Below are 280,580 nucleotides of genomic sequence, written 5' to 3' on the forward strand. Positions count from 1 at the left end.
GTATGCGGCTTTCATATGTCTTACACTGAGGAGATACTCTGCCATAAAGCCCCGACTGCTGGAGGCTGCAGTGATAGTTGACTTTTCATCCATCTCCCTTCTGCCACTCTGGGGCTCAGCCAGTGATATTCGGGTTATTTACCTGTATCACCACAGCTTTTCTCCAATGACAGCCAGGTCGAGGAAAAGTTGCAGTCATCCCAAACATCTTCAATTTAAAGATTATGGAGGCCGCTGTGCTCTTAGGAACCTTGACTGCTGCAGAAATTCTTTTTTAACCTTGGCCAGATCTGTGCCTTACCACAATTCTGTCTCTGAGCTCATAGGGCAATTCCTTAGACCTCATGATCCTCATGTGCCCTGACATGCACTGTGAGGTTTCATATACACAGGCGTGTGATTTTCCCAATCAAGTCCAATCAGTTCAAACACAACTGGACTCCAAAGAAGGAGCAAAACCATCTCAATGAGATAATGGACAGCACATGAGTTAAATAGGAGTGTCACAGCAAAGGGTCTGAATACTTATGATCATGTGGTATTTCAGCTTTTTGTTATTAGCAAAAATAGCTTAATTTCTTTTTTTCTGTCAAGATGGGTTGCAGTGTACATTAATGAGCAAAAAAAACCTTTTTTTATATTGGCTGCAATGAAACAAAGATTCAAAAATTAGGGTCTGAATACTTTTCGTACCTACTGTAACTGTAAAAAAAGGCAGCACACCAATATTCGAAGTGATAAAAGTGGCTTACTTTATTTCCCAAGTGCTAGTTTTCACCCACACTTCAGAAGCCTCTTTTAAGACTTGACAAAAGCTTCTAAAGACAGGCTGAAACATAGCACTTGGGGAACAGAGTAACCTACCCTTTTCAATTCAAATAGTGGCGTCTTGAAATTTTTTGATACCCCTTATACTGAAGATTAATCAATTCCTGGAGGTATCCATCTATATGGATACATTTAAAGAGGACCTGTCACCCCATTTATCGGCACTAGGAGCTGCTTACTAAAGTAAGCAGCTCCTAGGGCTTGATCAAACGCCGCAGTATTAGAGTGATAGCGTTACCGGAAACCTCAAACACTGCGGCGGGGTATAGTGTAATCAATGGACAGCTTGCAAAGCTGTCCGATGTATTCATGAGGGGGCGGTCCGAGGCGCTGCCTCTTCCCCGGACCGCCCCGCTCGCTCCATAGGCCGGCATTGACTGCCGCGCGCTAGGCAGCAGTCACCGCCCCTAGTCACGCCCCAACTTCGCCCCCTCATGAATACGTCGGACAGCTTTGCGAGCTGTCTGACAATTACACTATACCCTGCCGGAGTGTTAGATAGAGTGATAACCTCCGGTTACGCTAACACTGCGGCGTTTGTTCAAGCACTAGGAGCTGCTTACTTTAGTAAGCAGCTCCTAGTGCCGATAAATGGGATGACAGGTCCTTTTTAACATGTAAATGTGGAGTTTCCCTGACATACATGCTGAAAATACTAAATGCAAACCTTTTTACCATTCATTAATACAAAACTCACTTTGTATTCACTTCAGAAGTCATTAGTGGGGAAGGAGTCGTCTTCAGCATTTTCAAAGGAAAGAGTAGCAATGCTGCTACTTTTAAAATTACCAATAAAATAGGTTTATGGGGCACTGGTCTCCAATGTATGAAAGAGTGTTGTATCTGTTATATTACATTATAAAGAGAATGAAACGACAGCCATGAATATTGCCACGCTAAACTTCTTTCCTCTTTTCATCTGACATGCGCGATTGGTTCTGTGCTCCGGGCATCATCTGAAATCATGTTCCCATTATGGTCCTTCTACACTCAAACGTGCATGTAAGCATCAGCAACGCTGGACCATAGAATAAAAGGAGGTAGAGATTCTACACTCAGGACATACTTATCCCGATAAATCATGCTTCATGTTCCATTTTTATGGCTTACAACGCAATGAGGAGTCAAGAAAGGAAGCCCTTCCCAAATTTACTATAACCCGCACTAAAAAAAAAAACTAGAAGCAATTATAAGTGAAAGGTTGGACCTGGCATAGATTTAGATTCCAGAGAAACAAACTGAATTACTAAGAAATTGGAACCTCTTTGTGTACGCTGATGAATAAAGTGGTTTTCCCACAAAGCAAGTTAGGCTCTACTCGGTAATCTCCGCCAGCCCGCCCATGCGCAACCAGTTACCTCTGACCCCCCCCCCCCCCCCTCTCCTTGTGATTCACGTGGGTTCGTCACTAAGGATACCTGTGTATAGGGTCTAACTTGCTTTGTGGGAAAACCCCTTTGAGACTGGTGAACAACACACCAGTCTTCAGAAATAACCCCAATGTGTGTGTGCAATCAGGTTTCAGATCTTTAAGTTAAACAAAACTTATGATTTCAGATGGTTTAAAGGGAAGCTGTAGCCACCCAATTAATTACCTTAAATACAGCTATGGCTTGCAACCACGGTGCCATTCAAGTGTGTCATGGGCCATGGGGTCCTTTTACAAGCAGTCTTTAACATATCTTGTGTTATATGATAATCAGTAGATTCATTACAGATGAGACAGGTTGCAATGTCCCTTTTGTTGTTGACCGACTGGCCTTTACTGTGTGCAGACAGCCAAAAGCTTGTGCATGCTCACTAATTAGTCCTCCTCATCAATACGTTGACATCAATCTTTATTATGTGCATGCACAGTCTGAGCGTCTAACCTGGGAGTAAGATAACATCATCACTTATCTTCACACGCAGACGTACCTGTTAGCAGGGAGTGTGTCGACATAGTGAAAAGTACTGGAAGCCACAGCTTTTTCTACAAAGTGAAGCCTCGGAAAAGCAAGTCCATCCATGAACACTTTGCATGTGCAGGATTTACAATACAGTGACCAGTGTTTTTCCAGGATGAAGAACAGAATGGAGGAGCAAGGTTAGGGGCACAAAGAAGTAAAATTATGCCAATAGCTCTGCTCCTACAACTCATTTACATAAGTAACAAGGTAATCCATTCACTTTCCCTTTAATGTTTAAAGGAAACCTACCACTTGAAGTGGCAGGTATAAGAGGGAACTACCGAGCACCAGCACCATACGAAAAGCATGTGCGCCATTCAAGATGTTGCAGAGAGTTGTGCTTTATCATTTTATCACCATAAGTCAAGAATGTCTATGATAACAATTACTAGATCATTTTATGGAGTCAAGCCTTTGATGTAATCAATGCCCCATGGTTTGTCTAGCACCATTCGTAATTTAGGAGCAGCAGCTTCCACTTTTAGCCTGGCTTTTTATAGAGGCTTTCCCCCTGACCACTATTCCCTTATTCACAGGATAGGAAAGAAGACTCCGACCTCTAGGTGTCTGGTGGCTGGGGCCAAACACTCTCCACCGTTTCTTAAGTACCAGCTCCTCTGGCAGGACAAACCCGTTTAAGTATTAAAGGGGTCTCTTCTATTACACACATCTCTGTATATGTATCCGTGTCTGCACACAGTGCAGAAGTAAGTAGCAGGACTGGTGTACCACTTAATGAACATTCAGAAATTAGCTACATTTAGTAGAGGCACATGGGACACTTTGTGTACAGGAGTGGTCAACCCTATTAAAAATCTGAAAGTTAGGACCTGGCCGTCAGATAAGAAATGTAAGAATTTCCTTACAGGGGACATGTAGAGTTTAGAATACTAAAAAGATATTTAAATATTCCAAGGAAACACTGAAGTGAACAAACTAGAGGAGGCTGGAGGTCAGTATCACCTTTCAGAAGTCTCAAATGTTGTGTATCCATATTAGTTATCACAGCTCTTCTTTTGGGATACTTGGATATTCTCCATCCGTGTGTACGTATACATTACCATACACTCCCCGTTCTTGTGTCCGTTATAGGAGCCAAATACCGACTAGAAAGGACATTGTTTGCTAATCCTCGTAACCCAAGCATGAATCACATTTGTGGAGATGCTTATGGTTTATGTAATACCTATTGTGCAGAATGTGCAGGAAAAGAAAGTAGCTCTATGGTAATCAAAGTGGAGAAAAACAACAAATAAGAAATGGGCAAGCAGAAGGACCTAAGTGACTTCAAGATGCATATCCCAAACATCGGGTCTTGTGATGTGTTTTCATAGTTAGTGCCTATCCAAAAAAAATTGCTCCAATGATTGCTGCTCTTTATGGTTTTCAAAGTCATGGGTGTCCACAACTCTTCAGTTCACTTGGAGAACAAAGATCCACAGAATAGCTACTGTAGCTCTAATGTCTGTAAATTTAATGCCCCCAGCTGACCCCTGTTCACCGGCAAAAGTGCCTAAAATGGACACGTATACAATGAAAGACGGTAGTTGGACGTAGGCAAAACCTACCTAAATATTGTTGCAGACATCGTAGACCACTTTGTAAGGGCATTGTAAGTCCTGAAAATTCTCTTTCAGCAGGACAAGTGTCATAGTGCAAAAACAGGCCAGGAAAGCTTTGGCTAACAAAATAGATTGAGGCGTAGATTTTACCGTAAGGTTATCCAGATTTAGTCGAGGATCTGCGGGATGTGCTCAAGAGAAAACAAGTCAGATCCATGGAGGCCCCACTTGGTAAAAAAAACGGAGCCCATGCCTCTATGGGTCAGAGATGTTTTGGCCACACACACTGGGGACCTACACGGGACCTGACTGACTGATGCAAGTTTGTGATCTTGATTTGGCTTTAGCATCACAGCAAATAACCTGCTCCAATCATTCCGTAAGGGGAGTGATCTGGCAAGACCAGGTAGTGATGCATTCAGATGGGGGGAGTCTGGTATTCAAAAACAAACAGACCGGCTTCCAAAATGAGTACATTCTGGTAGATGCTCTTATCCATGTGATGTCTATCGTAACCGCTTAATTCAGATTTTATTTTTGTATTGATCACATCCTTATGTACCATCCGATTATAGACCACTTTTCACCCTCCTACTTTCGGGTATACCAGAGTCTGTTTACCTTACATCCAGATTAAAGATGATTTTCTCCGTCTGCCGGAGAAAATTGCGTTCCAATTATTTTTCCAACAAACTACCGTTGCTGGTTAAAATAAAAACAACAACAAAAAAAAAACACAACCTTACTCTTGCTTTAAGATTATAATTCAGCAGCCATCCATACTGATGCCACTTGATGTAGCAACTGAACGGTATGCAGCGTTTTTCGAGGCATTATAATGGAGAGAACCAGGTTTCCATTGACAAGTTCACACAAGGTAAATTTACCCAATTAACTAGCCACTAAACATCTAAATGTGGACCAATCGCATAATCGTTGACCATCCAGGAAATGACCTGAATAAAGTTGATGATTACCTAGCGCACAGTGGCCAAACCAAATCAGAAAGTTGTATCTCCTTCATAAGCTAATGCAAAAGTGTGCTGCAACGTACACCTTCCGCTAGTTTTTAAGATTATTTCTCGGTTGCCGAAAACCAAGTTTTCACCAAGGAACGAGGTTTTACTTCCGAAAGCATGGTTGGATTTCTTTAATTGTACCAAGTATTGTCTTTTTTTTTCCAAAACGCAATTATGATGAATCAGGTCTGGATCTGAATAACTGGACTCTACTGTACATGGATTGTTCACTACAGTAACTGCCCTCAAAGAAGTGGAATGATATCCTGTATAGAATAATTACACAATGACCACCATTTTCCATCTTAAAAGTTGCCAAAATGATTATATTTTCACTTCATTACAATGCAAATAAGATGCCACCTAAGGATCTTGATCACAATACTGGTTTCACAACAGGAATGGTAATGCCAACACCATATTAGTCAAAGAAAATACAATTTGAAAGAATTCCCCAGAAAATTAAAACACTGTCTTTTCTTCAGAAGCTGCTGTCGAACTTATAACTTATTTTCCATCTGAAAAACAGTGCCCAAGATTTGTACATATTCACCGAGCTTTGGATGAAATAACTTCTGACAACATCAAGGCTCGCAGAAATTCTGAAATTCCTTGATTTCACAGGATACACCAAGTTTCCATATTAATTCCCAACAGTATCACAGCATAGAGCAACAGAGGACGTGATAGTGCTCTCATTTAGGCTTGAGCTAAAAACCTAATTTTTTGACTCTCCAAAAGCTTAAAGGAAAAAAATGCATTAATCTATTAAAGTAACTTACCTAAAACACAAGTGAAGGCCCCAAAATATAGGTAACCATCACAACAAAAAGTCAAAGAACCCTTCTTCCTGCAGCTACGCACACGTCAATATCACAGAACACCAATGTACCATCATCTGTAGGCCGCAGCAATTTTACACTCAATATCCAATGTCCTAAACCTTTATGAAAGCTAGCTAATGGTTACTGGTAAACTGGCTCTAAGCAATACCAAAGGAAAAAAAAAAAACAGATCTCCGTCTCAGCTTTAAAAGCAAAGAATTTCAACCGAAGAAATGTATACACCTATATATAGAATGGTGCATTCAGAAAATGCTAAATAAATTCCCAGACATACTTGCGCGATTATAGGTTAACACTTTAATCCACATAACAATGAATAAGCAGAACTGAAGACAACATGTGGAATGTGGTCAAAAAACTAAAATCTAACTTTCGTTTTTCCTTTTGACCAAAAATGAAAAAGGTCAAAGACTTTCAGAGCAAAAAAAAAAAAAAAATTTAAACCGTTGTTGAAAAAAAAAAGAGTCTGTCATTCAATCAATCAGGCCATACAGTGGTAAAAAGTTGTGTAAAACCAAGTCTGTCTACTCCCTTCAGATCTTAGTCAAGGTCAGAATAATTTTTCGTGTTCCCATGGGTCTTTCATTGAGCTCATTCACAGCAGCCATCGCTTCTTCGTAGTTACCGCTGCAGATTGTAGCATGTCCTGTGGCCATTCCTTTTCGATTAAATTTGATATCTACAGAATCAGGAATTACGTTATAGCCATAGAAAAAGTCTAGAATTTCTTCACTGGTAATAGTATATGGTAGGTTCTTCATGCGTATAATTGCTCCTGCCGCCCTGTTCCCAAAGCTTAGGTTAGGATCCTGGAATGAATGATCATATTCAACGTGATTATTTTCCATCTCGTAGCCGCCAAAATGTTCATCCCTGCCGCCATACTCCATCTGATAAGGGTCATATAGCCTCTCTGGGGAGTCTCTGTACTCCCGATGATCGTATTCAGGCACTGCATAAGGCCTATCATGGGCTTCGGGTAGTGGCACTTTTATGTAGTCGTTTCTATACCTTGGTGAACATACCATAGGTGGCTCAACAGGAGTATCAATGAAAGCACCAAACTCTTTCATCTGTTCATCAGTAATACGCCTCAAAAGGACTTCAGTCCCCAAAAACATTTGCCGATTTAAACCTTCGGCGATCAAAGCTTGATCTTCAGATGGGAATCTTACCAAGGCTTCTCCTAATCCAACACCTTTGTTATCAAACAGCAGGAAAATATCATCTTCGTGCACAGAAAACCCACTGAAGAACTTCTGAACCTCACCTTTATTCACATCGAAGGGAAAATTCCTTACGTATATACATCTCTTTTGATTAGATGGCTCTCTTCTTGAATAATCTTCATATCCATGCTCTTGTTTTGGTGGGGTTTGAGTTTCGTAGGATTCAATTAATTCCAACATTGCCTTCCGGGCAATAGGGAGAATGACCACTGGCCGACCCTTTAAGTTGCTTTTGCTTAAAGCAAGACATTTTTCATATTGCCATTCACTTTTTAACATGATAAAGCCGTCCCTTGTTCTGTTGTTATGCTTATCAAGCAGAAACTTGATTTGGGAGTCTGCCATATCCGGCGCTGCGAAAAAGTGCCTAATATCATTCTTTTCCACTCCATATGATAAGTTCTTCAGATGGACATAAAACTGTTGGTTCATTGGTGATCTGGACCTTGTTCGTTTCCGGGGTTGTTTGGTATAAGTATCCCCAATCTTGCCTCCAGCCTTCACCCAATTTTCTTCAGTGGTTTTCGAAAGAGATATAAACCTAGACCCTATATATTCATTGTGAAAAGCCATAGCAGCCTCAGCATCCTTCACACTTCCAAATCTTACCATACCATTTCCATTCTTAACACCATTTGGTCGCACAGTAAAAAGGATATCAGCAACATCTAGGTCTTTGAAAAACCGCCTGATCTCTTCCTCCGTCACATTGTATGGTAGCCCGTATAAAAATAAATATAGGTCATCATTGGGAGCATTTACTTCCCTTTTCTCGTATGCCTCCCGATGTTTTGCCGTACTGTTATCAAAATTAGTATCATAATTCTTTTTCTCAAATTTGCTTGGATTTGCTCCTTTCTTCATGGTTCCTGGATGATTTGTTTCACCGGACGGAGGTACAGCTGGATGCTTTGGATTCTTGTTTGGTTTTCGGCTTGCTTCTAGAGTAATCTGCATTTCTGTCCTACTGCTGAGAAAAAGCAGAATCTCTGAGCCCTTAATGATCCCTCCGGATCGACTCATTGCACGCCTGGCATCTTCATCCGTGGCAAAAATGATGAATGCTTTACCAAGTTTTCCACCAATAATATGCACTCCTCCATCAGGAATTTGCAAACCAGTAAAGAAATGCCGAATTTCAACCGAACCAGCATCAACAGGAAGCCCCTGTAAGCGGATCACTACAGCCATTGTTAGGGTCTGAAAGAATCAGTCACCTGAAAACAAAAGCGCACAATAGTAATTGTAAATACTTTGTCTAACATGCGATGTACACATTTATAATACGGCAAGTGACCTGCGCAGAATATACAAAATTGGCATAAAGATCTTACAGAACACAAATGTATTAAGAGGGTCAAAAGGAAGGGGGACATAAGAGATTTAAAGCTTCATGCCGTGAGCAGCAACCATTGACATTTCAGCCTTCACATGGATGAGTCTACCCCTCCTTACCTGTATAAATTATGAAGCTCTTTTGGGAATTTAACTGTAAAATAAAAAGATATACATATAAGTACAAGTTTTCTTGGATGTCAATTAAAAAAAAAATGGCCTATCCTATGTATTCATTTAGCGTTTATGTAAGACAGAGCCTTCTTTTAACAAACCTACTTATCGCTACCTGTTAAATCAGCCCCTGTTTGTTTGGTCAGGTAACAGGTTTTATGAACGGACTTGAACTGGTTAAAGGGTATAACAGGTATAACTTGTTAAAGAGGACCTGTCACCCAATTTATCGGCACTAGGAGCTGCTTACTAAAGTAAGCAGCTCCTAGTGCTCGATCAAACCCCCCAGTGTTAGAGTGATAGCGTTACCGGAAACCTCCGGTAACGCTATCCAACAGTGCGGCGGGGTACAGTGTAATTGTCGGACAGCTCGCAAAGCTGTCCGACGTATTCATGAGGGGGCGGGGTTGGGGCGTGGCTAGGGGCGGTGACTGCCGCCTAGCACGCGGCAGTCACTGTCGGCCTATGGAGCGAGCGGGGCGCTCCGGGGAAGAGGCAGCGCCTCGGACCGCCCCCTCATGAATACATTGGACCGCTTTGCGAGCTGTCCGATGTTAACATTGTACTCCGCCGCAGTGTTAGATAGCATTACCAGAGGTTTCCGGTAACGCTATCACTCTAACACTGCAGCGTTTGATCGAGCACTAGGAGCTGCTTATTTAGTAAGCAGTTCCTAGTGACGATAAATTGGGTGACAGGTCCTCTTTAAAACGAGTATAAAGAACATTGTGTAAGCGTTTCTGTAGATCTGTCATTCTACAGAACAAGTCATTTTATTTTTATACAAACAAGCATCAAAGGGCTAGGACATACATCTACTTTATTCTTTTTTAAAGGAAATCTACCTTTAAAATCCATCATGCTAAACTAGGGACAACTTACTCATAGATCCAGACATTGTGCTTGTTATCTATTTGTTATTCATGGCCTTCTTCCTTCTAAAAATCATCTTTTTAAAATTATACTAAAGATTTAGAAAGGCTATGGGGAGGGGGGCATTACCAAAGTGCCTTCTGCTACAGCTTCACAGTCTGTTACACTGTTAAGCGCACATCCATCCCACTCCCACTGTTTGAGGTCACATCAGGCAGAAGGAGAGGATAAGTTCTGAGGGAGCAGAACACCAATAGCCTGTGCAGCTACAGTTCTGAGCACATTAGCATAATTTAAAGAGTTGACGTCAAGCATGCCAGACAAAGACTATGTGGTGGTTGGAACATTGCATATTGGTGGATTAAAGCCCGATTCTGCGTTGTGCTGTAGTCCTTTTACTACTAAACCAACAGATAAAGCCATCACCAGTGCAATGAGAAGCTCATTTGCAAAATTATGAAAATGGAACTTACTCTATAATGGCAGATCACTGGGAAGTAGGAGGTGCCCTGCACAATGCTGGTTTTATGTGAGGTAATCTGGGTGCTTGGACAATGTGGTTAGATTATCAGGGTAAAAGGTTTATATACACTTTCATCTGGTTTCTGACATTCCACTAGTATCTGACACATAGAAAGAGAGATGAGACAGATCAAAGATGAGATCCGTGAGCTACATCTCTGCTCTGCCACACACACATCAGATCAGCTGTGTCTCCCTCCCCGGATAAAGAGCTTATCTGCCTGCAACTTGTAGCTTTCCTCACACGGTGATATTTGCCGACAGGAAGTGTGTGTGAGCTCGTCCTGGAATGCAATTGTTAGGGCTAGAGACAGAGAACAGCTCAGCTCCGTAGAGTCAGACGAGATGTCTGTCGACCCTGAAGGCAGAAGATTTAGGGTCGGATCCAGGGGCAACTGAAATTGTATACATCAGGACTGATAGAGACAGGTTCGAATTATACCAGTGAAATGCTGGATTTTTGTTAATTACAGTGAATTAGAGAATTTGTAATTTTATTATCCTGAGTATAAGAACACCCCTGCGAATACCCCTTTTAAAAAAAAAAGTGGCCAATACAATAGAGTATGGGGCACGTATCAGTGAATGGGGTAATAAGGTCTAAGGGTGATGCCATACGTGGCGTTTTTGGTCCGTTTTTAAACATGTGTTTTCAGTCCGTTAAAAAACGCATCCCTTTTTGACCGTTTACCATGCAATTGGCTGCTTAGAACCTGTTGATCTATTAAGAACATCAGGTTCTAAGCAGCCAAACGCATGGTAAACGTGTAAAATCGGATGAGTTTTAAAAACGTACACTTTTTTTTTAAAACGGAATGAAAACGCACGGTTAAAACAGACCAAAAACGCACGCCCAAGGGTGCCAAGGGTAGAGGCAAATTTCCCAATTTTTTTTCAATGCATTATGGGAAACAAACCCCAGAAATTAGAAATACAATACCAAAAGTAATCGCTCTTGGAAACCATGTCCGGAAAGGGGTTAAAACGAGAATGTACAGAACTTTCGGCATTACATTTTTATAAATATGATCTGTGTACTGCGCTCAGAGATACGTAGCCGCCATACTATGAATATAGCGCGTCCCTGTCCTGATCATAGGGCAATAATTCAGTCACCTCATATACTCAGAGAACTACTAGTCCCAGCAACTCCACGCCTGTCATGGACTCTAACTGTCCAATAGGAGACGACATCCCCTCATACACCAGTCACACACAGTGACGCCCGAGTAACTATCACCACAGTCCCCTCACAATAACAGGAAGATGGCGCCAAAAACCCGTGCATCTAATACCTCTGCCTCGGAGAACCGAGTCCAAAGCTCAGTCCGTATTTACCGAATCTCAAACTCCCGTATTCCCTCGTCTCTCAAAACACGATTTCTAGTACGTTCCAAAATGGCGTTTGCGCCCTCAGAACGCCTAGGACCCTCCGCCTTGAGGCGCCGCTGACGTCATCAACGTGCACCGAATAACCGTCGCTGGCCCGGAGGCAGACATTTTTTCGGTTACTACACTACGTTACCGTTCATTTTTTTCCATGTAGAACTATACAATCCTTACATTTACAAAGCGTCGCTTCTTACTTCTGTCGCGGTTTCACTAAATTCATTGGCGTCGTGTCTTTTTTTTTTCTTCTAAGCGGAACTCAAGCTACAGCGCATGCGCAGTTGTGCACTCGTCTGCCTCCGCCATCTTTCTAGCAGTTATCCGTGGGGTACGGTGGACCTTCGGCGTTCGCTCGGTTTTCGGCCCCGGGTTGTGACATCTATGGTAGGTATTGCTGTGTAGTTGTTGCTAGTTCCATCTTCAGTGGTATTGGCGGTTGTGTGACAGGACGAAGCTGTGGTATCCGGCTCGGGGCCTGGTGACCGCAATGCTGCGCTCAGCCATTGTCTTGTACGATGGAAAATGTGGGGTATAGAGAAATATAACCTAGCTTTGCTCTGTGACTGGAAGAATGTCACATAGGACCCTGTTCAGACGTGTTTTCAGTGCAATATGATTCACCCTGGAGAAATGCATTCATAGCGCACATTGCAGCTATAGACACTATTTTTTTGTCTTTTGCAGCCTTGTACGGGTCAGATAACAGAAATATGTAGGCTAAAGGGGCTTATTATATACAGTTTTTCTTCATAGATTTTTTGCAGACATTTCTGCAGGGGGTTACAATGCTAGTAAAGTGAATATGACTTGGATAAAGCCGTGTAGATGCATTTTTTTCCGCGTGGAAATAGTTTAACATTTAAAGATTGCGTCACTTTTCTGCTTTGGATTTTTTTTGTGCACGTGGTCTATTGGCAAGTGGAAATCTGCAAACTGTGTATCGATTTTATGTAGAAATCATAAAATCAGATCATAGATAAAGCTTAAAAACAGCATAATAATTGCATTACATATGACTCAGATGACGCACAGATAAAAAACGGCAAGTAAATCACACACAACAAAGACCCCAAAGAAATAGAAGGATTAAAATGCACATATTTTGCACTTGATTTGCGTTCAGGTTTTTTTTCTTTACGCTGGTCAATACGTGTGCAGATAGCTCTATGAGGGCTAAAGAAATTGCATGTGAGAATTGGTCCATTGGCTATAAAGAGACCATGGGGCACATTTACTTACCTGGCCGCTGGTGTTCACCGAAAGTGCATTGTCCAACGATAATGCACTGTGCCGCGATTCACTAAGATCGTGCGCCCGATATCCTGCATGTGTCGCTTCCCCGCTCAGAACCGACAGAGTTCACCTTCTTTTTACTGGTGCATGTAAGTGCATTGTATTGCGACACAATTTGAAAGTAAAATCCTGCACTCAGTGCGAATCAGTCGGATCGTCTGAAGCCATGGCCCCTAAGTTGTCACATGGAGCTGCACCAAAAAAAAAAAAGGATTGCGTGCGTCAAAATCCCAGTGCAGACACTTGTTAAATACCTGTCCAAGCCGTGTAATCCCCGAAAAAGGCGCACAGTCTGAAAGTGAGCAGTGCGACCCTTAGTAAATGAGCCCCCATGTGTTGGAGCTTCATTTCACACATTCTTTGTGGTGCAAAAATCAGACACATGATATGAGGGTGCATCTTTTTGAAGCCAACAGCAGGTATGGATCTTAATGAGTGAGGATCATCATTAAAAAGCGTTACTCTTACTCTATTTTCGCTCAACTCCTGGTTTTGGCATAAAAAATTGCATCTGAAAAACTGAAACGTGTGGGCGCACCCTAACAGCGCCTAAGCCAGTCATAGATGACCCTTCAGCACCAGCACTTGGCTATTCGTGAATATGTTCTAGTGAGGAGGGAGAGGAATTGGCAGCTACACTCCTGACAAGGCCTTGACTTCCCTCAGGAGAGAGGTTCAATAAGTTTAAAGGGAACCTACCACCACAAATCTACCTATAAAGGCAGATTGGGTGGTAGGTGGATCAATGGGACGTGAGGATAGCCCTTTTAAGGGCTAATCCTCACGTCCCCACACTTTTGTTACACGAGGCGGCTACTCCACGCCCCGGTAGCCTCTTTTCCCCTCCTACTCACCATCCGTCACTGCTCCGAAACAGGCGCGGGCCTGCTCTTCTGCGCAGACAGCAGGATCGCCGGGCGAGGGCGCGCAGGGCTATCCTCATGTCCCATTGATCCACCTACCACCCGATCTACCTTTATAGGTAGATTTGTGGTGGTAGGTTCCCTTTAAATCCTATGTTATTTTAACTCCCCCCTCCCCCATACCTGATGTCTAGACCTAGAGTTCCCATAAACTATAGATGGTCTAGCAAAATATATATGAGCCATGTTCACACCTTCCTGCTTTTCCTCCAGAATGACTGAAGGTTTGGTGGAACTTTGAAGGGTTTGGCCACTAATATAAAACTTTACCAGGGTAAATAGAAGGCCATAATAGGGTCACCTATTTGTAGTTACCCGGATTAACTTTCTCTGCAGGCCACGGATCATGTGACGCCCAAGGGCCTGTGGGCTATTTGATCAGAGGACCTTGCACCCATTGCTGTCTATATACCCCCTATTGGGTGGGACATTTGGATGTTCTATTGTGAATATAGCAATGACTGCACGGCCTCCTTGATCCACTGGAAACCAGCAGGACTCGCAAGAAGTCCCAAGTCCTCCTGCTGGTGTGTAACCTGCCTCAGGACTGCAGGGAAAGTTCTCCAGGCCTAGAGACTTGCCCCTGTAAACTCTTGTAATAGTGGCCAACCCCTCTAACGGACTCCATTATGGGTCACAATAACACTTGAAACGGCGAGTTTACACCTATCGAATAAAGTGTTGTGTGTATTAATACGCATGAGCCTTCCCTCTGCTGAAGGAGCACTGAGCAGTGTGGAGCCCAGGCATTGAATTAAGAAACGCTTCTTTCTCGCCTCCAGTATCGGCCAGAAACTGATGCATTTGGCAGGCTGCTGCAGTCAGAGCAGGGATATCGATCCTCTCCTCGTGAAGACCTGCATGTAACTCAGAGTTTATGTAGCTGTACGCAGAAATCGGCATAAAGTGGAGCATTTTAGAGAGAGTGGAGCATTTTAGAGAGAGTGGAGCATTTTAGAGAGAAGCAAGTGAGGAGGAGGGAATAGAGATGAGCGGACCCGACATCCAGGTTCAGCCACCCGATGTGGGTGTCACAGAACCTGCTTGAGTCGGAGGATATTTATTCAGATAACAGATATATAGCTACCAGTTTTGTACATAGGAGCGTTGACAGGGGTTGTGTGTTTATTATCTCTACCACAAATTACTGTAAATACTCGAGTATAAGCCAAGTTTTTCACAAATGTACAAGAGTCAACAAAAAAACCAGTGTACACAGGTCCTCTTCTATACAGTGATGTAAAATAATCCATCGGGAATGGAATTTGAATTGAAGGTGTTCATATCTGTAGTAGTGGTTGTTTTTTTTTTTTTCAGCTATTTAGTAATGTTTTAGTGATTCACCCTTCTAATTTTTCTTTGCTTGCAGGTATTAACGCAGACGTTATAACTAGCAACTGGCTGTCAGAGATATTGTACAGGTAAGAGATTTGTTGGCTTGTATCTTCTTATCTAGAAAAGGATAAAAACTGCAGCAGCTGAGTAATTGTTTGTATGTGACATGGGAGCTTTATTGTTTTTTTTTTTATCTTGGTAATGTAACCTAGAAGATAAGGTTAAATATAGGCTCAAGTTTTACCCATAATGCTGACAAAAACCTCAGAGTTGGATTTTATGCAACCCTATTAGGGGGAAAATATTTCCCAACCTTTAAGTCTGATTGTTGGTATAAAATCTTTGGAATTACACGGCTTGTTATATCCTTGGTCCTGTGATGTCACACAGGTGCATGGCTCGTTATATCAGACAGCTCTTTGATATAACTAGCCAGGCACCTGTGTGACCTCTGCCACCGGGCATAACCGTCTTCATCTATTGATAGATCAGGACTTTTGGGACGTGGCGATCCCTAACATATTTATGGTTTTTCATTGTTTGTTTATTTTTATATAAGTTTTAGGGAAATGGGGGTGATTTGAACAATTAGGGTTTTTTTTTTTTTTTGTCTTAGACCACTTAGGTTACTTTAACCTAGGGGGTTTGGGAATTCCTAGTATATTCAGCACTATTCACACTGCCGTATAGGGGACGTATATACAGCCGATTTACGTCCCCCATAGGCGGCAATGGGCACACGGCGCCCAACGGGAAAGTTACAGTACAGAACCTTACCGCTCCACACCCCATTGAAAGATGGGACATGTCCGCCATATATTCCTAAGGAGAGGGGCGGGGTTGAGTGACACACTCGCGCTCCTCCTCTCCCCGGCACTGCCGTGTGCCCGCCATGCTACAGTATGGCAGGCAACGGCAGTGTGAATGTAGCCTGTCAGGAAAAATTATGTTGCTAGGAATGACAGTCACAACCAAGAGGGAGTGCCCCCCTTGCTGCATGCCAATCATCTGTTATTTCGGTTTGCTGCAAGGGGTTCGATGGGTTTTCCCATTATCATAGGAGATGCGTAATGCTGAGTGTCTGACTGGTGGAACCTCTACTTATCACAAGAACAGGTGAATGATGCTATAGCCTTCCTGTTTAACTGTGAGGAAGTGAGTGGCGTGGTGGTCTCGCATATGCAAATTTTATTAATTGCATATTTTTTTATTAATAGAATTTGCGGGAAAATTGGCTACAAATGTGATAAGCTGTTTAATCGTTTTTCCAATTTAAAGTATTTTTAATAAAATGAATAAACTTTTACTAAAATATGTTATAAATTTGTACAGCCTCACCATTTCCCAGGTGCAGCTACAGATGCAGAGGGTGCGTGTGCTTCGGAAAAGTGAATGTCTTTCCTGCTTTCAGCTGACAGGTCACTTCAAACGCCCTTATTTCCTGAACCCTGGCACCTAGAAACAAAATTCTGGTGCCTTATGTAACTTTCTGTGAATATCCATACACAACCAGATATCATGTTTAATATGACACCTTGATTGTGTTTCTGGGTGCCAGGGTTCAGGAGATGTGGCCATTATAAGTTGGCCACTGCCATTACATTTGCAAATATACATACCTATGGCAATCGTGAAGGGGTTTAGGGAGGATAGAGAGGGCTCATGGGCTGAGCCCTCTCTATACAATCGGGTTGGTTGCTGCATATTGGTACTCATTGTGTATGATGACCCTGTGAACTTATATTGGCCTGGACCGGCAACATCATTGAAGAGCGATAATACATTCCCATGACAGCTTGGAGTCCCTAGGAGGCCCAAAAAATAGTTTTCTTACTAAATGGTCAAATCGCCTCACTTTCCCTAGAACTGATATAAAAAAAAAAAAATAGTAAATGTGTTGGGTATCAGTGCATCCCCAAAGTCCCAATCTATCAAAATATTACCCCTTACCGCATAACTGTAAAGTTACTGACAATAAATAGTATTATCGCAGCTGGACAGAGTTTTTGATAACCATTCCAATGATACCTGTATCATACTGCTGGCTTCTTCCCAGTCTGAGATATATCTAGTATATTTAACATTAGATTCAGATTCAGCTCATTCCGATGTGGGTGGCACTTCCTGGTTGTGACATCAGTTCACCCTACTGAAGCCAGAAGAGGAGAACTTTCGTTTGTTTGTAATTGGCCGATCTGAAGCATGTGATGTTTCGCATACTTGTGACATCACTACAGGTCCTTTGCTTCAAACTAAGTATTTTCAAATGATGCACGACAGTTTGCTTGTAATTGGCCGGCCTGAAGCATGTGATGAGTCACATGCGAGTGACATCACTACAAGTCCTACAGACCATCTCAAGAAGCCCCCTGTCATCTAGCTGTACTATACGGTTTCACATGGCAACCAAAAAGTCTGGCAAATGGAGATTAGTCGGGCTGGGGGGGTGGGGTGGATGGGGGGCAAAGTAAAACCTCTGCTAGATGCTTCACACCTGCCGATGGCGAATTATAGTAAATTAGAGAATTGCTTATTTTTTCTTAGTGCAGAGTTGGGCAAAAGTTTTTAAATCTATAGCTTTTTCATATTTTTTTTCCCCATACAGAGCTGTATGAGGTCTTATTTTCTGCATAACAAATTTTACTTCTCAATGACATTATTATTACATGCCAAATGTGGCTGAAAAAAAGCATTTTCTTGTAGCCCCAATTTTTGCAACTTTCGCCATATTTCTGCGAATATTTCTACTATACTCTTTGGTTCAGTAAGATCACGGTAATGCCAAATTTTTATAGGTTTTATTGTGTTTTAATATATTTTCACAAATTAAAACGAATGTGTACGAAAAAAAAATTGTTTCCCCGTTTTCTGACTTTAAAAACTGACTTTTGACTTTTTTTTTGCAAGATGATTTCACTGCTACTATTTTGAGGATTATGCAAGGACCAGGCTCTATTTTTTATTATGTGGTTCACTGGCAATAACCGTTTTTTATTCTTTGATAGATCGGGCATTTTGGAACGCGGCAATGCCGAACATGTTTGATTTTTACTGTTTATTTAGTTTTATATCAGTTCTAGGGAAAGGGGATGGATTTGAATTTTTAATATACATATTTTTTTTTAATTCAAATTCCTTAACCCTAGATCGTCTGATCTTTCCTACCATATACTGCAATACTACTGTATTGCAGTATATGGTGTTTTTACAAAGGACTCAAAAACGCCACATGTGACCGCGCCCTAACAAAGACCCCGGGGCTGTCATAGCAACTGATCACCGCCTCAGGGGATTCCACAAAAAGCTGCATGTTTACCCCAGTTTCACCACATTAAACCTGTCACCCAAGGTTGACAGAAATAATGCACTACTAAAGTAAGCGGATCCTAGTGTTACATTGCTAGCTGTATCGGCAACCTTCGATAAAGCTAGCAGGCACTGTAGCGCCATAGCCTAAGAACGCCAGACTCGGTTCACAGAGGTCCAGCGTATTCATGAGGGGGCGGTCCAAGGCAGTGCTTCCTTCCCGGACCATCCCTGCTTGCCATAGGCCGGTGAATACGCCGGACCACGCGATTCCCAGTACATGGAGTAATAAATACCGTCACGATGAAGTACAATTTGTTACGCAGCATACAATCCCTCGCACAGCTCTGTACATAAGAAAGATTTCAATGTGGAAAATTGCTCTATAGTTTCAGAAATTGCTGCAGATTTACCAGCTGCCTTATGTGTATTGCATGTAGAAGTTTTGTGGATTATGGATGGGGGCATGTGATGGCCTCAGCAATTTTGCAAAGCAGTCAGTCTGCAGTCGTTTGTCGTAGTAATGTAATGGGGCTTTGCCGATGACGCTTATATACCAAAGTATCTCCTGATACAGTTTTTATTCTACCTATTCCAAGAAAATTCCATGCATTATACACTTTTTTTTCTTTTTCTCTGCTGTTTGCAGGTATCTTTGCATTTGACCCAAAAATGTCGCTAATTGTCCGGCTGCAGGGTCTCCCTCCTACAGCGGATTCTTTTGATATCCGCCAATTCTTCCTCGGATTGAATATTCCCAGAGGAGGTGTGTACATCACTGGCGGACCATACGGTGAGGCTTTTATTGTATTTGGAACATTTGAAGATTCCCGCTATGCTTTGAGCCTATCTGGCCGTGTTCTTAAGGACACATTTGTCCGTCTAACGTACAGCAGTGAAGAGGAAATGAGACGTGCATTGGAGGTATACCAGCTAAGTCTAAATCCAGCTACATCTGCTTCGTATAACCCAGAGGCTAGAAGAGCCCTTGAAAAAAGATATGCCGGAAGTTTTTCATATATCTACATGCATGGGATGCCAATCAAAGTCACCAAAGTGGAAATCCGAGAGTTTTTTAAGGGACTTCTTGTAGAAGATGTCATGTTTTTGAAATTTATAAACGGTCTTCGAAACGGAAATGCCATTGTCAAGTTTGGAAGAGCTTCAGATGCTAATGAAGGGCTGAAACTTAATAATATTGCCATCTGTGGTTCACCAGTGACACTTAAGCTTTCTAATGAAGCAGAATGGATCAAAAACGGTGGAGGACATGGCTTAAGGATGCGGTCTCCATCTCGGTCACCTCCACGTTATATTCGGTCACCTCCACGTTACATTCGGTCTCCTCCACGCTATTCTCGGTATCACAGGCGCCGGAGCAGGTCCAGATCACGGTCGAGATCACGGTCCAGGTCCCCATCATACAGACGAAGACGTAGGTCACCTTATATACGGGAATACTTTGTACATCTTATTAATATGAGTAACAGCGTTGAGAAGAAGGATATCAAGAAGTTCTTTTTTGACCTTGACATGGAAGACTCTCATATTACATTCCTAGTTGACAAAAACGGTAAAAGAACTAGAGAAGCTTTTGCCAAGTTCACTACAGATAAGGATTATAAAAGAGCGCTGGACTTGGACAGGGAGGTCCTAAAGGGGCATACTGTCACCATTTTGCCCATCAGCAAAGGGAAAATGAATGACTTAATTAAACGTATGAAAGACAGAGTTTGTAAAGAGGGCTCAGCTGAGAAAGACTCTCCAAGACGCTCCTCAAAAGACCGCTCCTCCAAAGATCGCTCTTCGAAAGACCATTCCTCAAAGGATCACTCTTCGAGAGACCGTTCCTCAAAAGACCCCTCCTCAAAAGAACGAAAGTACCTTTATCTGCGTAACTTTGCATTCGATGTCACTAAAGCGGACATCCAGAAATTCTTCCCTGAGCAAACGGTAAAGGAGGAGAACATTATTCTATTACAGGACAATAAAGGAGTTGGACTTGGGGAAGCTTTGGTGAAATTTGCAGATGAAAAAGAGGCGTCTAAAGCTGAAGAAAAAAATAATCAAACCTATCTGGGAATTAAAATCCTCTTGAGCCGCATTACCGAGGTACAAAAGAAGGCGTTACAGGAGGAAAATAAGGTAGAAGACCCCGTTGTTACTGAGGCGGATGACATTCCCGATTTTACTGCCGATATAATACCTGATATGGATTGTAATACAGAGGACCCAACAGTGCAAATCAATGTAGATGCTCCAAAACAGGACCCCAAAGAGGTAGAGATGCAAACTGATTCAGAAAGTGTCCCCAATGATGAAGCAAAACCCACACCAGAATCGGATGTTGTAGAGGCAGAGCCTTTGATTCAGAGTGAACCCAAAGAGGAATGTGTTGACGAGGCTAATAATGTTGGCGTGGACAAGCCCAATGATGTTGGCGCCGATGGGGCCATTAATGTCGTTGCCGACAAGACCGATGATGTTGGTGTGGGAGATGCCAATGAAGTTGCCGGTGGTGTTGATGTGGGAGATGCCAATGAAGTTGCCGGTGGTGTTGGTGTGGGAGATGCCAATGATGTTGGCACCAGTGGAGTTGGCGTGGAAGATGCCAATGATGTTGGCACCAGTGGTGTTGGCGTGGAAGATGCCAATGATGTTGGCATGGAAAATTCCGATGATGTTGGCGTGGAAGATGGCAACGATGTTGGCGCCAGTGTTGTCGGCGTGGACGAGGTCACTGACGTTGGCCGGGATGAGGCCAATGATGGTGTTGATGAGGAAAATGTCATTGAAGAACCGATTGGAGAAGGTCAAGGGACAAAGAAAAGTGAAGTTACTTTACTCTTCATCAGGAACTTGCCAGCTTCTGTCACGGCTGCCGAAATCTTAGACTTTTTCCGTGACTACAAAGTGAGCGCTGTAAATCTCAAAAATATTGAAAAAGGCGTAGCCACTGTGCGCATGCTCAATTATTCAGCAGCCGTGTCTGCCATTAATGCCCTTAACAAGAAAGAAGTGGGCCTTAAGCAGGTGTTCCTCAGTTTATTTTGAGTTCTGGTACAGTTTTTTTTTGGTAAGTCTTTGCCTTCAGTTATTCTCCAATGTTAATTATGTTGCTTATAATTTAGCTTTGTTGTTTGGTAAATCCACTTATTTGTTAAAATATGTTTGCTGTTGGAACGCAAAGATTTTTTTTTTTCCGACTATTTGTTGTTGATTATATTAAAGGGGTTGTATTACATTTTCATGTTATTTTCTATGTAGAGAATAGGGGATAACTAGCTTATTGGTGGGTAATTGACTGCTCGGACCTCCAGTGATCCAGAGAGCGGGGGTCCTGATCTTACTAATTGGTAGAGTGGCAAGTCGAGCAAGTGTCCTGCCACTCCTTTCAATGTCGGAAATTAGCGCTCAACTATTGCCTGTAATTGATTTTTTTTTTTTTTTTTTTTTTTTTTTTAACTGTATTTATCGGAAAATTTTCAGTTTTTGTGAGAAAGTAAGACCCCAACATAGGGTCAACCATACAAACATTGGGTGTGGGACCCATAGGAGACAGTGGGAAAGAGAAGGATGGGCATGGAAAAGTTAGATGGGGGAGACCCAAGCAAGTTACTAGGTTCTATTTAGTCCGGAATCTGCGTTCTTATTCTTGTCACCCATTAGTGATATAAAGACTGGGGTCACGTTCTCATGACCGGTGGCGTCGCAGCAGTCTGACTCGCTGATCAGGTTGTTATCCCCTATCCACAGATTAGATACTCACATAGAGACTTGGTACAACCCCTTTAAGCTACGCATAAAATCAGAGAAATCCATTATCCAGTGTAGTTTTGGTCGGACTTTACCCGCAGTTGGAGTTAAAATGGCTTTTCTGATGACTTTGTAAAAGACAAGACGTCCATAATTGTTCAGATCTAATATCCAGGGACCGGTAACTGATAGTTTGATAGATATTAACAGATTCTTGATGCTTATTTTCTGCATATAATTTAGTGTTGTCAGAGCTTTAAAATGTATTTTCTAGTGACTGAGGCTGATTTACAAAACGGGGCAAAAAAAAATAAAAAGAATCTCGCCAGATCCGCAGTTATGGCAGTTTTTGGACACTGATCTATAGCATTTGCATGCAGACTACCCATAGGTGACCACCGGATCACATCAATAGGAACCACCCAAGTGGTGGGAATAGCTGCCCCGCTTTTTTGTCTGTTGTCAAGAGTTAATTTTGTGTATACTTTACCCGCTTTACAGAAAATACATTCCTAAAAGGCTTGTAAATTGTTGTGTATCTGTCATCGCCATCTGCAAGTATAAATACACGTGACTGAAAGTGTTCTGTGTTATGTATCTTAGGAAACATCTCTTCAGAGGGTGTCCTACTGTAGTATGTTATCTCCTGATTACAGGGGAATTAGATTGGCGGGGTCCTACCTATCACAAGAACGTGGAGCCTATTATCACCTAGTACTCAACTAGTCGGTCATGTGTCCTGCCGCTCCAGTCGGTGTGTATCGTAGTGCCGGATATAAGAGAGCTCCATGCTCAGAAATTTTATGACACTCCCATAGATACTTTATGGAGCGACAAGATGCATGGCCAACGGGGGGGGGCAGCCCATTCTTGTGATTGGTGGAGGTCCCAACATTTCTTATGACCTGTAAGAGTTTAGTAAAATCAGTAGACCTCTTATCACATGTATTTGCAAGGTGAATACAGGCTAAAATTCCAGCAGGGAAGTAAGAAGGGTCCAGACACTTGTCTGCTAGGACAAATCAGGGCCTATAGGGAAGCAGCAGCAGCCTTATGTTATACCTGTGTATATGGGAAGGGGGTCCCCAGCTACTATAGAAAGGAGAGATTGGTGAGTGAAGATTTCCAAGGACCCTCGGGTATAAAGAGTCTGTAGCCTGTTGGTGTATGTTACTCCGGCTGGGTGCTACGGAGGACAAATATCAGGGGGGATGGCAGCCTTGTGGAGCATTATATCTGCAGTATTAGTATCTGTGTAGGGGACATGAAATTATCCACGGATGTCCTCGCATGGCTTCGAAGCTCACGTATGTAACCATGAAACACGGGAAATGCGCTCCGTATGTTGGCCATGTCTGACCCAAACTTGCATTGATGAGTTTCATCCATACAGCAGGACTTATGTCACCGAGGTGTCTTCAGTTTGGGGACCATGGCCAATGTGCAGAACATGGTTTCAGGTCTATGAAATAGTAACTTTGTCTCTGTGATAACAAACTACAGACCAAATACATGTTTCCCATCATCTGCCCCTACATGTATAATATGAATAAGCCGGGGTAAGATGGAAGGATCTGCTGCATCAGAAAACACCGGATTTGGTTGTAGGCTGTTATGGGGGAGACAAAGCTGTAACCCCAAAGTGATAGAATATTTAGAAAATGATATTAAATAATTTTAGGTGAATTTATAAAAATAAAGGTGATTTCCTTTAAATATTTAATTGTCCTTTAAATTCATTGGTTTGAGAAGAAGAAGTAGTAGTAGAAGTAGTAGTATGTACATCCCAGAGAACTTGTAACGCCTGAATCCAAACTCGTATATATGTACATTAGGGTTTGCTACTATAGCTGGGATGTTCATCTAAACTGAAATATAAAAAACAATTAATAATTCGACCCATCATGCAAAAAAAAACAAGATCTAACTCTACTAATGAAAATATATATATAAAAGTAATAACTCCCAAAATGTGACAGCAAAAGTAGTGAAAACCATGAAGAACAACCTGCATATATTTGGTATCTCCATAATTTTACTGACTTTCAGAACTAAATTAACCCCGTCAAAGGTGAAACTGAAGGTAGATGCCCTTTTAATCAATTAATGGCCCACTAAATGGTTCAATTGAAAAAAGCTGTTTTGAATTTGATGAGAACATAACAAAGTTAGGTCATTAGATTGGTAGGGGGTAGGTCATGACATCTTAAATTGAGGTGAAGGGATCCTTTAAGGCCTAAATAGGATCGGTTGTTAAAGGATCCGATCCTAGCCACATTCCGTGATTTCACTGCAATACCCTTTAACTAGAGCAGCAGGTTAGCAATATTTAAAGGGGTGTTCCCACTTTGGCAAATTAATGTTGTTTGTTTAATAAAAAATGTAATTTTCCAATCCACTTTTCTGTATCAATTCCTCCCAGTTTTTTGGATCTCTGCTTGCTGTCCTTCTATAGAAAGCTACTATGTTAACTTCCAATAGACAGAAATCTGACCATGGTCACACAGGTGCGCGGCTCATTATATCAGAGTAATTAGAGCTGTGTGATATAACGAGCCGTGCACCTCTCCACTGGAAGTAGACATAGAAGCTTTCTATAGAATGACAGCAAGCAGAGATCTAGAAAACCGTGAGGAATTGATACAGAAAGTATATTGGAAACTTGTATAACTTTTCTACATTCAAACAATATCCATTACTGGTTGAAATGGGAATGTTAAACTAGAATATTTAATATAGGATTGGTACTGGAACACCCCTTGTAGGGAAGCCATCAAATAGCCTTTCTAGCAAAAAGATAAAAAGGTGTTGAGTACAGGCAGTCCCCGGGTTACGTACAAGATAGGGTCTGTAGGTTTGTTCTTAAGTTGAGTTTGTATGTAAGTCGGAACTGTATATTTTATCATTGTAATCCCAGCCAGAACTTTTTTGGTCTCGGTGACAATTGGATTTTAAAAATGTTGGATTGTCATAAGAATCAGGAGTAACACTAAAGCTTCATTACAGACACCTGTGATAACTGTTACAGCTGATCATTGTAGCCTAGGACTAAAGTACAGTAAATTACCAATATCCAGAGGTCCGTTTGTAACTAGGGGTCGTATGTAAGTCGAGTGTTCTTAAGTAGGGGACCGCCTGTAGTTGTAGGATAAATTACCAGCACAATGTCGCCACTTATCAGGTAGTGAAACACTTGACCCCCACTGACCTTTACAGGAACTATGAACAGAGCTATAAATGCAGGATAATTGCCATAGACCCCAGTGACAGCTTTTATTAAAAGTAGGAGACAAAAAGAAAGACGTTGAGCTTTTATGTTGTGTAGAAAGATATTCCGTGGGCAATTTGCATGATCTCCATATAACTGCATATTCTACTCCAAAATCCTCCTCACATCTGCCATCATTCCTCCTCCGGAGGCTGCAAGTAGAATGAGCCTGTTCCTTCTACCCGCATATTCTGCGCTGAAAAGTTGCATTTTATGATGCTAATAGTCGCACTGATTTGCAGAACAGCTGAACATCCACAGCAGAAAACCGAGTCGGCCTTGGATTTCCGCAGTGGATCTTTTTGGAATTGCTCAAGGGGAAGTGATAAGGAAGCTTTAAGACCCTACAACTAGCCTCCTCAGGGGTATGACATGTCCTTTCTAGAATGTCCTCCTTTATGTGAAATCTCACCTCTTTGCCTAAAACTAATCCCCTCCAAAGTCGTGTAAAAATGGGCAGAGAAGCTACTCGTGAGCTACAAAGCCAGAGATCCAATTCCCATACAGAACCATATCTCTGGTTCTGTTGCACCACACCCTTACAATGACACTGAGACCATGGTTCTAGATACCATAGGGAAATCTGAAGTGACACTTATCCTTTAGCCTCTAAAAGTGACTCCTCTCTGACAAAAGGGGACTCTTCCCAGCTCATTTTTTTTATAGGTGAAGCGCTGAGTTTTAACATGGAGAAGCAATGCTAGAAAGAATATTTTATACCTTTCCTGATGGGGCTGGTAGGTTAGCGGAGTAAAAGCTTGTGACAGGTTCCCTTTAAGAATTGGAGGGCGTCTTGAAAGTGATTTGCTTCACTCCATGGACTATTTGTGTAGCATGTGTAAAGTGAGGCACTACTCATTTTCACTGCCCAAACGTTTCATGGATGAGATTTGGACCTCACACCAGGACATGTTGCTGATCCCGGATTGCAAGACTTGAGACCAGATGGAGCTACGGTGAACGTGGGATCATACGATGGATGCCGCTGTCCTACTGCTTTATATTTATCTCACTTACTGACATTATTCTCTTCAATAAAATCTGTGCATTCAATTCACTTGACTTGTTACAAAGACTCTCCTTGACTAGGTGTGCGATGTTTCCAATAATGCCAAATGTAGTGATACCTTGGTGGAGCTTCAGGGTCTGGCCGTACGGAAAGCATTCGGACCCCTTTTACATTTTTCACAGTTTGTTTCATTGCAGCCAATTTGTGAGATCAAAAAAATAAATAAATTTATTTGCTCAGTAATGTGCACTCTGCCCCATCTTCACAGAGAAAAAAACAGAAATGTAGAAAAACTGAAATATCACATGGTCATAATTATTCAGTCCCTTTGCTCAGTGTTGAGTAGAAGCAGCTTTGGGGCTGGTACAGCCAGGAGTTGTTTTGGGAATGATGCAGTTTTTCACCCCTGGATTTGGGGATCCTCTGCCTCTTCCTTGTGGATCCTTTCCAGTTCCCTCAGGTTGGATGGTGAACGTTTGTAGAAGACATTTTCCAGTCTCTCCAGAGATGCTTAAAGGGGTATTATCATCTGGGCATTCACATTCAGTTTGATAAATCTGCCATATATAAACATTTCTTCAATTGGATGTTATTAAAAAAAATGTTCCTGTGTGAAGATAATTTCTCATAAATGTAGTGATTTGGTCCCTTAGAAACGAGATGGCTTCCTTGGATACGGCCACCTCTGCCCGAGAGATTGCACAAATAAACAAAAAGTTTTTGCTTATGAAATGTCTGGGAGTTACTGCAGGTCCCACAGCCGTCCTGTGGTAATGATCGCTGAATCCAGGAGGTCCGGCAGGACTCTATAGCGCATGTCTGGCCACTGCTGCCAGAGTGTGACGTGGTCGTATCCGAGGAAACCATCTTGTTTCTCAGGGACCATATGGCTACATTTATGAGAAATTATCTTCACACAGGAACATTTTTTTTTTTTTAATAACATCCAATTGAAGAAATGTTTATATATGGCAGATTAGTGAAACTGAATGTGAGTGCCCAGATGAGAGAATACCCCTTTAATTGTGTTTAGGTCCGGGCTCTGGCTGAGCCGGGCGGGAATAGTCAGATGTTCTGTAGCCTCTGCTTTGTTATTTTAGCTGTGTGCTTAGGGTCATTGTCTTGTTGGAAGGTTCAGCCCAGTCTGAGGCCCAGAGCATCTGGAAGAGGTTCTCATCCAGGATATCTCTGTACTTGGCCGCATTCATCTTTCCTTCCATTACACCCAGTGGTCCGGTCCCTGCCCCCATAGCCTGATGCTACCCCCACCATGTGTCACTGCTGGGATTGTATTTGGCAGGTGATGAGCAGCGCCTGGTTTTCTCCACACATACCGCTTAGAATTAACACCAAAAAGTTCAATCCTTATCTCTTCAGACCAGAGAATCTTATCATAGTCTGGGAGTCCTTCATGTGTTTTGTAAACTGTATGCGGCTTTCATATGTCTTGCACTGAGGAGAGGCTTCCATCAGCAGACTCTGCCATAAAACTTTCTCCCATCTCCCTTCTGCATCTCTGGAGCTTAGCCATGGTGATCTTGGGGTTGTTTACCTCTCTCCAAGGCTCTTCTCCCATGTTTCCTTAGTTGGGCTGGACAGCCAGATCGAGGAAGAGTTCTGGTCATCCCAAACTTATTCCATTTAAGGATTATGGAGGCCACTGTGCTCTTAAGAACCTTGAGTGCTGCATAGGTTCTTTTGTAACCTTGGCCATATCTGTGCCTTGCCACAATTCTGTCTTGGGCAGTTCCTTAGATCTCGTGATGGTCATGTGCTCTGACATAAACTGAGTTCTTATATAGACAGGTGTGTGCCTTTCCTAATCGAGTCCAGTCAGTTTAATTAAACACAGCTGGACTCCAATGAAGGAGTAAAACCATCTCAAGGATGATCAGAAGGAAATGGACAGCATGTTGATGTCACAGCAAAGGGTCTGAATACTTCTAACCATGTGATATTTTGTTTTTTCTTTTTTTAATAAATTGGCAAAAATATCTACATTTTCTGGGGGCGGTTTCTGTCAAGATGGGGAACAGAGTGTACATTTAATGTGCAAAAACTTTTTAGATTTCAGAGTCAAATATTTAATTAAATTTAAAGTGTTTTGAATACTTTCCGTACCCACTGTATGTGGTAAAAATCTAGGGAGACTCGTTTGATGTTTGTGGATTAAATGGAAAGCAACACATGTGTAATCCAGTCTTTATATACCAGGAAGAATATAGGGACACCCCCCCCCCCCCCTTCTGAAAGTAGATGTCATACACCATCCCTATTCCATGTACAGACTCTGCCATGTCCCTGAGCCCTGGCCATCTGATAATTCTACTACAGGCCTCGGGTTACGTACAAGATAGGGTCCGGAGGTTTCTTCACAAGTTGAATTTGTATGTAAGTCGAAACAACTGTATATTTTATAATTGTAGATCCAGACAAAATAATTTTGGCCCCAGTGACAATTGGAGTTTAAACATTTTTTGCTGTAATGGGACCAAGGATTATCAATAAAGCTTCATTACAGACACCTTACAGCTGATCATTGCAATCAGGGCCTTTAGTAAAGCATTCAGAGAGCTTCACCAGATGTCAGAGGGGTCTGTCTGTAACGATGGGTTGTCTGTAAGTCGGGTGTCCTTAAGTAGGGGACCGCCTGTACTTGTAGAATCATGTACATGGTGAAAGTTAAAATCCCTACATTTAATTGATGGGCAGTAAAGTCTGTTTTTTTTGCGAAGGAACTCAAAAATATAAATCTAGCAATACCACCCAAGACGAGAATTCTTCCCATTGTTTAGTGTGTGTGTCATATGTACATACCTGGACCTCAAGGTGAAAGAACTGAGGATGATATACAGCGGAGATTACACCTGCGCGGGATGGACTCTGCCGACAACATTCCTGCTCACTGGATATCAGAATATTAACCATCTGTGAAGTCTGGAGGGACGGAGAAGCTGTCAGGTAAGTGGTCGACCAAGCCTAACCCTGAGGAGGCCTTTCCTGGTCACTGCTGGAGAGATATGGATGCCCCTGCTGTTGTGGACCGAAGGTAAGTGTAAACCACATGGTGACAATATTATTGATGAAAAATGAAGCACTCCGGCAGATTTTTACTTCCTTACTGTGGGCGTGGAGACAAGGGGGCTCTGTCTTTTGCTGGTGATTTGTTTTACAGCAGAGGAGCAGAGCCTGGACGGAGGAGACGCCTGAGACATCGGGAGGAACTGGAGCGGACGTGTTCCAACATAGACGACCGATCTGCGGAGCAGCTCATCGTCCGGGAAGTTGTTCAGGATAAATGGCGACTGACTTCTTGAATCGAAATCTGCAGGGGAAAAAACAAAGCGGAAAGAATACACATAACAATGGTAGTGAAGGTAAGTACTATACGTAACTATCTCTAAAGAAGAATCGCCGGAGTGCTTCTTTACCAGGGAATATGTGGTGTTTTGTTATAATCCTTCACCTCATCATTGCTGCTGTCACAGGAAATCTCTACAAAACCAGTACCAGGTGCTGTTTTCACCCAGAATCCTAAATAGTTTTAAAGAAATGTAGCTACATGTTGTTAGTAGTATCCGAACTGAAAATGTCAGGATTGTAGCTGGTGCAATCTTTGCTGGATACCTTATAACCCCTCCCCCTGAGAATTGCTGTAGGATTCAAACAGAAGCTGGGACATAAATTATCTTGGCATCATATTTAATAGGGTTAGAAGAGAAAACGGTCCAGAAAATCCAACCTAATCATGACCTCTATAGATTATCCTAAAAAAAAAAGTTCATAACAAATAATGCTCCTCTGCAAATAAGTGTAGTGAAAGGAAGGTTTTGACACTTCTACTTTACTAGAAACCTTAGGCAATAATTTTGGTATGAATAGAAATATTCTAATACATGTAAGGAGAGTGCACAGGTCTGTAGTAGCCAAGGAAACCTTTACCAAGACTTTAAAAAAAAATCATTTCTGCATGTTTGTAACATGCCATAAGTACTGCTGTACTTGTAGAGCCACGGTGGTCTTGGAGTTAGGATGGAAAAAGTTTTTGCAGTTGATGGGAGTGGTGGTAGGTCCTCAAAGGGAGTCCACCAGCAGCTGTAAACTGTGTTGGGTAATCTTCCTGGAGATCTGTGTACGCATACCTTTTGTATGTGGTGGTAATACAAGCAGACATATGTGTTTACATTCAAGAATTGTAGCAGGACTTGGTGCACTCGTTTGCGAGATCTAACGGCACAGCCCCTCCCTTCTGAGTAAGCAGTAGCGGGCTTCTTGTTGGATATTACAGCAGAGGGCAGGTCTGCGGGAGCAGTTTGAATGATCAAAGAACAATGCAATGTGTCAATGGACAAAGTCCAGCTACATTCCTTGAATATAAATGCATTTTTGCACAGTATATTGAGCATTGAGTATATTGGTGCTTGGGGAAGACCCCCAGGTCTTCTATATCAGTCATTCTTCTATTCATAGCCAAAATGTAATAAATAGAAGTGTATTGTAGAAAAAATTGCATATCCATGTCCCCAGTGAGATGTTTGATTATTTTATTTATTTTACTACTACAGTGTTTGATTTTTGTAATAAAACTGGATTCATTTTTCCATTTACAGTATGGTTCTTTAAAATGTGTCTCAAATCTCTCCACTGTCTCTGCCTAACATGGACAGTCATTGCCAAATGCTAAAATCTCTGCCCCGCTCTTCCTTTCTGGTGTGTTCCTCTATGCAAAAACGAGAGAGTGGGCCAATATTATCTCATGATGCACTAATAGCCACAACTCCATTAACTGTGATGTTACATGTTGTGCTATAAGCACTATGTAATATTTACTCCGGTTTGCTATTTCTGTTACAGGCTCCATATATAATGAAGAATTAACGGGTGATGCTATGTATCTGTAAGTATTGTACATGGATTGACCAAGTCCTGGAGGAGAGTTCTTCCGCTGTTAGGTTACAGCCACATGGCACCTGCTCGAGAGCTGAAAAGTCACAATTACCTTCAGGTATGTGCTCTTTAACTAACAGCAAGGCCCCTGGTGACTGCAGGGTTCTATAATAGAGCCCCCTGCACACACATCTATAAGGGGACCAGTGATGGCTGATGTTTTGGTGCCTAGCACACGTCCCCTTGTCCTTTTATATGGGCTCATGCATTTGGCTTTGATTTCACGCATGATTGCTTGTTTCCTGCGTAACAAACTTGCTGGTGTCAGTATTTAAAGGGGTTGTCCACTTTTAGCAAATAATTGTGTCAAAGTTATATAGTTTTCCAGTATACCTCCTGTATCAATTCCTTGTAGATCTCTGCTTGCTGCCATTCTATAGGAAGAGTCCTTATTTACTTCCTGTGCATAGGAATCTGTCTCTGGTCGTGTGATGTCACACAGGTGCACAACTCATTATATCACAGGGAGTAATAGAGCACCTCTGATATCACATGACCAGGAATCTGTACTTATCTACAGGAAGTAAAGCTTCCTATAGTATGACAGCAAGCGGAGATCTAGAAAACCGTGAGGAATATTGGAAAATTGTATAATTTTATTTCGGCAAATAATATTGTTTGTGTAAGTGGAAACCCCTTTAATTTCCCATGCAATATACTGGGAAACTAGAAAAAAATTCCAAATGCTGTGCAATGGACCAAAAATGCATTTTCTTGAGGGCTCTGTTTCTATAGCTTCAAAAGGGTTGTCTGAAAGACAAAAAAAAAAATTGGTGGCCGTGACAGGGCGGCTTAAAAAAAATAAACCTATACACCCCGCGCTGCCATCCTTCAGTCGGTGCCCCGTGCAAACAAACAGGGGGCACGGAAGACATGCTGCGTTCAGCTTCTGGCCAGTTGAACACAGTGCGGCTTCCATGTCCCTGTTTGTTTAGATGGCGCATGGACTGGAGGGATGTGGGGAGGGACCGCGGGATGAGTACATGTTTATTTTTTTAAGCAGCCCCCTCCCGGCCAATGTGTTTTGTTTTCCGGTCTCTGACGACCCCTTTATTTGTGTAGTCCAAATGACACCTCACCCTATTCTTTGGGTCGATATGATCAGAGATGCCAAATTTAGATTGGTTTTACTACATTTCAAGCAACCAAAATGAAGTTGGAGCGTCACCATACTAAAGTGCTGTGCAAATTAATTGGGACAAAGCAACAAAAAAAAAACATGTTTTTGAATATTTTAATAAAATGTTAAAATGCACTGTTACATACTAATTTTAGTAAGAAATGTGTGAGATTTTCAATACGTTTTGGCATTGACTCTACCAAGTTTTTGCATAAATTCTTCATCATGGAGCCGCACTTGTATGGCCCCATTGATCACGCATTGGTAGTACTGTCCATTTTGCCAAATGTCTCTTCACAATGATCCACACATTTTCTATAGGATTTAAGTCTAATGAATCTCCAGGCCAGTCCAGCACTTACTTTTATTGTCTTCCAGGAATTTCGTCACACACTTGGACTTGTGGCATGGAGCCAAATCCTGTTGGAATGTCCCTTCAAATTTACACATGAATGGCAGAACAAGAAAAAAAAAAGTCTATTTATTTGGATGAATTCATAATAACATCAACAGGAAACAAGCTCCCTGTACCATCCGCTGTAGAGAAGCCCCAAAACATCTGTTTCTGAGGGTGCTTTACAGTTTGTAGATTCTGATCGGCTCACAATGGTTCATTTTTTTTTGCTTCCCTTAACAACACTCTCTGTGTCCTTGAACAAAAAGATGGATTTAATCACTGAAAATGACCTTTTTCCACTGACTAGCAGTACAAGATTTATATTTTTTGCCCATGTGAGTCGTTTTTCCTTCAGTGAAGTTGTTTCCTTACTGGCTTTGTTGCCTTCCAGAAGCCCTCGCTGTACTTTCGCTAATATCATTACCTGCAGTAAACAAGTCTCCTTGCCGGTCTTATTTTTTTCTTGCATTCGTTTTACCATTTCTGATAAGTGTTTTATCCGTTCTTGGTGTCGTTTTCCTTCTTCTGCCACATTTACTTTTTTCTTTTTTTCCTTTGGAGAGAACGATCCGGTTTAGTTGTGTGTGCGAATTATCCTTGAAACGGTAGAAGTAAGACTTGTATGTTCATTTAGAGTAATAATTATAGACCTCTTCCTGGTTCTGAGGCACAAATCACACGGCGAGGGAGTACACTAAACCACTCCTCACAGAAACCAGCTTTAAACTTAAGGCAGCCAGCTGTTATTTTCTGACTAAGACCAGTCAAACCACATTTTGTTACTCAAGGTTGTACCCTCACACTTGTTCACAGCGCTTACAATTGGTTTTGAACACTGACTGGTAACCAACTTACGATTTTACTTAAGGCTTTGTCCCAATTAATTTGCACAGCACTGTAGGGTGCCAATAACCTTTTCATACAAAGCAGTGCAAGGTGTTAATTTTTGTGGAACGAGCTGATGGTTTTGAGGTGCAGAATGGTGAAAAATAGTTGATACATACATTTGGGAGTATTTTCCATTATAGGGGGTTCACCGAGGGGAATAATCATTCTTATTTGTTAGATCAGGTATTTTGGGAAGTGACGATACTTGCGTGTGATTTTATTTCTTAGTATACAAGTTCTAGGGAAAGGAGATTATTTAAAAATCTTTGCATTGTAGGGTTTTGTCCTCCTGATCTGTAACCATCTGGCTCCAGTGTTAGTGGTGGGTGTCTGCTGTATTATACAGTAAACACTCGGCCTGTATGGAGAGGCCTCTGCCTGTGAGTCCTCCTTATACAGTTCTTCCCCTTGGATGCAGTAATAGTACATCCATTTTACAAGGAGTTCAAATATAACCCATAGATGACATATAAAAGTCTGTTAATGAAAGAAATCATAAACGCATAAAACATCCACAAATCTGGTGAAGGTAATAGAATGTTACAAGAACTATGCAAACTTGGTATCTCTATAATCTTGCAGGTTTTTTGTATTTTTAGTTTTCAGCTTTCCAGTACAAACTCTTATTTGACTTTATAATAATAATCTTTATATAGCACCATCAAATTCTGCAGCGTTTTACAGATTTTGGGGAACATACAAATAAAATCAAACATTACAGATTAACAACAGTCATGTGAAACAATAGGAGTGAAATGGGGAAAAAAAAGTTGTGGCTTTTCAGTGGCAGGATGCCATCTTAAAAAGCAAAAAAAAAACACATTGGTTTGGTTTTTACATTTGTATTATGTGATGAAAATCACAAAGTTTTCTTTAAAGTTTATTCAAAAGTCTCCTTATTTACATCACTGTGAAAACAGATTGGATACAAGATTATGTTATAGATGACATCACAGCTTATCTCCTCCCCCTCCCTGTACAATGACCTCTATATAGATAACACTGACCCATCATTACATCACTACTCACAATAGATGATGTCACAGCTTATCTCCTCCCCCTCCCTGTACAATGACCTCTATATAGATAACACTGACCCATCATTACATCACTACTCACAATAGATGTCACAGCTTATCTCCTCCTCCTCTCTGTACAATGACCTCTATATAGATAACACTGACCCATCATTACATCACTACTGACAATAGATGATGTCACAGCTTATCTCCTCCCCTCCCTGTACTATGACCTCTATATAGATAACACTGACCCATCATTACATCACTACTGACAATAGATGATGTCACAGCTTATCTCCTCCCCCTCCCTGTACAATGACCTCTATATAGATAACACTGACCCATCATTACATCACTACTGACAATAGATGATGTCACAGCTTATCTCCTCCCCCTCCCTGTACAATGACCTCTATATAGATAACACTGACCCATCATTACATCACTACTCACAATAGATGATGTCACAGCTTATCTCCTCCCCCTCCCTGTACAGTGACCTCTATATAGATAACACTGACCCATCATTACATCACTACTCACAATAGATGATGTCACAGCTTATCTCCTCCCCTCCCTGTACTATGACCTCTATATAGATAACACTGACCCATCATTACATCACTACTGACAATAGATGATGTCACAGCTTATCTCCTCCTCCTCCCTGTACAATGATCTCTATATAGATAACACTGATCCATCATTACATCACTACTGACAATAGATGTCACAGCTTATCTCCTCCCCCTCCCTGTACAATGACCTCTATATAGATAACACTGACCCATCATTACATCACTACTCACAATAGATGATGTCACAGCTTATCTCCTCCCCTCCCTGTACTATGACCTCTATATAGATAACACTGACCCATCATTACATCACTACTGACAATAGATGATGTCACAGCTTATCTCCTCCTCCTCCCTGTACAATGATCTCTATATAGATAACACTGATCCATCATTACATCACTACTGACAATAGATGATGTCACAGCTTATCTCCTCCCCCTCCTCCCTGTACAATGTCCTCTATATACATAACACTGACCCATCATTACATCACTACTGACAATAGATGATGTCACAGCTTATCTCCTCATCCTCCCTGTACAATGACCTCTATATAGATAACACTGACCCATCATTACATCACTACAGACAATAGATGATGTCACAGCTTATCTCCTCCCCCTCCCTGTACTATGACCTCTATATAGATAACACTGACCCATCATTACATCACTACTGACAATAGATGAGGTCACAGCTTATCTCCTCCCCTCCCTGTACTATGACCTCTATATAGATAACACTGACCCATCATTACATCACTACTGACAATAGATGATGTCACAGCTTATCTCCTCCCCCTCCCTGTACAATGACCTCTATATAGATAACACTGACCCATCATTACATCACTACTCACAATAGATGATGTCACAGCTTATCTCCTCCCCTCCCTGTACTATGACCTCTATATAGATAACACTGACCCATCATTACATCACTACTGACAATAGATGTCACAGCTTATCTCCTCCCCCTCCCTGTACAATGACCTCTATATAGATAACACTGACCCATCATTACATCACTACTCACAATAGATGATGTCACAGCTTATCTCCTCCCCTCCCTCTACAATGACCTCTATATAGATAACACTGACAATAGATGATGCCACATTTAAAGTTTCTTAGCGGAGTACTGAGCTTTGCTTTATTCATTGTTAATCCTGATGATTTATCAACCGTTTAATAACTAAAATTTTAATTTTTAATTTTTTTTTTTTACTGTGTTTTAAGGCATGATTCTTTTAATGGTATTTCTTTAAAGCCATGTTCACACTGAATTCCTGGCTCCTGATCATACATTCTATCCAGCTGGAAGTCATCGGGAAAATGCAGTATATTATATATACATCAGCAGTAGGGAGATGACCCCTTACCGATTCTGATTTCGATTTTCCTGCAGAGTTTTAGTTTTTTAACTGCAAATAAAGTTTTTTTTATATCAAACGTGTGTGTGTGTCTTTCATACTAGATAGATGATTGGTAATTTGGGATTTTTGCATTGATTAACACATGATCTGATTAACTCGTCCTGTTCCTAATCACAGACTGTAGAGGAAATGCACCATCAACAATCCATAACGATAAACCAGGGACACTCACTCATAGACCCGGGCACCGCGACCATGGTACTCTTCTTATATTTGTTATACATGGCCTCCATCCATCTAAAATTTGACAATGACAATACATTGGCGAGGACTAAAGCATATAGGTAAGCTATAATACCATACCAAACAGAAGACCACACGTAGGACGCCCCGACACGTGTTTCGCTATGGAGTCCCCCTTGAAAAAACACCATAGCGAAACACGTGTCGGGACATCCTATGTGTGGTCTTCCGTTTGGTATGGTATTATAGCTTACCTATATGCTTTAGTCACCAATGTATTGTCAATTTTTCAGTATTCTGTTAAGTCTTTTTTATTATAAAGTATTGACCATTCAATACTTCCTATATTACTACTTTACCTACTTTTAGGCTTGTTTTAGGCGCTATCCCTGACACGCGTAGTTTTAACGCATTGTAGTTTGTCCAACTTATTATGTGTATATTTTATTGTAAACTCTCGATAAAGGATTATTTGTTGGATATCTTTTGGGAGGATCTTCCTTTTGTGTTCTTCAAATTGTTGGTATAACTTGTAATCTAGATAAAGTGCAGTAAGGCTGGGTTCACATTGCATCTTTACAGTAAGGATATGTCTGGAGGATTCCCAATAGGAGGGCTATGACATATCACACATTATGCAAATACAGTCCTGTTCCGGCACTTCTTCCAGGAAAACGGAAAATTGACGTCAGCCGGTGATTGGCTGATGCTCCGTGTGTCTTACGCCAGTGATGTGGCCATATAAGTAGGTATATGCTCTTTGCATCTGTCACCTATAACCTGTAATGGCCTCCGCCAAGCTAAAACATTATTCGGCAGGATGGATGGACGTAGCTTGCTGCATCTTTCCCTCTCTTGTTTTTCAGTTTATAATGTGAAGGCAAAAAAGGATGCCCCCACCCACTAGTATGTCTATGTATGCGCTGAGCATATTCATCGGGAGCTTTCCTGGTACAGGCAGTCCCCGGATAGGGTCTGGAGGTTTGTTCTTAAGTTGAATTTGTATGCAAGTCGAAACTGTATACTTTATAATTGTAGATACAGACAAAAAAAAATTTGGCCCCAGTGACAATTGGAGTTTAAACATTTTTTGCTGTAATGGAACAAGGATTATCAATAAAGCTTCATTACAGACACCTTACAGCTGATTATTGCACTCTAGGATTATAGTAAAGCATCCAGAAAGCTTCACCAGAGGTCAGAGGGGTCTGTCTGTAACTATGGGTTGTCTGTAAGTCGGGTGTCCTTAAGTAGGGGACTGCCTGTATATGCATAAAACGATGGTGGCACGCATGAGCTGCCGGGAATTAAGGACCAGGCTCTTCTTTATTTTCGACTCTTTATTTTTCACTCCACACCTTTTAATAACACTTCTATAACTTTTTTATTTTTCCATGTAAAGAGCTGTGTGTGGGCTTGGTATTTAATATTCTATGCCCTATACTGGGAAGTGGAAAAAAAAATCTGAATGCAGTGAAAATGATGAATAATGACACATTTGTGCCATTTCTTGTGGGCTTGAATTTTGCAGCTTTCACTGTGCACCACTACTTCATTCTTTGGGTCAGTACGATCTCCGAGATACCAAATTTGTATAGGTTTTATAATATTTTCATACATTTACAAAAATAAAAACCTCCTGTACAAAAATTGCCGTCTTCTGGCGCTAATGACTTTTTTTATACTTTGGTGTAGGAGCTGTGGTGGGACTTGATGAAGTTTTCAAAGCTTCTATTTTTAGGACTGTATGACCCTTTGATCTCTTTATTGTATTTTTTATATTTTTCAAAATGGCAAAAAAGATCAGGCATTTTTGAACGCAGCGATACCTAATGTGTTTATTGATTTTTACTGTTTATATGACTTCTAGGGAAAGGGAGGTGATTAGAATTTTTTTGAAATATTTTTCAGACGACCTAGGGTACTTTAACCTAAGGTTGTCTGATTGATCCTACCATATCCTGCCATACTACAGTATATGGGGATTTTGCACACCATCTATTACAATGTGCAAATCGCACATTGTAATAGCCTAAAACATGATAGCCTCGGATCTATGTGTGACCTGAAGGCTGTCAAGGCAACGGGGAGCGACGATCGGAGCCAAGATGGCGGAGCCCACGCTTGGCCAGCGGCGATCAAAGGGTTAGCACCCGCAATCAGTGCTACCACTGTTAGCGGGTGTTAACGACCGGTGTTTGCTTCATTGTGAGTATGAAGAGGACTCAGCCCATGAGCCCGCTTCATACTCCCCCTACACAACAAGACGTACAGGTATGTCTTTCTGCGCTAAGGGGTTAAACAATAGGTGGCAGCAAACACCGGGTATGTAGAGGGCTCAACCCATAAGATGCAACAGCGCTATGATCTAACGGGTACGTCCTGGTGAGCTAAGAGGTTAATGGGGTAATATCTGATGACAGGTTCCCTTACAGTAAGGACCACATGGTGATTTGGGTACAACTAATGGACAAAGCTTCAGTCGTCAGATCTTTGCACAAATCTAAGAAATATAGGAGCTGGTTTTATTTGGTTTGGTACAAAGGATTTACTAGAATCAAAAAGAGGAATTATGGCAAATGTTTTGGTCTGGTTACTACGAAAAATGATCCCTTACCCTGCTCCAAACGCTGAAGTGCAAGAAAGCTATGGGGCTTAGAATAGGGTGACACAGACATTTTTGAAGTATGGCTGATGGTAGATTCCTGTTTGCATTTTAAGCCCTGTACTGTCTCGCCACCAGAGAGCTGTTATTGCGCAGGGGTGGGCATAGGTCGAAGAGCGCTGCAGAGACACTTGGCCAGTCTCCTCCATGCCCCAGGGAACCTGCCATCAGGAATACCTCAGTGTATTCTCCATGGTAGATGTCCTTTAACAAAAGATTTGATTTAGAAAATATAGAAAACCATATCCATTTGGTGTCTTCAGGATATCCCACACAATACTAAGGGATGTGTTGTATGGACCACAACCAGAAAAGCCCTAGGTACAAAGTACATTAAAAAAAAAAGTTGCACATGTGGGGGGGAGGTTGTCACTTCCACTGATATGCCCAGTACATGGCACATAATATCAATTACAGGCAGTCCCCTACTTAAGAACACCCGACTTACAGACGACCCCTAGTTACAAATGGACCACTGGATGTTGGTAATTTACTGCACTTTAGTCCTAGGCTACAATAATCATCTGTAACAGTTATCACAGGTGTCTGTAATGAAGCTTTATTGGTAATCCTGGTTCTTATGACAATCCAACATTTTTAAAATCCAATTGTCACAAAGACCAAAAAAAATTTTGGCTGGGGCTACAATTATAAAATATACTGTTCCGACTTACATACAAATTCAACTTAAGAACAAACCTACAGAACTCATCTTGTAGTAACTCGGGGACTGCCTGTACTGACACTAGGAAGTAAATGTGTTGTGCACAGTAACAAGACCTCATACAGCTCCGCTAATAGAAAAATATACTTCTGGATTTCAGAAGAATAGCGAGTTCTTTCTTATATCACTTATGGCCAATAAATAAATACATTTTCACTTCTAGGAATCAATTACTGCATGTAAACCGCAGAGTATGAATACATATTTATGGAAACCAGAGCCACAATAACAGGAGCTTATGCGGTTTGGCAGCTGAGCCAGTGTCTTCCCTATGGCCTATTATCATCAGTGACCCGCGCTGCACCAGTGAGACAAGCCCCGGCCTGCTCCCTCCTCCTCCTCCATGTCCCCGCTTATCCCCTCTCCTCCTCCTCCTCCTCCTCCTCCTGTTGTGTGATGGACGCGGGGACGCGGCTCTCCTCCGGCTGCCGGGGCCTGCTCTACATAGCCGCGCTGTGCCTGCCCTGCTCCGGCCTCGCCTACTCCATCCCGCTACAGCGTCCTGAGGACTGCGGGCCGCAGCAGTACTACCACCCGGGGAACCTCTCCTGCGTGCACTGCCCGGACACACAGAGGCCCAGCCTGGACGGTACCGACACCGTACACACACACACAGCACCGCTACATCCAGGACCGCCAGACTTGTGTATACACACACAGACATCAACCAATCACGTCACTGCATTCATTGTTTACCATTCGCGGGGAAAATGAAAGCGAGATTCTGATTGGTTACTATGGAAAACTGTTCTACCTTATGTAATATATATATATATATATATATATATATATCTCAGTCTGTACTTTAGTGTATTAAATGTTTTCTATACTAAAGGAAATTAGCATGTAGTGAGTTGCTGAAAAATTGCTGAAAAGCCCCACTCCTTACACCACCCATTGTGTTCCAAAAATGACCCCCCCTTACTGCCCCCTACTCTATATAATCTCCCATTACTGTGACCTGTACACGAAATATAGTATAACGTCCTCCTCCCATGACCCGCTCCATACTGTATAAATTCCCTATTTCTGTTGGCCAACATTAAAAGTTCCCTCATCTCTCTAGTTTCCTCCTCATAATGCCCTTGTCTTCCAAGCTCACCCCCTATCAATGCCCTCTTTTGGGTGATGGCACATGTGGCGTTTTGAACGCGTTTTTGGCCCATTTTTAAGCAGTCCGTCAAAAATGCATGCATTTTTTTAATGGACTGCTTAAAAACAGGCCAAAAAGGCGTTCAAAACGCCACGTGTGCCATCACCCTTTCTGTAGTGTCCCCCTCCCCCAATTTATTCTCCCTTTCTTGTATCATACCCATTTCTATTGCCCCTATTTTGTTAATCCCCTGCCCTTTCTGTTAGGCCTAGTTCACAACTGCATTTGGATTTCTGTTATTGTCTTGCGTCACTAAAACAATAGCGAAAAAATGTCCATTGATTTTTGATGGACTTTTAATGTATTCTGTTAATGTCTGTTATTTGAGACAGGAAACAAACAGCATCGCTGCTTCTGTCCGATTTTAGGATTTAAAAAAAAAAAAGTAAACCATTAAGAGTGTGTGGTACCACTAACGCTGAGTGTACAAATGCAGCTCTAGCATACGGGAGTGGGCCTTGGCCCGAGCGCATATTCATTTCTATGGAAATGCAAGCTATTGGTAAGCATACACCTGCGTTTTTCATGCGCGTGCTTTTGGCGTGCAGAACTTGCGTTGCACTCTGACCCATTGTAATTAATGTTTTTTTTCAGACTTGCTTTATGTTTCACTCTCGCGCCTTTTTTTAACGCATGTTTAAATCTCAACATGCTCTACTCTTGCAAGTCACACGCGTGAAAAACGCACAATACCAGTCTATGGAGATGCATAAAAAAAGTATTGCACGTATTACACATGCAAGTAAAATACAAGTGCAATGCATTTTTCACGCATCAATTGCCATAGAAAAGATAGAGCTCAGTCCTGATTCCTTTCACTGACACCGAACAAACTCTGACTGAAAACTGATTGAACTCTGATGAAAAATGTCAGTTTTTCACTGACCAAACCCTGATCGCACCGTGATCAGACTCTGACGTGATCTGCAATGCAAGACATGGGGTTCTGCTAACTGATCACTTGCGTTTCCATAGAAATGCGCTCGGGCCAAGGCCCGTCCCCATACGCTGGCCGTGCGTTTGTAAAGGCAAATGGACATCTTAGTCAGGGCTGTGGAATCGATGTGGACATGGAGTCATGATAAAATGGATTAACTCCAACTCCACAACCATATGATAAATTATTAAAATGATGACATTTCCTTTAAATATCTGTTCGGAGGAATATTTAGGCCAGACGTGAACAACATTTTTTTGCTTCAAGGGCCATATTGTAATACTGCTCAAATTTAAGGGGAAACATCAGTAACCAGCACCCTAGATCGACCAATAATCACAGTACAATAACAATTCCCCCACCCCAGAAATTATAGATGTTGCAGTACAGCAATAAATCCCCTACCACCAATCCCCCCACCTCCATTATGCAAATAATTATAGTGGAGACCCCAGAACACACAAAAAATAAATAAATCCTCTCTTTTCCTGGCTTCTCTTCTCCTCCCTGCACCAGATTTTTCTCTCGCCCATTTGCCGTTCTGCTTTGTATCCCATGCTGCTTGTATTCAACAGCATAAGGACCCGAAGCAGAGCTGCGCCAGGAGGGGACCTGGGAGCAGTACAGTACAGCTGACAGGTATTTACCTCTCCTGAGTCCTATATAACCAGTGTCAGGAGTCAGGACACAGAGTGGCGCAGCAGCACATGACCCGGGAGCAATGGGAATTTCTCAACTGCACTCACTGCTACCCGACCCCCTACAACAATGATCTGCCATCAGTCATGGAAGCGCTCCAGATCCCCTTTTCAGTTGAGGCTGCACTTTGTGTACATGCTCAGGAGTGAAGCTTCTCTGCTATAGATCAGAGAAATAAGGCACTGGGAAGGCATTTATCACAGCACTGATAGAGGGACCAGGAATACAGGACTGTGGAGGAGGAGTCCTTGATCATTTTAGTAGAGTTTTCATTTGGGAAGTTGAGGAATCGGAGTTGGAGTTGAATGTTTGGCTTACCGACTCCACAGCCCTGATTTTAGTTATGATCGTTTTAGTGATGCAAGCTAACAATAGAGGCCCAAATGCTGGTGTGAACTGGGTCTAAGGTTCCCCAACCCCTTAATTTTCTTTCTGAGCACCTATGAGGTGACTAGCAATCAAATATTAAGATGTGATTGATGGGGTGCTGCAATGAGCAACCCTCCCTCAATCAGCTGAGGGCTACGTAACGTAATCCATTATGAAGGGGAGAATCGGGTAGGTATGTGAAAGAGAGTTGGGAGGGAAAGCTTTCTCCCAACTCTTCTGTACAGGAACCCTAAGTTTTATAGAGTCATTAATTTTTAACATTTCAACTCAAAAACATTATAACACTTTTTCAAAGAGGGAAAATTCTTTAGTTTTGGACCAGACCTGCTGTAATGTGTCCCAGATCTTCATCCCCCCAATTCTTCATCATATCACACATGGGTCTGACTAAGCTATTGTACAAAGGGAGCTATCCAGCCCCCGCAATGATGTGATAGGAAGAGGTGGGTGCCTACTTGTCAGACACTTGACCTGGACCATGGTTCTGGTGACAGCAGGTCCGCTCTGAAACCACATAATTTTCCCTTTAATACTGCCACAAAGTAACATTCTGCTGTATTTTCTTCAGGCTTTTCATGTGAGTGTCTCCCGGGATATAAACTTCTTTCTAGAAATGACAACCATGTCAGCTGCCAGAAATGTCCTGACAACCTGGTGAGTGTATCGCTTAGTTATAATGTAAATGTGACGGATTGTCAGCTTTATCTTATCATGTCTTGTATTCTATGGACTTCGTTTCAGGGCGTCTCTGCCGATGGGTGGAATTGCATTAGATGTCCTGCTGGACTGACGTCATTCGGCACCTGCCAGTGCTCTTCTGGGAAGATTTTGGGTACCATTTTTATTTATAATATTGCGTCAGTAAAAGCCTGTTAACACTTTGGAGTTTCCAACAGAAAATCTATATTTCAATTTGTTTTAAAAATTTTGACCTATGTGACCCATATTTCTAGTGGAATTCTACTCTTCCGCTTATTGCCCACGAGCGAGTTTGATGTGTGCAACTCATGCTGAGTGCAGTTACAGGTTTATGAGTGTCCGGGCCGGGCGTTCCAGCAAGTGCACAATGTGAATGTGATGCGAGTTGTATGCATCAAACTCACTCATGGGCAATAGGCCTTAGAAAACAGACCTGATGGTCTCCCTTTGATTTTGCCACAAATTTGTCCCAAAAACCACCTTGTAGATATAACCTAGCATACATGGTGTTCATTGTTTGTTCAGCACAGATAATGCACATAGTGACATCACAGTACAACTATAATGCACAGTGATGTCACAGTACAGGGATAGTACACATAGTGATGTCACTGCACAAAGAGAATAAAAACAATGATTTTAATTAGAAAAAAAAATATTCAAAAATCTTACAATAATGGGAAACATTTACTAAGAACAATGTAGTCTGTACTATGTGCAGTTTGCCTGTGTAGTGTGCAGAGGCCCAGCTTTAGGATTTCTGGCATCCGTTCTTCATGAATCTGGCGCTCTCTGCACTGCTCCGACAGAGTGCGGCCCTTTTTTTTGGTGCACCTTTAGCATTGGGAGTGCGGCACGTTTCTGTTGGACTCTGCATGTTAAATCTGGCACACGGTCCGGCATTGGAACGCCCCCTGCAGTGCAGAAATTTGTGTTTGCATGAAGAATAGTGCAGCTGCACCACAAAATGGTCACGTGCGACACATATGTGGTGCAGATACTTCTCAAATACCTGTGCAAGTCCGACAGAAAACTGTCACAGAGGCTTTAGTAAATGTGCCCCAATTTTTCAATTTTAAAAGTGTTTTATCAGTAATACAGCCGTTTTAATGCCCCTATCACACAAACATTTGTGTGACCAATTTGCGGCTGGATATCGGTCTCCATAGTGGAAACGCTTGGAAACCATTTAATTTTTGTGAATTGTTTGTTTAGACTTTCAGTTTCATTTGCTCATTAATTTCTTATAGTGGAAAGAGACATCAATGGGACATTGCTGCATGAAGCTGAATGTGTGGAGTGTGATGATTCGGAGCCCTCCTTTACATGGCCTGATGCCTCTGGATTCCGGTATGTTCTTCTTTTTATTACTATATTGCTCAATTTATTTGTTACTGAATGATTTACTGGCTTTGCTTCCATACATGGCGCACATAAGCCGGGAACATACACCGCGTGGTCATTACACAACGACCAACCCCAACAACAACCCACCCCCGCGCTTCCCTTTTTTATGACCAGTGCTCCAATTACTTCAATGGACCGTTCTCTCCCACAGTCCACAGAGGTATTTGCTTCAGCACTTCAGTTCTTATGGAAAAGTGGCCTCCTGTCTGTGATCACATTGGGTCCCAGCAGTCAGAATCACAGTAGACAATGTTTTATCCCCAGTTTGTGAACAGAGTATTAGCATTGAAGGGGTTTTCATGAATATGAAATCCCCCATGGAGCCAGTGTTGGGGTAAGAAAAGACAAACACACACTTCCCCAGTCCAGCTCCCGCGTTGCTCCGATTCTCCAAGTTTTGGGGCCTGCTCCTAAACAGAACATCTGTGGGGTCACGGGGCCCATTTCATTCAAAGACTGGACTTCTTGGTCCATCTGGCAACGTAAGAAGTGAAAAAAAACAGAAGTGAGATCCTGTGTGCGAGGAGGCCAGTGATTGGATGAAACGGGTCCCATGACCCTCTGGAACTTCTGCCATATAAGATGTTAACGCTCTGGTTAACCCGAAATTACCAGAGCAACCCAGGAGTTGTGTGTAATTGTGTGTGTTTTGTTTTTTTTTCTTGCTTACTCTGGCCTCTGGGGTTTTTCACCAGAAAACCTTTTATAGGATTTTTTTCAATCCATATGAATCCACACATGTACAGCTTAACCATTTTACTCTTCTAGAACCATGGGAAGAACTATAACTTCATCTGTGAATTACAACAAGAAAATAAAATTGTACAACAAGATTAACTTTATATACAACCAATGTACAAAAATAAACTAACGTAATTGCAAAATGTTATTAATTGTTGACGGGAACATTTCAGTCCCATAAGAGTCCATTCCACCTTATTAGGGATTTGTAATATGCCCATTTGCACAGGGCTGTACAGATATGCAATTTTCTTAAAGGGTTTTTTTTGTGTTACTTATATTTATTTTTCATTATTGATTTTTTTTTATTATTTCCATAACGGAAGAAAATAATTATACTATCCTAGCAAATCGCTATATGCAGGAGAACTTTAAAGTGAACCTGTCACCACAATAACCCCCCACCCCTCCACCCTAAGAGTAGATATATATTACATATTACAGAAGAAGCTACTGTTTGTAGGTTTAGTGGGGTTAGTGAGGTGAAATGTTTGCTTTAATCTTTGCCTTTACACAACTTTTTTGTATTTTACTCTCATAGTTCAGGTAATTCTGTTAAATCTGATCCTAGGTGTGCGAGATGTCATCAGACATTTATCAATAAGACCAACTCCTGCTCCTGCCACCAACCAAACACCTTGGTAAGTATTGTTAGAGCAAGCTAACATCTCCGGGACAGAATATCTCATCTTGTCAAGTTCTGCCTCTGTTTACACAACCTCAGGTTCTCTAATTGTTAATAGAATCCACTAAGCTCAAAGAAATCACACCAAGACAGAAGTATGGTATAATATCTCAATCTCTGCGGAGAACTGATGCTATGCAAGGCTAGGGAGATGTGAGATGCTTTATTTGTCACAAAGGATTATACAGGGCAGGACCTGGGCTTGGTTAGTTAAAGATAAAGAAGTAATGTCCATAGCTCATTAGTTAGTATGTTATTACATCTGCATCACAGAAACAAAAGACGTCTCTTTCCCTGGAATAAGTAATGTTGTAAATCAGCCCAGGGAGTCTTACGTTCTTCTCTGCACAGGAGTGTGTTATCACACTGTTATCAATCTTCATCCACAGTTGAGAGTCCTCTTAGTGTCAGCATTTAGCAAGCATATAAAAATAAAAGCATTTTTCATTAAACATATAACAATACTTCACACACTCTTTATAACTATCAAAATCATATATCGTATTGGGTCTCAGTCATGCTTCCATTATTATAACAGAAAAAGGAAGTATGACTAAAGAAATATGATGGAAGATGGCCTCTTGTGTAAATGTAAGTCTTTTGTAACTGATGGTTAACAGGAGGGTTTGAGGCTGCACCGTGTCCACCACGGCGCAAAATTTTGTACCTAAATGGGCGTCCTGGTGCAGAGTCGGACCCATGCGCCACATTTTGCGATTCAAAAGAATTGTGTCCCACGCTCTATGTTAAAGGTGCACCAGAAAAAAAAGTTGGTGCTCACTTCCCGAGCAGTGCGGGGAGCGCCAGATTCATGAGGACCGTGCGCCACTTTTGATGAATCTGGTGCCCTCTGCACACTCCTCAGGCACACTGCACAGAGTACAGACTGCACTAGTTTTGATAAATGTGGAGCGTTGTGTCCTGATGTGAAGTCCCTTTCCTGATTGAGGGAGCAAATTGTTCATCCTAATTTCTCATGGAACACTATATGGGATTAAGCATCTCTGGATAATATAGATGTAAGGTCTCATGCACACAAATATAGATAACTATTTGTTTAGGTGCATTGACCTAGTTCCTGTTTCTCTAGGCCGGGGGCATATGTTTCAATGGAGCAAGTCACACATTTTCCAGAGTTTTGTCGACTATCCGATTTGGACAACTAGTAAGTTCTCGAGTTGACAAAGTTATATGTAAAGCATATGAACGCTAAACCTATTTTCATATGATTTTTTAATTTATGATTTTAGGGAATATTATTACGATCCGAGTGGCTTTCCATGCACTTGCAGTCATCGGCCGCAGCTTGTCTGGTAGGAATTCCGATTCATTGGGGGAAGATTTATCATCAAGTTTCTGAGGTAAAACTGTTCTACCCATGGAAACCAATCAGAGCTCAGCTTTAATTTTATAAACAGCTGTGGGAAAATGAAAGCTGAGCTCTGATTGGTTGTCATTGGCAACTAAAACAGTTCTGCTCTAAGAGACTTCTGATAAATCTCCCCCATTATGTCTTAGTATAAAAGATGGACTTCTAGAGTGGACATTTCATACTCTACGTGAGGGGGCTGGTGGTGTTTAGTGGGGTAAAAAGCTCTTGACCATGTCCCTTTAAAAAATCATTCAAAATCTGCCCATACTGCAAAGGACTGCCAACATCAGTTCACCCTTAGGCCCCTTTCACACTGCCGTTGTGGGGACGTATAAAGCTTGAGGCTGGAAATACATCTCCATAGACAGCAATGGTGCCAGACCACATTTCGGTGCGCCACTGTACCGTGCAAGGAAAAAATCTTTTTGCGTTTACAGCCGGGTGCCATGATAGCTTTGGAGACGGGAGGGGTGTGCAGCGCTCACCACTCCTTCTCTCCAGCACGCGGCTGTATGCTCTCCCGCGCTATGGCCTGTCCTGCATACGGCTGTCTGAAAGCAGCCTTAAAGTTGTATATCCTATACTAATGATTATAGTATTAGTCCTAGAACCCATAGGACAACCCTTTTAAGGCTCATTACAGATGGTAATAATAGAAATATTGGTTTCTGATAAAGCGCTATATAGGTACTAATAAGCGACTGATGCTAACTTGTGCCTCTTGGATGCCTATATATGGTTTGTTAACTATTGCTCTCTTTGTGTATGTGGAAGCTGCACTCCAATCAGACTGCATGCCAGGCTTTAGGAAACATGTGTGTGATGAATATGCATTCGACAAGCCCCCAGAGTGCGGATGCCTGCAGTCTGTTCAGATACATCTTCTCCAGTACAGCCGCACTCGGGGTAGTACATTCCATTGCTTTCTGGTAGGAAAAAAAGAAGCCTATACTGTATCATCTTCATCGTGACAGACTCCAGTGACTGGTCATACAATCTAAATTGTTATGTGTTTCACAGGAGGACCAATATCCCATGGCTGTATTATGATGACCAACCAGGTTTAGCCGCCCGAGTCCTGACAGCTTTTCCATTTCCAGAAAACTTCAGCTTTAAGTTAAATGATGAGGTGAGTAAGATATAAAACCAGTGATGTGGTTATAGGGGCAGAGGTTATTAAAGTGGTTTTAAACTATAAATTATACTATTTATACTATAAGCCAGTGGTGGCGAACCTATGGCACGGGGGCTAGAGGTGGCACTCAGAGCCCTCTCTGTGGGTACCCGCGCCATCACTGCAGAGTTCGCCAGACAGGAATCAAGGCCTCTTGCAGCCCCAGGGAGTCGAGGTCAAGCTACAATGATAATTTGAACTTTTTCTCCTTCTTTCTACTGTATTGGTGTCCTCGGGTGCCTATACAATTTAAACCTATGACACAGCAGGAAGTAACAAGTTACTACTTAAAATGTCGCATTGGCACTTTGTGAAAAATACGTGGGTTTTGGTTGTAATTTGGGCACTCTTTGTCCAAAAGGTTTGTCATCAATACTATAAGCACTCAATGCTGTAAAAAAAAATATAGTAATACTTAACTCTTTTGCACTCTGGTCCGGTGCAGTGCATCCAGTATACAAAAGCTCAGAGGTGAGATTGTGTCAACAAGGACCTGCTTTTAGGGGGTGGACACTGTCAATGTGCGGTCAACACTGAACCTCAGAGGTCGGTAGTGATGGTGACGCCACACCTGATCGCCTGCAGCTCATAGTATGAAAATGTATAAAACTTGTATGAAGGTTGTAATGAGAAAAATGAATAAACAACAATGCAACAATGACTCGATGCAGTTTTCTGGCAAGGATACTTTTATAACTTAATGAAACTAAGAGTGTTAATAATTAGACATAAATTTAAGAAATTATTTGAATATTCCTAGAACATATTGGGTATGGAACAAAATAATTTCAATTATTTGGACTGTTAGGGGAATGGAATGGGAATATGGTGGAACAGAGAGACATATTTGTTGTTGTGATGGTTGTATTTTGTATGCAAATTGTGTTTGTTATATTGGTTTTTTATAAATAATTAAAAAAAAAAAGAATGTTAATTATAAAAGAACATATGTTAAAAAACCAATGGGAACTTAGGTCAAAATGTGAAATCTTAATCACAGCATCCCTTTAAAAGGTTATTTTTTTCCATAAAAGACAATTACCGGTATATCTACATGACCTATCCATGTCTGTTTTCAAGGGACTGTCTGCTGGGACCTCAAGCTCCTTGCAGAATAGGGGGCCAAAAATCCCTTTCTATTTTACATAGTCCCATAGTAATTTGTAACGCACAGGACAAACTCCGCTCCAATGATATCTGTGGGACCTCAGGAATACAAAACTTCCATGTTTATCCTGCGCGTAATTGATTTCTGTGGGATCTGCAGGACAGGAATCATAAGTAGGATATGGCAGCCCAGAGGGAATTGGGGATCTGCCTGGTAAAGTGAAGAGAAGAGACCCATAATAATGACTTTTATAAAGGTTTGTTCACATAAACCTATAAAATACACGAAAAAAAATAAGACCTGCTTTTTTGCCATGACGGAACCCAGGCAGAATTTTTGTGGTGAGATGTCTTAGAACTTAGACCACGCCCACTATGAAGAATCCACTCCCACATTCCGCAAAATATCCCAGAATTCTGCTACACGTTGCTTAGTAAGTCTCCATCACTCATCAGGTATCATGCCTCTATTATTCCACTATTTCTTGTCTAACAGCCCCAAAATATTAACCTGGTATAAAGTTTTACTTGTTGTTGTCTTTCAGGGCCGGAATACAAACTTAAAATTTTTAGCAGCTCTATATGATGTTCGTGGAAAGTTTATTGGGTGGAGGTCATTGAATGGAGGCTTGTTACAGGTAAAACTTGGTAATAATGTGCAATATTCTCTGGTATTAAGTCCTGATAGATGGCTACACTTTAATTTTGCTTTCTTTATAGCTTTGTCCCGATAATACCAGACGCTTGGATGCTGCATTTATTTTTGGAACAACATATGAGCAAAATGTAAGAGTTTTATAATGTCTTAGTTACTCTATATACAGATACATTAGTATTAAAATGCTTTAGAAGAAGGAATCAGTGAATCTTGATCAGTAGATTGCTGACACATGACCTTTTCACCGATCTGTTATATTTCGCCCTGTAAACTCAGAAACACTGGGGCACATTTACTAAGGGTCCGTACACCGCATTTCCATCGGGTTTCCCAACTAATTCCGATTTGCGCCGCATTTAATGGGTTTTTTGTGCACGCGGTCGGATTTTGGTGGAGTCGCGCTGACTTTCATGCAACACAAATCGGGGATCGTGGCCGTCGGATAACCCGACTGATTCGGACTAAGGGCGGGATTTAATATTCAAATTGTGTTGCAAAACATGCACATACATACACCAGGAAGACGGTGAACTCCAGCGAACCTCAGCGGGGAAGCGACACATGCAGGATATCGGGCGCACAATCTTAGTGAATCGCACCGGACTTCATCTTCGTTGGACAACGCACCTCGGGGATCGCGACAGGACCGGCTAAGTAAATGTGCCCCACTGTGTTGGAGAAGGTGTATCTGCAACATGTGACAGTAGCCAGAAAGTTAATAAAACATGATCAGTGAGGGTCCGACTACTGGAACCACTTTGATTGCAACAGGGGTCCCATTCTTACTAATTGGTGGAGGTCTGACTGCTGGCTCCAACAATCAGATTGTCATCCCCTATCTATCTTGTGGATAGAGGATAACAATCAAACTTTGTACAATCCCTTTAACTTACTGTAAACTTTGCTTTACTTTATGTAGTGTGAAATGTCCATCTCCAAGCTTCTGCATGATCATCCTGAACCTGTCTTCTTTGATGTGTACCTGAGCTATGGAGGAAGCGATGGGCAGCAGAACATCTGGCCTGTGCCTGTCCTAAACCTAAACATGCAGCACAATGAACAATTTATCAATGCAGGTAAGTTCTATAGTTAAAGTATATCTAAGCATTTAATAAAAAATTCCTAAATCATTAGTATAAAGTGGGTGTATAAGGAGTTTTTAGCAGTTTTGCTCTCTGTAGGCTCTCAGAACCGGTGGCTGGAGACTAGCTGCTATGATGTCTCCCTTACACTCACTTGGAAGCACCATAAAGTTCTTATAGGACATTGTGATGTGAATTCAGATCCTGATCCATTCATTCCTCCCCTCTCCTTAGACTTCTTTATAGCAGTATTTATCTGTCCAATCTGTCTTGCTTTAGCAAGGTGGATTCAGGAATGATTTTTACTAACACTGTTGATTTATGCAGAAATCCTCTGCTACAATGCAACAATATCCATAAATAGATAAATACATTAATGCAAGGCCATTCCTGCCCACTGTGTTTATAATTTTGTTCTCGAAGGAATCGGCATCAACAATTGGATTCTGACACGTCGTATATTCCTGGTTGACTCTCTAAGTGGGCGAGAAAACACCCTTACCAGCCTGCCTCGTGTTATCCGAATTGCCAGCAGAATCGCAATCAGGTAGTGTTTTCCCAAGTTTATATAGTGTCTATCATCTCCAGTGGTGGTCCTGCTCTTTGTTACGGGCTGGGTGGCACATGACCCAGTAGGTCTGTGACTACATAAAGTAGCCAGTAAGGCACGGATTGGCTGTACAGCAATAAATGTGACCCCTTAAAGGCGTTGTCCTATCGTAGCAAGTTAGGTTCTATCCACAGGATAGTGCCTAACTAGCTGATCTTTGGGGGTCTGAGTGTTGGAACCCCCACGGATCACGAGAATGGGGGTCTGACGTACCCCCGTCGCACCCCGAGATGACCAGAGCAGCTTGTCTTGCATGCGCTGGACATCAGGTCCATAGACATGAATGTGGCAGCCCGGGCATGTGCAACCAGCTGCTCCAGTCATCTTTTGGAGCAACGGGGCTAAACCGGGAGACCCCGCCGATCAGAAAGTTGGGCACTATCCTATCCTACATTGCCTATCCTAGGCAATGTAACAATGGGACAACGCCTTTAACAAAGCCTTTTTTTTCATATCTGTGTTTACATTCTAATCGTAGAATTACAATTTTTTTATTCTATTATAATTATGGGAGGGGCGGCCCACCGTGGATTCTACGTTATATATTGGCATTACTACCGCTCATTGTATCCTGCATTTGACTATAGTCAGATGAATGCTGAGAATTGATCTCTACAGAACAGGAAGTGTCAGACTATTAATGGTCAGTGTCAATAATTTCATTATAATAATAATCTTTTATATAGTGCTATTATATTCCGCAGTAAATGCCAAGGCAAGGTTTAAATGGTATGAAATATTATTTTTCCAATTGTCTGAACTTGATTTTATCTTCTAGTCAGAAATACACCATTTCATCATCAGGGAAGGGAAGGCAGACACCAGTGTGAATGAGGTTGAAAGTGTGATGTGGAATTGATATTTATTCTTTTTCTTAGTATCAGCCTTGTACCTGGAACACACAAAGGAACAATCTACCCTCCGCTGATGATAGTTGAATACACTGATATCCAAGTACAAAACCTAGAAAACCAAATTGTACAGGTACAATGGTTCATAACATAATTGTAAGCATAAAGTAACATGGCAGATGCCTTTTACCCTCATCCCCTGCTTTCTATTGGTAAGTAACATGGAAGTTATGGAAATTCTGAGGGAATCTTTATTCTAGGCATTCTGTGATATATCCAACCTCGGGCTCTCCTGCTGCGGTGAAACTACTACTCCCAACATAATCTTGAGGTTGTAGTTTCGTAAGCATTGAGGGTCCTAGGTTAAGGTTTTATTGTACTAACATGATATTTATAGAGTATATAATGTTCTTCCAGGTTTCCTTCTCAGTACAGTACGAAATGAATCTGTCCGATTCGCTCATCCAGACTGATGTAAGTGATCGTTCATAATTAAGCTTGAACACATTTCTTCCAGTGGAAACATATTATAATTGTTCTCAATTTGACAGGTGGCTTTGGGAGTGTTGGGTGGTTTGGCCGTGTTGTGGTCTCTCCTAAAAACCGCAGCCTGGAAAAGGAGAATTGGTTCTCAAGTAATTGACTTACAGGTAATTTTGTTACAAAATTGAAAGTTTGGTTTCACAAAAAAAAACTTTTGGAAATTTGTCTTTACAGTATATTTTAGCAGATGTTAAAATTGTATTCCGATCTGAGCATTTAATTCATCTGCCATATATACTGTTTACTCTACTCTTCTTCAATTGGATGTTACTGAAAAAAAAAATTATAATAATTTCTCATAAATGTAGTTATGTTGTCCCTTAGAAGATATTTGTCCTTGGATACGACCACCACCGCAGTCTATCAGCAGTGGATTTGTATGCTCTTTTGAGGTACCTGACATTACCACAGGACGCTGTGGGTCATGCAGCAACTCCCATGTTGTATGCAAAAGCAATTTGTTTCTTTGCCTAATCCCTCCAGCAGCGGCAGTTGTATCCAAGTATAGGACAGGGTCTATATGGCTATATTTATGGGAAATTAACTTCACACAGGTACATTTTTTTTAATAACATCCAGTTGAAGAAATAAATATATATGGCAGATGAATTAAATTAAAGGTCATTGCCCAGAAGTGAATATCCCTTTAAGGCGTTCAAGCTCATATCTTTTTAGCATTGTTGTACTTTTCAGAATAATACATTTTCTTGCAATCAACATAATATCACCTCTTCTGATACTCTGTTATTTTTCAAAAAAATTTTAAAATTGTCAACAGGGTGTTACAATGAACGTGCGTTTAGGGAGGGTTTACTAACATCTGGATGGCTCTATTTTTGCATAGTCAGATTATAGTTACAGGTTGACTTTGGTCTTTCGGGGGAAGCCACTGTCCATAGCAACCTTTATGTTATACATCGTCTACATTTTCCTTTTTAGACTGTTGCTCAGTTTCTTATTCTATACGCTGGAGTCTTGGCCAATGTGTTTTTCGCTGTGACTGTGGGGACTGGATTTTACTGGCTGCTGCTGTTCAAAGTAAGTTTTTTATTTTTGGTGTTGGGAAACAGTGTTTTTGTGTTGTACATACTAAAAATACGAACACAGATAGACCTCATTGAATGCAGCTAATGCGACTCTAATTCGGCTCTGTATCATATGGGGCATTTTTGGACCTCTTAGTCACTAGCCAATAATGCCAAGTTCACTTCAATCTGCCCTTAGACTATAGACTAGACTCCTGGAACCACAACCATCTGATATAACAGTGTCCCCCTGTCCACATGCCTGACCATCATTCCATTCAAACAAACATGGGATCCCAATCATTCTGACCATAGGGAGCTCTAGAATTCACACTCCTGGCAATCAAACTATTATTACATATCTTTAAGCTGCTGTGGTAGGACAACCCCTTTAAGACACAGTATATCATATTTACTAACCGATATATACCTTTTGCAAATCACATTGTTTGTCTGCATCTACAGGGCCAGCAGCACGTGTCTGTTCTGTTACCTCTACACAATGATGAAAAAGACTTCATCACTTATGTAACTTCTGCTTTCATTCTAAAGGTAGGTCTTTTATATAGCTACTTAGAACCCTATACCTTTATAGGAAGATCAGTGGTGGTAGGTTTCCTTTTACTGTACTTGCAGTAGACAGTCACAGTATAGTCTATTCTCTTTACAGAACAAAATTATCAGTGAAATATTCTCCGGGTCTATAAGGAGTTAACTTAAACTCCTGTCCTTGTGTATATGCTCACCAGATACATATAAAAAAGGACAAAGAGGCATTAAAAAAAAGTATATAATAATGTTTAATGCAGCAAGTGTATATGCAGCACTATCATCTCATACGATCTGTAGACTTGCAGGTACAATAAATGATAGTTGACAATTTTAATGGTGAGCTATAATGAACAGTGGTAGGTGAATCTACTAGATAACCAGGCATTGACCAGGGACACAACTGGGGCACTTTTAAATTTTTGACCCTTGGTCAAGGGAGACTAGATCAAGGTGGACAAATGCAGGCCGAGCATTTACATTGGCTTTGATGACAAGTTGGGTGCCATAAGAACAATAAACCATACACAGTGTTTACATTGAAGCAGAATAGAACAATGGAGGATAGAACAATTGTCTAATTACATTGCTGTTACATTTGAGTTACATTTGAGTTTACCAAAAGTAATGTTAACAGGATGGACAAGCGTGTCAGTTCTGTAGGGATGGATGAGTTGTGCACACCCAACCAGCTGCTACAACCCAAGTCTTCTGATCACAAAATTTAGCTTCTTATGAAATATTTCAGCCAGTACAAGAAGAATGGGAACTAGCCATGAGGCAACTTGAACCTCTCGCCTCAGGCAGCACCAACTGCAAGAAGCTGGGGGCAGCATCAGGGGTGCAGTCACATGCTGCCTGACAACTTAGAATACTGTCCCTTCACACTTGATGTCTGCAAAGGTGTGAGATACTACATGGAAAACTCGTATACTAAAATATTAACATGATATATAACTATTGGATTGGTATGAGGGGCGCACCGTTTTGTTGTCCGACTGTAGGGCCACCCCTGAGAATGGGGCATTTTATTTAAGTATCAAGACTGTGTTTAGTGCAGATTTAATTTGCAAGAAGCAGAATCCCCTGAAAACTGTGCATTGTGTTGATAAATCTGCATATATTTTCCTCTAGTTGTATTGTGTATTGTATTACATTGCAGGCAGTACATTTCCTGCACACCCTTTTCTCTCAGCTGTCCATCCATATATTCTTCATCGACTGGGAGAGGCCGAAGAACAAGCTGCCGAAATCTGAAGGTAAGCACCGTATCCTATACGGAATGTTACTGTGTTGCGTATGGAAGAATCGTTATGCCAATATTAGACATGCGTAAGACAATGGGCATTGTTATCTTGACAGGCGGTGGAAAAAGTAGCACATTTCCAGTGAGTATCTGGAGGACGTACTTCATAGCAAATGAGTGGAATGAAATCCAGACAGTGCGCAAGATCAATCCCCTCTTTCAAGTTCTTGTCGTTCTCTTCTTTCTTCAGGTATTTGTTTCTATATTTGTCGTGTTACCATTATATGTAACCTATACAAGGGATCTGGGTCGAAATCCATTAAATATTGTAATTAGGACCATATTACAATAAGGGCTGAGCTGCAGTTCCCCAGCCTGACCACTACACAGAGCATGGAGCAATGCGTCCAGCTTTAGGAACAGCTGATTATCGGGAGTGTAAAAGTGTATGCCCCCCACCACAAAATGAGGGATAAATTGCTGAGGGTCAGTGACTGGATTGACAGTGTATGTGCCCGACCTGTTGCTCGCAATCATGTGATTTGTGAGCATCCTTACTGCCTGCTGTGGCCTTAACCCCTTAACGCCAAGGCACTTTTTTGATTTTGCATTTCCATTTTTCACTCCTCACCTTCAAAAATCTATACCAACGTGTGTTGTACTATTACGTCACATGTAGGTAAGGTTTTTTATTACCATCTACAGGCTACTTAAGAACACTCAACTTACATACGACCCCTAGTTACAAACGGACCTCTGGATATTGGTAATTTATTGTACTTTAGTCCTAGGCTACAATAATCAGCTGTAATTGATATCACAGGTGTCTGTAATGAAGCTTTATTGTTAATCCTGGTTCTTATGACAACCCAACATTTTTAAAATCCGATTGTCACAGAGACCAAAAAAGTTCTGGGTGGGATTACAATGATAAAATATACAGTTCCGACTTACATACAAATTCAACTTAAGAACAAACCTACACACCCTATCTTGTATGTAACCCGGGGACTGCCTGTATTTGGTAAACTTTTTCTAAAAATGTATTGTTTCTTTTAGATTGTCGGCTTTGAAAATCTAGCATTGCGGGACTCTTCCTCCAGCCTCACTAGAGACGTGCAGGATTACACAGCCCCATGGAGCCGCATTTTGCGTTACGGCGTGGCTACAGCGTTATGGCTGGTTATTGGGTGTTTACAGGTAAGATCTTGTAGTGAATAGAATTTTTGACCTTCCCAAAATGAGTCGTTGAAAAGTTGTAAAACAATTTTGTGTTTTCAGATTCTCTTCTTCTCTGGAATCTATGAGAGATTTGTGGAAGATAAAATCCGGCAGTTTGTTGATTTGTGCTCCATGAGTAACGTAAGTTATTGTAGGTTATTAGTTATGTCCTATTTAAAGGAACACTCCAGTCAAAGCTAAGTCATTGTATAGTACATGGTGCAGGGCCTGAAGAGAGGAGCCGGACTCATTGTCATTGTATTCCTAGAACCATACTAGAAATATGCTCCTCCCTTCAGGCCCTGCACAAGGTATAATTCATTGAATCAGCTGTAACTGGAATGTTCCTTTAATATCTGAAGTCCTGTCTCCCCAACACTGATTTTCATAGAACAATACTATTAAAGGGAATCGGTCACCACGATTTACCTACCCGACCAACTGCTGGTTATGTAGGGCTATGCTCACACATGTCATCTATGTCTTTGTTTTTATTTTCCAGCTACCTCTTCCACAGCAAAAAAGTTAACTTTAGAAATATGCAAATGAGGATTGGGAGCTTTGGGGGTGCAATAAAATCACCCCTTGCTAAACCGGCACTGTCCAGCGAGGTGTGGAACAGGACCCTGAAGGGCTCTGCCAAAGCACTTCAGCCTTTTTTCCATATTTCTAAAGTAAAGTTTTGGCATGGGAGGAGCAGCTGCTGTATAAAAACAAAGGTATGCCTGACAGGTGTGGGCATAGCCCTACATAACACAGCAGTTAGTTTTGGTAGATCAATTGTGATGACAGATTCCCTTTAGGTTTTTCATTCCGCCTTTTTGCTTGTCCATTAAGAAGAGTTAAAGGGGTTGGCCACTTTTTAAGAAATCTGTTCCATTAGACATGTATCTATATGTATACATACCTTTAAATTTTTTCCTCCTTTTAGAGCTTGTAAATTTTTTGTAAAATTAAAAGTTATAGAATACTCCAATATACTTTCTATGAATTCTTTACTGTTTCGTAGATCTCTGCTTGCTGTCATTCCATAGGAAGCTTCATTGTTTGCTGCCTGTGGATAAACACGGTTCCCTGGTCATATGATGTCACACAGATGCATGGCTTGCTATATCCCTGGTGACGTGATGTTACACAGGTGCACGGCTCGTTATAACAGAGAGAGTAATCAGAGTTGTGTGATATAACGAGCTGTGATGTCACATGCCCAGAGACAGATTTCTTTCCACTGGAGGTACAGAAGGAAGCTTCCTATAGAAAGACAGCAAGCAGAGATCTAGAAAACACTTGATACAGAAGGTAACTTTTCGGTGCAAGCACAGTATCAATTATTTGCTCAAAGTAGTCAATGCATTTATTTTATTAAAGTAAATTTAAAAAAAAAGTTTTAAAAAAAGTGGAGGACAGTATTTTGTAACCAGAAAACTCATTTTTAACTTTGCAGATCTCTGTGTTCATGCTGTCACACAGATGCTATGGATACTACATTCACGGACGCTCAGTCCATGGACACTCGGATACAAACATGGAGGAGATGAACCTAAATTTAAAACGAGAAGCGGTAATTCTGGAAAATATGCCACAGTGTAAACAATCAAAAGGCCTCGGCATAGGTGGTGGGCACATCAGTGGTTCCATAGTCCAGCAAAATGCCATCCCTTTATAAGATGGGAATATTCTTATAAAATCTTTTTAAAAAATGTATAGAGTGGAGAGGTGAGAGCAGCAGCAGAGTAAGAGCTGGTGACACACTAAAGGCTGCATTCACACACATGTATGGGGGACGTATATATGGCCGACGTATTTACAGCCGATAAACGTACCCCATACACTTCTATGGGCTCACAGCCCTGTACGGGAGCGGTACGGTGCAGCACACGTACCTCCTCTTCCCGCGCGCGCTATGGTGCGGCGGGCAACGGCAGTGTGCATGTAGCCTAAAGCTGCTGAAGACTTCAGTAAGTTTTCAGTGTCACTCCAGTGTTTGGTTCTCTCATTGCTGCTATATCATGTAACAAAAATTTCAGCATGTAAAAATCTAGGCCAATGATATGACTACCCTTATTCTGGTGACAGGCACATGCAGAGGTCGCATTAACGCCTCACCACGCGTCATAGACGCGTGATAAGGCGCCATTACCCCCCAAAATAATTGCCATGCGTAAAGATACGCTTGGCAATTATTCAGTGTAGCGCGCAGGCTGAGCGGCCCAGCGCACGCTGCAAAGGAGGGGAATGTCAGTAGCGCGATCGCAGCGCGCGCCGGGCCGCTCAGCAGGATGCGGAGATGTGTGGGATTTGTGAGCGCCGCCCCCGGGGGAGACATGTGGGCCGCGATGCTGCTGCTCCAGCCCTCAATGCCCGCAGCAGCGGCGAGCGGTTATGTGGTCCTGAGAGAAATGCCGGGTGAGTGTGAGCCGCGGCCGGGGGTACACTGCACTCTGTGTATGTGCTGGGGGAGTGTGTGCTGCGTGTGTCTGCCATGTGCTGTGAGTGTGTGCTGTGCGCTGTGAGTGTGTGCTGTGCGCTGTGAGTGTGTGCTGTGCGCTGTGAGTGTGTGCTGTGCGCTGTGAGTGTGTGCTGTGCGCTGTGAGTGTGTGCTGTGCGCTGTGAGTGTGTGCTGTGCGCCGTGAGTGTGCGCCGTGAGTGTGCGCCGTGAGTGTGCGCCGTGAGTGTGCGCCGTGAGTGTGCGCCGTGAGTGTGCGCGCGCCGTGAGTGTGCGCGCGCCGTGAGTGTGCGCGCGCCGTGAGTGTGCGCGCGCCGTGAGTGTGCGCGCGCCGTGAGTGTGCGCGCGCCGTGAGTGTGCGCGCGCCGTGAGTGTGCGCGCGCCGTGAGTGTGCGCTGTGAGTGTGCGCTGTGAGCTGTGAGTGTGCGCTGTGAGTGGGAGTGAGTGTGTGCTGTGCACTGTGAGTGTGTGTGGTGAGTGTGTGCCGTGCGCTGTGTGTGTGCCGTGCGCTGTGTGTGTGCCGTGCGCTGTGTGTGTGCCGTGCGCTGTGTGTGTGCCGTGCGCTGTGTGTGTGCCGTGCGCTGTGTGTGTGCCGTGCGCCGTGCAAATTGTGCAGTGCGCCGTGCAAATGTGTGCAGTGCGCCGTGCAAATGTGTGCAGTGCGAGTGAGTGAGTGTGTGGTGAGGCTGCTGTGTGAGTGAGTGTGTGTGCGCTGAGTGAGTGAGTGAGTGTGCGCTGTGCGAGGGAGTGAGTGTGCGCTGTGCGAGGGAGTGAGTGTGTGGTGAGGCTGCTGTGTGAGTGAGTGTGTGTGCGCTGAGTGAGTGAGTGAGTGTGCGCTGTGCGAGGGAGTGAGTGTGCGCTGTGCGAGGGAGTGTGTGTGCGCTGTGCGAGGGAGTGTGTGTGCGCTGTGCGAGGGAGTGTGTGTGCGCTGAGCGAGGGAGTGTGTGTGTGCGCTGAGCGAGGGAGTGTGTGTGTGCGCTGAGCGAGGGAGTGTGTGTGTGCGCTGAGCGAGGGAGTGTGTGTGTGCGCTGAGCGAGGGAGTGTGTGTGTGCGCTGAGCGAGGGAGTGTGTGTGTGCGCTGAGCGAGGGAGTGTGTGTGTGCGCTGAGCGAGGGAGTGTGTGTGTGCGCTGAGCGAGGGAGTGTGTGTGTGCGCTGAGCGAGGGAGTGTGTGTGTGCGCTGAGCGAGGGAGTGTGTGTGTGCGCTGAGCGAGGGAGTGTGTGTGCGCTGAGCGAGGGAGTGTGTGTGCGCGCGCTGAGGGAGGGAGTGAGTATGCGCTGTCCGTGCGAGTATATGCGCTGTGTGTGCGGTGAGTGTGTGGTGAGGCTGCTGTGTGAGTGTGTGTGCACTGAGGCTGCTGTGTGAGTGTGTGTGCACTGTGGGAGGGAGTGAGTGTGCGCTGTGCGTGCGAGTATATGCGCTGTGTGTGTGCTGTGCACGGTGAGCAGACAGATGATTTCTTTTTTTTTATAAATAGCGTCTATTAACATTATATACGGCTATTACATATTATTTAGTTATATGTATTACCGGGAATTTTCATACTCCTCCTCGACTAAAAATACTCCTCAAAAATAGTAAGAGGAGTATTTTTACCCTTTGGGAAAAATGTTAGTGCGACCTCTGGGCACATGGATTCCTACACTCCTTATTTTACTGCATGTGAAGGACCAGATGGATTATGCATAGGAAAGGCTGGTAAAAATAGTTTCCAGTAAAAAATATTGTAACCATGAAGAGAAACTGCAATTTTTACTTCGTTTTCAGGAGAACATGTGCAGCCAAAGAGGTCTACAGCCAAACACCGACATTCAGACATTTCAGATCTCTATCTCCAGCCGGACCAGGGCACAGTATGATCGGATCCATGATAATTTTATGAAGGTCAGTATGACAAAACATTTAGAGAATTGGAACATTTTTATTGACAGCCAAAAAAATATATATACATTAACTTTTTTTACTTTCAGAATCGTGGACCCTCGCGGTTTTTACATAGTTCAACAAGTATTTCTGAACAGAACACAAAAGCCTATCACACCATGAATAAGTTCCTGAGTTCCTTCATTGATCATGTATGTATGATGTCTAATTGGTCGTGTATGCATGATGTCTCATTGGTCGTGTATGTATCATGTCTCATTGGTCGTGTGTGTATCATGTCTCATTGGTCGTGTGTGTATCATGTCTCATTGGTCGTGTATGTATCATGTCTCATTGGTCGTGTATGTATCATGTCTCATTGGTCGTGTATGCATCATGTCTCATTGGTCGTGTGTGTATCATGTCTCATTGGTCGTGTATGTATCATGTCTCATTGGTCGTGTATGTATCATGTCTCATTGGTCGTGTATGTATCATGTCTCATTGGTCGTGTATGTATCATGTCTCATTGGTCGTGTGTGTATCATGTCTCATTGGTCGTGTGTGTATCATGTCTCATTGGTCGTGTGTGTATCATGTCTCATTGGTCGTGTATGCATCATGTCTCATTGGTCGTGTGTGTATCATGTCTCATTGGTCGTGTGTGTATCATGTCTCATTGGTCGTGTATGCATCATGTCTCATTGGTCGTGTATGTATCATGTCTCATTGGTCGTGTATGTATCATGTCTCATTGGTCGTGTATGTATCATGTCTCATTGGTCGTGTATGTATCATGTCTCATTGGTCGTGTATGTATCATGTCTCATTGTGTGTATCATGTCTCATTGGTCGTGTGTGTATCATGTCTCATTGGTCGTGTGTGTATCATGTCTCATTGGTCGTGTATGCATCATGTCTCATTGGTCGTGTATGCATCATGTCTCATTGGTCGTGTATGCATCATGTCTCATTGGTCGTGTATGTATCATGTCTCATTGGTCGTGTGTGTATCATGTCTCATTGGTCGTGTGTGTATCATGTCTCATTGGTCGTGTGTGTATCATGTCTCATTGGTCGTGTGTGTGTCATGTCTCATTGGTCGTGTGTGTGTCATGTCTCATTGGTCGTGTGTGTGTCATGTCTCATTGGTCGTGTGTGTGTCATGTCTCATTGGTCGTGTGTGTATCATGTCTAGTTGTTTGTGTATGTATCATGTTTGTTAATCGTGCCTGTATCATATCGAATGGATTGTGTATTTCTTGTTGATCGTGTGTGTATCATGTCTCGTTGATTATGTATTTATTACGTCTTGTTGATCGTGTATGTATCATGTCTAACTGATTGTGTATTTCTCGTTGATCACATATGTATGATGTCTCTTTGATTGTGTATGTATCTTGTCTCATTGATCATGTATGTATCATGTCTCGTTGGTTATGTATGGACCTTGTCAAGTTGATCGTGTATGTATCATGTGGTATCAAAGATTACCAAAAAGGTAATAAAAATTAAGTGTTATAGTATTTAAGCTGTAGACATGTCTGTCTTGATGTAAGAAACATTAAATGGGATGTAGATGGGTCACCGATCCAGACATTTGCTCATATTTGCTCATATTTCAATTCGCATAGGATTTTTTGCCAATATTATTAGAATTATCAACTTCTACCCCTGGATCAGCTTTGCAGAATAATATGATATCCATATCTGTCATTCACACATGAAATAACATGTTGACAGATTTCACATAAAAATACAGCACAAATTTGACCAACGCGTCTCACATTAAATATATAAAGTCTATGAAATTGAACAAGTATATGAATATAAAAAATACATTTTTGAAAATTTGCTGAAATCAGAAGTCTACGCTATTAAACCAACAGGTCACTTGTTATTAAATATGTTACTTGTTAGGATACAGTCTCATCTTTTCCTGTCTTATGTGTTTATTACAGGCTTTTAAAGACATGGATTACTTTGTGAAGGACAAGCTTCTTCTGGAGCGAATACTCAGCATGGAATTCATGGAGCCAATGGAAAGGAGCATCTTCTACAATGGTACTGACTATTAGTCATGGAGGGGCTGGGGCAAGAGATGGATAGGTAAACTAAACTTACCCCATAGCAGTTGCCTCCCCCCTGAGGTATAAGAGAAGTGGAATCATGTTGCTATGTTTCTCAGTATCAGCTGGATTAAACGGGTTGCTTGACCCCAAAATGATTAAAAAAACGTGCCTAGGCCCTGACCTGCAGCACAGCGCATCCCGGCACCACCGGCCTATGTTGGTCTAGGACTCCCCTGGCCAATCGTGACCATGGTTAGTAGCCATTGGCGCCCTTTTGCCGCATTGACTGTTCACCCACCAATTCGGCAATTTGTCCGGGTTGCACTGCCAAATGTTAAGCCCAAACTCAAACTACAGGTCCTCTCATCTCCAAAAATGAACTTTTAAAATTATGCTATTGAGTCTGAAGGGCTACTCAGGCAATTACCAGAGCCCCTCTGTGCTGCAGGAGCACTTCCCCCTCCCACTATGTGCTGAAACTTCCTGTGCTGCGGGGAAATTACATCAGGCAGAGAAAGGAGGGATTGCCAAAAAGAAGTAGAGGGGAAGACAGAGTAGCAGCCTGTTTATCTGCAGCCCTTCAGGCTGGTTAGCATAATTATAACAATTGATTGTAGAAGGAAGAAGGCCATGGGTAACTAATTTAAGAAGATTTACCTCGGACACGGTTCCCTGGATCTAAGAGTAAGAGCCCCCTGGTTTATCCATGTTTGATTTTGATGGGAGAATTAACAAAACTGAACCTAAAACCACCTTAAAACTGACTTACTTTCTGTGGATAATAGGTTCCTGTGTTGTCACACAGGTTATCTGCAGGTTGTATCACAGCTCTGATTACTCTCTATGATATAATGAGCTTTGCACCTGTGTGACATCACATGACCAGGGATATAATTAGCCGTGCAACTGTGTGGCATCACATGACCAGGGATATAACGAGCTATGCACCTGTGTGACATCACATGATCAGGGACCGATTTTTATCCACAAGGAGTACACAGTGTGCGCCTGCTCTTCCTCCAGTTTTTTAATATCATAGTATATAAGGCCGGAAAAAGACGCAAGTCCAACCTAATAATTTGGGATGATTTTTGCTCTCCCTGGCAATATTTCTCTCAGTCTCTATTTTTGCAGCCTTTATCTGCTTTTTACAGGATTTATTTTTCCCAATAATCCTGTAATGCCTCATCGCTACCTCTTATGCTTTTTCCCATATGGTATGTGTTTCTCACAGGACTTTTTTTAGACTATATGAGAAAAATTCCCATTTTGTCTTTGAGAACATTGTCCCAGTTTATGCCTATAAGATCGTCCCTTAGTTGCTGAAAATTTGCCCTACATCATAATACATCTTTACTGCACATTTATCTGCAACCTATTCGTAGCAGTTCCTGGATGACGCAGCAGTCCGGCTACCACTTGCTCTTGATGGTCTTCACAATATTGATGTGCCTGATACAAGGTGTCCCCAAGTGAGCAGTTCTACATGCTATACATTGCTCCCCATAACCATACTGCACTAGGGGCGTCATTCACGTTTTTTTCTTTTCTCCCTACAACTCTACCCCTACAACAGAGGCCCAATTTTAATATCATACTGTATGTTGATATAGTGGGACATGTCTACCCGCTCCTACCCTTCCCTAAAAGCAGGAGGAGGAGTGAATATTGGTAGCAGTCAGTAATTGGATAGTGACATCTCTGTGGGACCTATCTGAGCATACGCTCAGCAGATGCCAGAGAAGGGATGCAATATGTTGCATCCATCCCCCATTGCCTTCAATGGCCTCTGCTGAGCGTATACACCCCTTGAACAGGATGGAAAGACGCACTTTGCTGCATCTTTCTTTCCTGTGTTTCCTGTAGTATACGGCATAAACTGTGTAGACAGAGACAAAACGGATGCCCCCCACCTGCCAGTATATGTCTATATAGCGTATACCCGTGGAGCTTACATAGCATATACGCTGAACGTATACTAAAAACGAAATGTGAATTTAGTCTAATTAGTCTAATAATGAACTTTAGATGATGTGTAATGTCCCGTCCCTATTTGTTACAGATGAAAGCCATTCTTTCAGTGACGTCCTCTTCTATGGTCATGAATCGACACTCCTCATCTTCGACACCCTCTTCTTCTGCATTGTTGATATCATGTCACAAAACTTTGTTCTGGCTGCTATCATCACCTACCTACAACAAGAGGTAAGTCCACTTACACCTGAAAATGTTAAACTCTACAATTTTATTTTGCTTCTTTTTTTAAAGATAAAAATGTTCTTTTTTTTTTTTTTTTTTCAGTTTTTCCGGCGTATTCGTGGTGCTATAGGGCAGAAGAACTTGGCATCGAAAACCCTTGTAGATGAAAGATTCTTGATCTAATTGTGTTTGGGAGCGTTGTACATTGGCGGGAACCATTGCTACCAGTATTAATTTTATATTTAGATGAAATATTTTTGTAAGGGACCAACCTGTTCTATATTTCTGTGCCTATGGGACGTATTATTGTATATATTGCACAAACCATCCGTTTTTATACCATGTTTATAGCAAAGTGTATTTTTTTTTATTGCCTTAGGACAAACACTACGATATCAGTGTATGTTTACCGTTACATTAAGTTTCATTGATTTTTGTTTCTTTATCTTCAGTAAATGTCATAAAACTGTTTTTGTGCTTTACTGTCTTCATTCTTTATAACCTTCATTTCTCGTTATAACCTTTTGCCAGCAATGTCTATGTATTTCTAAGAAGTCCTTAAATACTGCAATTTTCACTCGAATCCGACAATACAAAAGGAGAAACTCTATAATGCTTTGTAGAAAATAATCTACATAAATAAAAATGGATCTAGAACATTTTAATAATTGGTTTTGATATTTATATAGTGTCATCATATCATGTGGTTCACAGATCATGGGGGATGTATACAGATAAAATAAGACATTACAGAGTAATAACAGTCAGACGATACAATAGGAATAAGGGTCCTGCTCGCAAGAGCTTACAGTCTATGTGAAGGAAGGGGTCGCACAGGTTGCGTGGGCCTGAGGGGGAAACATGGAGGGAAACAGTGGGGGGTACGTTTTAAAGGAAATCAGGATAAACCAGAGACTTACTCATAGATCCAGGCACCATGACTGTGGTGATCTTCATATATTTGTTATCCATTACCTATTTCCTTCTAAAATTAACCTTTAAAATTATGCTATTGAGCTTGAAGGGCTTCTGGGGTTGTTACCAGAGGCCCTCTTTGCTGCAGATTGATAATCTGTTACACTGTATAGGAGCAATTTTCCCCTTACCATTGTGTCATGAAACTTCCTGTGCTGCAGTGAGGTTATATCAGTTAGAAGGAAGTGCTGGGGGAGCAGAAGGGAGATAGACAGTGGAGCAGCCTGTGAAGCTGTGGCACCAATGGGCCCTGGGAACCGCCCCTGTAGCCTTTCAGGCTCATTAGCATAATATTTAAAGTTGATTTTAGAAGGAAGGAGGCCATGGATGCCAAATATAAGAAGATACCACAGTCACGGTGCCTGGATCTATGAGTAAATGCCCCTAGATTCCCTGGAATCATGATAGATTTTTAAGAGAGATAGTTAGTAAGGGCATGCAATAAGCATGTTTATACATTACCTTTAAAATAGTGCATTTCCTAATGCTTAGAAATTTCTTCAACAGCTCCATAAGATCTAAATCAACTGGGGCTTACTTTCGTCTGGGTTTCCGCTGTTTTCGGGATTTAATTGGGACTTAACCGGGGATTGTGGCGCAGCTGCGCTGGCTTTCATGCGACAGAAATCGGGGGCGGGCCGTCGGTTGATCCGACTGATTCGGATTGAGTGCGGGATTTAACTTTCAAATTGTGTCACAAGATCAAGCACTTACATGCACCAGGAAGAAGAAGGTGAACTCCTGCGGTAAGTAAATGTGCTCCAATATGTATTGTTATTGTAATAATACTAGTAAGTGCAGGGATTGATACCTTGTGCATAGAAAATGGGGCACACCTCCGCTGTTTTGGCTTCTGATTAACTGTTGGTAATTTGTAACTACCCTGCTAGACCTTTTTTTTTTGTTCTAGTCTTCGCTACTTTTTAGCTCCCAAAAAAAAAAAGGGTAGATATTAATTTGGTGAGAGTTTCCACATCATGAAAACCATGCCCATTTCAGAGGTGGTGAAAAATCACTTTTTTTTTCTGGTGCCGACCTCTAATAAATGGGTTGCAAGGAGAAAAGGTATTGGGAGCGCCGCAAAAAAGGCGGAAAACCCCATAGTAAGTGTCCACCATTGTCTTGTCATGGTAGCTACCATGTTAATCAAAGATACGGTTTCCTCCCAAACTTCAAAACATACTGGCAGGTTGTTTAGATTGTGAGCCCTATGGGGACAGGAACCAATTTGTGATGCTTTGTGCAGCGCTGCGTAATCTGTAGGCGCTATATAAAATAAAGAATAATTATTATTATTATTATTATACCCAGCCATAGAAGCACCAAGTACCACACTATAGGTCTGATACCATTCCATAAATACCCAACACATACCACATTATAGCTTAAAATACCACCCCAAAAATGTTATGTGGGAAATAATACAGCCCCCCCCCCCCCCCCAGACTATAAATCCAATACCAAAGAATTAAAATTAACATAAAAGATCCCACCAGACTGTTAATAATAATGAAGACCCTAGAGGAGATGATAAGTAATATTATGGACTTTCGACCCGCCAATAAAAATTAGGACCCTAGATCACAGATTAAAGGGGTATTGTAGCAAGTTAATGTAATTCTTTTTATAATAAAAAGTTGAACAATTTTCCAATATGCTCTCTGTATCAATTCCTTACAGTATTTAAGATCTCCGCTTGCTGTCATTCTAGAGAAGGCTTCTTTGTTTACTACTAGTAGACAAAAATCTGACCATGGTCACACAGGTGCACGGTTCGTTATATCACACCGTTCTGATTACACTCTGTGATATAATGAGCCGTGCACCGGTGTGACTATGGTCAGATTTCTGTCCACTTGAAGTAATTATAGCAGCTTTCTATAGAATGACAGCAAGCAGAGATCTAGAAAACCTAAAGCAATTGAAACAGAAAGTATATTGGAAAATTGTATAAATTTTTAATCTAAAAACAATAACAATAATTTACTGAAATGGAAACACCCCTTTTAATAATATTAAATAAGACCAGAAAAAGAAAAATAAAGCAGACCTCAGACCAGACAGATATACTCACCCGTCCTCACTTCTGCTCCATGTGCTATACATTCTGTATGATGCTGTGTCCTGACTCGGGACTCACATTATATCCTTTTAGATACAAGTCTAATATTGACAAAGTATCACTGGTCTTTCTGCAGTCTCATCGTGTGAACCTGGATTTACCAAAGTATACACAATGATCCAGTGTAGCTCTGATAACCTTTGAATCCACGGCTAGAGCTATTTTCGGTGGACTTTCAAACTGTGTTACAGAATATGATAGGTAAACATTCTATTTTTCACAGTTTTACAATGGGCCTCTGTTCTAGCCGTAACCCTTGATACCATGATATCAAACACAAAAATGGCACTATACAGAGATAATCTATTCAGTAATGTACAGTGCTAACAGCCACACAACAGGCACAATGTGAACACATGTCATAGTTTAGGTGTTAGTCCAAAAAAAACTGAATTCTGTAGCAAAGGGTTAAATAATACAATAATAATAATGCAATAAGTACAATTTAGCAAGACACCTTCATCACTAACTGCTCCCTATGTCTAAGGTGATATGACCCCCTGCCCCTTTCTTATTTGATCCCATAGTGGCTGTTATGCTGCTTCCCCTGATAGTTACGCCCAGGAACAATGCTAGGGTTGTAAAAGATCCAAAATGCATATGTACTAAATTTTTAGTAGTGACCATTCTTGTACATAAACCCCCTCAAATGGGACCCTGCCAAAAACAACTGAAAATTCATGAGAAATCAGTACCTTATTCCATCGAGTGCCTGCAGGTGACCTGTCCCCGGACTGTAATTGTTCTGTATCTTCTCCATTTGGCCCGGCATCACTACGTCTCCTCTTCATCCACATGTCCTCCCTGTGGAGTTTACTACACAGACATCTTCATTGTTCCTATATCTTGGTCTCCTAACACCTTCCCTCCAAACACTGTAATATGACTAAGCGGAATATCCACAATTTATAATACCTGCAATTGTGACAATACACATCATACTGTCCTGATTTTACCCCCACTCCCAAATCACCCTCTAAGAATAATCCATATAAAGTATAAAATACTCCTGCTGATTTACATGCAGTACATTGTGGACCCTAAAATTACTGCCCCTCCACAATACAGCTCATGTGTCCCCATACTTTGCATTACCGCACCCTCATTGTGCCACCCACCTAATAATGTTCTCTAAACATTGCCTAACATGCAATAATGTACTTAATAACTGTGGCCTCTGCTAATGTCCCTGAAATGTGGCCAGGGTCGGCTCTAGGTTTCAGTAGGCCCCTGGGCAACAGAGCCTCAGTGGGCTCACGTGGCGCCATTAAAAATTCAGAAACTAAAACAGTTTCCTGTCATGGTTATTTTATATAAAGCCCAATTTGCCCAGGTATGCCCAATGCTGGTGACGGCCCTGAATGTGATCCTACACTTAATTATGCCCATACACTTAATTCCCCATGATTGTGGCCCCTTTATAATAATGTGCAGTGAAAGGAGCCACCTAATAATATGCTCCCACTCACTGTATAATTCTCCCACATTAAATAAGTCTCATCAGTAAGTAATGTCCCCACTACCCCCACAGTATGTAATGTCCCCACAGCTCCCAAGCAATTAATGTCCCCCCAGTCCCCTCCCAGTAATTGATGTCCCCCCAGCCCTACTCCAAGCAATGGCTGTCCCCCCAGGTATTCCAGCAGTTGATGTCCCACCCAGCCCCACCCCCAGCAATTGATGTCCTCCGCAGCCCCCTTAACAGTGGATGTCTACCCCCAGCTCCTCATCAACGTCATTATAACGGCTCCCAGCACTGTAGTCAGCTACTGGAAATAAGACACGCCATGTAATGTCTCCTGCTATCTGTAGTGATGGACGGAGATGACGGCTCCATTCTCCACTACTCACCTTTATCACACAAATAGAGGTGAGAGTGAGGAGATCAGCCCTGACAGTGGGACAAGTATCCCGTTGATCCGGGCCCTGTATCTTTATATATATTCTTAATCTTCACTGTTCGGGCCCCTTAAATATCTGTGGGATGGATTGTTTTACATAGACAGCAAGAATGTGTTATAAAACATGTAAATTGGGAGGAGTGCTGTGTTTCTGTCTTTTGGAATTAGTCTCCTGATACTCTGGAATGTGACGGGGCGTCCCCTTTCACATTGTACATATACAGAGGATATTTAATGTGACAGGTTCTGGAGCTCGATAATCAACTTGATGACATTATATAATGGACTGGCTCAGGTCTTTTATGCTGGGTCATGCACCATCTTATCCTGTTTTTGTTGGGGAGACAAATCTATCTCATTGCTCATCGCCAACATATTAGGAATCTGGAACTTTCATAAAAGTTGAGATTTGCTGAGACAGCATTCACATGTTTAGATGGTGAAATCCCCCCGGATAATGTCTACAAGCACAAACATAACTATAAAACAACACTGCAGTACAATACCGGCCAAATATATATAATGGGAATTATGTGCCCTCTTCTTTACCATAGAAGTGCCTGGTCCCTATGGCCATATAGACATATGCAATTCCGCTATATTTGAGGCACGATTTCCCAGTTATTTTCTTCATGTCTCTAGACTGGATCTGTATAGGAACGGGACCTAACACCACACATTTTAAAGCAAAGTCTGAACCAGAAAGAACTGCATTAGGGGTGAAAGCGATGGAGGATTAGTAGTGGGAATGGCGGTCTGGGCAGTGGTAAAAAAGAAAAGTCCATATTTGCTCATAATGTTATTTATTATACTGTGTGGTAGGGATTGTCACAGTGTACATCAAGTCACGGGGTCAGAAGACGAGCTAGTAGTGAAGGTAAGGCAATGTAGGTAGCAGCTATTGTATAGAGGTAGGGAAAACTCCAAAAATACAGGGTTTGTTTATACAAATCAGGAACTTATAATAATAATAATGATTTCTTTCATTATATAGCGCACACAGATTATGAGGCACTGCACAGAACTTACCAGATCAGTCCCTGTCCCCAATTGGGCTCACAATCTAATAAACCTACCAGTATGTTTTGGAGTGTGGGAGGAAACCGGAGGACCTGGAGGAAACCCATGCAAACACAGAGAGAACATACAAACTCTTTACAGATGTTGATCTGGGACTTGAACCCAGGACCCCAGCGCTGCAGGGCTGTAATACTAACCACTAAACTGAATATGAACCTACAATTACTGAATATTACCAGTCATGGTTGGTAGATGCCAGGCAGTACAGTTTAAAGCTGGATTTAGACGGCCGTTGCTCGACGTACCGTAGCACACGGAGAATGTGAGCCCTCTCCATAGGGGTATATGGTGCACAGCACCGTATGCCGTGAAAAGATAGGACATGTCCTATGTCCACTCGTGTGGCACCGTGCTGTTCCCGTAGGGCGCCATGCGCCCATTGCCGTCTATGGGGGATGTATATCGGCCGTATATACGTCCCCCATATATAGCCGTCTGAATGTAACCTTATGTAGTGGCTCACAGGCGTTTTTGTTGTGTTTGACTTGTTGATTTTCCCTTTTCCTTTCCATCCATCCAAAAACATGATGACTTCTCCGGGATTAACAAATGGGGGTTTTGGGTGTGAGGCCCCCTTTATTATGAATTTAGATTTTACTCCTCTCCTATTCACTATATACCAGCAATATCAACCCCTTAACGACAAGTTTTGTTCTTGTGTTTTCAATTCACTTTTTTTAAATTATTTTTTTATATTTTTTGGGTACTTTAACCCTTGGGAACCTGGTCGTTCCTAACATATACTGCAATAATACAGTATTACAGTATATGGAGAATTTGTTAACCCTCTGTAACAGTGGGCCACCATGTTTGCACTGTTTTAAGTAAATGTGGCCCAGTATTGTATCTGCATCCACAACGTCCATGTGTCATCACTTTTTTTTAATTATTTTTTTATATTTTTTGGGTACTTTAACCCTTGGGAACCTGGTCGTTCCTAACATATACTACAATAATACAGTATTACAGTATATGGAGAATTTGTTAACCCTCTGTAACAGTGGGCCACCATGTTTGCACTGTTTTAAGTAAATGTGGCCCAGTATAGTAGCTGCATCCACAACGTCCATGTGTCATCACTTTTTTTTTTCCAAGTCTGCAAAAAAAAAATGGCTGGGTTTTCCTGACCAGCCCAGTTGAGAAACATTTGAGAAAAAACAGACTGCATAGGTTTGTCATTTGTGTGGTCTACATGTGAAAAAAAAACACTTGCGCTCTGCACATCTGTGGGAAATAAACATGTGAACAGACCCGTAGAACTCAATGGGGCACATTTACAAAGGGTCGTGCGCTGCACTTTTGTCAGACTGTGCACGTTATTCATGGCTAAAACAGCTTGCACATGTATTTAAGAAGTGTCTGCGCTGCGATTGTGGCGCACGTGACCCTTTTGTGGTGCAGCTGCGCTGGCCTCCATGCGACACAAATTAGGGTGCGTGTAATCGGACAGTCCGACTGATTCAGACCGAGCGCCATATTTAGCTTTCAAATTGTGCCGCACGCCCCATGATAAAAGCGCACCACAAAAAAGATGGTGAACTCTGTCGGACCTGAGGGGGGAAGCGACACATGCAGGATAGCGGGCGCATGTTCTCAGTGAATCCCGGCACAGTGCATTTTAAACAGACAATGCACGGAGCACCGGACCAAGATAAGTATCACTGTAACTAGATTAGGAGGATGTACACCTCACCAACCATTTGTGAATTCACTGTTAGGTATTAAAACGTGTGAAACTCATCGCTGTGATAGAAATTGTCTCTCCACCATGACGAAGACACGGCTCACTATAAAATTAAGTGTTGTATATGCAACACCCTCGCCGATGCAATGGCGAAGGAGTGCTTGCGAATAAGCCCCACAGCATGTCATCACTTAACACAGGGGACATTGCAGTGGTTAATCCTGCCTGGCAAGGCAGAAGTTAATTGTTCTGTGTGATGTAAGAGTCTAGTAACCAATCACATGTATTGCATCCTGTCTCTGTAAGCTGAGAGGTAATTGGAGGAGCAGCCACCACCTGACCAAGGGGAGATGATAAAACCCCTGGCCCAGAATGTTCTAGAGACTTAGGTCTTAGGAATGTGAGGAGTTAGTAGCTAGCTGAGCTGTAGCTCAGGGGGAGACTGGAGTCTCTCCAGTACAGGCTCTTAGGAGTCTGTACCCTTAGCACACCAGACCAGAGCAGGAAGAGCCTAGCCCCTGCCTCTGAAGAGTGGAACTAGGAGTTAGTGTAGTGAGGAAAAGGGGTATCATCCTACCTTTAAGGGTGATACCTGAAGCCCCTGAGAACAAGCTGAAGCATCCTACTAGGACCCAGCTACCGCCCAGCCTGCCATCTGTATCCAGGCTGGTGCTCTACTCCTGTGGCTCCCTCCAAGTACCTCTCCAGCACTCCACCATTTGGTTCACGGCATGTTGCTGAAGTTCCTGCGGTTCCAATAAAGAACTGTAAGTTGTTTTGTTCAACCTCTGCCTCCGTCTGGTCCCTGCTACTACAACTACCATCATCACCGGCACCCTGTCCACCACACAGAGACTTACACTCTAGACACCAAAGGGTTGCCCCAGGGAGATCCGCTATAGCAGCCGCTCCCTCATCATTTCTTGCCAACACCACCCTGCTGGAGACCTGCCAGGCTGTAGGACAGCCCTCCGGTTCCCCATACCAAGCACCGTGACACAAGCGTGCTCAGGCCGCAACCGCCAGCCACTCAGGTACTGCGGGCCCAGGCTGTCTCCAGGCCGCGAGAAAAGGCTAGGCCCCGGTGGGGGATGTTGCAAGTGGCGTCACGAACAGGATTGATACTTCTGTGCCTTATTACGGCATTAAAGACTTTCCTTTATTAAAAAGACTGTGCTGCCTAACCCTGCTGCCATCCGGGTTTAGGCCCAAGTACTTGTGTGTTTCTGGACTGAACTGTGTTATACTGCTGCCACGTGCTGTCGAGCGCCGCTCCAGCACTTAAGAGGTTAATCCCTGCAAGAACTGTACCAGCTCTGCTACATTCGGCGCTGCCGCGCCTAAAGATTTTACCTCAGAAACTGTGGCGCAGCAAGTAATTCCAGCCCGCCAAAATCTTCACTGGCGGGAAACCCAGACGACACACCAAGCTCCACCCACGCGCGAAGGGCGCGAACCCCGCCTCCTGTGGCGCAGGAAAAATTAGAGCCCGCCACAGCTCTTGGCGGGAAGGACTTGGACTCCTCCCCCTGGCGCGACGCGGACTTCCTGCCCCGCCTCAACAGAACGCCAGAACTCATGCGGATCTTGGACTGTGAGGTCAACACCATGTGGGGTCCTCCGCCATTCCCTCCTGTGGAGCGTCCAGAGTTTTACGAAGTGCTAGAGACCATGGTTGTGGTCTCTGCGCAGCCGGTCCGGAGGCCCTTTGCTGGGCACCGGCTGCATCAAGGACTGACCCGAGCCTTCGTCACCAGGAGGTATGTCCAGACGGTGACGGAGTACCAACTACATCCCGGGCGGTTCCTCGTGCCTCTCCCGGTTACCATGTCGGTACCGCGGGCCCACGTGGAGGCGCCACGTGGGGAGGCCCCGACTCCTGTTGAGCCAGCGCCTGGGCCTACTGCTGCTGTGCCACCTGCTACGAGGCCTGCTGACCCTGCTGTTCGGCCTGCTAGCCCTGCTGAGACGGTCCCTGATCCTCCGGCTGCTCCTGCTCCTGTTCCGGCACCTACCCGACCAACACGGAGAGCCGAGCCTGCACCGGAGCCACGAGCCCCAGCACCGGCACCTCCGCAGCCTCGAGGCCGAGGTGAGGCCGCCCGCGACTCCGGGACGCTGTCTCGGAGCAGCGGCGCCGCGAGAAGGAGGCCCAACGCTACATGGCCGGCCGGTCTACAGCTGGAGCCTGGGTGGAAAAGAACCGCACCACCGGCATGGTCCGGTTCTTCGATAAGCAGCGTGGCTATGGCTTCGCCACCCAGGACTACACCGGACGGGAAGTATTTATTCCCCGCCGGTCTGTCAAGAGGCCTGATCTGCCGGAGAGCCAGCACAACCTGAAGCCAGGCGAGTGCATTGAATTCTCCCTGCAAGAGGGGCCCCGAGGACCCTGGGCGGCTGGTGTGATCCGGATCCCCGACTCCGATGAGGACCGCTACCTCCCGTACGACGACTGGTATGAGGACGACGAGTGGCCGGAATCTCCGAACACTTCTTCTTCCTCGGCTGCGAGTCCCCGGGCGGTGACCCACGTGAATGCCCCATCCACGGTAATCGTGAGTACGGGTCCCATTGCCATCCATGGGCCGGGCATGATCCAGGGCGCCACCCCCACCGTCTCCCCGGCCGGGAGTATTGCCAGGTCCCGCGGCTCTTCTGTGGGAGAAGACATCCCGGCTAGCGAACCTTGTCCGGAGGTTCCGTCGAGGCCCACATCTCCCCTTGCCGGTTACCAATGGGGTGATGACCCGGCCCCAGAAGAACCGGAGCTAGAGGGAGCCACGGTGCTGCCGCAGGCCCCTATTTATTTACTGCTGGACCCCTCTGTGGTCCCTGGCTCAGTTGAGCCCCCGGCTGGAACAGCCGACATCCCGGGCGACAGCGCTCCTCCCCCTGAAAGTCAGGAGGATGTTGCTGCACCTGCAGTACCCGCTACTGCCACCAGGTATCCCCAGCCGGAACCCATTCCCGCTGAGGATGTACAGGATCCCTTGCTGGAGCTGGATCTTGTCTTTGCTGAACCCAGCGATGCCGAGTAACCCCTGATGGGCTGAAAGCCTTCTTCAGGTACTGTGTACATATTGTATATTTGCTTTTTCCTACCCTATAGAGCCAGAGACTTTCCTGAGACTCTTACCCTTATTTATCTCAGTCAAGAGATTTTCCACTATTATGTGCTATGATAGCACCCCTTCCTCTGCCACAGCAGAGATTCCTACAAAGGACTCTGTCCCTCTACACATAGAGGAGACCCTTTGCAACTTTATTGCACTTTTCCCCACATCAAGGGCTGTGCCCAGAAGATGGACTTTCCTATTGGAGACCTTCTGAGAGACTGTTGCCAATTTTGAGGAAAAGTTGCCATGTAATTTATTACTATTTTGCACTTAATGCCTTCCCTCTTAGGTACGGACATTATGCTTGCACCTTTTTTATGCCTTTCCTTTGCAGGAAAAGAGACATTTGATCCTGCTACCCTGAGTAGCCTAACTTCCTATGTAACGTTTGCAACGTTTAAGATGTGTACCCATTGAGCTCCTAAGCCAATGTGAGCTTACAATATGCTTGCACCCTGTCTATATGCCAGTAGTTTGCATTAACCCTGTCTTAGGCTTTCCAGGTTGTAGTGTGGCTGTGTCGGACCGTCTTTTTGTGTGAAACACTGACTGTTTGCACATGGGGGTAGTCCGTAAACTGCGGGTCCTTCGTGGACCTGGATGCCACTCATACTATGGGTAAGGACGTCAGGAGGTACTCGTGTCGCATATGCTAATGCAATGCAGATATACACATTATATAATTGTCGCCAGGGAAGAAGTGTTTACATAACAAATATACAGGCCTTGGTGCAAGGAGTGGATTACAGGACATGACACCACACCTTTCCTACTGTACAGTTCGGTTTAATGGCGTTAGCGACCAACTGTCTTACTTCGCATCTACATATATGTGTCTTAGTCCGACACCAACCCAGGTGCCTGTTTCCAGGACCATGGGCGGTTTGTCCCTACACCTTCACATAGCCTGCACTTCCCCGAAGTGCCCGTATCCACCTATGCGCCCCAACCATCTGTAGTCGAGCCGAGGGCGGCCCTTTCAATTGCCCCCGGGGTATGCAACACCCTCGCCGATGCAATGGCGAAGGAGTGCTTGCGAATAAGCCCCACAGCATGTCATCACTTAACACAGGGGACATTGCAGTGGTTAATCCTGCCTGGCAAGGCAGAAGTTAATTGTTCTGTGTGATGTAAGAGTCTAGTAACCAATCACATGTATTGCATCCTGTCTCTGTAAGCTGAGAGGTAATTGGAGGAGCAGCCACCACCTGACCAAGGGGAGATGATAAAACCCCTGGCCCAGAATGTTCTAGAGACTTAGGTCTTAGGAATGTGAGGAGTTAGTAGCTAGCTGAGCTGTAGCTCAGGGGGAGACTGGAGTCTCTCCAGTACAGGCTCTTAGGAGTCTGTACCCTTAGCACACCAGATCAGAGCAGGAAGAGCCTAGCCCCTGCCTCTGAAGAGTGGAACTAGGAGTTAGTGTAGTGAGGAAAAGGGGTATCATCCTACCTTTAAGGGTGATACCTGAAGCCCCTGAGAAGCTGAAGCATCCTACTAGGACCCAGCTACCGCCCAGCCTGCCATCTGTATCCAGGCTGGTGCTCTACTCCTGTGGCTCCCTCCAAGTACCTCTCCAGCACTCCACCATTTGGTTCACGGCATGTTGCTTAAGTTCCTGCGGTTCCAATAAAGAACTGTAAGTTGTTTTGTTCAACCTCTGCCTCCGTCTGGTCCCTGCTACTACAACTACCATCATCACCGGCACCCTGTCCACCACACAGAGACTTACACTCTAGACACCAAAGGGTTGCCCCAGGGAGATCCGCTATAGCAGCCGCTCCCTCATCATTTCTTGCCAACACCACCCTGCTGGAGACCTGCCAGGCTGTAGGACAGCCCTCCGGTTCCCCATACCAAGCACCGTGACACAAGCGTGCTCAGGCCGCAACCGCCAGCCACTCAGGTACTGCGGGCCCAGGCTGTCTCCAGGCCGCGAGAAAAGGCTAGGCCCCGGTGGGGGATGTTGCATATAGCTGATTGTTCTCCAACAATATACAATCCTCATATACACTGGGAAGCTACATAGATCCATATTGTGAGCCCTGCCTTCCAGCGGCGTAGCTAGGAGAGGCCGGGTCCCCGGACAGACTTCTGTATGGGGCCCCTCTGTCCCCTCAGAAAATATACATTTTTTTATACTCACACATTTATACACTTATGCGCACACATTTATACACTGATATATACATTATACACTTACACAGATCTGTCCCAGTAGCTGCTGACCACATGGGGGAAGTACACGGCAGGAATTAGAGATGGCAGTTTCCTAGTCCTGTCTTTCTGCTGTCCCTTCCCTCTCCCAGACATTTCTTATCTGAGCTGCCAATCAGTGGTGTAACTAGGAGAGGGAGGGCCCCATAGCAAACTTCTGAAAGGGGCCCCACAAACCCCTTAAAAATATATATGCAGTATATACACACCTTATATACATATATACATGCAGTACCATATACACCCATGCATCATATACACAGACATACAGTACATACACATCACATATGCATACACATTTAAAGAAAAGCACAAATCCAATACCCCAGATGCTGGGCCCCCTGACACTGTGGGCCCCATAGCAGCTGCTATGGCTGCTACCCCTGTAGTTACACCCCTGCTGCCAATTCATGCTGTGTACTGTTAGATACATATAATGCTGTACAATGTGCGTATGACGGTGAACATCCTTAGGTTTGATCAGTGGTGTAACTAGAAGCTGATGGGCCCCAGTGCAAAGTCTTTGCCAGGCCCCCGCCTATAATATTTGGTTTATAGTAATAGTCTTCTCATATGGGAAAGTGACACCATAAGGTCCCCCTAAACCTCTTGGCCCCTGGTGCGACCACAACCTCTGCACCCCCTCAAGTAACGCCCCTGGGTTTGATGCTGGGGCCCTCTCAAACTCTGGGCTACCGCTTTATTTACGCCCCCTGGTGCCTTCATCATAGCGGAGAGAAAATGTCATTGTTATCACAGCTTTCAGTGTCACACAATTTAATACATATCTAATAAATGTTATGTTTTAACCCCCCACAAACCTCTCAGTGCCCCTAACAATTAAATTCACTGAGGTAAATATAACGTTTTTTTATTTTAATAGTGGACTTTATAAAGGCCATGACAAAATTCGGTACTAAATTTTGACTTCCCAGGAACACATCTTCTCACTTATGAGAAGAAGCAATAAGAAGTAGCTCCACCACATGATACATAACACGGTGCGGAGAGGGAGGATGTCACAGAGCGCATGCGCAGTGCCCCGTGCAGCGTGTGCGGCAGCTGCAGGACCGGCCGCTGTGTGTGCACTGTGCGCTGCTGCTGTTCTTATGGCAACCGCTGTGTGCGAGTAAACATCGTCCTGAGGAGAGTGGCGACCGCCCGGGGGCTGCTGTGTCCTCCTCCTCCTCCTCCTCTGCTGGATGTCACCTCTGCAGCTCCGGTCTCTGCACAACTTCTCTCCTTAACCCTTCAGGCGCTGGAGGAGCCATGGGCTGTTCAAGCAGCACCCTCACTCACCCTCAGGGGGGTAACAGACCACCTGCAAAGTCACTGGAGACTAATGGGCCCAAGAAGAGTGGTAAGTGACAGGGGGCTGATCCATGTCCACATGTAATAAGGCTGTGTTCACACCTAGCAATGTTCTGTACTGTGTAACCATCCATAGCTGACAGCTTGTATCTGGTCCTATCAGCAGGACATCCTTCACACCTGGCCAAAAAGTTATCTTAGAAATAATTTTTTTGGGTTTTTTTTGTATATGTTCGCTACAGTTTTTGCACTTTTCTCCTTTTTTTTTACTGGAAAAATGCCTTAAAAACTGCAAAACAAGTGCATATCACTGGATATTTTCCATATCTGAATTAGTTTTTTTTTTCTCGGTTTCGGCAATGCTTTTCTTGGTTGTAGTTCAGACCCATCTGAAGCCGGAGTGTGATGGGCTGGTTCCCTATCATTAAATGAGTTGGTCCATTAAAAAAGACCCTTGTGTCTAATCTTGAAAAAAAAATAGTGTACAGGCGGTCGCCTACTTAAGAACACCCGACTTACAGACGACCCCTAGTTACACACGGACCTCTAGATGTTGCTAATTTCCTGTACTTTAGCCATAGGCTACAATATAGAGCTATAACAGTTATCACAGGTGTCTGTAATGAAGATTTATTGTTACTCCTGGTTCTTATGACAACCCAACATTTTTAAAATCCAATTGTCACAGAGACCAAAAAAAAATTTGGCTGGGGTTACAATTATAAAGTATACAGTTCCGACTTACATACAAATTCAACTTAAGAACAAACCTACAGAACCCATCTTGTACGTAACCCGGGGACTGCCTGTATACACTAATTTTTTGGGGGTATCATGGACTGTATATAGCTGTGTACATGTAGCACGAATCACTATGACAAAGCCTGCTGCTAAAGCGTATGAACTACAAGGCTCAGTGTTAGATTTCTGGTTTAAATTTCTCTCCAAAAACAGATTTGAATTAAATATTTTCATATGTTGTGAACACGTCCCCAGTCTGAAATGGCACCTAGTGCTTTCCAAAACAAATATTTTTCAGCCCCCCCCCTCCCCCCCAAAAAAAAGTAACACAAAAACTATATAAAGTTTGGAAAGTTATTTCGATACTTAGTCTCGTATCAAATCCAAAACCTGCGACAGAAGTTACCACAAAAGTGTCATTCCAACCGAATGGGGAACAGAAGTGTGTTTTTTTCTATAAAGTTTTAATAGTCGCTATTCATGTAAAATATTATCATATAACTATGATGTATTGCTCTATATTCTACATTGTAATATTCAGAAAATTATTTCATTATTCTTATTTATTCTTACTACTATAAAATAATAGTATAATATATGGCAGATTTTTATTAGCTTTTTTTTATTATTTTTTTATGTGTTTGTTCTTATTCTTTATTCTATTATAAATAATCTAATGACATATAAATATATAATACATATATAATAAAATAATGTAAATATGGAATCATAGCTTCAAATTTATAAAATATTTTTTTACAAATAATCCAAATACAGGCAGTCCCTGGGTTACGTACAAGATAGGTTCTGTAGGTTTGTTCTTAAGTTGAATTTGTATGTAAGTCAGAACTGTATATTTTATAAGTGTAACCCCAGCCAAAATTTTTTCTGGTCTCAGTTGGATTTTAAAAATGTTGTATTGTCATAAGAACCAGGATTAACCATAAATCTTCATTACAGACACCTGTGATAAGTGTTACAGCTGATTATTGTAGCCTAGGGATAAAGTAAAGTACAGTAAAGTACTAACATCCAGAGGTCCGTTCGTGAGTAGGGGTTGTCTGTAAGTCAGGTGTTCTTATGTAGGGGACCGACCTGTATACAGTAAAAGAGCATCTCCTATGATCTGGCCTTGAATTCTATCCTGTAAGACTTTTAGATGCTGTACAGCAGAGATCTTGAAATTGTAGTTTTTTATTTGCTTTGAAACTACAACCCCCATCATGGCAGGGCATTGGTCTGGTGTTTTTGCAGCACTAGAGAGCTGCAGGTTGTGAGCTGTAAATTCATCATCTTCCCGGCCACATCTATTATAGAAGACGGGCTCAGCTTCCATTACTTGGTCCAGACCGCAGATCATTATTACAGTCCAGGTGGGGTAGTGGTGCTGTGATCCAAGTACCACCCTGACAGTTCATTATCACATATTATCATATATATATATATACACCGTATATACTCGAGTATAAGTTGACCCAAGTATAAGCCGAGGCCCCTAATTTTTCCACAAAAACCTGGTAAAACCTATATTTTTTTTACTTGAGTATAAGCCAAGTTTGGGTTTTCAGCACATTTCTTTGTGCTGAAAAACTAGGCTTATACTCGAGTATATATGTATACACACACACTGGTAGTGAAAACATTGCTGTCCCTGTAATGTCAGTGATCTCTAATGACTAAAGCTTCATACAGGTCATATAAACCCCCACTGCCCCCATACATGAGATTGTATAATATACTACTATATTATAATATTTGGTGGGATGTCCGCACATACTATAGATATAGGATCCAGTACCTTGTGTTATGTTGTAATCAGGGGAAGGGGGAACAGGATGCAGAGTTCTGGGATACAGTCCAGTCACTTTGGCCGGATGGCCATGTATTATTGATCACTTGTTTTGGCTGAGCCCTATCATGTTGTAACTTGTATAGTCATTGACTGGAGAAGCTACAGATAGTGTATTCTACAGCTCTGCTTGTTACATATTGATTGGATACTATGATTGGTGGATAAAGAAGTTTATTTGAACTATCTCCTTAGTATAGCTCCTACAGGGAGGACTTTCCTAGATTACAGATGATATGTGACGATGTGGGATTTATTGTTGTAATCAAGAATTCTATGAGAACTTTATGGCAGGGGTGCACAACCTCCGGACCGGACCTTTATGCTTAAGACCCCCAGAACAGACACTAATACTGGAGACCCCCGCAGCAGTCATATAGATAATAATAATTCTTTATTTATATAGATATAAATACTGGAGACTCCTAGAGAAGACAGTAATACTAGAGATCCCTAGAGCAGACACTTATACTGGAGACCCCCTAGAATAGACCTTTAATACTCTCAGAGAAGATGTATGATACTGGAGACCCCAGAGCAGACCTATAATAATGGAGACCTCCAGAGTAGATGTATTATAGTGGAGACCCACATAGCAGATGTATAATACTAGAGGCTCCAGGTTTTGATGTATAGGACTAGAGACTCCAGAGCAGACACTAATACTGAAAACCTCCAGAGCAGACCTATAATACTGGAGACCCCCAGAGCAGCCTCTTATACTGGAGATACCCAGAGCAGACTTATAATACTGGAGACCCCAGAGCAGACCTATAATACTGGAAACCCCAAAGCAGACCTATAATACTGGAGACCCCCAGAGCAGCCTCTTATACTGGAGATACCCAGAGCAGACCTATAATACTGGAGACCCCAGAGCAGACCTATAATACTGGAGACCCCAGAGCAGCCTCTTATACTGGAGATACCCAGAGCAGACTTATAATACTGGAGATACCCAGAGCAGACTTATAATACTGGAGATACCCAGAGCAGACTTATAATACTGGAGACCCCAGAGCAGACCTATAATACTGGAAACCCCAAAGCAGACCTATAATACTGGAGACCCCCAGAGCAGCCTCTTATACTGGAGATACCCAGAGCAGACCTATAATACTGGAGACCCCAGAGCAGACCTATAATACTGGAGACCCCAGAGCAGACCTATAATACTGGAGACCCCAGAGCAGCCTCTTATACTGGAGATACCCAGAGCTGACTTATAATACTGGAGATACCCAGAGCAGACCTATAATACTGGAGACCCCAGAGCAGACCTATACTACTGGAGACCCCAGAGCAGACCTATACTACTGGAGACCCCACACAAACCTATAATACTGGAGTTCCCCAGAGCAGAAGTAGAAAAGTGAATACTCCTAGAGCAGATGTATAATATTGAAGACCCCCATAGTAGATGTATAATACTGCTTTATGGCTCGTCAACGGATATAACTGTGGAAGTTCATGATGATATCTTGAGGATGTATATTTAGGATAGGCAATTAAAATCTGATCCGTGGGGGCTGACAACAAGTCCCTGTAGCACCAGGACAACATAATGTACAATTATCTCCTTGTGTAGTGGCCAACCGCTGTCACTGCAGGTGTGTCTTCAATTCACTTTAAAGAGCTAAATATGTAGTTACAAAGCACAACTCAAGGCTATCAGCTTGCAGATCTATACACTGTGTAATTCCAGGCCCAAAATATGAGGATAGATCATAACTATAACATCATGGACAATCCCTTTAATGAAAACTTGTCACCCCTAGTCTGTTTTAGTTACACCTGTGACACGTGTGCTTTAGTTAATACGTATTCATATTGATTAAAAAACATTCAGGATCAAATTTTCTTTGAACTCTGTGTTGTGTTGTTCTTTCTTTCAATTGGGTGTTACCATTCTATCTCTAAAGGGGTGTCGCCGCACGGGTTATCCCTGGCTGCACCAATTGGGCTATGGCAGAGCATAAAGAACCAGAACCACAGCTAGCAACACTTGATTGTCAAGTTATTCATAAATATTTCAGAAGAATAACAGAGGGACAGCATCAAATAGAGTGATAAGAAAACAAGCAACAAAATTGTTACAATTATTAACTAAAGACAGAAGTGAAGGGTTCTCTAACAACTTAGAGACCATGTATCTAACAAAGCCTTAGCTTTGGGGTCTGCACCCCTGGTCCCAGCTTACAATATCTCCACATGTAGTGTCTTACAGCTATGAACTCGGCCCTTCTGTTTTACTAATAAGATAACAAAGTAACCCTTTAGTAGTGAACAAGTACAGTACTGCTGATGGTACCAGGTGCCCCGTACCTGCCTAAAACTGCTCAGAGGCTGTGTGGCTAGTAGTGTACTGACAAATATGCAGCTTTGCGACAGATATACAATAGAACAGAAAGTAAAGATTCACTTTATGTCTAGTATGATGTTACTTTCTGTGCACTTTTAGCTGAATTTATTAGAACCACATGATGCTTAATAGTTCAGCTATTAACCAGAAAGTTAATATTCAGCACGGACAGTGTGAGTTTTCTGAAAGTCTTGTGCAGTCTACAATCTCATTGTTCTATAACTTATGGTATGTTGAAAAAAACGGGGATTCTTCAGTTCAGAATCCTCATATTTTAGTAAAGATACAGTATCATCTTTTTTATTTGTGTTTGTATTGAGGCTTTTATTTACAAATCAGTTTTTTTTACCCACTATGCTATCCTGATTTATCTTAGTGAGGAGTTTTCATGTGTCCAGTCTGAGAAACTTTAGACTAGACTCAAAACTTTGAATACTTTTCCAAGTTACGCTTTAACACCTTAAAGGAAATCTACCATCTAAATCTATCATGATAAACCAAAGACACTTACTCATAGATCCAGGCACCGTGACTGTGGTAATCTTTTGATATTTGTTATCTATTACCTCCTTCCTTCTAGAATGAACTTTGGAAATTATGCTAATGAGCTTGAAGGGCTCCTGGGGGCATTACCAGAGGCCGTCCATGCTGCAGATTTATAGGCTGCAGCAAGTTCCCCTTCCCACTGTGTCCTGAAACGTACATCAGGCAGAGGGAGGAGAAAGTAGTTAGGGAGAAGAGGGGGAGACAAAGTAAACGCCTGTTGAGCTGCTGCACAGAGGGGCTCTGGTAACACAAGAAACCCCCCCAACCACCTTGAGATTCATTAGTATAATTTTAAAAGTTGATTTTAGAAGGAAGGAGGTCATGGATAACAAATATAAGAAGATACCACAGTCACGGTGCCTGGATATATGAGTAAGTGTCCCTAGTTTATCCATGTTTGATTTTGGGCTTCAGGACAGAGCATTTTTTTGCTTTTCCATAGTCATATTACAGAATCTATAACTTTTATAATATTTATCTGTCATAGACACATGAGGCCTGCTTTTTGTGATGAGAGTTGTATTTTCTAATAGCTTCATTTGTGTCACGTCGGTTATAGTGCAGCTGTGATACAAATGTGTCTTGTACACTTTATAAGTACCTGTACAAGCCGTTTGCCTGTACAAGCCGTAGTAATAGGGGGCACAGACACAATGTACTCCAACCAAATCAAATGGATTGTTTCCAAAATCAAATAACACCACAAAAAAAGGGGAAACAAAAAGAAAAATGTAAAAATGACACTTTATTAGATCAATTAAAATAAATCCATTTAAAAAGACAACATACACGAAAAGGTCAAAATACGGTATCTTAATACGGGCAGTCTCCAGGTTACGTACAAGATAGGTTCTGTAGGTTTGTTCTTATGTTGAATTTGTATGTAAGTCGGAACTGTATATTTTATAATTGTAGCTCCAGAAAAATTTTAATTGGTTTCTGTGACAATTGGATTTTAAAAATGTTGGGTTGTCATAAGAACCAGGATTAACAATAAAGCTTAGAGGGGTTGTCCGAGAGATCTGGAAAAAATCTAAAGGTGGCCGGGAGAGGGCTGCTTAAAAAAATTAAGTCCTACTTACCTTCCGGTGCCCTCCGGTATCCAGCTCTGCTGTCGCTCCGGTCCGGGCGCCATGTAAACAAACATGGCCGCCAGAGCAGCGCAGGACTCAGTTTCCGGCCGGCCGTGGCCAGGCATGCCTAACTGTCCCTATAGACAGCATTGTGTATGGGTGCCGGAAGGTTGTCGGGTCCGGCCGGAAGCTGAGTCTGGATACCGGAGGGCACCGGAAGGTAAGTAGGACTTTATTTTTTTTAAGCAGCCCTCTCCTGGCCACCTTTAGTTTTTTTTCTAGAACTTGGACAACACCTTTAATTAAAGACACTTTTGATAACTGTTACATTTGATTATTGCAGCCTAAGGCTAAAGTACAGTAAATTACCAACATCCAGAGGTCTGTTTGTAACAAGGGGACGTCTGTATATAAGGTCTAGTCCTCAGAACTAGTCAAAGTATTTGCTTACAAACAAGTATTGCACATTACCCAGAGGAATAACAGAGGAAAAGAAACACATATACAGGTATATACAGACCAAAGGTAGAGCATGGGTGTGCACGGAGAACCCACTTAAAAAAATAACTGCATATATTGCTACTGGAGGGGGCAGAGGGCGCCATATTGGATTCTTTCACCACCCCCGTGAGGTCATTGGGGGAAGCAGATGCTTAGAGATCACAAGTGAAGCTTCCATATACTGCAATACTGCAGTATATGGTAGAAGTGATCAGGCACCCAAGGGTTAAAGTAGAGGTGAAGTGTAAGTCTAAAAATTTGTAAAATAAAAAAAAAAAAAATAGGAAAAAAACTTTTAAATATCTAACGTTCAAATCACCCCCCTTTCCACAAAACTGATATAAAAAAAATCATAAACATGGCATCACTGTATCCCAAAATGCCCAAACTATCAAAATATAAAGACGATTATTCCCGCATTTCATAAAAAAATTTATAAAGAATTATCGAAAGGTCATACAATCCCCAAAATAGTAGCAAATGAAAACATCATCTCATCCTGGAAAATATGAGACTATACACATATCTCTAAGGCCTCATTCACACGGCCATTGGGGTACGTATATATATACGGCCGACGTATATATGTTGGATATATGTCCCCCATTGGCCGGCAATGGACGCACGGCCCCGTACGGAGCGGTCCGGTGCACCACACGTGTGGTACTGTACCATTCCGTAGCCGGGAGAAAGATAGGACATGTCTTGTCTTTCCCCAGAATATGGCGCTGTGTCCTATGTTTCTCTAATGGAGAGGGGCAGGTGAGCGGCGCTCATCCCCTCCTCCTCTTCCTGGTGCTGCCGTGTGCCCGTCGTGTTACGGTACTGCAGGCACACGTGTATGTGAATTCAGCCTAAGCTGTACTATGAAAAAGTTGTCAGCGCCAGAAGATAAATAAGATTTTTTTTATACTAGGTTTTCATTTTTAAAAATCTATTAAAAATCTATTTAAATCTATATAAATTTGGTATCCCCTTGATCATATCAACCCAAGGAGTTTTCCAGTTTCACCACATTGGAATCTTTTTCTCGCTTCCCATTTCATGGCACGGAATATAAGATACAATCACCGGAAGATATAATTTGTTACACAGAACACAAGCCCTCTGTCACGGGCACCCCCGCGATCCATACCACGGATCGCGGGTGCACCCGTGCCTCCGTTGCGGGCACCCCCGCGATCCATATCGCGGATCGCGGGTGCACCCGTGCCTCCCTCCGCTGCCCCACTGCTGCTCCGGTGCACTCACCTCTCCTGGCTCCCGCTCCCGTCCGGACTGGGTCTCGCGCGCGGCCCCGCTCCCTAGGGCGCGCGCGCGGCACTGCCTCAAGATTTAAAGGGCCAGCGCACAGGTGATTAGTATTGGTCATTTCCTGTTTTGTATATAACCCTTTGTTTCCCATCATTCCCTGCCGGATCTTTGTGCCTCTTAGCCTTAGAGAAAGCTTTCTAGCGAGTATTGCTGTGTTCCTGCGTATCCCTGTATTCCTGCGTTCCAGTGTATTCCTGTGTGTTCCCGTTCCTGAGTCCTGTGTTGCCGTGTTACCTGTGTTCCTCCCTGTTGCTGTGTGCCTGTGTTCCCGTACCCTCCTGCCTGGACCTCCTGTTGCTGACCCCGGACTTGAACCTGACGTTGCATCTCTGCCGCCTGCCCTGACCCTGTGCCTGGACCCGACTACGAGTTTGTCATCCGTTAAGGTACCTCGACCTCGGCTGCCACCGTGGGCTAGTCACACCTGGGAACGACCTAGTGGTTTCCTGCCGCAGCAAGTCCAACCCGCTTTGCGGCGGGCTCTGGTGAAAACCAGGTGCCGCTAGGCTCCGGTTCCGGGTGTTGGCTAGTTACATCTCCCGCGGTGGTCCAGAGGATCCACTGATCCTAACAGTAAGATCCGGCCATGGATCCCGCCGAGGCTCCTTCTCCCAGTCAGCCTGATCTCGCCACCATCGTGATCCACCAGTCCCGGCAGATTGCAGCACAGCGGAATCAGCTAGAGCAAGTCACCGCCATGCTCCAACAACTACTTGCTACCCAACATCAGCAACAGTCTCCTGAAGCGGTCGCTGCGACCCCTGCTGCCCCGGCTTATCTTCCTGCTGCTGAACCCAGGCTACGCCTCTCTTTGCCCGGCAAGTATGATGGAGATCCAAAGATGTGCAGGGGCTTCATAACCCAGTGCTCCTTGCACATAGAACTGATGCCGTCGCAATTTGCCACAGAGCGGTCCAAGGTGGCATTTGTCCTCAGCCTTCTTTCCGGGAAAGCCCTGGCCTGGGCTACTCCGCTTTGGGACAGAGATGACCCGGTTGTGTCTAACCTCACTGCGTTTCTGTCTGAGTTCCGGTCTGTCTTCGAGGAACCAGCACGAGCCTCCTCTGCGGAGTCTGCATTGTTGAACTTGCGTCAGGGCAACTCATCGGTGGGAGAGTACGCAGTTCAATTCCGCACCCTGGCTTCTGAACTTGCGTGGAACGATGCAGCCCTCACCGCTACATTTAAGAAAGGGCTCTCTGCGCAGGTCAAGGACGCACTGGCAGCTCGGGATCTTCCATCTACTCTGAGTGACCTCATCACCTTGGCCACTCGAATTGATGTTCGGTTTAAGGAGCGAGCTGAGGAACTACGCTCCGAGTATCCTCAAGGCCGTGTTAGACGCATTCCTCGCCTGGCGCCAGTCTTCCAAAGGCCGCTCCAGGGTCCGCCTGAATCTTCTGCTGAGGAACCCATGCAGGTTGACCGAACCCGGCTCACTCTACGAGAGCGTTCAAGACGCCGACAGGAGAACCTATGTCTGTACTGTGCCAGCCCTGAGCATTTCATCGGTTCCTGTCCTGTCCGTCCTCAACGTCCGGGAAACGCCAGCACCTAGGCTTCTTGGGAGAAGCGTCCCTAGGTGTAAATACAGCTTCTCCACGTCTGACTCTTCCCGTGCTCCTCAGCGTTGGCACCGGTACCCAGATCCAGGTTACTGCCTTCCTGGACTCGGGCTCTACAGCGAACTTCGTGGATGCAGCCTTGGTCTCTCGGCATCACTTCCCGGTGGTTCGTCTCGAGAAGCCATTGTCTATTGCCTCGGTCAATGGTCAGATTCTCTCCGTACCCATCTGGTTTCGCACGGAGCCCCTGCTTCTGCAAGTTGGTGTCCTACATCAAGAGAGACTTTCGTTTTTTGTGCTGCCCCAAAGCACATCTGCTCTCCTGCTGGGTCTCCCCTGGTTGCAGCTTCATGCCCCTGTACTGGACTGGTCCTCCGGGCATATCCTCCGTTGGGGTCCGAACTGTGCTTCACGTTGTATGCAGATTATCCGTCCGCTACCTGTGAGGACTTCGACTCTGGCTCCCAAGTCTCTGGAGGGTCTGCCAGCTTGTTATCGGGACTTTTCGGACGTTTTCTCCAAGAAGCAGGCGGAGATTCTACCACCACATCGTCCCTATGATTGCCCTGTGGATCTTCTTCCTGGCGCCACTCCTCCCAGAGGTCGTGTCTACCCTCTTTCTGTACCTGAGTCTCTGGCCATGTCCGACTACATCAAGGAGAATCTGCAGAGGGGTTTTATACGCAAGTCCTCCTCTCCAGCTGGCGCAGGGTTTTTCTTCGTTACCAAGAAGGACGGCTCCCTACGTCCCTGTATAGACTATCGTGGGCTGAATAAGATCACGGTAAAAAACCGTTACCCTCTGCCGTTGATTACAGAACTCTTTGATCGCCTACGTGGTTCCAAGGTGTTCTCCAAGCTGGACCTCCGTGGTGCTTACAATCTCATCCGGATCCGCAAAGGTGATGAGTGGAAGACGGCGTTTAACACCCGTGACGGGCACTTTGAGTACCTAGTGATGCCCTTTGGACTGTGTAATGCCCCTGCTGTTTTTCAGGAGTTTGTGAACGACATTTTTCGGGACCTTCTTTATACTTGTGTCGTGGTCTACCTCGATGACATCTTGGTGTACTCTCCAGACCTTGAGTCCCACCAGGCACACGTACGACAAGTTCTAGGTCGACTTCGTGCCAATCACCTCTATGCCAAGTTAGAAAAATGCCTGTTTCACCAGCACTGCCTTCCCTTCCTTGGTTACATAATTTCCAACAGAGGCCTTCAGATGGACCCCGCGAAGCTGTCTGCAGTTCTTCAGTGGCCACGTCCAGAGGGTCTCCGAGCCATACAGAGGTTCCTGGGGTTTGCGAACTATTACCGTCAGTTTATTCCCCATTTCTCCACTCTGGTGTCCCCCATCGTGGCGCTCACCAAGAAGGGTGCCAATCCACGTGCCTGGTCTCCAGCTGCTGAAATGGCCTTCTCCAAGTTAAAGTCTGCTTTCTCCTCGGCTCCCGTACTCTCTAGGCCAGATACGGACAAACCCTTTCTTCTGGAGGTGGACGCATCCTCCATAGGAGCTGGAGCGGTGCTCACTCAGAAAGGGCCCAAGGGCCGAACCTTGACTTGCGGTTTCTTTTCCAAGACTTTTTCTCCAGCTGAGAGAAATTATTCCATTGGAGACAGAGAACTATTAGCCATCAAACTTGCTCTTGAAGAATGGCGATATCTTCTGGAGGGAGCTCTCCATCCTGTTTGTGTGTACACTGACCACAAGAATCTTCTGTACCTCCAGACAGCCCAGCGCCTGAATCCCAGGCAAGCCCGGTGGTCTTTGTTCTTCTCCCGCTTTGACTTGCTGATTCATTTTCGTCCGGCAGACAAGAATGTCAAGGCTGATGCTCTGTCCCGTTCGTCAGATGTTGTTGGAGATGAACCAGTTCCTCGGCACATAATTTCTCCTGACCAGCTTGTTGTTGCAGCTCCGGTGGACCTTCGGCAGCTGCCTCCTGGCAAGACGTATGTTAGACCTGCTCTCAGGAAGAGGATTCTGTCTTGGGGACATTCTTCTCGTCTGGCTGGGCACCCTGGGGTGCAGCGCTCCTTGGCTCTCATCTCCCGCTATTACTGGTGGCCAGACCTGGTCAAAGATGTTCGGGAGTTTGTGGGATCCTGCTCCTCCTGTGCCCGCAATAAAGCCTCTCGTCTCAAACCGGCTGGACTGTTACTCCCGTTGCCGATACCCAGTCGCCCGTGGTCTCACGTGGCAATGGACTTTGTTACTGATTTGCCTGTCTCCTCGGGCAATACTGTCATCTGGGTGGTGACGGACCGGTTTTCCAAAATGTCCCATTTTGTTCCCCTTCCAGGTCTTCCGTCTTCTCCACAGCTTGCCAGTTTGTTCTTCAAACATATCTTCCGTCTGCATGGCCTTCCGCTTCACATTGTGTCCGATCGAGGAGTCCAGTTTGTCTCTAAATTCTGGCGTTCTTTATGTAACCAACTGCAGGTCATCCTTGACTTTTCTTCTGCTTACCACCCTCAGTCGAATGGTCAAGTAGAGAGGGTGAACCAGACTTTGGGCTGCTACTTGCGCCACTTCGTCTCAGCCCGTCAAGACAATTGGACTGACCTTCTACCTTGGGCTGAGTTCTCTTACAATTCTCTGGACTCGGGATCTACTGGTTCGGCTCCGTTCTTCGTGGTCTATGGACGTATTCCTCGCCCACCTCTCCCGCTGTCTACTCCCTCTGTTGTCCCTGCGGTGGAGGATCTGGTGCAGGATCTCAAGGCTGTTTGGGACCAGACCCGCCAGTCCCTTCTACGAGCTTCTGACCGTACCAAGACCCAGGCTGATAAAAGACGTCGAGCTCCTCCTGTCTTCTCTCCTGGTGACAAGGTATGGCTATCCTCCAGATACGTCCGGCTTAAGATACCCAGCTATAAACTTGGGCCCCGGTTCCTTGGCCCCTTTGAGGTAATCAAGCGCATTAATCAAGTGGCATACAAGCTCCGCCTTCCTCCATCTATGCGCATCCCGAACTCCTTTCATGTATCCCTCCTGAAGCCAGTCGTCTTGAACCGCTTCTTCCAGCAATCCCCTCCTCCGGCTCCTGAGGCTGATTCTCCAGATGTATATGAAGTCAAGGAGGTTCTGGACATGAAGTTCGTAAGGGGTAAGCGGTTCTTCCTTGTAGATTGGAAGGGGTTCGGGCCTGAGGAGAGATCCTGGGAGCCTGAAGAGAATATTTTTGATCGGACTCTCCTCCAGAGGTTTCTTGGGACCAAGAAGAAGAGGGGGAGGCCGAAGGGGGGGGGTACTGTCACGGGCACCCCCGCGATCCATACCACGGATCGCGGGTGCACCCGTGCCTCCGTTGCGGGCACCCCCGCGATCCATATCGCGGATCGCGGGTGCACCCGTGCCTCCCTCCGCTGCCCCACTGCTGCTCCGGTGCACTCACCTCTCCTGGCTCCCGCTCCCGTCCGGACTGGGTCTCGCGCGCGGCCCCGCTCCCTAGGGCGCGCGCGCGGCACTGCCTCAAGATTTAAAGGGCCAGCGCACAGGTGATTAGTATTGGTCATTTCCTGTTTTGTATATAACCCTTTGTTTCCCATCATTCCCTGCCGGATCTTTGTGCCTCTTAGCCTTAGAGAAAGCTTTCTAGCGAGTATTGCTGTGTTCCTGCGTATCCCTGTATTCCTGCGTTCCAGTGTATTCCTGTGTGTTCCCGTTCCTGAGTCCTGTGTTGCCGTGTTACCTGTGTTCCTCCCTGTTGCTGTGTGCCTGTGTTCCCGTACCCTCCTGCCTGGACCTCCTGTTGCTGACCCCGGACTTGAACCTGACGTTGCATCTCTGCCGCCTGCCCTGACCCTGTGCCTGGACCCGACTACGAGTTTGTCATCCGTTAAGGTACCTCGACCTCGGCTGCCACCGTGGGCTAGTCACACCTGGGAACGACCTAGTGGTTTCCTGCCGCAGCAAGTCCAACCCGCTTTGCGGCGGGCTCTGGTGAAAACCAGGTGCCGCTAGGCTCCGGTTCCGGGTGTTGGCTAGTTACATCTCCCGCGGTGGTCCAGAGGATCCACTGATCCTAACACCCTCATACAGCTCTGTACATGGAAACATAAAGAATGTATAGATTTTAGATATAAGAACGGAAACGCAAAAAAGTAAAAGAGCCAAGTCGTTAAGGGGTTTAGGAACTGCCCCAGTGGGGTGGGAGGGGGGAGCTGGGGGCTGCAGTTTTTTCCTTGGCAGCTGAAGGAGTAGCTGTCATCTGAAATCTGCCTCACTTTTTCTTACCACATGAACAGCACTAACATTATGCAAGTGATAACTACAACTATTTGCCTCAAGCAGAGCAACTACTGGTCCGGAATAACTAGGAAGATGCTCTGCTGGTTTCTGCATTGCTGGGTTTATGGTATTACATTGTTATAGGATGACAAGCTCTCTTCAGGTTTAGATAATATTTTAAAAAAATATATGATTGAATGAATAATTGCATTAAAATAAACTTATGCCGGTCCACGAGAGAACACAACCGCCAACATTTATTAGAGGGTTTGCACCCAGGCAGTGCAGGGTGCACAGTGGCGTAACAAGACTGTAATGGGCCCCGCTGCAAACTTTGTGTCCGGGCCCCATTTAGCGAAACCCTTATCGATTTCCAGATCTAACACAGTAAACTTGAGAATACACATATTCTAAATATACACGTTACATATACATACACATAGATATGTACAAATATACCAGAATTTAATGTACTGGACACATAAATATATACCGGCACATAATATGCTGTGTATAAATATGTAGCGGCAATGTACTTCACAAAAGGTAGAGTAGAGATAGGCATCACTGATTAAATCATTCATCTCCCTCTGTGTTGCCCTGGTCCATCCTAGTCCATATCCTGGTGGGCTCCTTACAGGTGACAATACTCCATCAGCTGTACAACCTCACAATGACTTCTTCCGGCTGTCTCTGAAGGATTTGCTAGCAAGTCAGCTCCTTGCCACATATCTCCACACTGTGCCACTAAAAATATATCACAGTTATTGTAGTATAGTATCCCCTGGATAACTTCTATGTCCCACACCATGCTGCTAAATAACATGCTAAAATTCATAAGAGTCATATAAATTTCACAAGAGCCCCATACATTCATAATAAATTCATAACAGCCCCGCATCATATAAAATTCATAATAGGACCCCCGCATCATTGATCATTAAAAAATTATGAAATCGGTACTTACCTTCCTTTTCTGGCCAACGCTGGCAACAATGTCTCCTTAAGTGTTGGAGGGGGCCTGCACCTACCTCAAGCAGATGCGGGCACCCGACTAAGCAGTAACTTGCCCTTTTAGGACACAGAGCAGCTGTGACACAAAACTGGCGGGTTAAAAGTGGTGTCGTGTGGGGTGACTGACTGGCCTGCGTCTCCCTATTATATATTTAATAGGGAACCGTTCAGGAGCCAGAGAAGCCGGTTCTTCTTAGTGAGCGGAGCCTAATGAGCCAGCTCACTAAGAAGAGCTGCAATTCCCATCAATAGTACAATCTTCTCAGCTCCTCCTGCTCTATAACATGCTGCCTACAGATAGGACACTTTGTACAATCTACGCAGCTTCTCCTGTTCTATAACATGCTGCCTGCAGATAGGACACTATCTACAATCTACTCAGCTCCTCCTACTCTATAACATTCTACCTGCAAATAGGACACTATGTATAATCAGGGCCGGTTCTAGACAAAGTGGGGCCCTGGGCAAAACTAAAAGTGGGGCCCCAAAATAAAACTATTTTATGACCAGTCACAGTCAGCAAGAGGCTCCCTTTAGTATGGTAAAACATACTGTAATATGGGAGAATTTTATAGGAGATAGATAAATGATAGGGAGATTTATGGGCAGCATGGTGTCTCCGTGATTAGCACTACAGCCTTGCAGTGCTGATCAACATCTGCAAAGATTTTGTATGCGTGTGTCTGCGTGGGATTCCTCCGGGTCCTCCTACACTCCAAAAAATTACTGGTAGGTTGATTAGACTGTGAGGCCCATTGGGGAGAGGGACCGATATTTTCTGAAAGCAGACACTTGCCCCATTTTCAAAATTGCATCAAGGATTTTATAGAAATTGGCGCCTTCATGCAATTTTGATTCAAATTGAAACATTTTATTAAAAATACTTAAAATTTGACTTTGATGGCAAAAAATTTGATCCAAACAGAAAATGTTTACCTTCACATCTCCTAAATGTAATACGTGGACATTTGTACAGTTCACAAATGTCCCATATTGATATGTTCACATAATATCACTAAAACTGTAATAACTAGATATCTGCTTTTCAGCTAGACATTTTTAGACAGTCACAACCTGCAAAATATATCAATAAAACAGAATAAAAAGTAAAGGCGCCATAAAACCTATAGAATTTTGAAAGCAGACAACCAGGCGTTTCATTTGGCAATTAACATTCAAAATTTCCTCTAAAATATGTACAAATCCAGAATACTTATATAAAGAAAATCTACTTTCCTAAAACAGTATCACAAAATAAAGGGAATCAGAGAGAAAGGGCCACATTTATCACTTTGTGCGCCTAAGTGTAGTAGTTGCGCCTAAATTCTGGCGCACTGTTTTCCAGAATTATCACAAGCTACAACCATCTGTGATAAGTTAATTTCCTGCCTCTTATTAATCAATTAACTTTAACACAGTTTAGGCGCAATTTTGGCGCAGTGTTAGATTCAGGCACTTACATGTGATCCTGCTACAAGCTCCTCTCTGCTTCTCCCACAGCCCAGCATGAAGATAACCCTCACAGCAGCACCCAGGTGTGTGACACCCTGCACCCAGTGACCTCCTCAGCAGGGGCTTCTTCTGGAGGGGATCCCCCAGTGCTGGTCTCCTGCTGCACCCCTGTAATTCTACACAGTATCCCCCTCAGATACACTGGTGATACTGTGCAGAATTACATGGGGGACACTTGTCAGTACTATGTGCAACATTCTGTAATGTTCTCTTCTCTCTTGTTTTGTAAATAGAAGGTGATGAACTGTAAATAGAGTCTGCAGCTCCTGTCTGCAGAGTATCTCATGTCTGTATTATATGTTCTAGTGTCTGCAGAGTATCTAATGTCTGTATTATCTGTACTAGTGTCTGCAGATTATCTAATGTCTGTATTATCTGTTCTAGTGTCTGCAGAGTATCTCATGTCTGTATGATCTGTTCTAGTGTCTGCAGTGTCTGGCTGAGCTTTGCTGCTAGAAATGAGCTGTTCTGCAAAGGGTCTCAGTGCTTTCTTCTCACTTAACGCCACCTTCGGGTTGGAGTGTTTTTGCGCCCGTTTTTGCGCCTAAATTAAAAGTCGTAAGTGATGAATATCATTAGGCGCAGCAAAACATCTGGATTGCTAGGATAAATGAGGGAAAGCTGGTTATTTTTGCTGCGCAGCTAGCTTGGCGTTTAGTTGCAAAAATGGCACAAAAACGGTGCGCCTGAATGAAAAGGCGCAAAAACAACAGAAAAAAACCATTGATACATGTGGCCCAAAGTGTGTTCTTAGATAGTTCTGCATAGAGAAGGGTTAAAAACATGAATATTAGTTGATATTATCCCTTCTCAAAATGTAGTAACATATAAAGTGAATTTTTCCATTATCTGTGAGGTGCAGCAGCTCCTGTGTGCAGCAAATGCTCCCTGCAGCCTGATGGCTAAGGATCTGGAGGGGGGACACTTCAGGGTGCTATATCTCTGGCTCTGTGACACATAGAACCTCACTTCTTTTTTCCTATGAAAGAAGAGAGTCTCCTCTTTTATATGAATCTAAATTTGTGTTTCTAAAATGTAGGAAAACGGAGATATTAACTGTTAAACTGCCGTTGGGAGTGATTTTTATATATATAAAAATGGCACCTGATATTCTCACTTTAAACCTGAATATCTCTGGATCCATAGCACCTAGAAACAAAATTCAAGATTCATTTGAAAGAAGAGATTCTCCCCTTTCTCCCAGGGGCCCTGGGCAATTGCCACCTTTGCCTACCCCTAGCGCCGGCCCTGTGTATAATCTACTCAGCTACTCCTGCTCTATAACATGCTGCCTGCAGATAGGACACTATGTACAATCTCCTCGGCTCTGTTCACACTAAGATTCTATCAGGCCTCCTTGAACAAAGTAAGAGACTAATTGCTAAGGGGAATGGTAACAATAATTTTCAATGTATTTGTATATTTCCAGGAGGAATAACAGAAGAATGATACAGTGAAAGTTCTAGAAAACAATTTACCCCAGATACATGAGTAATGATGACACCTCTTTAGGTGATCATTATTGTGACTACTCTGTACCTTACATTATGTATATTGATCACGGTATACTAATTATACACGCTCTGTACCGGTAGAGGAAGGGTCCCCCAGGTATTCGCTATTAGGCTAATTGGCTTCCATGTAAATACACAGCTCTTATATGGCAGACAGAATACTTATTTTTTGTCATGCTGATGCAATGATCCTCAGTTGCCAATACAAACAATATGTTATTTAGAGATGCCTTTATTTAGACATGGTGCCGAGGAGATATTAGTAGCAGCATCGCACGCCACGGCACAAGTCAAAGTACAGGCAGTGACAAGGACTCTTAGTCCTCAGCATTCCCTATGTGTCATTGATCTTCTGGATGTAATTGCCTTACAAAATTGGTTACAAAGTGTAGAAAACCCATTTATTATGGAATTTTTAGTTAATATGGTGGGGAGGGCGGCTCCTAATCATGATCCGCATCATGGGTACAGTGGTGTGCAAAGACAAGGAGCATCTGTCACTCTGGAGGATTTGTACTGTATGATGGGCACTGTGTAATGCTTCATTTCACCTGTGGGGGAGCTGCAGAGAACTTCAATACTCAGGCCTCAGTCACACGTTTTGCTTATGAACTAGTGATGGGAATTACGGCTCTTCTTAGAGAGTTGGCTCGTTAGGCTCCACTCACGAAGAAGAGCCGGCTCTTCTGGCTCCTGAACGGCTCCCTATTAAATATATAATAGGGAGCCACAGGCCAGTCAGTGACCCCACATCACACCACTTTTAACCCGATTTCATCGCGATAAAGGGGGTTTAGTGAGCCATCGTGAACGACCTATCATTATTATGAACGCAAACCTAGGGCGCAGGGGCGGGCCTCGGCCCGATCACATAGGGAGAACGCATTTGATTGTTAACCAGACCCCGGGGTCTTGTATTTAAACAAGACAACGTGGTCTGGTTACCAATCGAATGCTTTCCCCAGGATACACATATGCGATTGAGCCGAGACCCCCACCCTGTGCGCTAGCGTTGCGTTCATAAGTGGAACATGTGACCACGGCCTTACTCAGGTTTTATCCTCTTAGCAGGAAGCCATTTTGTAATTAGCTTATAACAGACAACTTTTTTGTCAATTAGGAATTGTCTAACGGAGAGAAATCTATCAATGGTGTCACCCCCATTATTGTAAGTTATCCACATAAGTGGAAATATTGGGGATCCATAGGGTTCAAGTTCCAACCATAGAAACTACTCATCCCTTCTCCTTTGCTTTCTCCCCCTTACTGGATCACCCAAAGAGTCTTAAATTCCCAGAATTACCAGCATGTTATGGAGCAGGAAAAGCTGAGCAGATTGAACATAGCAGCGATGTGTTATTCACGAACGAACCGGCTCTAAGAGCTGGCTCTTCTACAGGTGTCCCATCTGCAGGTGTCAAGTTATAGAGAAGGAGGAGCTGAGTAGATTGTACTTATTGGGGCGTATTTACTAAGGGTCCGCTTATGCACCTTCATCGGACTTTCCGAGATTTTGGGGATTTGCGCGGCTTGGACAGGTATTTATCAGGGGTCTGCGGTGGCATTGTGTCGCACGCGATCAGATTGTGGCGCAGCTGCGCTGGCTTCCATGCAACACAAATCAGGGGTCACGGCCTTCAGATGATCCGACTGATTCGGACTGAGCACGGGATTTAATCAAATTGTATCGCAAGACAATGCACTTACATGCACCAGGAAGAAGAAGGTGAACTCCGTTGGACTTGAGCAGGGAAGTGACACATGCAGGATATCGGGCGCACAATCTTAGTTAATTGTGGCACAGTGCATTATAGTCGGACAATGCACTGTGCCGGTGAACGCCGCGGGACCAGGTAAGTAAATCTGCCCCATTATCCTATGCTCAGGCACCATGTTATAGAGCAGGAGGAGCTATGTTTGGGCAGCAAGTTATAGAGCAGGAGGCTTTCTTTATCTGCTGCCTACAGCTAGGACAATATGTACAATCTGTTCAGCTCCTCCTGCACATAAGACACCGTGTTAAGTTAATAGGTTCAAGTGACAGGTTTTCTTTTATGTCTTAAGTGGGGATTTGCTTAATCTGACTTGACATAAGTGTTGTAAATGTTTAATGAGTTGTCCAGGGCCGGTATGACATCACTCATGTGCACAGAGGAATCTTGTTCTACAAGCATCTTCTCCCACATCCCTGTAAATGTTTAACATGTTCCTCTAAATTCACCAGAACAACAAGCTGTAGTTGTAAACCATGTTATGTTATGTTAGGGGTAATCTCCAATGCCAGAGCCATAACGTTAGGGGGTACAGAGGGCGCAGTCACACCTTGAGGGCCCAAAAGGTTTCCCTTCTCCAAATGAGCAAACTAGTAATTATAATGTATACATTATAGTTAGGGAGCCCGGAGACCAGCAGCTGTAAGTTACCATATGCTTGTCTCCATAGAGGTGGTGTAGTCTACATAAAAAAATCAGTTTTGAGCGGTTTTGCCCACCAATACAATTTAGATCAGTAGGACAAGTGCACAGCCACCCCATTTCACCCTCTGGATCTTGTGCTCACCTTTCAGCAGTCCCATCAAAATGAATGAAGCTGAAGAACCCCTGCATGACCATTTCTCTGTTCAAACAGGACAATAAAGAAATTGGGGCACATTTACAAAGGGTCCGTCGGGTTTCGCGATTTTTTCCCATTTGCCCTGAATCGCCCCAGGTTTTTGGTGCACGCTATCGGATTGTGGCGCATCGGCGCTGGCTTGTATGCGACACAAATGGGGGGCGTGAATGTCGGACAACCCGACTGAATCTGATAAACCGCAAAATTTAAAAACCAAATTGTGTCGCAAGATCAGCACTCAGATGCATCGGGAAGAAGCAGGTGAACTCCGGGGGACCTGAGCGGGGAAGCGACACATGCAGGAAATTGGACGCACGATCTTAGTGAATCGCTGCAGCTCCGAATCCTCGTCGGACATTCCCGATCGGTGGCGTCAACGGGACGGGTAAGTAAATGTGCCCCATTGTGTTCTTATGACTGGTGGGGGGCCCGGTGGTCAAACCCAGGGGCGTAACTTGAGGAGGTGCAGAGGTTGTGGTCGCAATTCGGCCCAAGAGGCTTTAGGGGCCCATAAGATGTCACTTTCCCATATGAGAAGACTAGTACTATAAACCATAGATTATAGTCAGAGGCCTGGCGCAGACTTTGCACTGGGGACATTTGCTTCTAGTAACGGGTTAAACCCATCCCCTTTTTGCACAAATTGCTGTTTTCTAACAAGGAGCTTAACAACAAAATTCACAACAGGTTTTTAGAAAAAAACGGATGCGTTTTTAAAAATATTCGGTTTTTAACGGACTGCTTAAAACGGACCAAAACCGGGTTCAAAATACCATGTGTGGCATCACCCTCATTCTCTGGCAGCAAGCAGAGATCTAGGAAGTAATGTAGAGTACACAATGGGGCAGATTTATCAAGTGTCTGAAAGTCAGAATATTTCCAGTTGCCCATGGCAACCAATCACAGCTCTCACAGCAACTAGAAATATTCTGACTTTCAGACACTTGATAAATCTTCCCCAATGTATAATACTAGTGTCTGCTTTATTTCCAGACGTTGTGCACAGAGAGTCATTTGTAGTTAGTTTCTTCTGTATTATGACCTGTGGCACCAGGAATACATCTCCCATTAAATTACTATGAATACTTATCACCTATTGTTCACCGGCAGTACAAGTGGTGCTTTTATTTGCGCTTTTAAGTCACACTGACATTTTCCACCGGCTTTAGTTCATTTTGACACTGCGTATGTTAAAAAAGCAAAGTGAAATATCTCACAGAAACAGGATTGAAAATACTAGATGCCAAATGGTTCCTGTGCCTTTAAACCAGACAAAAATACTTTTTGTATTATATTTTATATTCACATTAAGATATTAAATTTAGATTGTATGTGATTGTGGGATGAAGAGCACATAATTACCAGTAATGAAACATTTTTAGGAAACCATTCATGTTAAAAATCTTTAGGCAGCAAGTTAGTAACATGAGCAGATATATATATAGACTGCTTCCCTTTATTTGGAAATGAATATATCCATTGATGCCATTGACACCCCAATATTCTTGTTATATGTTACTATTCCCTTAATTATACGAGGGTAATTGCTTGTATAATAGTGAATGTTAAGTAATTTAATAAACCACAGAAATGTATATTGAAGGGTTTATAACATAACTGCCGGTACCCCACAAGGAGCTACCGTACTTCACCTTTCTAGGATTTGTGGTGGTCCTGTTCTCAGTAATGGGTGGAGCGGCAGGTTGGGCATGCGTCTTATCGCTCTATTCAATTGTAAAGGAGTGGGCAGATTGCTCAGCACAGCTATCTCCAGTATTCTCATAGTCAAAGTGACAACATACAATTGGAGTGGTAGTAAGCATGCTCAACCTGGTGCTCCTTCAGTAAATAAGAATAATCCCGGTTCTGTGGGTTGCTGGGCTTCTCGGGATCCTTGGGGTCCCAGAAGTCTAACCCACACAAATCAGTTTAATATAAGCTATGGATAGGAGATAACTGAAAGGGTCCTGGGGATTGACCAGAGTTCCCCAGGTGCAGTAGTTTCACAGGCTGTTACACTGTTCAGTTACACTTTCCCCCCCATCCCACAGTGTGATATTATAGCCACCAGGGTGGAGGAAAGTGATCATCCACAGTGTAACAGCCTGTGAAGCTACAGCACAGATGGGCTCTAGTACAGACCCCCAGAGACCTTCAGGCTCATAAGCATAATTATAAAAGATGATTTCAGTAGAAAGGAGGCCATGGTGATTACTGCAGTCACAGTGCCTGGATATTTGACTAAGTGCCCCTGGTGTATCATGCTTGATTTCTATTTCGTTTAAATAGTTGATACAAGCCCTTTAAGGCATATATTTCCTTCCAGCGTCATCAGAAGCCAGCGAACAAATCATAGATGACATCGAAACAATTCCAGATCAGACCAAACTGTTTCCGTTCACAGAGAATGAGGCATCAACAAATGGGATTCCACCAGAAGATGAGCAAACCGAAGCTGTGGAGGCAGTAGAGTTAGATCAAGAAGAACCCACAGAGCCTCCGACAGAAGATTGCTGTTCCAGCGATCCACCAGGAGAGGAGGAACCTGTTGAAGAGTCCACAGACCTGATCACTGTTCAGGACAGCTCAGTGGTGGAAGGTTGGTGGCCATCTAATTATCAGTAGGGATGTAGTATGGGGATAAAGATAAGAGATTCTTGGGCACTTTATATTGGATCGATCCTATATGCTTGGGTTCATGAATGCCAATGGAACTTTCAGATCATGTTTATTGCCATCATGATGGCATCATCCAGAACATAAACTCTGATTATACATATCATTTACACATCACTTGAAGTCACTGATACAGAGAGCTCAGAGCTGAAGTCAAGCTCTCCCCACCTCAGAATGCCTCCCCTGCTGTGTTAGACACCCCTGTGTTCAGAGGCATAAGTAACTGCCTCTTCTGAAGTCTGGTGCATGATGTCAATCACAGCAGAAGGGGCGTTCTGAGGTCGGGAGAGCTTGACTTCAGCTCTGAGCTCTCTGCCCCTGTGACTGTATGCAACCAATTAACTTCCCACTGCAAAGTTGATTTTCTGGATGACGCCACCACACTGGGCAATGAAAGAAACATAATTTAGAAGCTTGATAACATACAGGCAGTGGTTTATAAGGTCAGTTTTAATGAATTCTGGACGGCAAAAATTTCTTTGAAGATCTGAGCATGCATCAGTTGACTTGCACGAGTTCTGGGTGGTAAAGCCATATCATAGCCGCCAGATAGCAGGTTTACTCTAGAAGATCATGTAATGACACTGTGCGTAACCTGCAGTAGTAAGGAGAGGTCTCATTTCTCCATGGTGTTTGTGTCCAGGTGAGATAGAAGAAGCTGTGGAAGCCAAGATGCATGAAGAGTCTGTGAGCGAGGGACCGGAGACAATAGAGGATGAAAGCGGACACCCGGTGGATGAAGCCGAACCAGAGATGGGTACGTTGATAGGGGAGTGAATGTTTTCTTCTTTGTTACACTGGTGAGACAAACATTAGAGTCCCAGTAATGAGAAGTTCTGTCACTACTGTTCTACTGTTACTTTGCCCCGGTCCTCAGTTATGTAAGGAGATACTCAACCTTACACATATGTCCGCTGTCTACAGACGCACTGGTTTGTTTGTTGGACAATTACAGCAGGTTTATTCAATAGTTGCTTACCTGTATCTATGTATTGTGTTACTTTTTATGACTTTGTTGTTTCCTTTGTAAATTAGTCTTGTCACAATGGGGAAGTAAGTCAAGCAGCTTACATTACCTAGAGGTCAGGCCCCACTACATGTAAGTGCTTCAGTAGTCACGCAAGGGAATGCATCCTCAGCCCATGCTGGTAATATCATGTACCTGAGACACAGAAGCGGAGACACCGAAGCGGACATACAGACGGTTATAGAAGTAGGCGGGATCTGGATCTTTATCTGCAACTATGGCCTCATTCACACGACTGTAATTGGGACAGTGATCTGGCCATTTTCGATCTCCGCCCCCATTAATGTCTATGGCACCCAGTTACGGTGCCGTGAGCCCACAATGGGCGTGAATAATAGTGCAGCCGTGCCACAAAACGGTTGCGTGTCTGCTGTCTGCAGTCTCCCCCCTGCATTCCAAGACAAGCTCACACAGAGACACTTCCTGCCGGCAAGCAGCAGTGTGAGGAGGCTAAATATACAAGCTACAGATTAGATCTTTATAGCAGGAGAAGGAGTTATAACACAGCTGGCAGTGTTTGTAATTGCTCAGATGTAGCAGAACTGAGGTGTGTCATTGTGTATTATAGGCATCTCATGGATCTTATGATCTCTTATCTCTGATCTATCTCATCTCTATTTATGTGTTAGATTTTAGTTAATGTTCAGAAGCTAAACAAAAGTGTAGATAAACCCTGATAATCTAAGCACCTTGTCAGCACACAGCATCTCATAGCACAGAGGGATCATGAAGTGTCTGCACAGCTAGTGCCACCCTCACTGCTAAATCTTACACTGGCCATCACTGAGTTATAGGAGCTAAAACAGCAATAAAACTGAGGAAAATTGTTAAGTGAGGGGTTAAAGGACATCTACCATCAGGATGAAGGATTGAATACCAAGCACACTGACATACTGGTGTGTGCCCCCTCTAGCAGGATCTGCTCTTCTAGCATCTTAAGCCCTTGTTTTTATGAGAAAAGGTTCTGAAAAATTATGCAATTGAGCCTGAAGGGCTCGAAACATCTATTTAAAAACAAGGGCTTAAGAAGCTAAAAGAAGAGCAGATCCTGCCAGATGGACACACACCAGTATGTCAGTGTACCTTTAAGGGGTTTGAGAACTTTCTTTAATAAGAGAACCCCTTTAACTCTCCCCCTGCAGCCTCTAAACTGAACTCATCGCAAGCAAACATGACTCTTCTTACCTCACTTTCACATGAGTTTGGAGGAAATTTTTTTCGTAGATAAAAGGGGAATTCTAGAAAGGACATTTCATACCCTACCTCAGTGGCCTGCTAGTTTAATGGGTTAAAGAGTAACTGTAAAGGTTTTTTGTTTTCCACAAATAAATAGCTCTTGGGATGTAAAACAACTTTGCCTATTATCTTTATTACCTATATGCAGCAATGGCTGCTTCCTCTCCATGTGCTGATCCTTGAATCCGTCAGAGAAACAAAGTGTAGACAAGCTACGTTTTCACAGGGGAGGAGCTCATGTGACAGTGAATGTAGCAGATATGGATGTGAATGCAGATGTCTCCTGCACAGAATAATGAGGTACAAGATCTCCCCTGTTCTCTATCAGTCCCTCCATCCCAGTCTCTGATTCTAAAGAACTTTCTCTGTCTCTCTCTGCACCTCATGCTGTTCTCTATAGGAAGCCTGAGCCGCAAACACTGGTAGGAATAGAATTTGCTCTGAGTTTTCTAAATACTCCTCACGGATCCATGAAAAACACCTTCCTGTTGATGTGTCAATTGAAAATAATGGGGCACATTTACTTACCCGGTCCGAGGAGTTCACAGAAAGTGCACTGTCCGACGATCATGCACTGTGCCGCGATTCACTAAGATGGTGCGTCCGATATCCTGCATGTGTCACTTCCCCGCTCAGGTCCGACGGAGCTTCTTCCTGGTGCATGTAAGTGCATTGTCTTGCGATACAATTTGCATCTTAAATCCCGCGCTCAGTCAGAATCAGTTGGATCGTCTGACGACTCGTCCCCCGATTTCTGTTGCATGAAAGCCAGCGCAGCTACACCACAATCCGATCGCGGGCAACACAATCCCAGTGCAAACCCCTGTTAAATACCTGTCAAAGCTGCGCAAATCCCAAAAAACAGCGAACAAACCGATGAAAGTGCGATCCGCGACCCTTAGTAAATGAGCCCCAATGTGTCTTTGGGGGACATGTATCATAGTTTTTTTTCCTATGGTGTATAATTAAGACATTTGGCAGCTCTTTTTTGCGCCTTATATTGGATCATGTCTTTTTTCGTGTGATACATAGTTTTTCATATCCTGACAGGTGTAAATTTTGGCTTCTTTTTGATATTTTTTGTTGAAAATGTCTCAAATCCACATGAACACAAGCCAAGTGAGGGGGTTATATACAGAAGAGGATACAAGCCATATTAGGGGTTTATATGCAGATGAGGATACTAGCCATGTGGGGGGTTATATACAGGAGAGGACACAAGCCATGTGAGGGCGTTATATACAGGAGAGGACACAAGCCATGTAAGGGGTTATATACAGGAGAGCACACAAGCCATGTGAGGGAGTTATATACAGGAGAGGATACAAGCCATGTGGGGGGTTATATACAGGAGTGGATACAAGCCATGTGAGGGGGTTATATACAGGAGAGGACACAAGCCATGTGGGGGGTTATATACAGGAGTGGATACAAGCCATGTGAGGGGGTTATATACAGGAGAGGACACAAGCCATGTGAGGGGTTATATACAGGAGAGGACACAAGCCATGTGAGGGGTTATATACAGGAGAGGATACAAGCCATGTGAGGGGGTTATATACAGTAGAGGACACAAGCCATGTGAGGGGTTATATACAGGAGAGGATACAAGCCATGTGAGGGTGTTATATAAAGAAGAGGATACAAGCCATGTGAGGGGTTATATATAGGAGAGGATACAAGCCATGTGAGGGGTTATATATAGGAGATGATACAAGCCATGTGAGGGGGTTATATACAGGAGAGAACACAAGCCATGTGAGGGGGTTATATACAGGAGAGGATACAAGCCATGTGAGGGGGTTATATACAGGAGAGGATACAAGCCATGTGAGGGGGTTATATACAGGAGAGGATACAAGCCATGTGAGGGGTTATATATAGGAGAGGATACAAGCCATGTGAGGGGGTTATATACAGGAGAGGATACAAGCCATGTGAGGGGTTATATACAGGAGACGACACAAGCCACGTGAGGGGGTTATATACAGGAGACGACACAAGCCATGTGAGGGGGTTATATACAGAAGAGGATACAAGCCATGTGAGGGGTTATATACAGGAGAGAACACAAGCCATGTGAGGGGGTTATATACAGGAGAGGATACAAGCCATGTGAGGGGGTTATATACAGGAGAGGATACAAGCCATGTGAGGGGGTTATATACAGGAGAGGATACAAGCCATGTGAGGGGGTTATATACAGGAGAGGATACAAGCCATGTGAGGGGTTACATACAGGAGAGGATACAAGCCATGTGAGGGGTTATATATAGGAGAGGATACAAGCCATGTGAGGGGGTTATATACAGAAGAGGATACAAGCCATGTGAGGGGTTATATACAGGATAGGATACAAGCCATGTGAGGGGTTATATATAGGAGAGGATACAAGCCATGTGAGGGGGTTATATACAGGAGGGAACACAAGCCATGTGAGGGGTTATATACAGGAGAGGATACAAGCCATGTGGGGGGTTATATACAGGAGTGGATACAAGCCATTTGAGAGGGTTATATACTGGAGAGGACACAAGCCATGGGAGGGGGTTATATGCAGGAGAGGATACAAGCTATGTGAGGGGGTTATATACAGGAGAGGATACAAGCCATGTGAGGGGGTTATATGCAGGAGAGGATACAAGCCATATGGGGGTTATATATAGATGAGGATACAAGCCATGTGAGGGGGTTATATACAGAAGAGGATACAAGGCATGTGAGGGGTTATATACAGGAGAGAACACAAGCCATGTGAGGGGGTTATATACAGGAGAGGATAAAAGCCATGTGCGGGGGTTATATACAGGAGAGGACACAAGCCATGCAAGGGGGTTATATACAGGAGAGGATACAAGCCATGTGAGGAGTTATATACAGGAGAGGATACAAGCCATGTGAGGAGTTATATACAGGAGAGGACACAAGCCATGTGAGGAGTTATATGCAGGAGTGGATACAAGCCATGTGGGGGGTTATATGCAGGAGAGAACACAAGCCATGTGAGGGGTTATATGCAGGAGTGGATACAAGCCATGTGGGGGGTTATATGCAGGAGAGGACACAAGCCATGTGAGGGGGTTATATGCAGGAGAGGATACAAGCTATGTGGGGGGTTATATACAGGAGTGGATACAAGCCATGTGAGAGGGTTATATACTGGAGAGGACACAAGCCATGGGAGGGGGTTATATGCAGGAGAGGATACAAGCCATGTGAGGGGGTTATATACAGGAGACGACACAAGCTACGTGAGGGGGTTATATACAGGAGAGGAGACAAGCCATGTGAGGGGTAATATACTGGAGAGGACACAAGCCATGGGAGGGGGTTATATGCAGGAGAGGATACAAGCCATGTGAGGGGGTTATATACAGGAGAGGATACAAGCCATGTGAGGGGGCTATATGCAGGAGAGGATACAAGCCATGTGGGGGGTTATATATAAAAGAGGATACAAGCCATGTGAGGGGGTTATATACAGGAGAGGATACAAGCCATGTGAGGGGTTATATACAGGAGACAACACAAGCCATGTGAGGGGTTATATACAGGAGAGGATACAAGCCATGTGAGGGGGTTATATACAGGAGAGGATACAAGCCATGTGAGGGGTTATATATAGGAGAGGATACAAGCCATGTGAGGGGGTTATATACAGAAGAGGATACAAGCCATGTGAGGGGTTATATATAGGAGAGGATACAAGCCATGTGAGGGGTTATATATAGGAGATGATACAAGCCATGTGAGGGGGTTATATACAGGAGAGAACACAAGCCATGTGAGGGGGTTATATACAGGAGAGGATACAAGCCATGTGAGGGGGTTATATACAGGAGAGGATACAAGCCATGTGAGGGGGTTATATACAGGAGAGGATACAAGCCATGTGAGGGGTTATATATAGGAGAGGATACAAGCCATGTGAGGGGGTTATATACAGGAGAGGATACAAGCCATGTGAGGGGGTTATATACAGGAGACGACACAAGCCACGTGAGGGGGTTATATACAGGAGAGGACACAAGCCATGTGAGGGGGTTATATACAGAAGAGGATACAAGCCATGTGAGGGGGTTATATACAGGAGAGAACACAAGCCATGTGAGGGGGTTATATACAGGAGAGGATACAAGCCATGTGAGGGGGTTATATACAGGAGAGGATACAAGCCATGTGAGGGGTTATATATAGGAGAGGATACAAGCCATGTGAGGGGGTTATATACAGAAGAGGATACAAGCCATGTGAGGGGTTATATATAGGAGAGGATACAAGCCATGTGAGGGGTTATATATAGGAGAGGATACAAGCCATGTGAGGGGGTTATATACAGGAGTGAACACAAGCCATGTGAGGGGTTATATGCAGGAGTGGATACAAGCCATGTGGGGGGTTATATGCAGGAGAGGACACAATCCATGTGGGGGGTTATATGCAGGAGAGGACACAAGCCATGTGAGGGGGTTATATGCAGGAGAGGATACAAGCCATGTGGGGGGTTATATACAGGAGGTGATACAAGCCATGTGAGAGGGTTATATACTGGAGAGGACACAAGCCATGGGAGGGGGTTATATGCAGGAGAGGATACAGGCCATGTGAGGGGGTTATATACAGGAGACGACACAAGCCACGTGAGGGGGTTATATACAGGAGAGGACACAAGCCATGTGAGGGGTTATATACTGGAGAGGACACAAGCCATGGGAGGGGGTTATATGCAGGAGAGGATACAAGCCATGTGAGGGGGTTATATACAGGAGAGGATACAAGCCATGTGAGGGGGTTATATACAGGAGAGGATACAAGCCATGTGGGGGGTTATATATAAAAGAGGATACAAGCCATGTGAGGGGGTTATATACAGGAGAGGATACAAGCCATGTGAGGGGGTTATATACAGAAGAGGATACAAGCCATGTGAGGGGTTATAGACAGGAGAGGATACAAGCCATGTGAGGGGTTATATATATGAGAGGATACAAGCCATGTGAGGGGTTATATACAGGAGAGAACACAAGCCACGTGAGGGGGTTATATACAGGAGAGGATACAAGCCATGTGAGGGGGTTATATACAGGAGAGGATACAAGCCATGTGAGGGGTTATATACAGGAGAGGATACAAGCCATGTGAGGGGTTATATGCAGGAGAGGACACAAGCCATGTGAGGGGTTATATGCAGGAGAGGATACAAGCAATGTGAGGGGTTATATACAGGAGAGGATACAAGCCATGTGAGAGGTTATATACAGGAGAGGATACAAGCCATGTGAGGGGTTATATATAGGAGAGGATACAAGCCATGTGAGGGGGTTATTTACAGAAGAGGATACAAGCCATGTGAGGGGTTATATACAGGAGAGGATACAAGCCATGTGAGGGGTTATATATAGGAGAGGATACAAGCCATGTGAGGGGGTTATATACAGGAGATAACACAAGCCATGTGAGGGGGTTATATACAGGAGAGGATACAAGCCATGTGAGGGGGTTATATACAGGAGAGGACACAAGCCATGTGGGGGGTTATATGTAGGAGTGGATACAAGCCATGTGAGGGGGTTATATACAGGAGAGGATACAAGCCATGTGAGGGGGTTATATACAGAAGAGGATACAAGCCATGTGAGGGGTTATAGACAGGAGAGGATACAAGCCATGTGAGGGGTTATATATATGAGAGGATACAAGCCATGTGAGGGGTTATATACAGGAGAGAACACAAGCCACGTGAGGGGGTTATATACAGGAGAGGATACAAGCCATGTGAGGGGGTTATATACAGGAGAGGATACAAGCCATGTGAGGGGTTATATACAGGAGAGGATACAAGCCATGTGAGGGGTTATATGCAGGAGAGGACACAAGCCATGTGAGGGGTTATATGCAGGAGAGGATACAAGCAATGTGAGGGGTTATATACAGGAGAGGATACAAGCCATGTGAGAGGTTATATACAGGAGAGGATACAAGCCATGTGAGGGGTTATATATAGGAGAGGATACAAGCCATGTGAGGGGGTTATTTACAGAAGAGGATACAAGCCATGTGAGGGGTTATATACAGGAGAGGATACAAGCCATGTGAGGGGTTATATATAGGAGAGGATACAAGCCATGTGAGGGGGTTATATACAGGAGATAACACAAGCCATGTGAGGGGGTTATATACAGGAGAGGATACAAGCCATGTGAGGGGGTTATATACAGGAGAGGACACAAGCCATGTGGGGGGTTATATGTAGGAGTGGATACAAGCCATGTGAGGGGGTTATATACAGGAGAGGATACAAGCCATGTGAGGGGGTTATATACAGAAGAGGATACAAGCCATGTGAGGGGTTATAGACAGGAGAGGATACAAGCCATGTGAGGGGTTATATATATGAGAGGATACAAGCCATGTGAGGGGTTATATACAGGAGAGAACACAAGCCACGTGAGGGGGTTATATACAGGAGAGGATACAAGCCATGTGAGGGGGTTATATACAGGAGAGGATACAAGCCATGTGAGGGGTTATATACAGGAGAGGATACAAGCCATGTGAGGGGTTATATGCAGGAGAGGACACAAGCCATGTGAGGGGTTATATGCAGGAGAGGATACAAGCAATGTGAGGGGTTATATACAGGAGAGGATACAAGCCATGTGAGAGGTTATATACAGGAGAGGATACAAGCCATGTGAGGGGTTATATATAGGAGAGGATACAAGCCATGTGAGGGGGTTATTTACAGAAGAGGATACAAGCCATGTGAGGGGTTATATACAGGAGAGGATACAAGCCATGTGAGGGGTTATATATAGGAGAGGATACAAGCCATGTGAGGGGGTTATATACAGGAGATAACACAAGCCATGTGAGGGGGTTATATACAGGAGAGGATACAAGCCATGTGAGGGGGTTATATACAGGAGAGGACACAAGCCATGTGGGGGGTTATATGTAGGAGTGGATACAAGCCATGTGGGGGGTTATATGCAGGAGAGGATACAAGCCATTTGAGAGGAGTTATATACAGGAGAGGACACAAGCCATGTGAGGGGGTTATATACAGGAGAGGATACAAGCCATGTGGGGGGTTATATACAGGAGTGGATACAAGCCATGTGAGAGGGTTATATACAGGAGAGAACACAAGCATGTGAGGGGGTTATATGCAGGAGAGGATACAAGCCATGTGAGGGGGTTATATACAGGAGAGGATACAAGCCATGTGAGGGGGTTATATACAGGAGTGGACACAAGCCATGTGAGGGGTTATATACAGGAGAGGATACAAGCCATGTGAGGGGGTTATATACAGGAGAGGATACAAGCCATGTGAGGGGGTTATATACAGGAGAGGATACAAGCCATGTGAGGGGTTATATACAGGAGAGGATACAAGCCATGTGAGGGGGTTATATACAGGAGAGGATACAAGCCATGTGAGGGGGTTATATACAGGAGGAGTGGACACAAGCCACGTGAGGGGGTTATATACAGGAGAGGATACAAGCCATGTGAGGGGTTATATACAGGAGAGGATACAAGCCACGTGAGGGGGTTATATACAGGAGAGGATACAAGCCATGTGAGGGGTTATATACAGGAGAGGACACAAGCCATGTGAGGGGGTTATATACAGGAGAGGATACAAGCCATGTGAGGGGGTTATATACAGGAGTGGACACAAGCCACGTGAGGGGGTTATATACACGAGAGTACACAAGCCACGTGAGGGGGTTATATACAGGAGAGGACACAAGCCATGAGAGAGATTTATATACAGGAGAGGACACAAGCCATGTGAGGGGGTTATATACAGGAGAGGACACAAGCCATGTGAGGGGTTATATGCAGGAGAGGATACAAGCAATGTGAGGGGTTATATACAGGAGAGGATACAAGCCATGTGAGAGGTTATATACAGGAGAGGATACAAGCCATGTGAGGGGTTATATATAGGAGAGGATACAAGCCATGTGAGGGGGTTATTTACAGAAGAGGATACAAGCCATGTGAGGGGTTATATACAGGAGAGGATACAAGCCATGTGAGGGGTTATATATAGGAGAGGATACAAGCCATGTGAGGGGGTTATATACAGGAGAGGATACAAGCCATGTGAGGGGGTTATATACAGGAGTGGACACAAGCCATGTGAGGGGTTATATACAGGAGAGGATACAAGCCATGTGAGGGGGTTATATACAGGAGAGGATACAAGCCATGTGAGGGGGTTATATACAGGAGAGGATACAAGCCATGTGAGGGGTTATATACAGGAGAGGATACAAGCCATGTGAGGGGGTTATATACAGGAGAGGATACAAGCCATGTGAGGGGGTTATATACAGGAGGAGTGGACACAAGCCACGTGAGGGGGTTATATACAGGAGAGGATACAAGCCATGTGAGGGGTTATATACAGGAGAGGATACAAGCCACGTGAGGGGGTTATATACAGGAGAGGATACAAGCCATGTGAGGGGTTATATACAGGAGAGGACACAAGCCATATGAGGGGGTTATATACAGGAGAGGATACAAGCCATGTGAGGGGGTTATATACAGGAGTGGACGCAAGCCACGTGAGGGGGTTATATACACGAGAGTACACAAGCCACGTGAGGGGGTTATATACAGGAGAGGACACAAGCCATGAGAGGGGGTTATATACAGGAGAGGACACAAGCCATATGAGGGGTTATATACTGCCCAGCCCAATTTAGTATATAGCCAGCCAGCCCCCTTTAGTATAGCGCTATTCCCCTGTAGTATACAGCCAGCCCCGTTTTGCAAGCACTTAAAAAAAAATAAACTTACATACTCACCTTCAGGTGTTCCCAATGCTCAGCGCGGCTCTTTTTCTGTCTTCTCCGCGTCTCTGCCGCTTGTTACAGAGAAGGAGCCGCGCAGAACATCAGTGGCACAGGAAGGTGAGTATGCAAGTTTATTTTTTTTAATTGACTCTGTATATAAGCCAGAGTGCTTATATACAGCACCAATAAATAAAAAAGGAATGTAAATGAAAAAACTTATGAATTACAAAAAAAGCAGGTTAATGTGTTAAATTTTAAACATTTGAAGCATGTGAAATTATTCCAATTGACATGTTTAAATAAGGTTCAAGAAAAAAAAATCCTTCCTTTACACCTGCCCTGGACCAGGTGCAGAGTTGCACCTAAAAAGATGCAAAAAAAAAAAGGTGCGAGGAACATCCGGAAAATAAAGATACATAAGGCACTGCACAAGGAGCAGTCAAAGGTGGGCTTGAAAAATGACAGCAAAAGTGGCAAAAATGAGAAAATTCAACAGAAATAAAGATACATGTCTCCTGGTGTATCATTACATTATGGAGGTCATATACTAAGGGCCCGAATCACGTTTTTCCAGCAGGTTACGCAAATTTTTCCGTATTGCGTTGATTTTCCCTGTATTGCCCCAGGGTTTTGGTGCACGCATGCATGCAACGGAAATGGGGGGGCGTGGCTGCATGAAAACCCGACAGATTCGGAAAAACCGCCGCATTTTTTTAAAAAAAAGCGTCGCTTGACACGTGCTTACCTGCACCTGGTCCGGCTTGGTGAACTTCAGTGCATTACGAGGAACTTCAGCACAGCAGTGACATCTAGTGAATCGCCGGAAAACCCGAATCCTCCACACAGAACGCACCGCTGGATCGCGAATGGGCCGGGTAAGTAAATCTGCCCCTATTTGTGTTCATAGAGGGAGGATCACAGTGCAGCATTATAGTCCTCTTAGTTACCGCTTTCAGGGTACAGTGACTATTCATTTATTTCTAACGATTTAGCTGTTTGAGGCCTTGTTTTTTATGGGATAAGTGGTATTTTTTAATGGCACCATTTTATGCTGTATTTAACCAGTTACAAAATGTTTCTTTTTATGGCATCCCCAGTGAGGTATAAATAGCGGAGCTTTATAGAACATATCATGTCACGTGTTATAGATGCTGGGATACAAATTTTTTTTAAAAAATTTCAGGATTGTATACTGCATATCACTTGAAGTTTTAAATTCTATTTTTCAGAAACGGCTGATGTAGAAGAATAATTTGTCACGGAAACGCTTGGATCTGGACTTTTTGTACTGTTCCTGGGAAATTTTCTGGAGATTCTGTAGATGTTTAAGTCAGATCTCATCTCATGTCACATTGCCAAGACTTCAGCATGTAGTCACAGGAAGATTTGTACTACACCACAGTTTTGTGCCTTATAAATATGAACTCGGTTACGTGAAACTTTCTTTGTGTGATATTAATGTTCATCTATATGTGGTGACAAGAAGAAAGGAGCCACAAGACAAGGGGAGGTATCGCCACCTTGTGGTCAGATATAATAATGGTCCCATCAGAATAATGTGTAAAATCAGTTGTCATTTTCTAGCATTAAATAATGTAGAAATTAGATCTAAAATGTCTTGTTTTATGTTCTTCACATTCTATAAGCTTTTTGATATTTAAATTGCAACACCAAGAAGGACAGGCGGTAATATTATCCAAATTGAAGAATTAGCCGGTGCTTATCAGGACTGTAAACAACAAGATTTACAGGCACCTTGCTCCAATCTGTGACATTTGGGAGGGACATAACATCCAGATCAGCAACATGTCAAGTCTTGTGGTGCTATGGGTGATGCCTCCTGATTGTGGATGAGACCGTTATTACCACTTAGTGCGATGTGTATAAGCCAATAGGTTCAACATTATGTCCAGGTGGTCAGGAGAACAATGATGAACTGGAACAGGAGCATCATTTTCTCTCTGCAAGATCTTCCTTCTAGTGATGCGAAGTCCGGCTCTTCTTAATGAGCTGGATCATTAGGCTCCAATCACTAAAAAGAGCCGGGTCTTCTGGCTCCTTATTAAATGTATAATAGGTAGCATTAGGCCAGTAGGTCCCCCACTCCACTCCACTTTTATCAGGTTAAAGGAAACCTATCATTTGATTTGATGAACCAAACATACTGTAGCTACACTAATGCAGAAACATGTCTTGTTTAATCCCTGAGTGGTTTTGCTGCCAAATCAATTCTAACATTATGATAATTAAGCTGTAATAATAATAATTCCTTTATTTTTATAGCGCACACAGATTATGCAGCGCTGCACAGAGTTTGCCAAATTGGTCAAATTAACCTACCAGCATGTTTTTGGAATGTGGGAGGAAACCGGAGGACACGGTGGAAACCCATGCAAACACGGGAGAGAACATAAAAAAGTCTTTGCAGATGTTGACCCTGAGACATGAACCATGGTCCCCAGCGCTGCAAGGCTGTAATGTAATCTCACTTCTGTGGCTGCCCAAGAGCTTCTCCTATCACATTAGTTATGCACTGCTCACAGGATGATGTAATCCCTGGGTTGTGCCTGAAGACAGAATAATCAATTGCTGCACCATCTCCCAGCTGCTGTGTATGAGTGATCCAGCTCAGGTTGATTAGTCCTGTCTGGACTAAACCCAGTGTGTAATACAAGCTCTGTGTAACTTGTGCAAACATGCAATCCAGCTTTCCCAAAGTCCTGAATGTCATAGTGTAGCTACAGCATTCTCAAGGTATGTTTGCTTCATAATGCATCAAATCAAATGGTAGATTATCTTTAACCCCTTAGCGCTCTGCGCCGTAGCTGTACTGCGCTGAGTCCCGCGATTAGCGCTCAGCGCAGTACAGCTATGGCGCAGAGACGATGCCGATTCAGCGCTGTATAGCAGCCGAACCGGCATCGTTAGCCGCGGGATTTCAGCGGTAATCTACCGCTGACATCCCCGGCTAACACCCGCGGTCGGAGTGGGCTCCAATCGCGGGTGTTTAACCCGTTAAATGCCGCGGTCAACGCGACCGCGGCATTTAACATGCCTTCTGGGGGTCTTTACCCCACGATCGCCCCCCCCCCCCCCCCGCACCGTTTTCGGGGGGGGGGGGGGGGGGGGGGGGGCGATCGCTGTTTTGGCTCCTCTGGGGTCCGATCGGGACCCCAGAGAAGCCTGGAGGGTTTACCTTTAAGATGGCGTCTGTGACGTCATCTTAAAGGCAAAGTGTCAGCCTATGCATCTGCATAGGCTGGCACTGCTAATACCCTGCATTACATTAGTATTGCAGAGCATTATCAAGAACAAGCAATCAGATGATTGCTTGTTCATATCCCATGGTGGATCATGTAAAAAATGTACAAAATAATGTTTTTCAATAAAAAATTACTTTATAAATCACTAAAAATGCCCATAAGCCCCAAATATAAAGAGACATATAACGCTCAAAAAAGTCTAAATCATAACACAAACCCCACATATATAGTATCACCGCGTCCGTAACAATCCATAGAATAAATCTAAATAACTATTGAACCCATATGATGAACGCCGTAAAAAAAAACGTCAAAAACCCGCCAAAAATTATGATTTTTACCTATTATATCCCACTAAAAATGCAATAAAAAGTGATCAACAAAACATATGTACTCCAGAATGATATTGTTGCAAAGAACAACATGTCCCACAAAAAACAAGCCATCAACCAGCTCTGTAGCCAAAAACGTAACAATGTTATGCCACTTGGAAGACAGCGATGCAAAAAATGATCGATTTTTCCCCACATTAGGGTTTTATTTGGCAAATTTAGTAAAACATAAGAAAAAATATTCATGTCTGGTATCCCCGTAATCGTATCGACCCATAGAATAAAGATAACAGGATTATTAGGCTATACGGTGAACACGAAAAAAAAAAAAGTAAAAAATCCAGTACAGAATTGATGTTTTTCTACTCATGACCTCAAAAAAAGTTCCAAAATTTTCAACGATAGGTGATACCAACCCCAAAATGGTAACACTGGAAAAAGCATCTCGTCCCGCAAAAAAAATGCCGTCACATGGCCCAAATAACGGAAAAGCGAAAATTTTATAGCCTTCAAAAGGGGGCAACCAGAAAACTAAAATCCTGGCAGCTGCAGGGTGCTCCTTCCCTTCTGTGCCTCGCTGTGCCCCCATAACACAAGTAACGGCCACGTGTGGGGGGTCGCTGCACTCAGGAGAAATTGTAGAACAAATTTTATGGTGAGTTTTCTCTTTTTATCTTTTGGAAATGTGTAAATTTTAGGGCTAAATGAACGTATAACCGACAAAATTTGACCATTCTAAATTTCACCGCCATTTTGATTCAATTACTATGAAGATCTCAAGGGGTTAACAATCTTTGTAAATGCTGTTTCTGATAGTTTGAGGGGTGCAGATTTGAAAATGGGTTGGTTATATAGGGGGTTTTGTTGCTAAATATGTAAAATTTGATTTCAAACAGTATTTATCCCCAAAATAGTCAATTCCGAAAATACGGAAAATCACTATTCGATTTGTAGGCCGCGTGACGTCAAAATAAATTATCCAAACATTACCCAAAAATTATGAAAATGTAAAGTAGACAAATGGGAAATGTTATTCTGCAAGTTATTTAGGTGGTAAATCTATCTGCCTGAAAACGCGGTGATTTTTCTAAAAATTCATAATTTTTTTCTTTTTTTTGTAAATAAACGCAAAACTTATCAGCCAAAATTTACCACTAAAATGAAGTACAAGATGTGGGGAAAAAACTATCTCAGAATCGCTTTGATAAGTAACAGTGTTCAAAAGTTATTACCACAGGAAGAGACACTGGTCAAATTTCAAAACAAAGTTGCGAGCCTTAACCTGCAAACCTTAAGGGGTTAAAGGGGCATAGTGAGCCAATTTGGGGCGGGGTTAAGTAAGCTATAGGCTCACTAAGGGGAGCGGCTTCTCCATGCTGACTCGTTGGCATTCGATCTGGCACTACTTCCTTCCTCCTCCCTCCTGCAGATGTGAGCTGACAGAGATTTGCTTGGAGCACGGTGTTGGCTCAAGGCTGCAAGAGTGGGAGAAGGAGTGGGCTAGCAGAGCAGAGAGCAAATAATGATGATGAGTGCAGTCTAGTAATTAATGCAATTGATACATGACTGGGAACCAAGTAACTTTTATGTACTTTTGAAAGTGAGTCGAACGAGTAATGTTAAAAGCAGTTTAATGAGGGAACTGGATTTGGTGAGGACAAACAAGACGGTGAACCCTAAACTCCAGACACCTAAAATCTCCTACCTGCTTGCCTCATGCATCCTAATCACTGTGGGACAACTAGAAGGTGGTCCCTCCCTGTGCCAAAGTGCAAACACATAATAAGGCAAACAACACAAACAGGAAGCATATTCAACGAGCCGCATCACAACAGAGAGATCAAACAATGTACCAAATCGACAGGAAAACCATGGGACAAGGGGTCAGGAGATATTAGATATAAGCAAGTAAGCTAGGTTATAGGGAACTAGAACTAGAACGGATGCAAGGCTCCAGGGAGTTTTCAAGTGATTTCCCGATACACTGCTGACTGTCCATCGCGGGAGATTAACCCCTGCTGAACTGGGGTGTAGCTGCAGAACACTGAGTGTGGTGCAAATCAATAAACACAACCACCAAACATATGATTGTACTGTATTAATAATAATTCTTTATTTATATAGCGCACACAGATTACGCAGAACTGCACCAAGTACGGTATGTCAAATCAGTCCCTGTCCCCATTGGCTCACAATCTTAACAACCTACCAGTATGTTTTGGAGTGTGGGAGGAAACCAGAGAACCCGGAGGAAACCCATGTAAACACCTCTGGGGGAAATATTTTGTACATCGTGTTGTGGCAGTTGTTACACACAGAGACAGGCTTAAAGGGGTTATCCGGTTTTAAATTTTTTTTAATGGCCGGGCTGGGGAGGGATAGTTAAATATAATAAACATGGACTTACCACCTCCGGCGCCGCCGATGTCCCGCGCCGCGGTCCCTTTGATCCGTGCCCCTGTAAACAAACAGGGGCACGGAAGCCGCGCACAGGGAGCTTCCGGTCCGCGTTGTGGACGGCTCCTCCCATCCGTCCCTATCTCTCAGCGTTGTAAGCGCTGGGAGATGGTGCGCATGGGAGCATCCGGCCGGCCGGAAGCTCCCTGTGCACCCTTGTACTGAAACCGGCGCACGGAGAAGACGGGCCGCGGTGCGGGACATCGGCAGCACCGGAGGAGGTAAGTACATGTTTATTATGTTTAAATAGCCCTCCCCAGCCCGGACATAAAAAAAATTTTAAACCCGGATAACCCCTTTAACAGTACAGTTACATACATACACTACAAGGGGCGCGTTCTTACATGTTGATAGTTCCTTAGTTGCAAACAAACAGTTACAGGACAATACGGTTTAACACGACCAATAAACCACTGTTCACACTAGCAAAGTCAGAGTAAGGGTGATGTCACACATGGCGTTTTTGAACATCCATTTTCAGTCCGTTTTTGGCAGTTTACCATGCGTTTGGCTGCTTCCAACCTGTTCATCTATTAAGATAATTGGGAAAAACTGACTAAAAACATACCAAAACGCCATGTGTGGCATCACCCCTAAACACAAAGACAAAATGAACACATCCTCAGGAACGGATGAACGCAATTCAGCGGTTATGTGTGAACGCGGCTTAAAAGTGCATGCAACATGCTTCCGATACGCACATAATAACTATCCGCATTACATGGGATGCATGCATGCTGGGCTTTGTAGTCCCACAGCAGCAGGTTGCATACTTCTGTATGTGGCTGTAAATATCTTATGCAGTTATCAGTATAACCGATAATAGTGAAGGTTATTCGGGGACTTGTGATTCTACTGTGTCAGAAAATTGTTCCTGTGAATAAAGTTGCAGGAGTTTGACGCTCCGTCTGACGTTTGATATTAAATATAAAAATGGCGGCCATGATGTTTGCTGTGGGCCGGCGGGCAGTGCTGGCTGCCAGAGGAGCACCGAGCGGGATCCGGGTAAGTCCTAGTCTTCCCCCGTCCTCGCTCTATAACATTCGTGACATATCCGGCAGCCAGCGCCGAGCAGCTCTGCAAAAAGGGCGCCAAACACTGCAGCCCAGATTGCAAAGTTCTCTGCACACGTGACCGATCCATAGCCAATGGGAGGCGCATGCTATTAAGCGGTGTAGCGGCCAGATTTGATGTGGGTATTATTGCCCGATTGCTAAGAGACCTTATATTGTGAACAGGGACATGGTGTCCTCAGCTTGGAGCAACTTACCTAAGTGTAGTAGTGCACCTGTAGGAGAGAAAGAGTGCTGACCTTTGGTAATGACATTCTGGCTGTAAGAATGTTGTTCTGCAGCAGCTGAGGTGTATAGGATCTGGCGCTGCGGCAGGTTGAGCGTGCATGGGGGAGGCGCTGGGGCAGGTTGAGCTTGAGGGGGGGGGGCGCTGGGGCAGGTTGAGCTTGAGGGGGGGGCGCTGGGGCAGGTTGAGCTTGAGGGGGGGGGCGCTGGGGCAGGTTGAGCTTGAGGGGGGGGGGCGCTGGGGCAGGTTGAGCTTGAGGGGGGGGGGCGCTGGGGCAGGTTGAGCTTGCAGGGGGGGCGCTGGGGCAGGTTGAGCTTGCAGGGGGGGCGCTGGGGCAGGTTGAGCTTGAGGGGGGGGCGCGCTGGGGCAGGTTGAGCTTGCAGGGGGGGCGCTGGGGCAGGTTGAGCTTGCAGGGGGGGGGGCGCTGGGGCAGGTTGAGCTTGCAGGGGGGGGCGCTGGGGCAGGTTGAGCTTGCAGGGGGGGGGCGCTGGGGCAGGTTGAGCTTGCAGGGGGGGGGCGCTGGGGCAGGTTGAGCTTGCGGGGGGGGGGCGCTGGGGCAGGTTGAGCTTGAGGGGGGGGCGCTGGGGCAGGTTGAGCTTGAGGGGGGGGGCGCTGGGGCAGGTTGAGCTTGCAGGGGGGGGCGCTGGGGCAGGTTGAGCTTGCAGGGGGGGGCGCTGGGGCAGGTTGAGCTTGCAGGGGGGGGCGCTGGGGCAGGTTGAGCTTGCAGGGGGGGGCGCTGGGGCAGGTTGAGCTTGCAGGGGGGGGCGCTGGGGCAGGTTGAGCTTGCAGGGGGGGGCGCTGGGGCAGGTTGAGCTTGCAGGGGGGGGCGCTGGGGCAGGTTGAGCTTGCAGGGGGGGGCGCTGGGGCAGGTTGAGCTTGCAGGGGGGGGCGCTGGGGCAGGTTGAGCTTGCAGGGGGGGCGCTGGGGCAGGTTGAGCTTACAGGGGGGGGCGCTGGGGCAGGTTGAGCTTGCAGGGGGGGGGCGCTGGGGCAGGTTGAGCTTGCAGGGGGGGGCGCTGGGGCAGGTTGAGCTTGCAGGGGGGGCGCTGGGGCAGGTTGAGCTTACAGGGGGGGGCGCTGGGGCAGGTTGAGCTTGCAGGGGGGGGGCAGGGGCAGGTTGAGCTTGCAGGGGGGGGCGCTGGGGCAGGTTGAGCTTGCAGGAGGGGGCGCTGGGGCAGGTTGAGCTTGCAGGGGGGGGCGCTGGGGCAGGTTGAGCTTGCAGGGGGGGGGCGCTGGGGCAGGTTGAGCTTGCAGGAGGGGGCGCTGGGGCAGGTTGAGCTTGCAGGGGGGGGCGCTGGGGCAGGTTGAGCTTGCAGGGGGGGGCGCTGGGGCAGGTTGAGCTTGCAGGGGGGGGCGCGCTGGGGCAGGTTGAGCTTGCAGGGGGGGGGCGCTGGGGCAGGTTGAGCTTGCAGGGGGGGCGCGCTGGGGAAGGTTGAGCTTGCGGGGGGGGGGGGCGCTGGGGCAGGTTTAGCGCGCAGGGGGGAGGTGCTGTGGCAGGGGGGGGGGGGGGGGTTGTACATGATTTTAGTCCCATATACTTATTCAGTACCTGGTGTTTATCAAGGCCGGCATTTTTTTTTTCCATGACGGTCTTGATGTTCCCTTATCCCTGTGCAGCGAGCACATGATTCAGGCCTTGTCATATGTTTGGCGCGAGACACTCCACAATAGACTTGAGTCAATTAGCGAGCTCTCATTCCATAAAGTTGGTAAATCCGCAAAAAGTTTTGCATACTTTGAATCTTGGGAACTGACGATGGAGATTAAAAGCTGAAATTGCACAAAGCTTTGTTGCTCAAATGGAGAAGGAAACTGAATGGCTGTGCCTTTTTCTAGACCAAACTCTCGTTTGTAGACGCCCTTCTGTGTCTGTGAGATTCACCAGTCTGATAGGGGGCAGAGGGGGGAGTAACAAGACTGGCACACAATGCGGCTGCACTGGATGATTGCATAGAAAGCCCGGACCTTCCAGTGTCCCACTGGTGTTTCCAAGGTCACAGTTACATGTGTAATGCCACAATAAAATCTGCAATCCTATTTTTGTAAACGTACAGTTCCTGAGGTTTTGTGGTAATTTTATAATGGCTGAATGGATGTGACCTTGAATAAATGTACTAATACCCCTCTCGTGGAGACTCCCTATAACAGTGATGGCGAACCTTTTTGAGACTGAGTGCCCAGACTACCACCAAAACCCACACATTTATCACAAAGTGCTTATATAAGCAGTGATTTATTTATTTGTTGAACTGTTCTCCTAACATAACAGCCTCCTAAGGACACTGATACAATTGAAAGCCGGAGGGCATACTGTATAATGCCCGCTGTGAGCCCCACCTGCATACTGTATAATGCCCGCTGTGAGCCCCACCTGCATACTGTATAATGCCCGCTGTGAGCCCCACCTGCATACTGTATAATGCCCGCTGTGAGCCCCACCTGCATACTGTATAATGCCCGCTGTGAGCCCCACCTGCATACTGTATAATGCCCGCTGTGAGCCCCACCTGCATACTGTATAATGCCCGCTGTGAGCCCCACCTGCATACTGTATAATGCCCGCTGTGAGCCCCACCTGCATACTGTATAATGCCCGCTGTGAGCCCCACCTGCATACTGTATAATGCCCGCTGTGAGCCCCACCTGCATACTGTATAATGCCCGCTGTGAGCCCCACCTGCATACTGTATAATGCCCGCTGTGAGCCCCACCTGCATACTGTATAATGCCCGCTGTGAGCCCCACCTGCATACTGTATAATGCCCGCTGTGAGCCCCACCTGCATACTGTATAATGCCCGCTGTGAGCCCCACCTGCATACTGTATAATGCCCGCTGTGAGCCCCACCTGCATACTGTATAATGCCCGCTGTGAGCCCCACCTGCATACTGTATAATGCCCGCTGTGAGCCCCACCTGCATACTGTATAATGCCCCCTGTGAGCCCCACCTGCATACTGTATAATGCCCCCTGTGAGCCCCACCTGCATACTGTATAATGCCCCCTGTGAGCCCCAACCGCATACTGTATAATGCCCCCTGTGAGCCCCACCCGCATACTGTATAATGCCCCCTGTGAGCCCCACCCGCATACTGTATAATGCCCCCTGTGAGCCCCACCCGCATACTGTATAATGCCCCCTGTGAGCCCCACCCGCATACTGTATAATGCCCCCTGTGAGCCCCACCCGCATACTGTATAATGCCCCCTGTGAGCCCCACCCGCATACTGTATAATGCCCCCTGTGAGCCCCACCCGCATACTGTATAATGCCCGCTGTGAGCCCCACCCGCATACTGTATAATGCCCGCTGTGAGCCCCACCCGCATACTGTATAATGCCCCCTGTGAGCCCCACCCGCATACTGTATAATGCCCGCTGTGAGCCCCACCTGCATACTGTATAATGCCCGCTGTGAGCCCCACCTGCATACTGTATAATGCCCGCTGTGAGCCCCACCTGCATACTGTATAATGCCCGCTGTGAGCCCCACCTGCATACTGTATAATGCCCGCTGTGAGCCCCACCTGCATACTGTATAATGCCCGCTGTGAGCCCCACCTGCATACTGTATAATGCCCGCTGTGAGCCCCACCTGCATACTGTATAATGCCCGCTGTGAGCCCCACCTGCATACTGTATAATGCCCGCTGTGAGCCCCACCCGCATACTGTATAATGCCCGCTGTGAGCCCCACCCGCATACTGTATAATGCCCGCTGTGAGCCCCACCCGCATACTGTATAATGCCCGCTGTGAGCCCCACCCGCATACTGTATAATGCCCGCTGTGAGCCCCACCCGCATACTGTATAATGCCCGCTGTGAGCCCCACCCGCATACTGTATAATGCCCGCTGTGAGCCCCACCCGCATACTGTATAATGCCCGCTGTGAGCCCCACCTGCATACTGTATAATGCCCGCTGTGAGCCCCACCTGCATACTGTATAATGCCCGCTGTGAGCCCCACCTGCATACTGTATAATGCCCCCTGTGAGCCCCACCTGCATACTGTATAATGCCCCCTGTGAGCCCCACCCGCATACTGTATAATGCCCCCTGTGAGCCCCACCCGCATACTGTATAATGCCCCCTGTGAGCCCCACCCGCATACTGTATAATGCCCCTTGTGAGCCCCACCCGCATACTGTATAATGCCCGCTGTGAGCCCCACCCGCATACTGTATAATGCCCCCTGTGAGCCCCACCCGCATACTGTATAATGCCCGCTGTGAGCCCCACCCGCATACTGTATAATGCCCCCTGTGAGCCCCACCCGCATACTGTATAATGCCCCCTGTGAGCCCCACCCGCATACTGTATAATGCCCCCTGTGAGCCCCACCCGCATACTGTATAATGCCCCCTGTGAGCCCCACCCGCATACTGTATAATGCCCCCTGTGAGCCCCACCCGCATACTGTATAATGCCCGCTGTGAGCCCCACCCGCATACTGTATAATGCCCGCTGTGAGCCCCACCCGCATACTGTATAATGCCCGCTGTGAGCCCCACCTGCATACTGTATAATGCCCCCTGTGAGCCCCACCTGCATACTGTATAATGCCCGCTGTGAGCCCCACCTGCATACTGTATAATGCCCGCTGTGAGCCCCACCTGCATACTGTATAATGCCCGCTGTGAGCCCCACCCGCATACTGTATAATGCCCGCTGTGAACCCCACCCGCATACTGTATAATGCCCGCTGTGAGCCCCACCCGCATACTGTATAATGCCCGCTGTGAACCCCACCCGCATACTGTATAATGCCCGCTGTGAGCCCCACCCGCATACTGTATAATGCCCGCTGTGAGCCCCACCCGCATACTGTATAATGCCCGCTGTGAGCCCCACCCGCATACTGTATAATGCCCCCTGTGAGCCCCACCCGCATACTGTATAATGCCCGCTGTGAGCCCCACCCGCATACTGTATAATGCCCGCTGTGAGCCCCACCCGCATACTGTATAATGCCCGCTGTGAGCCCCACCTGCATACTGTATAATGCCCGCTGTGAGCCCCACCTGCATACTGTATAATGCCCGCTGTGAGCCCCACCTGCATACTGTATAATGCCCGCTGTGAGCCCCACCTGCATACTGTATAATGCCCGCTGTGAGCCCCACCTGCATACTGTATAATGCCCGCTGTGAGCCCCACCTGCATACTGTATAATGCCCGCTGTGAGCCCCACCTGCATACTGTATAATGCCCGCTGTGAGCCCCACCCGCATACTGTATAATGTCCCCTGTGAGCCCCACCTGCATACTGTATAATGCCCGCTGTGAGCCCCACCCGCATACTGTATAATGTCCCCTGTGAGCCCCACCTGCATACTGTATAATGCCCCCTGTGAGCCCCACCTGCATACTGTATAATGCCCGCTGTGAGCCCCACCTGCATACTGTATAATGCCCCCTGTGAGCCCCACCTGCATACTGTATAATGCCCGCTGTGAGCCCCACCTGCATACTGTATAATGTCCCCTGTGAGCCCCACCTGCATACTGTATAATGTCCCCTGTGAGCCCCACCTGCATACTGTATAATGTCCCCTGTGAGCCCCACCTGCATACTGTATAATGCCCCCTGTGAGCCCCACCTGCATACTGTATAATGTCCCCTGTGAGCCCCACCTGCATACTGTATAATGCCCCCTGTGAGCCCCACCTGCATACTGTATAATGTCCCCTGTGAGCCCCACCTGCATACTGTATAATGTCCCCTGTGAGCCCCACCTGCATACTGTATAATGCCCGCTGTGAGCCCCACCCGCATACTGTATAATGCCCCCTGTGAGCCCCACCTGCATACTGTATAATGTCCCCTGTGAGCCCCACCTGCATACTGTATAATGCCCCCTGTGAGCCCCACCTGCATACTGTATAATGTCCCCTGTGAGCCCCACCTGCATACTGTATAATGCCCCCTGTGAGCCCCACCTGCATACTGTATAATGTCCCCTGTGAGCCCCACCTGCATACTGTATAATGTCCCCTGTGAGCCCCACCTGCATACTGTATAATGCCCGCTGTGAGCCCCACCTGCATACTGTATAATGCCCGCTGTGAGCCCCACCTGCATACTGTATAATGCCCGCTGTGAGCCCCACCTGCATACTGTATAATGCCCCCTGTGAGCCCCACCTGCATACTGTATAATGCCCGCTGTGAGCCCCACCTGCATACTGTATAATGCCCGCTGTGAGCCCCACCTGCATACTGTATAATGCCCCCTGTGAGCCCCACCTGCATACTGTATAATGCCCCCTGTGAGCCCCACCTGCATACTGTATAATGCCCCCTGTGAGCCCCACCTGCATACTGTATAATGCCCGCTGTGAGCCCCACCTGCATACTGTATAATGCCCGCTGTGGATTCCACCAATATATAATGGCTCCCCTTCATTTTAGCTCACACTTATCATACTCCTGCCCCTTTCTGTTGCCCCTAACTCATATTTCCTACTTTCTGTTGGCTGCTTGCATATAATACCCCCTTTACCTTTGCTCCCACACCTACTGAGCCTTCCCCACTGATGATGCCCTCCCTTCCTTCCCCATAGTGAAAGATGTTGCAAGAAGTCCCTGCTAGCCAGCGCTTATCTGTTATGATTACACCAGGGAAGCAGGGACTCCTTGTACAATATATCACTATGATTCTGTGGGCCATCCTCCACACTTGGGTCAGTCTGGCCCCCAGGAGCCCTTCAGACTCATTAGCATAATTGTAAAAGTTGATTTTAGAAGGAAGGAGGCCATGGATAATAAATATAAGACAATTACTACAGTCACGGTGCCGGGATCTATGTGTAACTGTCCCTGGTTTATCATGATGGATTGTGATGGTAGATTTTCTTTAATAAAAAGCAATCAGACACTCATGTACAAAAAACTGAAGGCAATAAAGACAACAACTTGTTCCACAAAAAAATACGTTTTCACACAAAGCTTCGTCTGGGGAAAAACAAAAGGGAAACAAGTTAGCTATTTTTCAAAATATGATTTATTTTTTATTATGCTAAATCTCAAAAAACTAATTGAAAAAACGCATTAACATTTGGTATTCCTGGACTGGCTCCTGGGGCGTTGCCATAGCCCCTCCATGCTGTAGCTTTACACGCTGTTACACTATCACCCTGCTCCCCCAGCGCTTCCCCTTCACTCTGCCTAATATAATCTCACTGCAGCAGAGGAAGTTTCAGCATAGAGTGCTCCTCCACAGTGTAACAGCCTGTGAATCTGCAGCATGGAGCGGCTCTCGTAATGCCTCCTCAAGAGCCCTTATTAGCATGATTTTTAAAGCTGATTTTGGAAAGGAGGCGGACAAGAATAACAAATATTAGAAGATTACCACAGTCCCGGTGCCTGGATCTATGAGTAAGTGTCCCTTGATTATCAGGATGGATTTTTATTATAGATTTTCTTTTGGGTTTTATGTCACTGTACTTTGCTTTTGTTTTTCCTTTAATTTTTGTTTACTTTAAATAATTGGAGGGACAATCTGACGGATTCGGACTAAGCGTGGAATTTAACATTCAAATTTGTGTTGCAAGCCAAGCACTTACATACACCGGGAGGAAGAAGGTGAACTCCGGCGGACCAGGATCTCAGGATCTTAGTGAATCGCGGCAGAGTGCATCATTGTCGGGGATCACGACTGGGACAGGTAAGTAAATGTGCCCCAATGTGTTAAACAGTACAGAAGGGATCCCTTTCGGACCTGGACTGCTTTACTCAGAACGAAAGCAACACTGCTGTTAGGCCATGGTAAAAACAAGGCCCCCTGTTGACCACCATAAAAAAACCCTGTGTTTGCATTCACTAAGGGGTTAAATAACCCTCACGGTTTACTCCTTCACTCCCCTGTGTCATCCCTTCTTCGTCATCTACTACTTATAGTCTGCTAAATTTTCATCTCTATAGGTTTAATAATGTTTTCGTTACCTTCCAAGTATGTCCACTAGATGGCAGCATTGTATTTGTACTATTGTAAAGCTACTTCAGAAACTTCTAAAATAGACACAACTTTCCTCCGTTCATCCTCTATGACGATACCACAGGAAACTTCGCCCTAATAGGGACTGTATATATAATACACCTGTGTCTGGTAGCCAGTGATTGGTTCTCTCTAATTTCTGTGCTGTCCCAATTTTGACTAAATTCTGCCTTCTGTACCTCTTGGAAGTTGGAGTAAGGAGAGTTTAACTTTTCCGTGGCTTGTCCATTAGTCACGGACCATGCAGTGTCCTATTTCAAGGACCAAACGCAGTCCCTGATAAGGGACTCCTTACATCCTATATCACTATGATTCTTGGTGTCCCCATTCTGGATACTGGTCGCTCCTTGAAACTTTACACTGCATGTTTCCGGGTTTATGGATCGGCCATGACAGTCTGTGGGAGCTCAAGGTCATTGAGGGAGATATATTGTTGTTGCAGTAGCAGTTCTTGTGGCAATTTTCCCATTTGCGCCACACGTGTGGCTTTTTTGTATTTTTTTGGCCACTCTTCACTTCCTACTTCTACTTCCTGTTCCAGATTTATCAACTCTTAACCCCTTAACGCTCTGCGCCGTAGCTCTACGGCGCAGAGGTATAAGGGAAGTATGAAGAGGGCTCACGGGCTGAGTCCTCTTCATACAGAGGTGGGGGTTTTTGCATTTTGCACAAAACCCCCACCGCTAATAACCGCGGTCGGTGCTTGCACCGATCGCGGCTATTAACCCTCTAAACGCCGCCCGCAAAGTCGCGGGCGGCGTTTAAAAGACGGCGGCGCGCGGGCGCCGCCATCTTTTTTTCGATCGCCACGCCCCCGAACGTCATCGGGGGGCGGCGATCGGTTACCATGGTAGCCTCGGGTCTTCTCTTGACACGAGGCTACATGGTTTATGCAGGTTCGTTACAATGAGCCAGTGGCTCATTGTAATGTAAGACCTGCAAAAACGCCATATATTGCAATACTGTAGTATTGCAGTATATGGTAGGAGCGATCTGATCATCTAGGGTTATTGTACCCTAGATGGTCTAAAAAAAAAGAAAAAAAAAAGTTTAAAAAATAAAAAAAATTAATAAAATATTAAAAGTTCAAATCACCCCCCTTTCCCTAGAACGGATATAAAACATAACAAACAGTAAAAATCACAGACATATTAGGTATCGCCGCGTCCCAAAATGCCCGATCTATCAAAATATAAAAACGGTTACGGCCGGCGGTGACCTCCGAGGCGGGAAATGGCGCCCAAATGTCCGAAATGCGACTTTTACACCTTTTTACATAACATAAAAAATGAAATAAAAAATGATCAAAATGTCGCACAGACCTCAAAATGGTAGCAATGAAAACGTCGCCTCATTTCGCAAAAAATGACCCCTCACACATTTCCGTGCGCCAAAGTATGAAAAAGTTATTAGCGTCAGAAGATGGCAAAAAATTTTTTTTCTTTTTTGTACACATTCGTTTAATTTTTGAAAATGTATTAAAACACAATAAAACCTATATAAATTTGGTATCACCGCGATCGCACCGAACCAAAGAATAAAGTAGGCATGTTATTTGGAGCGAAGAGTGAAAGTCGTAAAAACTGAGCCCACAAGAACGTGACGCACGTGCGGTTTTTTTTCAATTTTTCCACATTTGGAATTTTTTTTCAGCTTCGCAGTACACGGCATGTTAAAATAAATAACATTACGGGAAAGTAAAATTTGTTACGCACAAAATAAGCCCTCACACAGGTCTGTACACGGAAAAATGAAAAAGTTATGGATTTTTGAAGTTGGAGAGCGAGAAATGAGCCGGAAAACCCTCCGTCCTTAAGGGGTTAAAGTTGCATAAAAAAAGTAGTACATTTTTTTTTCCCGGGAATCTTTTCACTTTTCCTTAAGGTGGAAGGGAAAAGTTTTTTTTTTTGTAAATGTAACTATTAGCGCCACCAATGTGTTTACTCTGATACATTCACAGGCCCCTTGCACAAACTGCATCTAGCTCCTGGCCTTCCAATAGGCACGTTCACACTGCGGTGCATGCGCCCTGAGCAGAAATCTGCAAGTCTTTGAATTCATGTGGGTCGTAAACGATGACACCCGGCCTGTTTATCAACCGTGGGAACATCCCACCCAGCGCAATGACATGTCCCTCCATGCACATTTGGTGCAGTCTATTTAGTCCTGTCTATTGATAAGTCTGCCTGATTTAGTCCAGTCTAGCTTTGCTCCTCTGACCGGCTCGCAGCAGCCTCCTCTGTGCGGACCTTGTATTGTTTTCGAACCTACTGTTGGTGTTGTGATTACAAAGTTACTTGTATCCATTTTATTTTACAAAAGGAAGACAGATGTAATTTGCAAATAATGTAAATTTTATTCAAGTTCACAATACATGATAAAAACACTTAAAATACCCTAAAAATGGGTAAAAGACTCAGGACCCCCCAGGTATATAAACAGGTATCACCAAAATTCATGATTTTACAACAAAAGAATATTTCATGATTATAAAAATTCTTATGTACAAAGTATGTCAAGTTACACAGAGTGCTGCATGGTAGCTAAAGTGCAAAATGTGCCATCAAGACAATTGGTAACTAAAGTGCAAGTGAACAAATGGATAGACAAAGTGCATAAATCAAGAAAATGTTGTAGAATAATATTGCCAATAATCTGGGTCCTGGGGGAGAGGAGGTAGGAATGCCCCACGCGTATCGCCCGCTATACGGGCTTCCTCAGGGGATACCATGGATTATATCCATTTTATTAGCAGTAGTTGTATAATATTGTACACAATGGGGGATACTTATTATGCCTTCTCCACCTGTGTTCTGGTCTAAACAGGTCCGACATGGCAGAGATTGCGTTCACATCTACTAAGATGCTGTAGCTATTTAGTAAATCCCAGATGCCACAGGCAATTTGCATATAATGCCAGTCATAAAGGGCATCTACCACCAGGATAAATGACTGTATGCAAATGAGCTTCATGGGCTCCAGGCTCCATTAACAGCTATGGAGCCTTGAGCCCTCGGGTTCCTTCATCCTGGTGGTAGATGCGCTTTAAAGGAAATCTACCACCAGGACGAGGGATTGTAAACTAAGCACACCTACATGCAGGAGTGCACCCCCTCTGGCTGGATCTGCTCTTCTTTTCACTTCTTATGTCCTTGTATTTGCAAAAAAGGGCTTATAAAAAATTATGCAAATGAATTGGCATAGATTTTAGAGCCCTTTTTTTGTAAAAATAAGGGTATAAGAGCCTTAAAGAAGAGTGGATCCTGCCAGAGGGGGCGCACACCTGCATGTAAGTGTGCTTAGTTTACAATCCGTCATCCTGGTGGTAGATTCCCTTTAATAAATCTCTCCCCCCCCCCCCCCCCAATATTTTTTGTATCCATCAAAGCAGCAAAGTTGCCAAACACATCCTTTTACACATAGAAGCAGAATTTCGGCACAATAGGTGATTGCTGTACAGTAAATGTAATTCCAAAATATATCAGTGTAATGTTTATGGGTCTTGCAGTGTATTTACAGTGACTTATAGCTGTATTAGTGTTTTATCTTTTGGTTTATTTATTACTAAATTTCTGAAATATTCAGCGATTTTTATTCCTTCTTCTTCCCGTTTCTTGGCTTATAAATGAGTTTCTCGCTGACTTCTGACATTGTTGGGTTATCTATATAACGGGTGTGCGGGGATGAGCGACGATTGCTGGCGCTGTCTGGCTGGCTCAGCATTATTTCGCTATGTATGCCGTTATCATTTCAAGGACATCAAATTACTAACAAACATGTCCTTAAGGTAAGAGTAAGATTTTAATTAAACGCTTCATCGCCTCGCGCCGTTCACAAATTCACCTTGCAGGGGTGTCTTCTGTCCACTGTTGGCATGCCTTGCTTGTATACATATAGGGGGGGATTAGTGTATTATGTTGTGAGGACACAGGTTATACTCAGATTTATATCTGCCATGTCTTGTACTACTTGGAGGCAGCTACATATTTATACTTTTTTTTTTTTTTTTCACATTTGGGAGCAACATTCGCAATGAAATATTGTACATGGTCTTATAATGTGGCAGGTAGGCTGACACTAGTTGTATTTGCCAGGAGGACGCTGAGAAAAACAGCCCCAGGAGCAGGAAGCAAACCCTGAAGTGGTTAGTACTTACTGTATTGCTCTCATGTCCTCTCCTGGTCCTGGCACAGCTCTGCTCCACTTCCTGATGCCGGCCCATGCAACCAGTGCAGGACATGTTATTGGCTGCTCTGGGGTCTCCAGGGCTATTGGCTGCTTTGGGGTCTCCAGGGCTATTGGCTGCTCTGGGGGTCTCCAGGGCTATTGGCTGCTCTGGGGGTCTCCAGGGCTATTGGCTGCTCTGGGGGTCTCCAGGGCTATTGGCTGCTCTGGGGGTCTCCAGGGCTATTGGCTGCTCTGGGGGTCTCCAGGGCTATTGGCTGCTCTGGGGGTCTCCAGGGCTATTGGCTGCTCTGGGGGTCTCCAGGGCTATTGGCTGCTCTGGGGGTCTCCAGGGCTATTGGCTGCTCTGGGGGTCTCCAGGGCTATTGGCTGCTCTGGGGGTCTCCAGGGCTATTGGCTGCTCTGGGGGTCTCCAGGGCTATTGGCTGCTCTGGGGGTCTCCAGGGCTATTGGCTGCTCTGGGGGTCTCCAGGGCTATTGGCTGCTCTGGGGGTCTCCAGGGCTATTGGCTGCTCTGGGGGTCTCCAGCTTTTTCCACAGTATACAATGTAACCTGGGTAGATGGAGGCAAAAATGATGCCTACTTATTCCAGTACAGTATAAGTTTATGGATACGTTGAGTATAAACTCGAAATGAAATGTGAACCTAACCTTAATAAATTCATACCTCCTACGTGAATACAAACTACAGACCTGGCTTTTTAGACTTAGCAGCTCAGACCCTTCTTCTGTGTAACCTTAAAGGACATCTACCACCTACTGGTGTGTGCCCCTGCCAGGATCAGCTCTTCTTGTAGATTCTTAGGACCTTATTTTTATGATACAAAGGTTTTTTAAAATTATCGAAATGAGCCTGAGGGGTTCCAGGCTCCAATGACATCTATGGTGCCTGGAGCCCCACGTTTGTTTGAATAATTTTCCAAACTTTTTTTTATTGTAAAAATAAGGTTTTAAGAAGCTAAAAGAAGAGCAGATCCTGTCATTGTGCTTAGTATACAATCCTTCATCCTGGTGGTAGAGTTCCTTTAATTTTTACCCCCAAGGGCAGGTTCTGTAGCCAAATCTACAGTCTGTTTTTCTTCTAGTAGACCACTCTTCATATATTAAATTTCATATTTCTATGTATGACAAATTCAAATTATTCTGCATTACCCATGACGCTCAAATTGTGTGGCGTTTGGGGGTTAGTATGGTACCAATTGTACTGGTCTCAATCCCTGAGGCTTTGGATACTAGATTACTAATGGTCATAATGAATTTTTAGAGACCCAGCAAACAATCCTCCCTGAATCTGAACAGATTGCAGTTTTGATTTTGACGTATATTATGACCTCCGTGTCCATAAAGCTGTCCAATTCACCCCCAGTCTAAACTGTCTCCTGACATTGATGAAAATAAATGAATAAATGCTATTTTTATATTTCATTAATATATATACCATATAAATTTTTTTAAAATAATTAAAGCCAGATGTCACTGGAGATGAAGATCCCGAACAACACAGGTGACCTTTTCCATGGAATGTATTAATTCTCTTCCTCCAGTATGACATCTGCACTTCCATGTGTGAGAACTTTTTGCTTTTTTTGGGGGGGGTAGGACATGTAATGGCTTTTAATTCCCCAGAACCAAGAACAGCGCGCTTGTAAGCGATACCACAGAATTACATATAAGACCTGTCTGATCAATTACTGGCCGCAAGACGCGGACAATAATGATGCCCTATGACCTATCATTGGACTTTCATTCACGTCCTAGTGCAAGGACATATGTTCCTTAGAGGCAGTGCATGTCACTGCTGAGGATTTGTCCCAAGTTTTTGTTACCCCCAGGATAGGGCATAACAAGGTGGTCACTAGGATTCCCACTGCTGCGGCTCCCGTGAGCTGGAGAACAGTTATTGCGTTCTCACTATTAGGTGGAGCGACGGTATGAGCCAAAACTATTCAGTTTTTTTTTTAAATTACAGATATCCCTGACCACTCCTATAGACTGTGTGGTAGGATGTATGCTTGTCTTGCAGCTCCACCCGTTAGTGAGAATGGGATCTCTGTACTCGCTGGGGGTCCTGTGTTCATGATCGTTCCATGGCTCCAGCAGTCTAAGGCTACATTCACACTACAGTATGGGGGACGTACATACGGCCGACGTATATACGGCCGATGTACGTCCCCCATACACTTCTATGGGCTCACGGCCCTGTACGGGAGCGGTACGGTGAAGCACACGTGCGACACCGTACCGCTCCGTAGCCCGGGGAAAGATAGGACATGTCCTATCTCTCCCCGTATTACGGCGCTGTGCGCCATTAATTCCTATGGAGAGGGGCGGGGGTGAGCTGCGCTCACCTCCTCCTCCTCCTCTCCCCGCGCTGCCGCGTGCCCGCTGTGCTACGGTGCGGCGGGCTCACGGCAGTGTGAATTTAGCCTAACACTTACTTCTAACTTTGTTATCCCTTAGGGCAGTGATGGCGAACCTTTTAGAGCCTGAGTGCCCAAACTTCAACCAAAAGCCACTTATTTATTGTAAAGTGCCAGCACAGCAATTTAAGCAGTAATTTATTTCTCCTTGTTCTTTAACAACTTTAAATCGTTCTGCCTCATAAAGACACCGATGCATTTCAAGGGAGGAGGGCAAATTCGCCCATCATTGTAGGAAGATTCTTTGAGTCCTGTCTGGTGAACCTTATGCTTGGGTGATGGCCTGGGTGCCCACAGAGAGGGCTCCGAGTGCCGCCTCTGGCACCAGTGCCATAGGTTCGCCACCACTGCCTTAGGGGATAACTTAAAGGAAATCTACAACTTAAAAACAGGAATCACCAACGCATACTCGCATGCAATCCTCTTAATCTTGATCCTGGCGCTTGTAATCTACCATTTGTTTTCTAGTGTGAACAGTGGTTTATTGGTCTTGTTAACCTGTACTGTCCTGTAGCAGTTTGTTGTCCTGTAACTAGCAACGTGCGTAAATGCTCCTCTCATTGTGCAAGTATGTAACTGTAATGGTAAGCTGGTCTCTGTGTGTAACAACTGCTGGATCACTATTTTAAAAAAAATCTTTCGCCCCAGGGGATCAATAAAGTATTATTGTATTGTATGTTAGGTGGCTGTGTCTTTATTTACAAACTGTCCTAAGACAGAAAAAGCCTTATCTGTCAGGCCTAAAACTTAACCTTTATTAATATTCACCTAATAAAAGAATTTTTTTTCTAGAATTCACTCCAAAAAAAATGTTAAAAATTGCTTGTTGGGGCTACTACTACGAAGTCATTTTTGGGAGAGTAAATCCCCTTAATCAGTGTATACTCATGGTGTATCTCTGCAGCAATTAACACTAGTTAGCAGCCTCTTAAAACACATACACAAGTCCTGTGTATGCAGCAGTTGATTACTTCTGCCTGTCAGTGACAACACAGTGATGACATATTCTCGGCCTATGCTTGTCAGGACAAGGCTGAAGCAGTGCATCATTGGGGTAAGAGAGTGTCCGGGCAGCCGCAGGAGCGAAAGAGCCTCATGATCATAATTTTTATAATTGTTTTTTTTCAGCAAAACTACTCGGTTCAGGGATTATACAAGATATGTTTCTGCATCAGTGTAGCTACAGCATTCTCATGGTATGTTTGGTTCTTAATGCATAAAAGCAAATGGTAGAATTCCTTTAATCTTAACATGCCAGGATCACCTGGAAAAAAAAAAGTTAAGCTACCATCAGGAATGCATTTCCTTTAAAGCGGTTGTCCAGTTACTACGGATTATCCTGTATCCACAGGATTGGGGAAACTTTGCTGATTGGTGGATGCTCACTTATTATATAGATATACACTCACCAGCCACTTTATTAGGTACACCTGTCCAACTGCTCGTTAACACTTAATTTCTAATCAGCCAATCACATGGCGGCAACTCAGTGCATTTAGGCATATAGACATGGTCAAGACAATATCCTGCAGTTCAAACCGAGCCTCACTATGGGGAAGAAAGGTGATTTGAGGCCTTTGAACGTGGCATGGTTGTTGGTGCCAGAAGGGCTGGTCTGAGTATTTCAGAAACTGCTGATCTACTGGGATTTTCACGCACAACCATCTCTAGGGTTTACAGAGAATGGTCCGAAAAAGAAAAAACATCCAGTGAGCGGCAGTTCTGTGGGCGGAAATGCCTTGTTGATGCCACAGGTCAGAGGAGAATGGGCAGACTGGTTCGAGCTGATAGAAAGGCAACAGTGACTCAAATTGCCACCCGTTACAACCAAGGTAGGCAGAAGAGCATCTCTGAACGCACAGTACGTCGAACTTTGAGGCAGATGAGCTACAGCAGCAGAAGGCTACAATTTGCACAAGCTCATCGAAAATTGGACAGTAGAAGATTGGAAAAACGTTGCCTGGTCTGATGAGTTTCGATTTCTGCTGCGACATTCGGATGGTAGGGTCAGAATTTGGCGTCAACAACATGAAAGCATGGATCCATCCTGCCTTGTATCAACTGTTCAGGCTGGTGGTGGTGGTGTCATGGTGTGGGGAATATTTTCTTGCCACTCTTTGGGCCCCTTGGTACCAATTGAGCAATGCCACAGCCTACCTGAGTATTGTAGCTGACCATGTCCATCCCTTTATGACCACAATGTACCCAACATCTGATGGCTACTTTCAGCAGGATAATGCGCCATGTCATAAAGCTGGAATCATCTCAGACTGGTTTCTTGAACATGACAATGAGGTCACTGTACACAAATGGCCTCCACAGTCACCAGATCTCAATCCAATAGAGCATCTTTGGGATGTGGTGGAACGGGAGATTCGCATCATGGATGTGCAGCCGACAAATCTGCGGCAACTGTGTGATGCCATCATGTCAATATGGACCAAAATCTCTGAGGAATGCTTCCAGCACCTTGTTGAATCTATGCCACGAAGAATTGAGGCAGTTCTGAAGGCAAAAGGGGGTCCAACCCGTTACTAGCATGGTGTACCTAATAAAGTGGCCGGTGAGTGTATAAAGTTTAGTGACAACTTTTAATGCATCAAGTTTTTTTTTTCAATGTATTTAACATGAACTGAAAAACTTTTTTTTAATTTTTTTGAACTGATACAGTTCACTTTGTGCAAGTTGCTTTCTACGTTCCAATGTTTTCCGATTTTTGGATGGCCCCCTGGGTTTTGGCTACAGATACTCCTTATGCTCCTATTTGAATAAACCTGTTTGATGTATTGCCTACTTTGCATTTTCAATTAAAATAAAATGACATTTTGAATTTAAAGTCCGAAACTTCAGCATTGGAGTGTAAAAGCTGAGGAGGAGGAGGAGTGCGGAGGAGTCTATTAACAATACAATAGTGATTTGAGAGAGAAATTAAAAAAAAACCCTTTGACTCTCCTGGAATGACAATGAGGTGGCGCTCGCTCTGGGCTGCCTCTTTATTAATTCTAGGACAATGTTATCGCTTTATGGTAAAGAAGTGATAAGTCTCCTATTATTTTGTGTCCCCCGGGGATTCCTGTGTTTGCTCTGTACTAATCACTGGATGATTTTGTGCCGTCAGGTATTTAGCCATGGAACGCCAACTTTATCAAGTGACAACAAGGACGACCCTGAAGCCAAATTCTTCCCGGTGTTCCAGAATGTTATGTTACCGCCTGATACATTCAAAGGAAAGGTGGCCTTTATCACAGGAGGCGGCACCGGCCTAGGGAAGGGGATGACCACAGCCCTGTCCAAATTGGGGGCTGAATGTGTTATAGCCAGCAGGTAACTTACATTTATTTATTGTCCAGGACAGACCACAGTACTGGGGAAATGTATTTTGACACACATTATATAGCCAGTTTCTGAACGCTGTATCCCACTGTGTTGTGGAAGAACTGGAGGTAAAAGTGATCTGCCCATGTAATAAAACTGTCTCCATCAGGTAAAGCTTTTCTGTCCTCCGTTGTAAGTCGGGAAGATACCTGACGTATACTTACTAAAGAGGGCAACTGCATATCCCACCGGTACATTGGGATAGATCCTCCAGTTTGCTCCTCCCCCTGAAAGTGGGAGGAGGAGGAAACATCGGCAGCAGCCAGTCATTTGCTCCTGCTGATGTTTATTTTTGTACAGTAACATTACCAAGGGACCACCCATAGTGTACGGTCAGCAGAGTCCGGGGGAAGGATGCAATACAATGGTATCCATTCCTCGTAGCCTCTAATGGCTTCCACTGAGTGTATCCTGCGTTGTCCAGAAGCAAGCAGGATGATATAGTGCAGATTACTGTGTTTTCCCATCCAGTGTTTCCTGTTGGATGTGGCATATCCTGAGCAGACGGAGGCAAAAAGATGCCCCCATCTGCCAGTATAAGGCTATGGACATGTTCAACGTATATGCTGAAAACTAGCAACTGAGCATAGCCTTCTAAAGTTACTGTGGCTTGTATTTGGGGTCTGTTTAAGCACCGTAATCTATGAAGTAATCAAAGTAGTTTTGTCAATTTTTTTTTTTTATTATTTATACACCTGTTAAAGGGAACCTATATCATTTTTACTAAAGACAGGTTACAGAAGCCCATTACATCTGCAGTGCAAATATGTTGTTCCGCCTTCTCTAAGCATTTGCATTACAATATAATTGTGTGTTATAACTTACCTGACGGAATCCTTTTTTTAGTCCTAGGGGTTGGCTTTGGCTTGAATGCATTTAAAAAAACTACATGTGACTTGTCTGTGTTGTAGACTCCTCAGCTCTCATCCCCCACCTTTGTGCTCCTGTACAGGCTGTGAGCTCTGTGAAGGAGCGGGAGGGAGGAGCTGTACAGGAGCACAAAGGTGGGGGCTGAGAGCTTAGGAGCCTGCAGCACAGACAAGTCACATGTTGTTTTTTGAAATGGATCCAAACCAAAGCCCAACCCCTGGGAATACACAGAGGATTCTGTCAGGAAAGTTAAAGTTGCGTTGTAATGTCACAGCCCTGTGGCCCTATGTTTCTGGTAAGCAGAGAGACTGCTGTAGTTTTATAGGGATTGTGGGAATTTGTGTGGTCTTTTGGGGGTATTTTAGTGATTTTTGGGCTGTGATAAACCCTAGACAGACAGACAGACTTGCCCAGTTACAAAATATGACAATTTGTTTTTTAATATTTATTTTTTCAGGAAATTGGATGTTTTAAAAGAAACTGCAGCTCAAATAACTTCAGAAACTGGAAATAAGGTAATTTTTAGCAGGATGCTTTTCACATTGTAGATTTTCTGTACACATGCACATAGAGAATTGTGTGTAATATTATATCTATTGACTAATATATATATATATATATATATATATATATATATATCCTGCATTCATATAGGTTTATGTGATTTCTATACTTAAGAGATACAAACCACGAGAATAGTATCATCCTAACAAGTTATATCTTCTATTAGAACATGATTAATGGCGGTTAACGTTGGTCACTTTTATTTTTGTCTAAAGTTTGTTTGAAGGGGTATTTCCACGAATGCAAGATTCTTAAATATACTCGGGATAACAAAATAACACATTCTCTAACTCATTTTTATTAACAAAAATACAGCATTTCACAGATATAATTCCAACCTGTCTATATCAGCCCTGGTGTTTTACATTCTGGCTGTCTCTGGATGCGACCATAAACACCTGACTATGGTCGGGGAGATTCCTCTGGCTTCTCTTGTACGGGCAGAAGGCTGAGAGCACTACAGACGGGAACCTCCTGTCCAGCAGCAGCACTACAGACCAGATAAAATCTGGATCTGAGGGGAGGGAGGCATAGCAGGGCTGACTGTGTGTTTTATAGGTGAGGCAGCAGACTTAGTGTGCCATTGTGTCTCATATCTGTCTCCTCTCTCTTTTTCTATGTGTCAGATACTAGTAGACTGTTCAAAAGCTAGATAAAAGTGTAGATAAACCTGTCCCCTGATAATTTAAGCACACTGTCAGCAAACAGCATCTCATAGCACAGAGGGATCATGAAGTGTCAGAACAAAAACTGCAAATAAACTGAATAAAATTGTGAAGTAAAAGGTTAAAATGATCTTTATTGTGTGAACATCACTAGAGGATTAACATTTGAGAACTTTCTTTCATCTGCAAACCCCTTTAAGGTACTCTCTGCTCCTGACTGTTGAAGTCTCTGGACAGCATATATGTGCAGATATAGGAGCTTTCCTGATGTAGATGTTGAACACACTCTCTACGGAGATCAGAACCGTAAATAATATATTGTCTGTACAGATTAAAAGGTGTGAAATTACATCACAAGTGGAGGTTGGCTTCAAGCCTGTGTATATTCACGTCAGATGCTTATATTACAGTACGGAGTGCATTGCATCACAATATAATGTACATAACTTAAGTTAAACTGTACAGGCAAGGAGATCACCTGACATTATTGTACAATCTTCTGATGTCTTGTAGGTTCACGCTGTGCAGTGTGATGTCCGTGACCCAGAGTCTGTAAAGAAAGCTGTTGCAGAAGGCATTCAAGTGGCCGGACATCCAAGTGTGAGTGCATTTTTATAACCTCTTCAGACGTACATATGTACTGCCATGTGTGTATCTGGAATTTGGGTGGGAAGGGTGTTCCCTTCAACTTTAGTCAATCTAAATAACTTATGCAGGATTCACCAAAAAAATGTCGTATGTTTGGAGCACCTTGAAAATTCATAGGTAGACCTCAACTAAGAGACAAAATGAGAAAACAAATCCTTAAAATCACATGTTTTTGTGTCTTCACAAGGTTGGCACACACTGTTGCTGGTATGTTGACCCATTCTTCCATGTAGATCTCTTCTAGAGCAGTGATGTTTTGGGGCTGTCGCTGGGCAACACAAAATTTCATCTCCCTCCAAAGGTTTTGTATGGGGTTAAGATCTGGAGACTGGCCAGGCTACTCCAGGACCTTGAAATGCTTCTTACGAGTCCACTCCTTCGTTGTCATGTTTCATCTTCAATGCCCTTGCTGATGAAGGGAAGTCAACATCTCCCACCGTGGCCAGGCCTTTCTTCAGTTGGCTGCAGACAGCCGTGGCCCAGAATACCAGAGTGGCTTTTGCGGCCTTGGGCACACTATGGTCACGGTGCTTGATATTGGGACCAGAGGATGGGCCTACAGCCTGGCAGGTATCCAGCAGGTGGTGTTTGCAAGAAAAGTGGAGGGAGAGGCTGATGCAGTGGTTTCTCCCTGGGGCAACCCCTGAGATGTATATGAGAATCCCTGGGTGATGAAGGGTGGGGAGCCCGTGATGGTGAAGCAGCCTCATCCAGGGATCACACGCAGGCACGTTGTGCAAATCAACTCGCAGTTCTTTATTGGAACTTCCACAGCAGGAAATGGGCAAACGTCAGTAGCAGGTTCAGCAGTCTGGAAGGCTTGCTCACAGCCTGGTAGTAATTTCAGGCTGGGCTGGGCAAGATGGAGCCGAGTCCGGACCTCTGCCTCTCAATTATGGGAGTTGTTCATTGTCCCTCACTTTTTGCCAAGACCAATGTAACTGTGCATGCATACATTTTCTACTTTGTTATGGTACAATACCTGTTTCCCTAAACTAGAGGCACCTGTGGGGACAAACCACTGGTGGTCCCTTGGGGTTAACATGTTTAGTGACATGTTGGTTCATGGTAAGCGATGCTCTTTTGAGGTCCTGCAGAGGAATATGAGGTGCCCAGTATGAACTTCCAGTATATGCAGCTGAGTCACGCCCTAGCAGCTCAATTACTTCCCAGGAGCCTTCCATGTCTGCCTTCTGAAGGTCTCGGGCCCCCGGGGGTCGGTATGTACCAAAAAAGATTGCTCAAGCCCCCCATAATATGCTGCAGAAGAAATTCTGACACTGGATTACTATAAGTTCCACACACTATGATTGCACAGTCCATAAACAGCTGACTGACTGGGTGAAGAGTGAACCGTTTGTCTGTGTGTCTGTACTTTTTCTTCTTTCTCTCCTCCTGCTGGCCAGCAAACCTTTGTCTCTGACGACTATTGTTTCAACAGACAAACTAGTTCAGCAGTCACCACTCAGCATTAGGGTGATGGCACACATGGCGTTTTGAGCGCGTTTTTGGCCCATTTTTAAGCAGTCCGTCAAAAAATGTTTTTGACCAGTTTCAATTAAGATAATTGGTCAAACCTGTCAAAAACGTATGCGTTTTCAAAAAAACGCATGCGTTTTTAAACGGACTGCTTAAAAACGGTCCAAACACGCGTTCAAAATGCCACGTGTGCCATCACCCTTACCTGATCTTACCTGTGTGTGCAAAACCTGAGCAGAGGGTGAGCTGGGGTTATATAGCCTGTTCCTGATTACTGCCAGGTTACTACTTTGGTTACTTGTGTACATTGTAAACTCCCCTTTATTTTTATATTGTGTATGATACTGTATTGTGATGTTTTATATATTATTTATGTAAGAAATGTATCTTGTGATGTTTGCTGTTAAAGGTGTAACCCAGGGGGTTATCCCTTTAAGACTCAAGGTAAATAGTTGGGTATTTAATGACACCTGTGTGTACATGGATGGTCTCTAGGTCAGAGTGTCTGATCTGACCACAGGGGAGCTGCAACCTGACCCCTGAATTATCTGCATTTTTGTTCTTGCTATGTTCTGTTTACTTATTTATTTTTTTGTGTAAATAAATGCAAGCCTTTTCTTTGGACCTGAAGCCCGAGTAAAGACTTTTTTTTTTTTTTTTTTTTTTTTTTTTTTTTAACTGCCAGAAGATCCTACATCTCAACACTGACCCAACTCTCTGTTATGCATTACTCTGTCCAGAGCCAATTGTCAAATTTTGTCATGTTCTCTGGAACTGTCCCCTTATACAGTATAGAGCCGGCCAGTCCTCCCCCATCCCAGCATAGAGCCGGCCAGTCCTCCCCCATCCCAGCATAGAGCCGGCCAGTCCTCCCCCATCCCAGCATAGAGCCGGCCAGTCCTCCCCCATCCCAGCATAGAGCCGGCCAGTCCTCCCCCATCCCAGCATAGAGCCGGCCAGTCCTCCCCCATCCCAGCATAGAGCCGGCCAGTCCTCCCCCATCCCAGCATAGAGCCGGCCAGTCCTCCCCCATCCCAGCATAGAGCCGGCCAGTCCTCCCCCATCCCAGCATAGAGCCGGCCAGTCCTCCCCCATCCCAGCATAGAGCCAGCCAGTAGGAGCAGCGGGGGAGCGTTGGAAAGGTGAGTACATGGTTTATTATTTTTGGACCGGACCCAGACTAGTCGGCCCACTGAGATTTCCCCCAGTGGGTTATATGGTCAGTGCCCCCGCTTGAGGTTACCCTTCAATGGTTCCATTTTATACCCTGACCTTCTGCGATGCTAGGCCCCATCTATCTTCATCCATACTAACTATAGATGCTCAGATGTATGCGTCCATACACTTCATATGCTATCCCTTTTTACCCTTCCAGCATATGCAGCATTCATATTGTGTCTACTAATCTACATGAGGTGGCAATGTTACTTTTGATTTCTTTTAAATCAATATTTTAAGGAAAAAAATGATCCGTTGCTGCAGTAGGATTTTCCCTTTTTGTTACAGGATTTTCTTAGCATTTTCTAATGTTTTTGGAAAGACCATGAAGACTTCCATCTGTGGGGTCTCCACATGGAGTATTTCTGAGCTCACGCAGGCACTTTATCCCCCGCTGGGGCTGAATTGATGGCGGATCTATCTTCTCACTCGCGGGTCTCTCTTCAGCTTGTGTCCTCCTGACATGGCCTCTTCTCCTAATACATCCCTGTATGACAGCTCCCGCAGCATTTACATTGGCCCATTAGTGACTTTCCTGGATAACTGATGAAAGCAAATGGGCAACTTTCTCATTAAGATGCTTTCTCTGCTCTGTTTGAAGTGTGACGGGGGCTATTTAGGAAGAATCCCAGCTAAATGTCTCCCATCTATTGCATGTGACTGCTCTCCCCTACTCAGGATGTGACCCTAGGACCAGGCTTTTCTTTCAAGCACAGACACGTTTCATGTACAGTGTAATTTGCATTAAATATGGTCTATGTTTTAGATAATTATGTTTTAGTTAATTGCACTGAAATATTGTATTCGTGTTAATGTGCTTTAACCATATCCGATATTGGAGCCCAACTAGAGCAGGTATAAAATGATCCTTCTTAATAAAGCTCCTTTAGATGTTAAGAAGTGGGAGAGGGGGGTATATGAGGCTGGAGCTTGCAGTAACGTTGTACAGCCACTATGCCATGAGCAGAGTCATCCACTTCCTGCTCCATTCAGTATTTATTGCAGGTACCAAAAGGTGATCATGCGTGGCCCAGGGTATGGAAGTAAAAAGTAAAGTATCAAAAGTAAATTACAGGAAATCTACCATCAAAATAAAGCATAATCAAACAGGGACACTCACTCATAGATCCAGGCACCAGGACTGTGGTAATCTTCTTATATTTGTTATTTGTGGGCTTCTTCCTTCTAAAATCAACTTTAACATTTATGCTAATGAGCCACAAAGACTTTAGGGGTGTTACCAAAGCCTCTCCAAGCTCTGGCTTCACAAGCTGTTACACTCGCCCTCCTACTGCCTTCCCCTCGCCTGATGTAACCTCACACAGTGGGAGTTGGAAGTATTCCCACAGAGTCCTTCTGAGTTATTAGCATAATTTTAAAAGTTGATTTCAGAAGGAAGGAGGCCACGGATAACAAATATAAGAAGATTACCACAGTCACAGTGCCTGGATCTATGAGTAATGTCCCTGGTTTATCATGATGGTTTCCTTAAAAATGAGTTGCAGATGTCCTACTATGAGATGCTATGTATATATTGCTATAACTCAATTTAAAAAAAATTAGAAAAGTAAACCTTGTAGCGGCCTATAGTGACAAAGCACAAATGAACTTTCTCATCCTGCTGTCACAGTGCCTTCTATCTATGTGCATGAATTGGAGTGTATGTTATCCACCCTATTCTATACCACAATGTAAATATAACAACCATGTGGTCTTCTCTTGGGGGTCTTACTCCCAGGGGTATAACATTAGGGCTTCTCTTCACAGTCGTTGTAAAGCTTTCTTTTACAACAGAATACCCTGAAAACATAGAGCTGAGAAATGGTGAAGAATTACATACTACTATTTATATATTTTCTTTGCAAATTTGAGATTTGCATGATCATTGTGCAGCACCTGCCTTTTCCCCCTATGTAAGCAAAGTATTCTAGGAATGGATGTACAGGCTCAAGATGTACAGATGTTATCCGGTATATTATTTACTTTTCATCAAATAATGGACTGAAAGTTTTTAAAAGTTTAAAATGGTGTTTGCCTAATTATATATATTCCTAATCAGCTGAGGCTGCGTTTCCACTGTTGTAGGCTCTACATACAGCTACAAGCTTTCTTGAACAGTATCATTGTATGCAAACTGTGTCTGAAGAAGGTCTACTGACCGAACTTTGTTTTGTTTGTTGAGAAAGACTTTCTCGAAGTAAAAAATATACTTTTTAACTACAACACAGTAACTGGACCCTTATCTCTTCTCATATGGTGATGGTAGAACCTCCTCTCCTCTAGGTGTAGAGGATGCCCCCTGTCTATGGTGATGGTAGAATCGCCTCTCCTCCTGGTGTAGAGGATGCCCCTTTCTATGGGGATGGTATAACCTCCTCTCCTCTAGGTGTAGAGGATGCCCCCTGTCTATAGTGATGGTATAACCTCCTCTCCTCTAGGTGTAGAGGATGCCCCCTGTCTATGGTGATGGCAGAATCGCCTCTCCTCTAGGTGTAGAGGATGCCCCTGTCTATGGTGATGGTAGAACCTCCTCTCCTCTAGGTGTAGAGGATGCCCCTGTCTATAGTGATGGTATAACCTCCTCTCCTCTAGGTGTAGAGGATGCCCCCTGTCTATAGTGATGGTATAACCTCCTCTCCTCTAGGTGTAGAGGATGCCCCCTGTCTATGGTGATGGCAGAATCGCCTCTCCTCTAGGTGTAGAGGATGCCCCTGTCTATGGTGATGGTAGAACCTCCTCTCCTCTAGGTGTAGAGGATGCCCCTGTCTATGGTGATGGTAGAATCTCCTCTCCTCTAGGTGTAGAGGATGTCCCTGTCTCTGCTGATGGTATAACCTCCTCTCCTCTAGGTGTAGAGGATGCCCCTGTCTATAGTGATGGTATAACCTCCTCTCCTCTAGGTGTAGAGGATGCCCCCTGTCTATGGTGATGGTATAACCTCCTCTCCTCTAGGTGTAGAGGATGCCCCCTGTCTATGGTGATGGTAGAACCTCCTCTCCTCTAGGTGTAGAGGATGTCCCTGTCTCTGCTGATGGTATAACCTCCTCTCCTCTAGGTGTAGAGGATGCCCCCTGTCTATGGTGATGATAGAACCTCCTCTCCTCTAGGTGTAGAGGATGCCCCCTGTCTATGGTGATGGTAGAATCACCTCCCCTCTAGGTGTAGAGGACGTCCCCTGTCTATGGTGATGGTAGAATCTCCTCTCCTCTAGGTGTAGAGGATGCCCCCTGTCTATGGTGATGATAGAACCTCCTCTCCTCTAGGTGTAGAGGATGCCCCCTGTCTATGGTGATGGTAGAATCACCTCCCCTCTAGGTGTAGAGGATGCCTCCTGTCTATGGTGATGGTAGAATCTCCTCTCCTCTAGGTGTAGAGGATGCCCCATGTTTATGGTGATGGTAGAACCACCTCTCCTCTAGGTGTAGAGGATGCCCCTGTCTATGGTGATGGTAGAACCTCCTCTCCTCTAGGTGTAGAGGATGCCCCTGTCTATGGTGATGGTAGAATCTCCTCTCCTCTAGGTGTAGAGGATGCCCCTGTCTATAGTGATGGTATAACCTCCTCTCCTCTAGGTGTAGAGGATGCCCCCTGTCTATGGTGATGGTATAACCTCCTCTCCTCTAGGTGTAGAGGATGCCCCCTGTCTATGGTGATGGTAGAACCTCCTCTCCTCTAGGTGTAGAGGATGCCCCCTGTCTATGGTGATGGTAGAACCTCCTCTCCTCTAGGTGTAGAGGATGTCCCTGTCTCTGCTGATGGTATAACCTCCTCTCCTCTAGGTGTAGAGGATGCCCCCTGTCTATGGTGATGGTAAAACCTCCTCTCCTCTAGGTGTAGAGGATGCCCCCTGTCTATGGTGATGGCAGAATCACCTCTCCTCTAGGTGTAGAGGATGCCCCTGTCTATGGTGATGGTAGAACCTCCTCTCCTCTAGGTGTAGAGGATGCCCCTGTCTATGGTGATGGTAGAATCTCCTCTCCTCTAGGTGTAGAGGATGTCCCTGTCTCTGCTGATGGTATAACCTCCTCTCCTCTAGGTGTAGAGGATGCCCCTGTCTATAGTGATGGTATAACCTCCTCTCCTCTAGGTGTAGAGGATGCCCCCTGTCTATGGTGATGGTAGAACCTCCTCTCCTCTAGGTGTAGAGGATGCCCCCTGTCTATGGTGATGGTAGAACCTCCTCTCCTCTAGGTGTAGAGGATGTCCCTGTCTCTGCTGATGGTATAACCTCCTCTCCTCTAGGTGTAGAGGATGCCCCCTGTCTATGGTGATGGTAGAACCTCCTCTCCTCTAGGTGTAGAGGATGCCCCCTGTCTATGGTGATGGTAGAACCTCCTCTCCTCTAGGTGTAGAGGATGTCCCTGTCTCTGCTGATGGTATAACCTCCTCTCCTCTAGGTGTAGAGGATGCCCCCTGTCTATGGTGATGGTAAAACCTCCTCTCCTCTAGGTGTAGAGGATGCCCCTGTCTATGGTGATGGTAGAACCTCCTCTCCTCTAGGTGTAGAGGATGCCCCTGTCTATGGTGATGGTAGAACCTCCTCTCCTCTAGGTGTAGAGGATGCCCCTGTCTATGGTGATGGTAGAATCTCCTCTCCTCTAGGTGTAGAGGATGCCCCTGTCTATAGTGATGGTATAACCTCCTCTCCTCTAGGTGTAGAGGATGCCCCCTGTCTATGGTGATGGTATAACCTCCTCTCCTCTAGGTGTAGAGGATGCCCCCTGTCTATGGTGATGGTAGAACCTCCTCTCCTCTAGGTGTAGAGGATGCCCCCTGTCTATGGTGATGGTAGAACCTCCTCTCCTCTAGGTGTAGAGGATGTCCCTGTCTCTGCTGATGGTATAACCTCCTCTCCTCTAGGTGTAGAGGATGCCCCTGTCTATAGTGATGGTATAACCTCCTCTCCTCTAGGTGTAGAGGATGCCCCCTGTCTATGGTGATGGTAAAACCTCCTCTCCTCTAGGTGTAGAGGATGCCCCCTGTCTATGGTGATGGCAGAATCGCCTCTCCTCTAGGTGTAGAGGATGCCCCTGTCTATGGTGATGGTAGAACCTCCTCTCCTCTAGGTGTAGAGGATGCCCCTGTCTATGGTGATGGTAGAATCTCCTCTCCTCTAGGTGTAGAGGATGTCCCTGTCTCTGCTGATGGTATAACCTCCTCTCCTCTAGGTGTAGAGGATGCCCCTGTCTATAGTGATGGTATAACCTCCTCTCCTCTAGGTGTAGAGGATGCCCCCTGTCTATGGTGATGGTATAACCTCCTCTCCTCTAGGTGTAGAGGATGCCCCCTGTCTATGGTGATGGTAGAACCTCCTCTCCTCTAGGTGTAGAGGATGTCCCTGTCTCTGCTGATGGTATAACCTCCTCTCCTCTAGGTGTAGAGGATGCCCCCTGTCTATGGTGATGATAGAACCTCCTCTCCTCTAGGTGTAGAGGATGCCCCCTGTCTATGGTGATGGTAGAATCACCTCCCCTCTAGGTGTAGAGGACGTCCCCTGTCTATGGTGATGGTAGAATCTCCTCTCCTCTAGGTGTAGAGGATGCCCCCTGTCTATGGTGATGATAGAACCTCCTCTCCTCTAGGTGTAGAGGATGCCCCCTGTCTATGGTGATGGTAGAATCACCTCCCCTCTAGGTGTAGAGGATGCCTCCTGTCTATGGTGATGGTAGAATCTCCTCTCCTCTAGGTGTAGAGGATGCCCCATGTTTATGGTGATGGTAGAACCACCTCTCCTCTAGGTGTAGAGGATGCCCCTGTCTATGGTGATGGTAGAACCTCCTCTCCTCTAGGTGTAGAGGATGCCCCTGTCTATGGTGATGGTAGAATCTCCTCTCCTCTAGGTGTAGAGGATGCCCCTGTCTATAGTGATGGTATAACCTCCTCTCCTCTAGGTGTAGAGGATGCCCCCTGTCTATGGTGATGGTATAACCTCCTCTCCTCTAGGTGTAGAGGATGCCCCCTGTCTATGGTGATGGTAGAACCTCCTCTCCTCTAGGTGTAGAGGATGCCCCCTGTCTATGGTGATGGTAGAACCTCCTCTCCTCTAGGTGTAGAGGATGTCCCTGTCTCTGCTGATGGTATAACCTCCTCTCCTCTAGGTGTAGAGGATGCCCCCTGTCTATGGTGATGGTAAAACCTCCTCTCCTCTAGGTGTAGAGGATGCCCCCTGTCTATGGTGATGGTAGAACCTCCTCTCCTCTAGGTGTAGAGGATGCCCCTGTCTATGGTGATGGTAGAATCTCCTCTCCTCTAGGTGTAGAGGATGTCCCTGTCTCTGCTGATGGTATAACCTCCTCTCCTCTAGGTGTAGAGGATGCCCCTGTCTATAGTGATGGTATAACCTCCTCTCCTCTAGGTGTAGAGGATGCCCCCTGTCTATGGTGATGGTATAACCTCCTCTCCTCTAGGTGTAGAGGATGCCCCCTGTCTATGGTGATGGTAGAACCTCCTCTCCTCTAGGTGTAGAGGATGTCCCTGTCTCTGCTGATGGTATAACCTCCTCTCCTCTAGGTGTAGAGGATGCCCCCTGTCTATGGTGATGATAGAACCTCCTCTCCTCTAGGTGTAGAGGATGCCCCCTGTCTATGGTGATGGTAGAATCACCTCCCCTCTAGGTGTAGAGGACGTCCCCTGTCTATGGTGATGGTAGAATCTCCTCTCCTCTAGGTGTAGAGGATGCCCCCTGTCTATGGTGATGATAGAACCTCCTCTCCTCTAGGTGTAGAGGATGCCCCCTGTCTATGGTGATGGTAGAATCACCTCCCCTCTAGGTGTAGAGGATGCCTCCTGTCTATGGTGATGGTAGAATCTCCTCTCCTCTAGGTGTAGAGGATGCCCCATGTTTATGGTGATGGTAGAACCACCTCTCCTCTAGGTGTAGAGGATGTCCCCTGTCTATGGTGATGGTAGAATCTCCTCTCCTCTAGGTGTAGAGGATGCCCCATGTTTATGGTGATGGTAGAACCACCTCTCCTCTAGGTGTAGAGGATGTCCCCTGTCTATGGTGATGGTAGAACCGCCTCTCCTCTAGGTGTAGAGGATGCCCCATGTTTATGGTGATGGTAGAACCTCCTCTCCTCTAGGTGTAGAGGATGCCACCTGTCTATGGTGATGGTAGACCCACCTCTCCTCTAGGTGTAGAGGATGCTCCCCTGTCCTGGTCACAGGCCTAGTTATAAAAAGATCTTCCCATTCAGGTATTTGTACATTGTAATTAGGTCTCCCCTCAGTTGTGTGTTTTTTGTTTTCATTGTATTTCATTGTATTCTAATCCCCCCATTCCCCTAATAATCCTGGTTGCTCTCCTCTGCACCTGTTCCAGTTCTACTACGTCCTTTTTATACACTGGTGCCCAAAACTGTACACAATATTCCATGTATGGTCTGACCAGGGATTTGTGTAAGGGCAAAACTATATCTTTATCATGACAATCTATGCTGCTAAGGTCTGGGCTATACATCTGTAACTCAAGTGTTAAAATCTTCTTCTGGAAGCGTCCATACCATGATGTGTGACAATACATGGAATCCAGAGGCACATATATGAGCACTTCTAATTGTTTTTGCAGGGTAAGGCTTTCTAAAATTTCATTAAGTTTTGTAAATGGGTCACAAGACACGGTGGACTATATCGGGCAGCCAATCTAACGGAGATCCCCCAGGCTTCTCCGAACATCATTAGAATTAAAAAGCCCTTCCAACCCTTGGGATGTTAATCTCATTCTAGGCACATTTCATTATAGCATATTAGATTGTAACTTCAGTTTGTGAACGTGTAAATTTGTGAGCTGGGAACACTACTTTATAATGTTCATGGAGAAAGTCCATCACTTTGTCCTTTGGAGCAACGGCTCTATGGCGAGAGGTTCCTTCTGTAAGAAAGTGAAGGTTTTCCCATACAACGTTGTGTCCTGCTCGGGAAATGCAATGTTTTACTACTTGGCATTCAAACACTCCAGACAAGGTTGTAGACAGGACTGATGTCAGGGGATTTAAGCATTGTGCAGTTGGATTTCAATTGCCCTATCCTTTGGCTCTAAGTGGGGTGCCGGTGGGGGCACAACCTGATTGAGGGGGGTGGTTAAATGGGATAGCCGCTTCCTGAATGTGCATAAGACTGACCACTGTCAACATTACGCTTCAAAGTTCTTACTTGGAGAATGTGTTTTTAAAAATTTTTTTTTTTTTTTTGCATATTAAAATTTAGCTCCAGTGGCAGTCTCCACGGTCCCCGTGCTCTGATAATTGGCGCTGGCCGGCCACCTACCCTCAAATTCCCAGCCCCTTCCTGTGTCCCTTGTTAGATCTTTGAGCTTCTACGTCTGAGAGAAAGCTGTGTTCTTTGCCCTGTGCGTTTATCCTGATTTCCCGTTGTGACCTCGATTCCGTTCCTGACTTCGCTGCTGTGCTGCCTGTTCTTACCTTCCGCTACGTCCCCGACTCTGATCCTGTGCTGCCTGTCTCGACCTCCATTCTGTCCTCGACCACAGTTTTGCCTTACGACTCTGTACTACACCTTGGCTGCCACTGCTGACAAAGTCGCGCCTGTGGAGCGACCTGGTGGTAGCACTCCGCAGCAAGTCCAACCCGCTTTGCATCCGGCCCTGATGTGAACTTGGTACCACTTAGACTCCGCTCCCAGGTGTCGGCTTACGTCATCATCCGCAGTGGTCCAGTGGGTCCACTATCCCTGGTTCCTGACACCTGCCTCCTTGTTCCTGGTTGACAGGCTGATATTCTGCTGTATGGAGAGCTCTGTTACATCTTTAGATACTCAATCATAAGGATGAAATCTTGTTTATATCTTCTAAATCTACCTAATGTATGTATCTGATCAAATGAAAACACAGCAGACTCCATGTAGGATGGGGGAAGAGTAGAAGTCCCTGGAGTCTGATGTGGCTTTATGGGATCACATACTTACATGGTGTACAGTTTGCAAATGTTAGGAAGCTAAAGGACGTGTGATGTAATTCTGGTCACATGACATGCTGAGAAGAGACATGGGACATTGGGAGGAGAGGATGGGAGGGGCCAGCCGAGCAGGACAAGTCTCTGATGCCAGGGTATATAACATAAAGTGGATTTATGTGGATATAAGGCAAACAATTTTTCTGCTAAAAGAAAGGTGTCAGTTAATAGGAACCTTTTTGGTTGACTTCTTGTTCCACTTTCCACTCGGCTAATGGTCTATTTGGAGATTCGGTTCCATTTAGGATTGGATTAGTAAAATGTAATAACATTATCCATCTGAGCTAATTGACCCGTTTGTTTATTTGAGGCAACACGTTCCTTTAACTTTAACCCCTTCTACCTTCTGACATACAATTTGATATTTCATACTTGTAGGCATTTTGATCTGAGGTCCTTTGTCTATTGTCTTTGATCCTTGAGGTGCCGATCCCAATGTTTCCTTTGATTTACCTGCCTTTTGATTTAGACGAAGTCTGGCCACGTTATCAGATTTTTTGCCAAGGCTCTTGGTCAGGAAAACCATAGTGTTGCAATTGGGGCCAGTTTTAGACAAATTGATGCCCCCTAATGCAGACCCTGGTCTACCCAGTGGTTGGGTATACTGGTGCCCAGGGCATTGTGTCTGTGTTATAGGTTGCAACCATTCTAGCCTGAACGGTCACTGGTGGTAGCACAATTCTACCACAGCCAGGGCCTGGAGTATGCCGCCGGATAGATGGTGCTCTGTGTGAAAAAAATTTTTGGTCATTAACTTCATCCCATACGAGAAGGTAGAGCATGAAGTCTGGAGGTCTCCACAACCCCACATCAATAACCAGTTCTTTTCGGGATTTGGCACAAACAGAGGTCGCATTAACTTTTTCAAGGCAGAGTAAAAATACTCCTCTTGGCATTTTGGAGGAGTATTTTTAGCCGACAAGGAGTACACACCATAGAAATGCATAGGTTATTGTCCCAAGGTCCGTCCCCGTACGCTAGTGCTGCGTTTGTAAATGCAGTGCCAGCAGTATGTGTGACCGCACCCTTACAGATCACATATGTGTTTCAGCTGAAACATGTATGTGATCGCACAAAGCTGGACTTGAGTTTATAAACACAAGTCAACTGGAATGTGTGTAAGCAGCCTAAATTGTATTACCTTTACCCTGTGACCATATAACTGATAGTGATGCAATAGTAAACATAGGCAAGAAGACTATCCTTGTCAGCTAATGGCTCTCACTTTTTCTACCTTTTTTTTTTTGCCGAAATCCTTGTGGAGTAGGGGAGCATGTGTTGCTGGAGTCCATTCGGCACATTTACGAAGAACAGTGCAGTCTGTATCATGTGGAGTTGCCTGTGTAATGTGCAGAAGGCACACGTGGCGTTTTTATGCCGTTTTAAGTAGAGTGTTTTCAGATCGCAAAAAAAACGCTAAAACTAAAAACGGCCCAAAAACGGCACCTGTGTCTTCACCCACAGGGTACAGGATTTCTGACGCCCGCTCTTCAGGAATCTGGTGCCCCCTGCACTTTTTTTTCTGGTGCACTTGATGATAAATCTGGCACTTTGTTCAGTGCAGAAATTTGTGTCATGTGAAGAGTAGTGCAACCACACCACAACACAGTAGTGTGCATCACTAATGTGGCGCAGACACTTCTTAAATACCTGCGCAAGCAGTTTGCACCTAATAGAACGTGCAAAGTCCGACAGAAAACTGGCGCATTGCCCTTCATAAATGTGCCTCAGTATATTTACACAAACGCACAGACATGTATCCAATATGCTTACACATATATGAAGGGACATGTGTACAAAATCCATACATAAGATATTTTGACATGTGTTCTCCACATTGTACATGTCAGTCACATGTAAGGAGGATGGCAGAGATAAATAACATGCTAGATAAATGACAGGACACAGGGCTCTGCAGATTACCAGATGCAGTTATTGACCATCTATTACAATGCATTGGCCTCTGTGCCCTGCAGTCCTGTCATCAGAGCTGGCAGTGCCCCTGGTGACAAGGAGGGCAGCTGAGGGAGCTTCTGCACAACTTGTTGCTCCTCTGCCATGATGATCGCTGATGCTGAGCTCAGTGTGTGAGGGAGGGGTAGAAGCAGGACTACGGACGCAGCTCTGCACACCTGGCCTTTACCCCGACCTCCAGTAAATCACCTCCCGTGGCTGGAGGGACATGATGGCGGCAGCTTGTCCGGGGGAGGGGAGGAACGGAGGTAGCTAGGGCCATACAGCAGCGTGGGCCAGGTGATAGTAGCAGGATGGGAGCTGGCAAATAGCTTTTTTTTACCTGGTTCTGCAGTACTGTGGAGCAGAGGAGCGTGTGTAGCTAAGGTCTGTCAGCTGCACAAACTGATGAAACACGTGCAGACTCCAGTGTACTAGTAATATACACACAAGCACTCGGGCCTGTACACAGTGTTGCCTCCTGTGGCAGTGCCCAGTGACAGGGATGTCGGACTCAGGTTGTCAGTAATGTCCGGACCAGACACCGCACAGTAATCTTTGGACCCTGTGAGGATTCCCCCCGTCACCCTCTCCCTCATATCCCCGAAGTTTACACTTACTGGAAGGAAGTTATGGGGATCTCGCCCAGCACCCGCCGGCTCTCCCATGCAGAGCCTGACTAATCCATCCGCGACACTATGCTGCAGGGAGATACACAGACCCGACCAATCTACTGGCGGCACTTTACAACCAATAAAAAAGCCCCTTACATGCTGCTTAATACTGGCAGCGTAAAGGAGCTTTGCTATTGGTCTTCTGCTGAGCCGTGCCCGCGCGCTGTGATCACAGTAAAACTCTCCTCTACGATTGCAGCGCGATACACTGCTTATCGAGCACTTTACAGGGAATAATTCCCAAGCATGCTTTTACGCATGGCAATTATTCTGGGGAGTAATGGCGCCTCATCATGCGTCTATGACGCTTGGTGAGGCGTTAATGCGACCTCTGGGCACAAAGATGCTGTTTTTGTAGATGGAAAGATAGAAGAACAAAGGAGAACATGCCGACCTACTGTATGGTAGAGGTTTTGTCTAACCATGGAGTCCTGATTTGTCACACAAACCCCAGTTAGATACCATACAGTTCACGTCTTGAACCTTCCAGTGTTGTGTCTTATTACCAACATTTAGTTTCTGCTATAAACCGAAGCTACATGTAAAGCAATAAATATTTTTTTCTTTTGACAACTTGTTTTTTTTTTTTCTACTCAAATTTATCCGAGGTTTTACTTTTCTGTTCTCTCCCGTTAGGTCGTAATAAACAACGCGGCCGGGAACTTTATTTCTCCTTCCGAAAGACTCTCTGCCAATGCGTGGAGAACCATCACAGATATCGTTCTTAATGGCACGGCTTACGTAACGCTTGAGGTTGGGAAGGAGCTAATTAAAGCCGGAAAAGGTAAGCCGCATATCGACCTTGATTTTTGACTTGACCTTTTACTTGCTGTGAAAGATCTCAGCTTTTCCACCCCAAACATTTTATCGTATGCTCTTAGATTTACATTGCTGATGTCATGTCGCCAGCGCTCTATAGAACTCATCAACGTGTTTAGGACTTTATTTCTTGCTCATCAGAAATTAATTGACGTGAAAGATATAAAGAACATAGAGATAAAAAAAATGCCCAATGGAATCGAACAGGATAAAATGTAGAACTACAAAGAGAAAATGTAGCGACTCTACATTGCATCTGTCTGTATGTTCCACGTATACTTCTTCCAACCTACTGATGTATAAAGTCAACGTGTTTCCACAAAGCAGTGTGAACATGATCTTACTACTGTTTTGTATGTTGTTGGATGTTTTTGCAATTTAAAATTTACCACGCACTACCCATGGTCAGGAAAGGACTTGTTTTGGAAGAAACTATCCCAGTTTTTTTTTAACGTCAGGACAACCCATTTGAGCTTTAAATGGAACCTATCACCAGGTATTCTCACATTAAATTGCCTCCCTCAGGTATGGTATGGTATGTCATTTATCTATGTAAAAATCGAGTCATTTGCAAATGAGCAGAGAAGAGTCATGTTTTTCCTGAGATGAATCAGTTATAGAGTCTGCAGGGTGAGTATCACTTCAGAGGATCCTATCTTCGGCTTTATAGCACCTACGAACAGGCTTTTAGTGTCAGTTGCTTGCCGCAAACTGATGCTATAGTCATAATAATAAGTTGCCATTCGGCAATGGGAGTATAGAGAGGGCTCAAAATGGATATTTCTGACTGTGAACAGAAAATGGCGCCCCCAAGTGTTTGAAATGCAACTTGTAAAGTAAGTAAAGAGATCAAAAGTTTGCACAATCCCACAAATGGTATCAATGTCATCACATCCTGCAAAAAGTTACACCGCTCCGTATGCCAAAGTACAAAAAAAGTTATTTGTGTGTATTTTTAAAGCCTATATAAAAGAACAAAGCGGAGGTGTAATTTGGAGCACAATGTGAAAGCTGTGAAAACAGAGCCTACCAAAAATGTCACAGAAAAGTTTTTTCCGACAAGCTCAATGCATTTAGAATTTTTTTTCCCCTGCTTCCCAGTACAAGCCATGGAAAATTAAATACTGCCATTAGGAGGTACTATTTGTTTGACTAAAACTACAGGCAGTCCCCGGGTTACACACAAGATAGGGTCTGTAGGTTTGTTTTTAAGTTGAATTTGTATGTAAGTTGGAACTGTATATTTTATAATTGTAACCCAAGTCAAAAATTTTTTTGGTCTCTGTGACAAATAGATTTTAAAAATGTTGGGTTGTCATAAGAACCAGGATTAACAATAGATCATAATTGCAGACACCTGTGATAACTGTTACAGCTGATCATTGTAGCCATAGGGCTACATCCAGAGGTCCGTTTGTAACTAGGGGCTTGTCTGTAAGTCAGGTGTTCTCAAGTAGGGGACCGCCTGTATTGGATACAGGGCCGGCCTCCGCACCAGGCATATCTGGGCAAGTGCCGGGGCCCTGGGCTGCGGCTGGCCCACACAAGCCTATACATAAGGAGTCCATGGGGATGATAGGGGGCTGTAAATAAAATAACCATGAGGGGTTGTTTGATATGATAAACTAGGGAATATTTTAGGGAACATGAGACACTTTTTAGTTTCTGAAATTTTAATGCCACCATGTTTGTTCACTGCAAAGGGGCCCACTGAGGCTCCTTTGTCCAGGGGCCTACTGAAATCTGGAGGCGGCCCTGCTTGGATAGTATATTAAAAGGTGATCATTGGGTGAGCAACACGCAGATCTTCTAAGGATCATCCCTTCCACCCCACTGGTGGAGCCATAAGCAATCGATTATCCAGGAAGCTAGAAGTAAATGAATCTTGGGGGCTGAGGTGCATTTAGGGCCCAGGACAAGTTGAAATATGATAGGAATTGTATAGGGCTTGTATATTAAGTTGCACACTTTTACAATAAAACATATATAGGTTCCTAGGGGCACTCGGTCTTATAGGTCATTACTGATATTTGTAGATATGGAAAGCTAATTCTTGGTTTTGTACAAGATCAGAAACCATGGACTTTTATCACTTATTTTTTGATGACCATAAAATAACTAAGGGAATACTCTTAACTCTTACACCAAGAAACATGTTCATCTGATAAGACTTTCTCTGCAGCATAAAAACATTGTCCTGGAGATAAATGAATTGTCCATAAAATAGTCTCGGGTGAGAGCGCTCTTATCTGTACAGATCTGTGTTACAGTTTTGATCAAATCAAATGTGGCTAAACTGAGATATATGGAGGAGATGCCAGACGGCCATGGACAATCCAGCGATTACAGTCCTGGGTGACAGATGTAGTATTCAGGAGCGGCACAGAACTCAACAAATCCTGTAAAAGGGCAATCGGATTAGGGTGTGAAGATCTCGTCGTAATCTGCTCAGGACATCTCCTGTTATGAATGAGGGAGACAAGGGGATGGGGCCTGGTTCTGTATACCACATCCATCACTGTAAGGTTTGCTGTGCTTCCTCCAAAGTGTTCAGACACAACGATAAAGCTTTGGTGAGATTTTTTTTCACAATAAATTATATATTTAATTTAAATTTTTTTTTTTTTTATCATTTTGAATACGAGTTAACCGAAATGTCAAATTGCACTAAACAGTGTCACCACCTGGAGGATGCATCCCATCAGGATTTATTAGGGATATATAATTGATTCTAAAGGCGCCACATGGTGGCCCTGATGGGGAAACAAGCACTTACTGTTTTATTCCCTTGCACTTGTGGATGGTGGTCACTAGGGGGCATCTTTTGATCTGTGACTTTTTAAACAACATCTACCACCAGATTTAGGGGGAGTAGACTGTCACCAGAGCAATGCTCGTTACCTTAGGGCAGGGATGGTGAACCTTTTAGAGGCCAAGTGCCCAAACTAAACTTGTCTGTAAGTCGGGTGTCCTTAAGTAGGGGACCGCCTGTACTACATAGACACATAGGGGCACATTTACTTACCCGGTCCAGTCACGATCCAGCGGCGCATTCTCCGATGAGGATTCAGGTCTGCCGAGATTCATTAAGGTCCGTGCGCCCGATATCTACCAGGTGTAGCTGCTGCGCTGAGGTCTGCTGGAGTTCATCTGCTTTTTCCCGGTGCATGTAAGTGTTGATCTTGTAACACAAATTCTTTTTTAAAATCCAAGTTTTTCAGAATCCGTCGGGTTGTCTGATGGCCACGCCCCCGATTTCTGTCGCGTGAAAGCCAGCGCCGATGCAGCAAAATCCGATCGCGTGCGCCAGAATCCTGGGGCAATTCGGTGCAAATCGGAAATTGCCGGGAAACCCGACGAAAGTGCGTGATTCGGACCTTTTGTCTATGTACTATATGTGTCTATGTACTATATGGGGCTCATTTGCTCATACATACTTTCATAGCGAGACCATATTAACATTTGTATGAAACTTTTTCTTTTGTTTTTTTTTTTTTTTTCTTTTTGTTTTTATTCTCTGTTCACATTTTGATTTATCAGCTGTGTAAAATATTGGAGTATACAATCTGAAACTCATTTTAGTGGCGGTGATATCCCCGGGCATGCCTTGTAAATGTGTACATAGTTCATGACTCAATTTATTGTACTCCGATTGAAGCATCATTCCCCACTATAAAATTTGATTAGCTGAGTCAGATTTCCTGTTTCCACAGCGGTATTAAATTTTGTATGGATATCCTTTAGGCAGGAATAGTTTAATTAGAATTGTTTTGATAACTTTTTTCCTTTTATTAAACCATTAATAATTTAACCATCAGTTGGATGCAGAATACAAATGTCCCCATCTTGTTTACCCATCTACAGCAGTATTGGGGCTTATAAGTCATCCTGGCATCGCCCTCTTTTGTGCCCGCCAGCATGGTTACCCCTATTATATATGGATTGGCTAAATATAATCAATAAGTGGGATCACTGTAATAAATCTGGTTTTGTGTTGTGATAACTTGACGTCTCCCCATGGGGTTGGCCATTTGTGTTTTTTATATAAACATTTTTCTTAAACTTACCACTTGCCGAATATGAATAGACGATGAGACTAAAGAAATTGAATCAACAAAGGTTTAGGCCACTCTGACCCGAGCGATGAAAGTGCCCACTCTCCAGAATGAGTCTTTATTGAATCCGTTTGGCTCGTGTGACTCACTGTTTTTTCTTGTAAAGAGGATCTGTCATCTCTCTCCGTACATGTCTGGCTTAGTAATAAATCTCCCTCAAAGAAATTACAGTTTTTGAACATTTTATATTTAAAAGGACATTTACCACCAGGATGAAAGTCGGTATGCAAATGAGCATGAGGGGCTCCAGGCTCTATAGGAATTAATGCAGCCTGGAGCCCCTCAGGCTCATTTGCATACAGAGGGGCTCCAGGCTGCATTAATTCCTATAGAGACTGGAGCCCCTCGTGCTTATTTTCATAAAAGGCATCTACCACCAGGATGAAGTCTAGTCTAAGTCTTAGTTGTGTGATTCGACAATGTCAGACTCTGTAGGGACACACCCAGTGGTGTAACAAGACACCAGCTGGCCCCGAAGTGAGCAGTGGATTGGGGCCCAATACAGGCGGTCCCCTACTTAAGGACACCCAACTTACAGACAACCCATAGTTACAGACAGACCCCTCTGACCTCTGGTGAAGCTTTCTGGATGTTACTGTAGTCCCAGTCTGCAATAATCAGCTGTAAGGTGTCTGTAATGCAGCTTTATTGATAATCCTTGGTCCCATTACAGCAAAAAAATGTTTAAACTCCAATTGTCACTGGGGCCAAAATAGTTTTTTGTCTGGATCTACAATTATAAAATATACAGTTTCGACAAACATACAAATTCAACTTAAGAACAAACCTCCGGACCCTATCTTGTACGTAACCCGGGGACTGTCTGTATAGCTAAACTCTCACTGCAATCCCCTATGCCGCATATTATATTTGAGGATATAGATATATGCTACACAGTCAAATATACACAACACCTTTTTCATATGCCATATATACTGTCCAGCAGCAGCCACCTCCCCCTTAAGATACTGTGCAACAACTCATGAGCTCACTCAGGGCTCCTCTCCATATAAAAAATAAGTAAATAAACTCAGAAGGTGCCTCCCTCGCTTCGGCTTCCTCTTCTCCCTCGCTTCTGGAGGTACCGGTCCATGCGCTCTCCATGTGCACACTGTATGATGCCATGATGGCGCCTCCTGACATACATGTCCACCTGTGTGTTCTTGTAATCCACTTATACGCATACAGTTGATTCTCTTCCTCTGATGTACACGCAGTCTCCCATCTGGCAGGCTGCAGGCCTCCTCCATCTCTGGGCCCGGCCACGGTCACACCTCCTGCCACCACCATTTTTACACCCCCCTGGGCACACCACCAACTGGTAATAACCAGGAACGGCACAATGCTGAATCATAAGACTGCACAACTTTACTAAAAAGGACACATTGGTAAAGTTCAGAAGTTCTCCTGTCCACAGATATTGACCCAATACACCACTAACAGTTTGTTGTCAAGACAAGTTAACACCTTTTAGATCATGTTTCTTGCATGTCCAAGCTCAGTCCAGAAAATCAACTTAGCCATAATTTGGTTGTATAAAGTCAGTTAGGCTTAGCACTGAAGTCAAGCTCTCCCTGGCTCAGAACTGGCTAGGGATTTCCTTTCAATTACACTGAAGATGATATTCTTAGGTGAAAAGAACTTGACTTCCATATGTAACTCTTCACCTTCTTGACTTTATGCAACCAATCTCACTTCAAAGTTGGTTTTCCGGATGATGCCACCACACTGGACCTTGAAAGAAACCCGTTTTGGAAAGTATTAATCTGCTTGACAACATATACACTCACCGGCCACTTTATTAGGTACACCATGCTAGTAACGGGTTGGACCCCCTTTTGCCTTCAGAACTGCCTCAATTCTTCGTGGCATAGATTCAACAAGGTGCTGGAAGCTCCTCAGAGATTTTGGTCCATATTGACATGATGGCATCACACAGTTGCCGCTGATTTGTCGGCTGCATATCCATGATGCGAATCTCCCGTTCCACCACATCCCAAAGATGCTCTATTGGATTGAGATCTGGTGACTGTGGAGGCCATTTGGGTCCAGTGACCTCATTGTCATGTTCAAGAAACCAGTCTGAGATGATTCCAGCTTTATGACATGGCGCATTATCCTGCTGAAAGTAGCCATCAGATGTTGTGTACATTGTGGTCATAAAGGGATGGACATGGTCAGCAACAATACTCAGGTAGGCTGTGGCGTTACAACGATGCTCAATTGGTACCAAGGGGCTCAAAGAGTGCCAAGAAAATATTCCCCACACCATGACACCACCACCACCAGCCTGAACCGTTGATACAAGGCAGGATGGATCCATGCTTTCATGTTGTTGACGCCAAATTCTGACCCTACCATCCGAATGTCGCGGCAGAAATCGAGACTCATCAGACCAGGCAACGTTTTTCCAATCTTCTACTGTCCAATTTCGATGAGCTTGTGCAAATTGTAGCCTCAGTTTCCTGTTCTTAGCTGAAAGGAGTGGCACCCGGTGGGGTCTTCTGCTGCTATAGCCCATCTGCCTCAAAGTTGGACGTACTGTGCGTTCAGAGATGCTCTTCTGCCTACCTTGGTTGTAACGGGTGGCGATTTGAGTCACTGTTGCCTTTCTATCAGCTCGAACCAGTCTGCCCATTCTCCTCTGACCTCTGGCATCAACAAGGCATTTCCGCCCACAGAACTGCCGCTCACTGGATGTTTTTTCTTTTTCGGACCATTCTCTGTAAACCCTAGAGATGGTTGTGCGTGAAAATCCCAGTAGATCAGCAGTTTCTGAAATACTCAGACCAGCCCTTCTGGCACCAAGAACCATGCCACGTTCAAAGGCACTCAAATCACCTTTCTTCCCCATACTGATGCTCGGTTTGAACTGCAGGAGATTGTCTTGACCATGTCTACATGCCTAAATGCACTGAGTTGCCGCCATGTGATTGGCTGATTAGAAATTAAGTGTTAACGAGCAGTTGGACAGGTGTACCTAATAAAGTGGCCGGTGAGTGTATGTAGTGGTGTATTAGGTACGTTTCTGCTGATGGGTTCCCTTTAAGTACACCTTTATATATGTTGTATTTTTGGTATTTGATTCCAGGTGCAGCATTTCTGGCTATTACCACAATCTATGCAGAGAGCGGATCTGGGTTTGTTGTTCCCAGCGCCTCCGCCAAGGCTGGAGTGGAGGCGATGTGCACGTAAGTGCTTTCTAATATAGATTTCTCATACAACGCATGATATACATGATGGTTTTCCATGAAATGTATTAAGTTGTACAGAACACAGAATGCTGTAATCCATACGGCCTGTAATCTTCTATTACTTGGCTTAGTTTATGTTAGAAAGCGGCACCGAAATTTTGATGCATTTGCATAAATTTTGCTGCACAGATTTTTTTATTTTATTTTTTTTTTCATTTTTTTGTTTTTATATCTAAAGCTTCAATCCCTTTTCCCAGGTCACGTTTTTTTGTCGTGAATGTATCTAAAAACTGCTACTATGTTAAGATAATCATCCTTTGTGTGTATCATTTACACCCTAGATCACTTGCAGCTGAATGGGGAAGATATGGGATGAGGTTTAATGTCATTCAGCCTGGACCCATAAAAACAAAGGTATGTTGTCCTTTTTTGATAGGGTTTTGTAGCTATTCATTTCATTTTCTTTCTTTAAATAATATTCTTCACAAGGCCCTATAGAGGTGGTCCCCTACTTAAGAACACCCGACTTACAAACGGACCTCTGGATTTTGGTAATTTCCTGTACTTTTGTCTTTGGCTACAATAAACATCTATAACAGTTATCACAGGTGTCTGCAATGAAGTTTTATTGTTAATCCAACATACCCGTATATACTTGAGTATAAGACGAGACCCCTAATTAAAACATAAAAACTGAGAAAACCCATTGACTCGAGTATAAGCTGAGGGTGGGAAATGCACTGGTCACAGCCTCCCAGTATATAGCCAGCAAGCCCCCTGTAGTGAATAGCCTGCCAGCCCCTTGTAGTATATAGCCAGCAAGCCCCCTGTAGTGAATAGCCTGCCAGCCCCTTGTAGTATATAGCCAGCAAGCCCCCTGTAGTGAATAGCCTGCCAGCCCCTTGTAGTATATAGCCAGCAAGCCCCCTGTAGTGAATAGCCTGCCAGTCCCCTGTAGTATACAGCCTGCCCAGTCTGTCTCCGATGCTCCGGTGCTTCCTCGGGTCCTTCGGTCCTCTTCGGATTCTACCGCTCCTGTACGGGTCTTCACGCTTGGCCGGCACACAAAATTACGTCAGCTGCTTGCCGATGTCATTGTTTGTGAGCTGTCGGCACCAAAGAGGATCCGAAGGACCCGCAGCGGCACCGGAGCATCTAAACAAGCATAGGACCTACGGGTGATGTCGGAAAGGTGAGTTTTGACTATTTTTTTTCTTCTTGACTCGAGTATAAGCCGAGTTAGGGGTTTTGAGAACAAATTTTGTGCTGAAAAACTAGGCTTATACTTGAGTATATATTTAAAACCTAATTGTCACAGAGACCAAAAAAAATTTGGCTGGGATTACAGTGATAAAATATACAGTTCCAACTTGCATACAAATTCAACTTAAGAACAAACAAACTGACTGTATACAGGAGCTTTACAGAGCCATCTCATTCTACCTCTGACTACATCAGCAGGGAGGAAGTAAAGGACTGTAGTATACTTACACATAGGTGATATGGGGGATGCCTGGAGGAACTGCTTCAGTTTGATTAAATTAATGTTTCTAAACTCATCTTCCCGTCTCTAAGGGTGCATTTAGCCGCCTGGATCCTACAGGAGCCTTTGAAGGGGACATGATCAAGCGGATCCCATGTGGTCGTCTGGGCACACCAGGGGAAATTGCAAATCTTGCTATGTATCTTTGCAGTGACTACGCAAGCTGGGTGTCTGGAGCGGTAAGTGTGCACAGCTGCCACTTGGCCACCTCTGAAGCCATGAGATGGTAGTTGGGAGCCCCTGTGCTTCGTATAGTCTCAGGTCACGGTGGTGAACTAGAATAAAAGTTTCTCCCTAGGTTGGGAAAGTAATTTTAATAGTTAAAATGTTCTCTTTTTAGATAATCCGAATGGATGGTGGTGAATACGTGTCAATGGCTGGAGAATTTAACAGCCTACAAAAAGTAAAGTATACATTTTGGTTATAATTGTAGTTCTGGTAAGCTGCAGATATGCTTTGTAAGCTTGAATCAAAACCTTGAAGAAACAGATGGAGCCCTAGGCAGCCGTACAAATACCTGCGAGCAGTCAGTAACGGTCTCTTATGGGAATCATATAGCACAGTGACTGATCAAGCATGATAAACCAGGGACACCTGATTATATATCTTATATGATGTCCTCCTTCCTTCTAAAAATCAATTTTTAAAATTATGCTTCTGAGCCAGAAGTTCTCTGGGTACATTACCAGAGCCCCTCTGTCCTGTAGCTTTACAGGCTGTTACACTGTGTAGGAGCACTTCTTCCTCCCATTGTGTTAGATTAGGAGGAGAGAGGAGGCAGAGGGAGGAGGAGTTTTGAGGGAGCAGGGGGGAAGGTGAGTGTAACAGCCTGTGAAGCCAGAGCATGGTGCAGCTGTGGTAGAGCCATCCTGTCTCATTAGTATATATTTTTAGAAGGACGGAGGCCGTAGATAACAACCCATGTAAGTTGGGCTATAAGTGCCCCTTGTTTATCCATGCTTGATTTTGATAGTAGATATCCTTTAAGGGCAGCATTGTGTCATTCATTGGGCGGTATCTCCCAATGCCTAGAATAAAAAGACCACAGACGCCATTTTAGACAAATATGAAGGGGAACAATCTTAGTTTCTTACTTTAGTGAGGACCCAATGGGGCACATTTACTTAGCCGTCCGGGGGAGTTCCCCGAAAGTGCATTGTCCGGCGATGATGCACTATGCCAGGATTTACTAAGATCGTGCACCTGATATCCTGCATGTGTCACTTCCCTGCTGAGGTCCACCGGTATTAACCTTCTTCTTCCTGGTGCATGTAAATGCATTGTCTTGGGACACAATTTGATTTTTAAATCCCACGCTCAGCCTAAATCAGTCGGATCATCCGACGGCACGCCCCCGTAATTTCTTTTGCATGAAAGTCAGTGCAGCTGTGCCAAAGTCCAACGTGTGACAAAATCCCCTGGTAAATACCTGTCACAGCTGCGCGAAAACCCAAACGTCAAAAAGTCCGACGAAAGTGCGGCCGCGGACCCTTGGTAAATAAGCCCCAATAAGTAAACTAGGCCTTTACTTTTGAATGTGTCTTCTATGTGGTGGTTTAGTGGCTGCAATGTGTCGGAGGCTTTGCATCTAATGGCTCATGTATTTCCTATTTCTTGTACAGGTTACTAGTGAGCAGTGGGATCTCATGGAAAAATTAATCCGAAAAACAAAAGGCTCCTAATTTGTACTCCCCTCCTACTGAGAAGAATGCAAAGATAATGGGAGAAGTGTCATTCATAACCTGCAACTACAATTAGTCAAATTTGTCGGACTAAATTTTTTCTGAATAATTCTCCGGGGAGACCTTTTTGCGTCTTCCTGGAAAATGGAACATTTAACCTAAGAAATGAGAAATCATTATGTACGGTGAAAGACCAAGTATAGTTTATAAGCAGAAACTTGTTTCATTTAGCAATGGCGATAAAATGGAGAATCCTTTATAAAGTGTAATCATTTATATCACGTCCGTTTTGTATTACGTCACCTTAATGCCTTAAATGTATATAATTAAATACTATAACTGATTACTGATGGACTGGGCTTGGTTCTGTACACAGGAACTGTAGATGTAACATATTTAAAGGGGTTGTCCAAAATTCTTAAACAAAATCTGTTCATAGGGGGAATAGGATAAAATAATTTATGACAGACACTATGGTAAATCCCATGCTGCTCCAGCGCTGCTATAATTCTCCCGACATTCATCGTTTACTACTCTAATGTGACGGTATAAAAGCTTGTTTCTCGCAAGCCATTAATCCAAAAATCTCACTTCTTCTGCATGTGAGATTTCCCGGACTGAACCTAGAATTGCTGAACGAATTGGACCTGCTGAGTTTGATGTGGTAAATCCCACAAGTGTACAGAGTAAATTTCTCAGATTGAACTCACTCATGGGCAAAGAACATAGGTCAGTAAACTTCCAAGAGTTCTTAAAGGGCACCTACCACCAAGATGAAGGACTGTATGCAAATGAGCCTGAGGGGCTCCATCGGTGTTCATGGAGCTTGGAGCCCCTTGGGCTCATTTGCATACAGTATTTCATCTTGGTGGTAGATGTTGTTTACAGGAAATCTACCATCAAAATCCATCGTGATAAACCAGGGACACTTACTCATAGATCCAGGCGCTGTGACTGTGGCAATCTTCTTATCCATGGCCTCTTACCTTCTAAAAGTAAACTTTAAAACTATGCTAATGAGTTAGCAGTGCTATAGGAGTATTACCGAAGCCCCTCCATGCTGCAGCTTCACGGGCTGTTACACTGTGCAATAACATCCCCCCCCCCTTCCACCACTACCCTATACTGTAGGCCATCAAGAAACCACAAACCTATGCACAACCTAGACCACAGCTTCTTAAAGGAAATCTTCCATCAAAATCAAGCCTGGATAAACCAGGGGGACTTGTGCATAGATTCCGGCATTGACTGTGTTAATCTTCTTATATTTGTTATCTATGGCCTCCTTCCTTTTAAAGAGAACCTGTCATACAAATTAACCCACCACAAATAAAGACTTCATTAATCTTTGATTAAAAGCATTGCCCTTATCCCTAAATGGTTCCTTTCCATAGCTGCAATGTTACAAAAATCAGTTTTTAAACTTGTATGCAACTCACCTCATGCGAGTCCTGCATATTACATTTTAGTTGCATTGCCCCGCCTCCTTGTTCCTGATTGACAGGTCTAAATGCTATAATATTCTGCTGCATGGAACATTGAGAGAGCGCTGTGTTACATCATTGGGCACTTCATGTCATGTGACCAGGGTAATGTCATCTAGGGTCCTGTTACATTTGCAACATCTACTCCGTTTATGTATCTGATCACATGAAGTCACAGCAGCCTCCATGGACTTCTACTCCTCCCCATCCTCCATGGAGGCGGCTGTGATTTCATGTGATCAGATACATAAATGGAGTAGATGTTACAAATGTAACAGGACCTTGAATGATGTCCTGTCATGTTGAGAAGAGGCATGGGACATGGGGAGGGGTAGATGGGAGGGGCCGGTTAAGCAGGGCATGCGCCATCTGATGCCATGTAATATAACATAAAGTTGATTTATGGGGATGTAAGGAAAAAAAATTTAGCTAAATGAAGGTTGTGTCAGTTAATAGTGCTCTATGGGAACCTGTCACTAGCTGTATTTCTGAAAATGTGGCGAAGGGTTCCCTTTAAAGTTATGCCAATGAGTCTGAAACCCTGAAGGGCGTTAAGAGAGCTCCTCTGTGCTGCAGCTTCAAAGGCTGTTACACTGTGCAAGATGAGACAAGGCACTATGTATCCTTTCCATTAAGATAGAAAGTCTCTAAGTCTCTCTTATAGATATCACCAAGAAAAATAGGAAAGTGGGCTTCCTTCTACAGTTCTACCATCCATACATAACTACCAGGACAATTCTATAAGGAATTCCGCACTGAAGTCTTCTGTGTATAGAGATGTCTTTATATATTGTATCACACAGAAATATCTCAAAGTTCTGTATTGTGAATAGAAGATTCTAGCAGCCAATTCTATAATCCATTGTCTAGTCTGTAGACATTTTCTGTATTTTAGAGGATGAGATAAAGATCCCGATCTGTAATATACACAGGTGATGGAACGGCGGAGCTGTAGCTACAGGTAACCAGTAAATGCTGATACAATAGAGATGGGTTGTCATGGTGACTGTAAAAAAAGTCATGTACATCTTTGTAGAATAAAAGAATGACAGTAGGGATTATCAGCGTATTATAGAGGGAGAGAGTCTTAAGAACAAAGTCTTGGGTTACAAAGGAAGATTTAAGACCCAGCAGATAGTTATTACAGATTCCAGCGTGGTTCAGGCATTGAGGTCTAAACAAGCTTTTGATGTAAGATCTAGAATGATAACTTGATTAAAGAAGCGATTTATAGCTTTATTTCTAAAGTTGGATAACGCGTCATTTTGTTGTATGTCAGGGCCAGAAAGTAAGGAATAGATGAAGGTATTGTAGAATGAAAGCTTTGGACTTGAAGGGTTATCTGTGCCTACTAGAGGCAGGGAATATGCATGGATATTGGATCAAAACCGCTACTTACCGGATTCTATTCAATTCTTGATTTTCATCATTTATTTGCAGATTTAAAAATCACCAAAAAATCACTTCACCTTATGTGTGTGTGTGTGGGGGGGGGGGGGGGGGGCACAGGATATAAAAATAATTACCAATATACATCTATTAAAAGTTCTGCTCCGCTTTCTTTCGATGTAAAGTGAAGCCTTCTGTCTCTTGCCTCAAGAAAGCGGAGCAGAACTTATAATAGATATATATTGGTAAATTTCCTAATATCCTACCCCACACACTTACACACGGACATTACAAAACATGAGGTAAAGTGGCCAACCCCTTTAAAGGGGTATTCTTGTCTGGGCATTCACATTCCGTTTCATTAATCTGCCATATATAAATATTTTTTCAATGAGATGTTCCTGTGTGCAGATAATTTCTCATAAACATAGCCATGTTGTCCCTTAGAAACAAGATATCTTCCTTGGATACGACCACCCCACACTCTGGCAGTGGTGGCCAGACAAGCGCTATTGAGTCCTGTCTGACCACAGCGTTCATTAACTTCTGGACATTTCATATACAAGAACCTTTTGTTTCTTTGTGCAATCTCTCCAGCAGAGGTGGCCGTATCCAAGAACACAGTCTTGTTTCTAAGGGACCATATGACTACATTTATGACATTATCTTCACACGGGTACATTTTTTTTTTTTAATAATATCTAATTGAAGAAATGTTTATATATGGCAGATTAATGAAACTGAATGTGAGTGCCCAGACGAGAATACCCCTTTAAGGTTATGCAGGTTCTTCTAGATGACATCTACCAGCCACTGATTGGTCGTTTCTGAATCTATCATCTTGAAATAAGATGCATTCTCTGGCACTCCAAAGGAACTCGGGCACCAAATTTTCCCCCTTAAACCCAAATTAATCTCAGGGTAAACTGTTAAAGAGAAGTGGAAGAGGTAAGTATTAAATTCCTCTTTAATATCTATGGGCATAATGAAGAATAACATCCATATGTGTAAGGACTTGTGTGGCTCAAGGAGTTCCTTATCTTCAGATGTAGCTACGAAAACTTGCTCTACTTCCTCAGGTAATGTGCAAAGGTAATATCTTTGTTTACAAATTTAATATACTGTAAAAGTTATCTGAGGAGCACAACCAAAAATGATTAACCTGGCCACGTTGGACACGCTAGAAGGATTATTATTCATGATGATCACTGGTGCTACATTTATGTGCAGAGCTTGGTTCTGAGGTTGTATTTATATACTGTGCTTGGTTCTGGTGTTATATATATTTATAGAACTCCGTTCTTAGATTACCACAATCACGGTGCCTGGATCTATGAGTAAGTGCCCCTGGTTTATTATGCTGAATTCTGATGGTAGATTTCCTTAAATTTACTGCTCATTGGAGTCTCCTTAAAGGACACCTGTCATCAGGTCTCTGTCACTATTTCTGTCACTACTACCTGTTGGAGCAGCTCACAAGGATCCATCCCAGCCTTTATCTAGTTATTTCATACATTAATCATTATAAAATCATCTTTTCTTTATTATGTAAATGAGGCTGGTCACATGGTCAGAGGCAGTGATGTCACCCCTGTTCCCCCTCCCCTCTCCTCCCCCTGCTCATGTCTGTGTGTAATGTATAGTAAAGCATAGTTAGTGTATCTGCTTACATGCTCTCCTCCTAATACACAGAGACACAGACATCAGCCACACAAGAACCTGACATGTTATGCTATATCATGCTGCATCCTGGAGCTGTTGTATCTTTGTACACATGCACATGGAGCAGCCATTAATGGAGCAGCTGTCAGTCATGTACTGGGGGTGTGGCTGTGCCTCCCACTCATGAATAAGCCGGACAGCTTGAATATGCTAATGACTCATTGGACATTTCACAGGTCATTTGCATACAGCTTTAGGACCTCATTGCTTAGGTTTACAGGCATGTAGAGGGACAATGAAGGGATAGAGGCAATGCTCTCTAATGCAGTTTATGAAAATATATTTAGTTTAGTTTAGGGGGGTTATTTTGCATGACAGGTTCTCTTTAAAGAAAAAGTACAAATGGCGGAGACTCTTTAACATAGTTATCTTTTATTGGGATCAAATTAATTTGATCCCAATAAAAGATACTTTTTAACATAGTTCTCCGCCATTTGTACTTTTTCACATGCTCCACTAGGTGAAAGAGGTCGGGAACATACGTTTACCTACCTATTGTACTCCTCTCTTTAAAGAAAATTCATAATATGTGTAGGAACCCTCAATATATCACAACAAATCTGGTCTCGATAAGAGGGTGGCGTTAAAGCGGTGAATTTAGCAACAAAATCTAAAAACAAGGCACATTTTTATTCCACATAAATTCTTATGAGAGTTGGGTTATTTGCTGTGTAATGCAAATCAGTTATGATTGGAAGAGTTTTCTATAAGACTTGTGGAGACCATATCATGACTTTGGTTGAGGTGATAATTACCTTCAGGATATTAAAAAAACGAAGAAAAAACAGCAATATCCCCATTAATTTAAAATGAATACCCAGTTTATTTAGACAGAAGAAATGGCTTCTGTAATTGCTCGTATTCCCTTGTGTGATTTCTCTCAAATTGCTAATAGCGAAGACTAAGATTTACAAACAAAAAGAGTAGAAAATGTGTATTATACCAGGACTACCTATTAATCCTCAGGAGTCTGGTGCATGGAGGAAACATGGAAAATTGAGTTTGGGATTATAGTGTGTAGACTGGACTGCTGCAGATGAACGTGTCCCTACCAGTATCTATAGGGCTTAGGAAAATGGGAAACCGGGAAACGGGAACATAAATCGGCCCAAACCCACAAAACAGCAACACCTTGTACAGAAGGGGAATCCTTGCATTATTCCAAAATATGTTGCAAGGATTTCCCGTCTGCTTGCGTTACTGCAGCCCCAGCACAGTTAGGCTATATTCACACTGCAGTTGCCCGCCATACCGTAGCACAGCGGGCACACGCCAGCGCGTAAGAGGAGGAGGTGAGCTCTGCTCACCCCCGCCCCTCTCCATAGGGATATATGGCGCACGCTGCCTTGAAAAGATAGTTTGTTCTTAAGTTGAATTTGTAAGTAAGTCAGAACTGTATATTTTTTAATTGTAACCACAATCAAATATTTTTTGGCCTCTGTGACAATTGGATTTTAAAAATGTTGGGCTGTCATAAGAACCAGGATTATCAATAAATCTTAATAGCTGACACCTGTGATAACTGTTACAGCTGATTATTGTAACCTGGAACTAAAGCACAGTAAATTACCAACATCCAGAGGTCTGTCTGTAACTAGGGGTTGTCTGTAAGTCGGGTGTTCTTAAGTAGGGGACCGCCTGTACAGTCAGTTTTTTTTAATGACGCTGGGGAACCAGGTGTTAATGTTATCTCCCCGATGTAGCTGTACATTTATCGTTAGTCAGCACATTTGTACCCATCTTTTTTTGGTTTTTATTTCCCTGGTTTTGGAGTTCTTTGATTTATCCTAGAGGGGGATACATTTGGCATTTCTGTCTTGAGCTACCTATACCATTTATTGCTTATGTCTACTGGGGATAAGAAGGGGTTTCTTTTTTGCAAGAAGTTGTGATTTTTTACTGGGATTGCAAAAATAAATGTCAGGATTCAAAAAAGCATATTTGGTGCAGCACTGAAAAAAAAGATTTCTGCGATCTTTGGTGTGCTAGTGAAAAAGTCGCACATTTTGTGCAAATAGTTATATGTATTGTGAGAAAGTGAGAGGTGTTGTGTGGGAAAACCGCTATCTGTCTTACAGGCAGATGAAATGCATGTGGTAAAAGCCCTGGATTTGTCTGCAGTAACCCAAGGGTTAATGCAGACATGTGGTAAGCAGGAATAGTCTGTTTGGTCCATGTTGGCCTAACTAACACAGACACATTTGTAATGTCCGTACTGGGCCTGCTTATTATGGAGTAGGGGTAGGCTGGTAGTGGGACTCCTACTCCACCCGGGCTTCGGTCCTGGGCCAGAAGCAGTAGGAGAGGCACTACCTGGAGAGCTGAAGGCTGAGGCCGGCGCCACACGTGGCGCTTTGTCTGCGCTTGCAAACGCAGACAAAGTCGCGCCCACCGGAGTGGGCCTCGGCTCGAGCGATTGAGCCGAGGCCCGCCCCGGTGGGCGCGACTTTGTTTTTTGTTGCAAGCGCAGACAAAGCGCCACGTGTGGCGCCGGCCTAAGGCCCCTTCCACACTTGCATTGCAGATCACGTCAGTTTGATCAGGGAGCGATCAGGGTTTGGTCAGTGAAAAATGCACATTTTGCATCAGAGTGCAATCAGTTTTCAGTCAGAGTTTGTTCAGTGTCTCAGTTTTTCACGCGCATTTTCAATGCAATTTCAATGCGTTTTTCACGCGCAGAAAATGCGCATGAAATGGACTCAGGGCTGAGCTCTATCTTTTCTATGGCAATTTATGAAACGCATTGCACTTGCAAGTGTCTCAGAGTGCAATGCGTTTTTGATGCATCTCCATAGACTTGTATGGTGCGTTTTTCACGCGCGTGACTTGTAAAAGTAGTGCATGTTGATATTTAAACGCGCGTTACAAATAACGCGCGTGTGTGCGTCAATGGGTCAGAGTGCAATGCAAGATTGAGTTCACACAGCAATGGTAACTGAGTGCCTCCTTTACTACTGCTGGCCAAGAGCGTGTGCCAGGCAGCCTGGTACCCGTATAGTTAGGTACTGTTATTGTATTAGGCAGTGCCTAGCCGGGCAGGGTTTATTTTTGTGTTGCTTTATATGTTCCAAAACCAAGACTGAATTTCTGTTGTTTTCTGAAGTGTGAATAAAACACTTCATTTGGACTTTAACCCTGCGTATGTCCCTGCTTCCTGCACTACTACTACCAGGCATCTACCTGAGCAATTCCCCACAGTACAAAAAAGGGAGCACTATGAGAGGAAAAATAAAAATAAGATAAATGACAAACAATTCAGCCTTTATAAATATGATCTGGATATGAATATATAAATGGCGCAAATGCGGTTTTTCTCATCAATTTCACTGCATTTTGATTCTTTTTCCAACTTCACATGGCATGAGATTTTAAATACAGTCGCTAGAAAGTACAATTTGTTACGCAGAAAACCAGCCCTCATACAACTCTGTACAATGGAAAATTTAAAAAGTGTTTTTAAAAAAGGGGAGCAAAATTTGGAAACGCAAAAGGACATCGGCTGGAAGCAGGTATTTTTGGACACAAATAAGTTTGGCGTAATCCATTTTTCAAATATTGGTGCTCATTTACTAAGGGTCCGAACACCACACTTTCGTCGGGTTTCGTGATTATTTCTGTTTTGCGCCGAATTGCTCCGGGTTGCATGCAATAGAAATGGGGGGGGGGGTGGACGTCAAACAACCCGACGGATTTGGACAAAGCGCGGAATTTAAAAAAGGAATTGTGTCGCAAGATCAAGCACTCACATGCACCAGGTGAACTCTGGTGGACCTCGGCACAGAAGCACCGGATGCAGGAACTCGGGCGCACGAATCCTCGTCGGACCGGGTAAGTAAATCTGCCCCAATGTTTTATATTAAAGGGGCCTAACTTGCTGATCGGTGTCATAGTGATGTGCGGCGCTCGGGACAATCTCGGTCAGTTCCATAGAGATGAATGGAGCATAACCGACATACGTGGCCGTCTGCTCCGCTCATCTCTGGGAGCAAGGAGGGGTCCGACTCAGGTACCTCGGAACCCATCTAACCCCCCTGTTCTCGTGATCACCCAGACCGTGGATAGGGCCTAATTTGTTTTGTGGGAAAACCCCGTTAATAGCCATCCATGTGAGCCATGAACAAAGAGCAGCCAGAGCTTTATGTTACCTTCTAAGTGGTGTCCGTAACAGACGACCCTCTCTGTAATGTCCATAAACTCTTAATAACTTTTTATTGCATTTTTTGTTTCCAATATCCTGCATCATTATACATGTCTCTTACTCTTGTAGATTGTAGTATGAGCTACCGATTTGTCTATAACTCACGTTTGGCTTGTAATACACATATACGCCTGCTTTTACATGTTCCTCTCAGCATCTGCCATATAAAACTGGTGTCCTTGGGCTTTGTCTGGCTGTTATTTACATTTACATAGAATTTGGCAGCTGCAAAGCAGAAGACCTGGTCGGGGGCGCTCAGGCGTGACCATGGGTTGTGTGTTCGGGTTTCCTCATTATGGAAATAGACGGCATGCTATCCAGGTAAATGGATGGAAATGACCCTATAGCAAGTGACCCCCTGACAAAGCAGATGGTGTAGTATATAGTCTTTAAATTATGATATTTTCTACACTCTGGATGGTTTAGTTGACAGATGTTTTTTGTTTCCAGCACTCTGCACACGAGTTTATGGATGAATACACATAAACACCTGTTTACACTCTGTCACCGCAACTACTTAATTAGGATTCTTTTCTCAATGAGTAGCACCCCTGCTGTAACCCTACAGAGAAGTCCAAATCTAGATAGAAAATACTTGTAGAGGTTCTGACCCATGATTTCATGATGTTGCATCACAAAAACTGGTTTCTTCTGTATGTTTTGACACTAACGTTTAGCTCAATATGTCAAAAAGAATATGTAAAGGAAACTTACCATGAGGAATCTATCAGCAATAATCCTGGAACCTAACGTGTCAGGATTTTAGTAATATGTAAATCAAGGCTACTGGGACGTGTACTAGTCTGGCCGGGAACTTGGAGCTAAAGCTTCTCCACGCCACAGTAGCCTCTGCAGATAACTTATTACTAGAGATGAGCGAACATGCTCGTCCGAGCTTGATGCTCGGTCGAGCATTAGGGTACTCGAAACTGCTCGTTGCTCGGACGAATACTTCGCCCGCTCGAGAAAATGGCAGCTCCCGCCGTTTTGCTTTTTGGCGGCCAGAAACAGAGCCAATCACAAGCCAGGAGACTCTGCACTCCACCCAGCATGACGTGGTACCCTTACACGTCGATAGCAGTGGTTGGCTGGCCAGATCAGGTGACCCTGGGATAGACTAGCCGCTGCCCGCGCTGCTCGGATCATTCTGTGTCTGGATGCTGCTAGGGAGAGAGCTGCTGCTGGTCAGGGAAAGCGTTAGGGTGTTCTATTAGCTTACTGTTAGGCAGGAGTGATTCTCAAAGAACCCAACAGCCCTTCTTAGGGCTACAATAACGTTCTACTTTTTTTATTTTAATTTGCATCTAGTACCATTTTGTGAGGAATTAGCAGGGGGACTTGCTACCGTTGTGTTTAGCTCTTAGTGGCACACATATCCACCTCAAACACCAAAGTGGGAAAATTTATTAGGGGTTGGATTTCAATTAGGCACTAACTCAGTGTCATCTCATCTGGCATAGTAGTGTGCTTTGATACTTGGCTAGAAAATAGCCATAGGAGAATACAAAGAGCTTACTTACGCCTACAGTAGCGTTCTATATATTTGATTTCTGGTTGATCTGCTGGTGGCTGTACTTTCTGCAGTGCATGTACTAGCCAATTCTGAGCAATTTGTAGTGAGACTTGCGACTGCTGTGTTCTGCGCTTAGTGACGCACATATCCATAGCAAAGACCGAAGTGGGAAAATTTAGTAGGGGTTGGATTTCAATTAGGCACTAACTCAGTGTCATCTCATCTGGCATAGTAGTGTGCTTTGATACTTGGCTAGAAAATAGCCATAGCAATAGGATAGCATTGTTTGGTTTTAAAAACTCAAAAAAAAACAAAAAACACAAAAAAAAAACAAAAAACACAAAAAAAAACAAAAAACACAAAAAAACCCCCAAAAAAGTTAAAAAAAAAAAAAGTTATAACTCTCATTTTAAAAATGTTTAACCCGAGGGCTAGGGGTAGAGGACGAGGGCGGGGACGTGGGCGTCCAACTACTGCAGGGGTCAGAGGCCGTGGTCCTGGGCGGGGTGAGACACCACCTGCTGATGAGGGAGCAGGGGAACGCCGCAGAGCTACACTCCCTAGGTTCATGTCTGAAGTTACTGGGACTCGTGGTAGAGCACTGTTGAGGCCAGAACAGTGCGAACAGGTGATGTCGTGGATTGCTGACAATGCTTCGAGCAATTTGTCCACCACCAGTCAGTCTTCCACGCAGTCCACCCATGTCACCGAAATCGCCACTCCTCCAGCTCCTGCACCTCAGCCTCCTCCCCCCCAGTCTGCCCCCTCCCAGGAAAATTTGGCATTTGAACCGGCATACTCTGAGGAACTGTTTTCTGGACCCTTCCCACAGTCACAAACCACTTGTCCGGTTGCTGCTGAGCAATTTTCCGATGCCCAGGTTTTCCACCAGTCACAGTCTGTGGGTGATGATGACCTTCTTGACGTAGTGGAAGTGTGTAAAGAGGTGTCCGACGATGAGGAGACACGGTTGTCAGACAGTGGGGAAGTTGTTGTCAGGGCAGGAAGTCCGAGGGGGGAGCAGACTGAGGGCTCGGAGGATGATGAGGTGACAGACCCAAGCTGGGTTGAGAGGCCGGGTGAACACAGTGCTTCTGAGACGGAGGAGAGTCCTCGACCAGAACAGGTTGGAAGAGGCAGTGGTGGGGCCAGACGGAGAGGCAGGGCCAGAGCTGGTGCATCAGCGCCAAATGTGTCAACTAGTGAAGCTCCCGTGGCGAGGGCTCTTGCGGCGAGGGCTAGATCTTCAGAAGTCTGGAGGTTCTTTAAGGAAACACCGGATGACCGACGGACTGTGGTGTGCAACATTTGCCAAACCAGGCTCAGCAGGGGTTCCACCACTACTAGCTTAACTACCACCAGTATGCGCAGGCATATGAATGCTAAACACCCCACTCAGTGGCAACAAGCCCGTTCACCTCCGGCCGTGCACACCACTGCTCCTTCCCCTGTGTCAGCTGCTAGTCAGCCCCCTGCCCAGGACCCTGCCACAAAAACCCCATCGTCGCCTCCACGATCCTCCACAGCATCCACCAGCGTTCAGCTCTCCATACCCCAGACGCTGGAGCGGAAACGCAAATATAGTGCAACCCACCCGCATGCCCAAGCCCTTAATGTGCACATCTCCAGATTGCTTAGCCTGGAGATGCTGCCCTATAGGCTAGTAGAGACCGAGGCCTTTCGCAACCTCATGGCGGCGGCCGCCCCTCGGTATTCGGTCCCCAGCCGCCACTACTTTTCCCGATGTGCCGTCCCAGCCCTGCACCAGCACTTGTCAGACAACATCATCCGTGCCCTGACCAACGCCGTTTCTGACAAGGTCCACCTGACCACGGACACGTGGACGAGTGCTGCCGGGCAGGGCCACTATATATCGCTGACGGCACATTGGGTTAACTTGGTGGAGGCTGGGACCGAGTCTGACCCTGGGGCTGCTCATATACTGCCGACGCCGAGGATTGCGGGGCCTACCTCGGTCCAGGTGTTTCAGGCCTACTATGCCTCCTCCTCCTCCCACCCCTCCTCCACCTCCTCCTCCGAACTACCATCCGTGGGCACGGCGCCATCAGTCGGTAGCTCTAGGCACAGCAGCAGTGCCGTCGCTAAGCGACAGCAGGCGGTGCTCAAACTGCTGAGCCTAGGCGACAAAAGGCACACCGCCCAAGAGCTATTACAGGGCATCACGGCGCAGACTGATCTGTGGCTGGCACCGCTGAACCTCAAGCCGGGAATGGTTGTGTGTGACAACGGCCGTAACCTGGTGGCGGCTCTGCAACTCGGCAGACTGACACATGTGCCATGCCTGGCCCATGTGTTAAATCTGATAGTTCAGCGTTTCCTCAAGACATACCCCAATCTGTCTGATTTGCTCACGAAGGTGCGCCGCATCTGTGCGCATTTCAGGAAGTCCAGCCCAGATGCTGCCACTCTCAGGGCAGCGCAGCGCCGCCTCCAACTGCCCGCTCACCGACTGTTGTGCGACGTGCCCACGAGGTGGAATTCAACACTGACCATGTTATCCAGAGTTTACCAGCAGCGCAGAGCGATTGTAGACTGCCAGATGTCAACTTCCACCAGAACTGGTAGTCAGGTCAGTCAGCTTCCTCAAGTCTACAATGAGGAGTGGACGTGGATGTCTGATATCTGTCAGGTGCTGAGTAACTTTGAGGAGTCAACACAGATGGTCAGTGGCGATGCCGCCATCATCAGCCTCACCATCCCGCTGCTTGGCCTGTTGAAAAACTCTCTGGTCAGCATGAAGTCGGAAGCTTTGCGCTCGTCACAAGAGACAGGGGAAGAATATTCCCTTGTTGATAGCCAAAGCACCCTCAGGTCTGTTTCTCAGCGCATATCGGAGGAGGTGGAGGTGGAGGAGGATGAGGAGGAAGAGGAGGAGAATGTTGGCGAGACACAAGAGGGGACCATTGTTGAGTCCTTCACTGTTCAGCGTGTATGGGCAGAAGAAGAGGAGTTGGAGGAGTTGGAGGAGGAGGAAATGGACAGTCAGGCCAGTGAGGGGAGTGAATTCTTACGCGTTGGTACTCTGGCGCATATGGCAGATTTCATGCTAGGCTGCCTATCCCGTGACCCTCGCGTTCAAAGAATTTATTCCAGCACCGATTACTGGGTGTTCACTCTCCTGGACCCATGGTACAAGCAAAATCTTCCCACTCTCATCCCTGCAGAGGAAAGGAGTGTGAGAATGCATGAATACCAGCAGGCCCTGGTGCACAAGCTGAAACAGTATTTCCCTTCTGACAGCGCTAGCGGCAGAGTGCGTAGTTCTGCGGGACAAGTAGCGAGGGAGAGTAGGCGAGCAGGCAGCTTGTCCAGCACTGGCAAGGGTACGCTTTACAAGGCTTTTGCCAGCTTTATGTCACCCCAGCAAGACACTGTCACCTGTCCCCAGTCTCGGCAGAGTAGGGCTGATCTTTACAGAAAGATGGTGAGGGAGTACGTAGCTGACCATACCATCGTCCTAAATGATCACACAGCTCCCTACAACTACTGGGTTTCAAAGCTGGACATGTGGCACGAACTGGCGCTGTACGCCTTGGAGGTTCTTGCCTGCCCTGCCGCTAGCGTCTTGTCCGAGCGGGTTTTCAGTGCAGCTGGTGGCATCATCACCGATAAGCGTACACGCCTGTCGACTGACAGCGCTGACAGGCTGACGCTTATTAAAATGAATAAAGGCTGGATTTCTCAGAATTTCCAATCTCCACCAGGTGAAGGAAGCTCAACCTGAATAATTGATCCACTCCTCCTCCTCCTCCTCATTTTCCTCCTTCTCCTCCTCTTTGTACAGTAAAGCAGAGGAAAATGGCTATTTTTTGACAGGGCCCACTGGCTCTTGCTATAGTACTTCATGCATTTAATTTTTCTGGAGGGCCACCTACCCGGTCCTCTGTTTGAAACAATTTTTGTGAGTGCCACATACAGGCACTCAATCTATTCCATTTTTCTGGAGGGCCACCTACCCGGTCCTCTGTTTTAAAAAATTTTTGGGACTGCCACATACAGGCACTCAATCTATTCCATTTTACTGGAGGGCCACCTACCTGCTCCTCTGGTTTGAAAAATGTTTGGGACTGCCACATACAGGCACTCAATCTATTCCATTTTACTGGAGGGCCACCTACCTGCTCCTCTGGTTTGAAAAATGTTTGGGACTGCCACATACAGGCACTCAATCTATTCCATTTTACTGCAGGGCCACCTACCTGCTCCTCTGGTTTGAAACATTTTTGGGACTGCCACATACAGGCACTCAATCTATTCCATTTTACTGGAGGGCCACCTACCTGCTCCTCTGGTTTGAAAAATGTTTGGGACTGCCACATACAGGCACTCAATCTATTCCATTTTACTGCAGGGCCACCTACCTGCTCCTCTGGTTTGAAACATTTTTGGGACTGCCACATACAGGCACTCAATCTATTCCATTTTACTGGAGGGCCACCTACCTTCTCCTCTGGTTTGAAAAATGTTTGGGACTGCCACATACAGGCACTCAATCTATTCCATTTTACTGGAGGGCCACCTACCTGCTCCTCTGGTTTGAAAAATTTTTGGGACTGCCACATACAGGCACTCAATCTATTCCATTTTACTGCAGGGCCACCTACCTGCTCCTCTGGTTTGAAACATTTTTGGGACTGCCACATACAGGCACTCAATCTATTCCATTTTACTGGAGGGCCACCTACCTGCTCCTCTGGTTTGAAAAATGTTTGGGACTGCCACATACAGGCACTATCCAAATTAAATTGTCTCCATAGCAGCCTCCACACGTTGTCTCCATTGCTACCTCCAAAAGTCGTCCATATAGCTGCCTCCATACATCGTCCCTTTATCAAACGAGGTGTGTCAGGCAGAAATTTGGGTTGTTTTCATGGATTCCACATCAAAGTTGTTAACTTTGTCGCCACCCTGCTGTGTTATCCACAAAATATACTGGCAAACTTTTACCATTTAGGGATATTATTTCAGCGCTTCTTGCGCATCTGTTTACATTCCCCTCACCCGGCATATCCTAAACTTATAAGAACGCTACTACACTTGATCTTATACAAAAGGTTCTTAGAAGTGCTGTTTGGGGAGTAGCCTAGAGACAGGGGCTTGGATTGGCGAAAGCTCGCCTGGCAGCGGAGCGCCAGCTCCATGCGCATCATGCGCTTCTTGCGCATCTGTTTACATTCCCCTCACCCGCCATATCCCAAACTTATAAGAACGCTACTACACTTAACTTGGTGCAGGCTGGGACCGAGTCTGACCCTGGGGCTGGTCATATACTGCCGACGCAGAGAATTGCGGGGCCTACCTCGGTCCAGGTCTCAAAGGCCTACTATACCTCCTCCCACCCCTCCTCCACCTCCTCCTCCTCCGAATTACCATCCGTGGGCATGGCGCCATCAGTCGGTAGCTCTAGGCACAGCAGCAGTGCCGTCGCTAAGCGACAGCAGGCGGTGCTGAAACTGCTGAGCCTAGGCGATAAAAGGCACACCGCCCAAGAGCTATTACAGGGCATTCCACATCAAAGTTGTTAACTTTGTCGCCACCCTGCTGTGTAATCCACAAAATATACTTGCAAACTTTTACCATTTAGGGATATTATTTCAGCGCTTCTTGCGCATCTGTTTACATTCCCCTCACCCGCCATATCCTAAACTTATAAGAACGCTACTACACTTGATCTTATACAAAAGGTTCTTAGAAGTGCTGTTTGGGGAGTAGCCTAGAGACAGGGGCTTGGATTGGCGAAAGCTCGCCTGGCTGCAGAGCGCCAGCTCCATCCCAAGATCCAACTAACATAGTTGCAGCACCTTTAATCTACTACTAGTTCACTGCCTCCATAATAATAATAATAATAATCTTTATTTATATAGCGTCATCATATTCTGTAGCGCTTTACAAATCATAGGAAACAAATACAAATGTAATGTAACAGAGCACAACATTTGTATGGAACAACAGGAGTGAGGTCCCTGCTCGCCAGAGCTTACGGTTTATGAAGATGATGGGGTAACACGAGGTAAAAGAATATTTAATGGTCAAGCCATTCTTCTTAGGGAATAGAAAAAAATATAATAAATGGAATTGCTGTCGCTTGAACCACTCAGCCGTCATCTTATATACCAGGTCCAGGGTGAATGGGACTGCAGAGAAGTCTGGTGCCTGTTGGTTGCTGGATAACAGATGGGAGGACGACACAGGACGGGTTAGTAGAAGAGTTAAAACTTCATGCAGTTAATGAGTGTTATAGGCTTGCCTAAAGAAATGGGTTTTAAGAGCACGTTTGAAACTTTGGAGGTTAGGTATTAGTCTGATAGTCCGGGGCAGAGCATTCCATAGAATTGGTGCAGCTCTAGAGAAGTCTTGGAGACGCGAGTGGGAGGTCCGCACTAGGGTAGAGGTTAATCTAAGATCACTGGCGGATCTAAGAGCACGGGTTGGGCGATAGACTGAGATAAGAGAGGAGAGGTAGGGGGGTGCAGCATTATACAGAGCTTTATGGATGAGGGTTATTATTATTTTAAACTGTATTCGAAAGGAGACTGGCAGCCAGTGCAGCGACTGGCATGAACTGTAAGCATACATGGTCCCCTTATCAAACGAGCTGTGTCAGGCAGAATTTTGGGTTGTTTTCATGGCTTCCATGTTAACTTTGTCGCCACCCTGCTGTGTAATCCACAAAATATACTGGCAAACTTTTATCATGTACCGATATTATTTGAGCGCTTCTTGCTCACCTCCTTTGGTTCCTCTCTGCCACCCATTGGTTTGAAGCCTGAGTCCATTTAGGGTATGTCGCCATGCCACTCTCTAGCCTGCTGCCGCTGCCTCTGCATGCCGTCCCCTATAGTGTCAGGGTCAATTATTGGATGTTTTAGATGCTATCTAGCTTCATTCTGTCACTCTGTCATGGCCATGCTGTTGCCCATAATTTTGGCATAATGGTGCGATTAGGCAGCCTCAGAGGCATCCATGCATGCTGCCCCTGCTGTTTCCTGTCCATTTCCGTGGTGTTTCCATCCTTTTCTGAGGTTCCCAGGTGTTTGGCCAAGCTTCCCTGTGCAGAGCCTTGGTCCCCTTGAAAAATGCTCGAGTCTCCCATTGACTTCAATGGGGTTCGTTATTCGAGACGAGCACTCGAGCATCGGGAAAAGTTCGTCTCGAATAACGAGTACCCGAGCATTTTAGTGTTCGCTCATCTCTACTTATTACTAAAATAAAATTTTTAACAGAATTATTAAATTATCGATTAGGGCAAAGGCAGGAAGAATCTACTATCAGATACTATCACTTCTGATGGTAGATTCCTCATGGTAAGTTTTCTTTCAATTGTTACTTAATATTTTATTCACAAATACCTCCAAATGTGATGGAATTAACAAAAAAAAGTTGCAACATTTTCTTTAGGACTTTGCTTTTTTGATTTCCACTGTGAGGCCTCTTTTTTTTCCCCAAGTCAGTAGGATCATGGAGATACCAAATTTATATAGTGTTGTTATGTCTCAATACCTTTTAAAGGCTTTGCACATAGAATAAATGTCTTTGCATCACCATATTATGACAATGTAAGGTTTGAATTTTTGCCATGCAGGCTAACGTTTTAATTGATAGCCGGAAATACAGCCTGGGAAACTAATCATTGCATTCCCTGATACATCATAGGGGCACAGATTGGAGCAAATATGAGACTGCCCATGAAGTAGCTGCAGGTGTCTGCTGTATATTTCTTTTTGCTGCCCAAACACATCCACCTAAATGGGACTTTGCTGCAAACAGGCCATGATTTTGGCATAATTGAAAATGAACTGAAAGCTGGAATCATCAGGGGGCCTCGGCTGTACCAGGCAACAGATCGGAGGGGGTACCAGGTGTCGGATCACTCCCATATCTTAGGTCAGTTCCTGAGTTTAAAATCGTAGGATTTTGTCCAGCGTTTGATCAGAGTTCAGCAATAGTGCTATCCTAACCATCCAATTTTTGTAGTCCAAGTATTAACCTATCTGTGTCCGATTTTTTTCATCTCATCCTAGTGCAATCATTTCATTTTCCTTGCACCCATTGACTTCATGGGTCAATTACTTTCACGGTAGCGATATTGTGTCTGAATGACACCTTATTCCCACTGAAGTTTGTTTGGTCGGATTACTTCACGAGTTACAAGAATTTCTATGTGTATGGGAAACAAGAAAGAACTAGAAGAGACACTTTGAGCTCCGGTCGTATTGTACCTTACACTTGGGATATGCAGATGTGGGTGAGCTTTGCACTATATTTTTCATGTCTACTGTACAACTAGGATGGCGATGTGACTGCAAAAAAAAACAGATGGTCATTTAGAACTAGGACCAAATTCTGCTCAAACTTGTACAGTTTTCCACATGGTTTCTGTGCAACTGGCCTAACATATACAAGAAGAACGCAAAATACACACCCAGCCACACACTTCATTGTTAATAACTTACTGACTATGACAGGGACTGTATTCTGATTTGCATCTCTTGACCCTCTCCAACGGTTCAGCCGAGAGAAGAATGAAGCCTTTGGTGTCTTCCATGAATCTTTAAATTTACAAGTGCTGCGTCCTGCAGAAACGGCACAATTTAGATGTTATCTCCCAGTCTGTGCGCTCTCATCTAGTGGTTAATAAAGTATGTCAGCAGTTTTTATTTTCCATTATGCCTCAAGATGCAGAGGAATTATTTTCTGTCCAAAACACCTGACTGCATCACTTAAGGTGACCAGAAGGTTATCTTGTGGAGGTAATCTTCTCTCGGAGTTTCCTGAAGTTTGCTTGTGAATTTTACATCCCTGTGAGCTTCATAGGATCGTGTGTGCATATATTTTATTTTGATTCATTATACAGACGGTCCCCGGGTTACATACAAGATAGGTTCTTTAGGTTTAAGCTTAAAGGACATCTTCCAACTGGTTTACTGATGGTCCCTCACGTCACTAGTGCAGACAACGCAATGTCATGTTGACAGGTGGGACCAAGCAGCAAAGTACAGAGCGGGAAGGAGGGGTGCTTACATAATCATATGGCGGTAGATGTCCAAACTTAACCGCTCGTCCTTTAATCTAGGGAATGGCAACATCTTTCATAGCTTCTGGGACGCCTAGATTACAGTAAAAACGTCTTTATAACAATATGTAGATGAGCTATTTAGTGATGTTTTTTACACTACCCCGGACGTCCCTGAACCTATCAAAGACGTTTAACCCCCTAGGTTAAAGGACGAGCAGCAAGGAAAAGGAAGGTGCGGGGGCGTGCATAATTAGCAGTCCGGAGAGCTGGACATCTTGTCCCCACACCCTGGGCTGCTAATTATGACTTTCTTTTCTAGGTGATCCTAGAGTTCCATGATTAAGAATGGCTAGTCCGTTCGAAACGCGTAGGAACAGGATTAACACTGTGGATAAATGTAAATGACGCAATAAAAGTCTGAAAGCTCATCGATGTTGGCTGGACCATCAAATTTTTTCTAATTTGTATCGTGCCTTTGCAAACAAGGCGGGTGCCGTGCCGACCCCGGTGTGAACTTGGAGGTGAGCTGGGATACCTTGTTAAAACTACCGACAGACCGCACCGGAGCGGAGGTGAGTATTTCTAGGTTTTGTTTGTGTTTTTGGAGTGGTTGATTTCCTTTAAGTTGAATTTGTATATAAGTAGGAACTAGTAGATTTTATCATTGTAATTCCAGAAAAAAAAAAATTTGTCCCTGTGACAAATGGATTTTCAACATTTTGTGCTCTTATAAGAACAAGAATTGTCAATAAAACTTCATTACAGACACTTTATAGATGATCATTGCAGTCTGGGACTAAAGTAACATCCAGAGACTTCACCAGAGGTCACAGGGGCAGAGGGGTTTCTCTGTAATTAAGGGTCGTCTGGAAGTCAGGCACCTCCTGTACATTATTTCCCTGAAATAATCACATCAATATAGAGAAAATTAATTCATAGTGTAAAACTAAAATGGGAAAGAGCTTGGGTAGCAGAAGTTCAGTAGAGCCAAGAACCATGCCTGTGATGTCAGACACCGTGACTATCATAATCTACCTATATCTGTTATCCATGGCCTCCTCCCTTCTAAAATCAACTTGTATAATTATGTCAATGAGCCTGAAGGGCTCTGGTAGGTGTTTCCAGAGCCCCTCTGTGATGTAGCTTCACAGGTTGTTAAAATGAGCAGAGCAGGTCTCCCACCATCCTGCTTAGTGAAACAGTCTGTGAATCTGCAACACTGAGGGGCTCTGGTCACGCCTCCCAGGGCCCATCAGGCTCATTAGCCTAATTTTAAAAGTTGATTTTGGAAAGAAGGAGGCCATGGATAACATATATAAGAAGATTACCACAGTCATGGTGCCTGGTTTATCATGATGGATTTTGTTGGTAGATTTTCTTTAAGACATGAGATAAGTTACATAAAATACATAAAAGATTCCTTGCAGATCATCCTGTTATGTTTACTACTCAGCTGCTCTTATAAGGGTTTCTTCTACCGCTAGATAAATTGTGGGAAGGTAAATAATCTTGGCAGGAACGCTGGAACTTATTATGTAAATTGTATTTTCTGTGAACAAGTGAACGCACTTCGGGTAATTACAGAGAGATAATTACATTTTGTGGATTTCCCAGATTATGAATTAAAACATCAAGAAGTGTTTTTGGCAATGTGATTCATTATATTCATAAGGCAAAGGTCGATTGTGGGAGATTATCCCTCTTATAACACTAGAAGGACTGTAGGAGGGGGCTGCCTCCACCAATCAGGGACGGTCTAAACATCATTATGTCATAAAACTTACAATTACAACTATAAGAAAGCTGATATTTTAGAAAAAGGGTTAAAAAATATATATATTCTTTAATTTTATTCATGTATACATTTTGAATAAATAATACGCTTTTGTTAGCCTGTGTTCCTCTTATCTAGTTTGTACATATCTGGACAGGACATTCACAAGGAAAGACTTTAGCAGCACAGAAAAATATATACAGTCGGTCCCCAGGTTAAGTACGTGATAGGTTCTTCAGAATTGTTCTCAAGTTGAATTTCTATGTAAGTCGGAACTGGCATATTTTATAATTGTAGATCCATACAAAAATTTTTTTGTCCCAGTGACAAATGGATTTTCAATAGTTTTTGCTGTCATGGGGATAAGGATTATCAATAAAGCTTCATTACAGACACCTTACAGCTGATCATTGCAGTCTGGGACTAAAGTAACATCCAGAGAGATTCACCAGAGGTCACAGTGGGCAGAGAGGTCCGTCTGTAACTAGGGGTCGTCTGTAAGTCAGATGAATAAAACCCTCTAGCACCACTTCCTAAAGTAAGAAGCTCCCAACCCTCTCTGTTAGAGCATTGTTAAATCTCTAGCTTTATCGGAACATACAGATACGCTAGGAAACAATCCACTAAGTAGCGTTCCGATCGTCGGACCTAGCTTAAAGCGCATTCCCTCTGTGGTAACCACTTACCTGTAACTGACAGGAAAATAATTGTTTTGACAATATTTTCCTTAAAAAGAGTTTTAATTGTTTTCTTAATTCAGATTTGTACATAGATGCTGTTCCCCGAGCCTCACAACTACTACTCAAAGAGACCAATACTATGTGGTGGTATATATGAGAATATATATGTTTAATGGGTTAATACTGAATCTCTATTAAATATACACACTAGTCCTGCCTTAGCGGTAACCATTTAGATGTAAGCCGCGGTTTTTTGTTGTACTATTTGCAGTGTTGAGGCTTTCATAACCTTTAAGTGTACATAACCTTTCAATACTGAAAAATCTTTAATTTGCTTGGCTATTGTATGGGGCCAGTGCAGCAATATTCTTCAATGTCAGCTGTTTCTCTAAGTCGGTAACATTAATCACATAGTTGACTCAGAGGTTAAGAATATTCCCTGCAAAACAATGACACCGAGATTTATTTTCAGCCAATTTTAAGTTCGGACTTGTTATTTTATCGAAAACGGGCGCTTTATATAATGCAGTGGCATCATTCATACACAGCCATATGGTGATACATCTCAGGAGTATGACGTTGGCCAGAGCTTAAAGTGAGGACATGGTGAGTACTGGATCCAGGAACGATCAGTTCTCAAATATGGGTTGGTTGTATCTTATAGATAAATGAAATGAGTTTTTAGAGGAGTAAATTAATGCATTTTTAACACCGAGTGGCTGGAATAGAGTATTACAGTGCATTTTTTTAAAATATGTACAGTATATGGCATAACCTGAAAGGGGTAATGTTTCTGTTTACACTAAAATGTATCTTCCTGAGGTTTAGCAAGCAGGCTGATTGAACAGAACAGAGAGATTATAATTTTGCTTTCTTCCTGGACTTCTTAGTCATTTAGCCTTAGTTTTAGGACTTAGTCTTAAGTCATTCATGCTAGTGATTGCTGCACACTGATTGCTGTCATGCTGCTGATGCAGCAGAGCGGACCTGGCTTTATAGGAGATTCTACTCAATGAAGCTGACCACTGGTCCATGCTGATATTCCTGCAAACCAACGGTGTTCACTGTTACCACATCCAGCCAATCTACAGCCCTGCTGGCCCTCCAAAACATGTTTTTCTGTTGTTTTAATCCTGCCAATAAAAGATCTCTGCTTCACTTTGTGTGTCCCTGGACTTCCGCCACCACCAGAGGCCTCCCTCATGACTCCTACAGTCACATACAAGTGCCCTAGGGGCAAAACCATCATTGACATGCGACCTCCCCCTCTTCCTGCTCCTGAGGCCTACACCAGAACCCCAGACCTCTGAGAATCCTGCAGCCTAGCCGCCATCATAGCCAACCACTCTGGGTTCAAATTCCTGCTGCCCTTGCATGTTGTCAGCTCTCGTGGGGATGTTACATGTACATAAAGTGGGAACCGCCTCCACCCTCTGGTGTAAGGACATGTCAGGAATTCATTTAATGTATCCTTACAATGGAAAAGACAAACATGTGTGAAGCTAACCTCATCAATGGAGGTGCTTATTGATCCAGGAGCCCTGGGTAGCCTTGAGTTACACCCTCTACATTTATTAGGTGCTGCTGTGCACTGGTTCCTGGTACTGGCGTCACGAGAAGTCCAGTTGCACAGCAAATGTGGTGCTCGAAACAGAAAAGTTATACGGAGAGGGGATCCATTTTCTATTAGCAGACTGGTATTGTTATTGGGCAAGTGGTGTTGGGTCTATATTATTATTGTCTGGTTTAAGATCTTTGTTATTATTCATTGTCTGAGATGTTTGGGGTGGCATCTCAAAATAGAAATATTGGGGGAGACGAAGAGGACAGCAGAAGGACAGGACTAGGGATCTCTCATCTCTAATTCTTACCGTCTACTTCCCCCATGTGGTCAGGAGATGCTGGGACTGATCTGTATAATTGTACCGTATTTTCCGGGCCATTAGGCGCACCGGAATATAAGGCTCAACAGTCCGATGCGCCTTATATATGTAATAATTCCATATATAAGGCGAATCGGACTATAAGGCGCAGGGTCGGGGGCGTGGCGGAGGTCCGGGGGCGGAGCGGAGACGCGACGGGACGCGACCCGGAGACGAGACCCGACGAGACGCGGCGACGTGAGCGGGGAAGGTGAGCAGGAGGTGGAGGATGGCAGCGGACCATACTTACATAGGTCCCCGCTACTGGAGACAGCAGATCTCCAGCGGGAACTGCAGACCACGCGGCAGAAGTTGTTCGTGCCGCGTGGTCTGCAGTTCCCGCTGGAGATCTGCTGTCTCCGGTAGCGGGGACCTATGTAAGTAGGGTCCGCTGCCCTCATATAGGGCGCACCGGACTATAAGGCGCACTTTGGATTTCCAAGGAAATCCAAGGCTTTTAAGTGCGCCTTACAGTCCGGAAAATACGGTATGTATCAGTGAATAAATGTGTGAGAATACAAATATGTATATTTTCTGAAGGAAACGGGGCCCCATTCTGAAGTCTGCTATAGGGGCCCCTGCCTCTGCTAGTTACGCCCCTGACTTTTTTTCCTGGTGTAGAGATGTTGATATAATAGTAGCTATACATTATTTCTGGATATTTATATGTATGCATTGTGATATTTGTGATAAATTATTTGTTAATATTTGATTTGTGTTTCTTAGTGCCAATTATTGCTCCTCTGGTGTATTTGATGTTTTTGGGATGAATTTCTGTACTGCTTTATATTGTATTGTGTTCTGCTTTCTGAACTGCCATTTTTGTTTGGCGCCTCTGGGGTGATTGTGCTTTTCTTTAATTTTTTATTGTAGTATTTGCTCATAAAGTACAGGCACGGCTGGTTTTTGACAAGAGGCTCCTTTATCCCTGCACAATAATAACACTTTGTAGTTACACACGGTAGTAGGTAAGTATCTGTAATATGGGACTGTAGGAGGATTATATAGTAGATAGCCAGATGATAGGGAGATTGATAATAGAAGATAAAATATGAAATATGATATAGATAGATGATAGGTTTACAGATGCTATCTATATATAATCTACTTAATATTTATGTGAGACAGATGATAGAAGATAGATATGAGAGATAGATACAGTGGAGGAGAGATAGAAGATTGATTGATAGATGGAGAGATAATAGAAGATATATAAATAAATAGATAGACAAAAAGCTAGATAAATAAATGGTAACATGTACAGACTTATAAATATGAAATAGACAAATTATAGGAGACGCATAACAAGACAGATAGATGATATATATACATAGACAGGAGATAAATGATAAGCTTCTTCAAACAGGCATTCAACCAAGGGGTATTAAAAGAGTAATACATCCTCTGCCCACATGCAGGGAGCCCCATTAGGGCAGGGGGCCCTGGGGATATGCCCAGTTTGCCTTCCCTAATGCCAGCCCTGTACAGGACACGTGTTTACAGATAATATAAAGGATACTCAATGCTAAGTATACAGGCTGAAAATACAGCACTCAAAATTTGGTTCTAATATGTGAAGCCTCTGGGAAAAATACCTTAAACGCAGCAAGTCAATGTCTTACAGGTGAAGCCTAAATTTAGAAATATTTAATTCCTCGTTTACACAAGAACAGTTTTACTAATTAAATATAATACACAGACTATTAGTTTACTGCAGTCTCCAGGGGTCTAGGATACGTGACCCCATTTCTTCTACTGACAGATTTTTTAAAACAGCGTCTTAAAGGGCTATTCCCACGAAAACAAGTTTCAAGTTTTAACTATACTCAGGATAACAAAATCAAACATTCTCTAATTCACTGTTATTAACAAAAATACAGAATTTTACAGATATAGTTCCAACCTTTTTCTATCAGTCCTGGTGTACACATTTTTGGTTGCCCCTTGACGCGACCCTGGATCTTCTGAGTTTAGGATCGGCAGCCACCTTGTTTTTCTGTGTGACGCTGTACTGAGATGCCCCTCCAGCCCCCACCCTTGCATTCCAGAACAGGCTCACACACAGACACTGACTTCCTGCCAGCAAACAACAACACATCAACACTAGTGATTGGAATTACCTCTCTTCTTAGTGAGCAGGGTTAGATGAGCCATGAAAAGAGACATCTCTTAGAGCTGGCTTGTTCGCAATTGACACATCACTAATCAACACACGTGAGGAGAGTAAAGCTGCCAGCTACAGACAGATAAGATCTTTATAACAGGGGAGGGGGAGGGAGGTCTATAGCAGAACTGTGTTTTTTATAGGTGAGATACCTCATGGATCTTATCATCTCATCTCTCACCTGTCTCATCTCTCTTTCTATGTGTCAGATACTATTTGTCAGGATCAGTGGTAGTGGATCCTTTGGACCACAGCGGAGGATGACATAAGCCAACACCTGGGACCGGAGTCTAAGTGGTGCCTGGTTTTCACTAGAGCTCACCGCAAAGCCGGTTGGATTTGCTGTGGCGTGGTACCACCAGGTCGATTTTGTCCTCGGTGGCTGCCAAGGCGAAGTACAAAGTTGTAAGGCAAACTCGTGGTCGGGGACAAGCAGGAGGTCGAGACAGGCAGCACAAGATCAGAGTCTGAAACGTAGCAGAAGGTCAGGACAGGCAGCACAGGAGCGAAGCCAGGAACTAAATCGATGTCCCAACGGGAATTCAGAAAAGCTTTCTCTAAGGCTATGAGGCACAAAGATTCGGTAGGGAAGACAGGAAGAGGCTGAGACTTTATCAGAATTCGCAGCCAGCCAGGGCCAATGGTCGGAGTCAGCGCTGGATCCAGGAGAGGTGAGAGCTGTGGCAGGGACCGGGGAGCACATGGAGGAGCATGGGTGTGCCCACGACCCAAGTCGAGGGAGCACCCGTGACAGTATCACAATGTTCAGAAGAGAAATGAAAGTGTATTTACACCTGCACCCTGATAATCTAACATCTCATAGCACAAGGAATGATTCATCATGATTCACATTTACTAAGGCCCTTGCTGCAGTTTTCTGTCTTTATAACCTCTCTTGCACAGATGTTTAAGAAGTGCCTGCACCACAATTGCGTCGCATACAACCCTTTTGTGGCACAGCTGCACTAGGCATCACGCGACACAATTTAGGGGGCGTTCCGGTGCTGAGTCGGACCATGCGCCTTATTTAATATGCAAAGTCCAACAGAAGTGTGTTGCACGCCCCATATTAAAGGTGCACCAAAAAAAGTTGGTGCACTCTGTTGGGGCAGTGCAGGGAGCGCCAGATACATGAAGTGCAGTTTGCACTGTTCTTAGTAAATGTGCCCCAATGTGTCTGCTCAGAGAATCCCAGCTCACACTCTGGAATATCACACTGACCATCACTGAGTGATAGGAGCTAAAACAGCAAGAAAACTGAGTAAAAGCGACTCAACAGAATTGTGTCACATGTTGTATGTTAAAGGTACATCCAAAAAATAGTTGGTGCCTACTTCCAAGGAGTGCAGGGGGGGTCAGATTCATAAAGATCATGGGGGATATTTATTTATATGATAGCCCCGCTGCTGCAAATTCGCAGTCCGATACATCAAGAGGCTTCTGTCTCTTGATGTATCGGGGCGGGAGGCTGCGAAGCATTTATCCTACGCCAGGCAGTGACTTTTTACGTATGAAAAGTCGCCGGCAGCAGCAAGTGCGCAGGTGCGGGGACAGTAACGCCCCGTGCCGCCCCACTCCCCTCCGGCCGCGCCCTCCGCTCGGCCAACCGCGCCCCCCCCCTTCACGCCCCACTGGCGTGAAGGTGGCGGATCGGTGCAAATAATCACAAAAGCTAGCAATAAGCTAGCATTTGCGATTATTTCAGGGCCTCTGCGCCACTGGCGGTGCACAGAGGTCCTGATAAATATGTGTGACTTTTGATGAATCTGGCGCCCCCTGCACACTCCACAGGCAAACTGCACCTAGTACAGACTGCATTGGTTTTGATAAATATGGCCCATAATTTTCCAGCTTTATGTGCAGGGATAAAGTAAACTTTGACCTTATGCATTATGTCTGGTGGATGTAGACTATATAACTCTCACTGAACACCTATAAGAAGACAAAGGACGTCTGTGTTGTCAGTGATGACTACTTTGCAGTGACTATAGACCGCTCCATTAGGTAGACACATTGACATCAAGTCCCCCCCCGAATAACCACATTCCGCTAATTCCAGCATGAATGATAAGAGACAACACAGTTTCCAATAAATGGTTTAATTATGTAATTTCTTAGTTGACATCAAAAGAAAAGACCAAGGCAGCTTGCAGCTTGAAACTGTACAGTTTTTTATATTATTCTCTTCATCAGCAGCCACAAGTGTATGTTCATTAAAAGATACTATTTTCATCTCAAATACAGTTTCCAAAGAGGCTCTAGAGCATTTAGTGAACCAATCAACAAGGGTATAGTCTTTGATTTTAAAATTATGGCTGAAGGGTTCTGGAGGGTGTTACCAGAGTCCATTTGAACTCTGGCTTCACTGGCTGTCACACTGTTCAGGATTTGTTCACAACCGCCCACTCAGAGAGTTGGGAAGTGCCCAAGGACCAGGGGGTTGTTATCCTGCACACTGTAACAGCCTATAAAGCTACAGCATGTAGAGGCTCTGATAACACCCCCCCCCCCCCACAAGGCCTTCTAGCTTGTTAGCATAATTTTAAAAATTGATTTTAGAAGGAAGGAGGCCATGCATAATAAATATACGATTACCACAGTCCCGCTGCCTGGATCTATGAGTAAGTGTCTCTTGTTTATCATGGTGCTGGTAGATTTCCTTTAACTGGATAAAAATGAAAACCCAGGGCTGAGATCAAGCAGCAGATCCTATGGGTGCCCTGTATGGAAAACTTTAAAGGGGTTTTCCTGTCACCTATCCACTTTTCCTTCTAATAAACTAACCCAATGATAGGGCATCGGTATGTGGAAAACTGCGATAGTATTATATAATTCTTACTTAATCCAGTCACCACTAGAGGGAGTCTAAGAACCTTTGGTTTTATCATTTTTAAGCTCCTCAGTTCCCTCTAGTGGTGGCCACAAGTAGACAAAGATCTGTATTTTAATTATAAGACAGTGAGATTGTATCTCTATGTCAGGAAATCCAACTCTTACCACTATTTCAGGAGGGGACTAAAAGAGTACTATTAATGATATGTTATATTTAGCGGATATCCTGGAACAGATTTTGCATTGGGGGTTCAGTAACTTCATGTTCTCCCTCTGCTGAAAGGCAATGACTAGCCAATGCCCAGAGAGCTGATTTCTATCTCTAAATGCCCTAGAGCCCCCCTATAATATCTTAGGTAGCACTTAGGTAGGTTTTTCGCTGCCATGTACCAAATCTGTAGAAATGTTCTGCATTCTGATCTATTATTTGTGCACCCTCACCTTTAAGGAATGTGCCCCCCAAGCCATACAAGAAAAGAAAGTTGTACTGATACATCTATAGATGTGCCAAGATCATGCGCTAGTCAAAGACCCCGCCATAAGTTGTGCGTCACCTCCTCAGTTTAGCCTTTAATAACTTGTGCGGCAGCTTCCCTGAGGCCTATAAGAGGCAGGGGGTGCTGAGATTTGGGGTTCCACAGGAGTGAGAGAGCTATGGGGATGCTTGGCTTTGATTTTTTTAGTGTTTATAGGGATTTCTGGGGCACTTTACATGCGAATATTACAGAAAACCTATTCAGCTGACACGGTAGCCCCCCCCCCACTTTTTCTCCTCACATACATACATTCTGTATGTTTCTTCCCTGTAGTTACAAAAACTGTACATTACAAACAGTATAGAAACAAATGAAAAAGAAAGAATAATTTGCAGCACATTCTGGCTAAATCTCTATATGCAGTTAGATTTACAGATATAAAAGAAGTTTGATGTCGGAGCCTGTGATGCACCGAGCACAAGACACGTGGCTACTAGTTCTCATCGGCACACAGGACTAGAGCCAGCTCCGTTCTGTACAGCTTCCCTCCGTCTGATAAGGCCATGATGCTCTTCTTATAGGTAGGAATGCTCTTAATGTCTAGCTCCTATTTAGAGAAGAGATAATACCTTGTCATTCAATCTGGAGAACCACGTGTCCCTCCCAATTTACACAATGATCGACGAAAAACAAGAACCACGTGTCCCTCCCAATTTACACAACAATCCACGAAAAACGAGAAGCATGTCACCCTCCCAATTTACACAACGATCCAAGAAAAATGAGAACCACGTGTTCCTCCCAATTTCCCCAACGATCCACAAAAAAGTGAACCACGTGACCCTCCCAATTTACCCAATGATCCAAGAAAAATGAGAACCACGTGGTCTGTCCCAATTTACCCAACGTTCCACGAAAATCTAGAAACAAGTGACCTTCCCAAGTTACACGACGATCCACAAAAAACAAGAACCACGTGTCCCTCCCAATTTTCACAATGATCAATGAAAAACGAGAACCATGTCACCCTCCCAATTTACAGAACGATCCACGGAAAGCGAGAAGCATGTCACCCTCCAAATTTACACAGCAATCCACAAAAAACAAGAACCATTTGTCCGTTACAATTTACACAACGATCCACGAAAAATGAGAACCCCGTGACCCTCCCAATTTACACATTGATCCACTAAAAACGTTCCATCCACATAAAATCTCTTGATACTTTGTTTTATACTTCTACGTGTTTTGTTCTATCGTTTTATATTCTTATGACTCCTGCCCGAAAAAATTTGCACTTCTTCTCTCAATCCCCTTCTATGAATTAGCCAAAATTTTTTTTTTCGAAGTCTAATTTAAAAACCAAATTATCCCTTCCAAAAATAAATTCAGAGATTTACCTTTTTATCCTTCTCGCAGAGATCTTTCAGTAAGGCGTCCAATTCATTCTCATCTATATAGCCGCTGCCGTCCTGCGTGATAAATGGAAAGTCATCAAGAGAAAGACGCGCATTTAATGTGCTGGGCCGCTGCCTGCAAGAAGACGCTTCATGCAAATGAGACAATGAATAATTTTTACTGACTTTTTTTTCTCTTTCTAATGAATTCTAAAGTTTAATGGAGTTTTCTTGTTTTATATGGAGGGGAAGATGTGATCGTCGGAGGGTTGTTAGCGGCATAAGGCAGCAATAGTCATAAGGAAACTATGGAAATACATTAAAGTTGATCAAATATAACCGCAGATTTTTTTCCAATATGGACTGAATATCATCCATATTTCCGAATTGAACTAAGTGGGGACCCGGAACTATGATTACATGAGTCCTTGTATCCCTATGAGACTACTGTCCTATCTGTTTTTGTCCTATCTCTTGTATGGGAGTTTTCTGGTGAACAAGCTCTGAAATAGGTGCAATTCTTGGAGTACAACCCCAGACCTCCACACTAAGTGGCCGTAGGGGGCATAAAGGGGGCGTGGCAAGCGGCATAGTGGGCCGGGATTGGGTGTTCCTGCCTCTTTATTTTGAATAGCTAAAGGAACCGGTGCAGGCTATAGCAAAATTCCATGCCAAGCCCGACCAACTCCAAAACCCCCACACCATGCGGCAGCATATCACTCACATTAAGGTGAGTATAAAGATTTCCAGGAGGGATAGCATAGCGCAATACAGTATAGTACGTAGTGGGATAGATGGGATAGAAACATGTTCTATTGCATGTTCTTTCTTTTATCTCAAAGGGAACCTGTCACCACATTTGCACATAAACAGCCAGGTTCCCATAGAGCTCTATTAACTGACTGATCGCCTTATTTTAGTTAAAAATTGTTTAGCTTACATCCACATAAATTACCTTTTATCTTACCGTATATACTCGAGTATAAGCCGAGTTTTTTAGCACATAAAATGTGCTGAAAAACTCAAACTCGGCTTATACTCGAGTCAAAAAATAAATAACTTAAAACTCACCTTTCCGGTGGCCTCCCGGCTGCGGCGGCAGCTCCATGCGACTTCACATGATATTGTGTGTGACGGCAGCCGGCACACATTCTTGATGTCAGCGGTCGTCAGAGCTTGATGTCTGGTGACGTCAGAGCTGTGTGCCGCACGAAGCTGCCGCCACTGCTGCTGCCGGGCGGATCACACAGAAGACCTGAGTGGGCCGCCGGAAAGGTGAGTTTTGATTTATTTCTTTTTTTAATCAACTAACTGTACCAAGGGCAACGGGGGAGCGGCCCGACGAGACGGACGGGGGAGCCGCTGCCCGGCGAGACGGAAGGGGGAGCCGCTGCCCGACGAGACCGACGGGGGAGCCGCTATCTACTGGGGCAGGGGGCTGGCAGGCTGTCTACTGGGGCAGGGGGCTGGCAGGCTGTCTACTGGGGCAGGGGGCTGGCAGGCTGTCTACTGGGGCAGAGGGCTGGCAGGCTGTCTACTGGGGCAGGGGGCTGGCAGGCTGTCTACTGGGGCAGGGGGCTGGCAGGCTGTCTACTGGGGCAGGGGGCTGGCAGGCTGTCTACTGGGGCAGGGGGCTGGCAGGCTGTCTACTGGGGCAGGGGGCTGGCAGGCTGTCTACTGGGGCAGGGGGCTGGCAGGCTGTCTACTGGGGCAGAGGGCTGGCAGGCTGTCTACTGGGGCAGAGGGCTGGCAGGCTGTCTACTGGGGCAGGGTGATGGCAGGCTGTCTACTGGGGCAGAGGGCTGGCAGGCTGTCTACGGGGGCTGGCAGGCTGTCTACTGGGGCAGAGGGCTGGCAGGCTGTCTACTGGGGCAGAGGGCTGGCAGGCTGTCTACGGGGGCTGGCAGGCTGTCTACTGGGGCAGAGGGCTGGCAGGCTGTCTACGGGGGCTGGCAGGCTGTCTACTGGGGCAGAGGGCTGGCAGGCTGTCTACTGGGGCAGAGGGCTGTCAGGCTGTCTACTGGGGCAGGGGGCTGGCAGGCTGTCTACTGGGGCAGAGGGCTGGCGGGCTGTACACTGGGGCAGGGGGCTGGCGGGCTGTACACTGGGGCAGGGGGCTGGCAGGCTGTCTACTGGGGCAGAGGGCCGGCAGGCTGTACACTGGGGCAGGGGGCCGGCGGGCTGTACACTGGGGCAGGGGGCTGGCGAGCTGTACACTGGGGCAGGGGGCTGGCAGGCTGTCTACTGGGGCAGGGGGCTGGCAGGCTGTCTACTGGGGCAGAGGGCCGGCAGGCTGTCTACTGGGGCAGGGGGCTGGCAGGCTGTACACTGGGGCAGGGGGCTGGCAGGCTGTCTACTGGGGCAGGGGGCTGGCAGGCTGTCTACTGGGGCAGAGGGCCGGCAGGCTGTACACTGGGGCAGGGGGCTGGCGGGCTGTACACTGGGGCAGGGGGCTGGCAAGCTGTACACTGGAGCAGGGGGCTGGCAGGCTGTCTACTGGGGCAGGGGGCTGGCAGGCTGTCCACTGGGGCAGAGGGCCGGCAGGCTGTCTACTGGGGCAGAGGGCCGGCGGGCTGTCTACTGGGGCAGAGGGCTGGCGGGCTGTACACTGGGGCAGGGGCTGGCGGGCTGTACACTGGGGCAGGGGGCTGGCGGGCAGTACACTGGGGCTGGTGGCTGGCAGGCTGTACACTGGGGCAGGGGGCTGGCAGGCTGTACACTGGGGCAGGGGGCTGGCAGGCTGTATACTGGGGATGCTGTGACCAATGCATTTTCTACCCTCGGCTTATACTCGAGTCAATAGGTTTTCCCATTTTTTTGTGGTAAAATTAGGGGGCTCGGCTTATACTCGGGTCGGCTATATACGGTATATTACCTGGCATCAGAGGGGGCGTGTCCTTCTCAGCCGGCCCCTCCCATCTACTCCTCCCCATGCCTTATGCCTCCTTACCGGTCACAGTTCATGCCTCTTAATAATAGCAAACTGTACCCCATGCATGTATCTGACCACATGATGTCACAGCAGCCTCCATGGACTTCTATTGCTCTCCATCCTCCATGGAGGCTGCTGTGATTTTAAGTAATCACATACATGGTGTACAGTTTGTTAATCTTAGAAGTCTAAAGGACCTGCAATGATGTCACAGGTCACATGTCTTGAATGTCATAACACAAGGCACTGTGTAAAAAAAATTGACAATATTTCCCATCTGCACATAGAGTCTGTAGCCGAATATTAGCAGGCGGTCTCTAAGTACAAGCAGGCAAAGCAGGGACTTGAAGAGACACAGAGCTGTCAGTCATAATAATGGGGTGTGGTTCTCTGGCAGACTGAGAGAGAGGAGTGTCACAGATACCAGACATGAGTAAGAAAAGCTGATTTGCATATCACAAAAACGTCTGTAATTAAGGTACAGAGCCCCACTGGCAGATAATTTTAGGTGATATGAGGAGGACTTGTAACCCTTTATCAGAAGGCATTGTTAGTCAGGGGGCTCATAATCTGGTGACAGGTCTTCTTCAAGAGCTCGGTAAAACTTTAGGATGGTTGCACAGTACTTGGCTTAAAAAGGAGTGACCATTTTTGGTTGTTCTGCCCATGAATATATGCAGGGTCAGTTCTAGACAAAGTGGGGCCCTGGTCAAAAATAAAAGCAGATCCCCAAAATAAACTATTTTATGAACAGTCACAGTCAGTAAGAGGCTCATTTAGCCCTCCACAATAATAACACTTTGTAGTTACACACAGTAGTAGGTAAGTATCTGTAATATGGGGCTGTAGGAGATTGTTATAGGAGATAGACAGGTGATAGGGAGATTGATGATAGAAGATAAATATGAAAGATGATATAGATTTATAGATAGATGATAGATCTATAGATACATAAATATAAAGTACCGTATATACTCGTGTATAAGCCGAGTTTTTCAGCACAAAAAATGTGCTGAAAAACCTCGCCTCAGCTTATACACGAGTCAATTAAAAAAAAAAATTTATACTCACCCTCCGGTGCCCGGATCCTCCGGCGGCGGCTCCCGATACCCGGCGGCGGCTCCCAAAGTTCATTAAACAATCAAACATTAAATAAATAAACTTAGTTCTCACCTTCCGGCGATACTCACCCCCGATCCTCGGTGCCGGCTTCCGATCCTCGGCAGTGGCTCTCGATCCCCGGCGGCTGTCTTCTTTCTTCTTTTGCCGGGGGAGTCGCGTCCATGCGATCTCCCCGCCGGCGCTCACTATTATGTGGCGGTGTGAAGTCATCAGCGGCGACACCGCCGCATCATAGTGAGCGCCGGCGGGGAGATCGCATGGACGCGACTCCCCCGGCAAAAGAAGAAAGAAGACAGCCGGGGATCGAGAGCACAGCCGAAGATCGAGAGCACAGCCGAGGATCGAGAGCACAGCCGAGGATCGAGAGCACAGCCGAGGATCGGAAGCCGGCGCCGAGGATCGGGGTGAGTATCGCCGAAAGGTGAGAATTAAGTTAATTTTTTTTAATGTGCTCAACATACAGGGGGCAGACTGTATACATGAGGAGGCAGGCTGTATACATGAGGAGGCAGGCTGTATACATGAGGAGGCAGGCTGTATACTTGAGAGGCAGGCTGTATACATGAAGAGGCAGGCTGTATACATGAGGTGCAGGCTGGCTGTATACATTAGAGGGGCAGGCTGGCTGTATACTTAGGGGGGCTGGCTGGCTGTATACATTAGGGGGGCTGGCTGGCTGTATACCACTTGGGGCTGGCTGTATATTACACCCTCGGCTTATACTCGGGTCAATAGGTTTTCCCAGTTTTTAGGTGGTAAAATTAGGGGTCTCGGCTTATACTCGGGTCGGCTTATACTCGAGTATATACGATAGATTATATATAGATATATGATAGAATATAGATAGATATGAGAGATAGATACTGTAGAAGAGAGAGAGAATTGATATATGGATAGGTAATAGATAGGAGATATATAGATAGATAAGTAGATAGTAAATAGACAAATTATAGGAGATAGATAACTAGACAGACAGATGATAGATATATAGACAGAAGATAGATGAGAAGCATCTTCACCCGGGCATCCTCTGCCCACAAAAGTCCACTGGCAGGGGGTCACCTTAGGACAGGGGGCCCTGGGCAAATGCCTAGTTTGCTGCCCCCTCCTGCAAGCCCTAAATAGATGGCTATTTCAACATGCAACCACAAGGTCTAATGTTGTGTTAACTCACTCAACTTTATTCTTGCTTTATATATATTCTCTAAATTGTATGATCCAGCAATTTGTCTCCTATTTACTAAACTGCATTAGGTTCTATCTGATCCCACAGTACAGTGGCATATGAAAATACCAAGTAGTAGCAAAATATCATACAATGTCATATAAAGATAGATAGAGTGATCCATGTACATATATATATATATATATAGCCAACCGATAAAGTAAAATAAAATATTTTTTGAGTCATATTTGATATATCACATCCAGGTTGTATTCAGTGAGGGAAATCAGATACTTACCTTGTCATATAACTCAAAGGCTTTGTTAAATTCTTTGCCACACATCTTAACCCCCTGTAAGATAATAATAATATTATATTATTATAAGTGTCTGTGACTAAGCATAGAGCAGATATGTACATTGTTTTATTCTTTGTATTCTAGGGTCAGTATCCTAGAAATAAGGGTAATGGGGTAAGGGTAGTGGCAACTGTTCAGAACACAATTCTGTCTCAGACAGTTGCCAAATTTAAATTCTTTTAACTTTTCAAATTATTGTGCTTCTCTCGTTTCAGTACTGACAAAGGGGCGTGGCTTAGTTTGAAGGGGGAGGGGTTTTTAATGTTTGTAGTAATTTACTACAAATGTTGCACTTTGTAGCCAATTCATATTCTGTTGTAAGGATGACCAATGATACAACTAATATTCTCCTCTTATATGCCCCTTAATACATTTGGAGCACATGAATTATTGAACAGAAAATGCTACTGTAACTACATTTTGTCCCATGGTTTCATATCCGAACCTGCATTAAAGGGGTTTTCAAATAATTAATTTTGGCCATTGATGGCCTCCATGCGGGGTAGTTCACCAAAGGCTAAGCTCCATGTTCTGCGTAGTGGCCACAAGCTGTAATTGTAGAGGTTACTTAGAAGTGAACAGCTTTTCAGTGTACAGAATGGGGCTCATTTACTAAGGGTCGCTGATCGCACTTTCGTTGGACTATTCACCTTTTTCAGGGATTACGCGGCTCGCATATGTTTGTAACAAGTGTCTGAGCTGGGATTTTGGCACAATCGGTTTTTGGCGCAGCAGCTCTGGCTTCCAGGGGACACAATAAGGGGACGTGCCGTCGGATGATCTGATTAATTCGGACTGAGCGCGGGATTTAACTTTCAAATTGTGTTGCAAGCCCAAGCACTTACATGCACCACTAAAAAGATGGTGAACTCTGTCAAAACTGAGCAGGGAAGCGACACATGCAATATATCGGGCGCACGGTCTTAATGAATCACGGCACAGTGCATTATTGTCGGACAATGCACTTTCGGTAAACTCTGGTTACCCTGTAAGTAAATGTGCATCAATATTTTTCATACCTGAAATTTTAGTAGAAAGTTTTCTTGCACAGGTAGCAATCTTGGGGGAAAAAAAAGTTCAATATTAATTTCATAAAGGGGTATTCCCACAAAGACAAAATTCTTTAATACACGATAGCAAAATGACACATTCTGCGATTTTCTCTCTGCTCAGATTCCTCTCATACGGACGTGTATCTCCTATACTGCAGGAGCTGGGGTGCGGGGCAGAAAGCACTGGAGACAGGGGGCACTTCCTGTCCAGCAGCAGCGTGCAGAGGAGAAAGCAGCTCTACAGACAAGATAAGCTCTTGATCCGAGGGCAGGGAGGCATAGCAGTGCTGAGTGTGTGTTTAATTAGTTAAAAGAGGTAGCTGACTGTGTCTTTGTGTCTTGTATCCAACTCATGACTCTGATCTGTCTCACTTTTTTCTTTGCATCAGAAGCTAAATGAAAATGTAGCTAAACCTTGTGCCATGGTAATCTAAGCACATTGTCAGTACACAGCAACAGGAGCAAGGACCCTCTTGTAGAGGAATCAGGAAGTGTATCCTCCGCTAATGCCCGCCCACAGAGCTGAATCTTACACTAAGGAGCTAATGCAGTGCAAACTGCTAAGTAAGGGGTTACAAGTTATATCTAACATGTTAACCTCACCTGAGGATTAATATTCAAGAATTTTTATCATTACACTTAAAATAATCAGCGTCCAAGTTAAAGGAACACTCTGGACAAAACTTCTATTCTGCCTTGTAAAGAACCTGATGAGCTTGACACAGATACTCTTTCTGTGAATGTATAAATCATACATCTGCCCCTTGGGTCCCACACTATGCATAACACAGTGTATTAGTATTTCCCTAAAGGGTTTGTTCACAATCATAAAATCATGGCTTCTGTCTTCCATAAAATAGTGTCACACCAGTTCACAGACTGCCTGTACTATTGCAGCACAGCCCAATTGACCTCAATAAATCTGAGTAACAACATCAGATACAACCCATAGACCAATGTACGCAATGATATTATGGAATGATTTATGAATGACAGAGGTATTTAAGCAAATAATAAAATAATAATAATAATGATAAATGAGCAATAATGGATGAGTTCACTCTGACTTACAAAGGGAGTAATTCTGGCAATAACGGGATATTAGGAAGATGCTAACATAGTAATTCCCTAATATTATATTTCTAGTAGATGACACCCTTATTGTAAGTGCTATCACCTGCTTTTCTATGGAAAACAGAAGCTGTAAATTGAGGCTCCACATGGACAATACTAAGTACATGATAATAACAATAAATGAACGTTCCATCAATTAGGCCAAGAACTTTGAGCTGTTAGAGTGCAACTCCATCCAACACTGTAATAATGAATATGTCCGGGGTATGAAATCTTCTTCTACTACAAATGCACAAGAGCGATCAGTCCACAACGTTTTATGTACGTAGCCGGCAGGAGTGTAGTGCGATTAGGTCATTATGATTATTACCGTATTTTTTGGACTATAGGAAGCACTTTTTTGGAAGAAAAAGTCCTGCATTTGGAGAATCCAGCACTGCCGGACACTCCTAACCGCTGGCCTGAAGATCGGGTGAAGTGCAGATAAAGCGTTTTACCCGATCTCTGTGAAATCAGCGCCTCTACACCACCAGCTCCCTCTCCCTTACTGTCCTGAAATGACCATTACTGGCAGCATAAAGGAGGGTTAAAGGATAGTAGATGTGTCCTAGTAACAAGTTCCAATTCCACCCCCCTTCCTCCCGGGGGGGGGGGGGGGGGTGTACATACATTAAAATACTAGGTTCCCTGAGACCCCCAGGTGACATAGCGTTCCAGACTACTTAGCATAACTTTTATAATTTTATATTTCCGCGGGATATAGAGTTAGAATAATAGAAGTCGTTCCTCCGGAACTTCTTACTAGGACACATCTACCTTCACTAAACTGATAGATAGATGATATCGATAGGTGAAGCAATAAGCAAGTGACTGATCCAGGGGTTAAGAGGAGTACTCTTTATATTGCTGCTTGGACTGGGTATGTAGCAGTGCTGTGTGTGTGAGAGTGAATGTAGAAGGCTGTGTGTTAATGTAGCATAGCTGTGTGTGAGTGTATGGAGCAGGACTGTGTGAGTGAATGAATGTAGTAGGACTGTGTGTGAGTGAATAAATGTAGTAGATCTGTGTTTGTGAGTGAATGAATGTAGCAAAGCTGTATGTGAGTGAATGTAGAAAATCTGTATGTGTACGTGAATGTACCAGAGCTGTTTGCGAGTACAGGCAGTCCCCGGGTTACATACAAGATAGGGTCCTTAGGTTTATTCTTAAGTTGAATTTGTATGTAAGTCGAAACTGTATATTTTTTAATTGTAGATCCAGACAAAAAAATTTTTTTGCCCCAGTGTAGCATTATGAGTGTATGTATGTGTGTTGCAGAGATATGTGGAAGGGAATGAATGTAGCAGAGACGTATGTGCATGTGTGTATGTAGCAGTGCTGTGCTGGTATGTATGGTGCAAAGATGTGTGTGTGGCCACCAGGGAATTTTCAGATGGGTTTCAAATATATTTTTTTCCTTTTTTTGATGACTAACTCTGGCGTGTCTTATAGTAAGGGGAGTCTTATAGTCCAAAATATTTTACATTAAGTCTATTTTATTCAAAATAATTGTCCAAACACTTTCATGGAATGACCATCAGCCAGTGATTCTTCAGCTTGTAGGAAACATCAAAAGTCTCATCATTACAATAGCTGGAGTTGTACTTGCATATCCCTGACATGTATATACACTAGATATTTCTCTTTATTTGTGGACATTATTGGGGAATTAGTCTATGAATTATTACATGTAGCATCCGCTGTAGTTAATAGTTTCATTTTAGGACATAAGAGAATGAAGAGAGAAAACATTATAAATTGAGATTCACGTCAGGAAATGCTTTTTATCTTATAATTCCGGACATGTAATTGCTTAAATAGCAGCAGATTTTCCTACCATAACCTCGGCTAAGTACACATCATAAGTACTTCTTACCTCGGCTTCACCCTGCGGCCGCTTCTTAACCTCCATCCTGACCTCACTATAACCCACCACCCAAAGCATAGACGGGACTCAAGATCTTATACCAGGAATCATTATGTCATTACTGCCATCTATCACTATCCACGCAGTCAGCCATTATGTACACAACATATAAGCTAATGGCACTTGTTTACTCCAAAATTACTAATATCTATTATAGATTCCCACATCCTTATGTGCGCTGTTCATACTTATGTCCATCGGATCCATCAGGCTTAAAAGATCATCTTCCATTGGATAACCCCCATATGGCGCCCATGAAAGGGATTATACACTTTCAGCAAATAATTGATATAAAATTGTATAATCTTTTATTACACAAAACAATAATTTACTTCCTGTATTAAAATCATAATAATAAACCAGGGACACTTACTCATAGATCCAGTAACCATGACTGTATTCATTTTCTTATATTTGTTATCCTCCTTTCTTCTAAAATAAAAAATTATGCTAATTAACTGAAAGGACTCTGGGGGTGTCACCATAGCCCCTTAGTGTTTTTGCATTGCAGGCTTTTACACTGTGAAGGAGCATGTCTCTCCCTCCCCACTGCTCCATTAGTAATTCCCCTCTCTCTGCCTGCTGTAATCTCACACAGTAAGAGGAGGGAAGGGCTCCTGTACAGTGTAACAGCCTGTGAAGCTACAGCTTGGAGGGGCTATGATAATACCCCCTACTAAAAGTTGATTGAGGCCATGGATAACCAATATAAAAAGATTACCACAGTCACAGTGCCTGGATCTATAAGTAAGTGTCCCTGGATTATCATGCTTCATTTTGATGGTAGATCCTTTAATTAGTCACTGTTTTCTAGATCTCTGCTTGTTGTCATCCGACAGGAAGCTTCATTGTTCACTTCCTGTCTATAAACATCAGTCATGTGATGTCACACAGATGCACGCCTCATTATATCACACAGCTCTGATCACTCCCTCTGATATAAAACTTGTCGTGCACCTGTGTGACATAACATGACCAGTGACCTGTTGAAATACAGCATGTAGAGATCTAGCAAACCATGAGGAATTGATACAGGAAGTATATTAGAAAATTGTACAACTTTTCATTACACAAACAATTATTTTCTGAAAGTAGAAAACCCCTTTAACGTCTATAGGGTCTATTAGTAAAGGTATATATTACTGTATGCTTATATCTACTGCACGGGATGCCACATTACTGCGATTAAAGGGGGTGACATAGATTATGGCACTTTACCTGTCCCAGGTTTGTTCGGAGTGCCAACAAGCTAATCTCCCATGTATTGTGATGCAAAGCTACAATGAGACAATCTACATTCTTCATTGAAACCAATGGGATAAAGAACGAAAAATCTGACACTATTTATTATGATTAATATTTTCTTTCATGTCTCCTTCATTCATTTCAATGACACAAGGACTTACCTTGCCATTTCTGTGAGGCCCAACTTCCCGTCATTATTTGAGTCAAACATTCTAAGCTGCAGAAAACAGAAAGATTTGGTTGAATAACAATGTTTATAAAATATATATTTATTAAGAATTTGTCCAAGAATTTGTCTAATTTGTAAAAAAATAGAATGATTTCAAATGTATTTTCCAAGTCGACCCATAATACCTTGTAAATCCTAATCTCACAATCCTAATTTCAAGCAACCCTTCTCAAATGTTAATTTTGGAAAGGTTCCTGAGAATGTCGTAGACTGAAAGTCAATTATAGATGGATAGTAGCCAAAAGTGGTGCAGGTAATAGCTTTCCCTGTGGACCCCTTCAGGCACAAGCATTCATGAGTTCTGTATTGGGAGAAGAGGGTAAATCGCTGTTAGACTCCCCTGGTTTTGTTTCACATGTTCAGGTCTGGGTTCAGCCAAACCCAAAACTAAAAGTTCTGTATGGGTACCGAACCCAAATGCACACCCCGCCGATAACACCCTGGTGTTACTCTATAAATACCAGGATTCTCCTGAGGATCGTCACTACCCAGCACCGATCGTGCATGTTACCAGCGGTGGACCGTGCTGGACGACAAACCTAAACTTCTGGTTGAAGTTCGGAAACCTGAATAAGCAATGTTCGTCACGGACCCATATATTGTGGTTTTGGTCCGCTTATCACTACTTATTTTCCCTAATAAGCCCCTTTCTACTAAAATTTTCTTTGGCGGAAAGTTGGGATATTCCCATACGTATTAGATCGTAGCTCCAAAATTAGCAGATCTAATCTAATGTGTATGGCCACTTTAACCCCCCTTCCTCTAAGCTGAACCTCTAATAGGGAACCATTTTGATACTCATTTTTTGGCCAAGTTAATTTGCAGTCACATTGGCCATCATTGGCAGAACTGCTTGGCTTTTTGGATTCTCAGCCTCTAATAGACCTGTGGATCTACTTATCATCAGGACTAAAGTCAGCCGAAAAAATAATAAAGGAAACCCAAAACATGTCCTTCTTCTCGGTTGGCCATGTCTAGTTATATGTGTTGTGCGTCACTAGATTTTCAATTCAATACTGTTTTGTGATATTGTGCCACAAATTAATATTATTTGTATGACTATCCATTGTTTTGTTTTCTGAATTCAAGCATTTTACTCATAATTTACGGTATTATATATTACAGAATTATGGTATAATATATTACTATTATGTATATAATATATTATTATGGTATAATATACTACTTTAATTGGTTTCAAGAATACTTGAAGTCTTTAACATAATCTGAACCAAATTGAAGCGAGATAGATTTTACACCACTCAACTACCAGCCCCCTAAGGTCAGGTATGAAATATCACTCATTCACCTATCCAAAAAAACAAATAGTGGCTCAAAAGTCATATGCAACTGAGCAGAGAAGAGTCACTTTTTACCTGAAGCGTTACTTCAGATCTTTGGTTCTGTAATACCTAGATTGATGATTTTGGTATCATATTATAGATAAGAATCTAATATTTTGTGCGTGTGTCAGCTACAGAACCGGAGATACTGGCAGAAGTTGGATTTATATCTACAGCTCTCATTCCTAACTACTGCTTGTATCTCCATTTCTGCAGCTCCTAGAACTACCATTCTTTTTAAATTCTTAAGTTAAATTTGATACCAGGGAATTTTAGAAATGACATTTCATACCCTGGTACTTAATGGTGTAATATCTGTTGACAGTGTCCCTTTAAAGGGGTTGGACATTTTACCTCATGTTTTGTGTAAAGTGTGTATACGTGTGAGGGTAGGATATGAGGTAATTTACCAATATACATCTAGTAATAGTTCTGCTCTTCTTTCTTGATATGTAAAGTGAAGCCTCCTGTCATTTACCTCATTAGCCAGACATTCATATACATAAAATGGCCGCAGATGTGATGTCATGTGATCTCTATGTGTCCATGAACAAAGACCTTCATCTATTCATAAATACCATCATAAGGTTCTGGCAGGGGGATTATTCATAGACTGATAGAGATCAAGTGACCCTCCACCTGCGGCCATTTTATGGACAGGCATCTCTGACTGATGAGGTAAATGACAGGATGACAGGAGGCTTCACTTTACATATGAAGAAAGTGGAGCAGAACTATTACTAGATGTATATTGGTAAATTACTTCATATCCTGCCCCACACACTTACACATATATTACAAAACATGAGGCAAAGTGGCCAACCCCTTTAAGTGTTTACACATCTTTATACCATAAAGCGGCAACAACGGCAACAATATGGTGAATGACTTCCCCAAATACTTACACCTAACCTACATTAACCATATAACATCTCTTTATGAAATCATATATCATTGCTATAATTAGTTATTGTGAGCATTGGTGTCCCTGAGGCACCCCTCAGCAGGGGGGGGGGCTGATGTACCCATTGTATTAGCATGGATTGCCCACCCCGGAGGTTGGCAGTGATTTGCACTATTAAGACGTTTCTTTATAATGGAAAGGAAACTTCCAGACGAAGAAGAACAAAGACGTGATATTCTACTGAACTTGTTTTCTTTGTGCTCGTGCTGTTGGCATTCACTGGCACCTGAACACATTCATCCCATCATCGGATGGCGATTACAATGTGAATAGATGCATTGTGGAGAAGGCGACGCTGCACTTGGAGAGATTCCGACAATTTCTGTCTTTGAAGAGCGGCGCTTTTTAAGGCACATCACTTGCCGACGGAGAGGATGAACCACATGTGAATGGCACTTAAAATAAAAACTTCACAATATCAATAAATTGAAAGCGATGGAAGCCCCCTCACAGTACAGCGCCATTGTATCCTCCAGCCACAGGCTGCTCATGTTTATGCAAGGAGCGCGTCTGGCGGCTAAGTAGCTGATAAAGCGCCTCATTATTACAACAGTTGGGATGGGACTGAGTATATCGCACAGGAGGACCATGATCTTCCCGAGCTAGATTCTAAAATTGGATTTTTCTTCACATGTTAAGTCAGAACAATCCTAATGAAATTTACTGCAATATAAAAGTATCAAGTGCCGGGAAACTAGGTCTCTGACACATCCAAAGACTCAATGGGTATTATGCTGTAAATGGAGCCTCGGTGCTGAATGCTCATAGGCCCGCAGAATCTCTTTCCAAATTACATGCATTTTACTCATTAGGAATTAGGACATTTAATAATAGCAGAGCGCTGCCTTTTATGGGGGAATATCAGAGTTTGGAGTACAAAGCTTAAAAAAAATTGACTTCTCTGCCTCTACACCTATTAGCTGGGCAATATAGCGCACTGCACAATGGTAACCTGGAAGTGTGCCGCTATAATTACTCCTGATATCACATAATACATCATGGCTGGGAGAGGATAAAAGCCATTTAATGAAGAGAGGATATCAATGTGTCAGATAAAATCTTTCAGTCTAGCATATATATCAAACATCTTCACCACCATATTGCTATTACTAGAACTGTAGGTCATCTCAGGCCCAGTTCACATCTCTGCTATGTCATCAGTTTTTTTTTGCATCAGTTATTGTGAGCCAAAATCAGGGGTGGTTGGACACACAGGTGTAAGGATTTCTGTTATACCATATCTAACCTGTTTTGGCTCACCTTCACTGATACAAATGCAACACCCTCGCCGATGCAATGGCGAGATAGGGTTTGCGAATACGTCCCACCTGCATGTAATCCCATTACACAACATGGTTCTGATAGGACATAGGGATATTGCAGTGGTTAATCCTGCCTGGCAAGGCAGAGGTTAAGTATTTTGTATGATGCAAGATGCTATTGTCCAATAATATGTGTTACATCCTGTGCTCTGTAAGCTGAGATGTGATTGGAGGAGCAGCCACCACCTGACCAAAGGGAGGTAGTAAAACCTCCTGGCCAGGAATGTTCTGGGTCTTTCCAGAGATCTTTTCAGAGAGATTCTGTTGTAGGAGAATCAGTGAGTGAGTGAGTAATCTCTGTCTAGCCCATACCAGAGCAGGAAGAGCTTAGCCCCTGCCTCTGAAGAGTGGAGCATTAGACTAGAGTTAGTGTAGTGAGGAAAAGGGGTATCATCTTACCTTTGAAGGTGATACCTGAAGCCCTACAGGACAAGCTGAAGCTTCCTACCAGGACACAGCTGCCTCCCAGCCTGCCCTCTACATCCAGGCTGGTGAACTATCTCCTGAGGCTCCCTCCAACTCACATCTCGGTACCCTACCTACCTGTTAAAGGCACGTTTGCTGCGGTTCCTGCGGTTCAAATAAAGAACTGTAAGTTGTTTTCTTCAACTTCTGTCTCCGTCTGGTCCCTGCTAATACGGCTGCCTTCATCACCGGCACCCTGTCCATCACCCAGAGACTCACACTCGGGACAGTAAGGGGTTGCCCCAGGGAGATCCGCTATAGCAGCCTCTCCCTCATCATTTCTTGCCAACACCACCCCGCTGGAGACCTGCCAGGCTGTAGGACAGCCCTCCGGTTCCCCCGTACCAAGCACCGTGACAATAGCGTGCTTAGGCCGCAACCGCCAGCCACTCCGGTACAGCGGGCCCCGGCTGACTCCAGGCCTCACCGCAAGGGCTAGGCCCCGGTGGGGGATGTTGCAAGTGGCGTCACGAATCACAGGATATTTACTTCTGTGCCTTATCCTGGCACTAAAGACTGTACTTTATTAAGAAAAAGACTGTGCTGCCTAACCCTGCTGCCATCCGGGTTTAGGCCCAAGTATTTGTGTGTTTTACATTGAACTTTATACTGCTGCCACGTGCTGTCGAGCGCCGCTCCAGCACTCAAGAGGTTAATTCCTGCAAGAACTGTGTCAGCTCTGCTACATCCGGCGCTGCTGCGCCTGAAGCATTTACCTCAGAGGCGTGTGGCGCAGCAAGTATTTCAAGCCCGCCAAATCTTCACTGGCGGGAACTCCAGAGGCGTCATTAGGCCCCGCCCCCTGCGCGAGTGGCGCGAAGCACCGTGGAGGAGGAGCTGGAGCGTGTGCGGCCGGCAACGAAGAGGGTTAATCGGCCATCTTGGATTTCGGCGCAGGCCGCGCCTGAAGCCTGCCAGCAGTGTGCGCCTCATCCGGAGTTCCGGCGCACGTGTCCTGCGACTGGAGAACACCGCGGAGCATCACTGAACCCTGCTGCCTGCCGGACATCGGGAACGGAGACCTTCGTGTACCGGAGCTGTCCTGTCACCGCGGCTGATCCTGAGTGAGTACCGCTGGGGAAGTTAAAGGGGGGTAGAGATTGTTTCCGATGCTAGGTTATTGGCTCACCTCCCAGGGAATAGTGACTGTGTCTTAAAGTGCCCACGTCCCATTCTAGCCATCGCCCCTAGCAACGGACATTGTGTAACCCTACAGGCTTCCCTCAGCTAGGCCAGTCATGTCCGCCCAGGACGAAGATACGGGACTGGCGCAAGTCCCGTCCCCTGGTCCCTCCTCCGGGTACCGGAGCATGTTGAGTCCTCCAGAGAGTCCCTTCAGCCCTGCTACAGCTAGTGTCCCTGGGACTCCCACCATGATGCCTCTGACTATGCCCTACTATCCGGGGGCCCCCTGGTTACCCCACTACGAGGGAGAATCACACACTCTCTCTGAATTCAGAGACAAATTGTTAGCCACCTTCGCCCTGTGCCCATTTACAGAGGAACAGAAAGTGGGCATCCTAACCGGGCAGTTGAAAGGACCCGCTCTCCGGGAAGTTAAGTCTTGGCCCCGAGAACAGTGTCAGAATGTGGTCCAGATTCTTGATAGGCTGCGTAACACCTTTGACAAGTGTACTGTCTCCGAGTTGAAGCAGAAATTCTTCGGGAAAAGACAGAAGCCCCAAGAGTCCCTCCGAGACTTTGCCCTCTCCCTACAGGAGACATGGAAGGCCATCACCTGCCTTGAGCCCAAAGACGCTAAAACCTCTGATCAAACCTTATGGGAACAATTTATTAATGGACTTGTTGATAGAAATCAAAGGTGTCAACTAAAGATCATCTCTTCTCAACATGCCCAGGCCTCCTTTCTTGAGTTTAAGGAAATTGCCATTGACATATTAGGGGACCGACCGCCTACTGGACCGCAGAAAGAGCCTGAGTCCGTGGAAATGGAGGAATCTGCTCTAGTTTGCTATCCAACGCAGTCGACATCACCTACTCCTGCGGCTACGGAAGTTGCTGACTTAGCAGGACAGGTCTCTAATCTGGCGGACACCCTGCATAAAATCCTCGATCGGTTGACCCAGGTGGAAGTGACTATCTCCGCTATGAGGAGGAAACCTCCAGAGAACCCGGTACGGTCAGCTACTCCTCGTGAATCTCCGACTAAGCAGCGCCCAAAAGAGGCGAAGTCGTTAAGCACCTGGAGTCAGAAGAAACCCCGCCAGCGGTGCAGCTACTGCCATAAATATGGGCATGAAGAGAATGATTGTCGTCAGTTAAACGACAAACCCTTGGAGCTAAGGGACGACCTCCAAGGGAAGAACTTGTAAGTCCCCGAGATGCTAACTGGATGCCCAGATTCGTGGGGACTCGCCCCATGGTTCATGTAACCATCAATGGAGTTACCCTACCGGCCTTAATTGATACCGGCTCTCAAGTGACCACCCTCCGGAGTGCTGCCTTCGAGAAATGCCGAGGAAAAGCATCCTTAATCCAGCCTCCCAAGGCTTACTTGAACATTATTGCTACGAACGGAAAACCCGTACCCATCCGCGGCTACTGGGAACCCACGCTAACCATTGGAGACACTGAGTTAACCAGACAGGGCGTAGTGGTGACACGTGTGCCCGAAAACGGTAACTTCTCCCTGGTACTGGGTACCAATGTCCTCCGCAATTGCTACCCTGAAGTGCTGAAGGCTCTCCACGACTCCCTGCCAACAGTGCCCAACGGTTCCCGGAAGGTAATTCAGGAGACTATGCAGGTTCTAGCGGCACAACAGAAGTTTGCTGGCCCTAATGGAGAAATCTGCAGAGCCCGGATCAAGGATCCCCAACCTGTCCGCCTTCAACCTGGGACTGAGACGTTAGTATGGTGTCGAGCCTGCATGGGCGTCCAAGGTCAAGACTACCAGGCCATAGTAGAACCTCTACCAGCTGATGAAGACCTGCCCATTCTAGCCGCCAGGAGCCTAGTCACTGTATCCCGAGGGCAAGTACCCATTCGACTACTAAATGTGGGAGACTCCCCAGTGGATCTGAGAAAGTACCAAGCCGTAGCCACTCTCTTCAGTGTCCATCCTGAAGACTTGGTGGAAACCGCTCTGTCTGCCTCCCAACAGTTGGAAGTGAAGCCAAGTGCTGAAGGTGAGCCTGCCGAGCAATCCTGGTGGCTTGAGCTCAATATTGGAGACGACGATTTTACTCCTGCAGACCAAGTACAAGGTGTCCTGGATGTCGTTATGAAGCACCACCAGGCCTTCAGCAAACACCCACTGGATTTTGGGCAGACTACTCTGATCCAACATACCATCCCTACTGGCTCTCATCCTCCTATCAAGGAACGATACCGGCCCATACCTCCAGCCCGCTACCAAGAGGTGAAAAAGCTGGTACAAGAGATGAAGACAGCCAACGTTATCCGGGAGAGTCACAGCCCATGGGCTGCCCCGCTGGTCCTTGTGAAGAAGAAGGATGGAACCCTTCGATTCTGTGTTGACTATAGGAAGATCAACAATATCACCCACAAGGACGCCTATCCTCTGCCTCGAATCGAGGAATCCCTCGCAGCCCTAGGGTCAGCTGCCTACTTCTCTACCCTGGACCTGACCAGTGGCTACTGGCAAGTGGCCATGGCGCCGGAAGACAGAGAGAAGACGGCTTTCACCACCCCAATGGGCTTGTTCGAGTTCAACAACATGCCGTTTGGGCTATGCAACGCCCCAGGCACATTTCAACGGCTGATGGAGAGATGTTTGGGTCATCGCAACTTCGAGACCGTCCTGCTATATTTGGACGACATTATCATCTACTCCAAGACTTATGAAGACCACCTCCACCATCTGGCTGAAGTCTTCCAAATCCTGACCCAACATGGGTTGAAGGTCAAGCCATCCAAGTGCCACCTGCTACAACCTAGCGTCAAGTACCTGGGACATGTGGTGAGCGCTCATGGAATTGAGCCAGATCCAGAGAAGATTGCAGCTGTTCACGACTGGCCTACCCCATCAACCGTACGGGACATCAAAAGCTTCCTGGGATTTGCCAGTTATTACAGGCGTTTCATCCCGAAGTTTGCCCAGCTGGCGGCTCCCCTGCAAGAGCTCCTAAGGGGCCTGCCAAAAGAGAGCCAACGTTCCCGAGTATCCATTGAGTGGACGGCCGAACGAGAAGCTGCCTTCCAGATGCTCAAGCAACGGCTGACTGAACCTCCGGTGTTGGGATATCCAGACTATAGTCTGCCTTTCACCCTATACACTGATGCCAGCAAGCAAGGTCTAGGGGCGGTATTATCCCAGCTCCAAAACGGAACTGAAAGGGTCATAGCCTACGCCAGCCGTTCCCTCCGAGAACCGGAGCAAAACGACCAGAACTATAGTTCCTTCAAGCTGGAGTTTCTGGCGTTAGTCTGGGCTGTGACCGAAAAGTTCAAGGACTACCTAGCTGCATCATCTTTCACTGTCTTCACAGACAATAATCCGTTGGCGCATCTGAACACCGCACGTCTTGGAGCACTGGAACAACGGTGGGCCTCCAGACTTGCCAATTTCAGCTTTACCATCAAGTACCGGGCTGGTAAGACCAATGACAACGCCGACGCTCTGTCCCGTCTCCCTGACCAGTGGGAGGGACCCTCCACGGATGCTCAGTGGGAAGATGTGGAGATGCCAGCGTTCTATGCCCGGTTTGTGCGTCAAGATGCCCAGAGAGTTTACTCCCTACCGACAGAGGCAGAGCCAGCTACTCCTCAAGAAGAGTCAGAGCGCCCTGCGGAGAAGGACCTCTGGATGAGTCTTCAGGCTGATAGCCGTGCCATAGGAGAGGTAATGGACTATCTCTCTAGTGGGCGAGTGCCTGAAAGAATCCGGCGCAGAAGAGCTGATGGAGAACTGTCTCAATTGTGGCGCCAGAGAAAGACTCTGAGCATGCACCAAGGTCTGCTCAAGAGAAGAACTCTGGACCCTATCACTTATGATCGGATATACCAGATTCTGATTCCCAGGAGGGACGCCAAGATAGTACTGGAAATGTACCATGACCAGTCTGGACACTTTGGCGCTCAGAAGACTGAAGCCACCCTCCGAAGGCGATTCTTCTGGGTCAACATGAAGTCCGACATTGAAGCCTGGTGTCGAGAATGCCCGGCCTGCGCCATCGCTCGAGGAGAGCGACACAACCAAAGGGCCCCTCTCCGTCCCATTGTGAGCCAACGGCCCTTGGAGATCCTGGCATTGGACCACGTGAAGTTGGAGCCCAGCAGATCCGGTCACAGTTATGCTCTTACGATCATCGACCACTATACCAAATTTGTGGTTGCAGTACCTGTCAGAGATCTGTCTGCAAGGACCACCGCAGCGGCCCTGTGGAAGAGCTTCATCCTCCCCTATGGCTGTCCGGACCAGATCCTTACAGACCAAGGAACAGCATTTGAGTCCCAAGTCTTCCAGGAGCTGTGCACTCTATATGGCTGCAAGAAGCTGAGGACCACAGCCTATCATCCCCAAGGCAACGGGCTTTGTGAAAAGATGAATCAGACTCTAATCAACATGCTGAGGACTCTGACCCCTGCAAAAAGGGCTGACTGGCCAAAACTGTTGCCCGAATTAGTGTACCTGTACAACAATACCACTCATTGCTCCACAGGATACACCCCGTATTATCTGATGTTTGGGAGACACGGCCATCTCCCTGCTGATATGACCTGGGACATGGAGTCCCCTGATTCCCAGTCTTTACTCCCCCAGACTGACTGGGTTCACGAACACCAGAGGCGCCTGGCGGATGCCAGAGAAGTTGTGGATCTGAGGTTGGAAGAGGCCCGAGAGAAACAAAAAAGGGACTTCGATCGTAATGCCTGTGCTGAGCCTTTTGCCCCAGGAGATCGAGTGTGGCTGCGCAACAACCATCCTACCAGTAAGCTAGATGGGCGTTGGGAGCGTGAGCCATACCTAGTTAGGGACAGTCTCTCCCCTGAAGTCTACGAGATTTCAAGAGGAGACCGTCCACTACTCCGGGTACATAGGAACCGGCTGAAGAGATGTCTTCGTCCTTTTGCCTCTATGCCCACACCTCTCACCTCGACCCCCAACTTACAGACCTCCTTGTGTTCACCTACCCCCAGTTTCTTAGAACTTGTGACTGTGCCTCAATTCTGTTTTGTTTCCACTCCAGTAAGAGGTACCTCGGAGAGACCATCATCCCCACCGCAGTCTCCAATACTGCTGCCTGTGGAGGATGATCCGGCTCCAGAGTCTGCAACCCCTGAAGCATCAGAGGCAGCTGAGACTTCGACTCCAGCGCCTGACTCAGAGGAGGACGATGAGGAGGTTGTTATCTTCTCCAGGCCGGAACTTCGGAGGTCTCAAAGGGAGACAAAAGGTAAAGCTCCTGCGTACCTGCAGGAGTACCAGCTGGTGTCACACAGAAGGAGGAGGCAGGTACGTTTTTCTGACACCGAAGTACTTACCACCGAAGAAGATGCAGAGTAACCCCTGAAGGGCTGTAGCCCACTTCAGGTACTGTACTATGTACATATTGTATATTTCTGTCCTTACCCCAAAGAGCCAGAGACTTTCCTGAGACTCTCACCTTTATTTATCTCAGTCAAGAGACTCTCCTTGAACTGCCTACTGTCTTGTGCTATGATAGCACCCTTCATCTGCCACAGCAGAGATTTCTTCAAAGGACTCTGTCCCTCTCCAAATAGACGAGACCCTTTGCTTCTTCATTGCACTCTTCCCCCACATCAAGGGCTGTACCCAGAAGATGGACTTTGTCAGAATAGACCTTCTGTGAGACTTTTGCCAGATACTACCAGGGAAAAGTTGCTATTGCTATTGACTTATTATTTTGCACTTAATGCCTTCCTTTTTAGGTACGGACATTCTGCATGCACTTTTTATGCCTTTTCTTTGCAGGAAAAGAGACATTTACTACCGTGCTACCCTGAGTAGCCTATCCACCTCTGTAACGTTTGTAACGTTCAAGATGTGTACCCATTGGGCTCCTAAGCCAATGTGAATTAACCTGTTTGCACACTGTCATATATGCCAGTAGTCTGCATTAACCCTTTCATAGGCTTTTCAGGTTGTAGAGTGGCTGTGTCGGACCGTCTCTATGTAGTACAATGTTTTATTGTGTCACATATGCCAATGTATGCATATATACACTATATAATTGCCGCCAGGGAAGAAGTGTTGATAAAACAAATATACAGGCCTTGGTGCAAGGAGTGGATTACAGGACATGACACCACACCTTTCCTACTGTACAGTTCGGTTTAATGGCGTCAGCGACCAACTGTCATGCAGCTACATGTTTTGTCTTAGTCCGACACCAACCCAGGTGCCTGTCTCCAGGACCATGGGCGGTTTGTCCCTACACCTCACACAGCCTGCACTTCCCAGAAGTGCCCTTAGCCCCCTCTGTGCCCCAAAACATCTGTAGTCGAGCCGAGGGCGGCTCTTTCAATTGCCCCCGGGGTATGCAACACCCTCGCCGATGCAATGGCGAGATAGGGTTTGCGAATACGTCCCACCTGCATGTAATCCCATTACACAACATGGTTCTGATAGGACATAGGGATATTGCAGTGGTTAATCCTGCCTGGCAAGGCAGAGGTTAAGTATTTTGTATGATGCAAGATGCTATTGTCCAATAATATGTGTTACATCCTGTGCTCTGTAAGCTGAGATGTGATTGGAGGAGCAGCCACCACCTGACCAAAGGGAGGTAGTAAAACCTCCTGGCCAGGAATGTTCTGGGTCTTTCCAGAGATCTTTTCAGAGAGATTCTGTTGTAGGAGAATCAGTGAGTGAGTGAGTAATCTCTGTCTAGCCCATACCAGAGCAGGAAGAGCTTAGCCCCTGCCTCTGAAGAGTGGAGCATTAGACTAGAGTTAGTGTAGTGAGGAAAAGGGGTATCATCTTACCTTTGAAGGTGATACCTGAAGCCCTACAGGACAAGCTGAAGCTTCCTACCAGGACACAGCTGCCTCCCAGCCTGCCCTCTACATCCAGGCTGGTGAACTATCTCCTGAGGCTCCCTCCAACTCACATCTCGGTACCCTACCTACCTGTTAAAGGCACGTTTGCTGCGGTTCCTGCGGTTCAAATAAAGAACTGTAAGTTGTTTTCTTCAACTTCTGTCTCCGTCTGGTCCCTGCTAATACGGCTGCCTTCATCACCGGCACCCTGTCCATCACCCAGAGACTCACACTCGGGACAGTAAGGGGTTGCCCCAGGGAGATCCGCTATAGCAGCCTCTCCCTCATCATTTCTTGCCAACACCACCCTGCTGGAGACCTGCCAGGCTGTAGGACAGCCCTCCGGTTCCCCCGTACCAAGCACCGTGACAATAGCGTGCTTAGGCCGCAACCGCCAGCCACTCCGGTACAGCGGGCCCCGGCTGACTCCAGGCCTCACCGCAAGGGCTAGGCCCCGGTGGGGGATGTTGCACAAATAAGTGAAGACTTAAATGAGATGTGAAATTAAAGAGCTGTATATTCTCACCCTTGATTATGTTGTTATTAGCTGTGGAACTGTGAACAATTGATTTATTGTCCACCATTTTGGCATCTAAGTGCCCTATACTCACAATGCTGCTCCCTTTGCTTTTTGCATTGTATTTCTCAGCAGTTCTTCCCCTTTGAATGACTACATTGCTTTAATATTCAACCAGAATCTTATAGCTTTTACTTATAGATTAGAGGAAAGGCTGTGGAGTAGCTCAATGCAGAGAGCTTAGAGCACAGCAGTGTGAGGATACAATGCCAATGTGCTTGGCAAAGTTGCAACCTTGGAATTTAAAACCACATTTTAGATTCAGTATCAGCCATGCACAGTGGGTACGGTAAGAATTCAGACCCCTTAAAATTTTTCAGATTTTGTTTGCAGCCAAATGGTAAGATCAAAAAGTTCTTTTTTTCTCATTAATGTACACTCTGCACCACATCATAAAAAATATATAGAAATGTAGATATTTTTGATAATTTATTGAACAAGAAAAACTGAAATATCATAGGGCCATAAGTATTCAGACCATTTGCTGTGACACTCATATTTGACTCACATGCTGTCCATTTCCTTCTGATTGTCCTTGGTTCTTCTCCTTCATTGGAGTCCAGCTGTGTTTAATTAAACTGATTGTACTTGATTAGGAAAGGCACACACCTTTCTAAGACCTCACAGCTCACAGTTCACATCAGAGCACATGAGAATCATGAGGTCTAAGGAACTGCTCAAGGAGCTCAGAGACAGAATTGTGGCAAGGCACAGGTTTGGCCACAGTTTCGAAAGAATTTCTGCAGCACTCAAGGTTCCTATATGGCCACTATAATCCTTAAATGGAAGAAGTTTGGGTCGATACAAACTCTTCCTCGATTCTCCAGTCGCCCAGCCAAACTAAGCAATTGTGAGAGAAGAGCCTTGGTGAGAGAGGTAACCAAGAACCCCAAGATCACTGTGGCTGAGCTCCAGAGATGCAGTAGGCAGATGGGAGAAAATTCCACAAATTCAACTATCCCTGCAGCCACTGGGTGTAATGGAAGAAAAGATGAATTCGGCCAAGTACAGAGATATCCTGGATGAATATCTCTTTTTCAGAGTGATCTGGGCCTCAGACTGGGCTGAACCTTCCAACAAGACCCTAACCACACGGCTAAAATAATAAAGCAGAGGCTTCAGAACAACTCTGACTATTCCCGACTGGCCCAGCCAGAGCCCGGACCTAAACACAATGGAGCATCTCTGGAGATTCTTGAAAATGACGTCCACCAACATTCACCACCAACCTGAGGGAACTGGAGAGGATCTGCAAGGAAGAGGCAGAGGATCCCCAAATCCAGGTGTGTAAACTTCCCAAGAGGCCTCCTGGCTGTACTAGCCCCAAAGCTGCTTCTACTCAATACTGAGCAAAGGGGCTGAATACTTATGAGCATGTGATATTTCAATTTTTCTTGTTTAATCAATTAGTAAAAATATCTACATTGTTTTCTGTCAAGGTGGGGATAGAGTGTACATTAATGAGCAAAAAAATAACTTTTTTTGGTCTTACTAATTAGCTGCAATGAAACAGAGCTAATAAAAAAGAGTAAAACATTAAAAGGGGTCTGAATACTTTCTGTATGCATTATATATAAATATATGTGAAGGTGTTTCCATGAATTTAACAGCAATGCAGAGGATGCAAGAAATTTGGATCAAAAAGTTGCAACAGAAACCAGAACCTTTTTCCCTTGCCAGAAGTTCAGGTTTGGGTGGGTGTTACAGGTGGGTTTGGGTAACCCTTTGTTCAAGGTGTGGCTGAATTTAACAAACCCAAATGGGTGCGCTTATCACTATTAGTTAGTTACAAATCCTCTTTAGCGGAGCACAATATGGTGATACATACCACAATAGTCTCATATCGTAGGCTGTACTTTTTATTAGTACTGTATCCCATCTTCTATCATACTACTATCATTTACATTAACATAGTAATGAGTCAGAATAATGAATACTGACCCCCATTGCTCACCCCCTTCCTATATGATGAGTGATACTAGATCTATACTCTGCATGTGGTGTGTAGTGTGAGGGATGGAAACAGAACCACAAAGACCCGGGAATCCTCTGAATTAGATGATAATGAAGTAAAATGAAATACACTGAATTGTGGTTAATAAGGAGGCAGCAAGTGCTTTGAACAATGGTCTTGGGAAATCTGTAAAATGATGGCCTCGATTAGCCTGATTTTTCTTGTTATACATCGCACATAAGGGACTTGTCATATAAATAAGTTAATTATCATCTACTGAAGAGTTACCATTAGTCTTAACCCTCCTTTCCCATAATTTGTGCAGTGTTCATATAATGTATAGGATAATCCTGACATGTGGATCCTCTCAGGAATGGATTATATTATAGATCCTAATCTACTGGCAGAGAGGGATCGTGTAGATCTTGTCAGTTTGTCACAAGCTGTTCTCAGTTCAGCACAAGGGATAATTGTATATAAATGGCCTCTTGAGTCTTGACCATTCAGATGACCTACCACATGTCATCCCAAAAGTCCCAGGACACCACTTTAGTTCAGAAAGCAAAGGAAAAATGTCATATCTGAATACCCCAGCAAGTTAATGGGTAAGAGTCCCTAGCTTTTAGACTGTATCTGGAACACAGCCGCCATCTTGAATTGTCTCAGAAATCAATTGTCACTTTTCAAAAGTTATCAACACAGAAATTTTCAACAACCAGGAATGTTCCCTGTGACGTAAAGCTATTTGACGTACAATGGGGCTCATTTACTAAGGGTCTGAATCGAGCACTTTCGTGGGGTTCCCCGACGATTTCCGAATTGCTCCGAATTGCCCCAGGATTTTGGCTCACGTGATTGGATTTTGGCGCATCGGCGCCGGCTTGCATGCGATGGAAATCGGGGGGGGGGGGGGGGGGCGTCGGAAAAACCGTCGGATTCGGGAAAACCGCAGTATTTAATAAATTGTTTCGCTTGACACGCACTTACAAGCACCAGGAGAAAGATGTTGAACTCCGGGGGACCTCGGCACAGCAGCGGCACCTGGTGGATATCGGGCGCACGACCTTAGTGAATCCCGACAGGACGCAAATCCACGTTGGACAATGCACCGCGGGATCGCAAATGGACCGGGTAAGTAAATGTGCCTCCAATGTGTTGTTCATGGTGCTAAAAGTACTGGATCCAGTAATGATTTTATATGCTATATGACCACCTTCACATTGGAAAGACTTGTCACAGTAGCAAAAGCAGTGATGTCCAAGAGCAGGGTTCACTGGAAAATTCCTTTAAGAAATGACACTATTTTCAAAGGGACACTTTCAACCAACAAGGCAGGTACCAGAAGCATGGGACCCCCCCCCATTCCATCACCAAAATAAGGCCCTATTCTCTCTGATGAATGAAAAGATGGATAAGCTTTTGCCTCATTTTCTATGGCACTGTCAGAACTACCCAAGCGCTGCTTTATGCGGTGTCTGGCAGTGCCATAGACGATGAATGGGCACATTGTTGGTGCTCCATCTATTTGGGGCAATAAACTACTATTCTTGTGATTCCCCACCAATCCTGCGTATTGCAAATAACAAGCAAGAATATTTGCATAACCAATAAAAATATCTGTAGCAAATATGTGATAACTACACAGCACCAGTCGTATAAATTGTTCTCTACATGGATCATATATTTCACTTATCTGATGAGGGAGGACATCACAAATCAACGGATCATCAGATATTTCTTTCTATTGCAGATCCTATTATTCCAGCTATGAAGCAGCAGAGACAGACACAGCAAATATCTGCATATCTCTCCGCTGCCAAGTCCCCACTGATCAAATTCCTGCATGACCTTCATAGTGACCAAGCTTTACCCTGGAGCAGAGGACGCACGGCGACTATTCTCTCTTCTGGGTCATCATCCACATCCCTACAAAGTTGTAGAGGTAAAATCTCTGTGATATGCCCAGTCTTGAAAGACTTAGGCTACATTCAGACGAACGTATGGGGGGCTTATATGCGTCCGATATCCGTACCGCTCCGTACCCGGGAGAAAGATAGGACTGAATACGGCACCGTGCGCTTTATATTCCTATGGAGAGGGGCGGGGTGAGTGCCCCTCTATTTGTTTCTCATTTCCTCTTTTGTTAGATGATATCTTGAGCTACTTAACCCCATAATATACATGAAATAAATCATCACTTTGAAGGTTTAAATACTTCTTTGAAGGGAATCTGTCTAATCTGCAGGCGGCATGTTATAGAGCAGGGCAAACTGAGCAGATTGTACATAGCGTCCTATCTGCAGGAGGCATGTTATGGAGCAGGAGTAGTTGAGCAGATTTTATATGGTGTCCTATCTGCAAGCAGTATGTTATAGAGCAGCGGAAACTGAACAAGTTGTACATAGTATCTTATCTGCAGGCAGCATGTTATAGAGCAGGAGGGGCTGAGCAGATTGTACATTGTGTCCTATCTGCAGGCAATGGGGCAGATTTACTTACCCGGTCCATTTGCGATCCAGCGGCACATTCTCTGCGGTGGATTCGGGTCCAGCCGGGATTTATTAAGGTAGTTCCTCCGACGTCCACCAGGTGATAACTTTTCAACCACAAGAGATATTGCAATTCTGATTCCCTAACCATTCTGGATCATACAAAACAGTCCTGGTTTTCAGGCTCTGTCCCCAGTCCTGCCCTGTGGGATCTATGTGCAGGGTCCAGGGTCAATAAGCTGTACAACAAAAGGGGGAGCTGCTGGGGGTGGGCACATTAAGATGGGGAGCTGTGGGGCAAAATACTGGTGGGAGGTACAATATGAGGAGGCTTTAATATGAGGGGAAGTTGTGGGGCACAAGATCAGAGTGGCTACAATGTGACAGGGAGCTGGGGGGAACACAATGTGAGGGGGAGTTGGAGGCACTAAGAGGGAAATTATATGCCATGGGGGTGGAGTAAGGGTCAGAGCAAAATGCGTGGCTTGGGGCAAATGCTTTTTGGGAGGTATGCTGATTGCGGCTATCGATTTCTGAAACAATTCAGTCTTTAAAATGCTACATAACAACTTTCCCATAGGTAAAACTTTTACTTGATAGCGGCTTTCAAGATTGCAGACCTGTTCTGGATATAGCCTAAAATACAGATATGTTATTTTCCTTTTTATTTCTGAAAACAAAGGGAATTTTGAGTTGCCCTGTAGATGTGTCTCTATGAAACTTAGCATAAATTTGGAAATTGATTCAATACGATACAACATCATGCTAATAAAATCCTAGACAGGCTGCAAGTTATACCCCAACCACTGGGAGGCGACACCTAGACACATATCACTTATCACATTGTGACACAATATCACGGAACAATCCTTTTTCTAGAAGGCGATCACCATATCTGGACATACCCAACCAAGAGGAATGGAAAGCCGTCAGGACACATCTGTACAACCCCGGCTCCCCAAAATTCTCACCATAGTCTGTGTATATTCCTCCAGCTTTGATTCTTCGAATGGTTTGTTTGCCTTCTTTAACAAGTCTTTCAGAAAACTCTGTCAGGACAAACAACAAGCGGCACATTTCAGAGGGATAAGCATGAAAATAAACCACTGATCGATTCCCCACGGGTGATTCAGGTCACATTTCGCATTGGAGATCGGCCAGTAGGAGAGACCAAAAATATGACAGTACTTTGTGTGGATTCTGGGTGATCCAGCAGATTTACCTGTGAATTATTATATCTGACTGATTCTATTAAACATGAATATCCAACCCCACAAATTCTCTACAAGATATATGGGGCCTGCTGAAAAAATCTGCATATGATATGAGAAATTTACCTACAAAGAGCGAATGCAAATATTATAATTTAATGGTCCAGTAAATCACGGGAGGACAGGGCACTTTTTTTTTAGTTGCGCTTAGTCTTTCAGGATATAGAAATCATACATAAAACATTTTTTCCGCACACTCTGGGATAATCTATAAGGTCCCGTCACACACTCATTATGTATCGTGGTTTCTATTTAGATCCCTGCAGTTTAGGTTGGAAAGTTGGGATGTAATACCAGGCTCAGTCTATAGACACGGGTGGCGCTGTTCATTGAACATAGAAGTAATAAAATCTGATTTTACAACCACCAAGTACAAAGTTGTTACAATATCTTCATCATTAACTCTGCTGCCAAAGTAAGAGATAATCAATCCTTAGAGGCAACATTTGCTAAAGGGATCCTGATGCCCATCACCACCTATTAGTTCTTTGAGGGAGGCACAGCTCTACATTGTTTCTAAGATGTCAAATCTATCAGTCACATGGCTCGTTTGTAGTTCAGTTCCATTCAAGTGAACGAGGATGAAATGCAGTACCAAGCACAACCAGTGTAAGATGTGTGGCGCTGTGCCTGGAAGACAGTGAAGAGGCCACTGCAATCTCTTCTAAAAGCTAATTGGTGGAGATGCTTGGAGTCTGATCCACACATTCTAATATCCTTAGGATAGGTAATATACAAAATCTTAGAATACTCCAACACCAACTGACTTGCATATGCTTAAAGTATATACACATTACCTTCAGTTCATCTGTTTCGATATAGCCGCTGTGATCAGTATCATACCTCCGCCATGTCTGCAAGAAGGAATAGGTTCGTATGACAAAAATTCTATAAAAGGGAATTTATTAATGGGTCGCATGATCTGACAAACATTCACAACACTGTTTTGCTGGGCCCGATTTATCATTGTAATGATGAATTCTGTCTGATTTTAAAGGGAACCTGACATCAGAAATTGGCCTAATGAACCCCTACCAATATGTTGTCTAGCAGCTTTACACCTTCCAGGTTATGTGTCTTTCATGGCTCAGTGTGGTTCCTTCATCCACAAAATCAACTTTGAAATGATATTGGTTGTATAAAGTCAAGGAGGCGGAGAGTATAACATGGAGGTTAAGCTCTCTCTGCCTCAGAACGCCTCCTCCCCTGTGATTGACATTGTTCATGGGACTTCTGGAGATCTGGTTAGTAATGTCTCTGGGTGCAGGACCATCACTTACAGTGAAGGGGGTGTTCTGAGACAGAGAGAGCTTGACTTCAGTGTTAAAATTCCTGCTTGACTTTATAAAACCTGTCAGCTGACACCTCAGCTACTAGTGAATCTCATAATACACACCTCAGCTACTACTGAATCTCATAATACATAGCTCAGCTACTAATGAACTTCATTTTATACACCTAGGCTACTGCTGAATCCCATAATACACACCTCAGCTACTATTGTACCTCATAATACACACATTAGCTACTACTGAATCTCTTAATACATACCGCAGCTACTACTGAGACTCACACTACACACCTCAGCTACTACTGAACCTCATTCTACGCACCTCGGCTACTACTGAATCTCATAATACACACATCAGCCACAACTGAATCTCATAATACACACATTAGCTACAACTGAATCTCATAATATACACATCAGCTACTACTGAACCTCATAATACACACCTCAGCTACAATTAATTCTCATAATACACACCTCACCTACTACTAAACCTCATAATACACACATCAGCTACAACTGAATCTCATAATACACACCTCAGCTACTACTGAACCTCATAATACACACCTCAGCTGCTGCAGAGTATTATATTACATAGCGCCTACTGCAGACCCAAATAACACACACCTCAGCTGCTGCAGAACATCAAAATACACATCTCCGCTACTATTAAACCTAATAACACATAACTCAGCTACTACTGAACCTCATAATACACATTTAGCTCCTGCCAAACTTTGTAATACACACCTTAGGTGAAGAACATCATAATACACACCTCAGATCTTGCAGAACATCACAATACACATCTCCCCCTAACATAGATTGCTGCCCTGCAAATTCTGTGTGAAACAAAAAGAATCACTGCCTCTTCAGCCCCACATACATTATAAAGATTCTTATTTATTTATCCTTTCACAACGTTCCCAATAGCACTTGGAGGACTCACCCCTCACTAGTAAGATCCCTGCCATAACCCGACAATTGGCTCTAAAAGTTGGAGCAAGTATGAAGGATCGTCAGGGAGACTGTACTACATTGGAGTCAGCAGTATCCTTTTCCTCAGGATGCCAATACTGCTGATCCTGCATCAGGAGTCTGAGCAGATGGTGGGGGCCCAAGGGCTCGCTCCCCAAGTGCCTTTTCTATAATCCGGCCCTGATTGGTCATACCTCTAAGTAATTTTTTTCCTGATCACTTAGGGTAATGTGATATCACATGCAAATTCAACATTATTTAGTCTAGGCTTTGCAACATCTGTAGACATATTTTTGTGACTACAAGTAGCATTTTTTTTTTGCGAATTTTCCAATATATACGCAGTACAAAAACCATGGTACGAGTATGTGACTATAAACAGCAGTGTTCTTGTTGCCTATAACCTGCATAGTTGATCTGTACATCAGATTATAAAGGTCTATAGGTTTCCCCAGAGGGAAGTGTTCTCAGATACCTGCATGAACTCCTCGCTTGACTTCAGCTGCTCTCTGAAGAACAACAAGAAATTTTCCTCGGTCGGCAAGATCTGGGCGAGCTGAAAAAAGGGCAGATAATGGAAATGAGATGCATTTATTACCAGAGAGCTTTCACTCTTCAGTTATACATTGTGCAAGTAGCGAGCTGGATGGTGGAGCATAAATCTTCTCTGCTATGGATGAATATGTCTTCATAGCCACTGCTCTTATCATTAACTCTACAAGCCCCAAAATAAAAGATAACCTTCTCAGCTCACTATTATATTAAGAGAAGAAACCATCACTGACCCATCATTACATCACTTCTGACAATAGATAATGTCACAGCTTATCTCCTCCTCCCTGTACAATGACCTCTATATAGATAACACTGACCCATCATTACATCACTACTGACAATAGATGATGTCACAGCTTATCTCCTCCCCCTCCCTGTACAATGTCCTCTATATAGATAACACTGACCCATCATTACATCACTACTGACAATAGATAATGTCACAGCTTATCTCCTCCCCCTCCCTGTACAATGACCTCTATATAGATAACACTGACCCATCATTACATCACTACTGACAATAGATGATGTCACAGCTTATCTCCTCCCCCTCCCTGTACAATGACCTCTATATAGATAACACTGACCCATCATTACATCACTACTGACAATAGATGATGTCACAGCTTATCTCCTCCCCCTCCCTGTACAATGACCTCTATATAGATAACACTGACCCATCATTACATCACTACTGACAATAGATCATGTCACAGCTTATCTCCTCCCCCTCCCTGTACAATGACCTCTATATAGATAACACTGACCCATCATTACATCACTACTGACAATAGATCATGTCACAGCTTATCTCCTCCTCCATGTACAGTGACCTCTATATAGATAACACTGACCCATCATTACATCACTACTGACAATAGATGATGTCACAGCTTATCTCTTCCCCCTCCCTGTACAATGATCTCTATATAGATAACACTGACCCATCATTACATCACTACTGACAATAGATGATGTCACAGCTTATCTCTTCCCCCTCCCTGTACAATGATCTCTATATAGATAACACTGACCCATCATTACATCACTACTGACAATAGATCATGTCACAGCTTATCTCCTCCTCCATGTACAGTGACCTCTATATAGATAACACTGACCCATCATTACATCACTACTGACAATAGATGATGTCACAGCTTATCTCTTCCCCCTCCCTGTACAATGATCTCTATATAGATAACACTGACCCATCATTACATCACTACTGACAATAGATAATGTCACAGCTTATCTCCTCCTCCTCACTGTACAATGACCTCTACATAGATAACATTGACCCATCATTACATCACTACTGACAATAGATCATGTCACAGCTTATCTCCTCCCCCTCTCTGTATAATGACCTCTATATAGATAACACTGACCCATCATTACATCACTACTGACAATAGATGATGTCACAGCTTATCTCCTCCCCTCCCTGTACAATGACCTCTATATAGATAACACTGACCCATCATTACATCACTACTGACAATAGAGGATGTCACAGCTTATCTCCTCCCCCTCCCTGTACAATGACCTCTATATAGATAACACTGACCCATCATTACATCACTACTGACAATAGATGATGTCACAGCTTATCTCCTCCCCCTCCCTGTACAATGACCTCTATATAGATAACACTGACCCATCATTACATCACTACTGACAATAGATGATGTCACAGCTTATCCCCTCCTCCTCCCTGTACAATGACCTCTATAGAGATAACTGACCCATCATTACATCACTACTGACAATAGATGATGTCACAGCTTATCTCCTCCCCCTCCCTGTACAATGACCTCTATATAGATAACACTGACCCATCATTACATCATAGTATCATATTTTATATGGTTGAAAAAAGACACTTGTCCATCAAGTTCAACCAAGGAAGGGAAGGAATTGGATGAGGAAGGTATTTAGGGGAAACAATTCTATATAACATAACCATCAATGTTATTTAGGTGTAAAAAGTCATCTAGTCCCTTCTTGAAGCTCTCTGCTGTCCCTGCTGTGACCAGCACCTGAGGCAGGCTATTCCACAGATTGACAGTTCTCATAGTAAAAAAGTCCTGTCGTCTCCGGTGATTAAACCTTGATTTCTCCAGACGGAGACAGCGCCCCCTCGTCTTTTGATTTGATTTAATCTAAAACAACTTACCACCATATTTTTTTGTATAGACCATTCATATATTTATCTAGTTGTTTTTATCTTCCCTCATAACTAAGACCCTCCATACCCCTTATCATTTTTGTGGCTCTACGTTGAACACTCTCCAGCTCCAGGACATCCTTTTTATGGACCGGAGCCCAGAGCTGGACGGCATATTCCAGGTGAGGCCGAACCAATGCCTTGTACAGCGGTAATATTACATCCCTATCTCTAGTCCATAACACTTTTGATACATGACAAGATCCTACTGGCTTTAGAGGCAGCCGATTGACATTGCATGCTGTGATTTAATTTATGATATACTAGTACCACCAGGTCCTTCTCAACAACGGACTCTCCCAGCTTTACTCCTCGAAGGACATATTTTGCCTTTGGATTACTTGCCCCCAGGTGCATAACCTTACATTTATCCACATTGAACCTCATTTGCCAAGTGGATGACCAAACGCTCAGTTTGTCCAAGTCAATCTGCAGCCTATGCACATCCTCCATAAACTGTATTACACCACACTAATGGAAAACACATGGAAAATCAACTTCCATGTTTGAGTCACAGATGTGGAGTCACAGATTTACCAAATGGTCAAATAAACCAAAATGTACATGTAGTTACAATGATTTCAAGGAATCTAGTTTTCAATGAAATTTTAAGAGGCTCCATTCAAGGTTTAGTAAAACAACAAGAATGTTTATGATGAGGACCTGTGTTTTACTGTATGTACCTTAGGAAAAGTCAATGGTCTTGTACCGACACATGGCAATAACTGTGTTCAAATACATTTATTACATTTATGTATTAATTGGCTTTTACAAGAGTTTTCCAGTGGATGGAAAGGTCCTCGTGCCAATAGGATGTGCAGAAGATGTGCCAACCCTGCCCTTTACAGATTCACCCTGAGATCCATCACTAATCTCAGACTTCATCTAAGGTAGGAACTGGGTTGTCAAGGTCCCTACATAACGAAAAACCGGCTACCTAGACATCCTCTTCGGATGCTTCCTCAGAAGTCATCATGTGCATCTGGCCCTTGGAACAGTGATATGTCAGTGTACATATGGTAGCCATACTGGCAATGAAATGGTTGAATTGAAATATCCCAAAAATTGACTTTGAAGGATGAATCAAGGATCTACATGGACTGGTAAAAATGTTATATAACCCTGGGAATCTGCTTTGTCATATGAGAGACGTCAGAGCGCTGACAAATCCGCGCCATGTGGGCCGTTGTCTCATTCACTTTGGGACTTATAAAGAAAATGACAACACATGGTTTGTGCCATAAAGAGAAACATTACAAAGTGGATTTATTAAGACGCAGGGACAATGCAATTAATGAATCCCTGCAAAGAGGAAAATGACATCTGTTCCCCTCTGCGACTGGGAGATTTTTCCTCTACCTGTGTATATCAGAAAGACTGTGAAATCCGAAAAAGCTGTTCCCGATCCCCATGACTCTGAATCAAAGCATCAACATCTGGGAAGCTTCTGGAACTATGCAATTATACTTTATATTGCTACATTTGTAAGTTACTGAACATCTATCTGAGCTTCCGGCATTGACATTGCTGAGCCGGGGTGACTGAGAGGTTATGAATGTACCTAAAAGATAAGAGGTGGATTCCAGTGTTTTGGGATTTTTGGGTGTGAAAGGGGTTTCCTAGCTATAAAATACTGATGCTGTGTCAATATCATAATATCATTGCATATGGGGGGTGCGATACTGTGACCCCCCCCCCCCCCCAATCAGTTATTCTTGGCACATAGAGAATGGAGCAGGAGTAGATTTTGGGGAGCACCTTAGGGCTCCAGCTTCACAGCATTAACAACACCCCCTTCTACACCTCCACCATCCAGCCCCTCCTCGCTTCTTACCCCCATTAGCTATGTCACTACTGGGTCCAGCCAGATGTGGAGCCGGAGCCCTAAGGTGTTCTGCCAAAGCACTTGAGCCTGATTTGCATATTTCAAAAGTGTAGTTTTAACATCGAAAGAGCAGCTGGACAATAAATATAGAGGTTAAAGTTAAAAGTAGTGGCATTTGTGTGCACAACCCTACATAACATAGCAGTTACTTTAGGTAGGTAAATTGTGGCGACGGATTCACTCAAAGGATAGGACAAAAACCCTGGAAAATCCATTTAATCTGTAGAGTTCAGCATATTGCTTAGTGTAAAGAAACTAATTATTAACAGTCAGCCCCAATCAAGTAAATAGAACTGCAGTACCATTTACAGCCACTACATAATGGGGCACATTTACTTACCCGGTCCTGTCGCGATCCCCGATCCGAAGTTGAAGTCCGACGTGATTCACCAAGATCGTGCACCCAAGATCCTGCATGTGTCACTTCCCCGCTGAGGTCCGCCAGAGTTCACCTTCCTCTTCCTGCTGTATGTGAGTGCATGACTTGTGACACAATTTGAGATGTTAAATCCCACGTCTTGGCCGAATCTGTCGGATCGTCCGACGCCCCCTCATTTGTGTCGCCTGAAAGTCGGTGCAGCAAAATCCGATCGTGTGCGCCAAAAACCCCAGTTAAATCCGGTGCAAAACTGAAAAATTCGGGAAACCCGACGGAAATGCATTCCGCTGACCCTTAGTAAATGTGCCCCAATGTACGGCTCTGTGCATGTTTCATCCCCTTTAATTAGCTGATTATTGGAAGGCTAAGAGTCAAACCTTCCTTGATCAGTGTGAAAGGCCAATTATTTTGGTGTTTTTTTTTGTTGCTGCGCCAAGTGCGCCATATTTATTATATGTCAGGGTAACAATTAAGCTTCTTTTCTGACACACAGGTATTTTTTTTATCTTGCTTAATTTTGGTCCAGCTCTTCAAAACGACCATTTTCCTGCAATTCTAGTTTCCTGACACATTTTTGGCCCATTTTTGATGCATAATTAGACCAACAATAACAGTAACAGTTTACCACATCCTAAATCTCTTCATGAATATGATTTGACATTTCTGTCACTCATTAGTTCTTCTAACGGTCCTCGAAATACAATAAAGCGGTTTTCCCATGAAAAAAAGTTGTAAAATTTTAATCCCCTACTGATTCTTACACAATAAAGATAATTTTAACCCCTTACTTTACAATATTACTCAGTTTTATTGCTGTTTTTGCTGATATCACTCAGTGATGGTCTGTATAATATTCCAGAATGTGGGCGGGGACTCTCTAAGCAGACACTTCATGATCCCTCTGTGCTATGAGATGTTGTGTGCTGACAATGTGCTCAGATTATCAGCGTACAGGTTTATCTACACTTTCATTTAGCTTCTGAACATTCACTAGTATCTGACACATAGAAAAAGAGAGATGAGACAGACCAGAGATGATGAAATCCATGAGATGAATATAAAACACAATGATGCATTCAGCTCTGCTAACTCACCTATAACACGCAGAGAGTCAGCTCTGCTACATGCCTCCCTCACCCTCCCCTACAGAACTTATCTTGCCTGTGGCTTGTAGAGTAAGTCTCTGCATGCTGCTTGCTGGCAGGGGGGAGGGGCAGGAGGCAAAGAGCACTGAATCCTGCAGACAAGAGAAGCTATTCATGACTTGTCAGTGGAAACCACTGCTAAAATCAGGCGCCAAAAAAATGACACCAAAACTAATGAATGTCCTCCTAAATCCCTTGTGGAAACCCCTTGAATCACTCTAAGGTTTGCAAATATTATATTTGAATGAAATCTTACTAGGACTCTGGTGAAAGTAGGTTAATTTACAAAAAAATTTGGATAAACTGAATGAACGTAAGAAATTTGCATACAAGCTTAAAAACATTACAGCTGAGCTGCAGGGTTACAGCCACACAATGAGGCTTCATATGGACAACTAGTGAATCTGAAAGTCCTGCAAAACTATGGAATAGCAAAGCATTCTGGGATCTGCAGTCCAACGACTGCAAGTACTTATACCATACTAGATACGGTGGTGGGTTCGGATTAGTGTCTGACTCTCCTTCAAGATTTGTCCACAATATCTCTAATATACTTGAACTCCGTACCACTGACCCAGAACTTTGAAACCAACCAACCCAGCCCCCACCCTCATCAGGTTTTCATCATTAAATCTGATGACAGGTTCCCAACAAAGTTTTTTCACTGTTTCCAATAGAGTTTTTATTGTAAAATTCCATAGCTCATAACTTTGTTAAATTGATTTTATTAAAATTCGCTGCCGCCTTTCCAGTTTGGGAAATTTTGTGCCCCCCCCACCCCCCCACAGAATGATAATCCAGCCCCGTGTGCACAGTGAGTTCCATTGCCACGGGAAGGAGGGAGAGTTTTCTGTGACTTAGGGCCCCTTCTCCTCCTTGAACACTGTCACACTAAACACTCCCTTGATGGCGGCCCTGGTATTGTAGGTGGAGAAGAGGAGGAAAGTTGGGAGAGCAAGAAGGATAGAAGGGAGTTAGAAGTTGGGTAAGGGCTTTTTATAAAGATGGCATTAGGTGGGCAGTAGCTCTGGGGGAGCATAAGAGGTAAGTTGTGCTAATAGTAGAAGGGCAGAGGTGAAATTTCATTGTTAGCCAATTGCTTAACCTTTCAAATACACATAATATAAAACTATTGCAAATATGAAAACAGACAATACTAAAGGCAACCAAACAGCGGGCCCCCCCACTATGAGACTGCACAACCACCGTACATCTTCTATAATTGCCCTGGAGTGTATTCTTCCCCTCTCCATGTAATGTATTTGCAGAAGGAACATCATGGTAATGAGGACGAAGGCGATTGCATCCGGTGACATCTAACTAGTTTCTGAAGCATTTGCATTTTTGTATTTATCGGTGAATGTAGCGACCGCTTTATTGACGTGAAGCAATTTGCATGTTTTCTTGCGAGACCTTTCATCAGCTGAGGATTTGTAAGGCCGGGGTCAGACACAATAGTTTAATTATTTTTCCCCCTTAACTGGTATAGGAGCTATTAAACGTCTTGTGCTCCCGGGTGAATGGCAGATTTATTGACCTCATTTCATGATCCTGTCCCCAGCTACTAGTCATTAATGGCCAAATCTCTGCTCATCTTCCAACAGAATGGAAGGCTGGATTCTGTCTGCCTCGAAATGTAACATATATCCCCTGGGGCTATTTCCAAGGTCCTCACAAGTCGCTTTTCCCCGAGTGCTGAGAGTTTTTTTTCTCAAAATCCACATCTAATGATGGAAAGATTTTAATGATAAATCAACAGGTTAATATAAGGTCCCATTTTTTATTCCATTCCATGAATGGGAAATAGGGTAGAAAATAAAACGTGTTAAAGATAGAACACTTCAGGCATGTCATGGACTGTGGCCGTAAAGTTTAATGGGCATTTCAGGGGTTAAAATATATATTAGATTATAGAGCCAGAGACTACTTTGTGCACTCCGGGCCAGTGATGTTACACTGATCACTGTGCTTGGAGCCATTCAAATGGATAGAGCTGATCTGCAATACCCTTTACAGCCACTATACAAAAAAAGGCAGCACTTATCCAAGCATCTTCAAACAGCAGACTGATGGGATTTCAGGTATCAAACACCTACTGATCTGATATGATCTCATGATCTATCAAATATATCTTAGTCCAGTGATTGTACTGGAGAAATTTGATTAAAATTAGATATGAGATGATTAACAGGAGACAAAATTAGGGAGAAACCGATTCTAAGAGGAGAAAGATATAGAGGTATAATCAAACTACATGAGAGACGGATAAAAAAAAGTTAAAGGTTATGTCCATCAACATTAACTTTTCTTCCAAATTGTAAAATAATGCAACTCATTTCTGTACTTTGAAGGACATCTACCACCAGGATGAAGGATTGTAAACCAAGCACACTGATATACTGGTTTGTGCCCCCTCTCACAGGACCTGCTCTTCTTTTAGCTTCTTATGTCCTGGTTTTTAAGACTAAAAGGCTTTAAAAATCATGCAAATTAGCCTGAGGGGTTCCATTAAAAAATATGGAGCCTGTAGCTCCTCAGGCTCATTTGCATAATTTTAAAAGCCCTTTTTTTAAAACCAGGGAATAAGAATATAAAAGAAGAGCAGATCCTGCCAGAGCGGCACACACCAGTATGTCAGTGTGCTTGGTTTACAATCGTTCATCCTGGTGGTAGATGTTCTCTAAATTTGAATACTGTCACCAGCTTTTACACCAATAAACTACTGCCCCCCTTTAGGTAGGATATGAAATGAGCTTTCTAAAGTTCCCTATTTTCTGTTAAATTTTACCCGTTTGCCTACCCCCCCCCCCCCCCAAAAAAAAAAGTTATATGCTAATGAGAAGAGTCACTTTTTGCTGGAGATGAATCACTTTTTGGACTGATGGGAGGATAACTTATGGTACTTAGGGTCACGTTTTTGTATCATATGAAAGGACACCTGTGTGTGAGCAATATAATTAAAGTTGAGGACAGTTAAAGCAATAGGGAGGAATATTAGAATGAAGAGGTTCTCCAGTTAGTGGTATAGGGTCATTGGTTCTCAGTACTTACACTGGGCTTCAATTAAACAAAAAACTTTCTACATCATTTAGAGTTGTAGATAGGTTAATTTATTCCACATATCTGTGCAGGGATGTCCCTAGATTTAGTACTAGTAAAACACTAAAATCAATCACTTTACAGCGCATCTTAAAGGGATTTGGTACCCTGTACACTATGGGTGTCAAACTAATTTTCCCCGGGGAACACATCAGCCTCGTTGTTGCCTGAAAGGAGCCAAATGTAATTTTATCACTCAATAAATGTATCTACTCGAGCTGTTTAGAAGTTACATTTATACAGCATTTACCATTACAATCAGCCATTTGCGGGCAACTACAAAGCTGAATATATTGTTAACAAACCTGAGACACGGACATGGGCTGTATGTGCCCTCCAATAGCCCAAGTGCCTCTTCAGAAGCCAATAGTCAAAGTGCCCCAATAAAGTAGCCAATTGTCAGAGTGCCCCACAGTAGCCTATAGTCAGAGTTTCCCACTGAAGCCAATAGTCAGAGTGCCCCACAGTAGCCAATAGTCAAAGTGCCCCAATAAAGTAGCCAATAGTCAGAGTGCCCCACAGTAGCCAATAGTCAAAGTGCCCCAATAAAGTAGCCAATAGTCAGAGTGCCCCACTGTAGCCAATAGTCAAAGTGCCCCAATAAAGTAGCCAATAGTCAGAGTGCCCCACAGTAGCTAGTAGTCAGAGTTTCCCACTGAAGCCAATAGTTAAAGTGCCGCTATAGCAGCCAGTAGTCAGAGTGCCCACACTGCAGCCTATAGTCAGAGTGCCGCACAGTAGCCAATTGTCAGAGGTCCCCTATAAAGTAGCCAATAGTCAAAGTGCCCCCATAAAGTAGCCAATAGTCAGAGTGCCCCCACTGGAGCCAATAGTTAGAGTGCCCCTACAGCAGCCAATATTCAGAGTGACCACACAGCAGTCTATAGTTAGAGTGCCTCTTCAGCAGTCAATAGTCAGAGTCTTTCTACAGCTGCCAATAGTCAGAGTGCCCCCATAAAGTAGCCAATAGTCAGAGTGTCCCCACAGCAACAAATAGTCTGAGTGCCCCCACAGTAGCCAATAGTCAGAGTGCCCCCAGCAGCAGCCAATAGTCAGAGTGCACCTACAGCAGCCAATAGTCAGATTCCCTCCATCAAGTAGCCAATAGTCATAGTGCCCTTACAGAAGGCAATAGTCAGAGTGCCCCACATAAGCCAATAGTTAATGTGCCTCCACACGAGATAATAGTCAGGGTACCCCACAGAAGCTGTATGCACCAGCTCTGCCAGCCGGCACATGTGATGACAGCTGCTGAACACAGGATTAAAAAAGAAAACTATACTGTAGCTTCTAGGAGAGGGTAAAGGTGAGTATCTGAGTACCCTGCCCCTGTAAGGCTCTCCCAACACAGGTGTAGGATTGGGCAGCCTTATGTTTGACACCATGCTGTACACTATGAAGCATGAACTTTGGGCAAAGCTACATGTACAGCACTGGCTATACTGTTCTAGTGATAACTACGAGGGTTACTATACATACCATGATGCACATACTAATGGCTCCCTAATATGACCTGTATTTACTGAAAATTCGCATTTAGTGTTCAATATACTGTTGTGCCTCTTTGGGATACAAGGAGCCTAGTGACCCACATACAGCACATGGAATATTCTCCTGACCCATATGTAATAAATAGAGAACGCAAGTGACCTATATACCATCCAGGGCCTTCTAATGTAGCGGGGGACGAATTATACTTCAATTTACTGAAAACTAAAAGCCCTTAGGTCCTTTAGAGGGTTAAGGCACAATGACTCCTAAGGATGAAGCATCTACCATTCTAGCTCCAGGGCTTTAGCCTGTGCTTGACCCTTGAACATTGTATTAGCTGCTGTAGCTTCTGGTCGCACATTTAAGCACAATGTGGCCAATTCTAGAAAGGAAAATTGTCAAATTTGTCATATGGGTTCTAAATAATAACGTAATACAGAGACTTTTTATAAAGTTATATATCACCAAATTTCTTAAAGGAAACCTACCCATTTGGGCATTTGGGCTCCACCTAATAAGGTAGATCTGATGATAGGTTGGTTTATAGAGCCCAAGCCTTTTTTTGTTTAAACTTTTAATTTATCAAAAATCTTATCTTTTATTTATGCAAATTTTCTCTAGAGGCTACTGTTCTGCAACTGTGCAGCAGCCCTGGCTTCAGAGCCGAGGCATATGCAAAGCGCACGTGCATAGTGATGTGGCCTGCAGCGGAGCTAGTGCGCATGCGCAGAACTCTGGCTTTGCAGATGACTGTGAGCAGCTGTGTGAAGCTGGCAGTAGGGAACAAGAAAGGCTACTCCTGATCCCTCCCGTAGCTTCAGTGCACAGATTCACGCAGCTGTGCACACTCGTCTGCGAAGCCGGAGTTCTGCACATGCACAGTAGCTCCGGCTTTGGAGCCGAGGCTACGCAACTTTGCGCATGCGCTTTGCATATGTGTGCGCAGCTGCATGAAGCTCCATGGCTCGGCTACTCCACCTCCCAGTAGCCTCTAAAGAAAATTTGCATAAATAAAAGATAAGTTTATTAATAAGTTTTGCTAAATTAAATTGCTTAAACAAAAAAGAGCTTGGACAGTACACAGCAACCTACCATTGGGTCTGCCTTACAAGGTAGATCCCAAATGGTAGGTTTAATTAAAATTTTACATGTGTGAAACCTACAACATAACATTTTTTTTTTATCAAGGTATATTTTTTATTTTACTACTTTTTGATGATCGTGGCGGCGGCCATCTTGACTGAGCTTTTCATCTGCTTTAGTAACCGCATTTAGTGATCCACTTTACAGCAGTCTTATGGGCAGAGACTCCACCAATAGACAGCAGAGGGCTCATTGAGGGCTATAGTATGGTTTTGTAGACATGTCCTCCGCAGGGTAGAGGGGAGAAACTAAAGACTATATAATAACATATTTTTGTATACTATACAGTTAAATTACAGATGTTTTCATGGATATATAAAAATAAAAACTTCAAAAATTCAATCCAAAAATTGTTCATCATGATAACCCAGTTTCTATTCTAATGCTAACATTCAAATACTCCAGGGGTCCTCTAGTCTTACTGGTCCTTTTAAATATACAGGGAATGATTGATTAGTGACACACTGGACTCATCAGTGACCAGTCATCCAATGAGGCCAGTGACTAGCATGTGTGATGAGGAGAAGCATTGTGTTGGTCACCTCAGACAGTACAGACGTGCATTTTCCATCTTTTCAAAGGGTATAACTAGAGGGGCAGATTTCCCCATAAACACATAACTTCGAGGGATCCCAGACCAGGGGTGCCCCACTCAGTGGGTGGATGCAAGTTCACCTGGACCAGCTTTTAAAAGAACCGTCTCAGCACCTTTTTGTGATTCAGCACCATGCGGTACCGTGGCTTTTGTTTCTTTCCCATCCCAGTGATAGCCAGAAACTGATAGGGAGAAAAAGAGAAAGTGCTACCTGGCAGCGCCATATCAAAGTTCGTAGTTGAATAGAAGGAAGACCTGAAGATGTAACAGATTTTGGGACCCCCAAAATGTTTTTTTTTTGTTTTAAAATCCTATCTTTCGTGAAGAACAGTAGGACACTTTTACACAACTACTCAGTGGTGTAACTACAGAGGTAGCAACCATAACAGCGGCTATAGGGCCCACAGTTTCACGGGGCCTGGCCACATAAAAATGGAGGATGTGCACCATTATATACATTATGCTGCACATTGTACACCATAATATGTATTTAACAATGCACATCCTCCACAGTACACAGTTGAGCCAGCAGCTAAAATAATAAATGTCGGGGGAGGGGACGTCAGAATGGCAGGACTAGGACTCTATCAGCTCTACTTCTTGCTGTCTTATTCCCCCATGTAGCCAGCAGCTAGAAGTATATAAATGTGTGTGATTGTGTTAACACAGTTATGCCTCTGCAACTACTCAAAGATAACCTATAATTATAATATATTATCATGTCATTGTCTAGATTTTGTTCTAATTTGAGATTTTTTTTGGAATGTATAACACAATGTATATCCTAAGAAAAGAGGAACCTAAGGATCGTGCATGATGGACCATATTACAAGCAATGTGCTGGGAAGCTTATACAGGAGTTAAAGCATGACTTAAAGCAAATATACCACCAGGATGAAGGATTGTAAACCAAGCACATTGACATACTGGTGAGCGCCCCCTCTGGCAGGATCTGCTCTTTAAGCTTCTTATGCCCTTCTTATGACAACAAAAAGCCTTTAGAAAGTATGCAAATGAGCGTGAGGGGCTCCAGGCTCAATTAACAGCTATGGAGCCCGGAGCCCCTCAGGCTCATTTGCATAACTTTTAAAGGCTTATTTTTGTTAAAAAACGGCATAAGAAAATATAAGAAGAGCAAATCCTCTTCACACCCGATTTACAGCTGACCCCTAGTCACCCAGCTCTGGGGATGAGAGTAATTTACTAAACTTTAGCCCCAGGCTGCTGTTATTAAAGGTGTAAATACTTTGGCTGCAGTTACACTTACAGAATATACATGTTTCAACTTACATACAAATTCATCTTAAGAACAAACCTTCAGAACCTATTGTGTAGGTAACCCGGCGACTATCTGTACCGGGCTACACAACCTACTTCTTATACATTCAATTTAAAGCTCCAATAACTATAGTATGTGAGATAGAGTGGAAGTTTATGTACATGTAACCATTAACCACTTTGTCTTTTAATCTTCATAATCTGTGAGCACCAAATCTAAGCACAGCGCATTTCCCATAACCCTCCAGGCATGGCCTAATATTCTGACCTTTAACAAATAATTTCTAGCACACTGACTCCATGGCCTTTTATTTCTGAACAACACATAGACCAAGTCTTGCTAAAATGTAGGAAACAGGGAAAAAAATGAAATATTGCCTGTGTTGATTTTGAAGGTTTTTCATGGTTCTGCAAACTCAGGGTTTTTTCGGGTTAAGGTCAAAATTTGGTTCTTTCTGTAAATTGCTTTTACTCCTATCCTCTTAAGGGTGGAATAGATAGAGGATGATGGTATCGTGGGCAAACTAAAAGTTAGACTTTCTTCGATTACCTGTCATAGTATTCCCATTTCCTTAATTAGAGATGGAAATTATCCAAGCCCCTCCCCCATCCATACACATCTGATGACTAGTGGATGAAACGGCTGAATTAGGTGGGATTGTTCCCACCACATTGCAGAAACCAGTGTAAGTGCGTAACATGATGAGTAAATTGCCTCCCATAATGTAAGTTGTAATCCTCATTTTCTAGGTGCTCTTCTCTCGTCAGTCTGTTTCTGTAAATTTGCAAGCCAAAGTGTCAAATCACGGGCTGAGCCCTCTCTATACAATGTGGATTTTAACCAATTAAATTCAGCTAGTGGCATTTAAATGCCTGCGTCCCATGTACTACACCATCTTAGCTGATATCTTCACCCCCCATGTGGTCATCCATTGCCATGACAGGTGGTAGTCTCTATGAGACTCTCCGTCCTGTCTAGGAGAGGGATCTGAAACAGATAGTGAAAGCTGAACTGTAAAGTTTATTACATTTTTTTGTATAGCTGCATTGCCTAAAAACTAACATGAATATACATAGTATACATTCATCGCCTTATTGCCGCTGTTTGGATGCTAATGTTCTGCTTTCATTGTGTCTCAGCCCCTCTCCCTTCTGCCCTGCATTCTGGTTGCTAAGAACAGATAGTAAAGTAAAACTGGATATAGACTGCAGCGAGGGGGTGGGAATATGAACTCCAGTTCTGGACTCTGCTGAGTCATTACAGGAAGCAGCTCCTTCGTGTCTGCTCTGCCCTGTCTACAGTATGTCTCACATGTTCCAACACACAGTGCACATCCAAAAATGTCAGGTTATTTCCGCCGTTTAACCCTGTAATGGAAAATAGCGCCCAAAGCCAAAAATGCCACTCTTTTGCTATTTTGCAAAATATAAAAAAAAAATATATAAAAGGGATCAAAAGGCTGTACAGTCCTCAAAATGCTAACCTCATCTAAAGTCACAAAAAAATGACACCACACACAGCTCCCTTCACCAATGTATGAAAAAGTGATTAGTGCCAGAAGATGGCAAAATTTTATTTTTGTAAATGTATGAAAACATTATAAAACCTATATAAATCTGGTATCCCCGTTATCGTTCTGATCCAAAAAATAAAGTAGACAAGTCCTTTGGGGCGCATAGTGAAAGACGTAAAATCCAAGCCCACAACAAAATGGCGTAAATGCATTTTTTTCACCAATGTCACTGCATTTGGAATTTTTTTCCCACTTCCCAGTACATGACATAGAATATTAAATACCATCACTATGAAGTGCAATTTGTTACGCAGAAAAGAAGCTCTTTACATGGAAAAATAAAAAAGTTATGGAGTAAAAAATTGAAACTCAAACACGAAAAAGGTCCTGGTCGTTAAGGGGTGAAAACTTAGTTTAAAGTTATAGTTTTGACAGCAGTATAGAGCTTGATGTAGATGTTTTATCTTGACAGCTATTTAGAATGCAACCATAGTTCTCATGGGAGAACCTGTCATGAAAATATTGCAGGCAGCATGTCATAGAGCAGGAGGAGCTAAGAAGATTTTACATGATGTCCTATCTACAGGCAACATTTTATAGAGCAGGAGGAGCTGAACAGGTTATACATAGTGTCCTATTGGCAGGTAGCATGTTATAGAATAGGAGGAGCTGAGCAGATTGTATATAGTGTCCTATCTGCAGGCAGCATATTATAGAGCAGGAGGAATTGAGCAAATTTTACAGTGCCCTTCCTGCGGGTAGTATGGTATAGAGCTGGAGGATCTGAAAATATTATGGATAGTGTCCTGTCTGCAGTCTGCATGTTATAGAGCAAGGGGAGCTGAGAAGACTGTACGTAGTGTTCTATATACAGGCAGCATGTTATATAGCAGGAGGAGCTGAGCAGATTGTATACAGTGTCCTATCTGCAGGCAGCATGTTACATAGCAGGAGGAGCTGAGAAGATTATATACACAGTGTCTTATCTGCAGGTAGCATGTTATAGAGTAGGAGGAGCTGAGCAGATTGTCAAGTGTCCTATATGCAGGAAGCATGTTATAGAGCAGGAGGAGCTGAACGGGTCCATTGATAGTTTTGTAATGAAATGTGCAGTTTTACTTTAATAATTTTTCTCTTTCTCTTTTCCCTATGTGCTTTGAATCAGTAGTTGAGTCATGGGTTGGTCCTTGGTGCTTGTCATGAGCTGCATTATCCAGCGGTGGACACTCACACAATAGAGGTCCTGATGAAGGTCCATATCTTATCACAGAGCACCAGGTCTTATGTCTCATCAGTCTATTAGCAATTCTAACTATAACATACTAAGGCTGTGGCATGGATATAGGATGTAACAGACAGTAGGGTGTTTTAGGGTGTTCATATGACAAAGTGCTGTAATATTAGGACAATCTTCGTTATTATAGTCGTCTTTCCTCTGAGTGGTCTTTGCTTTCGCAGCTCTGGCCCTGCAGCAGATATGGAGCAGTGTAATGCATCCATCTTCCTTAATACAAGATTCATAGACTATGGCTGGGAGATAACGCAGTCTGCTAAGGCACCATCACGCTCACCACAGCAGTCCAATTACAGTCTCCTCAGTAACAATCAATAGGAAAGTTGGCATGTAAAAAGGATTAATTGGCTGATAAGTCTGCACCATACAAACTGTCCGCTATAAAAGTAAGGACCAAACGCTGAAGCCGGACATGAGATGTAATTCATAATTATAAAAAGTGGGTAAAGTAATAGATTTGTGTGATCCAATAGATAATAGAGAACTCCACATGCCTTTACTTTACTGTGTAGTATGTTCCTGGTGCTGGTGCTATTGTATAATAATTGGATGGTTGCCATACAGAATGCCAACATTACCAGCTACCTTTAAAACCTGCATTGCTCCAACTACTCTATAACATTCGGTGTGCAGATAGGACCCTATTACACTCATCTTCTTCTGCTCTATAACATTCTGCCTCCAGACAGAAGACTATTACACTCAGCTCACCACCTTCTGCTCTATAATATGCTGCCTCTACAAAGTATGCCATTACAACCTGTTTAGCAGTTTCTGCTCTATAACATGCTGCCTGCAGATAGGACACTATGTACAATCTGCTCAGCTCTTCCTGCTCTATAACATGCTGCCAGCAGATAGGCCACTATGTACAATCTCATCAGCTCCTCCTGCTTTATAACATGCTGCCTGCAGATAGGACACTGTGTACCATCTGCTCAGCTTGCCTGCTCTATAACATGCTGCCTGCAGATAGGACACTGTGTACCATCTGCTCAGCTCGCCTGCTCTATAACATGCTGCCGGCAGACGGGACACTATGTACAATCTGCTCAGCTTCTTCTGGTCTTTAACAGCTGCCTGCAGATAGGACACTGGGGCACATTTACTTATCTATCCTGCGCGATGCCCGAAAGTGCATTGTCCGACCGGTAAGCACATCTGCCGCGATTCAAGAAGATCATGCTCCCCATTTTTAGCATGTGTCCCTTCCCCGCTCAGGTCAGCCGGAATTCACCTTCTTCTTCCCGCTGCATGTAAGTGCTTGATCTTGCGATTTTAATCTTAAATTCCGCGCTCTGTCCGAATCAGTCGGATCGTCCACTGGCCCGCCCCCTGATTTCTGTTGCATGAAAGCCGGCGCCACTGCGCCAAAACCCGATCGCGTGCGACACAATCCCCTTCTAAATACCTGTCCCAGCGGCGCAAATCCCGAATATCAGACGACAGAAATTCAATCCGCGGACCCTTAGTAAATAAGCCCCACTATGTCCAACTGGATCAGCTCCTCTTGCTCTATAACATGCTACCTGCAAGTAGGAAACTAACTAAATGTCCCCTCCTAAATAACGTATTGTATTGAGATACTATTTTCAAATGTTCGCCATAAGAAGTTTTTCATCTAATATGACCTTTTTTTTTCTATTTCTTATATTTCCTTGAGATATGAGGATCTGGTATGTGCTCTGTAGGGAACCTGATAACATGATGTAGCTTGCAGGCATTGCATGATGTATCGTAAAATCATTATATGTTATCTAAGCAGAGTTCATCCTATAAATATAGAAACACTGCTACAATTTGAGCTTATACATTATACATGAAACCTTAAATATACAGATTTATATGGATGCAATATGCAATATTTATGTGTCTTGTCAGTGATGCTGTAGTTATGGTATATTATGTATAGGATTTTACATTTGATATTGAAATTTCCTGCCAGACCTTCAGGTGTGTCGCTCGGTGACTGATTGAATGAGACAGAGTCCGTGCACATTAGGGAATACATCCGACATTCCATCTATGAGCGGAGCGCCATATTCCCAAATTATTCCTCGAACAGTATTGGACCCATCACAATATATCGTAAACATCACAATTCATAGGGACTGGACGCTCTCGCCTAGGAGTCCTACGCATTAGGCAGGTTCTGTGCTTAGCTGCCGGTCCACTTCATTTACAGGATATTGACGCATTGGAAGGAAGATTTGTGCTGAAGCCTTACACACACAGAACAGTCCTACGGATGCTAATTGGGTAACATTTAGATTCTCTGTCAACAAAAAGCTGCTACCATCTTCACTTAACCCCTTCCCACCACAGTACTAGCAGATATTTATTTAGGTTTTTCCATTTTGACCTTAATTTTTTTATGGGGGGGGGGGCTTGTTTTTTGCAGGATGTCTGGAATTTTTAAATAATTTTTATAACTTGATTCTATTTTTTTTTTTCTAATTAAAGGGATTTTCCTGGCTAAATATACAGGCGGTCCTCTGGATATTGGTAATTTATTGTGCTTTAGCCCTAGGCTATAATATACAGCTGTAACAGTTATCACAGGTGTCTGTAATGAAGCTTTAGTGTTAATCCTGATTCTTATGACAATCCAACATTTTTAAAATCCAATTGTCACAGAGACCAAAAAAGTTCTGGCTGGGATTACAATGATAAAATATACAGTTCCGACTTACATACAAATTCAACGTAAGAACAAACCTACAGACCCTATTTTGTATGTAACCCGGGGACTGCCTGTAACTGTACATCATCAATATTATCTTCGTGTGGAATCAACATCCGGCATCCCCCCAGGATGTTCACGATAACAGAGATGGAAACATGAATGAGTCACAGCAGCTAAGTTTTTATCAAAATCAATGGGAATTGATTTGCAGTAACCTGGTCTGACCACTACACTGAGAATGGAGCTATCGGCTTCCTGTTTATCAGCTGCTGAGAACAGCTGCTCTTTGGATGTGCTGGGTATTGGATCCTTGCTGATCTTATATTAAGAATATCAGAACTCTTGCAGGATCTAGGTCATCGGTCTGAGTTCACCTGTTGTAGTTCCAGGTATATACTCTGCAGAGGACTGTTTTATTGACTGTTTTAGCAGCCTCTGTCAGCTTGAAATTTATGTGCACATGGTCCTATTAGTGTACTGGGTGTTTCAATCAGAGTCTGATTCGGTGTCCAGTCACTGCATAAATTCCTCAGTCATCAATTTACAGGGGCTTGTTAGACAAGATTATCCATATACTCTGTCGGTGCTTTTGCTGTGTTTCTGACCCCTTTTGCATGTACCCTTGACTATTCTTTGCTTTATGATTTGGTATCTCACCACCATTTTGGTTTGCTTGTTATCACTATTTGTCTGTCTCTCTTGTTTATTTGTCATTTTGTTCTGTGCACAAACTCAGAGTAGGGAGCATCGTCCAGCGGTCATCTGTGATTTAGTGCAGGCCGGCAAGTAGACACAGGTTATGGGAAGCCCTGGGCTTGCGCTATTTTACAGATATATTCTAGATATTTTAGATTGGAAACTCCTTTTAAAAGAATCGCATTAAGTACTGCAATGTACAAAGGTGAAATAAAATACTGTGAAACCAATCTGTTACTAACACTGGCATGTTGCTCTCATAGACATCTCGTGCCAACTGAGTGTAAGGTCTGCTACATGTACATGATAGTCTGCCAGCTTCTGATTCTGTCTTGCTCTACTTCCTCCTGTGGGTCAATGTGAATGATCACTATCGATGATGCTTTTCATTTTCGGACATGTAAGACTTTAATAAAATGCATCCACAGAACTACCATTAAATTGGGTAAATTATAGAGGAGGACAGTGTCTATCCACAGGTTCCTGCTTGTTATGGAGACTGGAAATGGCTATTTACTGCAGTCTACATAGCTGTACATGTTGTACTATAATATTATATATCATTATATTATATATATATATATATATATATATACAGAAAAGATAGTCGCAGCACTCAAAGAAATTCAGGTATGGGTGCACATCCAGGGGCCAGGACGAGAGGTCCCAAAATACTTAGTTATCGGAAAAAACGGCAGCACTCCAAAGGCTTGTGAAAAAAAGTGTAGTTTATTCCAACATGTGCCAAGCTACGTTTCGGCTCCCATGGCCTGGAGCCTTTCTCAAGCCTTGAGAAAGGCTTGAGAAAGGCTCCAGGCCATGGGAGCCGAAACGTAGCTTGGCACATGTTGGAATAAACTACACTTTTTTTCACAAGCCTTTGGAGTGCTGCCGTTTTTTCCGATAACTATATATATATATATATATTTTTATTTATTTTTTTTTTTTCAAGTCTTTCATGCTGACCAATGAGACCTGGAGCACTTGTAAAGTTTAGGACCGCCCTCTGGTCACTTGCAATGTAATTTGCATATGACATCAGTTTTTTACCTCCTAATTTATCAGTCTCCTTTACATTTATCTTTGTACTACAGTACAGTATTTTTCTTTTTTTTATTGTTAGCTTTTTAGTGATGCTTGATAGACAGGCTTACTGTTTCTCACTAATTCTATAAGGTGTCTCTATTTTTAGGTCATGTGAATATATACTGTACATTGGTAGCTTAGTATCAGCTGCTTATGTTGACAACCCTATTCATGTATTGTATTAACAAGAACCTGTCACCAAGAATGTCATTTTTAGCTGTTGACAGGTTCCAAAAGCTTTTGCAATGATGAGTTTGAAAATGCCTTTTGTCGACATTCTGTACTTTAATAATATATTAGACAATACCTGGCTCCCTGCCAGCACCGTCCAGTGATTTACAGGAGTGGCAGCTCCAATGCCATGAGTGTTCACCTCCTTGGTTAGCACAGGTGAGTATGGGATAGGCGGAGGGAGGGGGATCAGTGAGGAGGAGCCAAAGATGAATTATGGAGATGGGAACTCGGGCCGTTAGAGCTGCCCCTCTGTGACTCACTGGATGGTTCTGGCTGGGAGCTAGCTAATGTCAAAGAAGATGCCAAAGAAAAGTCTCATTTATGCCATTGAGAATTGCAGCCAAATTTAATGGTTGCCCATTTTAATTTTTGTCACTGCCCTGAAATGACTGTCCAAATACACTAGTGTTATTGGTACCTAAACTTGTTGTTCATGTACATACAGAGGTGGAATTTCCGGAGCCTCAAGTAATGTCTAGGGGACCCTTAATGCACAACTCACTTGGCAGAACTTGGAGTCAATTAATCCTTTCTCTGCCATAACAACGAACTATATGGGCATCCTGAAGACACCAATATATCTCAGGGGAGATTCTCCCTGGTTCCGATACAATCAGTTTTCAACAACTGCTCAGGGGAAATATGCTCCATCCTATGACCATGCATAACTCCCTGACCTATAGGTCCCAATTGTTTGGGTTGCACTCAGGGGTAATCCTAAAATTTCTGCTGCCTGAGGCAAGCTATAGCATGGCTCCCCCTCCAGCCCACCCAGTAGTAATATATCAGGTTGTTTTTTTAGTATGTGGGTTCTCCATGAAGTGTCTTCAAATGCTGATGTGAAGAAATGCTATTTTTAAGTGTCAAGTTCTGTTTTGTAGCTGATGACTGCTCCCCTGATGCTGCCACCACATCTCGCTGCAGGTGGTGCTGCCTGAGGTAAGAGGCTCAATTCTCCTCATGGCTGATGTCCTATAGGAAAATCCAACCAAGGTGTACATCTGCACGAACAGCACTACTTGACCATTGGTAGAGACAGATTATGCAGCTTTATAAAGTCTCCGAAGTGCGTGGCCCTTGGACAGATGCCCAGTTTGGGCACTTGGCAGCTGACACCCTATGATAATCGAGATAAAGCTTTTGCATTGTATCCTATGTAGAATGAAGGCGATATGGTGTATTACCTGCAGCCATACTGCACAGGGGATGGTTTGATGGCTCATGGTACGTACCATTTTTTTTAATACATGTCCTTAATTTCTGCTCAAGAAGATCAAAACTGAGTCGAATTTTCTTTGCTAAGAGATACTGTAAGGAATAGTGTGACTTAGAGCCTCCATCCAGTGTCACATTACCCTGCTTTGAGTTATTTCTGCTTTCCATAGGGAGGAGCACAAAAGCTTTTGCTCTGCAAACTTCCAGGAGACGAGATAATGAATATACTTCATTTATACGGCTCCTGCTAATTTTCTTGAGCACTGTTCATTTTCTTCATGAATGTATCACAAACGGAGCAAAAGTCACTAATTCATAGCATAGAATTTTTCCTGCACATTTGCAGTGGATTAAACTATAAAAAGCACAGACAGAAGGAGAGCCGGGATCTTACCTCTACTATCCCGATCTTTCCATCACTGTTCTGCCCATATTGATCCACAAAGGCTTTCATTTTATCCGATAATTCCTACAAAATAAGACATTTTATGTGAAATTACTGCAATATTAGTAATAATCAGCTATCTGTGTCTGTCTTATAGAGTTTGAATGGAGCAGCAGCACACAATTGACCATCTCTCTATCCCAACTACTCTTGAATTTGGTTTTCGGTGCCCTAGTTTGTGAAATAGATGAAGTGGTGGGGTCTCCAGTGATCATACCGATGGATAATCCTTACACAATCTTACGCAAACTCTATTAAAATCATAAATGTTAAGCAATTTTTGGCCATTTAAAAATCCTTAAAAAAAATTCCTTAAAGGAAATCTACCATCAAAATCCATCACTTACTCATAGATCCAGGCACCATGACTGTGGTAATCTTCTTATATTTATTTTTAAACTGTATTTATTGAGTTTTCTTAATTATATTAATTAGCCACAATGGCTTTTGGAGTGTTACCACAGCCACTATGTGTTGCAGCCTTAGGGGCTGTTACACTGTGCAGGAGCACTTCCCTCTGTGTGAGATTACAGCAGGCAGAGGGAAGGGGAAGTGCTTAAGGAACAGGGGGAAGGCAGACAGTGTAAAAACCCAGGAAGATGCAGCAGGCACATAAGTCCTTACAGACCCATTTGCACTCATAAGTGTAATTTTAAAAGTTGAGTTTAGAAGGACACAATCACGGTGCCTGGATCAACGAGAAAGTATTCCTGGTTTATCATGATGGATTTTGAAGGTAAATTTCCTTTAAATATGTCAAACACATTTTTATAATTTTTAACATTATTAATTTTTGTGCAAATATATCATGCACCCTGATATACAACATTTAAGGGAACAAAGTACGAAAACATGGGCCAGCAGTGTCTAATTTCTCTTTTTTAGCTGCACTACTAGCAAAATCTATCCGGAATAATTGCAGTATTTAGATATTAATCACATGATCCCTTTTTTTAGAAGACCACCAACATTTACAGTCTGCAGAATAATATGCATTGGGGCTATTATATAAATTCGGGCTACCAGAAGTGTCCACTAGGGGGAGCTGACTGTATATACATTGACATTTTTCTTCAACTTAGAACAAACTGGCATACTTATTATTTACGGTAATTGTTGACAACAATTATTGTCATTTATTATTGACAAAAGCAGTCCATAAGTAGACTGACCACCTAAACTCACAATCCCTTACTTAGATTAAGCATCAAAAACTTAAAGGGGAACTATCAGCAGGTTTGACTTTGTAAACATGGTAAATGATGTTAGGTAGAAGCCTAAGTGTCCATTATTATATGTAGCAGGATGACTGTGAAAAATAAATGTATGCTCCAGGATTGTAGCTGGACTTAGTTCCATGAGGGTGTGTCCTCACACTATTGTGCTGTTAATCTCTCTACAGAACAGCTTCACAGCCCCTCCCCTCTGCTCTGACTCAAAGATGTCGAAGGTGTCTGATTGAAAACTACCGCAGCCACTCAGAGCTGTGAATCTGTGTGTTGACACCCATTGCTCTAGGCACACCTAAAATCCTGGAATATACATCCATTTTTCACAGACCTGCTGCTATACAAAGATATGGTTACACAGCTCTCCAGGGCTGCTACCTAATACTGTCTGCTGCTTTGCATGCTCAAATATGCTGACACATCCCATTTAAGCAAAAAAAATGAAAGTGCATTTCCATGTAGAATGCAAGATCAAGACAAGACCCATGACCAAAATTTTTAGCGTCTTCTAACAAAATATTGCTGGAGTGTGACTGGGGACTTTTCATCTTATAAGAGAAATTGCCGGGGAACTTTCAGCGCTGCAAAGTTTTGTTCTACAAGGTCACAGCCGAACCATAAAGATAAAAACACCAATAATTCATGGCTAGATAGCTGAAGATTCCTTCCTGTAACAGCCAATGTTCTAACAAAATTGTAAATGCTGCCACAATAGCATAAGACATGTGGTAGTGTCAAGATCCCAAGTACAGCAGCTATCGGGATGAGTTTATTTCATAGAATGATGGATGCAGTTGTTATGAGGTTACGGAAACATAAAATGCTCCTTAATTTCCGCATTATGTCTACGCACATCGTATTTGTGTTTGGAGATGTTACATTCAGTTCATTAAGTTAAATCAGTCACTAGATTGTATAATGTGGATAATGGTAGATTCTATGTGATAATCATAGTCAATGGGGCTTATTTACTAAGGGTCGTGGATTGCACTTTCGTCGGACTTTGCGCCGGTTTAGGGATTTGCACGGCTTTGACAGGTATTTAACGAGTGTCGCTGCTGGGATTGTGTCATACGAAATAGTTTTTTGGCGCAGCTGCGCTGGCTTCCATGTGACACAAATCAGGGGGCGTGTTGCCGGATGATCCGACTGATTCAGACTGCGCAAGATTTAACTTTAAAATTGTGTTTAAAGCCGGAGCACATACATGCACTTAAAAGATGGTGAACTCCGATCTTAGTGAATCGCAACACAGTGTATTATTGTCGGACAATAATGAACTCCATTGGATGGGAAAGTAATTGGGGCTCATTTACTAAGGGTCCATCGGACGCATTTTCGTCGCGATTTCCGTTTTGCGCCAAATTGCCCCTGGATTTTGACGCACATGATCGGATTTTGGCTCATCGGTGTCGGCTTGCATGCGACAGAAATCGGGGGGTGGGGCCGTCGGACAACCCGATGGATTCGGACAAACCGCGGGATTTAAAAAAGGATTTGCGTCACGAGATCAAGCACTCACATGCACCAGGAAGAAGAAGGTGAACTCTGGCGGACCTCAGCGCAGCACCTACACATGCAGGAACTCGGGCGCACGATCTTAGTGAATCGCGCCGGACCCACATCCTCGTCGGACAACGCACCGCTGGATCGCGACGGGACGGGGTAAGTAAGTCTGCCCCAATGTGCCTAAATATTTTGGTCTCTGCCTCCATGCTAAGTCTAATTTCAGTGCTGAATATGTAAAGAGAGTAACCTAAATAAAAGATGGAATCAAAACTGGAAAAGAAAGAATGGAAGGGAGAGAAGAAAGAAAAAAGGTAGACTAGAAGATAAAAAGAGAGGAGGATGGGATAGACTAACGGATTGATGAAGGAAGAAGAGAGACAAAGGAGGCGACGGCAGAGGAAAGGAGGTCAAGGTTCGGAGGGGGTAAAGGAATAGAGGAAGGAGGGAAGGAAACAAAGTAAGGGGAAGTAGGGGAAGATATGTAGCAGAAGAAAGTGGGGATTCAGCAGGAATGGATGAGATACAGAGGAGGATGGAGGTAGGGGTTAACCAAAACTCTCTGCTGCCTGAGGCAAGCTGAAAATCTGAACCCCCTACACTCCATCCAGTAGTTATATCACACATGATATTTTTTTAGTAAGTGGGTTTTCGGTGCAGAGAATCGCAATGATGCTAACATCAAATGTGAAGAGAAATTTCCAGGCATTCATCAATCGTGGTAAAAGGTCTGTTTTTTTGGTTGCACGAATTGTGCTATATTTTGCACAGGGATTCAAGATTCTTGTGCAAGCGATTAATGAAATGGCGCACAGACAAAAATGATCTGCACTAATTCCATATTCATGAGGGTGAAATAGAACACTGTAGACCAGCTTTTCGTAGCTCTAAGTGTGCGCCAAAAATTGCTCCAAAAAACGTGTTGAAAAACTAGATGTGCAGGGAGTGGTGCCCAAATTGTTTGTCCAAAAAAGGAAAATTTGTGAGTTCCGGAAAAGCACCAATATTGAAACTTCATAAATATGGTGCAACAGGTGAAGCTTTGTAGCAGGTGACTGCACCAGTGATGCACCCCCATCATAATGCAAACAGTGCTGCCTTAGGCAAGAGGTTCAACTCGCCTCATGACTGGTGCATCCATGGATGGAGGAAAGAAGAGTGAAGGAAGAAAGAATAGGAGAGAAAAAATGTAAGGGAAGGGATATCAAGAATATAGGAAATACATGTTAGAAATGTAAAATAAATGGGGTAAAAGAGTTACCAGAAGTCGAAAATAAAAAACATAATGAGGATAAAAGATCATAGAGGAAGAGGGATAAACAGGGAATAGAGGAGGGATAGGACTATGATAAGAGGGAATAAACATAGAGAAAATATGGGAAGGGCAAGGTGAGAAAGGGAAAGGATAGAGGCGATACAATGGGTATGGGAGGACATTATGAAAGGAGGTAGACGAGAGGAAGAAATGAGCAAAAATTACTGGTAAAGGAGTGGATGGAAGAAGGGAGGGGAAACAGAAGAGAAGGAAGGAAAAAAGAAACAAAAGGACACAAAAGGAAAGAGGATACAATTACACATAGTTGGTAGAGAGTGTAGAAAGGAAAGATTAGTAGGGAGGGAGACATAAAGAGAGAAAGAGGAGAATAGAATCCAGAAGAGACAAGACAGATAAGATTATTTAGGGTAACTTGGATGAACCGGAAAGACCACAATATACATCAGCTATAGGTCTGATATTTGAATATATGTCTAGAAGACGTACATCCACCAGAGATTCAGACTTCTAGAACCTAAACCAACAGTTCAATATCTTGTTGGTTCAGAAATTGGTCACAAAACTTATCCAAGATGACTTTGTACAAGTTTGAGGAAGTAGCTAGAAATCCCCACAATACAAATATCCCCAGGTCATTGTATTATATGGTGGACCACACAAGATGCTGCCTATAGACATAACTTCACATGAGAGTGTGAGATTAACCCCTGAATGCTGAACCACTTATCAACTTTAAAATAGGCTGTACTATAATTCAGCTGTAATGACTGTAGGTAGGAAAGGGGTTTATGTTCTTATACATAAGCAGAAAGAGAACATAATAGGAAGACTATTACATTATTCTTTACATGCCATCCTGAAGGGTAATGGTTGGGTTATTTTAAGTGTCAACTTTAGGCAGCAGTAGTATCAGTAAATCCCATAATCAGTAGTATTAGTAGATCTCATGATAAGTAACAAAGTATAATATTTCTACAACAACTGATATAAACTTTGTATCCTTTAAGAAGTTCTTGTACAGATCATTGTATTATATGTCTGGCTTATCTATCTATATCAAATCTATCTATGTATCTATCTATGTCTCTAGCTATCTATGTATCTATCTATCTATCTATCTATCTATCTATCTATCTATCTATGTATCTATCTATCCCATATCTATCTATCTATCTATCTATCTATCTATCTATCTATCTATCTATTTGTAGGAAAGAGGCAGCACTCCAAAGTACGTGGAAAAGGGTGAAGCTTTTATTCCATGTGCCTTCCATGTTCTCCTTCTTTTATCTATCTATCTATCTATCTATCTATCTATATCACATCTATCTATCCATCTATATCATATATATCTATCTATCTAGAAAATAAAAAAAAACCTGCAGCACAGTAGGTGACGGTCTGGGTGCCATCCCAAGGAGTAATCCAGAAATCCTCTGTCCTATAGCAGAAAGCAGGCTGCTCTCCAACTAATGTGGTGAAACAAAGTGGCTTCATGCACCCATACAGCTACATTTCGGCCTGATAAAGGCTGTATGAATCAGTTGAAATATATTCAGATCCATAGGTGAAAAATATTGATGAGTTTATTCCATGTGCAATGTTTTGGGGTGTTGCTTGAAAAAGGTGCTAATACACCGAAACATTGCACATCAATCTATCTATCTATCTATCTATCTATCTATCTATCTATCTATCTATCTATCTATCCTTTAGCTATCTCTTATCTATCCATTACTTTATCTCACCTCTAACTATTCATTATGTATCTAATCATGATCTATTTATCCATCTTTTAACAATATATTTATATTCTATCTATTTATCTATCCATCTATCTATCTATCCATCTATCTATCTATCTATCTATCTATCTATCTATCTATCTATCTATCTCTTCATCTTCCATCGGTCTCACATCTATCTACAATATCTATTATTTGACAGCCATGCAATAAACCTCCCCCAAAGTATACAATGTAAATATTTACAAACAATAAAACAATGTGCAAAAGCCTAAAACAGACCAAAAAAAAAAAAAAATCAAAACCCAGTTAATTATATCCTTCAAGTAAAAAAAATAACCTGCAAATTTCTTCAAATCCACACTCCTCATCAATACACCCCAATATTTCCTGGTGATTTTAGAGCAACCCCTATACCTCCTCCCCAGACATATGGGTGACTTGAGTCTACAGAGAAGTGACTGCAGATTTACAATGCATCAAAAGCCGCAGCTAAAAATACCAGGGATCAGGCTTCTTAGTCCTTCTTGAATCTATTTTAAGGAACTACAGTTAATAATTAAAAGAAATATTTTATAGGAAAATGATACATTTAACCAGTGACTGTCCATTAACTAGGAATCAATTCAGAGCTGAGGTCATTAGATCTCCAGGCCAGAGATGAAACCTCCTGAGTCTCCCCCAGCACCAGGCTCTGGAGGATGGATGCAAGTGACAAGTGATACTTTAAGTAGATGCTGCAGTTAAACTTATATCGATTTAGGCTTAGTTTTGGAGCATGGATGGATCTGCAGCCTGTGTAGCTGTGACTGATATAACATAGAAGGATACATTTAGGAGAAAGATCCATATTGTACATAGTATACAGTCACATACCAGTCCTGCTTTCTTCCTGGCTTGTTGGAGTTCCTGAATAAAGTTCTGCAGCTCCTTCCCTTCAATGAACCCATTGCCTGCAAACAGATAGCAAGACACAATGAGATCCAGTCCAGTGACTACTAACTATAGGAGATGTCATTAGTCCAATGCAGCCTGGAAATGACAGGAGAGAAAAGGGCTTTAACCTTTTCTATGCCAGGGCATTGCATCTCTCTGGCAGTGAAATGGTTATGTAGGCAGAAGATAAGAGTGTTAGGAATAGAGGATATTCACCATCTGTATCATAATGACGCCAGATTTCCAGGAATTGTGTGGCTGAGATTTCCACTCCTTGGAGGTGAGTCTGTGCCATAGTGTCCTGTGCTGCTGCTGAAGCTGCTGCTGTCCCTGGTGCTGAAGTACAGGCTGAAGTTGTGTGCAGCAGCAGGCAGTGTATATAAGGCAGTGCCCCTGCTGTCAGCCCTCCTCCTGCACCGCCCAGCACACTCCTCACTCCTCTCCTCTCTCACTTTTATGGCTACTTCACCTTTCCTGCTTCCCTATAATGACCTTTAAGGCAGGGGTCACCAGGAGTAAATTTTTTTATAACTTCATGGAAAATGACAAATCAAGCAGCTCTTTTTTTCTTTGACACAAGTTAAGATGGAAATATACAGTTTGCCTTATGATATCTGAGCATATTTTGTGCTCTGCCCCCTTAAAAATGTCCATATGTTCCTCACTGAGACTCATGGTCAGTACTAGTCCATAGCTGATCAGGTTGGCAAATAAGTCAGAATCTCATACTAGTAATTAAAGTAAAATCATGATCGCTGGGTGGAAACCATCAGCAAGGAGCGCAGAGAGTTGTCACTTTACACTTATTTGCAGTGTGGATTTGGTTGTAGCTATGTACTGCACAATGCAAGTAAATCCTTACATACAACAGATTTTATACTTACGTATTTGGTTAAAGTTTGTTAAATTTGTGGTATGTCCATTATGTTGTTTTCCTCGATTCATCTTAATGAAGTTTTACACATCAAATCTCTCCACAAAGGAAAAGTTGTGGATGTGATGTCTGTACCACGTCTGTCATGTGTGAACTTAACCCAAGTGTTTTCCTCTAAGTAATTATGTCTGTCCTCAAACAATGATATAGAGGAAGTGGTTGAATAGCTCAATGACAATGTTTGATGGGATAAGAAGATATTGGAGCACATTTACTTACCCGATCCCTCGGAGTTACCGAAAGTGCATTGTTCAACAACGATGCACTGTGCCGCGATTCACTAAGATCGTGCGCCCGATATCCTGCATGTGTCGCTTCCCCGCTCAGGTCCACCGGAGTTCACCTTCTTCTTCCTGGTGTATGTAAGTGCATTGGTTGCATCTTAAATCCCACACTCAGTCTGAATCATTCTGCCCCCTGATTTCTGTTGCATAAAAAAGCCGGCGCAGCTGCTTTCGATCCACGGATCCTTAGTGAATACGGAATGCTGGGAACTGTAGTACTGTTGGATATTTTAAGGGGAAAAGGCATGCATTCTGAACACATAGGGGCACATTTACTTACCCGGTCCGTTCGCGATCCAGCGGCGCGTTCTCTGCACTGGATTCGGGTCCGGCCGGGATTCATCAATGCAGTTCCTCTGACGTCCACCAGGTGGCGCTGCTGCGCTGAAGTCCGCTGGAATGCCTCGAAATACACCGGCCTATCCAAGATGAAGGTGAGTGAAATTTTCGCGACACAAATTTTTTTTTAAATGCGCCGGTTTTTCCGAATACGTCGGGTTTTCGTTCGGCCACGCCCCCCGATTTCCGTCGCGTGCATACCGGCGCCGATGCGCCAAATTCCGATCGCGTGCGCCAAAAACCCGGGGCAATTCAGGTACAATCGGCGCAAATCGGAAATATTCGGGTAACACGTCGGGAAAACGCGAATCGGGCCCTTAGTAAATGACCCCCATAGGAGAAAAAAAACAAAAAAGATAAGTAAAAGCAAATGAAAATAAGTGTTCAAATAAATCACATTTTTTAAAATGGCAAGAATTGTTTACATATTCTCATATTAAGACTATACAGGCGGTCCCCTACTTAAGAACACTCGACTTACATACGACCCCTAGTTACAGACGGACCTCTAGATATTGGTAATTTATTGTACTTTAGCCTTAGGCTACAATAATCAGCTGTAACAGTTATCACAGGTGTCTGTAATGAAGCTTTATTGTTAATATTGATTCTTATGACAACCCAACATTTTTAAAATCCAATTGTCGCAGACCTACAGACCCTATATTGTATGTAACCCGGGGACTGCCTGTATATGCTCATCTACCTTTCTGCATTAGTTGCCCCTTTTGGCTGAGTATATAATAATCCTTTATTTATATAGCGCACACAGATTTTGCAGTGCTGCACAGAGTTTGTCAGATCAGTCCCTGTCCCCATGGGGCTCACAATCTAATCAACCTACCAGTATGTTTTGGAGTGTGAGAGGAAACCAGAGGACCCAGAGGAAACCCACACAAACACGGAGAGAACATACAAACTCTTTGCAGATGTTGACCCTGAGACTTGAACATTCAAAAATGGTCCAATACTGAATGCCGCCCATTGATGAAGGGGCCTAAGGGTTGGAAGAAACACAAAGAATAGAGGCAGAAGTGCAGCTCCAATTTCTGTGTAGTGGCCAAGCAGCATTACTGCAGATCAATTCCAATTCACTTGAATGGGAACTGTAGTTACCTGGATCAGCCACCGGAGCTGGCTTTTTTATGTTTCATGAGGCAGCCAAAATCAGCTGATATCTGATATGCCCTTCACTTAAAAGGGGCTGCACCAAGTTATATTGTTATCCCCTATCCACAGGATAGTGGAAAACAATCTAATGGGTGGTGGTCTAACTGGTAAGACCCCTACTAATCACAAGAATGGGCCCCCACCAATGAAGAAGAGTGGGGGTCCCCTTCTCATTAATGGGTGGTGTGGCAGATTTAGCATGCCTTCTCCCTCTCCATTTGATGTTATGGGAGTTGCCCTTCGCTATGCGTTAACAATTTATCACATAACATATATCTAGAGTCAAGCATTAAGGTGCCAAATGATCAAATATAATATTCCATGTTATTGAGTACTGCTATAAATGTATATAAAGATCTAGTGTTAGGTTTGAGAACTCGTTAGTGAATTCTGGTGTCATCTCTTCTCGTCTAATACTATTGTGTCTTTCTGGAATAGTGGATTTCGGATTAACGTTTATAGTGTGGCAATCAGTCATGCTCCTGTATGTATATAACGGATCTTCTTCTTGTAAAAGTGATGATTTGGAGCAAAAGACAATGAATTGTTCTATATACAATGAATGTCTTCAGTAGAGCAATGCTCATATATTATCACGTCTTAGTAATATATACTGTGCGACTACTGGAAAAACCGGTTCTTCCACCAGAAGTGCAGAGTTATGAATGAATGATCCCGTATATTGCAGGTTGGGTGGCTCTTATTTTCCTGGATCGCTGACTGTCATGTGAAGGTTGCTGACTGTCTGGAAAAAAGTAATTATACCAGAAACTTTAACCTCGTGGTTTTATTGTTTTTCCGTAGACATTTCACCATTGACTTTATATTATTGTCACATTAATCTTTATAACGACAGACACTAAATCCACTTCTGATAATTACTGTGATATTAGTGTAATACAATGATGGAAGCACAGATAACCTGTCCAATCCGGTCTTATATTTACACACAGTGTGACTGACCCTAGATGAGAAATCTGGTCTATCTCAGGGAAATATTGTCTTATCTGTACACCGCTTTGTGCCTGACTTTGATTACGGCAATATTCTTTTTGTGCCAAAATGTACAGGCCATTGGGTTCACTGGAAAATCTGGCGGACCGTTCACTGTTTCGGCTCCTGTGACCACTGAAGCCACTGATTGGTTGCTACAGTCACATGACGATCATCACTTCCTGCTTATACGGGAATGTACTGCCCAATGATGAACTAGGTAATTCTTATTATTATTTGTGTTTTATCTGACCCTCTGGAAATTTCCAGTAACCCCAGAAAACAGCTTTAAGCCATGTCCCTTTCTCATTAGCCCCCTTGTTAAATGAGGTGCAAAAAATGTCAGTATCACAAAAATATGGTTTGTAGCATGTATGCCCATTTTTGTGACACAAATTCAGCCAGTGTTCTAGTCAAGTGTTAACATTTAGGATTAAAGGGGTGGCCCCCACATAACTTAATGTTTACAATTAAAGGGTGACCACCCTCTACCTTAATGTTTCATACTGATGGTCTTGCTTCAGTTATCAATAGGGGTTTGAGACCCAGACCACACACCATTCAGCCATTTTTGTGTCCAAGCTATACATTGGGCAGAACCAGAAGCAAAGACCCGACTAGGTCGGGTCCTGAAATAGATTAACAGAACAGGGACTGGTTTTTCGGACCTCACCATTTATGTAGTGATCCATCTTGTGGTGGGCGGATAAACCCCCTATGCCAGTGGTGGCGAACCTATGGCACTGGTGCCAGAGGCTGCACTCAGAGCCCTTTCTGTGGGCACTCAGGCCATCACCCCAGGACAGAGTTCACCAAACAGGACCATATCCATCAAATCTTCCTGCATTCCCAGGCAACTGCTCTCAGCGCTATTTTAAAGAGACACTTCAATGACTGTTTGGAACTGTGGGACAAATGAAAAGGTTTTGACAGAAGAGCTTTGGAGGTCATCCTGTTGGACCAACCATTCTTCCTGTACAGAGAGACCCTGGAGGGAAGCTACAATGATGGCCTGAATTTGCCGTCCTTCTTTCAACTGTATTGTTGGCCTCAGGGTGGAAGATTAAAAGATGTGGAAGAACAGGTTACAATGAGTTACTGCTTAAAGTGCCATGTTGGCACTTCCCGGTAAATATGTGGATTTTGGTTGTTGTTTGGGCACTTGGTCTCTAAAAGGTTCACCATCACTGTCCTATGCAATAAAGACATGATCAGTATCAAAGAAGTTGTGCCATAGTTGGATCGGGAAACCAAAAAGCCCCCAATTGTGTCCTATGCCAAACGATCCAGATTTCCACTCTCTGCTATGGTTCTCATTGGACATCCCTTCTATGAACCAAACAGGAAGTTCCATTGAAGTTAATGGAGTACATGTGAAGCCTTCAGAAGTCCTAGAGGTTGAACCATACGTGATCAGACACCTACCCTCTGTTCAGAAAGAGGAGTCTTGACCAACCCGGCAGGAAAGGAAAGTTAAGGATAGAAACTGCTAACACGCTAGTCATGTAGTGGAAGTTATTAAATGTTTTAGGATTCTCTGCCATGGAGGGGCTTTTGGTTACTCTAGAAGGAGAAGGAGAGTCCGATCACTTGGGTGAGTTTTCTCAAAGCCAAATCTAACTGGGGCCTATTCTACTGTACCAGGTTATAGTGACAGCCCCATCAGCTTTCTCTCACAAGTATCAGTCTACCAACTACCACACGTCTTCCTCACTTATCCATCTCATTGGATCCTGATTCTCCCCTAATTACTCTAACATGGGCCCAGCTAAAGTTAGTAACGCTGCAAGGGATTTACTATATATAACAGTACTTTGGCACTACAATGTCTGGCATTAATGTCTCTAACAAGTCTGAATGAACAGTCTTATGCTGGAAGCAGATATCATGGCACACGTGTGGCCGGATCTGGGAATTCCTATGGTTGGGATGGGTCCTGTTCTTCTACTATATTATTTATAATATATTCCCTTACAATTATCCCTTTACCCTTTGAAGTTCACAACTTTAAATCCCAAAATAAAGGGGTTAATTTTATCATTTTTTTTTTAAAGTCTATCGATAATATTTTTCTATGATGAAATCCTATGGGAAAACATACTCCATCCAATATTTTGCATGCACAACCTTACCAAATGAACATGTCTGTAGCTGCCATTCATGTAATAATATATGACCATCCCTATTTGTTTTTATGTCTGCTATGATTGTACTGGGCACTATTATGCTGACATAATGCACTATTTGTCTGGACCCTATAGTGTTAATACCGCAGAATGGGCACCACTGTGCTAGCAGAACCATTATGACGGCCCCATTAATTTTCTATAGGGACTATTTGCTATGTGAGAACCAATTGACCTTTTTACTTTCTCAGAGATCGGCCCTACAGAACAATTATCAGAATTTGAAGGCATTTCCTAGAAATAAGCAACAACATTCATAGAGGAGAACATGCCTTTAAGTATATTTTGAAATCTATCTAGTCGTATGGCATGACTGCTCATGTTACTAATGGATTACACACTAATTCAATAGTCTAACAAATCACATAATCTGGAATGGCCAAGCCCTTAAACCGGTCATAGACATTAAGAAGCTGTAGGATGAGTGTGTGTTCTCGTAGATGTATCCTGTACGGGGAGACTAAAGAGAACATTCGAGAACAGAAAGGGTCAAATGTGTGAAGTCCATCAATCAGTCCTTATGTACCTTAACTTTAGGGCTTGGAATTGAGACGGTTGCATATTCACATGGTCATCAAGTATTTCCTGAGTCACTTGGTTACTTTAGCCAACATGCAGGGTCGGCTTCAGGTGTCAGTAGGCCCCAGGGTGACAGAGCCTCAATGGGCCCCTTTGCAGTGAACTCAGCATTAAAAATTCTAAAACAAAAACAGTCTCCTGCTCCCTAAAATATTTCCTAGTTTACCATCCCAATCAATCCCCTCATCCTTATTTTATATAAAGCCCCCATCATCCCCCATGGATTAATTAGATACAGCCCCCTCACCCACATGGATTCCTTATGTACAGCCTTATGTGGGCCCCCCCAGCAGCTCTGGGCCCTGGCACTTGCCCAGGTATGTCCAGTGTTGGCACCGGCCCTGCCAACATGCATGTTGCATATCACATTCAGTTCAATAGCTGTTCATTATCAGGTTTTTAGGGTCAAGACCTCCACCGATCAGCTAATACAGCTACTACCATGATCAACGTAGTGGTAGGCATTTATCAATTTGGGGGCTGGAAGTGTGCTATAATTTGGGATGTAAGTTTGTGGAGCAAGGGATTGAAGATTTGACGCACAAACAAAAAGGTTGAGAAATGTCTCCACATTCATGGAATTGAAATAGAACTCCCTAGACCAGATTTTACCAGGTCTATTTTTGCACAAAAACTAGATGCGCAGGAATGGTTCCGGATTTACATGCAGTGCCAAAATTTTGCGCCTCAAAAAAAAAATTAGTGAGTAAAATACCAATGTTGTGGTGCTGACACTTCATAAACAGGGAAAAAAAAATTCTGCCACTTTTCCATTTGAAAATCAATAATGAATGCCCCCCCCCCAGTGAATCAGAAGACCAGTTCACTTCTCTTTGCAGAGGCTAAGAATGGACAAAGAATGGACATAGAATGGACCTGCTCTTTGGGTTCCGTTCTCTGTATCAGCTAGGATTTGTGTGGCTCCTTTCATACTCCATCCAATCTGATATATAGAACCTATACTGTGGATAGATCATCATTATAAGGGGAAAACCCAATCGTAATGTGTTAGTCTCCTATCGACAACATATATTGATGGATTATATCTATCTATAAGTTATAGAATCTCTAAAGGAAATCTATCATCAAGCATGATAAACCACTTACTCATAGATCCAGGCCCCGTGACTGAGGTAATCTTCTTATATATGTTATCCATGGCCTCTTACCTTCTAAAATCAACTTTTAAAAGTTGCTAAAGAGCCGGAATATTCACAGTGTGCAAGGAGCACTTCCCCCCTCCCACTGTGTGCTGAAACTTCCTGTGCTGGGGGGGGGAGTGCTGAGGGAGCAAGGGAAGGGGGGACAGTGTAGCAGCCTGTAAAGCTGCAGCATGGCTCTAGTAACACCCACAGATGCCCTTCAAACTCGTTAGCATAATTTTACAAGTTGATTTTTGAAGGAAGGAGGCCATGGATAACAAATATAAAAAGATTACCACAGTCACGGTGCCTGGATCTATGCGTAAGTGTCCCTGGTTTATCATGATGGATTTTGATGGTAGTTTTCCTTTAACGTCAGGTGCTGGAGTTGAGACGGTAGCGTTCTACTACATACATTAGGTTGTCATCTGGTTCTTCCATAGTCAATTGGTTTGGCCAACATGCTTATCTATACGTCACATTCAGTTTTTTATCCATATAATATCAATATCAGGTTAGTGGGGTCCGACACGATTTTCATGTGTCCAAGAAAGGACATATAATGGAGATGCTCTTTCGGTCTCATAGAGTTACCAGATCTATGCGGCCCCTATGTTTCATACCAATCTGATATTTATAACTTATCCTTTGTATAGATCAGGGGTCCCTAAACTACGGCCCTTGACAGTCGGGCAGGAGCCTTCGTCCGGACAGGAAGCTCCTGTCCGTCACTTTATAGTGCTCGATGCGGCCAGAAACGGCCGCTCGAGCGCTATTTCTGGAGCGATGTGGCCGGAATACAACCCCGGCGCACATCACTCTTTGAACTTGGACTGATGACGTCATCATGCGGCCGCGCACCCTTTCCTGCCCGGATGCGGCAAGAAGATAGAAGACGCGCTGCGGGAGACTTAGGCGAGTACAGGGGTTTTTATTTTTTATTAAAAAGGGCAGTAAAAAGATTGTGGTGGCCGGGGGCCAATAGTTAGTTATGAGGGGCAGTATAGGAAATAATGGTGAGGGGCAGCATAGGAAATAATTAATTATATGGGGCAGTATAGGAAATAATTAATTATGAGGAGCAGTATAGGAAATAATTAATTATGAGGAGCAGCATAGGAAATAATTAATGGTGGGGGGCAGCATAGGAAATAATTAATGGTGAGGGGCAGCATAGGAAATAATTAATGGTGGGGGGCAGCATAGGAAATAGTTAATGGTGGGGGGCAGCATACGAAATAATTAATTATGAGGGGCAGTATAGGAAATAATTAATGTTGGGGAGCAGCATAGAAAATAATTAATGGTGGAGGGGCAGTATAGGAAATAATTAATGGTGGATGGCAGCATAGGAAATAATTAATGTGGGGGTATAGGAAATAATTAATTATGAGGGGCAGTCTAGTAATTAATTGGGGGAGGCAGATTCAATGGAGAGTGGTCCCAGTATATTTAATAATTAATAGTCCCAATTAATTCATTACTTGGTCCAATATTTAAAATAGTTCACAAGGGGGTGCAGTATATTAAATAATTGAGGGGGGTGCCAGTGTATAGATGCGGTCACATGTACTGATATTTATTTTTAAACTTTAGTCCGGCCCTCCAACGGTCTGAGGGGGACAGTGAACGGCCCTCTATGTAAAAAGTTTGGGGACCCATGGTATAGATCATCAATATAATGGGAAAAACTCTTTGAAATGTGTTGGTATATTATTGATAATATGGATTCCCAGATCCTTTCATCGGTAGGGTATAGAAGCTATAAGACAACTATTCCCCCATGCATAAAGCTGTCCCCTTTGCCTCTGTCTTGGAACAAATACGAATTAGTAAAATGCCATTTGTGATAAATTCCTAACATGCAAAACTACGCAGGTTCAGTGTTTTCTAAGTCTAGGATGCTTTGCATTTTTTGCCCTATTTACATTGCCGCCCATACTATGTTACTGGCATGAGATGACATATATCAGGAACAGGAAGTCATAAAGAAAACTATGGAAAGAACTTGTGACACTTGCTCTATAAGGAGAAAAAATTACTGATTTTTAATTTAAAGGTATCATGTGGCTCAAAAACCCTTTAAAAATGTAAGTACCATATGAATAGCATCAGACTGGATCCTCAACATCATTGCATTGCCCAGACAGACAATTCAGTTCATTTCAGGCCATGTTCACATGGTGCATTTAAACTGCATTTATAAACGCAATCGATGCACAATTGCAGATGCATCTAGACTTAAAGGGAACCTGTCACCACATTTGCACATATACAGCCAGTGACAGGTTCCTATAGAGCCCTATTAACTGACTGACATCCTTCTATTAGCTAAAAATTGTCTCCTTCACATCCCCATAAATTAATATTATCTTATATAACCGGAAATCAGAGGGGGCGTGTCCAGTACATCCGGCCCCTCCCATCTACTCCTCCCCATGCCTTATGCCTCCTTTCTGGTCACAGTTCATGTCATGTGACAAGAGCGCCATCATCTCAGGTGATTTAGCCTCTTAATAATGGCAAACTGTACCCCTTGCATGTATCTGATCACATGAACTCCATGTACTTCTACTCTTCTCCATCCTCCCTGGAGGCTGCTGTGATTTCATGTGATCGCATATACACAGTACAGTACAGCGCGGGTACAGTTTACTAATGTGAGGAAGCTAAAAGACCGGGGATGATTTTACTCTGGTCATATGAAATGAATGTAACACAAGGCAGAGCTGTCTGTCAAAATAAAGGGGATTGGTTAACTGGCAGCCCAGGATTGAGAAGAGTCAGAGCCAGCAGACATGAGTCAGGAAAGCTAATTTGCATATCAGAAAAATGACTGTTATTAAGGTACAGGGCCCCACTGGCAGCTAATTTTAGGTGATATAAGGAGGACTTGTAACCCTTTATCAGTAGGCATTGTTAGTCAGGGGGGTAAAATTCTGGTGACAGGTCTTCTTTAAATGTTTGTGATGAAGAACATGTGTTTTGCCGGTAACAAATGAAAAACACATGATGCTCATCCACAAGTGCAAGCATTGAAATCTAAAGAAATCTGTGATTGGGAGAAGCTCCTCCCTTCTGTGCTTACATTTCTATGTGTATTTCAAATGCAACATGTGAACACGGCCTCAAAGGGTGTCTACAAAGGGAGTCTCCAATTCAGCCCCTCAGAGTACTTTGAGGTTAGGAAAGATGCAAAAATTGTACATAGGGGCAGATTTATCAAGCAGTCTGAAAGTCAGAATATTTCCAGTTGCCCATGGCAACCAATCACAGCTCAGCTTTCATTTCACCAGTGCTCATGAATATTTTAAAGGGGAGCTGTGATTGGTTGCCATGGGCAATTGGAAATATTCTGACTTTCAGACTGCTTGATAAATCTGCCCCATAGTGTTGTATCTGAAGGTAACATATTACAGAACATGAGGAGTTAAGCAGATTCTATTTACTGTCCAAACTGCAGGAAGTATGTTATAGAGCAGCAGGAGCTGAGAAAATGTTGCATAGTTTTCTACCTAAAAGTAGAATTTTGCACAGCAGGGTTTTCTGACAGATTTATTTAGTGCCAAATCTGTACGCACAACATATTATGGAGTAGGAGTATCTGGAAAAATTAGGCAGTGTTCTATCTGTAAGGCTGCATTCACACTACAGTATGGGGGACGTATATACGGACGACGTATATACGGCCGACTTCTATGGGCTCGCGGTGCCTTACGGGAGCGGTACGGTGCAGCACACGTGTACATGTCCTATCTTTTCCCGTATTACGGCGCCGCGGCCACACATCGCTATAGAGAGGGGCTGGGGTGAGCTGCGCTCACCTCCTCCTCCTCTCCCCGCGCTGCCGTGTGCCCGCCGTGTTACGGTGCGGCGGGTTCACGGCAGTGGGAATGTAGCCTAAGCAGCATGTTATAGAGCAGGAGGAACTGGGCAGATTGCACATAATGGGGATCATTTACTAAGGGACATGCTACTCACTTTCGTCGGACTGTGCACCTTTTTCGGGGATTACACGGCTTGCGCAGGATTTTGGTGCACACAATCCTTTTTTTGGCCTTGATTCGGACTGAGCGCGGGATTTAACATTCAAATTGTGTCACAAGCCCAAGCACTTACATGCACCACTAAAAAGATGGTGAACTCTGTCGGACCTGAGGGGGGAAGCGACACATGCAGGATTTGGGGCGCACGATCTAAGTGAACCGTAGCACAGTGTTTTATCATTGGACAATGCACTTTTGGTGAACTCCAGCGGACGGCTAAGTAAATGAGCCCCAATGTTCTATTTGCAGGCTTCATTTTACACAGCAGGAAGATCTGAGAAGATTGACCATACCATCCTACCTACACAAAGCATATTATAGAGCAGGAAGAGCTGAGCAGATTCTATGTAGTGTCCTTTCTGCAGGAAGCATGTTATAGAGCAGGAAGAGCTGAGCAGATTGTACGTAGTGTCCTATCTGCAGGCAGCATGTTATAGAGCAGGAAGAGCTGAGCAGTTTCTATGTAGTCTCCTTTCTGCAGGAAGCATGTTATAGAGCAGGAAGAGCTGAGCAGATTGTACATAGTGTCCTGTCTGCAGGCAGCATGTTATAGAGCAGGAAGAGCTGAGCAGATTGTACGTAGTGTCCTATCTGCAGGCAGCTTGTTATAGAGCAGGAGGAGCTGAGCAGATTGTACATAGTGTCCTATCTGCAGGCAGCATGTTATAGAGCAGGAAGAGCTGAGCAGATTGTACGTAGTGTCCTATCTGCAGGCAGCATGTTATAGAGCAGGAGGAGCTGAGCAGATTGTATGTAGTGTCCTATCTGCAGGCAGCTTGTTATAGAGCAGGAGGAGCTGAGCAGATTGTACATAGTGTCCTATCTGCAGGCAACATGTTATAGAGCAGGAGGAGCTGAACAGATTGTATGTAGTGTCTTATCTGTAGGCAGCATGTTATAGAGCAGGAGGAGCTGAGCAGATTGTACATAGTGCCCTAATTATAAAAAAAGACAATTAGAAAAATGTATTTGCCATTTTTGCATATAGCCAAGAAATGATTGGTCCTTGAGATCCCAGAAGGGTATAACTGGTTACGTATACCGCACTCTCCATCAGGACGCCGCTATTCATTGTAAGGCATTGTGTTATTGGGATATTGGCTATGATACAGTTTGGATTATATTACATGTTGTTAGCAATTCGGAATTTATTCTTGATGCCTATTGATTGAGCACACACTGTACCTAAGCTCTTTTACTGAAGCGCTGCATAAACTTGACCTGTGTAGGGAAGCATGCACATTCAGCAATATAATGACTGTATTGAAAGTATGGAAGCTGATAGGTAACATTTATACATCTAACTAATTTCACAACCATTTCCAAAAATAAAAATGTTATCAATATTCCAAATGATATTTCTTTTGGTAATGGTAACCTACAGTATATAATTATAGGCATAAGGAAACATCACATAGCTACAGGGGTTGTAGTCTGTCACCATGGATACACATTGTTCTGCATGGTGACTGTAGATACAAATGTAGATTGATAATCAAAAGTGTAAGCAAAGTTGCTAATTATTGTTCTTGTTGTTCATATCTGGAGTCGGCGTATCACTTCAGATCTTCATATGCTGGGCTGTATACAAGAATCCTTTTTGTGTAATATGAAAGATAAGAATGTCATCTTCAACATCACAGGAAGACAAAGTTGTGGTTTGGACAGAGAATATCATCTTCAATATGATACCTAAATCATTGTTCTAGATACTAAAGAGCCCAAGATATGGATATCTGAAGTTATTCCAGCCTCTTAGAGTGACTCTTCTCAAGCGAAAAAGTGACCCTTCCCAGCTCATTTGCATGTGGTGTGAGATTTAACATAAGAGGCAATTTTACAAATGAAATGTCATACCCTTACAAATTATGCTGTTAACTTAATGATGAAAATCTGGTGGCAGGTTCCCTTTAAACCTATGTTGCAATAAGGTCATTTATCTAAATGGCCACCATGACCAGTAACACCACATATCCACTCTGGTGTGATGGTTTCATGTTTTCTTATCATTGAATTAAATACGCTCTCTTTAAAGGAAGTCAACCACATGAATTTAGTGGTTACAATCCAAGCAAACGTACACACTGGCGTCTGCCCCCTGAAACAGGATCTTTTCTTGATGTAGCTAATGATAGCTTATTTTTTGTGAAAAGGGGAGAATATGCACATGAGCCTCCTATGTACTCCCATCTGGCTCCATCAGCTGCTAATTATTCCTTCCTTCATTGATTATTCTCACCTCCACCCATCCCTGCCAGAGAGCCGGTGACAGCCGACAGAGGCAGAAGGGGCTTCTGTGACAGACACAGGAACCTCTGAGGCTCATTTACATATTTTCGAAAGTCTAAAGTAATTTTTTTTACAGAAAATTAGCCATTGTTTGCCACTGTAAGCTCAGGGATCACAAACCAGCATGTAAGTATGCTTGGGTTAAAACCACTAAATCCATGTGGTTGATCTACCATTTTGTTATGCATAGTGAAGCAAACATACCTAGAGAATGCTGTGACTACACTGATGAAGAAACATATCTTGTTTAATCCTTGATCTAAGTGGTTTTGCTCAAAAAACAATTATAAAATTCAGGATCTTGGGAAAGCTGGGTGCATGCTGGCTACCGTTCATAAACACATTACATGGAGCTTCCTGAACTGTCCAGACAGGACTACTCAACCTGAACTGGATGACCGATACACAGCAGCTGGGGGATGGTGCAGCGATTTATTACTTCTGCCTGTCAGGGACAACACAGTGATTACAGCATTTTCCGAAACAGTGCATAATTAGGGTAAGAGGAGAAGAGCTGGGGCAGCCACATAAGTGAGCGAGCCTCATTATCATAATTTTATCATTGTTTTTTCAGCAAAACCACTCAATTCAGGGATTAAACAAGATATGTTTCTTCATCAGTGTAGCCACAGCATTCTCTAGGTATGTTTGGCTCATGATGCATAAAAGCAAATGGTAGATTTCCTTTACGATGCCATGAACAGGACCTTATATAATCTGATTGATGTGGGTGACACTGACTGACTCCCTACATATGGTACTAGAATCCAGCTTCTAGGAAGATGTCTCCTTTCTGCCTGCTTTCAATCTGTGGTTTCAGGACCTTTGGAGGACCTTCTTGTGTAAATGTGTATTGAGAGTAGATGTACATCGATTTCATGGATGATGGTCCTTCTCAGTATAAAATTTAGTGAGGGATTTGGGTGGCCATGGGCCTCCTTTGAAGGCTTGGGACCCAGCTACCACCCTAACCGCCTATATTAAAATTCACTGTTGGGAAATGTAGCCCTCATCATGGAAATACCTGGAGACTACTGTTATGCCATAAGTGATGCAGCCTTATCATCAAAGCCCTTTCACAACATCATGTTCAGACTTAGTGGAGAATAACATTGACTTTGTGAGCTCACATGATCTATGGAGAAGGTATTCAGTAATTATGGTCTGGGAAAGCTTTCATTACCGTCTGTTTATGGAGCAGCGACATCATATAACAATCACTTACTAACCGGTGATAATAAAACGAGGCCATCTCATTCCCGGGGACTTTATAATACCTGGAGGATATAATATGTGATTTAAAAAAGCAACAAAATAACATAATTGTGGGATCCATAAAACTACAAGAAATGGAAAAAAGGGAAATTAGGGTTGAAGGGTTCATAGTTATATACACGAAATCAGATTATTTATTCAGCGTTAATATACAAAAATGTTGGTAATGTTTTATTATATGTTTTATAATCAGTGCTTATAAAAGAAGCTGTTATAAAGTCTCATTACATCTACTTTAGTCTCTACCTAAAACCCAGTGCCCTTTCCTGGGAGAATAAGAGTTTCTACTATAGAAAACACTGCACTGGTGCCCAATATAAAGCAATTGTCCAGATATAAGTTATTTGAGCCCAAACTAATAGCCGTCTTGTAGTGTATGGAATATCCTTTGTAGAATTCCGTCATTTATGTTAAAAACCCCCATAGTCATATGAAAATGAAGATGAAAATGAAGAGTCACTTTTTTGACTGAAATGAGTCACTTGGATCAGGAGATTTAATACAGATGTTTAGTATTAGTTTCGTAATGGATGAAAGAAAAAAATCTTATCTTCAGGACGCCCAAGACAGAGGCATCTGAAGTGACGCTTCCCCTCTAACCTCTCTAAAATTGAATCATCCCAGGCGAAAAATGACTCTTTTCAACTCATTTGCATATGTCTTTGCAGGATTAAAAAGAAAAATAGGTTAATGAATGACATTTTACATAAAGGAGGCAAAAAATTGTTTAGAGGTATAAAAACTTTTTAACTTTTGTGTCTTTTCAGCCTTTGGGGCTTAAATGTGACCATAACGACTGTACAATGCCAAAAATATTAATTTTTTTTAGATAATTGTGAAATGAATGCTTGTTGTAATATAAAGTATTTAACCTATATGAGCATGGGGGATACTGGGATATTCCTTCTTTACATGGAAATTATTACATTATATTGGAAAAAACATAGAAATAGCCAACAAGAACACCTAGTGGCCTTGCACATCAATTACGTCTGACAACAACCTTTCCCACTTGTTCGGAAGTCGACTGTTTGTCAGGTGAAGCGGCACTTACTCTTCTTGAAGGGAGGTCTTCAGCTCACTGGGATCTGGGTATAGAGTTATGATTCTAAACACAGCAACTCAGTTAGTTTTTTAATTCAGTTAGGCCATAATTTCTGCTCAGCATGAACAGCTCTGGGACCCACTGGCTCCTCGTCCAGCATAGATGCTTCCAGTCCCATATAGAATGATGACTCTATGCTTGGTGGTGTAGACTTGTATTCTTGTAGGTTGTCTGGCATGAAGACCACACTGAAGTAAATGCCTCTTAAATGTATCTGGAGTGATGTAGCATTCACCATCTAGTGCTACTTCTCATAGTTTGCAGTCACCAGTTTGGAGTATGGCCAAAGGGCATCCACTTCTATAACTTTCTGTGACCCTTCCATTCTGTCTGTATCTCTGTTACAACCTGCTGGTGACACTCTGTGACTCTCTGAACTTGGTGGCCACTACCATCTGACACAATCCTGCTTGAAGCCTTACAATGATGAGGTACTGTAGTTAGTTGTTGTCTGTGTCAAATTGGAAACAGCATGATGAGGAGGTCTGTTTGTATACCAATTCTAAGTGAATCAGGAAATTTTTAGGGCAATTCATGGATCAAACACCCGTTGTGAATTTTGCCTTGGAGTTGCTTGTTAGATAACAGAATCTTATGCCAAAACTAATGAAACATTAAACAGTTGAACATTTGCATTCAAAAGCTGGAAATATCCAGCTTTTAGAGGGCAATATCCTGAAATTTCACCCACAAGCAAATATACCTAACTTTCTCTGTGTAGTGTTTGTCATATACTACTAACCATACATTGGTGTAATGGTAAAAAATAGAAGACAACTATCATGCCCTCCCTCCAGAATTCCGGCTTTAAAAAGTTGCATAATGGGGCTTTTTGGGCTCACTTGCACAATATTAGCAACATAATGGGGGTCATTTACTAAGGGCCCGATTCGCGGTTTTCTGACGTGTTACCCGAATATTTCCGATTTGCGACGATTTTCCCTGTATTGCCCCGGGTTTTTGGCACACGCGATCGGATTGTGGCGCATCGGTGCCGGCATGCACGTGACGGAAATCGGGGGGCGTGGCCGGACGATAACCCGACAGATTCGGAGAAACCGCCGCATTTAAAAAAAAAAAAGTGTTGCGGGACACGCGCTTACCTTCACTCAGCAATGGATCGTGAACTCCAGTGCGTTCCGATGCTCTTCAGCGCAGCAGCGACACCTAGTGGACGTCGGAGGAACTGCCTTAGTGAATCGCCGGAAGACCCGAATCCACCGCAGAGAACGTGCCGCTGGATCGCGAATGGACCGGGTAAGTAAATCTGCCCCTTTGTCTTAACCCTGATGTTCGTGTGGATAAACAATGTCACACATCTCTTTGTTGTCACATACAAGTGAATTATACAGGCAGTCCCCGGGTTACATACAGGATCAGTTCTGTATGTTTGTTCTTAAGTTGAATTTGTATGTAAGAACTGTATATACAGAGAAAAACGAGAAAAATGTCTCACATACCCTTGCATATCCAGGTAGTCTTGAGATAGTGGTGGCTTTGTTGGAGATGCACACGTGTTGCTGGCTTGGTTATCCAAAGTAATTCAAGGAAAGAAGGTTCGTGGCACCTCTGATAAAAATTCAAAAAGACTTTATTTTTCTTCCATTAAAAATGTACAAACGGTGTGTCATGTAGGTAAGCCACGTATGCGTTTCGGCTTGCCGAAAGTGCCACGAACCTTCTTTCCTTGAATTACTTTGTATATTCTATAGTTGTAACCCCAGCCAAAATATTTTAAATTTGGCCTAAGGCTAAAGTACAGTAAATTACCAACATCTAGAGGTCCGTTTGTAACTAGGGGTCGTCTGTAAGTCGGGTGTTCTTAAGTAGGGGACCGCCTGTATATTGATAACTGAGAAGCGTTCACATTCAACACAATGGGGGTTATTTATTATGTGCCGTAACACGTGAGCCACTGTGAGCCAAATCACCTCGGTGACATCTGTATCTGGATTTGTAGATTGGTTGGGGGTCTGGTTTCAACTTACAAGCCAAAGTATGAGAATATATGGTTAAGCTCAGAGAATTCTCTACCCACAAGGATTTAGTATTGTGACTATTAGAGGACCAAACCGGCTCCGGAGGTGCCAGTGGACCCCTAGCTTACATTGGAATTGGCGAAATACAGCAAACATTTACATATTCAGAAAAGTATAAGATGTTCTGAATAAT

The 280,580-nt window shown here is 43.9% G+C and overlaps 6 protein-coding genes and 1 long non-coding RNA gene across 13 annotated transcripts; 4 read left to right on the plus strand and 3 right to left on the minus strand.

Moving 5' to 3' along the window:
• Positions 1 to 2,209: 2,209 nt before the first annotated feature.
• Positions 2,210 to 12,190, minus strand: RBM12B (RNA binding motif protein 12B). Of its 3 annotated transcripts, none has more exons than XM_072151548.1 (3): positions 11,900 to 12,190; positions 8,888 to 8,921; positions 2,210 to 8,649 (listed from the first exon to the last, which is right to left on the minus strand). In XM_072151548.1, the coding sequence occupies exon 3, from the start codon at positions 8,621 to 8,623 to the stop codon at positions 6,737 to 6,739; it is 1,887 nt and encodes a 628-aa protein (XP_072007649.1). In that variant the 5' UTR covers positions 8,624 to 8,649; positions 8,888 to 8,921; positions 11,900 to 12,190; the 3' UTR covers positions 2,210 to 6,736. The 3 variants fall into 3 exon arrangements, with proteins under 3 accessions (XP_072007649.1, XP_072007648.1, XP_072007647.1); XM_072151547.1 differs by lacking the exon at positions 11,900 to 12,190 and adding an exon at positions 11,675 to 11,792; XM_072151546.1 differs by lacking the exon at positions 11,900 to 12,190 and adding an exon at positions 11,632 to 11,786.
• Positions 11,830 to 26,663, plus strand: LOC140132593 (RNA-binding protein 12B-like). The gene is made up of 3 exons (XM_072151545.1): positions 11,830 to 12,109; positions 15,311 to 15,362; positions 19,232 to 26,663. The coding sequence occupies exon 3, from the start codon at positions 19,255 to 19,257 to the stop codon at positions 21,634 to 21,636; it is 2,382 nt and encodes a 793-aa protein (XP_072007646.1). The 5' UTR covers positions 11,830 to 12,109; positions 15,311 to 15,362; positions 19,232 to 19,254; the 3' UTR covers positions 21,637 to 26,663.
• Positions 19,243 to 67,776, plus strand: TMEM67 (transmembrane protein 67). Of its 3 annotated transcripts, none has more exons than XM_072151543.1 (29): positions 19,243 to 19,375; positions 31,470 to 31,620; positions 44,325 to 44,410; positions 44,498 to 44,588; positions 45,706 to 45,805; positions 47,175 to 47,244; positions 48,379 to 48,453; positions 48,539 to 48,601; positions 49,435 to 49,589; positions 49,681 to 49,789; positions 51,487 to 51,579; positions 51,662 to 51,727; positions 52,519 to 52,675; positions 53,105 to 53,228; positions 54,170 to 54,275; positions 54,560 to 54,616; positions 54,694 to 54,792; positions 55,625 to 55,723; positions 56,176 to 56,262; positions 57,422 to 57,518; positions 57,622 to 57,755; positions 58,565 to 58,705; positions 58,787 to 58,867; positions 60,171 to 60,287; positions 62,939 to 63,055; positions 63,142 to 63,246; positions 64,996 to 65,098; positions 67,169 to 67,311; positions 67,408 to 67,776. In XM_072151543.1, the coding sequence occupies exons 2-29, from the start codon at positions 31,500 to 31,502 to the stop codon at positions 67,486 to 67,488; spliced, it is 2,877 nt and encodes a 958-aa protein (XP_072007644.1). In that variant the 5' UTR covers positions 19,243 to 19,375; positions 31,470 to 31,499; the 3' UTR covers positions 67,489 to 67,776. The 3 variants fall into 3 exon arrangements, with proteins under 3 accessions (XP_072007644.1, XP_072007645.1, XP_072007643.1); XM_072151544.1 differs by lacking the exon at positions 19,243 to 19,375 and adding an exon at positions 29,851 to 29,992; XM_072151542.1 differs by lacking the exons at positions 19,243 to 19,375; positions 31,470 to 31,620 and adding an exon at positions 40,863 to 41,166.
• LOC140132596 (uncharacterized) lies at positions 24,072 to 29,862 on the minus strand. Its single transcript, XR_011855679.1, has 3 exons — positions 29,738 to 29,862; positions 29,433 to 29,648; positions 24,072 to 24,206 (listed from the first exon to the last, which is right to left on the minus strand). It is a non-coding gene; the product is annotated as an uncharacterized lncRNA (long non-coding RNA).
• A 13,661-nt stretch (positions 67,777 to 81,437) lies between the features above and the next one.
• Positions 81,438 to 117,915, plus strand: ERICH5 (glutamate rich 5). Of its 3 annotated transcripts, none has more exons than XM_072154646.1 (4): positions 81,438 to 81,760; positions 104,957 to 105,151; positions 105,872 to 105,985; positions 117,540 to 117,915. In XM_072154646.1, exons 1-4 carry the CDS (start codon positions 81,670 to 81,672, stop codon positions 117,560 to 117,562), a joined length of 423 nt encoding a protein of 140 aa, XP_072010747.1. In that variant the 5' UTR covers positions 81,438 to 81,669; the 3' UTR covers positions 117,563 to 117,915. The 3 variants fall into 3 exon arrangements, with proteins under 3 accessions (XP_072010747.1, XP_072010745.1, XP_072010748.1); XM_072154644.1 differs by having other exon boundaries at positions 81,441 to 81,760; positions 104,879 to 105,151; XM_072154647.1 differs by lacking the exon at positions 81,438 to 81,760 and adding an exon at positions 87,501 to 87,581 and having other exon boundaries at positions 104,879 to 105,151.
• A 5,318-nt stretch (positions 117,916 to 123,233) lies between these two features.
• On the plus strand, positions 123,234 to 170,377 carry DECR1 (2,4-dienoyl-CoA reductase 1). Its single transcript, XM_072151549.1, has 10 exons — positions 123,234 to 123,367; positions 141,381 to 141,586; positions 142,965 to 143,022; positions 144,250 to 144,336; positions 159,314 to 159,461; positions 166,703 to 166,802; positions 167,147 to 167,219; positions 168,381 to 168,527; positions 168,689 to 168,751; positions 169,971 to 170,377. The coding sequence occupies exons 1-10, from the start codon at positions 123,296 to 123,298 to the stop codon at positions 170,028 to 170,030; spliced, it is 1,014 nt and encodes a 337-aa protein (XP_072007650.1). The 5' UTR covers positions 123,234 to 123,295; the 3' UTR covers positions 170,031 to 170,377.
• Positions 170,378 to 197,996: 27,619 nt separating this feature from the next.
• Positions 197,997 to 262,434, minus strand: CALB1 (calbindin 1). The gene is made up of 11 exons (XM_072151550.1): positions 262,283 to 262,434; positions 262,007 to 262,083; positions 255,324 to 255,398; positions 232,880 to 232,960; positions 230,930 to 230,986; positions 229,833 to 229,910; positions 211,694 to 211,749; positions 207,215 to 207,254; positions 206,136 to 206,189; positions 200,622 to 200,693; positions 197,997 to 199,828 (listed from the first exon to the last, which is right to left on the minus strand). Exons 1-11 carry the CDS (start codon positions 262,359 to 262,361, stop codon positions 199,715 to 199,717), a joined length of 783 nt encoding a protein of 260 aa, XP_072007651.1. The 5' UTR covers positions 262,362 to 262,434; the 3' UTR covers positions 197,997 to 199,714.
• Between the last annotated feature and the right edge of the window lie 18,146 nt (positions 262,435 to 280,580).

Source organism: Engystomops pustulosus, chromosome 5 (genome assembly GCF_040894005.1).
Source record: "Engystomops pustulosus chromosome 5, aEngPut4.maternal, whole genome shotgun sequence".
Classification (NCBI taxonomy): Eukaryota; Metazoa; Chordata; class Amphibia; order Anura; family Leptodactylidae; genus Engystomops; species Engystomops pustulosus.

Bases quoted from the DNA above. Each gene is read 5' to 3' on its own strand.
- TMEM67 (XM_072151542.1), top strand. From the start codon at position 40,974: ATGGACGCGGGGACGCGGCTCTCCTCCGGCTGCCGGGGCCTGCTCTAC. The intron at 44,589-45,705 runs GTACCATTTTTA...AATTTCTTATAG, and splicing joins CTCTTCTGGGAAGATTTTGG to TGGAAAGAGACATCAATGGG. The intron at 57,756-58,564 runs GTATTTGTTTCT...TGTTTCTTTTAG, and splicing joins TCGTTCTCTTCTTTCTTCAG to ATTGTCGGCTTTGAAAATCT.
- ERICH5 (XM_072154644.1), top strand. From the start codon at position 81,670: ATGGGCTGTTCAAGCAGCACCCTCACTCACCCTCAGGGGGGTAACAGA. The intron at 81,761-104,878 runs GTAAGTGACAGG...ATTTCCTTCCAG, and splicing joins TAATGGGCCCAAGAAGAGTG to CGTCATCAGAAGCCAGCGAA. The intron at 105,152-105,871 runs GTTGGTGGCCAT...GTTTGTGTCCAG, and splicing joins GGACAGCTCAGTGGTGGAAG to GTGAGATAGAAGAAGCTGTG.
- CALB1 (XM_072151550.1), bottom strand. From the start codon at position 262,361: ATGGCACAGACTCACCTCCAAGGAGTGGAAATCTCAGCCACACAATTC. The intron at 207,255-211,693 runs GTAAGTCCTTGT...TTTTCCCCCAAG, and splicing joins GGCCTCACAGAAATGGCAAG to ATTGCTACCTGTGCAAGAAA. The intron at 200,694-206,135 runs GTAAGTATCTGA...TTTATCACGCAG, and splicing joins CCTTTGAGTTATATGACAAG to GACGGCAGCGGCTATATAGA.
- LOC140132593 (XM_072151545.1), top strand. From the start codon at position 19,255: ATGTCGCTAATTGTCCGGCTGCAGGGTCTCCCTCCTACAGCGGATTCT.
- RBM12B (XM_072151548.1), bottom strand. From the start codon at position 8,623: ATGGCTGTAGTGATCCGCTTACAGGGGCTTCCTGTTGATGCTGGTTCG.
- DECR1 (XM_072151549.1), top strand. From the start codon at position 123,296: ATGGCGGCCATGATGTTTGCTGTGGGCCGGCGGGCAGTGCTGGCTGCC. The intron at 123,368-141,380 runs GTAAGTCCTAGT...TTGTGCCGTCAG, and splicing joins GAGCACCGAGCGGGATCCGG to GTATTTAGCCATGGAACGCC. The intron at 159,462-166,702 runs GTAAGCCGCATA...ATTTGATTCCAG, and splicing joins GCTAATTAAAGCCGGAAAAG to GTGCAGCATTTCTGGCTATT.